The sequence below is a fragment of the Eptesicus fuscus genome, chromosome 1, assembly GCF_027574615.1.
Source record: "Eptesicus fuscus isolate TK198812 chromosome 1, DD_ASM_mEF_20220401, whole genome shotgun sequence".
In the NCBI taxonomy this organism is placed as follows: domain Eukaryota; kingdom Metazoa; phylum Chordata; class Mammalia; order Chiroptera; family Vespertilionidae; genus Eptesicus; species Eptesicus fuscus.
Window position 1 is genome coordinate 82,377,533 of NC_072473.1, and position 288,358 is coordinate 82,665,890.

Consider the following 288,358-nt stretch of genomic DNA (forward strand, 5'->3'; position numbering starts at 1 on the left):
AGAAGAAACAGAGAGAGAAACCTAGCCATACAGAATTAAAATGGCTATAAATAAGTACCTCTCAATAATAACCCTAAATGTAAATGGATTAGATGTTCCAATCAAAAGGTGTAGGGTAGCTGAATGGATAAAAAAATGACCCAACTATATGCTATCTATAAGAGACCCACCTCTAAATAAAAGACACAGGATGAAAGTGAAGGGATGGAAAAAAATTTTCCATGCAAATGGAAAAGAAAAAGTTGGAGTAGCAATACTCATATCCGACAAAATAGACTTTAAAAGCATCATTCTAAGCAAAAAAAAAAAGCCAGTCAGAGAAATATAAATATCATATGATCTCATTTGTGGAATACAATAAACAACATAAACTGATAAAAATAGAGCCGGGGGGGGGTGTAATATTCTAGAATATAATAGAAGTAATCCTGTTATTTGCAGAATTTTAGTATTTCCTACAACTTTTGTGATATCATACTAGGTTAGTACAGTTTTGGTAATATTGTTATACTTATAATCCTTTTATTCTTGAAAATTAATTTTTATTGCATGTAATATATGTAAGATTATTTTTCTTGAATAATTGGTGTTTATTGCATGTAACACTATCATATTTAAAATCATTTTTCTTGATATTAATGTTTAGTGCATGTAACATATTTAAGATGGCTTTTCTTGAAATATTAAGGTTTATTGCATGTAACATTATTATATTTAAAATAGTTTTTCTTGAAATAAAAATTTAAAAAAACCCTCCCCTCCATTTTTCTACATGGGCTGGAGCTTTTTTTTTTTGTAACTTAATCTTTATTGTTGAAAGTATTACATATGTCCCCCTCCTCCCCCATTGACCTATTCTAGCCCACCCCCTGCCCTAGGCCTTCACCACCATATTGTCTGCATCCATGGGTTATACATATATGCATACAAGTTCTCTGGTTTATCTCTCCCCACCCACCCACACTCCCCTGCCTTCCCTCTGTGGTTTCACTGCCCCTTCTTCCTGCTAATAGCCTAGTTGTCAAAAACCTCTGCATTATAAAATGTCATTTTTTATGGATCAAATAAGGTTTGAGAAGCCAATTCTGAGTTTATGTCCAACATAAACCATTGAAACTTGGAATGTGTTTTACCTATTTAAACACAAATTTTGTAAGGCTTAAGTCATTATAGTTATTCCTAAATCAGTGGAGGTTCTATACCTAAGTACAGTGTTCTTTAATGTGTCCTCCTTGGGAAGCTATATACTTATGCCAGTTAGGCTGCCACTGTTACAAACATGTTTGGAACTAGATTCCAGATGGCAAAGAGAACAAGGAATCTTGGGGATGGTGGAAATATTTTGTATCTTGATTTTGGTGGTAGTTCCAGGGGTACATACAACTGTAAAAACTCACTGTATTGTACACTTTAAATGGATGGAGGTGATTATACACAAATTATTCTTCAATAAAGTTTATATGGAAAAAACCTATATTCCAAAGAGCAGCTTCCGGTCACTTTACAAGCTACATAAATACTGTCTCATTATTTTATAATTGTGCCTATTAAAGTGCCTATTGTGTAACAGCACTTGAAAGTGTTTATTTTTTATTAGAAAAAGTAGAACTCAGCTTGATCACTCATCAAATATGGATCCAAAGTTACTTTTGACTGTTTTTAAAGATTTAATCTTATAGGATCATGCTTTTCTACCATTTAGGATATTAAAATATAATATTGTGGATTTTGAAAATCCTTCCTAAAGTAGAAGTCCACAATGGTTGAAGTAATGGCAGCATTCAAATATGGATGCAGCTTACTACTTTGAAGAACAACATTCATTTGGGAGCTTAAATTCTGGTATGTTTATAAAAATGTCAGGTCTCATAATTTCATAATTTCACTTTACATATTTATTCCAAATTCATGAGTTTAAAATATGACACCAGATACAGAATCTAGCTTTCTTCCCTACTACCCTCCCCATATTTTACCTTTTTTTTCATGTGGAGTTTTGACAAATTCATTTTATTTCTTAGATAAAATTTAGAGAAATCTATTCTTCCAATAATTGGTCAAATGTGCATATTTATAAATGGCAATGAATGATACCATATTGAAAATGTAACCTTACTGTGGGTCTAATGTGTTGAATTTAAATACAGTGATCACAAGTGAGAACTTGCTACTATCTGAAATTCAACCTGAATATGACCTAACCCGTGAAAAATTATTTCAGAGCTAGTTTTCATATACTGTTGTACTTCTGGATTTTGTTGAGGAAGAAAATGTTAATATTAATATTTTAGTTTTTTAAAATCGAGGAACTCCATTTCAGTGTGGACATCTAAAATGATGGACAACCTAGTGGTTTAGCCTTATGTCTTAAAGTGCTTTATCCATTTTTATCCTTACTTTGAAAGGTTTTTCATCTTTTCCTATACTACCACCATCTAAGTACCTCAAGCACTTCCATAAAAATCTAAAGCCTCTTTGTGCTGCCTTCCAAGGGTCAGTTTTAAGGGTTGTATAAGACCAGAAAACTGTAAGAAGGTTCCTAGGTTGGAAGGCAATTGGTGGCAATGAGCATTTGGGGAATATATTGACATTTGTGGGGAAAAACATAAAATGGCCAGGCCCAGCATAACTGCACTTGCAAATGGTTGGCTACCTTAGGCTAAAATAAAAGGCACACTTCCACCTACTCATTCAAGTGCCACAGAGTATGTATGCATATGTTGAGGTGCAATTCCTGGGATGTGAGGTTGCCCTAAAACCTGCTTATAGATAAAGTCAAAGGACCAAATGGGCTGTAAATTGGTGGCAATGGCCTTCACACTGCAGGTCTTTCTTATGTACATATTCATGTAGTCTTTTTGCTTCTATCAAGTCATTGGGAGTTGTGAAGGCTTTTCTTTTTGAGGGTGAGAGATTAGGGTAGGGCACATGTGTCCTGCAATCATGGACTTATGAAGGTTGATTGCAATGATCAAAAGTTGCAGGCTCTTATCCTGGCCGGTTGTTCAGTGGTTAGAGCATAGGACTGGTCAAGGACACATGTACCTTGGTTGCAGGTTACAGGCTCGACCCCAGCATGGTAGGGGTGCATATGGGAGGCATCCAATCTATGTATCTCTAACATCAATATTTCTCCCTCTCTTTCTTCCCCCGCCCCTCCCTTCCACTCTAGCTAAAGGCAATGGAAAAATAACCTTGGGTGAGGATTAAAAAAAATTTTTTTAAGTTGCAGGCTCTTTCTGTTAACTACAGAAATCATTTGCTTTTTATTTGTGTAGTAACAAGAAGTTTCTACAGAGCTTTCATAACTTTTCACATCAGATAAGAAAACTAGCTTTTAAAAAGACATTCCACTTAATTTTATATTTAAACATTATAATTCTTAATATGTACATGTCTCTCAAGTACCACAAACACTGATGTACCTCTTTGGAAAAGAAAGACCATGACTCAGATGCAATAAACTAACAAGTACATATGAGATACAAATACACTGTAGAATGGGAATAAAACAAATAATGAGCTTTAAAATGCTAGAGCACTCTTGCCTGCTGCCTGTGTCCTTCCAGCAATTAGATCCTTTGTTTCTTAATAAACATTCCAACCTGTAAAAAGTAAAGCTCTCAAAACCACCTACCAGCACTTTCTCCAGACCAACTTGCAGCATATAAATGGAAATCCTAGGCCACATATCAGCATATGAATAGCAATATCTCAATGTACAGTACATCTGAAGTATGCAGACTGATTTAACTCACCAAAAATGTATATATTTACAAGTTAGGTTTTTTTTCTTCTGACCTAAAAGCTTTATTTTTTCTTCAAACTAGAAACCTCAAATCCTAGAGTTCTAATATTAAGAATTGTTCTGCAGCAGATGCCTTGGTGGCAATTCATTTTAGCAATTCCTTACCACATCTCAGGAAGTTTCTTTTTAGAAAGTTTTTTTAATTGAAGTTATTCCTGCTTGCCCTACTTTCAAAATGATCACATAATTACCAAAAGGGATGAAGAGCCAAGGCCAGAGCAATCAAATGGTATTGTTTCATTGCATGTGTGTATGTGTGTAAGCACACATGCATCTGTGTGTGTATACACAGACAATGTTCTCACTTTTACAAACATCCCCCCGAAAGCAATGCAAGCCAAAACCCACATCTGTTGGAAAAAGTGGTAAAAAGGGTCATTGGAAATATAGTAAAAATAACATTTCTCTATTGTACTAAAGTACTGTTCATTTTGAATTGGGTACTCAGTTCCCAGTGGCTAGTTCTATATCAACAAAGTGGATATTTGGAACAATTATCTAGATAAAGCAAGCCAAACAAACAATCTAAAATACCCATAGATTTGATGCAAAGCTGCAGGGGTTAGGGTTGGAGGGAGCTGACAAGTAGGTATGAAAAGGTTATTTAAATGATCAGCTTATATTGTCTATGTCTATACAAGCAATGTGTTTATTAGTACTGTTTTGAAAACTTGATTACCAACATAATATCAATATTTCTTATGTACTTTTAAACAGAAAATAACGTCTGCCTAATTTCAAGTACCTTTCACCTGATGGTTCAACAAACCAAGGTCTGGGCAACTTAAACTTTTAGTCAAAACACCACTTGAGTCTCATCCACAGGTAACATGAACATCAAATGGTTATGCATATTTTCTGGCCAAAGTATCAACTAATATTTTTCACTGAAATTCCTAATGAAATTTGTAGGGGAGGGTTTCACACCATAAGAACTATAAAGTTCTTATTGAAAAGGTATTTCTTATTTAATGCATTCGAAGGGTAGAGGACTTTTTTATGTTCTTTAATCAAATTGCATACAGATGTTTAGATATTTTGGACTTAGCTGAAATAGCCTACATTATGTCAGAGTAGAATAAAAACATGACTATGGGAGGCAGAAAGAACTGGAACAGAAGTATAACTTGAAGCATTTATATCCCTGTAAAATGTGGTATCTTCCACAAATAATGATTTTAAATTTGGAATCTTTCTGCTGTCTTTGTACTACACTGGACTTAAAGCTAGAAGTGGAGGAGATACTTCAACAATGGTCATCCTATATAATAAAAGCCTAATACGCTAAGTGTCCGGTTGTCCATTCAACCAATCAAAGCATAATATGCTAATGATATGCTAAGGCCACTCAACTGCTCACTATGACGTGCACTGACCACCACAGGGCAGACGCTCCAACCAGTAGGTTAGCTTGCTGCTGGGGACTGGCTGATCAGGACTGAGCGAGATGGGCTGGACATGCCTTGGAGCCCTCCTGTGGTCCCTCCCCAGCTGACCAACCTCCTACATCCTTCCCTGGCCCCGATCGTGCACTGGTGGGATCCGTTGGCCTGGCCTGTGCCCTTGTCACAATCTGGGACCCCTCAGGAGATGTTGGAGAGCCGGTTTCGGCCCAATCCCGCTCAACACAGGAGCTTCCCCCTCCCCCCAGTGGTCAGTGCCACTCAGCCAGAAGCTGGGCTCATGGCTGGCAAGTGTAGCAGTGGTGGCAGGAGCCTCTCCCACCTCCGCTGCAGCACTAAGGATGTCTGACTGTCGGGGAGCAGCCTAAGCCAGCAGTCAGACATCCCCTGAGGTCTCCCAGGCTGAAAGAAGGTGCAGGCCGGGCTTAGGGACCCCCCCTTGAGGGCACAGATTTTGTGCACTGGGCCTCTAGTTTTCTAATATAATTCAGACATTTTCTTTGTATTAGCATTAACTTTACTAATTTTCATGGAGACTTTAATGTAATTAAACAAATGAATACATGTGTCTAGAAGTGATAAGAAAGCCAATAGTAATGGAGGTGAACCATGATATAGACAAATAGTAAATGATTTTTATACCATTTATAATTATATTTGATTTCCGACTATATTTTTAACTTTACGTTTAAATATGTCAGTCTGAGATTTGTGGAGTTCACAGTATTTTGGACAAATGGACAAAAAGATATCTATATTAGCCATTCCATTTTCACATTTATGTATTACTTAATAATAAATGTCTTGTTTCCATGATCTATAAGATTTGAGTTTATTTACTTGCTCTTTGACCTGACCAATTCATCCTTCTCTGGGCCTCTTTTTCTATTTGTAAAATAAGAGTTTGTAATAGAAGCAATAGAGAAGCAATAGATCTTATCTAAAATTCTCTTTTAGCTCTAAAATTTTGGTTTTAATCTTATTCTCATGTTGGTTCATACCTTTCCTAGGGTCAGAAGTCATATTTAAATTAAGCATTTAATTTGCAATATCTTTCTTGACATTAGCTGATCCAGAGGTTGGAGAGGTGAACACAAATCTCTTTTTTCTTCCTACTTTCTACTAAGTTAGAGCTAGTAAAAACAATTGGTGCCACCAACATGGAAGTTAGGGCAATAGCTGTTTAGCTTTAATAGCAAACTGGCCTCAATCCCCAACAGAGGTAAGCCTAAACATAGTCAGTGAAGTTTTAAGCCAAGTGCCAAAGATAATAACCCTGAGAAGATCTGAAAAGGAATGTACTGCCCATGAAATATTTATGCTGGTTTCTTTCAGTAGTGGAGATTGGCTACTATGATCTATACATATTCTCTTGTAGAGCATAATAGAAGACTGGAATTTGAAGCATGGCTCTATCTCTGGCTACCCTTGTTTTCTGACAAACTGATAAAATAATTGCCAGAAAAGGGTTATCACAAGTACAAGCATTTGTGAGAAAGATGTATCTTTTTCTTTTGATGGAATATGGCCATATATTGAGTTAGGAATGTAGTCCAGGTTCTATTTATTATTCAAACTAAATTTGATAATTGGGAAAGTTGATTCTATAACTTTAGAAACCTTCCTGCCTGGCCATTGTGGCTCAGCGGTTGAGCATCGACCTCTGAACCAGGAAATCACCTCTTCGATTCCTGGTCAGGGCACATGTCTGGGTTGTGTGCTCAATCCTCAGTGGAGGGCATGCAGGAGGCAGCTGATAATATTTCTCTCTTGATGTTTCTATCTCTCCCTTCCCCTCTCTCTAAAATAAATGAAAATATATTTTAAAAAAAGAAGCCTCCGTGTTATTGATGCCAAGGCCATTTATGACAGTTCCACTGAGAGAAGCAGGAGAGAAGTGGATTTGAGTAAATGTTCACTTCAGATATGATTAAGAAATTATTTTGGGATCATCTCTTGCCAAATGGGAATTAATTCGAATAACAGAAAGTTCACTGTCAAATGCTATTTTGGAGGCATATTTGCATTGTTTGAAAATGCTTCATTTTGTCTCATTATTATGGGGCAGTGATTCTATAGACTAGCTGTATTTGTTTAGGAAGGGAGAAAAAACAGTAGCTGGCATCTATAGCAGCTTCACCAGGTAAGTGGTGCTGGAGAGGTATGTAGGACTCTATGTGGTCAGCCACAAAAACTCAAAAAGTGAAATTAAATAAATTTAAAAAGAAAATGATTCATTTCACTTAGTTATTCCAGAAAGTATACACAGGAATTGAGATGGATTCCTATTGCTATTGACATTTACAAGAACATTGTTACACCTCTCTTCTTTTCTGAGCTATATACTGTTAATTTAATCTCCAGGACCCAGACCTAGGGCTGTTCAGGTTAAACTTTGGGATACTTTTGTGCTAATGTTGGTAAAAACCATCCTTGTTCAGAGGTTATGTCTAGGCAGTTATTGGCTCTAACATGACCATATGCATTATGGACTTCATTTTTAAAATTTGCACCTTTATATTCTGACGGGGCCCTCTTAAACCAGGGAAAATAATTTGCTGGGATGTATAAATGCAGCTTTCTTTGAAGACAGAATTTGGACCATATTTATAGTTCTATGAAATCACTAGGGTTGTTATATTATATATCTAACATAAGTTTACACATGCAATTCCATTGCCCCCAGTGAATATTCAAACTTCAACCAGAATCAGGTTATCTAGACCTAAAATTGTTGGGTTTTTATCAGCAATTAATTAAAATGAAGAGGCTCTTTTCAGATTTTGACACCTCAACAAGATGTCATTTTTTTCTGATAAAAATATTTTCAAATCTAGTCCTTTATCTTATAAATGCTTTTCAATAGCAATGATGATTAAAACTATCAACAGTAGATAGGACCCTATAAATATACCAGCTAATTATTTTTTTCTTGCCAACACATGAGATGTAGTGACTATTGGTTATAGTGCAGTAGACATTTTTAAAAACAGTACACATCCTAAATATTAATCTCAGTACTATCAAATTTTAAAATGTAGTAAGTTAACTGAAATACACAAACACAAGAAAGGAATTCACTAAGTTATTAAATATGACATATACTATGTGGTAGATATTCATTGGCACACATTAGGAAACTAGCACATATTTAAGGGAAAAAAAACAAACCACCTCAACAGCCCCCATGATAAGAAGTTGTAGTGTTTAAAAGTGAAAACAACAAGAAGGCCAGTTATACCTAGAAACCACAATCTGACAATTCTTTGCAGGTTGTTCAGGCTCCCTTTGATGCTGTTCATTGAACCAAAATGGGCAGCATGGAGCACTGAAGGGTAAGAAATATAGGCAGGTTTGTTTGCCTTATCTGATAGTTGGTGGGGATGGCTGAGCACAACCTTCGGCCATGTGGGGAAATGGTGTGAGATTCTGAAGAAGGTCAGGAATCTGTGTGGCAGCAACAGTAGCAAAGTGGCACCTGTAGCTTCAAGGAAGCAAGGATAAGAAAAGCAAAGCCAAAGGGTTAAGCACCTGACTGCACCTCTGCTGATTAGGGGCACACACCCCTTCTATTGGTTGTGAAATGGACTTGAAGGTATACAAAGGCAAATCATAGTAATATAATAATAATCAACAACAAGAAGAACAAAAAAATGGAGAATGTGGCTATGAAAGATGGTGAAAATAATAGGCGTTTTACTCTCCTTTCTGGGGGTGGGGGCAGTGAGGGGATTATATCCTGTCACCTCTGAGAGCAAGGAAGTTACAAATTTTCGGCTGAGTTCCAGAACAAGTAATAGGGGCTTGATTTAGAGCCGAGTTGTAACTTGTTCTTCCTGTCCATCACCCCATTTGTGCATGAGCAGGTCACAAGCCTCTCCCCAAGTTTCAAACACATCCTCTGAGGAGTCTAAAAGTTTTGAATTTGAGGAGCAGATGCTGGGTGCGCAGTGAAGGGAGCTGGAACAGACTAGAGGACATTCACTGCTCTGAGCAGCTCCCTGGGCTTTGCCTGATTCTACGTCACTGAGGTTAATTTCACTCTGAGAACAGGCCTCTGCTTTCCCTTTCTCCATCTGAGAATATCTGATGTCTTGCCACATATAGTGCTGCTGAACAATTCCATCAGAAATTGTGTACATTGGCTCTGAACTGGGTTCAGACATATGACCATTAAACTTGGAGAAGAGGAGACCCAGTTTCTTGAGAGAAGGACCCATAAAGGAGCGTTTGCTTGATGACTCAGCTTTTGACTTTCCTTGAGCACCACTGGCTCTTGGTGTGGTTCTGATGAGAGGTGGCCCATGGCAGGCCTTTTTCTTGCAGCCTAAACTGAAAGAGACACTCTTGGATTTGGCCCGAGCCCCACCACTGCCATCATTGGTATCATCCCTCTGAGAGAATTCAGTGCTGCTGGTGGAAAAACTTCTCCTTGGGTGTTTTCTATTTCCTAAGAGGTCAAGCACTTCATATCGAAAGCTGGAGATGTCCTGCTTTAACTCCTAGGACAAGAGAGAAAACACATCATGTTAAGATGTATTGTCTTTAGTGCAAAATAGACACATTGGGTATTCTTTGCAATGTTCCAGGTTTTACCTAATATCAAATCACAAAGTTCATGAACTACTAGAAGAACCTCACATTATTCCAACACAAGAAAAATATATTAATAAATCTGTGGGCAAGGCTGGCCATTGGAAAAATTGTGCAATTGGTAAAGTTGATTTCAGAACCTCAGCATCAGGGCACACCAACAAACTAATCCCGGCTAAAGCATTAACTAAAAATTAGGGAATTAGAATAGGGAACTGGCTCTCATAGGTATATGCATCTGTATATAAAAGGGATCCTGAAAAGGAAAAGCTTTTAGGACTCTAAGATTTAAAACTAGGGAAGTCAAATGTGCCAGGTAATGAGACTACTATTTTGGAAGAGGGGACCCTATTCATTCAAGTCCCTATCAAATTTCTTCTCTCTCTAACTGGCTGCTCAACTACTAGATTGCTCCTTTAAAAACCATCTTTTAAATGCTTAAATCTGGTAATGCTACTCCCCTGCTTAAAACTCTTTAGTATCTTGTCACTGACCTTAGAAAAAAGTAGAAACTCCATATCACAGACTATGAAGTTTTTCAAGGCCCGGTATCTGTTGATCTCTCTGGTTTCATCTCTTCCTACTTTCCCCAGGCTCTTCTGTATGGACATATTCTCTCTTGCCTCTGGTCCTTGGCCTGTGGCTGTTCTCTGTCTAAAATATCTTTTTCCCCAACTTTCCCTTATCTGGCTCCTTCTTCAAGCCTTAGCTTACAAACCTGCTCTGAGTCCCCAAGTCCCTCCTCTGTGTCTCTACAGCACCCTGTGTATATCCTGTTAGAATACTCATTTGTCAGCCTCTATTATTATTTGTATGTCACCTCTTGAAAGTAGGGGATGGCTATATCTTGCTCACCACTCTACCCGAGCTACTAGTGGGGTGCTTGGTACATAGCATGCCCTCAAAAGATGGGTTATATCTGTGGATTAGGATAATGGCCTTCCTATGTCCGTTAGAAAATATACATGTATTCTAGGATAGGGTTTCTCAACCACTTCATATGTTGACCTGGATAATTCTTTGTTGTGGGGACTATCCCCTGCATTGTAGAATGTTTTGTAGCAACCCTAGTCTCTATCCACAAGATGCCAATAGCACACACATCCCAGTGTGGCAGCCAAAAATGTCTCCAGACATTGCCAAATGTGCCCTGGGGAACGTAATTGCCCCTGGTTGAAAATATCTATTTGAGGCTAATGCTAGTATTGAGAGAATTTTAATGTTTAATGGTAGGATTTCTTGAATCTTAGATTTAATAATAGATTCTATTGATTTTTACCTTATATTTTTAAAGTAATCAGAACATTTAAATCTTCAGGCATCTTCCCTTTGCTAACTTTCCCTTCACCACACATTCTTGTCACATCATTTAAAGCACCCAGTTCCCACACTGAGAAATACCCAGAATATGAAAAGAAGGCATAGGACAGATTATTTTGTTCATAAAACTGATTGTGTGCTGTATTACAGGCAGTTGAAATTCCATCACCAGAAACTTCACTGTAAAGATTAAATGATGCTTAAGAAATATGAAATGAGAAATTAAATCACTTCATGGTTAAATTACCTTAAAATTTTCTTCTGTTAGTCCCTCATTTGTTTTGGAATTTCGTATCATAGCAGCCACATATCTTTTGACTAAATTCCTAATAACTTCCTGGAATTAAGGGGAAAAAAAACACATGAAGAGGCATTTCCTTCTTGGGCTCTCAGTAAAATAAATAACATACACAGGAAATAAAATATGCTTAGATCATCTTTGCAGTGGAAAATCCTCCCAGGATCCAGCAATCTTCTGCAAAAACCCAGTTAATTTCATTAGTTAAATGAAGAATTATTATGTGTCCAAATCTGGTAGCAGAGTGGGCCAGCAAGATCACATTCACCTGAAAGGAAAATTTTCCACACATAAGGTAAATATGGATTCACATTTATAGAATGAGAGCAGAATAATCCTTGACTGATCATAGTTAATACCTTTCCAGTCAGGCTGGCTTAAACTAATCTGCCTACTTAGTAAAATGAGTTTTTCTTCCTTTTATAAAATTAAGAAAGTCATTTGACAGTGTCACAGACTCTGCTGATTTTAATGTTCTCTACACAATCAAGATATTTTAATTCTTTGGATTGATTTTTAGAGAGAGGGAGAGAGAAACATCGATGTGAGAGCAAGACATTGACTGGCTGCCTCCTGCACACCCCCTGCTGGGGATCCAGCCCACAACCTGGGCATGACCATGAATTGAACCAGCAAACTTTCAGTGAACAGGACGATGCTCAGCCAACTGAGTCACACCTGCCAGGGCTCAAGATATTTTTCTTAGAGTCAAATCTCACTTCTCCTTTACAGGGATGGCCTCTTTTTACTTAGCTCTCTGAGAATGGCACAGACATGGTTATTATTCTTTGTATTCTAATGGTAATGTGGATAGCTACCACTTAATGCAGTGTCACACACACACACACACACACACACACACACACACACACACACACACACACTGATACATACATACTCACCACTCAATTCTCACAATAACTCTGAGTTAAAGTTTTATCATCCCTATTTTACAGATGAGAAAACTGAGCCTCAGTGAGGTTAAGCGACTTGTCCAAGGTCACACAACTAACCAAGACCTATTGTGCTTAGTCTCTATGAGGAAGCTTTACCTGATAATGTTGATTCTGTATCAGGCTGTCAGCATGGCGTTCCTATAATTAAAAATGGACAAAGAAGTTACATCAGCAGTCTCTCAGCAACCCATCCACCCAAATATTATTTCTAAATATTAGCACTAGATAATGAAAGGATTTCCTGCCTGACAAACCCCCAAACATTTTAGCTTGGAGTGATTTTATGATGTTTAAGATAGGGAATGTCACAAATGAGAAAAGGCAGGACACAGTTTTGTTTATAAAGAAACATAATTTTTAAAAGCCTTACTGTGAAGCTCCTCAAGTTGTGCCTTCTCCGTCTACCATCAGGGTCTCTTTTTGGGCAGAAGGTGTTATTAAACCAGTTGCCAAGGTATAGAAATGACTTGGGACTAGGGATGATGTTAAAAGGAGGTGGCAAGGTTCCGCCTTCATCAAAGTAACTCATCCAGAGCTTTGTCCTTGCAAATTTCCACTCAATATCTGCATGATCCTATGAAAGGGAGAAATTCAAGGATTTGGGATGGGAAACACCAAAATGCACCCTTGTTGCATTCTAAAAGTTCTACCTTGCTTCTATAGAAAGCAATCTGTCAGTAGCTATAAAAATTCAAATTATACATACTCTGTGATTCAGTAATCCTTCTTGTAGAAATTTATCTTATAAATATACTCATAAAAAGATGTATGTATAGGGCTGTTCACTGTTTGATTGTAACTTGTTAATAGCAAAACATCTGGCAACAACCTAAATATTCAACAGTGGGAGACTGGTTAAATAAATGATGTTACATCCATAAAATGGCTTACAACATAACTATTTAAAAACATCTATGAACATTTTATATATAGAACCTCTATGTGTACATATGAATTTATCTGTATATTTTATAAGACCTCCAAGATCTTTAAGTCAAAAAAGCAATATAAAGCATAATATATATTGTGTTCATACAACTGAAAACCCCTTTATATTGCATACTTACATGTCCCAGACAGGTACATACTAAACTGTCTATAGCAGTTATTTTAATGAGTGGGAGTGGTTTGGAGAGGCTTTCTTTAAAAAAAACAAAACTTGAAGTTATTGAAGTATGTTTTACACAGAGTAATATTCACACTTTTTAAGTACTTGATGAATTTTGACATCCTACCTAATAATAGACAAATATGCAAATTGACCATACCTCTGCTACACCCAAGCCACGTCCACCAGCCCAAACCACGCCCACCATCCAATCAGGGCGAGTATGCAAATAAACCGAACCAAGATGGCTACAGCCACCGAGAGCAAGGTTTCCCAGGCAACAGAGGGAAACAAGCTTTCCGCCTGCCCTTGACAGGCCTAAGCCTCCACTCAAGCTACAAAGTTTCAATTATAGAAGGTAAACAAATTCAAACAAATGGCGGCAGCCACGGAGCTGGAGAGACCAGGCCAGGGTTGCCTGTGGTAATGGAGAAAGCAAAGCTTTCTGCACACCCTGGCCGGGCTCAGGCCTCTGCTTAAGGCTACAAAGTTTCAATTATAGAAGGTGAATTAACTCAAACAGAAATGGCTGCCGGTGGAGCATGCAGGAGGCTTGGCTCTGCTCCAGGCTACAGTTTCAATTGTAGAAGGAAAATAAATTCCAGATACCAGTGCCTCCGCTTGGGTCGCCAGGGGGCATGGCTGGCCTGCAAACCACCACAGGCCCCTTGCTCAGGCTGCCCCATGCCCCAAGGGAACCCCCACCCTTATCTGGGACACCCTTCAGGGCAAAGCAGCTGGCCCCCACTCCTGCACCAGGCCTCTATCCTATCTAATAAAAGAGTAATATGCAGATTGACCACCACTCCAACACACAATATGTCTGCCCCCATGTGGTCAAAGATCCTGCCCCCATGTGGACACAACATGGCCACCACAAGATGGCCAGCAGGAGAGGGCAGTTGGGAGGCACCCGGCCTGCAAGGGAGGGCAGTTAAGGGTGACCAGGCCTGCAGGGGAGGGCAGTTGGGAGGCACCCGGCCTGCAAGGGAGGGAAGTTGAAGGCGATCAACCCTGTAGGGGAGGGCAGTTAGGGGTGACCGGGCCGGCAGAGGAGGAAAGTTGGGGGCAAACAGGCTGGCAGGGGAGCAATTAGGCATCAATCAGGCTGGTAGCGAAGTGGTTAGGGGGTGATCAAGCTGGCAGGCAGAAGCGGTTAGGGGCAATCAGGAAGGCAAGCAGGCAAGCAGTTGGGAGCCAGCAGTCCTGGATTGTGAGAGGGATAACCAACTGCCCATTTAGGATCGGGCCTAAATGGGCAGTCGGACATCCCTCGAGGGGTCCCAGATTGGAGAGGGTGCAGGCTGGGCTGAGGGACACCCACCCTCCATGCACGAATTTCATGCACCGGGCCTCTAGTATATATATATATATATATATATATATATATATATATATATATATATATATGACTAATATGCAAAGTGTCCCTGGAGTTCAACCAGGAGACCAGGAGTTCTATCGCTAGCTATGATGTGTGCTAACCACCAGGGACCAGCATGGAATGAAGGGAGGCCCTGGTTGGCAGCTGGCAGCTGGGGAATGGAGGCCCCAGCTGGCAGCCGGAAGGCCTCAATCAGCCCTGATCACTGGCCAGGCCTAAGGACCCTACCCATGCACAAATTTCATGCACCAGGCCTCTAGTAAAAACTATAAGAAGAAAACTTAGGTCTAACTTTTCATGACCTCAGGTAAAACAATGGTTTCTTAAATGTGACACCAAAAGCCAAGAGATAGAAAAAAAATTAAATTGGTCTTCATAAAACTTAAAATTTATTGTACTTTAAAGAATACCACAAAGAAAATAAAAAGACAACCCACAAATAAAGAACAATTACAACTCAACAATAAAAAGATAAACTAATTTGCCCAGCTGGTGTTGCTAAGCAGTTGAGTATCGACCCAGGAACCAAGAGGTCACAGGTTTGATTCCTGGTCAGGGAATATGCTGGGGTTGCAGGCTCGATCACCAGTGGGGGCATGCAGGAGGCAGCTGATTGATGGTTTTTCTTTCATTGATGTTTCTATTTCTCTATCCCTTTCCCTTCCTCTCTCTCTAAAAAATAAATTTAAAAAATCTTTAAAAAAAGATAAACCAATTTAAAAATGGCCAAAACATTTGAATAGACATTTCCCCAAAGAAGTAACACAAATGATCAATAAGCAAATGAAAGGATGCTCAACATCATTTGTCATTAGAGTGATTCAAATTGAAACCACAATGAGATACAACTTCATATCGACTAAGATGGATATCATTTAAAAAGATAGATAATAATCAGTATTGATGAAGATATGGAGAAATTGGACTCTTCACACACTGATGGTGGGAATGTAAAACTGTACAGCTGCTTTTGAAAACAGTGTGGTAGTTCCTCCAATAGTTAAACATATATAGGGTGTCCTAAAAAATGTATATACACACTTTGAATAATTATAAAGGCAGTGTTTATTAAAAAACATTTCATTTTCATTTAATAGCTATCAGCTGTTAAAGTGTGTATATATTTTTGGGGGCACCCTGTAGTTACCATATGGTCCAGCAATTCCACTATAAATTATATACCCAAAAGAAATAAAAACATATTCCACATAACACCTTGTAAACAAATGTTTATAGCAACATTATTCATAATAGTCAAAAAGAAGCATTTGATTTTGACAAAGAATAGAATTATGCAGTGGGCCAAGTTATAAACCACAGACATATTTTCTTTTTAGCTTAGGAGACTCTCTGGTGCCTCTCATTGCACCTATTCCACTTAGGTACAGCTATGACTTTCCATAAACATTTTGAAAACAGCTCAAAGAACCAAAATGCTACCATTCCATTCCTCTAGTGCTTAAGTGAGCTCAGGCTTGGAATTCTTATGTAATAGTTTAGCAGAGAAGTTATTGAAAATTATCATCTCAACAGTCCCTTTTTATTCATTTATCATGTATCAGTTCAACATCCATCTATCCACTCATATTTTGATTCCTGTGTTGAGCAAGTACCATATTCCATGTACTATGCTATGTGCTGAGTACAGAGAGGTGACATTCCAGTAATAGTGGTTGGAATACAACACAGAACACAATTAGAGTACAGAAGTAACACCTGAGTCCTAGAGATTGAGAAATAATATACCCGGAGGCAGGATTGGTTGGAAAATTTGAGCTGTAAAGTGATAGAGTAGGGTAAGTATTCATTAATTCATTCACTCAGCATATATATATATATTGACTGCCTGCTAGACACTAGATGTTAAATTGTGGCAGTGAACAATATGGTCAAGAAGATGATTTGGCATGTAGAAATCTGTATTATTTTCAACCCTGGATCTAGTTTAAATTGCAAGATTATAAATATGGCTTTTGTAGTTGTATTTGCCTAAAACTTCAATAAATATATGATGTCCAAAGGATTTTTATTTGTTTGCATGGGGCTAGCCTTTCACCTTATATGATAGACAAAGCAGACATTGGGTGTTTTTTTGTTTATTTTTGTTTATTATTATTTTTTTTGCTTATTTTCAGTGTTTGCTTGTGATACTCTCTCCTACTCTCTGCTGTACCCTCTCCACCTAACTATGATTTTGAACATCCCCCAATATTAGACCCTGGCTGGGTGCTTTTGTATAAGACATACCTATACAACAATAGGCTTTGGTTACTCTTATTCCCAACTTCCTAAAAAATTTAGGACTTCTGTGCTACCATAATGTGCTTTTAATGGTACATAGCCTTACATACATGTTCTAGTTCATGTTTACTGAAATACATTTGAGATTGTCAGACCCTGTAGAGCAGGCAAGAGCTTCTATTTATTTTAACCACTTTCACAGTGCTAGTGTAATGTACTATGACTATAGGGCATAACCTCAAATGTTGTTGACTTGCTCAGATTTGCCAAGGCCAAAGCACAACAAGCATTTGCATGAAAGTGCAAAAGAGACATTGGAAGGCCAATGGACTATGATATTCAGCAAAGATGAATATCAGCACAAGTTTTGCTCCTGCTGTGATTGTGATGGCAGGAGGCGAATTTCCTGGCCTGATAATCCTTACATTGTTTACCAAACTTTACCTTTGATCCTCCTGTATGCATTGCTAAAGGGAAAATGTGTATTCAAAGTAAATAAAAAGCAGAAGGACAAGACTCAGTGTGCCTCTTCACGAAAGAGGTTTCCACCTGGCCCCCAAAATGCCTTCAAAAATTCATATTTCTTCTATAGTGTATTCATTGTCATCAGTCCTCCTGGAAGTTAACCTGAACTCTCTGTGAAGGTCACGGCACAGATTCTGAACACATGGCCATAGCTAGGTCAAATGAACATGTCTCTTCAGTTTCACAATTCTCAACAAATTCAAGCACAAAGTTATTTTCCTTACAATCAAATACAAGGCAAATTTCTTACCAGCCTTTGACAAATTCTTATGAATTCTTTCAGATCTCTTGCCAGCAACCATCTTACTCTTGCAAATTAGAAAGCTTTATAACAATGAAAAGAGAGGCTGGCACAGACATAGGAGAGCAAAGCTAATAATAACCTTTAAAAAGAAAAGTTACTCCCAGGAATCTTGGGGCTGATGGCAAAATGGTTAGAGGGATATTCTAGGGAGGGGGACATTTTGGTGTCCTTCATGTTAATTAGTAGCAACACAACATGCTATGACATACACATCCCAAATCAAGGAGAGATAATCAATTTCCCTGGCATTTCAAGGGAAATCTATCTCACTTAGACTGCTTTCTTCTGCTGGTAGAATTCAAGGCATGCCTCTCAAATGTTGATGTGCATCAGAATCACATGGAGCATTTGTTTAAAATGCAGATTTCTGGACCTCACTAGATGTTATATATTGTATTGTAGTTTTGCCTCAGATCTAGAAATGCAGTTTTAAAAAATGTAAGCATTTAGAGTCCCTAAGTATCCTCAGTATCCTTGGGAAATTGGTTCCAGGATACCCCTTGGATACCAAAATCCAAGGACACACAGGTCCCGTATATAAAATGATGTAGAACAATGCATACAATCAGTCTTCTGCATCCCTTAATTGAAAGTAATATTTTCAATCTGTGGTTGATTGGTTTAGACCATGTAGAACCCACAGATATGGAGAGCCCACTGCATATTATAGTTTTGGTAACTGTTTTTGTTTTGATTCATTTAAAAGATACTATATAGGAATCTTCAAAATAAAGAAGTAGTCCAGGCCTCCTGCAACCTCTTGGAAGGCCCTGAAGTAGAGAGAGTCCCCTCAGTGAGTATTATCATACACATATATGCCCTCACCTCCAACTTATTCCACATATACATTGGTCTAGAGGAGAGCCAATTCCCTGTCACTAAATAAATTGTCAGCAATCCTCCTCTGTTCCCCAAGACTGCTAGGTGGTTAGAATTTCCTGGTCTAATCATTCTGGGGCCTGCTGGGAATTACTTTTATATTGGTTTAATCTAGTTTAGAACCCTTGTAGCAACCTTAATTCAAGTGCACCAACTCAGTTGCAAAACAGCAGGACAAAAAAGAGAGCCCTCTCTCCAGCTTCATTTCACTGCCCATCCACTGCCCCAAACACTCCCTTGTAACCTACTACTGATGCACCCTAATAGCTTATTTAAGCCTTCCCAAATGGCAAGAGGCCCCTCAGTGAATGTTACAAACAGGTTCTTCTTCCTACTGAACATGTGCAGTTGCCTAGTGGGCAGCCATTATGTCTGCCCCTCACCCCAGGCATCAAATGGCTATTAGTCCCTCTTCCCAATTAAATTGCTAGGTGGTTGGAGTTACTGCTTGGTACACTCTGATCTTTCTTGTTATTGGGGGAGGGGTTTATTATGTATATTTAACATTCTCTGCAAAATGTATTTCTTTCAGTTTTATTGAGATATAATTGACATTCAGCACTGTAAAAGGTTAAGGAATACAGCATAACGATTTGGCCTACATATATTGTGAAGTGGCTACTACAATAAGTTTAGTTAACATCCATTACCTCATATAGATACAAAAAGAGAAACAAAGTTTTTTCCTTGTGATGAGAACTTTTTAGGATCTACTTTCTTAGCAACTTTCATATATACTATTCAACAGTGTTAAGTTATAGTCATTATGCTGTACATTATATCCCAGTACTTATTTTTCTGGAATCTTATACTTTTTTACCACCTTAATCCAATTCCCTCACCCCCTGCCCTTTGCCTTTGGTAACAACTAATCTGATCTCTTTTTTCTGTGAGTTTGGGTTTTATATTTTATTTATTTTTTAAAGATTTTTAAATTGATTTTTAGAGAAAGAGGAAGGGAGAGGGAGAGAGAAACATCAATTGGTTGCCTCCTGCCCACCCCCTACTGAGGATCAAGTCTGCAACCTGGGCATGTGCCCTGACCAGGAATCGAACCGGCAACCTTTTGACACCCAATTAACTGAGCCACACAAGCCAGGGCATCCTTTTAAGTTTTATTGTGTTTTTTTCCCTAGACAGGAAAATAGAACTTATTCTCATCTGTAATTTTTCAGCTTAAATATCATCTCCTCAAAGAGATCTTCCCTGAGCAACTAAATTTGAGTGGGCTTCTCTGATACTGTATCTCACAACACCCTGTTCTGTTACCTCAAACCAATAATCACAAATCACTTTAATGAATTTTTCTCTACTTATTCTTAGGCTCCCTACTAGAAGGAAAGCCCATTGAAATTAGGGATTTTATCTTGTTCACTATTGCAGTCCTAGAGACTGTCACAGAGTGGGTGTACAATAGATTTTTGCATAAAGAATTAATTGAAGATCCAGAGGCAGATATATAAGGAAATTGAGCACCAATAATATTATGTATCATTTCTAAGTATACCACCTTTTTTAGTCTTCACAACAGCCTGATGAAGTAGATTCTATTACTATTTCCATTTGATGAGTAAATGAGTAAAACTCACCTGAGTGAAGAAATGTGTCTAAGGACACATAGCTAGAAACTGGGGACCACAATTCAAATCTGTGAACTCTAGAACTCAAGGTCTTAACCACTAAGATAGATTGTTTCTTTGGTAAGTGCACTGAGTTGGATTTCACAATAAGCATCATGCTCACTCCTGTATGTCAGAAAAGTACCTACAAATGGTGCAGAAACAGAGCCTGATTAAGGCTGAGATTTTTATAAACAGATCACTCTATACACTGGATCAGGCCTCCACCTGCCCAGGCTTCTCTTCTTGTTTCCTTCAGGTTACTATTCATTTATTTTTTGCTACAAAGAGAACTTTGCAGGGCTCCTGCATTCAGCTGTGCAGGTTTTACACTGCATAATTCCAGGAGCACCGTTCACAGCAAATGTGGTAGTCCAAAAGCCCACTGAACTCCTTATCACTGTTTCTAGGTGTCTCCAGAGATGTAAATTGAACCCTTCAGTCAAGGAGGCACAGACTGTTCTGCCTGCCAGTATCTTTCAGTTTGGGCTTGGGAGAACCTTTTCCTTTTGGAGAATAGAAGCAATCAGAAGATAGTGAATTGTGATTTGCTGAGCTTGCTTTGCAGTTTTCAGAAATAAATGGGATTAACCCTGTAAGGGCTTTTTTCTCTATCACCTGGGAATGGGATATTCTATAGGTCTGGTCTCATATAGTCAGATTATCATAGTATGTGTGTTCTAACGTCCTGTCTCACTTATCAGGAGCTTACTTTTACCTCCTGTCCCCCAGGCCATACTTTTATTTTCTAGATTGCTTCTAAATATCCTATGGAGTCACTGGACCTGAGCTTATCTTGACCTAATTCCTTGCACATTGCAGCCTCTCAAGTCTTTGTAGAAAGAAAGAATGAATGATTGAACAAACTTGCTATGTAACGCTGGCAGATCTCAACTTTTTTTTTAAATACTTTTTTGTATTATGACATTACTTTTTTTAAAATATATTTTTTATTGGTTTCAGAGAGGAAGGGAAAGGGAGAGAGAGATAGAAACATCAAAGATGAGAGAGAATCATTGATCGGCTGCCTACTGTATGCCCCCTACTGGGGATCGAGTCCACAACCCAGACATGTGCCCTTAACTGGAACTGAACCCAGGACCCTTCAGTCTGCAGGCCAACACCCTATCCACTGAGCCAAACCAGCTAGGGTGGCAGATCTCAACTTTTGGAAACCTGTTTCCTCATCTGTAACATGCGGATAATAGTGCCTACACTCAGAGTTCTTGTGAGTATCAAATATGACAATATATGCAAATGTGCTTTGGAAAGTATAAAGCACTATATTAGCTATAATTATGAAATCCATCATCTAGGCAGACTTCCTTTCAGTGAGATAATGCCCCTGCCCATTGCCATAGAAATTTATTCATCTCTAAACACTAAACACTTGCAATGGATATAAATCTACATTATGTATTTTTTAACATGGTTGACAAACTATAGATCACAGATTTTCCCAAGCTAATCCCTATCAATCAGTAAAAAAGTATTAATTTAGTATCTACTGTGTTTCCCACCTTTTACTAGGCACCAGAGAAATATAAAGAAAACCTAAAGCAGAGTCCCTATCTTCTGGAGCTTCAGTCTAGAAAGGTGGAAAACAGACATATTTTAAAAGACCTAGGTAGGGGTAGGCAAACTATGGCCTGCAGGCCAAATATGGCCTGCCACTTGGTTTTGTATAGTCTACAAGCTGAGAATGGTCGTTACATTTTTAAATAGTTGAAAAAGATCAAAAGTATAAGTATTTTGGACACTTGAAAATTACATGAATTTCAAATTTCAGTCCCCTTAAATGAAGTTTTATTGGCACACAGTCACACCCATTTGTTTATGTATATTCAAAGGCTTCTTTCATGTTAAAAGAGCAGAATTAAATAGTGTGACAGAGATATTATACTCCACAAAGCCTAAAATGTTCACTGTCTGACCCTTTACAGAAAAACTTTTTCACCTCCTGAACTAGAGGAAAATAAGCTTAGGCTTGGTCAGCTTTGACAGTTGCTTGGTCTTCATACTTGCAAATATTCTGGGAACTCACATGCATAAAATCATTAATGTGTTCATTTATTCAATAGGTATTAAGTGAGAGCACACTATGTGTCACAGTTAATGAGGGAGGGACTTTAGCATAACGTATTTTTGTGTTGGTTAGTTTTCCTATATGAAACTAGAGGCCCAGTGCATGAAATTCGTGCAGGGGGGAGTCCCCTCAGGCAAGCCTGCACCCTCTCCAATCCTGGACCCTTTGGGGATGTCTGACTGCTGGTTTAGGCCCGATCCCGGGGATTGGGCCTAAACCGGCAGTCGGACACCCCTCTCACAATCCAGGAGCACTGGCTCCTAACTGCTCACCTGCCTCCCGGCCTGATTGTTCCAACTGTCCCCCTGCCCCCGCCAGCCTGGTTGTCCCCAACTGCCCCCCTGCTGGCCTGGTCGCCCCCAACTGCCCCCCTGCCGGCCTGGTCATCCCCAACTGCCCCCCTGCTGGCCTGGTCGCCCCCAACTGCCCCCCTGCCGGCCTGGTCACCACCAACTGCCCCCTCCCCTGCTGGCCTGGTCGCCCCATGCAGCCTACTGTTCAGCCATTTGGTCATTCCTCCCTAACCCCTCTGCCGTCCTGGTTGCCCCATGCAGTCTGCTCTTCAGGCGTTTGGTCATCCCTCACTAATCCCCCTGCTGGCCTTGTCGCCACATGCAGTCTGCTGTTTGGTCCTCCGTTCGGTTGTTTCAGTCGTGACGGCCCCTGGCTTTTTATATATTAGGATGTATGAAATAAGGTATTAATAGCAAAACCCTGTGGTATAACCTCTTAGAGAGTCCTTGGGGTGATGAAAACTTCTTTGTACCTCCAGGAATCTTTAGGGTTAGGCTAATGGAAAGTTTGATGCAGTCAGTTAAGAGGATTCTAATTTTGGTAGTTCTGATCTTCTTTAATAACTGGTGTTGATTATCCCATGAATGAGGAGGCCTGCAATACTTTATTTTCTTCACTATCAGGGATTCCTGATAAGCCACATTTATTAAGCTTAATGATAAATATATTTTTCATCAAGCCTTTGTGATTAGCTCACAATTTTATAGACTTGGGTACTTCTATAAGTTCAAATGCCCAGGAGAAATTGGGAAAGAAAAAATAGGAAAAAGCAAAATCCTGTGAGAGAAGAAAGGAGAATAAGGCAGAGATAAATCCAGTTCACTTTCCCCCTCATTTTTACTCTTAGATCTTCTCTTTTTTTTCTTCTTTTTGACAAAAGCAGACTTACCTTGACATCTGAAATTGTATAATTTTACTGTCAGATCTCAAGTAAAAGGCAGAGTAATGCAGTGGGTTGTAACCTCTGATGATACTTCCGGGTATTGTGACATATGTGTTGTAGGTACAGGATACTATGTATGTTGTAGCTAGAGGACACCTTCTGGCCCACGCTGTCTCTCACATTGAGCCTGGCTATAAAACAGGGCTCCAGTGACCACATGGCAGGAGAGAGACCTTATTAATATTAATAAATCAGCACTCACATTTAGTTTCTAATCCTCAAACTGCTAGGAAATTAAAGAACATTTGTATCACTTAAATTTCCTGTCAACTGATCCCTGATGTCCAGAACAAGTATAATGGGAATAAGGCAGAAGTCAAGAGTCATGTTTCCCAACTATGAACTTTGGGCCATAGTCATTTCACTTATCTACAAATATTATTTGTTGCCTATGAAGAGAACATTTTCTTCCACAAGAAACAATTCTTCCTGAGACTCATCTCTGAAATCTTTTAAAATATAAACACAGTCATTTTTATCTTCCAATTGTCCATTGATAGTTGCTATTTTATGTAGGGGTTGAAAGTAACTTTGGCTTGGGGACTGTTGCACAGAACTGATCCTTTACAAAACTGTGCTGATGGTGACATTTTCCTCCAGTGCCTCCAATCTCTTTTTCTTGTGGTGTTCCCTCCCAGTCTTCTCCAACTCCATTTCCTTCTTTGTATCTCTTTACTTGCTTGACCTCATAGGAAAACCTGATCAGTAAAGGATTGGACTCATTTATACCTAGTCATAAGTGACCTATTAACAGCTCTAAACACATTTGCATTATAACTGGGAACAAGGTCTTAAGGTGAGGGATTTCCAGATGACAGTGGGAGGATGTCTATAAGTAAATAAAAAACCTGAGATTTTATGCTAAATTTTATGCATGTTTGCTCATATGTGAATTTTTTTGTTCATATTCATGAGATTATCAAAGCAATAAAAATCATAAAAGATTAAGGGCAGTTTTAAGGTAAAGAAACAAAATACAAATAATGGTATTTGAAATTGTAGTTCAGTGATTGTAGACCCTCTGAAAACAAGGACCATACCTCTGTTTTGTTCACCTGTCACCCATTGCATCCTCAATGCCAATAACAGAATGTGTACTACAGAGTCCTCTCTCAATAAATACAGGTTGGGCAAAAATAGGTTTATAGTTCTTTGTATGAAAAATAATACAATAATTAATAAATAGTAATACAAAAATGAACCCTGTTTCATGTACTCATAACTGTAAACATACTTTTGTCCACCCCTGTATTTGTTAACTTTATTTTGTACATCCAGGAGATATTTATTGTTAGTGAATGAATGAAAGAGTAAAGGACATCAGCCAGCAGATAGGCAGAAGCATTTTTGGGCTTTAGGCCCTTCCTATCACTTGCCTAGTTGGTCCTGTTTCTGTTTGAGTTACCTAAGATAGAGTTTTCAGGACAACTACTGATGTTCCTTATGCATATCCAGAACAGGTGAATCTTGAATGCAGAGGAGCAGCCAAGGCATCTATCTGCTCTGATTGCCCATTGGTACAGGGAAAGAAAACCTACTTCCTTTCATTTGTCCTCTTCCCATTCCCACTTGCATCTTTGTCAGTCATCAAAATCATCCAAAGGCTGTTGGAAGCAGAGGTTGTTGCTCAGCCAATACCAGCCAAAGTATATCCTCAACATTTTGAAGCAAAGAGCTTTCATCCCTAGCAGATGTGGGCTCTCAGACAGATTGTTGACAAAATCATGAGTGAGTATTGATGCAGAATGACAAAAGAATTCATTTCTGTGTCAGACAACCAGAGGGAGGACCAGGCCAGACCCAGGCAGGATGCAGAGATCTAAAAATTCAGCCTTTGGCGCCCCCTGCAGCATTTGCAGAGAGAATGCTCCTCAGTCCTCTCCTGAAAATGGAGAGTGGATATTTCATTTGCTGGTGATGATACCCATTCTGACAGGTGTGAGGTGATGATATCTCATTGTGGTTTTAATTTCTGTTTCTCTGATGATTAGTGATGTTGAACATATTTTCATATGTCTATTGGCCATCAGTATGTCCTGTATGGAAAAATATCTATTCAGGTCCTTTGCCCATTTTTTAACTGGATTGGTTTTTTGTTTGTTTGTTTTTTTGGTGTTGAGTTTTATAAGTTCCTTATAAATTTTGGATATTTACCCCTTTGTAGAGGGCCCCCTGGGAAGACACATGGACATTCTTTAGCTTGCTGTTGATTAAGCCCAAGATATTTGAGATAGTCATGTCAGTTGCACCTCGCCCCAGGAGTGCGCAGGTGTTGTTATTTCCTGGCTTACCTTTGTCTAGGTTCTGGAAGAGGGCTTTGAGATGTGGAACCAGTCTAGCACAGGAAAAGAGGAAATGAAATAGACCTGGGCCCTCCCAAGCTCCTTTAATCTTAAGTTTTTCAGTGAACCCGCCTTGTATATGGGAGTATAAATAAATGTGCTGCGTGGCTCAGGGGTCGTCTGTCTCTCCAGCAGAGGAGGTCAGTGACCCACCTGGGACCCAGCTTGCATCTACTTCTGTGTCTCTTTATTTCTCAATCCCTGGACGCCTCTATCAAGAACCAGTTTCATCTCTCTCCGTGCTGGCCACGGAAAAGGGAGATCCCCGCCGCATCAGGCCCCCGCATATTGACGCCCAACGAGAGGCAAGAGGCAAGGGATCGCTCCTAGAAGTGTGCGCGCACCACAGACTTAAGGTAAGAAGGAGTGGATTGTTGTAAAAATTAAATCAACCGGGTGTAAAACGTGGGTAATCCTCAAAAATGCTTTAAACTATGCTCTGTTAAGCGTAGTCAGATTCTTGATTTCTTTCTTAAGTTTTGTTGATGAAACCTGGGAAAAGGTTAGAAAGCAGTTGTGTGAATACCATCTGCACCTCTTCTGCCTCCTGCAGTGGAAGGGTGCAAGTCTAAAAGGATAAAGGAACTTCTCAGCAACTGCCAATAATTCTTTATCTTAAAAAATCTTTTTCTTTCCTTAAAAAATAAAAAAATAAAAATAACAATAAAAATTGAAAAAATAAATAAGATAAAAACAGTAGATGCCAGACCATTACTGAAACTTCCCCCGAAGAAACAAGGAGGTGGGGGAAAGGCCACTTTGAGAGGCCTCATCTTCGCCATCTTTATTTATTTTCCAGCTAATGACTTAAAGCTTTTACAAATTCATAAATGCATCTGGGGTTTCTGTGCACATGTAAAGGGAAAAGGCCAGTTTAAAAACGAGTGTGCATAGTTTTGAGCTGAACTTAACTTTTAGCTGTGTACAGAATAAAAACCCGAGACTGTTTTGGCCTTAAAAATGGCAAAGATGAACCAGAGAAAGAAATACGGGCTAGTGTCCCAAGACATCTAAAGTAACTCTTGAAATTTCCCACCAGAGGCAAGTAAATAGCAGGAAGAAAATAGTCAAGTTTACATATGAATGGCTGAGAGGTTGCTTCTTGACTTCCCCAGCAGGAAAATTGTGACCATTTTGAAATTTAGAGGCTGGGCCAGGCCTATTGGCTGGAAATTTAAAAAGAACTTGGAAGTTTACTAAATCAAATGATAAATTTAAAAGATCTAAATGTATTGAATTGTTATAATACTGAAATGTTGATCTGAGTATGCATTGCATGAAACCTAGAGGACAGAATTGAAGCTCTTAATTGATTATGTCTTGTATTTATTCTTAGAAATATAAAGTGTTATTGTGTTATTAATCTAGGACATGCTAAAAAATATTTGACTGGCCAGCTCTAAAAGTTTAAATTTGATATATTAAGATAATTATAAAAAAGTATTATAATCTTTAAATCATATACGGATATATATATATATTTGATGGGTTTTTTTTACCATGTTAAAATTTCAAGGTCTTAACAGAGATGATTCTTGGAAAGCTACAAGGGCCCGGAGTAATACAAGAAATTTATCCTCTCTTCTTAAAGGAAATCTTTTAAAAAGAGATCTAATATACTTGAAATTGCATGGAAAGCCTTATCAAATAAAAATTAATAAATATACTTTAAATGTTATGAAGGTTTTGGCCCCAAAAATGGCAAAACAGAGTAACTAAATAATTGACAGCCAGTTTGAAATTGGATTGCCATGGCCTAGAGCAAAGGATATCCTTACATGATATTTTTCTACAATGTCATTATAATTTTTGATATTTTACAACAGCATATACCAAACAAACTTACAAACTAATTCTTTGAATGTTTGGCAGCAATTTTAAAGCACATGAAAGGATTTAATTCCACTGTGTGGAAGGCCCCCTTGGGAAGGCAATTGAGCATTCTATATTGGTCCTTTTTGCCAAGAGGGACCCTCCCACAGCTGTTGCCTGAGTTTTCAGTTCATGCTGAGGTTGAAGCCTCGTGATGGCTGGTACCACGGATCTGTCTCTCGCACAATGGCATGAGCTGGGCCCTCCCTGGAGAAGAAACCTGGGTTCCCCAAGATATGTGATCAATGCCAGGGCCCCGCCAGCAGGCGAGGGGATCCCAAGGCAGGTGCTGGGCATGGAGGCCATAGGGGCATAGGCTATCAAGGAGACAGAACTGAACCTCACATCACCCTGCTTGGCCCCGGAGGATGGCTGGTTAGTCAAAGACGGGTAAGATTCCTCAAGGGAGGAACAACCTAAGACAGGCACAGTCGCAAGGGGCCATCAGGAGAGAAAAAGGGGGTCAACAGAGGTGGGGCACAGAACCTCACCCCCCCAACATTGCAGGGGCCTGAACACTCGCCCCTTCTGAGGGAGGTCTCCTGCCCCATGGCTGCTTTGTGCTTCCCATGCCCAGCTCAGATCGGGACCCAGGCAACATACAGAGACTTGGCCCAGCTCAAAATCGGAAAGAGACCCATACAACAGAAAGAGACATGGCCCAGCTTGGATTGGGACCCAGGCAACAGAGAGTTGGCTGATGGTAGCTGCCCTATGTCTAAATCCAGCCTAAATCCAGGAATGCTCAGGGCTTTTCTCAAGGATGCAAATAAACCTTTCCATTTAACATTTACAGGATAAACTAACATTGTTGTTAAGAGTATTAAAATTTTAACAGTAAAATAGTCAAATTTTCAGATTAATTTAAATTGGCTAAATGGAATAATTGAATATTCAAGAAAATTTAATTGTACAAAAGGCTGTTCCTAAAGTATTAACAAAAATTTCTATTGGTAGTTCATTTCATGGTAAAATTACTTAACATGTAATGAACCTAAAGGCAGTCATATTTTTGTGCAGATGAAACTTAAAGTGATCAAGACTACATTATAAAAATTTTGCAAAATCCTCCTAATAATTAAATCAAAAACAAAGGGGTGATAGTGGAAAAATATTATGTAAGGAAAAATATCCAGAAAAATTTTTACTTTGAAAACTAATTTTCATTTATAATACTAAGAGCAGGACACCTATGAAAAAACACACATAGTATCAGAATAAGCCAAAGGAAAATCATTTTGGGCAAAAAATGAAAAGGATCCCAAGTCAAATTTATAGAAAGGATTGCTTTACTAACTTTTGGTCGAGAATATGTTTGTATATTTTCAGAAAACAACTTCAAGACCATGTGGATTCCTGCAGGAGAGGAATTGACAGGAATGCTCCAGCCATGAAGACAAGAGGAGAAACAGTCCAGAGATGGAAGACGCTGATGACACCTTGCCATGCTAGCAGTCAGCAGCTGTGCGTCACTGCAGGATGCCCAGGACCAAACCAGAGACGGTCGGGCCTGCATCACCATCGTTTGTCCACCATCCAGATATCATTGCTGACATGTACACATGAGGAACTATTGGACATTGAAATTGGGACTCAAACATTTTTCATTCTTATATGTTTATTTCTGGTCTGTAAATGCAAGATTTTTTAAAAATTAAAAATGGGGGAGATGTAGAGGGCCCCCTGGGAAGACACATGGACATTCTTTAGCTTGCTGTTGATTAAGCCCAAGATATTTGAGATAGTCATGTCAGTTGCACCTCGCCCCAGGAGTGCGCAGGTGTTGTTATTTCCTGGCTTACCTTTGTCTAGGTTCTGGAAGAGGGCTTTGAGATGTGGAACCAGTCTAGCACAGGAAAAGAGGAAATGAAATAGACCTGGGCCCTCCCAAGCTCCTTTAATCTTAAGTTTTTCAGTGAACCCGCCTTGTATATGGGAGTATAAATAAATGTGCTGCGTGGCTCAGGGGTCTGTCTGTCTCTCCAGCAGAGGAGGTCAGTGACCCACCTGGGACCCAGCTTGCATCTACTTCTGTGTCTCTTTATTTCTTTATTTCTCAATCCCTGGACGCCTCTATCAAGAACCAGTTTCATCTCTCTCCGTGCTGGCCACGGAAAAGGGAGATCCCCGCCGCATCAGGCCCCCGCACCCTTATCAGATATATCATTGGCAAATATGTTATCCCATTCAGTGGGTTTTCTTTTCATTTTGTTGATGGTTTTCCTTGGCTGTGCAAAAACTTATTTTTAGTTTGACAGAGTTGCATTTGTTTAGTTTTTTTAAAATTTCTTTATTGATAAAGGTGTTACATATGTGTTCTTATTCCCCCATTACCCTCTCATCCCCCCACTCATGCCCTCACCGCCCTCTTGTCTGTATCCATTGGCTAGGCTTATATGCATGCATACAAGTCCTTTGGCTGATCTCTCTCCCTTACCCCCACCCTTCCCTACCTTCCCTCTGAGGTTTGATGGTCTGACCAATGTTTCTCTGTCTCTGGATCTGTTTTTGTTCATCAGTTTATGTTGTTCATTATATTCCATAAATGAGTGAGATCATATATTTATCTTTCTCTGACTGGCTTATTTCACTTCACTTAGCATAATGCTCTCCAGTTCCATCCATGCTTTTGCAAATGGTAAGAACTCCTTCTTTTTTACTGCAGTGTAGTATTCCATTGTATAGATGTACCTCAGTTTTTTAATTCACTCATCTGCTGATGGGCACTTATGCTGTTTCCAAATCTTGTAAATTGTGCTGCTATGAACATAGGGGTGCATATATCCTTTCTAATTGGTGTTTATGGTTTCTTGGGATATATTCCTAGAAGTGGGATCACTGGGTCAAATGGGAATTCCATTTTTAGTTTTTTGAGGAAACTCCATACTGTTCTGCATACCAGCACTTGTCACTTGTTGATTTGTTGATGATAGCCATTCTGACAGGTGTGAGATGGTACTGCATTGTTGTTTTGATTTGCATCTCTCTGATGATTAGTGACTTTGAGCATCTTTTCATATATCTCTTGGCCTTCCTTCTGTCTTTTTTCGAAAAGTATCTATTTAGATCAGTTGCCCATTTTTTGATTGGGTTGTTTATCTTCTTTTTGTTAAGCTGCATGAGTTCCCTGTAAATGTTGGAGATTAAACACTTATCAGTGATAACATTGGCAAATATGTTCTCCCATGCAGTGGGCTTTCTTGTTGTTTTTGTTGATGGTTTCTTTTGCTGTGAAAAAGCTTTTTATTTTGATGTAGTCCCATTTGCTTATTTTCTCTTTAGTTTCCATTGCCCTAGGACCAGTATCAGTGAAGAAATTGCTTCGGAATATGTCTGAGATTTTGCTGCCTGTGGATTCCTTTAGTATTTTTATGGTTTCCTGTCTTATGTTTAAGTCCTTGATCCATTTTGAGTTTATTTTTGTGTATGGTGTACGTTGGTGGTCTAGTTTCATTTTTTTTCATGTATCTGTCCAATTTTCCCAACACCATTTATTGAAGAGACTGTCTTGACTCCATTGTTTGTTCATGCCTCCTTTGTCAAATATTAATTGAGCATAGTGGCTTGGGTCAATTTCTGGGTTCTCTATTCTATTCCAATGATCTATATGTCTGTTCTGTGCCAGTACCAGGCTGTTTTGAGAACAGTGGCTTTGTAGTACAGCTTGATATCTGGTATTGAGATCCCACTTACTTTGTTCTTCTTTCTCGGGATTGCTGAAGCTATTTGGGGTCTTTTTTTTTTTATTCCAGATGAATTTTTGGAAAGTTCATTCTAGGTCTGTGAAATATGCCATTGGTATTTTAATGGGCAGTGCATTGAATCTATAGATTGCTTTGGGTAGTATGGACATTTTAATGATGTTGAATCTACCAATCCATGAATACAGTATGTTCTTCCATCTGTTTATGTCTTCGTCTATCTCTTTTTTCAGTGTCCTGTAGTTTTTTGCATATAAGTCTTTTACCTCCTTAGTTAAGTTTATTCCTAGGTATCTTGCCTGAGGAGATATGTCAGAAAAACAGTTATTGCTAGGACAAATGTCTGAGATTTCACTGCCAATGTTTTCTTCTAGGATTTTTGTGGTTTCAAGTCTAACATGTAAGTATTTAATCCATTTTTAGTTTATTCTTGTGTATCATGTAAGAAGGCAGACTAGTTTTATTTTTTTGCATGTATATGTGCAATATTCCCAACACCATTTATTGAATAGAGTATCTTTATTCCATTGTAGGTTTTTGCCTCATTTGTCAAATATTAATTGACTGTAACGGTGTGGGTTTATTTCTGAGCTCTCCATTCTTTTTTGTTTATATAAAGTGTATTTCAAATTTTTATTTTTATTATTATTTTGGCCTGAAGGTTGTTTTAAAATTAAGTTTAGAAAAAAAGGTAATGTATTAGCATTTTTAGGCAATAGTTTTATCATTTTTCAAAGCACTCCTCTTTGAGCTTACAATATAATTGCATGCTTGATGACTTTGGTTCTTTACATTTTTTCATTTGAAATTATTAGGCTGATTAGAGAATCGTAAAAGCTGTCACTGGCTGTAGGAAGTAAGTTTACAATCAACTGAGTTTTCTCACCATACTTACAAATTCTCTGTATTTTTAAAAATTCTTTATTTTTGGAAGTTTTACATATCTCCTTTTTCCTCCTTGGCCTCTCCCCACCCACTCCTGCCTCCCAGCACATGCCCTCACTCAGCTATTGTCTGTGTCCATTGGTTATGCTCATATGCATGGATACAAGTCCTTTGGTTGATCTCTTACCCCACTACACCCTCCATGCCTCCCCTCTGAGGTTTGACAGTCTGTTCGATGCTTCTATGTCTCTACATCTATTTTTGTTCATCAGTTTATGTTATTCATAATATTCCACAAATGAGTGAGATCATGTGATTTACCTTTCTCCAGCTGGCTTAATTTAATGAGCATAATGCTCTCCAGGTCCATCCATACTGTTGCACATGGTAAGAGTTCTTTCTTTTTTTACAGCCACATAGTATTTCATTGTGTAGATGTACCACAGTTTTTTAATCCACTCATCTGCTGATGGGCACTTGGGATGTTTTCAAATCTTAGGTATTGTAAATTGTGCTGCTATGAACATAGGGGTGTATATATTCTTTCTGATTGGTATTTCTGATTTCTTGGGATATATTCCTAGAAGTGGGATCACTGGGTCAAATAGGCGTTCCATTTTTATCTTTTTGAGGAAACTCCATATTGTTCTCCACAGTGGTTGCACCAGTCTGCATTCCCACTAGAAGTTCATGAGGGTTCCTTTTTTCCCACATCCTCGCTAGCACCTATTGTTGGTTGATTTGTTGATGATAGCAATTCTGACAGGTGTGAGATGGTACCTCATTGTCATTTTAATTAGCATCTCTTGGATTATTAGTGACCTTGAGCATGTTTTCTCATGTCTCTTGGCCTTCTGTTTGTCCACTTTAGAAAAGTATCTATTTAGGTCGTTTGCCCATTTTTTGATTGGATTGTTTATCTACCTTTTGTTTTGTTGTATGAGTTCCCTATAAATTTTGGAGATTTAACCCTTATCAGATGTAACATTAGCAAATATGTTCTCCCATGCAGTGGGCTATCTTGTTGTTTTGTTGTTGGTTTCTATTGCTGTGCAGAAGCCTTTTATTTTTATGTAGTCCCATTTACTTATTTTCTCCTTAGTTTCCATGGTCCTAGGACCATGGTTGGCAAACTGCGGCTCGTGAGCCACATGCAGCTCTTTGGTCCCTTGAGTGTGGCTCTTCCACAAAATACCACGGCCTGGGACAGTCTATTTTGAAAAAGTGGCATTAGAAGAAGTTTAAGTTTAAAAATTTGGCTCTCAAAAGAAATTTCAATCGTTGTACTGTTGATATTTGGCTCTGTTGACTAATGAGTTTGTCGACCACTGTCCTAGGAGATGTATCGGTAACAATATTGCTACGACATATGTCTGATATTTTGCTGCCTATGGATTCTTGTAAGATTTTTATGGTTTCCCATCTTATGTTTAAGTCCTTTATCCATTTTGAGTTTATTTTTGTGTATGATGTAAGTTCGTGATCTAATTTCATTTTTTTGCATTATCTGTCCAATTTTCCCAGCACCATTTATTTAAGAGACTCTCTTGACTCCATTGTATGCTCTTGCCTCCTTTGTCAAATATTAATTGAGTATAATGCTTGGGTCTATTTCTGGGTTCTCTGTTCTGTTCCATTGGTCTATATGTCTGTTCTTGTGCCAGTACCAGGCAGTTTTGAGAACCAGTGGCTTTGTAATATAGCTTGATATCTGGTATTGTGATCCCACCTACTTTGTTCTTCTTTCTCAAGATTGCTGTGGCTATTCAGGTTCTTTTTTTTATTTCATATAAAATTTTGGTTTTTGTTCTAGGTCTGTGAAATATGTCATTGCTATTTTAATGGGGATTACATTTAATCTATAGATTGCTTTGTGTAGTAAGGACATTTTAATGATGTTGATTCTACCAATCCATGAACATGGTATATTCTTCTACTTTTTTATATCTTCCTCTATCTCTTTTTTTCAGTGTCTTGTAGTTTTTCAAGTATAGGTCTTTTACCTCCTTAAGTTTATTACTAGGTATATTAATTTTTTTGTTGCAATGGTAAATGGAATTTTTTTTAGTTTCTCTCTATCTGTGAGTTCATTATTGGTGTATAAAAATGCCATAGATTTCTGGGTGTTTATTTTGTATCCTGCCATGTTGCCAAATTCATTTATTAAGTCTAGTAGTATTTTTCATGGAGTCTTTAGGGTTTCTATGAACAATATTATGTCATCTGTGAATAATGAGAGTCTTACTTCTTCTTTTCCAATTTGGATACATTTTATCTCTTCTTTTTGTCTTATCGCTATGGATAACCCTTCAAATAATATATTGAACAGGAGTGGTGAAAGTGGGCATCCCTGTCTTGTTCCTGTTCTTAGGGGGAAATGGTTTTAGTATTTGCCCATTGAGTATAATGTTGGCTCTAGGTTTGCCATATAAGGCTTTTATTATATTACTAGAGGCCCAGTGCATGAAATTCGTGCACAGAGGGGGGTTGTCCCTCAGCCCAGCCTGTACCCTCTCCAATCTGGGACCCCTCAAGGGATGTTCGACTGCCCGTTTAGGCCCGATCCCCGGGATCAGGCCTAAACGGGCAGTCGGACATCCCTCTCACAATCCAGGACTGCTGGCTCCCAACTGCTTGCCTGCCTGCCTTCCTGATTGCCCCTAACCGTTTCTGCCTGCCAGCCTGATCACCCCCTAACCACTCTGCTGCCAGTCTCTTTGCCCCCAACTTCCCTCCTCTGCCGGCCTGGTTACCCCTAACTGCCCTCTCCTACAGGGTTGATCACCTCCAACTACCCTCCCTTGCAGGCCTGGTCCCTCTCAACTGCCCTCCCTTGCAGGCCGGGTGCCTCCCAACTGCCCTCTCCTGCTGGCCATCTTGTGGTGGCCATCTTGTGTCCACATGGGGGCAGGATCTTTGACCACATGGGGGCAGCTATATTGTGTGTTGCAGTGATGATCAATCTGCATAGTACTCTTTTATTAGATAGGATAGAGGCCTGGTACAGAGGTGGGGGCCAGCTGGTTTGCCCTGAAGGGTGTCCCTGATCAGGGTGGGGTTCCTTTGGGGCATAGGGCGGCCTGAGCGAGGGGCCTGTGGTGGTTTGTAGGCCGGCCACGCCCCCTGGCAACGCAAGTGGAGGCCCTGGTATCTGGAATTTATTTTCCTTCTACAATTGAAACTTTGTAGCCTGGAGCAGAGCTAAGCCTGGGGCTCTGTCCGAGGCCCGAAGCCATTTGTGTTGGGGTTATAATTGAAACTTTGTTGCCTTAAGCAGGTGGGCCTGGCCAGGGTGTGTGGAAAGCTTTGCTTCCCCTGTTGCCGGCGGCAATCCTGGCCTGCTCTCTCAAGCTCCATTCTGCCGCCATTTGTTTGAATTTGTTTACATTCTATAATTGAAACTTTGTAGCTTGAGTAGAGGCTTAGGCCTGCAACGGCTGGCAGAAAGCTTGGCTTCCTCTGTTACCTAGGAAACCTTGCTCTCTGTGGCTGTAGCCATCTTGGTTTGGGTTAATTTGCATACTCGCTCTGATTGGATGGTGGGCGTGGCTTGAGGGTGTGTCAGAGGTATGGTCAATTTGCATATTTGTCTATTATAAGGTAGGAAGGTATGACCCCTTTATTCCCCCTTTGCTGAGAATTTTTATCAAAATGTTTATTGGATTATGTGAAATGCTATTTTGGAATCAATTGATATGATCATGTGGGTTTTGTCTTTTAATTTGTTTCTGTGATGTATCACGCTTATTGATTTGTGGATATTGTACCAGCCTTGCATCCCCGTAATGATATCCCACTTTGTCATAGTGTATGATCTTTTGAATGTATTGCTGGATCTGATTTGCTAATATTTTGTTGAGGATTTTAGCATCTAAGTTCACCAGGGATATTGGCCTATAATTCTCTTTCTTTGTAGTGACTTTGTGGTTTTAGATATTAGGGTAATGCTGGCTTCATAGAAAGAGCTTGGAAGTATTCTTTCCTTTTGAAGTTTTTGGAATAGTCTGAGGAGGATCAGTGCTAGTTCTTCTTTGAATGTTTGGTAAAACTCCCCTGTGAAGGTGTCAAGACCAGGGCTTTTGTTTGCTGGAAGTTTTTTTTATTACTACTTCAATTTCATCAGTAGTTATAAGCCTATTCAGATTTTTTTATTCTTCCTGATTGAGTTTTGGAAGATTATATTTTTCTAGGAATATGTTCATTTCATCTAGGTTGTCCAGTTTGTTTGTAGTATTTTTTTTTTTTTTACAATCCTTTGTATTTCTGTGGGATTGGTTGTTACTTCACCTCTTTCATTTTTGATTTTGTTTATTTGGGTCCTTTCTCTTTGTTTCTTGGTAAGCCTGGCTAAAGGTTCATCAATCTTGTTTATCCTTTCAAAGAATCAACCATTCTTGTATTGTTTTTCTTTTTTTGTGTGGGGTGTGTCTCTACGTCATTTATTTCTGCTCTGATCATTATTATTTCCTTCCTTCTACTTACTCTGGGCTTTTCTTGTTCCTCTTTTTCTAGTTCTTTAAGTTGTCAGGTTAGATAACTTATTACCACTTTTTCTTGTTTTTTTGAGTTAAGCCTGTACTGCTATGCTCTTCTCTCTCAGGACTGCTTTCATTGTGTTCCACAAATTTTGGATTGTTTTGGTGTTTAATTTTTTCCAGAATTGTTTTTATTTCTTCTTTGCTTTTTTATTAACCCATTCATTGTTTAATAGCCTGCTATTTATCCTCCTTGTGTTTGTTTTTTTATTGTCATTTATATGTAATTTTATGCCATTGTGTTCTGAGATGATGCTTGATATGATTTCAATCTTCTTCAATTTGTAGAGACTTAGCTTGTGTCCTAACATGTGGTCTATCTTTGAAAATGTAGTCTATAGACCACGTTTCAAAGTCTATGATTGTATTGGTGTTGATCTCTCCCTTAATATCTTCCAGAAGTTTTTTAAAAAAATGTATTTGGGTGTTCCTGCATTAGCTACATATATGTTTACCAGAGTTATTTCCTCTTGTTGTATGGATCCTTTTAGTATTATGAAGTGGCCTTCCTTATCTCTTGTTATGGCCCTCACTTTGAGGTCAATGTTGTCAGATATAAATATTGCTAACCCAGCTTTTTTTTTCATTTCCATGTGCCTGAAATTTCTCCCCTCATCCATTCACTTTCAGTCCATGTGAGTCCTTTGTTCTGAGGTGGGTCTCTTGTAGAAGGCATATATATGGATCATGTCTTCTTATCCATCCAGCTACCCTATGTCTTTTGATCGAAACGTTTAATCCATTTGTTTAAGATTATTATTGATAGGTATTTAGTTGTTGCCTTTTTTATTTTTTATGCCCGTGTTCTTTCTTCCCTTTCTATTTCTTCTTTTTACATCAGTTCCTTTAACATTTCTTGCATTCATGTCTTGGTGGTAATTAACTCGCTTAGCTTTTTTACTTGTCTGTGAAGCTCTATTTTCCCCTTCAGTTTTGAATGATAGCCTTGCTGGATAGAATATTCTTGAATTCAGTCTCTTGCTTTGCATCACTTTGTATACTTCATTCTATTCCCTTCTGGCCTGATGTGTTTCTGTTGAGAAATAAGTTGTCAGTCTATTGGGAGACCCCTTGTAGGTAACTTTCTGTTTCTCCCTGGCAGCCTTTATGATTATTACTTTGCCATTGATATTTGCCAATTTGATTATGAGGTGTCTTGGTGTTGGTCTTTTTGGGTTCATCTTGTTTGGGATTCTGTGTGCTTCTTAGATGTGTGACTTTTTTCTTCCCAAGTCAGGGAAGTTTTGTCATTATTTCTTCAGAAAGGTTTTCTATTCCTTGCTCAGCTTCCTCTCTTTCTGGAATCCTTATAAAGCGGATGTTGTTTCATTTCATGTTGCTCCAATACTCCCTTAGGCTCTCCTCTTGTTGTTTATTTTTTTTCCAGTTGCTGCTCTGCTTGGGTGTTTTTCTACCTCATCTTCTACCTCGCTGACATGGTCCTCAGTTTCTTGTAGGCTACTGTTGAAATCTCCCATTGTGTTCTTTATTGCCGGTATGTCATTCATCATTTCCTCTTGATTTTTACAAATGCTGGTTTATTTCTCATCCAGCCTTTTCAGCATCCTTATAACCAGTATTCTGAATTCTTTCTCTGACATATTTCTTGCCTCCATTTCATTTATTTACTTTTCTGGTGATTCCTCCTTTCTTTCAGATTGGGGTTGTTCTTTTGTTTCCCCATTTTTGCTGTTACTTTGTGATTGTTTCTATGTATCATATCAAACTGATATGACACCCAGATTTATTGAATTTGTCTTATGTAGTAGATATTTTGTGGGACCCAGTGGTTTAGTCTCTCAGGTCTTCTGGGCCGGGTATTCTAGGGATTTCCCCTACTTGAGATATTTGGGTTCTATTGATGTAGTTGGTTCTTAAATGTTATAGTCCCGTTCATTGATGGAGTCTCCTCTCAGGTTGTCTGATTATGCGGCGCACTCTCTACCCTGTCATGCCAACCGTTTTAAAGGTGCTTACTGAACAGCAAAAAATACAACACAATACACAACACAAAAGGAACAGAACATAAATGTATTCAAGACACCTATAACCCCAATAGAAGTGACCACCAGAGAAAAGAGAATTAGGAGAGATAAAGGAGAGCAAAAATGATAGTGAAAAGAGAGAAAAAAAGAAGGAAAGAATAGGAGGAGACAACACAACAAAACAAACAAACCAAAAAGCACAAACAAAAAAACTCCCAGAAGATGGGGGGCGGAATCTGTAGAGGTAGAACTTAAACACAGAAAATAAGGTTAAGGAATTGGATGAATAGGGGAAGGACCACGGTTTAGTATAGAGGAGGGAGAAAAAGAATGAGTGGATAAGAGGAAAAAATAAAAAATAATAAAATAAATTCAGTTTGCTTCAGCCTCATTTTAATGCCCCATGTGGGCTGCTTTAGGACCCCACTCTTCTGTTCTGTCTGCCAATTCTGGGCTCCCTGTTAGGTATTTAGGTGCTGACCACTGTAAGGCACTGTCTTTGGTGATCTACTGCTCCTCTGCTTGTATCTGTCACCACAGGCCTTGGTTGCAAGCAGGCAGGACCAATTTTCCTGCTTTGCCTGTCTGCCAGCTATCAATCTTAATCACTAACGTGTCAGTTTTTGTCAGAGCTTTAGGTGGGGTTGCTGCTGTTTCGCTATCTGTGGATCAGATGGGCTCTACATTCTGGTCCATTTACCTATATGAGTGTCTATATGCCAGTACCATGCTGTTTTCATTACTGTGGCTTTGTAGTATATAGTATTATATCAGATAGTATGATTTCTCCAATTTTGTTCTTTTTTCTCAAGATCGCTGTTGCTATTCAGGGTCTTTTGTGGTTCCATATAAAGTTTGTGAAAATTTGTTTTAATTCTATGAAATATGTCATTGATATCTTGGTAAGAATTGCATTGAGGAGACAACCAAGATGGCGGCAAAGGTAAACACCTGTACTTGCTGCCTTTCACAACCACATCAAAACTACAACTAAAAGACAAAACAAATATAATTCAGAACCATGGAAAAGCTGGCTGAGTGGAAATTCCACAACTAGAAGGAAAGAAAAAAGCGCATTGAGAATGGTAGGAGGTGCAAAGGCGTGGGTGAAATGGGCTGGCAACTGGGTGCGCTGTTGTTTTTTTCAATCGGGAGGGAGATACAAGCACCCAATTGCTCTGAACTCCAGTTCTGAGCGAGACTCTGGTGACCCAGACTCATATGGGGAGAAACTGGATGGTCTGGCATCAGGCCAGAATATGAGGGCAGCTTTCTCTCAGAGGTTCTCACAGTGATCATTGTTCCTGCATGGGGCCTCGGGACACAGAGACCGGGGACCTATCCAGGGCAAGGCTGACTGGCAGCCATTGCTGTTTGCTCTGCCCTGGTGATTCCCTGAGACCCCGCCCCACCCAATTTACAACCCCACCCAAGATGTGCGCAGTGGCTTTTGCATATGAATGGCCTGTCCTTTTGCAACCTAAAACATAACAAACTGCAGCTGGGTCAGAGATCTCCAAAGCTTCCAAAAGAAGGCCTAAGGCCTGGCAGCAGCAGCCTGCATTGCTTCATAGCTGGGCCTCATCTGGGCACTTCCAAACCCCAAACAAAGAGGAGGAATCTGAAGATCCCTCTGTAGCTCCTGCTGGATGGCCTCAGGCAGTGGCTGACTTTGCACCTCCTTGGAGATCCAAGAGCCAGTGTACCCAGTAGTCCGTGTGAGACGATACCAGATTACAACTCTTCACATCCATAAGCGACACACTCAAGGGGCAGACTCAGTGAGCACCAAAGCCCCACTGAAGCAAGTCCTGCCCCATAAGGATGTCTCCATCACAGCAGTTCTCCCATTGTAGACACAGCTTTCCTCACAGCCAATTGGCCTGGAGGTCAATTTCTCCCAGTGATACCAACAGCAATCAAGGCTTAACTACAACAAGTCTGTGCACACAGATAACAAAGTGGTGCACCAAGAGTGTCCACCTCAGATGACTGAGGAGGCTGAGCCACTGGGCCCTATAGGACACCTACTACACAAGGCCACTCAACACAGGGAAGAAGCCAAAATGCGGAGACAAAGAAACAGGTCACAAATGAAAGAAACTGAGGAAAGCAAACTACTGGATATAGAGTTCAAAATCACGGTTAAAAGGTTAGTCAAGAATCTTCTAGAAACCACTGATAAATTTAGTGAGACCCTCGAGGTTATGAAAAAGGACCAACTAGAAATTAAGCATTCACTGACTGAAATAAAGAATAATATACAGAGATCCAACAGTAGACTAGAGGATCCCAAGAATCAAGTCAAAGATTTGAAATATGAAGAAGCAAAAAACATCCAACTGGAAAAGCGAAAAGAAAAAAGAATCCAAAAATATGAAGATAGTGTAAGGAGCCTCTGGGACAACTTCAAGCATACCAACATCTGAATTATGGGGGTGCCAGAAGAAGAGAGAGAGCAAGATATTTAAAACCTATTTGAAGAAATAATGATGAAAAACTTCCCCTACATGGTGAAAGAAATAGACTTACAAGTCCAGGAAGCGCACAGAACCCCAAACAAAAGGAATCCAAAGAGGAACACACCAAGTCACATCATAATTAAAATGCCAAGGGCAAAAGACAGAGAATCTTAAAATCAGCAAGAGAAAAACAGCTAGTTTCCTATAAGGGAGTACCCATACAACTGTCAGCTGACTTCTCAACAGAAACTATGCAGGCCCAGAAGGGAGTGGCAAGAAATATTCAAAGTGATGAATAGCAAGAACCTACAACCAAGATTACTCTACCCAGCAAAGCTATCTTTAGAATTGAAGGTCAGATAAAGAGCTTCACAGATAAGAAAAAGCTAAAGGAATTCATCACCACCAAACCAGTATTAAATGAAATGCTGAAGGGTATTCTTTAAGAAGAGGAAGAAGAAGAAAAAGGTAAAGATAAAAATTGTGAACAACAGAGTGACAACAAATACATATCTATCAACAAGTGAATCTAAAAGTCAAGTCAATAAAAAATCTGATGAACAGAATAAACTGGTGAATATAATATAATATGGGGCATAGAAAGAGAGTGGACTGACAATTCCAGGGGGGAAGGGAGTGTGGGGGGTGTGGGAAGAGATTGGATAAAAGTCTTTCACCTATGGATGAGGACAGTGGGGGGGTAAGGGCATGGGGTGGGATGGGAACTGAGTGGAGGAGAGCTATGGGGAGAAAAAAGAGGAACAAGTGTAATAATCAGAACAATAAAGATTTATTTTAAAAAAGAATTGCATTGAATCTATATATCATTTTTAGTAATATGGAAATTTTAATGATGTTAATTCTTTCTACCCATTAACCTGATATATGCTTCCACTTATCTGAATATTCTTCAATTTCTTTCTTCAGGATCTTATATAAATTTCTGAGTACAGGTCTTTTACATCCTTGGTTAAATTTATTCCTAGGTATTTTATTCTTTTTGAAGTAATTGCGAATAACATTGTTTTCTTAATTTCCCTTCTGATAGTTCATTATTGGTGTATAAAATGTAACTGATTTCTGGATATTGATTTTATATACTGCCACTTTACTGAATTTATTTATCAGTTCTAGTTTTTTTGTGTGTGTGTGGAATCTTTGGGGTTCTCTATTTACATTATCATACCATTTGCAAATTATGACTGTTCTTCCCAATTTAGAAACATTTTATTTCTTCTTCTTGTCTGCTGTGGCTAGGACTTCCAGTACTATCTATCTATCTATCTATCTATCTATCTATCTATCTATCTATCTATCTATCTATAAAAAGAGGTAATATGCAAATTAGGCCAGGATGCAGTAATGGGTCACGACCGGACAGGAAGAGGTTGTGCATGCAGGTGAGGCCCTGAGCAGAGATGGAGACAGAGAGAGGGTGGCCGGTCCCCTGGAGCCGGAGTGGAGATGGACATGGACACAGGGGCTGGCCGGAGCCTCCCCACTGCAGCTCGGGCAGGCCCTCCAGAGCGGACATAGACAGGGACAGGGGGGCTGGTCTGCATCCTCCGTGGCTGAGGGCAGGCTGGGAGAAGAGAGGGTGAGCCTGCCCGCAGCCTCCATGATCGATCGCAGACCCAGAGAGGAAAGGGTGGGCTCGCCTCACTCACAGCCTCCCAGACTGATTGCAGGCCAAGAGAGGAAACGATGGGCCACCTGCAGCCTCCCCAGCAGATCGCAGGCCCTGAGAGGAAAGGGAGGGCCTGCCTGCAGCCTCCATGGCCGAGCACAGCCCCGGAGTAAAACGCTGACAGTAAGTCCTTTCAGTATAATTGGGGCATTAGAGGCCCACAGAATGATCATTTCCTTTTCTATGAAACACATAGCTCTTCACAATATTTACATTTAAATAAGTTCCATATATTTTGACATTTTACAGCCCTGGAAAGTTACATATAATGATCAGCAAAGTGAGAAGATGAAAAGAATTTTTAGGCTTCTAAGGATGTAACTAATTTTTGTCTAGAAGACAAATCAATTAAAAAAGTGATGATTTTATTGCCCTATAGGACATTAGCCAGATTGTATCTAATTTAGTAGTTTTACTTCCGGCTTTCATCTTTGGCAATCTCCTTTGAACAGCATTATCCTGCAAGTCTCTTCACTGAGTTAAACAGAATTTTTGCATCTGCTATTATGTATTTGAATAAGAATTATGTATTTAACACATGCAAAATTTTGTTTTGACACAATAAAACAAAAGATCATTTGATTCTTCCCTGGAACACAGAAAAGCACAAACTTGAATCATTGATGTGGCTTAGGCTAATTTTCCAAATATTGTTAATAAAATTTATGTAGAGATCTTCATGGAGCCAAGAATTCTCCCTTTCAGGCCTACATATTCAGCATTTCCAAGGAGGAGGCCTGTTATTCTGTGTTTTGTTTTGTTTTGTTTTTTAATACTCACCAGAGGATATTTTTTCACTGCTTTTTACAGAGAGTGGACCGGAGGGAGAGGGAGAGGGAGAAGGAGAGGGAGAAGGAGAGGGAGAGGGAGAGGGAGAGGGAGAGGGCCCGCTTATGGCCGAGGGCAGGCCCTCGCCAGCAGTCCCGCCTCTTCCCATGATCTGCAGAGGAAACACCTTTTCTGACTGCTCATTGACTAAGCTCCTGGTACGCCACTCCCAGTGTTCTTGGTAACTTGCTTAATAAGAATCCAAGAAGGCGATCTAGGGTTTTTCCACCTCACTCCTGGAGGAAAAAATGAAGGTCTGCTGCTGGAGGGCCTAAGAAATGTCATATCCTGCCCTAGCTGGTTTGGCTCAGTGGATAGAGCCTCGGCCTGCAGACCGCAGGGTCCGGGTTTGATTCTTATTAAGGGCATGTACCTAGGTTGCAGGCTTCTCCCTGGCCGGGGCCCAGGTCAGGGCTCATGCAGGAGGCAGCCAATGGCAGTGTCCCTCACACATTGATGTTTCTCTCTGTCTTTCCCTCTCTTCCATGCTCTCTAAAAGTCAATGGAAAAATATCCTCAGGTGAGGAAGAAAGCAAGCAAGCAAGCAAGAAAGAAAGAAAGAAAGAAAGAAAGAAAGAAAGAAAGAAAGAAAGAAAGAAAGAAAGAAAGAAAGAAAGAAAGAAAGAAAGAGAGGTCATATCCTATGAAAGACATGTCTTAAAAATGCCTAAAGAAAGTTGTCATTTTTTTGTGGTGAAAGGACTGGAGTCCATGTTGATGAAAACACCTTGGCAGCTGCGGTGGCTGGCAGTGGCAGCAGCAGCGGGGTGATGGGGGTGGCGCCTTCCCCTGATCAGCCCGGTCACCTCCCACAGAGGGAGACCAGACTGTGGGGAGTGGGCCTAAGCTGTCAGTAGGACATCCCCTGAGTGCTCCTGGACTGTGAGAGGGCACAGGGTGGGCTGAGGGACCCCTCTCCAGTGCACTAATTTTGTGCACTGGGCCTCTAGTGTTGAATAAGAGTGGTGAAGGTGGATATCGCTGTCTTGTTGCTGATCTTAAGGGCAATACTTTTAGTTTTGCCCCTTGTGTATGATGTTGGTTGTGGGTTTGTTATATATGGCCTTTATTATGTTGAGGTATGGTCACTCTATTATCCATTGCTGAGAGGTTTTATCATAAATGGATGCTGGATTTTACCAAGTGCCATTTCTGCATCTATAGATATGGTCATGTAGTTTTTATCCTTCATTTTGTTTATGTAGTGCATCACATTTATTGATTGTGAGTATTGTACCAACCATCCATCCCAGGATTAAATCCAAGTTGATCATTATGTATGATCTTTTAAATGCATTGCTAGATCAGGTTTGATAATATATTATTGGACATTAGCATCCATGTTCATTAGGAATACTGGCCTATAATTTTTTCCTTTATAGTGTCTTTATCTGATTTTGGAATTAGAATAATGCTGACTTCAAAAAATGAGCTAGGGAGTCTTCCCTTCTCTTGCATTTTTTTTTTTGCAATAGTTTGAGAAGAATACTAGTTCTTCTTTGAATGTTTGGTAAAATTCACCTGTGAAGCCATCTTGTTCATAACTTTTGTTTGTTGAGAATTGTTTTTTATTATTGCTACTGCTTCAATTTTACTAATTGTAATCTGTCCATTCAGATTCTTTGATTCTTCTTTTTTTTCCTTTATTTTTTTTATTGATGTATTATATGTGTACATATCTTACCATTACCCCCCCACCCCACACCCATATATGCCCTCACCCCCCAGAGTATTGCGTCCATTGTTTATGCTTATATGCATGCATACAAGTCCTTCGTTTGATTTCTTATCTCCCCCACCTCTCCCTAACTTTCCCCCTGTAATTTGAAAGTCTGTTTGTTGCTTTACTGTCTCTGTATCTATCTTTTTGTTCATCAGTTTATAATGTTCTTTATTATCCATAAATGAGTGAGATCATGTGGTATTTTTCTTTCATTGACTGGCTAATTTCACTTAGCATAATGTTCTCCAATTCCATCCAGGTTGCTGCAAATGATGAGAAGTCCTTCTTTTTTATGGAAGCATAGTATTCCATTGTGTAGATTTACCACAGTTTTCTGATCCACTCATCTCCTGACAGGCACCTAGGCTGTTTCCAAATGTTAGCTATTGTAAATTGTGCTGCTATGAACATAGGGGTGCATATATCCTTTCTGATTGGTGTTTCTAGTTTCTTTGGATATATTCCCAGGAGTGGGATTACTGGGTCAAATGGGAGTTCCATTTTCAGTTTTTTGAGGAAACTCCATACTGTTCTCCACAGTGGCTGCACCAGTCTGCATTCCCACCAGCAGTGCATTAGGGTTCCTTTATCTCAGCATCCTCGCCAACACTTGTCGTTTGTTGATTTGTTGATGATAGCCATTCTGACAGGTGTGAGATGATACCTCATTGTTGTTTTGATTTGCATCTCTCGGATAATAAGTGACTTTGAGTATGTTTTCTCATGTCTCTTGGACTTCTGTTTGTCCACTTTAGAAAAGTATCTATTTAGGTCGTTTGCCCATTTTTTTTATTGGATCATTTATCTTCCTTTTATTAAGTTGCATAAGCTGCCTGTAGATGTTGGAGATTAAACCTTTATCAGTGATAGCATTTGCAAATATGTTCTCCCATGCAGTGGGCTTTCTTGTTGTTTTGTTGATGGTTACTTTTGCTGTAAAAAAGCTTTTCATTTTGATGTAGTCCCATTTGTTAATTTTCTCTTTAGCTTCCATTGTCCTAGGGGCAGTGTCAGTGAAGAAGTTCTTGTGGCATATGTCTGAGATTTTGTTGCCTATGGATTCCTCTAGTATTTTTATGGTTTCTCGTCTTATGTTTAAGTTCTGTATCCATTTTGAGTTTATTTTTGTGTATGGTGTAAGTTGGTGATTTAGTTTCATTTTTTTGCATGTGTGTGTCCAATTTTCCCAACACCATTTATTGAAGAGACTGTCTTGACTCCATTGTATGTTCATGCCTCCTTTGTCAAATATTAATTGAGCATAGTGGTTTGGGTCGATATATGGATTCTCTATTCTGTTCCATTGATCAATATGTCTGTTCTTGTGCTAGTACCAGGCTGTTTTGAGAACAGTGGCTTTGTAATACAACTTGAAATGTGGTATTGAGATCCCTCCTACTTTATTCTTCTTTCTCAGGATTGCTGTGGCTATTCGGGGTCTTTTTTTATTCCAGATGAATTTTTGGAGAGTTCTTTCTAGGTCTGTGAAATATGCTGTTGGTATTTTGATGGGGAGTGCATTGAATCTGCAGATTGCTTTGGGTAGTATGGACATTTTAATGATGTTGATTCTACCAATCCATGAACATGGTATGTTCTTCCATCTGTTTACATCTTCCTCTATCTCTTTTTTCAGTGTCCTGTAGTTTTCTGCGTATAGGTCTTTTACCTCCTTAGTTAAGTTTATTCCTAGGTATCTTAATTTTTTTGGTGCGATGGTAAATGGGATTGCTTTTTTAGTCTCTATTTCTGTAACTTCACTATTGGTGTATAGAAATGCCATAGATTTCTTGGCGTTAATTTTGTATCCCGCTACATTGCCGAATTCATTTATTAAGTCTATTACTTTTTTGATGGAATCTTTTGGTTTTTTTATGTACAATATCATGTCATCTGCAAATAAGGACAGCTTCACTTCTTTTCCAATTTGGATGCCTCTTATTTCTTCTTCTTGCCTAATTGCGATAGCTAATACTTCCAGTACTATGTCAAACAGGAGTGGTGAGAGTGGGCATCCCTGTCTTGTTCCTGTTCTTAGGGGAAATGGTTTTAGTTTTTCCCATTGAGTATGATGTTTGCTGTGGGTTTATCATATATAGCTTTTATTATGTTGAGGTATGATCCTTATATTCCCACCTTGTTGAGAGTTTTTATCAAGAAAGGGTGTTGGATTTTGTCAAATGCTTTTTCTGTATCTATTGATATGACTATGTGATTTTTATCTCTCAATTTGTTTATGTGATGTATCACATTTATTGATTTGCGGATATTGTACCATCCTTGCATTCCTTGGATAAATCCTACTTGGTCATGATGTATGATCTTTCTGATGTATTGCTGGAGCCAATTTGCTAGGATTTTGTTGAGGATTTTGGCATCTATGTTCATGAGGGATATTGATCTGTAATTCTCTTTCATTGTGTTGTTTTTATCTGGTTTTGGTATTAGGGTGATGCTGGCTTCATAGAAGGAGCCTGGAAGTGTTTCTTCCTCTTGAATTTTTTGGAATAGTCTGAGGAGGATAGGTTTTAGTTCTTCCTTGAAAGTTTGGTAAAACTCTCCTGTGAAGCTGTCTGGCCCCAGGCTTTTGTTTGCCAGAAGCTTTTTGATGACTGCTTCAATTTCTTCCATAGTTACTGGCCTGTTGAGCTGTTTAGATTCTTCCTGATTGAGTTTTGGAAGGTTGTATTTGTCTAGGAATATGTCGATTTCCTCGAGGTTGTCCAGTTTGTTGGAATAGAGTTGTTCGTAGTATTTTGTAACAATCCTTTGTATTTCTTCAGGGTCTGTTGTTATTTCACCTCTTTCATTTCTGATTTTGTTTATTTGGGTCCTCTCTCTTTGCTTCTTGGTGAGCCTGGCTAGAGGTTCATCAATCTTGTTTATCATTTCAAAGAACCAGCTCTTCGTTTTGTTGATCTTTTGTATTGTTTCTTTGGTCTCTATGTCGTTTATCTCCGCTCTGATCTTTATTATTTCTTTCCTTCTGCTTACACTGGGCTTTTCTTGTTGCTCTCTCTCTAACTCTTTGAGTTGTTGGGTTAGGTAATTTATTACCATTGTTTCTTGTTTTTTTGCAGTAGGCTTTTAGAGCTATGAACTTCCCTCTCAGGACTGCTTTCGCTGTGTCCCATAAATTTTGGATTGTTGTGTTTTCTTTGTCATTTGTTGCCAGGATGTTTTTTATTTCTTCCTTGATGTCTTTGGTAACCCAGTCATGGTTTAATAGCATGCTGTTTAGTCTCCATGTGTTTGATTTCTTTGGATTGTTTTTATTGTAGTTGATTTCCAGTTTTATGCCACTGTGATCTGAGAAGATACTTGATATGATTTCTATCTTCTTGAATTTGGAGAGACTTTGCCTATGTCCTAACATATGGTCTATCTTTGAAAATGACCCATGTGCACTTGAGAAGAATGTATATTCTGTGGCTTTGGGGTGAAATGTTCTGAAGATGTCGATTAATTCCATCTGGTCTAGTGAGTCATTTAGGATTGATGTTTCTTTGCTGATTTTTTGTTTAGAGGATTTGTCCAATGGTGATAGTGGGGTACTGAAGTCTCCTACTATGATTGTATTGCTGTCAATCTCTCCTTTGATATATTCCTGGAGTTTTTTAATGTATCTTGGTGCTGCTGTATTGGGTGCGTATATCTTTACCAGAGTTATTTCTTCTTGTTGGATTTCTCCCTTTAGTATTATGAAGTGGCCTTCATTATCTCTTGTTATGTCCTTCACTTTGAGATTTAATTTTTCAGATATAAGTATTGCTATCCCAGCTTTTTTTTTCATTTCCATTTGCCTGAAAAACCATTTTCCATCCCTTTACTCTCAGTCTGTGTGCTTCCTTTTTTTTGAGGTGGGTTTCCTGTAGACAGCAGATATATGGGTTTTTTTTTCTTATCCAATCTGTTACCCTGTGTCTTTTGATTGGGGCATTCAATCCATTTACATGTAAAGTTATTATAGATAGGCACTTATTTGTCGCCATTTTTATTCTATACCCCTTTGTTCATTCTTTGCTTCCTATTTTTTTCTTTCTTTCTTTTTTTTTTACAGCAGACCCTTTAGCATTTCTTTCATTGCTGGTTTGGTGGTGATAAACTCCCTTAGCCCTATTTTGTCTGTGAAGCTCCTGATTTCACCTTCAATTTTGATTGATAGCCTTGCTGGGTACAGTATTCTTGGATTGAGACCCTTCCATTGCATGACTTTGTATATTTCATTCCATTCCCTTCTGGCCTGATGAGTTTCTGTTGAGAAATCAGTTGCTAGTCTGATGGGGTTTCCTTTGTATGTAACTGTCTCTCTCTCTGTGGCCGCTTTTAAGATTCTTACTTTGTCGTTGGTGTTTGCGAACTTAATTATAATGTGCCTTGGCGTCGGTCTTTTGGGGTTCATTTTGCTTGGAACTCTGTGAGCTTCTTGGATTTGTGTGGGTTTTTTCTTCCCTATATCAGGGAGGTTTTCTGTTATTATTTCTTCAAACAGGTTTTCTATTCCTTGCTCCGTTTCCTTTCCTTCTGGTACCCCTATTATCCTGATGTTGCTTTGTTTTGTGTTGTCCCGAAGTTCCCTTAGGCTCTCCTCATGCTTTCTAATTTTTGTTTCTAGAAGCTGTTGTAATTGGGTATTTTTTCCATCTTGTCTTCTAGCTCACTTATGCGGTCCTCTGCTTCTTCTAGTCTACTCTTGATGCTTTCTATTGAGTTCTTTAGAGCAGCGATGTCATTTTTCATTTCCTCTTGGTTCTTCTTCATTTCCTCTTGGTTCTTACTCATATTGTCGAATTTGTCTTCCATCCTTTTCAGCCACCTTATGACCATTTCTCTGAATTCTTTCTCTGATAGGTTGTTTGCCTCTAATTCGTTTACTTCCTTTTCTGGTGATGCCTGCTTTTCTTTCCTATGTGTTCTATTTCTTTGTCTCCACATGGTCTCTCTTCTCCTGATGTCTGGTTATATAGTTCTCTCTCTTTGGCGTTGATTTAAAGGTACAAAATACAGTACAACCAGGCACAACACACAAGGCACTGAACAGAATTGTATTCATGATATCAATAACCTCCAATAAAGGTAACCACCAGAGAAAGACAAATTAGGGAATAGGACTGGAAGAGGGAGAGTAAAAAGAAAGAACAACAACAAAAAAAAAGAGTGTGAATCTGAACTTGGGAAAAGAGCAGAAAAAAAAAGAAAAGAAAAAAAGGAAAGAGAGACAAGAACAATACTAATAGAGAAAAGGGGAACAAACTATATATATGGTGTGTAAACTCCACTAGAACAACCACTAATCCCAGCAAATTCCAGCAACACGAGCCTGGAGATTAATACAAACTGCAACACCAACTAATATCAAGTGAAGCAAGGGAAAACAAAAGTAAAAAACAAACTAAAACAAAGCAAACAAAAGAACTAACCAAACAAACAAAAAGTATAATCAAAACAATCTCATAAAAAAGCATAAAAATTCAATCTAATCAACATTCAAGCAAACAACAACAAAAGGCCAGAGAGAAAAATAATTTTTTTAAGGTTGCGTAGAGAGAGGTATGTATGGATTTGGAGCAGGGTGTTGGGAATTAGATATATAAGTAGGGTGAAATTTTAGCAGAGGGAAAAAGTAGTGAAAATCTAAAGCCAGAAAGGGTTAAGATAAACAGGAGACCAAAAGGGGAAAGTTAGGAGGAGAGTGATGGCAAAATGTTAGCGTTGAGATAGGGTAAGGGAAAGATGCAAATAGAATGTTGGACACTAATCCCAAAATAAAAGAAAGAGAAAATCAAATGACATTATAAAAAAAGTAAAATAATAGTAATAATAATGCTGATTGAAAATAAAAATGTAATAATATAAAAGTGAAAATCGAGTGAGGAAAAAGAAAAAAATTTAGTTTCTTAAGTAAAAGATGCAAAAAATGAAAATAAAAAAATTAGAATAAAAAAAATTTAAAAAATTTGAAAAAGAATTAAAAATTAAAAAATAGGAAGACTAAAATGTGCAGTAGCGGCTGTCATTCACTTCCTCTATTATTCTGTTTGGTATGCCTGTTTCCCAGTCTGGGTGGTGTTTCAGTTCAGCTTTGTTCCAGGGCTCCTCAGTGTTGTAAGCCAGTCCTGCTTTTTAAGCCGGCCGTGTCTTAATTTCTCGTATTTATTTTTGATTACACCAGAGGCAATTAGCGTTTCAGCCCCTGGGTGGCAGTGTTTCTGAATTGACTCTGGGCCTCTCTAGCTTTTTTTTTTTTTTTCCCCCTCTATGGCACTCACTACCGGTTTGTGGAGGTGTGCGCCTCAGAGCTGCCTCTCAGATGGTCACACCCAGCTCTGCTCCCCAGGTTCCGAAAAAACAACTTCCTCCTGCAGTCTTTCAGGGTTTTTCCACCTGGGTTTTCCTATGTATTGGGCTTAGTAATCAGAGTTGGAAAGAGCCCAAGTGTGAGGACAGTGGGTCTGTGCTCCAGACTAAGGAGCCTGCACTCCTTTGAAAATTCTTAGTCTGACACTCCTCGTCAGATTAAAATGAGTTGCTTTTAAGAGGTCACTTCTGTTAGCAGCTCAGAGGACCCCCTTCCACATTCACGGATCACAGCAGCTCCAACTGCCGCTGATTTTTCTAGGCACAGACCTCCTGGTTCCTGCTGGTCCTGCGGCTCGCGCGCTTCCCTCCCACCGTGGGGATTAGAAACCACACCTTATTTCAGGTGAAATCTGACCTTTCCGTGGTGCAGTGAAGAGTTCCTTTGAATCCGAATGTTTGCGCCGATAGGGGATCGGTGTTCTGGTACTCACAGCTGTTCAGTGTTTGCAGTTGTCGCGGAAAGTCAGGTTTCCAATAAAATCCTCCTTTCCTTGCAAGATGGCGAGGCGCCCGGTGAGCCCGCAGCTCCGGGAGGAGACCCAGCCCCTGTGGGTGCTGCACGGTCAGGGGAACCCTGCCCAGCACTCCCCCGCCTTCTCCTGGAGTTTAGCTGTCCCTTGGCTTGCCAATATACACTCCCCTTGCGAACCTTTGCTGCTCCTACTCTCCACCCCAGGACCAGACTCCAAACACCACTCTATTCCGTCGCCATTTTTTCTCTTCCCCTCTTTGATTCTTCTTGATTCCGTTTTGGAAGGTTGTTTTATCCTAGGAATTTATCCGTTTGTCCAATTTGTTGGCATATAATTGTTCATAATATTTTCTTACAATCTTTTGTATTTCTTTGGTGTCAGTTGTTACTTCTCTTTCATTTCTGATTTTATTTATTTGGATCTTCTCTCTCTCTCTCTCTCTCTCTCTCTCTCTCTCTGATGAGTCTGGTTAAAGTTTTGTCAATTTTATTTATCTTTACAAAGAGCCAGCTCTTAGTTTCATTGATCTATTGTGTTTTGTTTTGTTTTTATTTAGTCTCTGTGTCATTTATTTATGTTCTGATCTTTATTATTCCCTTCCTTCTATTCACTTTAGGCATTGTGTGTTATTATTTCAAGTTCCTTAAAGTGTAAAGTTAGATGGTTTATTTGAGTTTTTTTTTTTTTTGTCTCTTGAGATAGGCCTATAATGCTATGAATTTCCCTCTTAGAACTGCTTTTGATATGTCCCATAGATTTTGGGTTGTTGTGTTCTCATTTTCATTTGTTTCAAAGTATCTTTTAATTTCTTCCTTGTTGTCATTGTTAACCCATTCATTGTTTAGAAATGTTATTTAGCCTCCATATTTTTGTGTGTTTTTCAGGTTTCTTGGTGTGTGATTGATTTCTAGCATCATACCATTATGGTTAGAGAAGATGCTTGATATGATTTCTTAAATTTATTGAGATTGTTTTGTGCTATAACATGTTGTCTATCCTAGAAAATGTTCTATGTGCACTTGAAAGGAATGTGTATTCTGCTACTTTCAGGTTAAATGCTCTGAATATATCAATTAAATCCATCTAATCTAGTGTGTCATTTAAGGCCGCCAATTCCTTGTTGATTTTCTGTCCAGAAGATCTATCCATTGATGTTAATGGGGTGTTAAAATTCCCTAATATGGCTGTATTACTGTCAATCTCGCCCTTTATTTCCATTTATTATTATGTAGTATCCTTCTGTTTTAAAGTCTATTTTGTCAGATATAAGTATTGCTACCCCAGCCTTTTAAAAAAATTCCCATATGCATGAAATGTCTTTTTCCATCTTTTTACTTTTAGTCTGTGTGTATCTTTCATTCTGGGTGGATCTCTTGAAGACAGCATGTATATGGGTCTTGTTTTCTTATCCATTCAGCTACCCTGTGTCTTTTGATTGGAGCATTTAAGCCATTTACATTTAAAGTGATTATTAATAGGTATGTAAGTGATTATTAATAGGCTGATCAATGTTTCTCTCTCATCAATGTTTCTGACTCTCTGTCCCTCTCCCTTCCTCTCTGTAAAAAAATTTGCCATTTTATTCTTCTAACTGTGTTTCTCTTCTTCTTCCTCCTCCTTGTCTTCCTTTATCTTCTTTTTAAAGCAGGCCCTTTATAATTTCTTGTAATGCTGGTTTGGTGGTACAAACTTCTTTATCTTTTTCTTGTCTGGGAATCTTTTTTATCTATCATCTATCTATCTATCTATCTATCTATCATCTATCTATCTATCATCTATTTATTTATTTATTTATTTTTTTTAAATATATTTTATTGATTTTTTTACAGAGAGGAAGGGAGAGGGACAGAGAGTCAGAAACATTGATGAGAGAGAAACATTGATCAGCCTCCTCCTGCACAACTCCTACTGGGGATGTGCCTGCAGTCAAGGTACATGCCCTTGACTGGAATCAAACCTGGGACCTTTCAGTCCACAGGCTGAAGCTATAGCCACTGAGCCAAACCAGTTAGGGCTGGGAAGCTTTTTTAAAGAAAGATTTTTAAAATTGATTTTTAAAGAAAGAGGAAGGTAGAGGGATAGAGAGAAACTTTGATGTGGGAGTGAAAAATCTATCGGCTGCCTCCTGCATGAAGGGTTAGAGCCTGAAACCTGGGCATGTGCCCCTACTTGGAATCAAACCAGCAACTTTTCAGTGCATGGGACAACACCCAACCAACTGAGCCACACTGGTCAGGGATGGGAAGCTTTTTATTTTTCCTTCAATTTTAAAAGCCAGCCTTGCTGAATAAAATAGTCTTGGTTGTAGGAACTGGCTTTTCATCATTTTTCACATTTCATGCCAATCCCTCTGGCTTGAAATATTTCTGTTGAGAAATTAGCTGACAGTCTTACAGGAGGACCCTTCTAGGTAACTTACTGTTTTTCTCTTGTGGCTTTTAAGATTATTATTATTTTTTTGTCTTTAACCTTTACCATTTTAATTATGATGTTTCTTGGTGTGGGCCTCTTTGGGTTCATCTTGTTTGGGACCCTCTGGGCTTCCTGGATTTATGTATTTTTTCCTTCACCAGATTAGGGAAGCTTTTGCTCATTATTCTTCAAATAGGTTTTTGATCTCTTGCTTTCTCTCTTCTCATTCTGATACCCCTATAATGTGAATGTTTTGACACTCCATTTTGTCCCAAAGGTCCCTTACACTATCCTTATTTAAAAATTTTTTTTTTCTTTTTGATGCTCTGATTGGGTGTTTTCTGCTACCTTGTCTTCAAAATCTCTGATTCAGCCTTTTTCTTCATCTAACCTATTCTTTATTCCTTCTAGTGTATTCATCATTTCAGATGCTGTAGTCTTCACTTCTGAATGGTTCTTTTTTGTGGTTTCTATGCCTTTTTTTTTAATGCTGTTGAACATTCTTATAAACATTACTTTGAACCCTATGTGTATGAATTGTTTTAGCTCTTTTTTTCTGGAGATTTCTCCTGTCCTGTCATTGGGGACTGGTTCTTCATCTTCCCATTTTGGCTACATCTTTGTGTTTGTTTCTATGTATTATATAGATCTGCTATGATTCCCAGTATTTTGGGGGTGTCCTTATGCAGTAGGTGTCCTGTAGGGTCAAGTGGTGCAGTCTCCTTTGATCAACTGATCTGGGTGCTCCAGGAATTTCCCTTGTGTGGGTTATGTAGGCCCTTTTGTTGTAATTGAGTCTTGATTGCTTTTCACCTATTCATGTGTGGGATCAATTGACCCTCAGGCTGGCTGATTGTGAAGCTCAGCCCCTACCACGTCATGTGAGCTGTTTTGCAAATACTAATCACACGAAGCATAATTTACCTCAGCAGGTCTTGGTGCCTGCCAATATCTACCTTTGGATATGCTGCTTGTGCAGCTTATTGATCCTGTTCTGATCTTATCTAAAGCTGGCCACTAGGTGTGTTGGTTCTGGACCTCTTGTGAGGAACTCTGGTGTGGGCCAATGTAAGATGCTGCCTTTGACTGGTTCTTGGCAACCTGTTTAGAGCTATAAGCAATCCACAGTTTGTGGCTACCTCTGCTCAACCTGGATGTGCATGGGAATAACCAAGCTGCACACCAATGCTGGCTTTTACTAGCACTGAGCCTGGGGGCATATTAGCAAAAGTCCAAAGGCACCCTGACAAGATCCACCTCTACCTATATCCATCTGTCAGCTGCCTATTAGACCCAGTAATTGCAAGAGCCTCTGGATATGCTCCTCAGTAGGTGTAAGATCCACAGGGTGGGACAACAGGGAGTCCAGAGGGTGGGGCAATTGCATTCCCCCAGGCTGCTGCTTTAAGGAGGGGAGTTCTACATCAAAGAAAGATGGCATCTGAGGTATAGAAGAATGACTTAGCACAGGCGTTCTGGCTGTTGTACCTTCAGTTCCCTCTCCAGAGCCACAAAACCCAGACTCTCCTCACATGGCTCTAGTCTGCTCCACCTTCCTTCCTTTGGAGCCCAGAGTGAGTGTCTGCAAATGAAATCTTGTGTGTTGGCCCTTTAAGAGGGTGCCTGTGTCTCTAGTGGGCTCCCACCACTCCTTGCCAGACAGAAACCCTGATGCTTTTTACTGGCAGATATTATGTGGGCGTCTCTTCCTGGCTCTGGTGCTTTGTGCTGGGGAGCTCAGCTTGGGGTTTAGACCCCATGCTTCTCAGGGGGAACACCCCACAGTTGAGATATCCCTTTGGCACCTCAGCTGCCACCTATAGTTATGCAGCCCTTTTCATATCTCCATACTTCCTATTACTCTTGATGTGGCTTCTTCTTTAAATCCTTGGTTATAAGATTTCTCTTCAGCTAGTCTTCAGTTGGTTATTCAGGATGATTGTTCTATAATTTAGTTGTAATTCAGGAGATGAGTGTAACTTCCACTTATTCTGTTGCGATCTTGGATCCTTGTCTAATTATTGTTTTTATGTAAAGGCAATTTTATATTAATTATGCTTTGAGGATTTCATATTGCCCTCTCTAGCTTCAAGCCAGTAATGACATCAAATCCTTCTTGTGCTTAGAACCTCTGACGTACTCTCCTGCTACCAACTGGAGAAAACACTGCTTTTAAAGGATTCATGTGATTAGATTAGGCCAACCTGATTAATCTACTTGATTAGTAACCTTAATTACATCTGCAAAATCCCTTTTGCCATGTAATGCAACATAATCACATTCATGCATTCTCATCATATTCATAGTCCTGACAATTAGGGTGGGAAATCTTGGGAGAGAATTTTAGGAATTTGCCTACCATAGTGATATTCAGTCTGTTTAACAAACTGGACCCATAAGCATGCATTCAAGCAATAGAACTGGAGTGGGGGCATGGCAAACACCTGATGTTCCAAATGTTATCCTTCACTTTCTGCAGTTTGAGGTGGTCGGTGGCATCAGAAATGGAATATCTGGAGTTGCAGCTGTTTACCAACTGGTTTGGAAATATTTTATTATTTTAACAACTGGGTGCCATATCAGTGCATACCAGTTGGTTATCTGCCTGGTTAGAGGGTTACAAATCATGGTGTAGTGTGTGAAGTGCTGCCGCCTTCTCTGTGTTTTGAGAGGCTGTGGTTAGTCCCAGATGATGGGGAGAGGGCGGGAAGACCACCTGCCCTCCTTGCCACTTAGATGGTGTGCAGCGGCTTTTTCCAGCACTTTGTTTTATTTTGTTTAAAAGATTTTTTAAATTTATTTTTAGAGGGAGAGGAAAGGAGAGGGAGAGAGAAAGAAACATTGGTGTAAGAGTGAAACATCTATTGACTGCCTCCTGTATGCCCCTTACTGGGGATCAAACCTACAACCCAGCATGTGCCCTGACTGGGAATAAAGTGGGCAACGTTTTGGTGCATAGGACGATGGCCAATCAACTGAGCCACACCATCCAGGGCCTTGCCAGCACTTTATACTGCTGGATTTGTTCTGATGAATGCCTTCATTTGCATGGCTGTCTTCTGCAGTGCAAAAATCCATTCATCATCTGAGACTAAAAATGTTGCTACATTAAGGGAGACAACAATGCTATGTATTTGAACTCTCCCACCCCATCCAGAAGATGTGGCTCAGTGGGGCAAGTCCTATTTACTTACTCTCAGCATTGAAATGAACACCCCATAATAGCCAAAGAAACTGAGGCTTCTTATTAACTTGCTGAATGAGGCTCTATTACAGATCATCATAAGCCCCATGTTTTGGGAGGACCAATCTCAGGTACAAGAGATAACCCTTGTGTGTGAGCTGAGGGTAGAAATAGGGCCTAAGGTCAATTAACTTTGTGGGACTGGTATGTCTCTTTCACATATTATTTTTATACAGGTGAATTTGATTAAAATGGCACCGGGGCAGCTTCACTTAATGGAATTGGGAGTATACAGATCAGGAACAGCAGTGACAAGGTGGATGTGTGAATAAAGTGTCACAGAGGAAAATAAGCAGCTTGAGGGGGATTTAAATCACAGCTAATTACAAACAACAATAATATACAATATGACCAGCTTCACCTGTTGATGCTGGCTGGGATCACAGAGCACAGGCCTGGAGTGATCCCTACTTTTCCACATTTTGAGGCTGACTCTATCCACTAGCACAGTGAAGCCTCTTCTGGCATAGAAATATGAATTGCTGAGGGAGACAAAATCGCTGTGGAATAGACGGATGTGTCCTGAGCCTTGTCCCGGAGCACATAGAGTGAGCAGCTGAAACGAGTGGAATTCAGCCCGAATTTGGCAAGGAGACACAGCTAGTGAGATAGTTTGCAGCCGGGAAGGGCAGAGGTCCCCTGGATAAAGGCAAAATCAAGGATCTAGGCAGGAGAGTCTGCCGGGCCTCTGTGCCCAGAGGGTCGGAGAGAAACTACAGGGTGCCAAGCTGTGTCCCTGAGGACAGGCAAAGCGTCTGTCTGTAAAAAAAAAAAAGGGGGGGGGGGACTACGGGACTGCAGGAGGTAGGGGATTTTGGACCTTGGAGTCTGGATTTTGGATCTGAGCTCAGAGGCAGCTCAGAAGGGCTGGCCGGACCGCACAGTGCCAGCAAGGGAGGAGCTTGCAGAGACGCAGTCCCTCCTCGCACTGGGGCCTATGCCATTCTCCACTGAACCTAGTTCATAGGACCTTTCGGATACAGACACTTACCCATGGCTGAGGTGTGGGAAAAGGTGTGGGCTTGTGGAATCTGGGGAGAGTAGGTGGTGGTCCAGTAGAGGTGGTAGCAAGTCTAGTGCTGAGTCATATCTAAGCCCCAGTCACCATTTTCTCCTGAGAGATAGCCCCTCCCTCCAGTCTCCAGGCAACCAATATAGCCACACCCAAATCACACCCTGAATAATACAAGGAATCTGAATACTCCCTGAGGACATAGGAACGGGCCTAAAGAGAAATCTTTAGATCCAGCAACCAGAAACTGAGAAACAGTACAGTACAGACGAAAGGAATCATAAGCCAGCCAAAGGAACGACACTCCACTTTTTTCACTTTTATTTTTATTATCCCTTTTTTCTTTCTTTTTTTCTTCTTTTATTCTTTGTTTTCCTGTTTTTGGTTGTTGCTTTTTTAAAATTCCTGTTTGCATTATTTTTCATTACTATTTTTTATTTGCTATTTTTAATTTTTTATACCATTTTTGAAATCATTTATTTGTCAATTTATTATTATTTTTTCTCATTCTCTTTCTTCTCATCCACTAATTCCCTTTCTACTTCCTCAATACTAAATTGAGGTCTTCCCCATATTCATCCAATTCTTAATCTTATTTTCACTATATAAACTCAGCCTCTACAGATTCTGCCCCAATCCTCTTTGCTGGGTGTGTGGTGTTTGTATTTTTTTTCGTTTATCTTTTGGTTCTGTGGTGTCTTACACACACACACACACACACACACACACACACACACACATATATATATATTTTCCTTTTTATTCCTTTGTCTTTTATCCCATATCTTTTTCTCTCTCTTTGATAGCATTTGTGCTCTTTTTACTCAGCCCCATCTCTCTTTTCTCAGGTGGTCACTTATATTTGGGTTATTGGTGTCGTGAATACATTTGTGCTTAGTTCCCTCTGTGTTGTGTCTTGTTGAGGTGAATTTTATCCGGTCAGGCCAAGGGGCTTGAGAGCAAGCCACATAACTTGATACCTGGAGAGGAAACTCCATCCATGAAAAGGTCAATAACACCCCAGACCCAACTACAGAGGCAGGAAGAATGCAGCAGTGAGGGAAAGAGCATGAGTGAGTGAGGGAGTAAAACAGGAGGATGTGGACAGGTGGTGTGTGTGTGTGTGTGTGTGTGTGTGTGTGTGTGAGTGATGCACAGTTAGATCCCACAGGACCTTCGGGGGCAGGCTAATCAGGCTCGCCTAACTAGGAAGCTTCTGCTACCAATGAAAATAGTACCGGGAGGCCAGCTTGTCCATAGGGGCCTAGCCTTTTTGAAGGGGAAAGCTGCTGTAACTGGGTTCCAAGCCTCAACTCCACCCAGAGTGCCCTCAGATAATACCTGGGACTCTACAGCAACCCCTGCCAGGGACATGCTACTTAGGCTGTGATCCCACGGTCAAAGAGGCTCCAGCTGCCCTGAGTGCAGGCTTCTGTGAGTTCAGAAGCAGGTTCCCCTCTGACTGACCCAATGCTTTAGCCCAGGGCACTGCAACCACGTGAACAGCAGACACGTGAGCAGCCAGCTCTTGTCCAAGGAGCAGCAGCCCCGCGAGCAATCCTCCACAGGCCTAAGAGCAGCAGCTTCATGTGGCCTGCCCTGGTCCAAGGAGCAACAGCTGTGTGAGTAGCCAGTTTCCCTGTCTGAGGAGCAGCAACCATGCCAGCAGCTGGCCCCATCCAAGGAGCAGCAGCCGCTTGAGCAGCACACCTACTACTGAGGAGCAGCAGCTCCATGGAGCCATCCCCTCTCTGAGGAGCAGCAGCTGTGCGCAGTCCACACCCTGCACCTGTCTGAAGAGCAGCAGCTGTGACGGATGAGCATCCAGCTGGTTTTTAAGGAGCAGCAGCTGTGCAAGCAGTCCGTCCCCTTCCGAGGAGCAGCAGCTGTGTGGGTAGATCGTTCCTTTCTGAGGAGCAGCAGCCAAACAAACTGCCTACCCCCATCCAAGGAGCAGAAGTTGTGTGAGCCGCCTGCCCCCATCTGAGGAGCAGCACCTGTGTGAGCAACCCACCCCCTTCTGAGGAGCAACAGACGCACAAGCCACCAGCCCACATCTGAGGAGCAGCAGCTGTGTGAGCAGCCCGCCCACATCTGAGGAGCAACAATCTCATAATCAGCCCACCCCCATTCAAGGAACAGCAGCTATACAAGCACCCTCCCCCACAAGCCAAGGGAGGCACCACTGCTGCGAATAGCACCCACCAGAGGAGCCACTGCTAACTGAGAAGCAGCTGCTACCATAACCACCCAAGGAGCAACCGCAGCCAGAGAAGCCACTGCCACCCAAGCAGTAGCCCCTGGACAGCTGGACATCTAGATCGTTGGTGAGACCAAAAATGGGTAGGAAAAGATACCCGCAAAGGAAAGAAAAGGAGGAATCACCAGAAAAGCAGCTAAGTGAAAAAGAGGCATGCAATATGTCAGAAAAAGAATTCAGAATAAGGGTCATAGAGTTCATAAATCTGATGGAAAAAAAAATCAACACCTTATGCAAGAATCAAGAAGAAATCGATGAAAAAAATCAACAACTTATATGAGAATCAAGAAGAAATGAAGAGTGATATAGCTGCAGTAAAAAACACCATGGAAAGTTTCAACAGTAGACTAGGAGAAGCGGAGGACTGAATTAGTGAACTAGAAGACAGGGAAGCAAAACACAGCCAAACTGAATTGCAATTGGAAAAAAAAATTAGGGTGGGAAGGGAGTGAGCGGTCGGTGTGGCCCTGCACCCGCAGGAGGAAATAGAGGGAGCAGCTAAAACGAGAGGAATCCAGCCCGAATTGGTGAAGGAGAAGTGGCTGGTGAGACAGTTTGCAGCTGGGAAGGGCAGAGATCTCCTGGAAAAAGGCAAAACAAGGATCTGGGCAATAGAATCTGCCAGATCTCTAAACCCAGAAGGTCAGGGGAAAACTACACGGCGCCAAGCTGCGTACCTGAGGACAGGCAAAGTGTCTGACCGTGAGAAAAAGGGTCCACAGGACTGCGGGAGGTAGTAGATTTTAGACCTTGGAGTCTGATTTGGGATCTGAGCTCAAAGGCAGCCCTGAAGAGCTAACTGCCTGACCCCGCAGTGCCGGCAAGAGAGGAGATTGCAAAGACGCGGTCCCTCTTTGCGCCGGGGCCTGCATCTTTCTCCACTGAACCTAGTTCGTAGGTCCTTTCGGATACAGACACTTACCCGTGGCTGAGGTGCAGGAGAAGGGGAGGAGTGGTGGAACCTGGGGAGAGTGGGCAGAGGTGGAAGCGTGTCTGGGGCTGAGTCACATCGGATCCCCAGTCGCCATTTTCTCCTAAGAGATAACCCCTCCCTCCAGTCTCCAGGCAACCAATATAGCCACACCCAGATACCACTCTGATTAACACTATAGGATATGAATACTCCCTGAGGCCATAGGTACCACCCAAAAGAAAAACCTTTAGCATCTATTAGGCAGTTACACTACCAGAGCTCTTCAGAGTGCTTCAGTGTGCCTCGCTGGCAAACTTACCGCGGGTGCTCCTGTGAGCTCGCACTGGGAGTAAGCACCTATCCACCACAGGTACAGCATTAAAAGCTGAGTCTGCCCACCCCACAACTACAGAACTCTGGGCAACACAGTCATGCCTTTCCAGAGTGCAGGCCCCCGAGCCACATCACCCCGACAGACGGTTCCTTGGAGCCACTGTGAGTACCCACTGGGCAAGCGTAATTTCAATTTAGGGTGCAAGACAGAAAAATTGGAATACTACCCTCCACGACTGCTGACCTCTAGACACTATAGTTGTGCCTCTCAAACTCGCAGGCCTACATCAAGAGAACCCAAATAGTTCAAGTAGGGAACTACACTAGATTACCAAGCCCAGGAAAACTGAGAGATTATACCAGTAGCACCATCACCAAAAGATCCTGTGTAGCAAAGCAATTGGAACTACAATTAAAACATTACAGGAAAACATGGGGAGACAGAAAGGAAATTCTCAAAGGAAGGAATAAGAAGAATCACCAGAAAGGGAGTTAAACGAACTTGAGGCTAGCAGCTTAACAGAGAAATAATTCAGAGTATTCGTTATAAGGATGTTTAAACGGATGGATGACAAATACACACAACTCAATGAGAACTATAAGGAGCTGAATGAAAATGTCACCAACATGAAAAGAAACCAAGAGGAGATGAAGAACGACATAGCTGCAATAAAGAACACAATGGAAAGCTTAAAGAGTAGAGTAGAAGAGGCTGAGGACCACCACATCAGCGAATTAGAAGACAAGGTAGGAAAAAACACACAAACTCAGCAGCAACTGGAAAGAAGACTTAAAAAGCAAGAGGAGAGCCTAAGGGAGCTTTGGGATGACAAAAAACGAAACAATATTCGAATAATAGGGATAAAAGAAGGAGAGGAAGAGAATCAAGGACTAGAAAACCTGTTGGAAGAAATGACAGAAAATTTCCCTGATACTGGCAAGAAAAAAACTATCCAAGTCCAAGAAGCATACAGAGTCCCAAACAAGTTGAACCCCAAAAGACCGACATCAAGACACATCATAATTAAATTGACAAACACCAACGACAAAGCAAGAATCTTAAAGGCTGCAAGAGAGAGACAGAAAGTTACCTACAAGGAATCTCCTATCAGAATATAAACTGATTTCTCAACAGAAACACACCAGGCCAGAAAGGAATGGAATGAAATATACAAAGTGATGCAAAACAAGGGACTGAATCCAAGAATACTATACCCAGTAAGGCTATCATTCAAAATTGAAGGTGGAATCAGAAGCTTCACAGACAAAAAAGGGCTAAGAGAGTTCATCACTACCAAGCCAGTAATGAAAGAAATGCTAAAGGGGCTGCTGTAAAAAGAAGATAGAGAAAAGCAAGAAGAAACATAAACACTAAGGAAAAATATGTCAACAAAAAGGTACTTATCAATAATAACATTAAATGTAAATAGATTAAATGCACCAATCAAAAGACATAGGGTAGCTGAATGGATAAGAAAACATGACCCATATATTTGCTGTCTACAAGAGACCCACCTTAGAGCAAAAGATTCACACAGACTGAGAGTGAAGGGATGGAAAAACATTTTTTCAGGCAAATGGAAATGAGAAAAAAGCTGTGGTTGCGATACTTATATCAGATAAAATAGACCTCAAAGTAAAGGCCATAATAAGAGATAAGGAAGGCCACTACATAATACTAAAGGCAGCAATCCAGCAAGAAGATATAACTCTGGTAAACATTTATGCACCCAATGCAGGAGCGCCCAAATACATAAAAAATCTCCTGGAAGATATCAAGGGAGAGATCGACATCACTACAATCATAGTAGGGAACTTTAATACACCACTGACATCAATGGATAAATCCTCTGGACAAAAAATCAGAAAATAAACAGCAACTCTAAATGACACACTAGATCAGATGGACCTAATTGACATCTTCAGAGTATTTCACCCCAAAGCCATGGAATATACGTTCTTCTCAAGTGCATATGGGACATTCTCAAAAATAGATCACATTTTGGGTAACAAGCAAAGTCTCCCCAAATTCAAAAAGATTGAAATCATATCAAGCATTTTCTCAGACCACAATGGCAAAATATTAGAAATAAACTACAATAAAAACATTCCAAAAAATTCAAACACTTGGAAACTGAATAGCATTCTACTAAACAATGATTGGGTTATCAATGAGATCAAAGAAGGAATTAAAAACATCCTGGAAATGAATGACAATGAAAACACAGCATTGCAAATCCTATGGGACACAATGAAAGCAGTCCTAAGAGGGAAGTGTATAGCTCTACAGGCTTATCTCAAAAAACAAGAAAAAATCGTAATAGATCATCTAACTCAACAACTCAAAGAATTAGAAAGGGAGCAACAAGAAAAGCCCGCAGTGAGCAGAAGAAAGGAAATAATAAAGATCAGAGCAGAAATGAATGACATAGAGACCAAAAAAACAATACACAAGATCAACAAAACCAAGAGCTGGTTCTTTGAAAGGATAAACAAGATTGATGAACCTCTAGCCAGGCTCACCAAGAAGCAAAGAGAGAAGACCGAAATAAACAAAATCAGAAATCAAAGAGGTGAAATAACAACAGACCCCACAGAAATACAAAGGATTGTCAAAAAATACTATGAACAACTCTATTCCAACAAACTAGACAACCTGGAGGAAATGGACACATTCCAAGAAAAACACAACCTTCAAAAACTTACTCAGGAAGAGACTAAAAATCTCAATAGGTTGATAACTATGGAAGAAATTAAAGCAGTCTTCAAAAAACTCCCAGCAAACAAAAGTCCAGGGCCAGACGGGTTCACAGGGGAGTTTTACAAAACATTCAAGGAAGAGCTAAAACCTATCCTCCTCAGACTATTCCAGAAAATTCAAGAAGAAGGAACACTCCCAAGCTCCTTCTATGAAGCCAGCATCACCCTAATACCAAAACTAGATAAAGATAACACAATGAAAGAGAATTACAGGCCAATATCCCTCATGAACATAGATGCCAAAATCCTCAACAAAATTCTAGAAAATCAAATCCAGCAGTACATCAGAAAGCTCATACACCATGACCAAGTAGGATTTATCCCTGGGATGCAAGGATGGTATAATATTTGCAAATCAATAAACGTCATACATCACATAAACAAATTGAGAGATAAAAACCATATAGTCATATCAATTGATGCAGAAAAAGCATTTGACAAAATCCAACACCCTTTCTTGATAAAAACTCTCATCAAGATGGGAATAGAAGGATCATACCTCAACATAATAAAAGCCATATATGACAAACCCACAGCAAACATCATACTCAATGGGCAAAAACTAAAACCATTTCCCCTAAGAACAGGAACAAGACAGGGATGCCCACTCTCACCACTCCTCTTCAACATAATGTTGGAAATACTAGCCATTGCAATGAGACAAGAAGAAGAAATAAAAGGCATCCAAATTGGAAAAGAAGTAAAACTGTCCTTATTTGCAGATGACATGATACTGTACATAGAAAACCCTAAAGACCCCATCAAAAAATTATTAGACTTAATAAATGAATTTGGTAATGTAGCAGGATACAAAATAAATGCTAAGAAATCTATGGCATTTCTATGCACAAATAATGATCTTACAGAAAGAGAGACTAAAAAAGCAATCCCATTTACCATCACACCAAAAAAATTAAGATACCTAGGAATAAACTTAACTAAGGAGGTAAAAGACCTATACGCGGAAAACTATACAACACTGAAAAAAGAGAGAGAGCAATACATAAACAGATGGAAGAACATACCATGTTCATGATTGGTAGAATCAACATCATCAAAATGTCCATACTACCCAAAGCAATCTATAATTTCAATGCACTTCACATTAAAATACCAACGGCATACTTCACACACCTAGAACGAACTTTCCAAAAATTCATCTGGAATGAAAAAAGACCCCGAATAGCTACAGCAATCCTGAGAAAGAAGAATAAAGTAGGAGGGATCTCAATACCAGATTTCAAGCTATATTACAAAGCCATTGTTCTCAAAACTGCCTGGTATTGGCACAAGAACAGACATAGATCAACGGAATAGAATAGAGAACCCAGAAATCGATCCAAATCGCTATGCTCAATTAATATTTGATAAAGAAGGCATGAACAAACAATGGAGTCAAGATAGTCTCTTCAATAAATGGTGTTGGAAAAATTGGACAGATACATGCAAAAAAATGAAACTAGACCACCAACTTACACCATACACAAAAATAAACTCAAAATGGATCAAGGACTTAAACATAAGACAGGAAACCATAAAAATACTAGAGGAATCTACAGGCAGAAAAATCTCTGACACATGCCAAAAGAACTTCTTCACTGATACTGCTCCTAGGGCAATGGAAGCTAAAGAGAAAATAAACAAATGTGATTACATCAAAATAAAAAGCTTTTGCACAGCAATGGAAACCATCAATAAAACAACAAGAAAGCACACTGCATGGGAGAACATATTTGCCAATGATGTCAACGATAAGGGTTTATTCTCCAACATTTACAGGGAACTCATGCAGCTTAACAAAGATAAACAACCCAATCAAAAAATGGGCAACTGATCTAAATAGACACTTTTCGAAAGAAGACAGAAGGAAGGCCAAGAGACATATGAAAACCTGCTCTAAATCACTAATCATCAGAGAGATGCAAATCAAAACAACAATGTGGTACCATCACACACCTGTCAGAATGGCCATTATCAACAAGTCAATAAATGACAAGTGCTAGCGAAGATGTGGAGAAAAAGGAACCCTCGTGCACTGCTGGTGGGAATGCAGTCTGGTGCAGCCACTGTGGAGAACAGTATGGAGTTTCCTTAAAAAACTAAAAATAGAACTCCCATTTGACCCAGTGATCCCACTTCTAGGAATATATCCTAAGAAACTGGAAACATCAATCAGAAAGGATATATGCACCCCTATGTTCATAGCAGCACAATTCAACATAGCTAAGATTTGGAAACAGCCTAAGTGCCCATCAGCAGATAAGTGGATTAAACTCTGTGGTACATCTACACAATGGAATACTATGCTGTGGTAAAAAAGAAGGAGCTCTTACCATTTGCAACAATATGGATGGAGATGGAGAACATTATGCTTAGTGAAATAAGCCAGGCAGAGAAAGATAAATATCACATGATCTCACTCATTTGTGGAATATAATGAACAACATAAACTGATGGGGGGAAAAAATAGATCCAGAAACAGAGAAACATCAATCAGAATGTCAAACCTCAGGGAAGAAATTGTGAGGTAACCAGAAACCCAAGAATGCACGAGAAAGCCTTTCCAGCCATGCTAGCAATCATCAGATGTACGGTAATTTTACCCGGGACAAGAGGGTAAGTATTTTGGACTTATGCTCCTGAATCTTCATGGGTAAGACCACTCTTGTGGGCTGATCCCCTGACTAATGTAGTTACCAATAATACCAAACACCTTGGTCATCCAGGAGGTCCATGGGTAGGGCAAGAAAGTATAAATACACAGGGGTCTCCACCCAGCTTCCCTTTTGTATGACACAAAATCAAAACAATGCCCCTTTGTGTGCAAAATTAAAGAGAGGTTTCTGGCTTGTGTGGACACCAAAGAAAGGGTGTCACTACTATCACTACTTGCCCGCAGTAGAAGTGCAGAAAATGTAACTAAGACCTTGTGTATACAAAAAGAAATAGCCAGTTTGAAACGGTATTGCCATGGACTAGAACAAAGAATATCCTTACATGATATTATTCTACACTGTCATTAAAATTTTTCCGAGATTTGGATCACCCTCATTACTTATAATAGTTCTTCACGCATATGGGGCGGGGGGGGGGTGTGATCATCTGTTTGGTGCTTGGAGACAAACGTAACACATCTCTTAATATTTTAGAATTACAACAGCATATTATACAATTACCCCAAACAAACTTACAAACTAATTCTTTGAATGTCTGGCAGCAATTTAAAAAGGACATGAAAGGATTTAATCCCTTCCATTGTGTAGAGGGCCCCCTGGGAAGGCACCTGAGCATTCTATATTGCCCCCTCTTGCCCTTTTGTCCAAGAGGGACCCTCTTCTCACAATCCAATTGTCCACAGCTGTTGCCTGAGCTTTCTGTTCATGCCGAGGTTGAAGCCTTGTGATGGCTGGTACCATGGATCTGTCTCTCGCCCAGTGGGGTGAGCGGGGCCCTCCCTGGAGAAGAAACCCGGGTTTCCCAAGATATGTGATCAGTGCTGGGGCCCCGCCAACAGGCGAGGGGATTCCAAGGCAGGTGCTGGGCATGGAAGCCAAGGGAGCATAGGCTACCAAGGAGACAGAACTGAACCTCACATCACCCAGCTTGGCCCTGGAGGATGGCTGGATAGCCAGAGACGGGTAAGATTCCTCAGGGAAGGAATAACCTAAGACAGGCACAGATGCAGAGGGGCCATCAGGAGAGAACTTGGGGGTCAACAGAGGTGGGGCACAGACCCTCACCCCCCAAATTTGCATGGGCCTGAACCCTCACCCCTGCTGAGGGAAGTCTCCTGCCCCCATTGCTGCTCAGCTTCACATGCCCAGCTCAAATTGGGACCCAGGTAACAGACAGAGACATGGCCGACAGCAGATGCCCTCTCACTGCAACCAGACTTGTTTGAGTTGTCTTGTACCCATGGTGTGGGGAAGTGGGTTTTTGATATCTAAATCCAGCCTAGCACCAGGAATGCTCAGGGCCTACTCAAGAAGGCAAATAATCCTTTCCACTAATAATTACAGGGTAAAATAAGATGGTTGTTAGAGTATTAAATTTGACAGTAAAATAGTAGTCAAGTTTTCAGGCTAATTAAATTGGCTAATTGAAATAAGCGAATATTCTAGAAAAATTAATTGTACTGGACAAAAAGCTGTTTCTAAAGTGTTAACTAAAATTTTTATTGGTAGTTCATCTCATGGTAAAATTGCGTAACATGTAATGAACCTAAAGAAGTCATATTTTAGTGCAAAAAATTAAAATTTAAAAGCTATCAAGACTACATTATAAAATTTCCAAAAGCCTCCTAATATTTAAATCAAAAAAGGGGGAATAGTAGAAGAATATCATGTAAGGAAAAATATCTTGTAAGTAAATTACATCTAGAAAATTTTTACTTTAGAAAATTAACTTTCATTTGTAATGCTAACAGCAAGTCACCCAGGTAAAACATACATGGTGTCAAAACAAGCCAAAGGAAAATCGTTTGGACAAAAAAATGAAAAAGGATCGCAAGTCAAATTTATAGAAAATATTCCTTTATTAACTTTTGGTCAAGAATATGTTTGTATATTTTCAGAAAAAAACTCCGAGACATGTGGATTCCTGCAACAGAGAGGAATTGACAGGAGTGCTCCAGCCATGAAGTCAGAAGAGAAACAGTCCAGAGATGGAAGACGCTGACGATGCCTGGCCATACTAGCAGTCAGCAGATATGTGTCACTGCAGATTGCCCAGGACCAAACCAGAGAGGGTCGGACCTGCAATACCACCATTTGTCCACCATCCAGAACTGAAATATCATTGCTGACATGTACACATAAGGAACTGTTTGACATTGAAATTGGGACTCAAAAGAACTGTTGGACCAGAAAGAAACTCACTACAGACTGATTCATTTGCCTCTCAGCATAACCATTATTGCTTGTCTCATTTTCGGTTCCTATAAGTGTATTCCTAGTATCACATGAGCTCATTTATCTAGGGGAAAAGATGAACAACATAGACTGAAGAACAAGAACAGACCTGGAGACAAGGAAGCATAGATCAGATTGTCAGACCTCAGAGGGAAGGTAGTGGAGGGTGGGGATAAGGGGAGAGATCAACCAAAGGACTTTTGTGCATGCATATGAGCCTAACCAGTGGTCACGGACAACAGGAAGGTGGGGACATGCATGGGGAGTGTTTTGGGATGGGAATGGGAGGGATGAGGACAAATATTTGATACCTTAATCAATAGCGAAATTAAAAAAAAAGAAATATGAATTGCTATATATCCACTCCATCAGCAGTTCTGCATCCTACACAGAGCATCGAGAAAGAGTTCAACCCTTCAAGGGATCTGAATTGATTCACAGTGAAGCACATTGACAACTGATTCTCTATTTAGACTCAGCCTTTGATACCTTTTGAAATAGGGCAGATTTGGCCCTGTCCTAGAATACACACTGAATTGATTCACAGTGAAAGCACATTGACAACTGAATCTCTATTTAGACTCAGCCCGTGATAGCTTTTGAAGTAGGAGAGATTTGTCTTTAGTGGATTCCCTTCCTGTAACCTTTTCTTCATATTAAGACCTTCCTAAAAATTGCATTCACTGCTGAAGTGTAGATGTGGCAAGTGGAATCAAATCTATTTGCTGATCTTTACCACTTAAACAGATTCAAGTACTTTTGGAATCAGGTTGCCCAATATCAGGATTGTATAGGATCCAGTTCCAAATTGTGAAGACACATTACCAGAGGATCCTAAAGCAGCAGGTAGTATTCAGAATGGTTGGCCATGAGTCCAGATGTGTAAGATGGTGTAGTTCCCATTCAGTCCATCTCCCCACAACTCACCCAACCCTCAATGACCAGCTCTCTCAGGTGCAGTAGTAGCTAGCATTAAAACACAACTTATTACCAGCAAGTGGGGTGATAAGAGAGCTGAAGTAGATAATTTCCATCCTTCCTAGAAAAATGTTGCAGAGCTCAGTGGGAAACACCACAGCTGTGCATTATGTGACAAGAAAATATCTCTTTTTTCCACTACCATTAGGAACAATCAGCTGTGAGACACCCAGGGAGAAAATTACAAATGCCTCAGTATGAATATTGCCATCTTTGGCAGGGGTAGTGGGTTAGCATGGTAGATATAGGATTGTAAAAATAAACTTCTGATATTATATGCCTCTCCCCCTTACAGAGACAGACTACGAGTGAGCATAGATAATTTCAGAATTCTTGGTCTAATTGTGTTTGAACTACCAAGGAAGAGAGAGGGATAGGTATAGGAAGAGGGAAAGAAAGAGAAAGAAATTGAACTCTATTCCATTATTTTGAACTCTATTCCATTATTTCAGTTGTTTTCTGAAAATATACAAACATATTCTCCACCAAAAGTTAATAAAGGAATCTTTTCTATAAATTTGACTTGCGATCCTTTTCATTTTTTGCCCAAACGATTTTCCTTTGGATTGTTTTGACACCATGTATGTTTTACATGGGTGTCTTGCTGCTAGCATTAAAATCAACAGATGGGCAGAATTTCAGATAAAGAAAAAATCTTGTGAGCCTATCTAGTTCATCTATAGACACCCAGACTCACAGGATATCAGGTTGGCAGTGATATTCAGGTACCTGAAAACATGCTCAATGTCACTAATCATTAAGGAAATGCAAATCAAAACAACAATGCAATATCACTTCATACCTATTAGAATGACTATTATAAAAAAGATAAAAAAGTATAAGAAGTATTGGCGCCCTAACCAGTTTGGCTCAGTGGATAGAGTGATGGCCTGCGGACTGAAGGGTCCCAGGTTCGATTCCAGTCAAGGGCATGTACCTTGGTTGTGGGCACATCCCCAGTAAGGATGTGCAGGAGGCAGATGATTGATGTTTCTCTCTCATCAATGTTTCTAACTCTCTATCCCTCTTCCTTCCTTTCTGTAAAAAAATCAATAAAATACATTACAAAAAGAAGTATTGACAAAGATGTGGAGAAAAGAGAACCCTTGTGCACTGTTGGTGGGCATGTAAACTCGTGCAATAACTCTGGAAAACAGTATGGAGGTTCCTCAAAAAATTAAAAGTGGAACTCCCATGTGATCCAGCAATTGTACTTCTGGGTACATATCCAAAGGAAATGAAATCACTATCTTGAAGTTATATCTGTACCCCCATGCAGCATTATTCACAATAGTCAAGATATGGAAACAAACTAAATATGCATTGATGGATGAATGGATAATGAATATATATATACTAGAGGCCCGGCGCACGAAATTCGTGCACTGGGGGTGGGGGTGGGGGAGTGTGCCCCTCAGCCCAATCTGCACCCTCTTCAATCTGGGACCCCTCAGGGGATGTCCAACTTCCAGCAGTCGGACATCCCTCTCACAATCCGGAACCGCTGGCTCCTAACCACTCACCTGCCTGCCTGCGTGATTGTCCCTAACCCCACTGCCTGCCTGCCTACTCGCCCCTACCTTGAACTCCTGCCAGCCTGATTGCCCCTACCTTGTCCTCCCCTATCAGCCTGATCACCCCAAACTGCCTGTGCCTTGGCCCCCAGTCTGGCCTCCCTCTGGAGGCACCACCCCCATAACCCCAATGCTGCTGCCACTGCAGCTGGTTATGGCTGCCTGAGCCTTGGCCTTTGTAGCCACTGCGGCTTTGTCTGGAAAGATGTCCGGAAGACAACCACTCTAATTAGCATATTATCCTTTTATTAGTATAGATTTGGGGACCATTAAAACCACGCAGAACTTGAAGAAAACACATGGCCCTGGTCAGTTTGGCTTAATGGAGAGAGCATCGGCCTGTGGACTGAAGAGTCCAGGTTTGATTCTGATCAGGGGCACACATGCCTGGGTTTTGGGCTCAATCCCCAGTAGGGGGCCTGTGGGCGGCAGCTGATCAGTGATTCTTTTTTTTTTTTTAATATATTTTATTGATTTTTCACAGAGAGGAAGGGAGAGGGATAGAGAGCTAGAAACATCGATGAGAGAGAAACATCGACCAGCTGCTTCCTGCACACCCCCCACCAGGATATGTGCCAGCAACCAATGTACATGCCCTTAACCGGAATCGAACCTGGGACCTTCCAGTCCGCAGACCGACGCTCTATCCACTGAGCCAAACCGGTTTCGGCTGATCAGTGATTCTTATCATTGATGTTTCTATCTCTCTCTCCCTCTCCCTTTCTGACATTTTAAAAATATATATTTTTTAAAGAAAACACATGAGCTTCACTTTGGGCTTTGTCATCTTACAATATCCTTTGTGCAGTGTTTTAACTTCCCTCAACTTTCCTTTACCCACCTTTAAAGTGCAATCTATTTTGGGGAAGATGATCAGGAAAGTGATTCCAATGGGTAGAAGTTTTTTTTGGAGGGGATGGGTCATGAAGATATTTAAAAATTGAGCATGGTGATGGTTGTACCACTCTGAATTTACTTTAAAAAACCAGTTCATTGTACACTTTAGGTGACATGTACAGTATATGGATATTTCTCAACAAAGCTGTTCTTTTATTTCTTTTTAAATAAAGACCAGTCTTATAATCAATTGCAGATGTTTACAGAGGCCCCTCAAGATTTGCTCACCATGTCCCAAATCACGGCTGTGATTCCCAGTTGCCTCCAGTCCTGGTGGATCTGGATGGTGTGGTTTGCAAAGGAGAAGGTGGCAAGAGGCTTATGGAATTTCGGCAACCCCATTCCCCCGGTCTCCTCATAGGGCACCAGGGCCATTCCCACTGTGCCAGCTCTGCTCCCTTTAACCTGTTGGGCAAAAGAATCCTGCGTGCTCTGGCCAGAAAGTGCATTCTTTCTTAGGTGGCCCGGATGCTTTTTTTAAGGTCGTTTTATGGATTCAAAAGAATAAACAGAGATGTGGAAAGCTTTTGTCAAAATCCTTTTACATGGTTCTTCCAGTCTCATGGGAAATGAGATGTGGCTCTGAATTCATCCCAAAGTGTGTCTTTGGGCAAAAGCACCCAGAACGGCACAACTCCTGCAGAATCCTGGGAGAAGGTAGCGCTTTCTACACTGCCCAGGCCACGTGGACTACAGCAGTACCCGCCCAGGTGGGCAGGGTGTTTCTGCTGTTTTGTTTTGGTCTGGCCTCCACCCCGTCAGCCACAGACCTGTGCCTGCACTGAGACTGAATGCTTTGATGGCCCTACTTTTTGGTGGACAGTGGATGCACTCCCAGAGACTGGCAGTTAGACTCTGGTGGCTTCTGAGTCCCTTGTGGGGAGAGTCCGGCCCTAGGTCAAGAACAGACTCAGGCGTCCTCGGCCAGGAGGCCTCCTTGGGCTAGGGGCCGCCACAGTTTGAAGGCTGGCCATGACCCCAATCCTGGCAGGGGTCTCCTCTGGGGTGCTGGCAGGCCTGGGCTAGGGCTGCGGGAGGTTTAGAGGCTGGTCACGCCCCCGATCCTGGTGGGGATCTCCTCTGGGAGGCTGGCAGGCCTGGGTTAGGGTCACTGGCGGTTTGGAGGCCGGTCACGCCCCCGATCCTGGTGGGGGTCTTCTCTGGGGTGCTGGCAGGCCTAGGCTAATGGCCACCCTGGTTTAGAGACTGGTCACGCCCCCGATCCTGGTGGGGGTCTCCTCTGGGGTGCTGGCAGGCCTGGGCTCTGGCGCCGCAAAGGGAGAGGTTCCTGAATCTGCTTCCCACACACCTAGGCTAGGATACATCTTGTAGGAGGCGGCTTTAATGCCCGGGGTCGGTGACCAGGTCCTCCGGAGCCTCGCTTTCTGGGCTGCAGTCCCACGTCTCCCAGTGCCCCAGCCTCGGATGCGCCCATGCAGTTGCCCCCACCACCAGCCACCTCAGCGCAGGCCACAGCAGCTGAAGCCAGCCTCTTGGAAGCCAGGCCACCACACCCACCACCTCTAGTAGCTCTCTGCTGCTTGCTCTCTGTGCCCTGTCCACCGGGGTGGGGGAGTGCTCCCAGCCCAGAGGCCCTCCCTCCCTCCGCAGCCTGGCTTGGGAAGCTGGCCTCATGCTGGGGCTACTATGCCAGCATGCCCACTCGGCTACTATGGGTGCGACTCGGGCCCCACGGAGGCCAACCTGGAGAACGTGGACCCCAGCTCTGCATCCGGCTGCTGCAGATGGCCTCGGTGGTCAACTACCACCTGCTCCTTCCACTGGCCCCATTGATCCCTCTCAGCACCAGCCATTTAGGCGAGGGTGGCGATTGCCCAGGGACATCACCCCTGGAGTGGCTGGCTGGGCCCGGCCACGCCACCCGGGTCGCGATGGGTCCCGGGCCCCCCTGGAGGCTGCTGGCCGTGCCCGGCCACGCCCCCCCGGGTCGCGATGGGTCCCGGGCCCCCCTGGAGGCTGCTGGCCGTGCCCGGCCACGCCCCCCCGGGTCGCGATGGGTCCCGGGACCCCCGGGAGGCTGCTGGCCGTGCCCGGCTATGCCCCCCGGGTCGCCATTGAACCTGGGACCCCCGGGAGGCTGCTGGCCGTGCCCGGCCACGCCCCTCTAGGGTTGCCATCACTCACCAGGACCCCCGGAACTAAGAGGATTTGGCGCTGCCATCTTGGTTTTCTCAATGGCCAGTTAGGCCACCCGGAGTCCCGCCCCTAGCCTCTGGCAGGCCCAATCATGGGCATAGCGGAGGTGCGGTCAATTTGCATGTTTCTCTATTATAATGTAGGATATATATATATACACATACACACACACATATATTTGTAATGGAATATTATTCAGCCATGAGAAAGAAGGAAATTCTACCATTTGTGATAACGTGGATGAAACTAACTGTAGGGGATTATGCTAAGTGAAATAGTCAGACAGAGAAAGAACAATACTGTATGATCCCAGTTATAAGTGGAGTCTAAAAAAGCCAAACTCATAGAAACAGAATATAATGGTGGTTGCCATGGACTGAAGGTTCAAACTTCTATTAGAAAATGAATAAGTTCTGGGGATCTAATGCATGGTTAATATACTTAACAATATTGTATTGCATACTTGAAGATTACTAATAGAGTAGATCTTAAATGTTCATCACAAAAGTGGTAATTTATGTGAGATGATAAATGTGTTAGCTAACCTTGTGATAATAATTTCACAATATATACATGTATCAAATTATCACATTATATACTTTAAACTTACACAATATTATACAGTTATATGTCACAACAATGGGGATATGTTCTGAGAAATATGTCATTAGGTGATTTTGTCATGGTGCAAACACCATAGATAGCACACAAATCTAGATGGTCTAGCCTACTACACTTAGGCTAAATGATATAATCTATTGCTCCTAAGCTACAAACCTATACAACCTGTTACTTAATACTGTAATCAATTGTAACACAATGATTAGTACTTGTATATGTAAACATATCTAACATAGAAAAAATACAGTAAGAATATGGTATAAAAGTTAAAAAATGATACATCTGTATAGGGCACTTATGATGAATGGAGCTTGAATGACTGGAAGCTGCTCTGGGTGAGTGAGTGAGTGAGTGAGTGGTGAGTGAATGTGAAGGCCTAGGACATTACTGTATATCACTGTAGACTTTATAAACACTGTCCCTCAAGCCCTCCCCCTGAATCCTTCCTTCAGGGTCAGAAATAGAACATGAAAGCTGCCAATGCTGCTTCATGAACTCTGTGAGCTGTATGAACATTAACATGAATCATTATGTGGGATGGATTAATTAGAAATATCTTAGAGAAACTGTCTGGGTAAGGTGTGGATCACCAAAATAGTGACTGCAGGAGGGAGTGAAAGGTGGCCCAAGGATGAGTAGGAAGAAGAAACCAAGATGGAGAGATAAAGGAACACAGAGATTATCGAGGCAATGTGGTTTGAGCTATTGCATGTTGGAGCAATGGTCAGATTAAGGAACATTGTGATATTCATAAAAAAGAAGGTGTTTAGAAAGACAACCAAGATGGTGGCATAGGTAAATGCCTGTACTTGCTGCCTCCCACAACCACGCCAAAATTACAATTAAAATACAGACCAACTACCATCCAGAACTGCGGGAAAGCTGGCTGAGTGGAAACACTACAACTAGAGAGGTAAAGAAGAAAGCACATTGAGACTGGTAGGAAGTGCAGAGGCACAGACAGGCTGGTACAGCAACTGGTGTGCCACTGTTTTAATCCAGAGGGAGATCGCCTCTTTTGAGGCCACCTGTAGGAGCAAGGAATCCCAGCCCCATACCAAACCCTCAGGCCAGGGTCCTAGAGCTGGGGAAAGAAGTCCCTACGGGCAGTAAGAACTATGAACTGTAAAAACAAGTGCAGATTGGGGCTGAGTGACACACAAGCTGCTAGAGACCCAGCTGCTCCTCTTAAAAGGCTGGCACTGTGAACTGAATTTACAAGCTCCCGCTTGCTCTGAGCTCCAGTGCCCAGCGAGGCTCTGGGGGACCCAGACAGATACAGGGAGAAACTGGACTGTCTGACATTGGGGCAGGAATGCGGGGGCAGCTTTCTTCCAGACAGAGGTGCCCCCAGCTGTCATTGTTCCCATGCTAGGACTTCCCTGGTGCAGGGTTGAGTGGCAGACATTTATGTTCGTTCCACCCTGGAGGTTCCCTGGGACCCCGCCCCACCCAATTTATAACCCCACCCAAGCTGTGCACAGTGGCTTTTGCATATGAATGGCCAGTTCTTTCTCAGCCTAAAGCATATCAAACAAGCTACAGCTGGGTCAGGGATCCCCAAAGCTATCAATAAAAGGCCCAAGGCTGGCACTAGCACCAGCCTGCTTTGCTTCACAGCTGGACCTCTTCTGGGCACTTCCAAACCGGATACAAAGAGCAGGAATTGGCAGATCTCTCTGTAGCTCCTGCTGGGTAGCCTCAGACAGTGACTGACTTTGCACCTCCTTGGAGATCCAAGAGCCAGTGTACCCAGTGGTCCGTGTGAGACGATACCAGATTACAACTCTTCACATACATAGGTGACACACTCAAGGGGCAGACTCAGTGAGCACCAAAGCCCCACTGAAGCAAGTCCTGCCTCATGAGAGTGTCTCCTGCACAGCAGCTCTCCCACTGTAGGCACAGCTAGTACCCACAGCCAATTGGCCTGGAGGTCAATTCCTCCCAGTGATACCAACAGCAATCAAGGCTCAACTACAACAAGACTGTGCACACAGCCCACAAAGGGGTGCACCAAGAGTGTCCACCTCAGGTGATTGGGGAGGCTGAGCCACTGTGCCTTATATGACACCTACTACACAAGCCACTCTATCAACTCAAGGAGACTTTGCAGGTACCCAATACATAGAAACAAACACAGGGAAGCAGTCAAAATGCAGAGACAAAGAAAAACATCACAAATGAAAGAAATGGAAGAAAGCAAACTACTGGATATAAAGTTCAAAACCACAGTTATGAGGTTTCTCAAGAATCTTCTAGAAACCTCTAAGGAACTTAGTGAGACCTTCAAGGATCTTAGTGAGAATGCAAAAAAAAAAAAAAAAATAGGAAAAGGACCAGTCAGAAATTAAGCATACACTGACGAAAATAAAAAATATTAGAAACCAAGATGGCAGCATAGGTAAACACCTGAACTTGCTGCCTTGCACAACCACTTCAAAACTACAACTAAAAGACAAAACGGGTATCATCCAGAACCATGGGAAGACTGGCTGAGTGGAAATTATACAACTAGAAGGAAAGAGAAAAGCACACTGAGACTTGGAGGAGGTGCAGATGTGCAGAAGTGAAGTGCAGAGGTACAGAGGCGCGCACGCGGAAAGGGCTGGCAACTGAGTATGCTGTTGTCTTTTTCAATCGGGAGGCAGATACAAAATCCCAACTACTCTGAACTCTAGTTCCGGGTGAGACTCCGGGGATCCAGACTCATACGGGGAGAAACTGGACTGTCTGGCATCAGGCGGAACTCGAGGGCAGCTTTCTCTCAGAGGTGCTTGCAGTGATTATTGTTCCTACATGGTGCCGTGGGACACAGAGACACGGGACCTCTTCCAGGCAGGGCTGACAGTCAGCCATTGCTGTTTGCTCCACCCTGGTGATTCCCTGAGACCCCGCCTCACCCAATTTACAACCCCATCCACGCTGTGCACAGAGGCTTTTGCATATTAATGGCCTGGCCCTTTGAAATCTGAAACCTAACGTACTGCAGCTGGGTCAAAGAGCCCCAGAGCCTCCAAAAGAAGACCCAAGGCTACACAACACCTTGTATTGCTTCACAGCTGGGCCACATATGGGCACCTCCAAACCCCAAACAAAGAGAAGGAATTTTCAGATCCCTCTGTAGCTCCTGCTGGGTGGCCTCTCTCCTTGGAGATCCAAGAGCCAGTATACCAAGTGGTCAGAGAGAGACCATCCAGACTATAACTCTTCAGATCAATAAGAGACACACTCAGGGGGCAGACTCAGTGAGCGCCAAAGCCCCACTGGAGCAAATCTTGCACCATAAGGGTGTCTCCAGCACAGAAGTTACCCCATCATAGACACAACTGATCCTCACATCCAATTGGCCTGGAGGTCAATTCTTCCCAGTGATACCAACAACAATAAAGGCTTAACTACAACAAGACTGTGCACACAGCCCACAAAGGGGTGCACCAAGAGTGTCGACCTCAAGTAATTAGGGAGGCTGAGCAACTGGGCCTTATAGGACACCTAACACACAAAGCCACTCTATCAACACAGGGAAGCAGCCAAACTGCAGAGACAAAGAAACAGGTCACAAATGAATGAAACTGAGGAAAGCAAACTACTGGATATAGAGTTCAAAACCACGGTTATAAGGTTACTCAAGAATCTTCTAGAAACCACCGATAAATTTAGTGAGACCCTTGAGGATATGAAAAAGGACCAACTAGATTAAGCATACACTGACTGAAATAAAGAATAATATACAGAGATCCAACAGTAGACTAGAGGATCCCAAGAATCAAGTCAATGATTTGAAATATGAAGAAGCAAAAAACACCCAACCAGAAAAGCAAAAAAAAAAAAAAAAAAAAAGAATAAAAAAATATGAAGGTAGTGTAAGGAGCCTTTGGGACAACTCCAAGCATACCAACATCTGAATTATGGGGGTGCCAGAAGAAGAGAGAGAGCAAGATATTTTTATTTTATTTTTCATTTTTTTATTAAGGTATTATATGTGTACATATCTTACCATTGCGCCCTCCCCCCCCCCCACTCCTAAACATGCCCTCACCCCCTGAAGTTTTGTGTCCATTGGTTATGCTTATATGTATGCATACAAGTCCTTCGGTTGATCTCTTATCTCTCCCACCTCTCCCTAACCTTCCCGCTGTAATTTGACAGTCTGTTTGATACTTTACTGTCTCTGTATCTATCTTTTGGTTCAACAGTTTATAAGGTTCTTTATTATCCATAAATGAGTGAGATCATATGGTATTTTTCTTTCATTTACTGGCTTATTTCACTCAGCATAATGTTCTCCAATTCCATCCAGGTTGCTGCAAATGGTAAGAATTCCTTCTTTTTTGTGGAAGCATAGTATTCCATTGTGTAGATGTACCATAGTTTTCTGATCCAGTCATCTACTGATGGGCACCTAGGCTGTTTCCAGATCTTAGCTATTGTAAATTGTGCTGCTATGAACATAGGGGTGCATATATCCTTTCTTATTGGTGTTCCCAGTTTCTTAGGATATATTCCTAGGAGTGGGATTACTGGGTCAAATGGGAGTTCCATTTTCAGTTTTTTAAGGAAACTCCATACTGTTCTCCACAGTGGCTGCACCAGTCTGCATTCCCACCAGCAGTGCATGAGGGTTCCTTTTTCTCCACATCCTTGTCAACACTTGTCCTTTGTTGATTTGTTGATGATAGCCATTCTGACAGGTGTGAGATGGTACCGCATTGTTGTTTTGATTTGCATCTCTCGGATAATTAGTGACTTTGAGCATGTTTTCATGTGTCTCTTGGCCTTCCTTCTGTCTTCTTTTGAAAAGATTTTATTTAGGTCATTTGCCCATTTTTTTATTGGATCATTATCTTCCTTTTATTAAGTTTTATAAGCTGCCTGTAGATGTTGGAGATTAAATCTTTATCAGTGATAACATTTGCAAATATGTTCTCCCATACAGTGAGATTTCTTGTTGTTTGTTGATAGTCTCTTTTGCTGTAAAAAAGCTTTTTATTTTGATGTAGCCCCATTTGTTTATTTTCTCTTTAGCTTCCATTGCCCTAGAGGCAGTATCAGTGAAAAAGTTCGTTCGGCATATGTCTGAGATTATGCTGCCTGTGGATTCCTCTAGTATTTTTATGGTTTCCTGTCTTATGTTTAAGTCCTTTATCCATTTTGAGTTTATTTTTGTGTATGGTGTAAGTTGGTGGTCTAGTTTCATATTTTTGCATGTATCTGTCCAATTATCCCAACACCATTTATTGAAGAGACTATCTTGACTCCATTGTATGTTCATGCCTCATTTATCAAATATTAATTGAGCATAGTGGTTTGGGTTGATATCTGGATTCTCTATTCTATTCCACTGATCTATATGTCTGTTCTTGTGCCAGTACCAGGCTGTTTTGAGAACCGTGGCTTTGTAATACAGCTTGAAATCTGGTATTGAGATCCCTCCTACTTTACTCTTCTTTCTCAAGATTGGTGTGGCTGCCGAAACCGGTTTGGCTCAGTGGATAGAGTGTCGGCCTGTGGACTGGAAGATCCCAGGTTCAATTCTGGTCAAGGGCATATACCTTGGTTGTGGGCACATCTCCAGTAGGGGGTGTGCAGGAGGCAGCTGGTCCATGTTTCTCTCTCATCAACGTTTCTAGCTCTCTATCCCTCTCCCTTCCTCCCTGTAAAAATCAATAAAATATATTTAAAAAAAAGATTGTTGTGGCTTTTCAGGGCCTTTTTTTTATTCCAGATTAATTTTTGGATAGTTCTTTCTATGTCTGTGAAATATGCTGTTAATATTTTAATGGGGAGTGCATTGAATCTATAGATTGCTTTGGGTAGTATGGACATTTTAATGATGTTGATTCTACCAATCTATGAACATGGTATGTGCTTCCATCTGTTTACGTCTTCCTCTATCTCTTTTTTTAGTGTCCTGTAGTTTTCCGTGTATAGGTCTTTTACCTACTCAGTTAAGTTCATTCCTAGGTATCTTAATGTTTTTGGTGCGATGGTAAATGGGATTGCTTTTTTAGTCTCTATTTCTGTAACTTCACTATTGGTGTATAAAAAGGCCATAGATTGCTTGACATTAATTTTGTATCCTGCTACATTTCTGAATTCATTTATTAAGTTTATTAGTTTTTTGATGGAGTCTTTCGGTTTTTTTATGTACAATATCATGTCATCTGCAAATAAGGACAGCTTTACTTCTTCTTTTCCAATTTGGATGCTTTTTATTTATTTTTCTTGTCTAATTGCAATGGCTAATACTTTCAGTACTATGTCAAACAGGAGTGGTGAGAGTGGGCATCCTTGTCTTGTTCCTGTTCTTAGGGGAAATGGTTTTAGTTTTTGCCTATTGAGTATGATGTTTGCTGTGGGTTTATCATAGAAAGCTTTTATTATGTTGAGGTATGAGCCTTCTATTCCCACCTTGTTTTGAGTTTTTATCAAGAAAGGGTGTTGGATTTTGTCAAATGCTTTTTCTGCATCAATTGATATGACTATGTGATTTTTATCTCTTAGTTTGTTTATGTGATGTATCACATTTATTGATTTGCGGATATTGTACCATCCTTGCATTCCTGGGATAAATCCTTCTTGGTCATGGTGTATGATCTTTCTGATGTACTGCTGGTGCCGATTTGCTAGAATTTTGTTGAGGATTTTGGCATCTATGTTCATGAGGGATATTGGCCTGTAATTCTTTCATTGTGTTGTCTTTATATGGTTTTGGTATTAGGGTGATGCTGGCTTCATAGAAGGAGCTTGGAAGTGTTCCTTCCTCTTGAATTTTTTGGAATAGTCTGAGGAGGATAGGTTTTAGTTCTTCCTTGAATGTTTGGTAAAACTCTCCTGTGAAGCTGTCTGGCCCCGGGCTTTTGTTTGCCAGAAGTTTTTTAATGACTGCTTCAATTTCTTCCATAGTTACTGGCCTATTGAGCTGTTTAGATTCTCCCTGATTGAGTTTTGGAAGGTTATATTTTTCTAGGAATATGTCCATTTCCTCCAGGTTGTCCAGTTTGTTGGAATAGAGTTGTTCGTAGTATTTTGAAACAATCCTTTGTATTTCGGCGGGGTCTGTTGTTATTTCACCTCTTTGATTTCTGATTTTATTTATTTCGGTCTTCTCTCTTTGCTTCTTGGTGAGCCTGGCTAGAGGTTCATCAATCTTGTTTATCCTTTCAAAGAACCAGCTCTTGGTTTTGTTGATCTTTTATATTGTTTCTTTGGTCTCTATGTTGTTTATCTCCACTATGATCTTTATTATTTCCTTCCTTCTGCTTACACTGGGCTTTTCTTGTTGCTCTCTTTCTAATTCTTTGAGTTGTAGGGTTAAGTAAGTTATTACCATTGTTTCTTGTTTTTTGTAGTAGGCTTGTAGAGCTATGAACTTCCCTCTCAAGACTGCTTTCGCTGTGTCCCATAGATTTTGGATTGTTGTGTTTTCATTGTCACTTGTTGCCATGATGTTTTTTATTTCTTCCTTGATCTCTCTGGTAACCCAGTCATTGTTTAATAGCATGCTGTTTAGTCTTCATGTGTTTGATTTCTTTGGATTGTTTTTATTGTAGTTGATTTCCAGTTTTATGCCACTGTGATCTGAGAATATGCTTAATATGATTTCTATCTTCTTCAATTTGGAGAGACTTTGCCTATGTCCCAACATATGGTCTATCTTTGAAAATGACCCCTGTGCACTTGAGAAGAATGTATATTCTGTGGCTTTGGGGTGAAATGTTTTGAAGATGTCAATTAATTCCATCTGGTCTAGTGAGTCATTTAGGGTTGATGTTTCTTTGCTGATTTTTTGTTTAGAGGATTTGTCCAATGGTGCTAGTGGGGTATTAAAGTCTCCTACTATGATTGTATTGCTGTTAATCTCTCCCTTGATTTCCTCCAGGAGTTTTTTTTTTTTTAATGTATTTGGGTGCTGCTGTATTGGGTGCGTATATGTTTACCAGAGTTATTTCTTCTTGTTGGATTGTCCCCTTTAGTATTATGAAGTGGCCTTCCTTATCTCTTGTCATGTCCTTCACTTTGAGATCTAATTTGTCAGATATAAGTATTGCTACCCCAGCTTGTTTTTCATTTCCATTCTCCTGGAAAACTTTTTTCCATCCCTTCACCCTCAGTCTGTGTGCATCTTTTTTTCTGAGGTGGGTTTCTTGTATACAGCAGATATATGGGTCTTGTTTTCTTACCCACTCTGTTACCCTATGTCTTTTGATTGGTTCATTTAATCCATTTACATTTAAAGTTATTAATGATAAGTACTTATTTGTTGCCATTTTTATTCTATACCCCTGTGTTCCTTCTCGCTTCTTATTTCCTTTTTTTATAGCAGACCCTTTAGCATTTCTTGCATTGCTGGTTTGGTGGTGATAACTTCCCTTAGTCCTTTTTTGTCTGTGAAGCTACTGATTTCACCTTCAATTTTGATTGATAGCTTTGCTGGGTACAGTATTCTTGGATTGAGTCCCTTCCTTTGCATGACTTTGTATATTTCATTCCATTCCCTTCTGGCCTGATGAGTTTCTGTTGAGAAATAAGTTGCTAGTCTGATGGGGGTTCCTTTGTATGTAACTTTTTGTCTCTCTCTGGCTGCTTTTAAGATTTTTACTTTGTCGTTGGTGTTTGCCAATTTAATTATAATGTGCCTTGGCGTCGGTCTTTTGGGGTTCATTTTGCTTGGGACTCTGTGGGCTTCTTGGATTTGTGTGGGTTTTTTCTTCCCTATATCAGGAAAGCTTTCCATCATTATTTCTTCAAACAGGTTTTCTATTCCTTGCTCAGTTTCTTTTCCTTCTGGAACCCCAGATTATTATGTGGATGTTGTTTTTTTTTGTGTTGTCCCAAAATTCCCTTAGGCTCTCCTCCTGCTTTTTAATTTTTTTTCTAGAAGCTGCTCTACTTGGGTATTTTTTTCCATCTTGTGTTCTAGCTCACTGATGCGGTCCTCTGCTTCTTCTAGTCTACTCTTGATGCTTTCTATTGAGTTCTTTACAGTAGCGATGTCATATTTCATTTCTTCTTGGTTCTTCTTCATTTCCTCTTGGTTCTTACTCATATTGTCAAATTTGTCTTCCTTTCTTTTCAGCCACCTTATGACCATTTCTCTGAATTCTTTCTATGATTGGTTGCTGGCCTCTAATTTGTTTTCTTCTTTTTCTAGTGATGCCTGCTTTTCTTTCTTATGCGGGCTTTTTCTTTGTCTCCCCATGGTCTCTCTTCTCTGGATGTCTGGTTATGTAGTTCTCTCTCTCCTTTCTGTGCTGGAGTGAAGAGTTCCTTTGAGTCCAAGCGTTCGCGCCACCTGGGACTGGTGCTCTGGGGCTCACAGCTGTTCGGTGGTCATTGCAGTTGTTGATTTTCAGGCCTCCAACAAGATCCACTTTCCCTTTCAAGATGGCGTGATTTCCTTGTCTGAGCCCGTAGCTCTATGAAGGGACCCGGCTGCTGTGGGGGCTGCCCTGTCAGGGGAACCCCATCCAGCAGTCCCCCACCCTCTCCTGGGGTTCAGCTGTCCCTTAGCTTGCCACCAAACACTGCCTGTGCGCCCCTCAGCTGTTCTTTCTTTCTGCTCCAGGATAAGACTGGGAACTCGTCTGTCTATTCTGCCACCATTTTCTCCCCATATCGAGAGAGGAAGATATTGAAAACCTATTTGAAGAAATAATGACAGAAAACTTCCCCTACCTGGTGAAAGAAATAGACTTACAAGTCCAGGAAGCGCAGAGAACCCCAAACAAAAGGAATCCAAAGAGGACCACACCAAGACACACCAGAATTAAAATGCCAAGGGCAAAAGACAAAGAGAGAATCTTAAAAGCAGCAAGAGAAAAACAGTTAGTTACCTACAAAGGAGTAACCATATGACTGTCATCTGATTTCTCAACAGAAACTATGCAGGCCAGAAGGGAGTGGCAAGAAATATTCAAAGTGATGAATAGCAAGAACCTACAACCAAGATTACTGTACCCAGTAAAGCTATCATTTAGAGTTGAAGGTCAGATAAAGAGCTTCACAGATAAGAAAAAGCTAAAAGAATTCATCACTGCCAAACCAGTATTAAATGAAATGCTGAAGGGTATTCTTTAAGAAGAGTAAGAAGAAGAAAAAAATAAATATAAAAATTATGAACAACAAAGTGACAACAAATATATATCTATCAACAAGTGAATCTAGGTCCGGGTGAGACCGTGTGTCCCTGGATCCGGGTGAGGCCTCGTGCGCCTAGGCCCGGGTGAGGCCACGTGCCCCTGGGTCGGGGGGAGGCCAGGCGTCCCTGGGTTCGGGTGAGACCGTGCGTCCCTGGATCCGGGCGAGGCCTCGTGCGCCTAGGCCCGGGTGAGGCCACGTGCCCCTGGGTCTGGGGGAGGCCAGGCGTCCCTGGGTCCGGGTGAGACCGTGTGTCCCTGGATCCAGGTGAGACCTCGTGCACCTAGGCATGGGTGAGGTCACGTGCCCCGGGGTCTGAGAGGCCAAGCGTCCCTGGGTCCGGGTGAGACCATGTGTCCCTGGATCCGGGTGAGGCCGCGTGCACCTAGACCTGGGTGAGCCCAAGTGGCCCTGGGTCTGGGAGAGGCCAAGCGTCCCTGGGTCCGGGTGCGACCATGTGTCCCTGGAGCCGGATGAGGCCTCGTGCACCTAGGCCCGGGTGAGGCCACGTGCCCCTGGGTCTGGGAGAGGCCAAGTGTCCCTGGGTCCGGGTGAGACCATGTGTCCCTGGATCCGGGTGAGGCCTCGTGCACCTAGGCCCGGGTGAGCCCAAGTGGCCCTGGGTCTGGAAGAGGCCAAGCATCCCTGGGTCCGGGTGAGACCATGCGTCCCTGGATCCGGGTGAGGCCTCGTGCACCTAGGCCCTGGTGAGGCCACGTGCCCCTGGGTCTGGGAGAGGCCAAGCGTCCCTGGGTCCGGGTGAGACCATGCGTCCCTGGATCCGGATGAGGCCTCGTGCACCTAGGCCCGGGTGAGCCCAAGTGTCCCTGGGTCTGGGAGAGGCCAAGCGTCCCTGGGTCCGGGTGAGACCATGTGTCCCAGGATCCGGGTGAGGCCTCGTGCACCTAGGCCCGGGTGAGCCCAAGTGGCCCTGGGTCTGGGAGAGGCCAAGCGTCCCTGGATCCGGGTGAGACCATGTGTCCCTGGATCCGGGTGAGGCCTCGTGCACCTAGGCCCGGGTGAGGCCACGTGCCCCTGGGTCTGGGAGAGGCCAAGTGTCCCTGGGTCCGGGTGAGACCATGTGTCCCTGGATCCGGGTGAGGCCTCGTGCACCTAGGCCCGGGTGAGCCCAAGTGGCCCTGGGTCTGGAAGAGGCCAAGCGTCCCTGGGTCCGGGTGAGACCATGTGTCCCTGGATCCGGGTGAGGCCTCGTGCACCTAGGCCCGGGTGAGGCCACGTGCCCCTGGGTCTGGGAGAGGCCAAGCGTCCCTGGGTCCGGGTGAGACCATGCGTCCCTGGATCCGGATGAGGCCTCGTGCACCTAGGCCCGGGTGAGCCCAAGTGGCCCTGGGTCTGGGAGAGGCCAAGCATCCCTGGGTCCGGGTGAGACCATGTGTCCCTGGATCCGGGTGAGGCCTCGTACACCTAGGCCCGGGTGAGCCCAAGTGGCCCGGGGTCTGGGAGAGGCCAAGCGTCCCTGGGTCCGGGAGAGACCATGTGTCCCTGGAACCAGGTGAGGCCTTGTGCAACTAAGCCCGGGTGAGGCCACGTGCCCCTGGGTCTGGGAGAGGCCAAGCGTCCCTGGGTACGGGTGAAGCCAGATCCTGGGTCCGGGTGAGGCCGTGTGCCCCTGGATCCATCCGGGTGAGGCTGGGTCCCAGGCCCGGGTGAGACCACGCGCCCCTTGGGTATGGGTGAGGCCACGTGCCCCTTAGTCCGGGTGACGCTGTGCCCCTGGGTTCGGCCGAGACCAAACCAGAGGGAGTCGGACCTCCATTACCACCATTTGTCCACCATCCAGAGCTGAGGGGTCAGTGCTGACATGTACACATAAGGAACTACTGGACATTGAAATTGGGTCTCAAAAGAACTGTTGGTCCAGGGGGAAGCTCGCTACAGATTGATTCATTTGCCTGTCAGCATAACTATTATTGCTCGTCTCACATTCAGTTCTTATTAGTATATATCTAGTGACATATGATCTCGCTCATCTAGGGGAAATGATGAACAACATAGACTGAGGAACAAGAACAGAACCAGAAGCAAGGAGGCATCGATCGGACTATCGGGCCTCAGAGGGAGGATAGGGGAGGGTAGGGGGAGGGTGGGGGGGAGGGGGAGAGTTCAACCAAAGGACCTGTATGCATGCATATAAGCCTATCCAACGGTTAAGTTCAACAGGGGGTTGGGGCATCCGTGGGGAGGGGTGTGGGATGGGAATGGGGGGATGAGGACAAATATGTGACACCTTAATCAATAAAGAAATTTAAAAAAAAACAAAATAAAATAAAAAAAAACAAAAAACAAGTGAATCTAAAAATCAAGTGAATAAAAAGTCTGATGAACAGAATAAACTGGTGAATATAATAGGATCGGGGCATAGAAAGGGAGTGGACTGACAATTCTTGGGGGAAAAGGGGTGTGGGGGATGTGGGAAGAGGCTGGACAAAAATTGTACACCTATGGATGAAGACAGTGGACGGGGGGAGGTAAGGGCAGAGCGTGTGGTGGGAACCAGGTGGAGGGGAGTTATGGGGGGGAAAAAGAGGAACAACTGTAATAATCTGAACAATACAGATTTATTAGTAAAAAAATAAAAATAAAATAAAGAATAATATACAGGGATTCAACAGTATACTAGAGGATCCCAAGAATCAATTCAATGATTTCAAATATGAGGAAGCAAAAAACACCCAACTAGAAGAGAAAAAAATACATAAATAAAAAATAAAAAAATAAATCCAAAAATATGAGGATAGTGTAAGGAGTCTCTGGGACAACTTCAAGTGTACCAACATCTGAATTATGGGGGTGCCAGAAGAAGAGAGGGAGCAAGACATTGAAAACCTATTTGAAGGAATAATGACAGGAAACTTCCCCTACCTGGTGAAAGAGATAGACTTACAAGTCCAGGATTCACAGAGCACCCCAAACAAGTGGATTACAAAGAGGACCACACCAAGACACATCATAATTAAAATGCCGAGGGCAAAAGACAAAGAGAAAATCTTAAAAGCAGCAAGAAAAACAGTTAGTTACCTTCAAGGGAGTACCCATACGACTGTCATCTGATTTCTCAACAGAAACTATGCAGGCCAGAGGTAGTGGCAAGAAATATTCCAAGTGATGAATAACAAGAACCTACAACCAAGAATACTCTACCCACTAAAGCTATCATTTAGAATTGAAGGTCAGATAAAGAGCTTCACAGATAAGCAAAAGCTAAAGGAGTTCATCACCACCAAACCAGTGTTATATGAAATGCTGAAGGGAATTCTTGAAGAAGATGAAGAAGAAGAAGAAGAAGAAGAACAAGAAGAAGAAGAAGAAGAAGGAGAAGAAGGAGGAGGAGGAGGAGGAGGAGGAGGAGGAGGAGGAGGAAAGGGTTAAAATAAAAAATGATAAACAACAAAGTGACAACAAATACATATCAACAAGTGAATCTAAAAATCAAATGAATAAAAAATCTGATGAACAGAATAAACTGGTGAATGTAATAGAATCAGGGGCATGGAAATAGAACAGACTGATGATTCGCAGAGGGAAGGGTGTGTGGTGGTGCAGGAAGAGGTTAGACAAAGATCTTATATGCATGTATGCAGTACCTATGGACACAGACAATACAGGGGTGAGGGCCTGGGGTGGGGTGGGAACTGGGTGGAGGGGAGCTATGGGGGGAAAAAAAGAGGGACATCTGTAATAATCTCAATAATAAAGATTAAAAAAAAAGGAGTTTAACATGGAGAGGGTATAGAACTGGGGACTCAAATAGTTTGACTTTGGAAATTTGTTTTTGGTTCCATTCACACTATCTGGCACATAGGTTCTCTCTGGCATTGTATTGATGGAAGAAATAAAACTTTTCTATGTTTTACCTATGACAACCTGAATATATTTTCAAAGTACAGGGACAGGCTGGATCCATACTATCACAGAAAGCTTTTACTGAAGTATCAGTGGCACTTAATACTTGTTAAAGTAGCTCCTGTGGAATTGTGTCCTTGTCCTCAACAAAGTATTTACAGCAATGAACTCTGAAGGCCATGGGCTACATCTGAGAGGACTAACTGCAGCGCCCTCTGTAGTGCTGGGGATACAGGCTCCTCTGTGCTGAAACAGCTCAGTGGCTGACTGATGGAGATGTGATCTGTGCACTCACAACTGAAGTGCTGCGAGTAAGAGGGAATGTATTGCCAAACCCCACAGATATTTCTCCTGTCAGAGAAAAAGATGTTCTTGCTGAATCCACATATCCTTCCATTTCTTATAGGAAATTCAGTTCCATTATAATCCTACTAGAGGCCCAGTGCATGAAATTTGTTCACGGGGGGGGGGGGTCCCCTCAGCCAAGCCTGCACCCTCTCCAATCGGGACCCCTCGGGGGATGTCCAACTGCCAGTTTAGGCCCGATCGGGCCTAAACCGGCAGTCAAACATCCCTATCACAATCTGGGACCACTGGCTCCTAATTGCTCACCTGCCTGATGGCCTGATCACCCCCAACTGCCTCCCTCTGCCAACCTATTCACCCCTAACTGCTTCTGCCTGCTGGCCTGATCGCCCCTTAATGCCCCCCCTGCTCACCTGGTCACCCCCAACTGCCCCCCCCCTGCTGGCTTGGTCACCCCCAACTGCCCCCTGCTGCCCTGGTCACCCCTTACTGCCCCTCTCCAGCCTGGTAACCCCAAACTGCCCCTCTCTGCTGGCCTGGTCACCCCTAACTGCCCCCCTGCTGGTCTGGTTGCCCCCAACTGCCCCCTGCTGGCCTGGTAGCCCCCAAATGCACCCCCCACTGGCCTGGACACCCCCAACTGCCCCCCCCACCGGCCTGGTCTCCCCATGCAGCCTGCTGTTCAGTCATTTGGTTGTCCCTCACTAACCCCTCCCCCCCGCCGGCCTTGTCATCCCACACAGCCTGCTGTTTAGTCGTCCATCCGGTTGTTTCAGTTGTGATGGACCCTGGCTTTTTATATATTAAGATGGAACCACCATCTTTTATGTGGTCCATTGTTGACCAAAATATTGTTATGGGGCTCATGACTGGATGTCAATTGTATATCGATAAAGCTGGGGGGAAAAAGACCATGCATTCCAATCCCCTCAATTTTTGGATGAAGAAACTGAGGCTCCTGAAGGAAAAGTTACTCAAGGTCACACAGTTATAATAGACAGAACTAGGCCTAGAATCCCTGGTCTTCTAATTCTTAATATAATATACTTCACTATATTCCTGTGCCTTCTCCCCCAACTAAGCACCTAAGATCTTAACCATCCTAGTAGATAATTTTATATCCTGATTTTTACAACTCTCCAATGAAAGAAATGCTACAAATCCACCTAGAAGAATATATTTCACTAGAGGCCTGGTGCATGGATTTGTGCACCAGTGGGGTCTCTTGGCCTGGCCTGCGCCCTCTTGCAATCTGAGACCCCTTGGGGGATGTTGGACTGCTGGTTTTGGCCCAATCACTGCGTGCCAGGCCAGGGGACCCCACTGGTGCATGAATCTGTGCACCAGCCCTCTATATAAGGTCTTTGGTTAATCTCTTCCAACCCTCCCCCAACTTCCCTCTGAGATTCATCAGTTTGTTCCATGTTTCTATGCCTGTGTGTTGAGCATCTTCCCCATGGTGGTCAGTGCATGTCATAGCTACTGGTCAAAAGATTATTGAACAGTCCAACGGTCAAACAGTCGCTTAGGCTTTTATACATATAGATTACCATTTATGATTAGGAAGTTCTTCCATACATCTAACTCAAAAATTTCCCGCTACAACATAAATCCTTTCCTCTTTGTTCTGTCCTTAATGGAAATGGATCACAGATGTTTACTATCACCAATAACATTTATGAAATATGTGTGTACACATGTGTGCCTATACAGACATACCTTGGAGATATTATAAGTTTCGTTCCAGACCACTGCAATAAAGTGAATATTGCAATAAAGCAATCATAATATTTTTGCTGGTGTAGGGTCCTGTCTCCAATTTGTAAAAAAATGAAACATCTGTGAAGCACAATAAAACGAGGTATGCCTGTAGACACATTCCCTCTCTCTCTCTCTCTCTCTCTCTCTCTCTCACACACACACACACACACACACACACACACACACACACACACACGTAACCAAAAATTAAGCCTCTTTTCTATAGGCTAAATGACTCCTCAGTGTCAAACCAAGTCAGAAAAATAGAACCTATGAAGGAATATAAGATTCGGGTCTTTTTATTCTGTCCCTTTAATGCTACAGCAAAACCTTGAGCAAGAGATGAACCCATGGGGGTGATTTAGCATCTTAATATTAACTAAATATCCAAATTAACTGATATCCAACTAAATAGGACCTCTGATAGCCAGAACTTCTTTGCTATATATTTACTTTGGCATTGCAAAACAAGGCAGGGCCCAGACTGATCTCATATCCTATACCTTTGCCATTTCTAGTTTAGAGTAAGAAATATTGCTGATCCAAATGGTACGTGATGGTGGAAAAATATTCATCTATGGACTCTACTTAAGAGCATCTCACAGTGAAGTACAGTTATTCATATATGCTTGATCAAGAACATAGCCACTCTGTCTGAGAAGGTTGTCTTTGTCAGTGTAATGCTCAGTTTTGGGAGAAAGATGATTGCAGTGAAAAGAGAGATAAGGCCCTGTTTCCTAGAGAACTGGATCAGCTCAATCTCCCCTAGAGGTTAGTGGGGTGACATGTTGTAGCAAAATTGTACTCACACCTCCTGAGCTCTCCTTACTAAGACAAGAAAACAGATTCAGAGATTTAAAAATATTTTTTATCAGGTAATCAAAAAACCTTACTAAGTAGAACATCTTTTAGATTTCTGAGATTCAATGGACTGAGAGTCCAAACTGAGTTGTTTTGGAAATAAATAATTCAATCTAACAACTAGGAAAGCTAATGTAAAATAATTTAAGCAGACAGATTGCCAATGTGACCTCCCTGAAACCACCCTAGTAAAGGGAACCACCCTTGTAAAACAAAGCTACTCACGGCAATAAGCTGGTAGGAGTTGTTCATCATGGCTATCAGCATGTTCAGCAGCACTACCAGGGAGATAACGTTGTATGTCCCAAACATGGTAGCTCCCACAAACTCTGTGAACTCATGTCTGGCTTTCACATTGGTGACATAGAGATTTAAAAGTCCGAATACAGACCAGAAGAGTGACTGAAGGGTTTCAAAAAGCCTAAAGAGAGAAAAGAGCAGGTTAGTTAATTCTTTAGGAAGAGCAAGATGAGAGAAAATGTGAGGTGATTTGGTTAATAAAGAGGCTGCCATATTTGCATCCAAACAGGTAGACTGATGATCTCACATATTTTGGTCTCTTCCCCAACTCAAACCAGCTAGATCAGTTTGTCTGTTTGTTCTCACTTCTTCTTATGCTTTGTCTTTCCACCTATACCATCTCCCTCTTCTTAGTCTACGCAGAACCTATAGCATTGAAAGACTTGTTTCAAGGGCTGAAGACTTCCTCCACCAAACTTCCTCTCTCATCTTCAGACCATGTGATTTACTATCAGTCTAATTACATAGAGGGAGAAATACAGTGGCACTTGCATTATGGTGCTTGGATTATATTGCTGTGGATTAAAATGTCAACTCTGACATTTGCTAGTTGAGTGAACATGGGCACTTATCATTTCTAATACTTCTATTGTGATTCCCACAGCTCCCAGGATGGTGCTCAGCTCAGTTGAGGAGCTTAAGGATTTTTGAATTAACACGTTATATGGGTTGTTTTAAATGTTATATTAACTAATTATTGAGTACTATAAAAGCATACTAAGCACTTTACATACATTATCATTATGATCCGTATAAAAACTTTGTTACTTCTGAGGAAACAGAGGTTCAGAGATTGAATGACTTCCTCATGGTCACCCAGCTATAAGTGTTTATTAACTATTTGAATTTGGAAAAGTTACATAGCCACTTTAAACTTCAAGTTTCCTGATTTCTAAAATAGTTATTGATAGGATAAATACCAATTGTTAACATTTGTTGTGCTCTTACTATATGGCAGGCACTGTGGTGTTTTCAATGTATTACAATATTTGATTCTCAGAATAACTCTATGAAGTAAATACTATTTTGTTTTTCCAATGAGAAGCTGAGGTACAGAGTGGTCACACAGGCAGGAAGAGGTAGGATTTGCACCCAGTTCTTCTGACTCTGGAGCCCACACACTTAACCACCTTCCTCTATCACATAAGATACTGCACCCAACATAGTGTCTGGGATATCGTTAGCATTAAAAATGGCAGTTATTCTAATTGTTTGCTTGTACTTTCCATTAGACTATGAACTTCTTGAGGATAAGGGTGCCATCTTACTCAATATGCTCATTGCTTGGCACATAGCAGTTGTTGAATAAATGTTTGTCGAATAACTCTATAAAAGATGACAGCAGAAGAAAATAACTAAAGAAAGTACAAATGAATGGCACCACCCTGTGATGATCATATTACTAGTAAGAAGGCTATGAACTGAAATTAAGGGATAAAGCTGAAGACAATCAATAAGGACATTTAATATCTGGTCAGAAAAAAAAAGAAAAGCCTTTGAGGGGACTAAGTTTTTATCCACGTAAATAATATGGGAAAATTTGGACTGAATGTTAGGTAGAGAATCAACATTGATTAGGAATAGCCATAAATGAATGGTGATAGTCTATAAGGAGGTTGCAAATGACCTGCTAGGTCACAGCTCTGTGCTATTTAGCTATACATACATTTTTAAAAAATATATATTTTATTGATTTTAGAGAGGAAGGGAGAGGGAGATAGAAAAACATTAATGATGAAAGAGAATAATTGATTGGCTGCCTCCTGATGCTCCCTATTGGGGATCGAGCCTGCAACCTGGGCATGTGCCCTTGACTGGAATCAAATCTGGGACCCTTCAATCCGCAGGCCAACACTCTATCCACTGAGCCAAACCAGCTAGGGCTGCATTTGTGATTATTGTAATTTTACACAACACATTTTACATGGCTTTACAAAACTAGTCTTATACCTGCATCAAGAATAAAGAAGACTGGAGCATGTATGCCTAAATTGAAATCCTGACTCTGCCACTGATCATCTATGTGACTGGGAGCAGCCTGCTTAACTTCTTTGTGCCCTAATTTCTCCATTTGTAAAATAGTTAATAATAATAGTGGCTACCTGATAACATGGTTGTAAATATTATATGAGTTAATTCATATAAAGCTCATTTTGTAATAGTGCCTGGACCTCACACTTAGTAAATATTAGTTATTTTTATGAGTATTACTAATCATCAACCCAAATACAACCTTGTTGTTGTTTTGCCTTTGTTTATTGTCCTTATAGATTGTCATCCATTTGTATATCTAGTTTACATAATTGAAATCATAGTATATATAAATTTTGTGCTTTTAAAAATTATAGATTTTGTATATATATAGAGTCTTCAAAGGTAACATTTCAATAGCTGCCCAATATTATACCCAGCAAATACCAAGCTGGTCTGAGAGTGTTTTCAATGTTTTATTTTTTTAAATTTCTTTATTGATTAAGGTATCACATATTTGTCCTCATGCCCCCATTCCCATCCCACACCCCTTCAATGCTTTAGATGAGAATAGATGGTAAGTTTAGATTTTCAGATGACATAAGACTTGGAGTGTTAGCTAATAGATTGAATGACAGGATCAAGTTTCAAAAATATTTTAACAGCCTGGAACAATGTGCTAGAACTAATGAGATGACATTTAATAAGGATCAATGTAGAGCTTTGCTCTCACGCCAAGTGCCCAAGTACAAAACGAGGGAGATAGCAGAAAGGCTAAGGGTTTTTGTTGACAGCAAGTTCAAAGTTGATCAGCAGAATGACAGAGCTGGCCAGGTACTTCAACCATATGGGGGGAGGGTAAAATTCTCCTTCTAGAATTAAAGATAGGATTGCTACTGGACTTCATCCTTTTCACTCAGTTATTTAATGGGCATGTTGAACACCTTTATGTCTTAGTTTCCTCTATGATAGGTACAAGGCTTACTAAGCTGGGAATCTCAGTATGGTGAAAGACAATAAATTACTAAAATACAGCAGATTATTTATTGTAATGGAGATGTAGTTAGAAGGCCATGGAAAACACAGGAGACTGTTACTGAGAGCAAGGTCAGAGTAAGAAAAGACTTAAAGAGCAGGTAATGCTTTGGCAGAGACTTAGAGGAGGGGTACACGTTTTCTAGGCTGGCCAGAATGGGCATTTTAGGCAGAAGGAATGGTATGTTATGTGTGAAGGTTGTAGGGCTGAGAAGCTCCCCTGTAGTTGGAAAAGAGCAAGAAAGATGTTGACTATGAAGGATAGGAGTAAGAGAGTGGAGAGGTGGGGTCCAGATAACTAAATCCTGTGTGCTATGGTAAAGAGGTGAATTTTATACTGGAGAAAATCCAGATACCTGGTGAGCCTTAAGCCTGGGAGATGACAGGATAACACTGGTATTTAGAAAGAAACCTGGGTGTGGCAGGTGGGAAGTTATTTGGATGAGAGATAAGACTTAAGGCTGGCACATGGAACACTTTCTAGGATAGACTCACATGTTAGGACCCCAAAAAAGTCTTAATAATTTATTTTTTTCATGTTTCAGAAAAATATTTATAACTGATATCTACACCATTCAGTTTCTACTTCCAATAGTCAACTTCTTAGCATAAAGCCCCAGACTGTTATACTAATCCAGATTTTAAGTCTTAATAAATTTAAGAAGATGAAAATCATATGAAGCATATTCTCTGACCATAATGATACTAGAAATCAATCACAAGAAAAAAAAAAAAAGAAAAACACACAAAGACATATAAGCCTAACCAATGGACACAGACACTAGGTGGGTGAGGGCATGGGTGTGGGGGATGGGGAGGAACAGAGGGATAAGAACACATATGTAAAACCTTAATCAATAAAGAAAGAAAGAAAAGAAACACAAAGATATGGAGGCTAAGTAACGTGACTAAACACTGAATAACTTAGAAACGAGATCAAGGAAGAAATCAAAATATACCTTGAAGCAAATGAAAATGAAGATACAACAAACCTCAAATCAATGGGACATAGCAAAAGCAGCCCTATGAATGAAATTCATAACACTACAGGCCTAAAATCAGAAACAAGAAGAATCTCAAATAAACAATCTAACTTTACACTTAAAAGTACTATGAAAAGAACAGCAACAAAAATGCCCAAAATGTCTAGAAGAAATAAAAACCAGAGCAGAAGTAAACAAAATAGAGTCTAAAAAATACAAAAGATAAGTGAAACCAAGTGCTATTTTTTTGAAAAGATAAACAAGATTAACAAACCTTTAACAGACTCATCAAGAAAAAAAGAGTGAGGAACCAAATAAATAAAATTGGAAATAAAAAAGGAGAAGTAACAACTGACTCCACAGAAATAAAATTGATTGTAAGAAAGAATTATAAACAATTATACGACAACAAATTGGACAATGTGGACAAAATGGATAAATTCCTAGAATAAAACAATCTTCTAAAACTGAATCAGGAAGAATCAGATAATCCGAATAGACAGATAACAACTAATGAAATCAAAGCATAATAAAACAAAAACTTTCAACAAACAAAAGTTCTGGATTGGACAGCTTCACAGGTGAATTGTACCAAAGAAGAAATAACACCTATCCTTCTCAAACTATTCCCAAAATTCAAGAGCAGGTAAGACTCCCAAGCTCACTTCATGAGGCCAGTAGTATCCTAAATGCAAAACCAGATAAAGACACCACAAAGAAAGAAAATTATAGGCCAATATCTCTGATGAACATAATGCTGAAACCCTCAACAAAATATTAGTGAACTGGATCCAGTAATACATTAAAAAGATCATACATCATGATCAACTTGGATTTATTCCTGGGATACAAGGTTAGTACAATATCCGCAAATCAATAAACATGATACACCACGTAAACAAAATGAAAGATAAAAACCACATGCTCATACCAATATATTCAGAAATAGCATTTCATAAAATCCAGCATCCAATTATGATAAAAACTCTCAGCAAAGTGGGAATAAAGGCAACATACCTCAACATAATAAAGGCCATATATGACAAACTCACAGCCAACATCATACTCAATGGGCAAAATCTAAAAGTGTTTTCCCTAAATCAGTAACAAGTAAGGGATGCACGCTTTCACCACTCTTATTCAACATAGTACTGGAAGTCCTATCCACAGTGATCAGACAAGAAGAAGAAATAAAAGGCATGCAAATTGAAAAGTAAAAAGTAAAACTGTCATTGTTTTCATATGACATGATACTGTATATTGAGAACCTTAAAGATTCCACCAAAACTACTAGAACTGATGAATGAATTCAGTAAAGTAGCAGGATACAATATAAATATCTATACACCAGTTGTATTTAATACACCAATAATGAACTATCATAAAGGAAAACTAAGAAAATAATTCCATTTACAATTGTATTAAAATAAAATTTCTAGGAATAAAAACAGACATTAAGATCAGTGGAACAGAATAGAGAACCCAGAAATAAACCCACACCTTATGGTCAATTAATATTTACAAAGGTTGCAAAACATACAATAGGGTAAAGATAGCCTATTCAATAAATGGTGTTGGGAAAACTGGACAGATACATGCAAAAAATGGAACTAGACTACCTTATTACACGATACACAAGAATAAACTCAAAATGGATTGAAGACTTAATATAAGACTTGAAATCATAAAAATCCTAGAAGAAAACTCTCTGACATTTCTCTTAACCCAAGGGTATATATATATATATATATATATATATATATATATATATATATATGAAACAAAAGAAAAAATAAACAAATGGGGCTATATCAAACTAAAAAGGTTTGCATAGCAAAGGAAACCATCAACAAAATGAAAATACAATCCACTAAATAGGATAACATATTTACCAATTTTACATCTTATAAGGGGTTAATATCCTAAATGTATAAAGAACTCATACAGTTAAACACCAAAAAAAAAAAACCACACAAATAATCTAATTGAGAAATGTGCAAAGGAATTGAATAGACACTTCTCCCAAGAGGACATACCAATATCCAATAGACATATGTAAAGATGCTTAACTTCACTAATTAACAGAGAGCTGCAAATTAAAACCATAATGAGATATTACCTAGCACCTGTCAGAATGGCTATCATCAATAAATCAACAAACAACAAGTGTTGGCCAGGATGTGGAGAAAAGGGAACCCTCATGCACTGTTGGTGGGAATGTAGATTGGTGCAGCCACTAAAGAAAACAGTATAGAGATTCCTCAAAAAATTAAAAATGTCCACTGCCTTATGAACTAGTCACTCCACTTCTGGGAATTTTTCCAAAGAAACCCAAAACACTAGAACTGATAAATTTGGGAGAAGATGTTCATTGCATCATTATTTACAACTAGAGGCCGAGTGCACAAAATTCATGCACGGGGGGTGGGGGGGGTTGTCCTTCAGCCCAGCCTGCACCCTCTCCAATCTGGGACATCCCTCTCACAATCCAGGACTGCTGGCTCCCAACTGCTCACCTTCCTGCCTTCCTGATTGCCCCTAACCACTTCTGCCTGCTAGCCTGATCACCCTGTACCCACTCCCTTGCCACCCAGATTGATGCCTAACTGCTCCCCTGCCAGCCTGATTGCCCTAACTGCCCTCCCCTGCAGGCCTGGTCACCCCTAACTGCCCTCCCCTGCAGGCCTGGGTTCCTCCCAACTGCCCTTCCCTGCAGGCCCGGTCACCCCCAACTTCCCTCCTCTGCCAGCCTGGTCACCTCTAACTGCCCTCTCCTACAGGCCTGGTCCCCCCCAACTGCCCTCCCCTGCTGGCCTGATCACCCACAACTGCCCTCCCCTGCTGGCCTGATCCCTCCCAACTGCCCTCCCCTGCTGGCCATCTTGTGTCCACATGGGGGAAGTCATCTTTGACCACATGGGGGCAGCCATCTTGTGTGTTGGAGTGATGGTCAATTTGCATATTACTCTTTTATTAGATAGGATAGCCAAGATTTGGATGCAACCTAAGTGCCCATCAGTAGATGAGTGGATAATAAAGCTCTAGTACATTTATGCAACGGAATATTACTCGGCTGTACAAAAAAGAAGGAAATCCTTATCCCTTGTAACAGCATGGATGAACCTGGAGAGTTTTATGCTAAATGAAATAAGCCAGTCAGAGAAAGACAAGTACCATATGATTTCACTTATATGTAGAATCTAATGAACAAAATAGAAACAGATTCATAGGTACAGAGAACAGACTGATATCTAGAAGAGGAGAAGAGGTTGGAGAACTGGGTGAAAAGGTGAAGTGATTAACACCCCTCCCCCCCAATTTATAGACACAGATTACAGTAGCTTGATTGCCAGATGGATAGGGTGGTGGGGCAAGGTAAAAGAGGGTAAAGGAGGGGATAAATGGTCATGGAATGAGACTTGACTTTGAGTGATGAGCACACAATATAATATACAGATGATGCATTATAGAATTGTACACTTGAAACCTATAAAATTGCATTAACCAATGTCACCTCAATAAATTCAATAAATTTTTTTTGAAAGGAAAGACTTAAAGTTGGGAGACAAGTTAAGCATGCAGCAGTTCTTGGAAGAGCTAATGTAGACCTGAATAAAGACGATGCCTAGGATTCTGGCTGGTGTTACTTAATAAGGTGAGGAATTAAAGTGAAAATAGGTTTAGGATGGGGATATGGAGATAAGGAATTTAGCTGTGGATATTTTGTGTTTGAGAGACCTGTGGCACAGCCAGATGTATTCAGGAGGCATATGGAGATAAGGGTTTGGGCCTCAGAAAGAGATATAAGACCAGAAAGTTAGCTTCTTACCATTTCCACCCTTTTCCTCTCACAAGTCCTGTGTGATCAGAATGGTGATGCCTTCCCAGTTGCTTCTCTTGACAGTAGATGAAGGCCAAGTACTCCCAGTATGGAATTCTGAACTAAAACCACCAATAGTACTGTCATGTGATTGTCAGCAAGGACAATAAAGTTCCCTTGAATTATGTGCCAAGGGGAAAAAGAGATTTTTCCCTCTTTTAAGCCAAAGAATAGCAATGGCATCTCTGTAGAATCAGAAGAAAAAGGATGACAATAAGCATGCCATACTTTGTTCTAGGCATACAAACGAGTTCACTTTCCCCTTCTCTAAAAGCTGAGTCTTTCTGATGCCCTGAGTAGGATGTATTTTAGTAGGTTTATACAGAAAATGCCTGAGTTAAATAATTTAAAAGAAAACATAAATCAGAGTCAGACGTGTATGGAAGAAAAAAAAAATCAACACTTAGAGAAAAGTTGAGCTAATATTACTGTTGATTTGTATGGAAGAAAAAAAATCAACACCTAGAGAAAAGTTGAGCTAATATTACTGTTGATTTGGCCTCAGCAGAATGATGCTTCTTCATAACTGACCCCCCAAGATATAATTTTGTGTATGACAGTGCCCATTCTTGTCAATTATCCCTGCTAGGAAAGTGATGGGAGCAAAATGTCAGTTGGCAACAGGGGTGTTAATAATCACTACAGACTTGCAAGAAGGTGTTTCATAAACTTCCTAAACATAGTTTATATGAAAGGGTAATTGGCAGGGACCTGGCATCCTGGAAAACACCTTGCATTCAGATGTTAAATTCTGTTGAATGCTTTGGTGGGAACAAATATAATCTCCTAGTGCTTAAGCCACTACAAAATTGCTCTTTATATTGAAAACAGGTTGATGTGAAATCTGTCTCTAGAGTTACACAGGAGAGGAAGCATTTCCTTGTCCGGAGGCACTAGCAAGGTGACCAGTTGCCATTAAACACCCAAGATTGGCTTAATAAAAATAGCATTATTTCTTTGTCAACTCATTTTGGCCTCTCTTTCCTTTCACATGAGTCTGGTTTCTCTATCCAAAATTTTACCCTGAGAGGCAATAATTATGGCCTAGTGGAGTGGGTAGGCACTGCAAAATGGGCAATGGAATAAGCCAACAGTTTTCAAACTCTATTCACTGGAACATCACCCTGGCCAATACATCAGGGGAAACCTCTCACAACATTGTACATTCACAATGGAAAGTCTGAGAAGTCCTACAATGAAGAAATCTTTTAAAATTTGTCTTAGCATTTTCAAAAAACATTTGATCTTAGATCCTGTTTTCATGTCTATTAACATTTCCCTCATTGTGGTTATTTGTAACCCATTTTATAAAATTCTGCTAGAGGCAAATAATAAGAATAAGCTAGGTAGCATTGTTTTTTCCATTCTCAATTTTTGGAGCTTGGGGTCAAACAGAAACACTTTTTTCTTGGCCTTTGTTAATGAACGGCTTTCTAGAATATCTGAGTCCACTAAAGTGCTTCAGTTTATAGAGTTAAAGAATTATATCTTAATTTAATGACTAAGAATATCTCACAACCTTGGGGTCATTGTTGTGATACCAATGAGTGGCACTCCCCAGAACTTGGGGTGAAGATGGGAAATGTATAGGCCACTGACACCAGGGTAAACCCATCACCATTCTTGGAACCTAACACATTTCCTGAAGTGTGCTTATTTGCTTTCTATTGTCTATTTCTCTAATAGTGATTTGTCAGAAAAAAAAGCCACTCTTAAGGCTTGGAGGTCCTAAATAAATAGGTATTGAATTTGCAAAGAAAAGTTACAGGAGTTCCATGTGTCTGGAGGTAGTAGACTCATGGACAAAGAGTCTTGAGCTGTCTCCTGTGTTCCCAGTAGGAATGGGAAACATTTCCAATCAGTGCTTGGTACTCTTTGAAACCTTAAATTAATCCCAGAAGGTAAGCTGATTTTAATCTTTCTTTCAGCCTGTCCTCTCTTTCTAGCTTATTTCTGTGAAAGGTGGCACAGTTGTCACTGGGAGATGCTCACGAGCTTTTGCCATAACTCCATTCTACACTCCACAAAAGATTATGACACAGAGCATTTTTCCCTGCCAGCATTCCAGCTTCTATTCTATACCGTGTGTGCTCAAGCAATCTTATTGGTTCCCATTTAGCATGTCCAATTAACATGCCTTCTGTTTTACAATCCTAGGTAGGGAAAACATTCCTCAATCAGATACAATGCTCACCCCAATAATACAATCAGGTAAAAGAGATGCAACCACCTCACATAAAGCCCATTCAGACATACCTATTCTACAAATGTTGACCTTAATCCCATCAACCCTTATGCCTCTAACTGCAGCCTCTATTTCAGGCGTCCTCAAACTATGGCCCCGCGGGCCACATACTGGTGTTTTTGCCGTTTTGTTTTTTTACTTCAAAATAAGATATGTGCAGTGTTAAATGTATAGGCCACTGACACCAGGTTCAGTGGGAATTTGTTCATAGTTTTTTTTAAACTATAGTCCGGCCCTCCAACGGTCTGAGGGGCAGTGAACTGGCCCCCTGTTTAAAAAGTTTGAGGACCCCTGCTCTATTTGGTCTTCATCAACAGGTTTTGATTTTATAATACTGAGTAGGGGAAGTGTTCCATTGTCAGATATATATCTATTTCCATAAAACATTCAGGAAGAGGAGACACAACTTCTTTACATAAAGCCTGCTCAAACATTCCAACTTTCATAATTCTAACAACCTTTACATTTTTATATTATCTCAATTGGTGAAGCCTGAGTCAGGGCTTCACCAATGGGTTTTGGTACCACAGTTTGTGGGACTCCTGTGTTAAATGAGTCCTGGAAACTTCTCTTTTCCACCCTCTGACCATGTTACTTACTCTTGTGCAAAAGGTTTTAGGTCTCCAGCCAGGGGTTGATCCAAGAGACCCTTGCTCTTGTGTCAGCCTAACTTGATTAATTTAACTAATTACTGCCAGAAGAGATTGCTGATCATGTTTCTCATTGTAATTTTTGTCTTCTGGCTTTTTTAATTTCACCAAACTAGGGTAGAGTGGACTTGTTTTGGACCCTTTAATGTTGGGGAACCAGTACAGGTCCCTTTGTCTCACTCAACCTTTGATAGTACTGTACTAAAATTTTCATTTTAATCTCATGAATGTCCATTTTATTCATCTCATTTTAAAATAACCATCTTAAGATTTACATCCTGCTGGGATGAGTCTTGTGACTCTCCCCTTTGTTTCTGCTCCTATCAATATTTGCTTTATTCACCTTATTTCTTTTTTTAAATTGTTGAGAAAGAGAGAGAGAGAGAGAGAGAGAGAGAGAGAGAGAGAGAGAGAGAGAGAGAGATTGGTTGCCTCCAGCACTCACCCTGACCAGGAATGGAACCTGCACCCCTTTGGTGTATAGGACAATGCTCCAACCAACTGAACCACACCACCAGCGGGGCCATCTTATTTCTTAATAACTACTGAAAAATTTCCACCTTTTTGGTCTCTTCTTATTCTTCTGTTACTTAGCTTAATGTTTTCTACTAGCACATGTAAGACCTGGCCAGGGGTGGGAGTGGGGGTGGGGAGGAAGCTGAGACAGGAAATTTGATAAGGCTTCCCCAAAGGTCCCTGGGTTTTGCAGTAGAAAGGTTACATGGGGTACCCAAATGAAAGTGGCCCCCTTAACCATAGCATTTACCATAACCTGGGTAATAGGCATATTCAGCAATGAATATCCCAGTCATCATAAAGCCAGTCCCACATGGCTTGCATATGAAGCATACCAGCTGCTTCATCTGGGGGGATCTACTTGGCTCGACATTTACAGGGGGAGATGGAAAGTCCCCCTTATCAGGGTAAATAGACCTTAATGGCTTTTATCCAGTCCACCAGGCTGGCTGTTCCTTCAGAAATAACCTCCTGGGTATATGGATTGTATATAGCCATCTCTGATTGTTCCATAGTGAGCGGTGGGTTCTACATCTACTTAAATTGCTCTTTCACTCTGCAGCCTTCAAAACCAACTACACAGTGTCCAAAATAGTTACTCTCAAAATACATTTCAGTATAGATTCATTGAGAAGTTGATGATATTGAACTACAAAATGAAACAACTCCTTTACTCTATACTCCTTAGTTTCAGTAGGTTCTTGGTGTCACCTGCCCCACTACATTGAAACCTTCTTGCTGATCAGAGGTCTTAGAGGTATTTTCTATTGTTCCCACATAATTTCCTCCTTGGGGGCAGCTTTGAGGCTGATGACCCAAGATCAGAGTGATCTAAATCTCAGCTTGGCTTAGTATTAAGGCCCAACCCAACATTTTCTTATATTTCCATTTTAGCTATTACAGATAACAATAACCAAGGGTTTGTATGTTTAGCATGCTTCTTATTATTTTGCATTTCCTTATGTATCTAATGAGTCAACTCAGAGTGAGGTTTACTACATTTGTAAATTCCATTGGTAACTTTTACCTTTAGTAACATATCACAGCACAACTGCAGTTTCATATCATGGGTGACTAGGTAGCCATCCAGGGATCAAAGGTTCATCATCTCCTGCCTTTCTCTTCCTTTCTCTTCCAAAACTACTACATGTTTCTGTGAGCCACAACAAATCCCATTTCTCTGACACCAACTAAGGGGTTCTGAACTCAAATCCAATGGGTGGGTAAAGGTAGGTTTCCCCCCACATGCACACACACACCACCAATTCTCCAATACCATCTGGGTGGTCCTACAATCCCACTCCATTCTGACACTGCTGGATTAAGAGCCCCGTCCCACAAGACTGCTTCTCTCCCCACTTTTGACCCCAGGTTCACTTCTAACTGACACTCTATAGACTACAGCAGCAATTTTCATGTCATGACACACATAAACAAACTAATTATCAAAATTCTGTGGCACACCAAAATATATTACATTTTTTGCTGATCTGACAAAAAATAGGTATAATTTTGATTCATTATGTGGGACGGCTATTGTGTCAACCGTTATCTTTTTATTTATTTTTTTTTGGGTTTTTTGACAATCAAAGGGAAAAGAGGTCAGTGCCCCTGACTAAATAGCCAGGTATTACATGTTTTAAAAATTCTTGTGGCACACCAGTTGAAAATTGCTGGACTAGAAGTTCCCACAACCCTCTCCTTGTGTTCAATTAAATTGCTAGAGCATCTCACAGAACTCAGAGAAACATTTTACTTACTACATTACTGGTTAGTTAGAAAAGGACGTAACTCAGAAACAGCTAGATGGAAGAGATACATAGAGCAAGATATGGGGAAAGGGCATGGGACTTTTATGACCTCTCCAAGCACATGCCACTCTCCCCAAATCTCTACCAACCCAGAAGCTCTCAGAAACCTATCTTTTAGGTTTTTATGGAGGCTTTATCACATAGGTATCATAGATTAAATTCATTGGCCACTAGTGATTGAACTTCAATTTCCAGCTGCTCTTCCCTCCCTGGAGGTCAGTAGGGTGGGACTGAAAATTTGAACCCTCTAATCCAGTGATGGACAACCTTTTGTGCTTGGTGTGTCAAACTTTGCCAAAAAACTGAGCATAACTCGGGTAGTGTGTCACTTTGAGGAAAAAAACATTATTTCGCAAATGTTTCATCCTCAGGAGCAGCAAATGTTTCATCCTAGGCATGCGGCCGCCTCAGCGGCCGCGTGTCATCAGAAATGGCTACGCGTGTCAGTGCTGACACGCGTGTCATAGGTTCACCATCACTGCTCTAATCAAATGGATAACTCCACTGGCTACCAGCTCCTGTAAAGTAACTCCATTCACATAACAAAGAAACATTATCATTCTCATCACTTAGGAAATTCCAAGAGTCTTTTAGGAGCTCTGTGCCAAAAAGGGGGGAGAAGGGGATGAAGACCAAGTACATATTTCTTATTATAAATCACAATAACACAGGGTGCATTAAAATATTTTTGCATTCTTCCTTTTCTTTGTTCTTGTTTCAGAATAGTTAAGTTAGCTTTCATAGTCACTTATTCAGAGGAATAGTCTTGCTGTTTCATTTCCTTGGTGAGTGATGCTTTTTTGAGTGAGAAATTATTTACTCCCTCCTTATTGATTCTTTTAAAAATGTGGGATGCTACCAAAATATTTTAACTCTAGATACATTCCTGGGAGCCCAGCTGTGTGTTTTTCTCTTCCCCATCCTCCGTCACCTAAGTCTACCTCCTCTCCTAGTCCCTTGTAGCAAGTGAAGAACCTTCCTCCACTTCAGGTTGATCTATGAGTAAGGTTTGTTTGCACTGTCAAGAGACAGTGATACAGCCTTGGACAGAAAATTAGGGTAAAGAAGGAGAAGGCAGAAAAAGGCATGGAGGAAAGGGGAAGTACTTACGTGGAGAAAGCATTGTTCTGTCTCTCACATCGGATCCCCTTGCAGTTGTTCGGCTCATCAATCGCTCTGGTCTCATAATAAAAGTAAAGCTGGTTCAATCCATTGGCAAAAGCCAGAAGGACCAGGCAGTAGATAAAGAGGAATTTGAGGATATCAAGCAGCATTCGCCCCAAAGAAATCTGCAGAGGCCCTAAATGGGAGTTGGCTGTGAACAGGGATATGAGACGCAATGAACTTAAAATGTTCGATATTGCAAAGAGTGCTTCTGCAATCAGAGTCGGGTGCCACATTTCCCATTCTTCCCTTGGACGAGAACCATTATACTGAAAAAACAAACAAACACAAGTGCACAAGATGAGAAGTACAGTGAGCATTTATAAAACTCCCCTTTTGCCTGTATTCTGCACCCAAATAAAGCCATCAAAATAAGCACGAAGCATTCACTTATACAACACTTTTGGTCCCCCCCCCCATCCAATCAATACATGATGTTAATAACTCTCTTCTTCCCACTCCCATTCAAATATATACCCAGGATATAGACATAGAAAAATGAATTTCATAGCCATCATATGGAGCAACCACCTGTGGCTTGTCAACATTTTCTAACTATGAGTTTGCCAGATTGTTGGGGAGTGTCACTGGAATTGAGCCACTGGTATGCCCAAGGTAGGGGGGACAAACTATTCTGCTTCCTAATGAGATTTCAAATTAGATTCGCCTCCTCAACCATCCCCCATCTATTTTGTCCTGAGCACCACAGACAAGCTGTTACTGAAGGACAAGGGATAGGTTCAGCCTCAATGGTGTGCAGTGTTTACCCTGACGTCCCTGCTGTTTGCAGTTTGGGGTGGATGGAGCATTATTGGAGAGCCATTATTCAGAATTTTCTGCTAATTTTTGTTGCAATCTGTAATGTATTCCATACTATTACAAATGGCATGTCAATTTTCCATGTAGTGAATTTAGTACTGCCCACTCAGTGGTGTATGGATGTATTTTATTGTTCCTTTGGCAGCCCTACAAGTTTGAATGTCTGTCTAGCACAAATGAAGAACCAGGAAATTGAAGTAAGAAAAGAGCCAGTATTTCTGGGGTTATTATCCATTTTTCATCCTTGTCTTGGACTACTAGCTCCTAGAACATTGGGTGTCCAGCTTTGTAGAAATATGGCTTTGTTGTGAGACCTAAAGTTCAATTGGGTTTTGTCACTTAAAACTACCTTTATCTCTTGTGAAAAGCAGTCGTACGACAGACAGCCCACAGTGACCAGGGCATAGCAGCTGGAAGACACTAGCAAGCAGGTGGGCAGTTGCTAGAGGAACTTCCAGCATGACGAAGGCAGCTCCAGGTCCAGGGCTCCCATAGTCAGGGCTGCCCAGGCAGAGCCACTGCACTAATTTCATCATGGTATCCTCATAGATTCTCCACCATTGCTTTCACCTTCCTCGCCTTCAAGGACACCACATGTGCGTTGTAGAGACAGATCCAGCAGGCCAGATCTGACTTAACCTGCAAGGGAATGCGCTTCTGACACCCTAACCCCATTCTCATGAGAACAGCCCTCCATCTCATCCACCATTGAAGAGCAAGTTTGCTTTCTAAAAACAAAAGAAAATAACAAAACCCCCAAATTGCCTTTATCTCTCAATTTCATCATAGAATGAGGATAATATCTACTCCTACCTACTACACACATTCGTGATTATGTACCCATATGTGAAAGTCTGTGTACTCCATAAGGGGAGATGTTATGGAAATACAAGGAATTGCTTATTACCTTCTGAAGACAGAAGTAGATTTGGCTTGGAATTCATTATGAAGCATATTGCCTTGAGCTCTCATCTAAATATCACAGTTTCTTGAGACTAAATGTAAACATCTTTCCTGAGAAAATGTTGCATTGTGGGCCAAATTATATTGTTAGCATTTCTAAAATGTGCTTCAGTTCCAACAACTGAGGAAACTGGTGTTAAAATCATTTGTGTGTATCCAATATTCTTTACTGTCAGAGGAGTTTGGAGAAACCTTGCCACATTCCGCTTCTGTTTCAGATAGACTTTAGTTGGCCAACCAGTTTTGTACACTCTTGGCCAAATCTTGTATCTCTACACTTTTCCTTCCAAAAAAATCTGCTGCATCTCTGTGGAGGGGTGGGTATTGTTATGCCTCTTTTACAAGTGGAGGAACTGAAATACAGAGAGGCAGAGTGACTTGCTTAAGATCATACAACACAGCAAGTTGATGGCAGATCCAGGACTAAAACTCAGGTCTCTAAACAGTCTAGCATTATTTCTATTAAATGTTACTTACTAGTATATGATAGGTGATGTTACAGCACATATGGTAGATAGGCCTTTAAAGGTTTTGAGGTATATGTAAAAGATGGAGACTCTTTGCTGATAAGAAAACAGATCTATGTTTTAAAACTAGAAAGAATTAACTGGAAAATGTATAGCTCATAATTTAGGGTTTTTTCTCTCTACAGCCACAACTGTAACCCAGGGAAGTCCATGGGATGTTAAGTCTGAATTTTCAGAATATTCAGAAGTGTGAAAGATGATTCTTGTGGCAAATCTATGCTTTGCATATACTTTTAGAGAAAGATTATAAAATATGAGAGCAGGGAATAAATTTGGAACTCATTTAATATGGAGGTCAACAAAAATGTTGTGTTAAGCACTGTGGGGCAAAAGTAGGTTTGCAATTGTAATTACATGAAACATGGAGTTTATTTTTGTATTATTTATTAAATATTGTGTTATTTCCCATTTGAACAACTGTAAACCGACTTTTGCCCCACCCTGTACTTTTGGTTTTGTGTACTATATGGTTCCTGTAACCATTACTCAACTAATTTCTTATAGAACTAAAAGACAGTATATAAACAAAAGGATGTGGCTGAAGGCTAAATTTTCTCTGAAGACCATAGTTTTCTAACTCCTGATCTAACACAAGTGATTTTTCAACTGTGTTCCTTGAAACCTGAGGGTTCATCGGAGACAGCTGGTGACCACTGTGGGAGCCAACAAGGAGGCCTGGAATACCAATTCCTCAATCCAAATTCAATACTTTAATCTCGAATATATCGCAATTCTGTATAAGTTTTAATTTCAAGATGTGGTTTCAATCTTATTTTTCAGAGTCCAAATCTAAGGCCCAGAGAGGTAGAAGGATGACCTATGGTAATCCAGTTTGTGAGTATCAGAGAAAGGATTAAATTTTCTGACTCTTGAGTTAGTGATATTGGGAGGCAAGGGATTTTTCTTATATTTTTTTTGAGATGGAATGCACCTTAAAAATTGGCTTCCATGCCTTTCAAAGGGGACTCAGTCATAATAAGGATGTGTGTGTGTGTGTGTGTGTGTGTGTGTGCAGCCAAGAACTGGCTTTTAAAGAAAGAACTACAATTCAATGGGTATCAAAGTTCAGATTTAGTCTGTACATATGGAAGTAAGGTGGTGGTGGAATAAATATAGGTGGTACTATCCTAGAAGACTAAAGGACAATTATTATTCATTTATGGGGATATTTGGGGGGCACTGAGGACCACCAACCTTATGTGTATTTGTTCCTTTTGAGTACTTTAGTCTATGCTTTTGGTTCCTGTTGTTGTAGACCATGTGGGGTGACTAGTTTTCACTCTAATAAAGGATCTCCTGTAAGCCCAGCTTATCCCATGGTGCTTTTGTATTTCCTCAGTGATCTGAAATGTTTCAAGAAGCCTGGGAACCAGTTCTTGAGGTTTTACCTCATAGGGGTTGGCTCAGCCTATGTGATGCTCAGAATAAGTTCATCTCAGGCTGGTGTGCTCTGTGGATGAGTGGGCCAGATTGCCCATTTATAATTTCTTATTGCAAATCTAAAGTCTGCATGTGGCATGTCTTGCTTCATAAATTTTCTTTTTTTATAGGATGACTCCAGCTTCTTGGCAAATGTTTCCTTTGAGTTAAGTGTTTTTCAGTTAAGGGGCATTCACTCAGCTTAGCAGAGTTGATTTATCTTTTCACTCTGTGGTGGGAAGTGTTTAGCTCTTTGGAAACCTTACCAGTGAAGCTGGACAGGTTATGCGATTAGCTAATATTGGGCATCTATAGGTACATTTTCATATCCCCAATAGTTAATCATTTTACTGATCACTTATTCTAAACTTTTAAGCAAAACCCACTAATTTCTAGATTGATAATTTGTTGTCTCTCCAGTGTATAAATACCACTTCCAAAGGAAGAAATGTATTTTTTAGGCAAACAGTGTTACTTAGTCAGCAGAGTGCCAGAATGATATGGATTTCATCCAGGCACATTAACCAGAGATTCAAACATTTCCTCACCAGCTTTTTCTTGTATAAGGAAGTTGTAAGTATGTGTTAAGTGATCACCACAAGTATAAGGCATACTCTTAGGCTTCTTAAAAAATGTTTCATGACTGCATTCCACATTCATGTGCTATATAACTAACTCCCAAAATCTTAAAATTTATGTAATATGCATATTATGGGTATAAAAATAAAGCAAGTTGTTGGAGATTTGGGGGACAGCCATATTCCCATTCTAAAACTTAATGTGAAATTTAATGCCAAAAAGCACGAGTGACTAGAGAATATTGGAGCCTTAATTGTCAGCCTTTCCTCATATTGGAGAAGTTCAACTCATGGTAGAGGAGGATCACCATTCAATTATCTAATGAGCACCAAATTTGAACTCAAAGCCTGTGACCTAATGTGAAGGGCTATATATGAAACTATTTTTTTCAGGATAATTCAGGCTATATAGTGTGCAGGAAAAGTACCAATGTTGTTTGTGTGTGTATAAATGTCATCTGAATTGGTAGGGGGACATAAATTAGGTGATACTTAAAAAGCTGGATTTATAATAGCTTGAATGATCATCCTGGTGGTGGAAGTGATGAGGGAGGCAGAGACAATTAAAGGTCTATGTCTCATGCAGTGAAGTTTCTAGTGTTCTGCTGTCACATGAAGAACAGTTGATGAATTATTAATATTTAGCTTTGAGAAGAGAGAACTCAATGGGTTAGGGAGAGATCACTTCATAGTGGGAGCACTATTATGGAGAAGGAACAGCCTTGTCCTGTTTGATGCCACAGGGAAGAAGGATTACTAATGAATATGTCACAGAAAGAACATCTTAGAAAAATATAAAGTTAGTACTTTTTAATGAAGTGACAAGGGTTGAGAGAAGCTTTTGGAGCTAGTGAATTCAATGAATTATTTTTTAATCTCTGTCCTATACAAGTATCGGTGGGCCATCTTTCTGGAAAAGTTATTTTTCCACTTTCCATCTTTCTGGAAAAGAACATTTAAGCACTTATTGAATGGATGGGTGGCTGAAAGCTATTTTACTTTCAGAGTTGAAGAAGCTATGGATTTATTTGCAAATTGCTCCATTCTCCAATTTCTTTGCTTAGGCAACACTGCTTACAAACTATTAAAATAATGTTTATATGGTACTTTCCCACATGGATGGGATCATCATCAGCACTTTACCCTTAAACTCTTTATGTCCCCAGTGCTAAAGATTAATGTAGCCAAAATTATTGCGTAAGAGGAATGGCAGACATTCCAAATTACCTTGACATAGGCCACAATCTTCAAGGAAATAGTTGCCAGGTAGAGTGAGTTCATTGCAAAATCCATCAGGTTCCACCAATCATGGATGTATTCAGTAAATCCACCATCCCACATTTCCTTAATCTCCCCCCAAATGAAACCTGAAGAATGGAAGCAAAAGTTTCATTTCTTTACAGGGTCAGAATAGTCATCCTAGTCATCATAGTAGGATTCCCCCATATAACAAAACATGAAATAAGTGAATCAATTGGGGTTAGTGGAGTGAAGCCCCTAAAGATAGTAATCATCTACTTCTTTTTCTTTTCTTTCTTACCTCCCAGTATTGAACTTACTAAACCAGATAAGCTTTACCTGGATATGCACATATGTTATACTTTTCAGGCTACTACTCACTTTTAGCATTGTTATTATAGTTACTGGGATGCTGTTATAATTTTGGGTGCCAGATTCTATCCGCTTTAGAGTGGGAGTAGTTTCATCAATAAATTAATTAGGTCAATATTTTCCCATAATCCTTAGTTTCCAATGTGTGCTAGTGGGAAAATTTCTTAATGAGTTCTGAGGTAAGCAAGCTGACCATGGACCAAAATACTCGATGTTGGTGTTAAAGCCAGGCAGTGGGGCCCCAAATAATTTAGAATCCTCTTTTCTCCTTTCTCTTCTCATTGTGTGATGGCGTCATGGAATTTTGCCTGATAGTACTGATGCCTTGGAATGTGGAACACAGTAAAGTATACAGCTGTAGTCCAAGGCAGTGGTTCTCAGGCTTTAAAGTGCATGCAAGTAACCTGGGGATGATGTTAAAATGCAGATTCTGATTTTAAAGATCCAGGGTGGGACTTGATATTCTGTTTGTCTAACAAACTCCCAGGACCACAATTTGAGTAGCAAAGACTTAAAGGATGGCAGTGTATTAGAGGGTCCAGTGCAATCTAATTATGCCTGGAGAATGCTGTTAAGACTGCTTCTATCATGAATTGTGTGAATTTCCCAGGTTTCCCTCCTGATTGTGAAATCAGTATCCAAATAGGATGTCTACTCTGAATATGTACTGGGATTGTGTGGAATAGCCATGAGAAATAAGTAGATCCAAGTGCTCCCTCTCCCAGTTATGGGAAAGAGGGCATGCCCTCCCTAACTTACCTGAAGCTGGTTCTGACTGATACTTGGCTTTCCTTCTAAACCAACTGACAAGACACTTTCCTTGTCTTTGATGGTGTTAGGTTAACAGAAACAAGCCCTGGGTACACTGCCAATTTCACTGTAAAACAGGAAATACTGAGTGACCAGGGAAGGGGAAGAAGGAACTACATTTCTGAGGCTCCCAACAAAGGACTATGCCACTACACAGATGGAAGGTTCAGAGCTAGTCCAACTGCCTATTCCAGTAGTTTCTTTAGACAAGACCAGCAGTCAGTCTGGCTTTATCTCCTGGTCCCTTTGACTCACCAAGAACCCAAGGCAATATCATCCATTCCACGACAGTTGGGGGAGGCCCCTGTACATGAAGGTCTGTTCTGACGATGTGCTGAGAAGCCAGGAGAAGCATGAAGAGGAAGGTCAGATATGATGCTGTGTGGCAGATAAACTTGATAAAGGGTTTCTTGATGAATAGACCAAGGTTGCTCCTAGGTGAGATCAGATAAGCTATAGACAGCATGGGAAACAGGAACCCAATGGTCATGCAGGTCAGAAGCTTGACTACCCAGTGTTTCCGCCGCCATCCAGGGAAGCCATCATACCACAGAGTGGCAAGCAACTGTTGGCAATTGGGCTGAGCAACAAACTGGGAAAAAGAAGAGAACAATTTAGGCATCAGAGATAACCAGGAGGAAGTCTACATTCATATCTTTCCTAGTTTATAGCCAGTTGCATGGCCAATCCACCAAAGAGGCCTGATTTACAGGTTCCCATGAATGGATCTAACCCCAGAGATAGCTTTACATGTCAAGTTATGAGACTAGATCTTTCTTTGGATTATTTGTCTCATATATTATACAAAATCACTCTGTTTTGTTTGTGCTTTGACTTGCCTCTTTATTCCATCTCTTATCATGTTAGAGAAATGGTTCCTAAAACCTGGCTCTGCATTAGAATTTTAAAAATCCACATTCCCAGGTGGTACCACAGGCTGACTAAATGAGCCTCTCTGGGTGGTAGAGTCTGGGCAGCCATTTTACAAAGTTCTCCTGAGAGTTTACATGCCCCTTAGCAGAGAATCATGGGGATTTTTTATTTCATATTGATTTACATCTACTAATTCCTCTAGCCTATGTAAAGTCATCAACAAATCTGCACTTTGGGCAAACATAAACTGGCAGGGAATCAGCTCATGCCTGTGGCTATGGTTTGGAATGGAAATGAATTCTCTTTTTTATTTTGTCTTTTTATCCTTTGGTTCTGAGACACTGTTTGTTGGCTAGCAATGAATCGGGTTGCTACTTTGCCATTTACTTAATACCCTCTCTAATCTAGACATGCAAATGAGGAAGATATATTTTGGGGCCAATATTATAACATGTATACAACTCAGCTGAAATTTTACTTAAACTCAATCTACAAAGTGTCAGCGATTAATAGTGAAGGAATCATCAGCATTGCAAGTCACCCTCCAGCTGCTCTTTTTCTGGTAAGGAACTCAATAAGGAACTCAACTGTCAGCCATGATTTTAAATATTTGACTGCTTTGGCTACCCATGGGAAAGGTTAAACAGAGCTGCACTATATATCTTAGTTACCCAGCTTTACTGTTAATATATTTATGAAGGTCATTAGCTTCTCCAAAAAAATCATTCTTCTCTTTCTTAAACACACAGCTGGACTACACCGCCCAGTCTCCCTTGCAATGAGGTGTGGCCACATGATTAAGTTCTTGATAATGGAATGTTTAGAGAAATGATGAGTGGCACTTCCAGACCTGCCTGTAAAGGTCTTCCATGTGTGCCTCCTCCATGTTCTTTTCCTTTTCTGGCTGACTGGGATGTGGTAACTCAGGATGATTTAGGGAATTCTGTCAGCCTGTGGCCCCCAATGACCATGTGGAGGAGAACTATCTTGCTCACCAATAATACCTGTCTTAGAATGTTACATGACTGTGTTTGAGCCATTACATATTTAGCCTACCTTAAAGCAGTTCACTATTACAAAACTACCAAAAATAAGCTGTAAAATCTTTTTAGGATGTGATCTCAATTTATCCAAAGATCTCCATTATGTCCTTACATCTCCCTATTACACATTCACACACAAAAAGACAAAATCATCTGGTCTTTTCTACTCTTCTTGGCATTTCAGCCTATGACTAAGGCTGGGATGAAAAAAGTACCAGAAAAATTTAAAGAAAAGTAGAAGGGTAAAACAAGATATTTGGATGCAATGGGGAAAAAGCACTGGGAGCACACAATCTAGTGACAGAAACAAATGTATAAAAAGACAGTTATGAAACAGTATAGTAAGAGCACTCAAATGCATATGAACAAAGCAAAATGAGAGCATGAAGGAGAGGCAAATCTGGACTGCTCAGAAAAAGCTTTTTGGAGAAGGCAGTACCTGAGTAGAGCATTAAAGAATGCATAGAAGTTGGCTAGGTTTAAGGGAGGAGATAGAAAAATAGTAAACAGCCAAAGAAAAGGGGAGAAAGACTAAAGTCATAGAGGTGAAAAAGATCATGACTTGTACATGGAAGTAAAGCAGTCTGGGATACATGCAGTTGAAAATGATAAGAGAAGAGGCCTAATAGGTAGGCAGGGGTTACAGAAGATCAAAATAATAGTCTTAGGCCATTATAAATAGTATGACTAATTTTAACAGCAATGGGGGCCACAAGTGATCAAGTGATGTGTGTGTGTGTGTGTGTGTGTGTGTGTGTGTGTGTGTGTGTAAAGTAATATAGTAGAGTAGTTAAGACTACAGACTCTGGAGCTAGATTGCAGTGGTTCTTTCTGTTCTTCAATGTCCTCATGTGAAGAATGGAGATAATAGCATCTATCATATATAGTTGCTGTGAGGATTAAGATATGTTACTAGATATGAAGCACGTAGAACTACATTTAGCATATAGTAAGGGTTTATTAAGTCTTGGAAGAGTTAATACTGTTAAGATGGCAATACTCCCCAAACTGTTCTACAAGTTCGATGCAATCCATATAAAAATTCTAGGTATTTTATTGCATAAATTGACAAGATGATCAGAAAATGCATATGGAAATACAATGGAGGCAAAATAGCTAAGTCAATTCTGAAAAAGGAGCACAAATTTGGAGGACTCATGCTTCCTGATTCGTCAAAATGATGTATTTGTGCGTGGGTTAGTGCAAATAGAGTCCTTTTCAAATTTCCTCCTTAGGGGGCTTAAAATAAACAACAACAAAGGATGAGCAGTTATAGGAGCTTCTTAAAAGCCAGAAGACTGAGTGTTGCTCAAGGACTGAGAGCACGTGTAAGTCTTTATTATTTTCCCAATATTTTGCTAAATGCCTGACACAAGGTAAACACTGACTAAATATTTGTTGAATGGCTGATTGAATAAATAAATTTGTGCTGGATGAATCTTGGCAGAACTCTCTCTTTCCAAAGCCTTCTTTCCTTAGTGTATGTAGTGGGTGAAGTTTGGTAGCTAACTCAAGTCTTTTAGGAGTTGCAACTAGGAACTATTCTTAACATAGTCAGAATAACATCTATTGAGTTCTTATAGTGTGCCAAACACTGTACCAGATTTTCACATATATCATCTCACAGCAAACCCAAAGGTAAATATTAGTATTAATCCCATTTTATAGATGATGGGACTGAGCCCAAGCTTTCATTCTTGGTAAGTGATGGAGCCAGGACTGGAGCCCTAGCTTGGCTGACCATAGACCAAGCTCTTACACACTGAATGCTGGCAATCCATGGATGGTATGATCTGAGGCCTGCAGAAAGCTGATAGTCTTAGTATCTTCCCTATTGGCCTTACTACAGTGACTGAAATTCCCATACTACTTATTATTTTGGGTTAAGGCATTATGTTTTTAGGAAGTAGTGATATATGAAGCTACTGACTACCCTTATGACTTTAAAGTGAGTATATCATATTAGCCAGTTATCTAGCTATAAGAGATCTGCCTGCCAGCAAAGCACAGAAGCTATGGGGCTCTACTAGGTCTAGGCTCCTGAGTAGCAGCTAGGAAAGTCAGGGGTAGTGATGCATAGCTAGGACCATAGGGGGGGGGAACCTTAGAAGATCTTACCTGTTGGGTTTAGCCCCAGGCCCGATCTTTATGGAACCCATGTTTTCAATCTATCTAAATCTTTTCTTCATAAACCTCCTAGGATCCTCACTTCAGTTTTTCCCTCTGCAATGCTTCATTTCTTCAATGTTCCCAGGCAAGGGCTAAAAATTAATATTTTCTCTACTGCTGCATAGGACTTTTGGAAAAGCCATGGCTCTTTTTCCTTTGACATAAATCTGTGTTTTAAATGGGGTGGCTCAATAGCTCTTTACCCCTCCAAAAGATAATTCTTTTTTTTTTTAAACTTTATTGTTGAAAGTATTGCATATGTTCCATTTTTCCTCCATTGACCTCTCCCAGCCTGCCCCCACCCCCCACCTCAGGCCTTCTCCACCCTATTGTCTGGGTTCCTGAGTTATGCATATATGCACAAAGAGTAATTTTTGATAGAAATAGTGTAAAGTTCTATTGGAAAGAGCACAGTCCTCTCCTAGACAAATAGCAAAACTGCTTTGATTTAATCTCAGAGCTTTGACTTCATTCATTCAGTGAAGAGAATTATCTCCCCAGCTCCTCACCAGGCTATTGTATGCAACTTTTGTTCCTACAGCTGTCTAAATAATCACATGGCTTGTACCTGATTCACATGCTGAACCCAAGGCAGACAGAATTTGACTTGCTCATTGCCAAGGGAGTGCAAGATCAACATGATTCAATTTAGGCATTTCATCAAGTATTTCTGTACAGCTGATCTGTGCCCAGTTCTGTGTGGCACATGGGGAGGAGTTTACAAGAGAGATGGACAGTTATTCTGGCCTGCAGGAGCTCATTGAGATACCAGCCAAACCCACATAAAACAAGTAACAGGACAATGATGTTAGTGTTCAGACACCTCACAAGCAGTACAGATTGTAAAAGTGTCAGGTTTCCAGATGATTGGCTCTCACAGACTGGTGAAGGCCACTCCCCTCCAAGTAAAAATATTTTGTCATTAAGGACATAAAAAAGACATGCTCCTTGTATCTCCTATTAAAAGATCAGAATACAATTTAGTCATGCAAACTGGGTCCACTTAACGTTAGGAAGAGCTCATTACTTTGATATGAAGCACCCTAACCTAGGAACTCAGGGCATTAAGAGATGGGACAAATCAGCAGGCACTAGAGTCAGCAGGAAAAGCTGCAGAGAATCATTAAATCAGTGAACCCCACTTCCTCTGGAAGTCTTTCCTGATGGCCACAGCTAGAGGAGATCCCTCCTGCCTGAGCCCAGATCACTTTGCTGCTTCTTTTGGTACCTTTTAGAGCCTATCTTTTGTTATACTAACTTACATGTAGAACCCATGACTTGGCCTTCTTACAACAGTAAGCTTCTGAAAGGAAGGACCAATTTTGTATGTTGTATGACATTTTATGCCTCAAAGGGCTTTGTGAGAATTACCTGTATTTGTTAAAGTGAAAAATTTCTCCTCTCTGCATCCTTGCTAAAAACTTTAGACATGAATGTTCAACTGCCCAGCAGCATTTCAAACACATAACTCAAATAAAACTTTCCCCCCCGCAAAAGCCCCCAAGACACACACACACACACACACACACACACACACACACACACACACACGCGTACGCATGCACACGAGTGCAGGATTCTCTTTTCACCTTGCATTTTGCGTGCTTTCAAAGTGTGTCTCTAGTAGTGGTCATAATAGTCACAGATTAAATGTACATAGAAATTCTTATGTTTTGGGTATTTTCAAAACACTTTCTATGTATTAACAAACCCAGAAGGTTGGTGCTATATTTACACCCATTGTACAGATGAGAAAACTGAAGCTCAGAAAGCGTAAATTGTAATAATAACAATTATCATTTGAGTGCCTACCATGTGCTCATTTCAGAGTAGTGAGCTAGGGATAGATTTCCCTGGTTATTGAGTCCCCATTCTCTGAGGAAGCAATGGATAATGAAGGAAAGTCCACTGGAAGGAGCAGAGGGTATGGAGGTTGGAGATAGGCCCTGAGAAGTAAGCCAGGGTGTGAGGCAGAGAAAAAAAGCCAGTAGCAATGAGCTTCCAGTGGCTCCATTAGGAACAGACAATGGTCAGAGGAGAAACATATTTAACTCCCACAATCCACCCTATTTTCTGTCATGGAAGCTGTCAGCAAGAAAAAAAAATTAGATTAGGATAATACAAGTCAGTCCCACATTTAGACACTTAACTGGTTGTTTTCAGATGATTTAAAATTGTTCAGTGTATACAAAAGTGCAATACATGAGACTGGAAATAAGATCATCTTGACATGTTTAGCATTCAGAGGTTTGTAAAGCAGCACAGGCCTGTTATTCTGGAAAGTAATTAGCAATGGCTTATCTTGTGTTTCCAAAAAGAGATTAGCTGACTTCAAGATGGGGAATTTACAGCTGTAATCACTTAGTTCATTTGGAGAAAAAGAAAATTTGAAACATGAGAATGAATCATGCCCCCACCTCAGGAGAAAAGGTGAGGATCTTGAAGAATAACTGAGTTCCAGGCTATGGCAGGATCTGAAATGAGGGCCTTTTTTGTTAATTTGAAAGGTTTACTGACCTTCTCAGAGCCTCCTTATACTCTCTCAGTGAATGGCTGCACATTGGAATAGGCCCAAATTTCATTGCATCACATGACAGTTCTTTAAAAGATAAGCTGGGTTGTATATGTGTTGTGTGTATTTAAAAAGCCAGCCAGCAGAAATGACCAGAGACAGAACCAGTTTTGTTGGTTTGTTTTGTAGATGCCGATCAAGCAGGGCTCTGATGAGGAGAAAATACTCAAAAAGGAAATCTGTGGCAATGCTATATTTCCTGAAGAGGCAGAAATGTTCAAAACACCTTTCTTCTCTCACCAATGCAGTGATCTTGCTGAGCCATACTTTCATGAAATGATTTGGCTTTTTACCACTGCAGCAGAAATTTGAGATGAAGAATAGGTGTAGGCAAGTGGTTTAGGGCCAGATTATAATTTTACATGTAGGCTCTGTCTAATGCAATTTGATGCTTACCCACTCAGATTATTAATCCATGGGGATTTTTTAAAAAAGGAGATACTTGCTTACCCAGGGATTACTGAGACATTTTGTAATCACTGGCTGCAGTTTCAATTAGCTAGCAGACTTGGTTCCGGAGATGGGATAATCAATATCAATGCCAATTTAGCTGCAAACTCACAATATAAGTCAATTGGCAATCATATCTCTAATTTCAAACTAGAGCTAAGCCTCACTAATTTGAACTAAATGGAGGAAGGTGAAAATAGATGCTAAAAACTGTTTTAGAACACATATTTAAAAACTAAAATTTTTCATTTGCAAATATACACAGTAGTCGGATTTAACTAAATGTTATAGTTCTGTGTTGGAGGTGATGGATTCTGAAAGCATCTAGTGAGGCTGTTAAGTCCAATGCAATGCTTCTTTTAGCCATGAGATGGCAGCAGAGGGTGGTAGGAGCTCACTTCCTGCTCCAAAGAGGGGCATTCTAGTAGGGAGCACTAACCCATGGATCAAACTAATGATACATGGAACAGAGCAGGTGGGGAAATATAATGAGAGCCAAAGAGACAACTGATTCAGATGGCCTAAGTCCTTGAGCACTGGATTCCCTGGCAGTACCTAGCTCAGTGCTGGGAGGATGCTACAGGTATGCATATCCACAGTCCCTATTCAAAAACTCCTGGGGCCAGATGTGTTTTCAACTTCTAAATTTGTCATATTTTAGAACAATAATATGTAGTCTGTGCCATAGTTTATGTAATACCCCCAGTGGAGTTTGAGGCAGCACTCATAATTAGAGTTACCAAATTTAGCAAATAAAACTTTATGAATGCTTAGACTCAATGGGTTAAATCAAGACCATAAATTTCCTCACATCAGTTTATCTCAGGTTTGCCATCTTATGAGTTTTGATAGAAAATTTATTATTTTTTCTTCTGTTTTTCAGAAATTGGTAGATTTTAGAATTGTGTACCTGTAATTGTTCAACAAATAAAAAAAAATGGAGAGATCTATGGTATGCCTTCACTGTATCTAGTTCTTAGGGACCATGTTCCCCTCCTCACTTTTTGGATTACAGGATGTTTTCAGGTACTTCAGATCCTGAAGGATTGGGGTGAATGGGAGATTAAGTTAGGTATGCCCAGTAGTTGGCTTGGCTGGAAATTTCATGACTTGCGGTGAGCTGCCCACTTCCTTTAAAATTTTTGGCATGAAATCAGAAAAAAAGGAGGTGGAGGAAACTTAACCCCTCTCTATAATAAATAATACATTTTGAAAACATGTACAGTATATTGAACTCTGACTCTGGTTTGGCCTCTGATTTGTAGTGAGACTTGGGGCAAGACTTTGTGTTTGGGTCTTTATCTGTGCAATGGTGGTTCTACCACCTACCCTACCTTCTTCATAGGGTTGCCATAATGATCAAATGCATCATTGGTGGCAAAACGCTTTGAAACATTCTCAAAATGGAAGATGGCATTCCTCATGCATCTTTGTTAGCTTAACTGTGCAATGTAGGCTATAAACACAAAGCTATTTCTAAAAAGGTAAAGTAGTAGCACGGTCTTTGTAGTCAGACAGAAAGACTTGGGAGTTCAAATTTCAGCTCCACAACTTCTTGGCTGGGTGACCTTGGCAAGTTGCTTAATCTCTTTGGTTCTGTTTCCTCATCTGAAAAATGAGGATTATACTAGTAACCCATAAAATAGAGTCATTCTGAAGACTAAGAAAGTTAATTCAGCCCCTGGCAACAAGCAAAAATGTCATCACTTTTTCATCATAGATTATTGTAAAGATTAGATGAAGAAGCAATACATAAATGTTAGCTATTTTCATCATTATGGCTATTATTATAAGATGGAGAATTGTTGCTTCTTGGATAGAGAGTCTTGAAATGACTATATACGTGACTTGACACAGATCTCACCTAGAAAATTTGCACATATCAGCACTGCTTCCATTCTCAATTCCTCTGAATGTTCTAAGGGTGCATTAGAGGTACATTCAATTGGAAACAGTACCATCCTGATTGTACAGTCAGATACTATAAATAACTCTAACAAATACCAGAATGAAAAAGCAGAGTATTATGTAAAACACATTTTAGAAGAAGAGAGGCAACTTGGTAGATAAAGAAAAGAAGTTTTCATTGAGAAAGATTGGCAAGTCAGGATGGCAGGAAGGATGGCTTTTTCAGACTGGATGACAAGGAGTGGTATCTCATGGGGTTCCTTAACGCTGAGATAGAAGATATTATGAGTATGATTTTTAGATCAAAGCAATAAACTCTCTCAAAGTGGCTTTTACAGAATGATTTTCCAAGTGCATGACCTAGAGAGACCAGTGCAGCATGGCTCTTGTGTGCTTAATGTAACCTAAGAACAGGATGTTCTGCATTTTCTTGCCTACCCCAACCATCCCTCATACTCCTACACCGTCTCCCCTCTTCTCTCTCTCTCTATCTCTTTGAAAACAGGGATCCTAAATGCTTGAAGGGCTTTTAGGAAGTCACTTTCCTTCTGCTTCCAAGCAGGACCATTTTGAAGCCAATTCAATTAAGCCAGCAACATTTACTGAGCACCTACTCTGTGCCAGGTGCTTGCGAGACAGACATGACTCCAGTGGCTAGAATCCTATTTCTTAAAGAAACACCTAAAAATGATAAAATTATATTTCTGCTTTCCAATGGTGGGGTTCCCAGGGCCTGACTAGAACTGCAATGAAATCAGGAGGCTTTCTCACTAAGGACTAAAACAGGAATGTAACCTCACAAAAGAACATGATTTATGCAGCTGAAGGGAGAATAAAATGAACTGGAATCCTGCTTCTGTGTATCAAAACCATCCGGGCTCTGTTGGTTTGATTTTAAAGCTAGCGGTACTATCTTAATCCCTGTCCTTCTAGGGACCAAACTTGTGATGGGTTTTTATTAATGACTTATTTACTATGTGCCAAATACTCTTTCTCCTCTCCTCTCCTCTCCTCTCCCCTCCCCTCCTCTCCTCTCCTCTCCTCTCCTCTCCTCTCCTCTCCTCTCCTCTCCTCTCCTCTCCTCTCCTCTCCTCTCCTCTCCTCCCCTCCCCTCCCCTCCCCTCCCCTCCTCTCTCTTCTTTCTTTCTTTCTTTCTTTCTTTCTTTCTTTCTTTCTTTCTTTCTTTCTTTCTTTCTTTCTTTCTTTCTTTCTTTCTTTCTTTCTTTCTTTCTTTCTTTCCTCCCCTCTCTTCTTTCTTTCTTTCTTTCCTTCTTCCTTCCTTCCTTCCTTCCTTCCTTCCTTCCTTCCTTCCTTCCTTCCTTCCTTCCTTCCTTTCGTCTTTCTTCTTAACCATCACAATGACTCTATGATATAGTTATTATTGCTGTTCTGCAGATGAAGAAACTGAGACATGGAGAGACTAAAGAATTTGTGAGTGGTGTGAGCCAAGTTTTGAACCCAGGTCTATCTGAGGATACATTTGATACTCTGACCCAGGAGTCATCAGCCTACAGCCTGGGGGCCTAATCTAGCCAGTTATCTGTTTTTGTAAATAAAGTTTTATTGAAATAAAGCCACTTTCACTTGTTCACTTATTCTCTACTAGAGTTCCGATGCATGAAATTTGTGTAAGAGTAGGCCTTCCTTCCCCGGGCTGCCGGCACCGGCTTCCCTCTGGCACCCAGACCCAGGTTTCCCTTGCAGCCCTGGCTTCATCCTGAAGGACAGAAGGATGTCCAAAAGGACATCCATTCTAATTAGCATATTACACTTTTATTATTATAGATGGCTGTTTTTGCACTATAGTGGCACAGCAGAGTAATTACAACAGAGAGCATATGGCCTACAAAGCCTAAAATATTTGCTATCTGACCTTCACAGAAAAAGTTTGTTGACCCCCCTTCCCTACCCACTTTGAACACCATATCCCACAGTCTCTGGTATGTAGATTTTAGAGTTAGAGCTGAGGTCAAATTCTGGATTTGGCATTTATTAACAGTGTGCCCTTAGACAAGTCTTTTTACTTCCTTTGTGTCTCAGTTACCCCACTTGTAAAATAGAAATAATATTATCTGTTTCTTAGCCTTGTTGTGAGGATTAAAAGTTGTTATGAAAAGTTGTTAGCACAGTGTTTGGATGACTGGCACATAGTAAACTCTTAAAAATAGTAGTTAAATTATTTGGAATGGTAATGATAACACATAGAATGTAGCTCTATGCCTAGTACATAGTGAATGTTCAATTAAACACCAAATATTTGTATTTATCTTATTATTATTCTTGCTAACTTGTCTAGGGCCTTCTAATGTTGAAGAAAAGGCTGAAGGTTAGGGCTGTAGGTAGAGGTGTGGGGATGAACAGGATAGGGCAGTGAACACAGTGGTTCTAGCCTAGAGAGGGGTTGACAATAGATAATTGACTCTGGAACAAGCTGCTTAATGCTTAAAGCATGAACCAGATTATAAGACCAAAGTGAGTGAGAGAGAAAAAGTGAGCATACCCAATTCTGTGAGGTTTTTGTTTGTTTGTTTGTATCTTTAAAAATTTCTCTCCCTGCAGTGTACTTGAATAAACTGTGATTCCATTCTTTGAAATTTTGGGAGTTTTCTTAAGGATTCCAGTGTGTGCTGACCTCCCCATTCTCCTGTAGCAACTATAGCAAAAATGATTATGTGGTATACTTTGTTCACAGTAGTGCTTGGTTGGCTTCCCTGATTAGAGTTTAAACTCCTGTAGGGCAGAAACCATGGCTTTTATCTCCCAGGTTGAGGGAGAAGGAGGATATTGCTGTTATTAAACAATGAAGGTGAGTGTGCTGTTGTTGTCGTGTGTTCCTGACTGGGAAGGTCCCTGATAGAGACGGGAGAATGAATTTCAGAAGCAAAGTCTTTGGGAGACAAATGAAATATTTCAGGGTCCTCTTAAGTGACAGAAAAAGTAAAAAAACAAACAAACAACAAAACAAAACAAAATAAAAAAGTAAAAAAAATTGGCAAAAAAGGCAGGACCCTAGCAGCAGGGAGCCTTCTGCTGGGTGGCTACATCTCTTAGATACCCAGGAGGAAGAGGAAGTTACCTACAATGGAAATTCCTACAATTAGAGAGGTAAACCATTGGGTTATAGCACTACCCTTTCTGATAGCCATCTTTTTCTAAAGTCTCTGTGAAGGTTATCCCTTCACTCCCAAGGTGAGTTCCTTCATAAACAATTCACCACTTTCAAGTGTCTGAGAGCAGCCAGAGGATAGCTGTGTTTTGCTAAGGAAGAAAGAGATGAGCTCTCTCTCCTTTAGGAAGAGCACTTGCCTTCTTCATATGGCAGTTTTCACTTTCCATAATCTAAAATTTGAGTTCCCCTTCCCATTATTCAAATGGAATTTATATTTCCTGTCTTTGATATAAACATTATTCAAGCAAATTCTCTTTTTTGCCAGTTTGTGGTGAAAAACTTATGGCTCTTGCAACAGTGTTGATTTGGGAGGAGGGCCACAGATAAGTTTAGAACAAAGAGAGCAAGTGGACTTTCTCTGGAGTTTAGTTTATACATAATGTAACTTCCAGTTGATTCTGTTCCAGAGGAATGTCAAGGCCATAACTGGTTTATACTACCCAGAATGCCCTGGCAATACTTCCTTGCATTAACTGTGACTGTCACTTCTCTGAAGAAATGAGATATTATAAGTGACACACTCAGATTTTCTGACTTCTCAAAGGTATGGTGTTGGTTTTACGTTTTCCTTTCACTTACACCTTACATTATTGCTTAGTGCATTTTAGCTAGTCATAGCAACATTTCTTAGTTATCACATTGTTAGTCATCATGCTCAAATACCTGGGAGCCTTGCTTTAATACTGTTCTTGGGGTTCAGTCTGGAATACTTCCATACTGATGAGATAACTATGTGTGTATGATCTGATTTGTGTTTCAGAATAATAAATGTTGACAGTGGAAGATGAATTGGCAAAGGGGATTAGAATGGGGTTATGAAGGGACTAGAGGCAGGGGAACTGATTAGTAGTTTATTGTAAATTTCCATGTGAGAAGTGATATGAATTAGTGCAGTGGGGGTTGAAAAGAGGTGATGGTGATGGAGCTATTTTGGAGATAAAATTTATAATATTTGGCAACCAATTGCATGAAAGCTAAAGAGGAGTTGAGGCTCTCTTTGCTATTAAGTGATATAGGGGAGTCAGGAGGAGGAGGACATACTGATGAGTTCATTTTAGGCATGGTGACTTACTGTCCTAGTTTGTCTGCTATTAGGAGGATTCCAAGGACAATGAACTTTCAGTGCTAAAACTTTGAAATTCCTGGGCAAACTATGAGTTGGTCACCCTAAGTTTAGGATATGTGGCATTTGAGGTGTCTGAGGGCAGTCTCCAGCAGGTAGCTGGGCAGGTAGGAATGGTGTGTAGAAAGGATATCAGAGTCCAAGGCACAGTTTGAGGACTTGCCTCTATAGAAAAATGATGGGTAAAACCAAAGGAGTGGTATGATAATTAAGGGAGAATGCATAGCATGAAATTATATTTATCTCAGATCCCTTGTGGAATTATGTATTCTTGTGGACATAAACAAATGAATAAAATAATTAATAAAAAGAAAAAGGTGAGTGAGAAACAGGCCTCAGACTATAGTTTGAGGCATACCAGTATAAGATAGCTGTGGAAAGAAACTTGAGGCTGAGCCCCAATAAATCTAAAAGGAACCAGAATAGATGATGATGTCATAAAAGTCAAGGAGGAAGAGAATTTTAAAACGGTGGGGATTTAGGAATATTAATATTATGGACAGATGATTGACTCTGGTTATTAATATGTCATTATTCACCTACATGAGAACATTTTCTGTGGAGTCCTGAAATCAGATTGCTAGATGCTGATAAAATAAAGAACGGAAAGAAGGAAGAAAGGAAGTGTGGGCAGTGAGCATAGATTCATCTTTCTTCCAACTATGAGATGAGAAAGTGTAGTTTTTCCCTTCAGATTACAGTTCAATATCCAACTCTTAAGTTTTTCTGAACGATTGTCATGGCTGCTGTTCTCTTTCTCAAACTTCCTATAGCACCCAGTGGCTATACCATACTATGTAGGAGGAAAAAAGCCCTATGTAATATATTTCTTTATTTTCTAGTAGCTTTTGTGTGCTTGGTTGGTCTCCCTATTAGACTTTAAGCTTCCTTAGGGCAGAGTCCATGGCTTGCATTTCCCCTGGCACCCACAAAAAAGATCTTCAAGTATGTTTGCTAGTTGTTAGGATGGGAAGAATGAACAAATTGTCTGGGTCAGGTTTTCTCAACCTTAAAACTTTTACCTTTTGGGCAGGAAACATCTTTGACTTGGGAGACTGTCCTGTGTATTGTAGGATTTTTAGTAGCATCCCTGGCCTCTATCTATTAATTGGTAGTGGCAACTCCCTCTTCAGCTCCCACAATTGTGACCACTAAAACTGTTTCCAGAAACCTACTGCTTTAGGTGAGCTGGACCTAGCTTGTTTATCCCTTGTCCTTCAGCATATCTGCCATTGTAAAACATTGGTGTCCAGTCCATGGGCTCCAGAAAGAGATGTATAACCTCCCTTGATTACTTGCTGTCATGTTTGAGACCCTTAAACTCATTCCTTTCTCTGTCTCTCCCTGGAGTGAGTGAATGACTCATTACTTGAATTTAAATACAAAATACTAAAATGATGCCAACACACTTCCCTTGTGATCCCGAATATCAAAACAAAGCCAGGGAAATATCTAATTATAGCAGTGGTTTGTAATGTTTCAGGAACTGTAAGGGAAACAGTTGTTAACTTGTTTACAAACTGCAACTAGTAGTTAATAACACTTTTCCTTTTCAAATTACCTTTCAAATATTATATTGTAATTATGACTGTAGCCTCCTCAGAGATTGGTCAGAGGTTGGGGAAAACAAGAAAGAGGGAATCTATATATATAAAAGGGTAATATGCAAAGTGTCCCCTCAGGAGTTCAACAGGGAGTTCGATTGCTCTCTATGATGTGCGCTGACCACTAGGGGGTGATGCGGAACAAAGGAAGGCCCCGGCCAGCAGCCAGAAGGCCCTGATTGGCCCTGATTGCCAGCCAGGCCTAGGGACCCTACCCATGCACAAATTTCGTGCACTGGGCCTCTAGTGTATAAAATAAAGGTACAGAAGGTATCAGTGCACAGGCAGAACAGAGAACCCAGGAGTCCTTGGTTCTCATTTTTTTTTCATGTTAAACCTGAAGTGCAGTCCTGACACTTTTATGTATCATCCAAATGGGGTCTGTGGTTCCAGGAAACATTTCTTTGTTATGGTCATGAATGAATGGGTGTGGGTTAAGTTGGTCATAGGGTGAAAATAAGGAAAAACTTGGATATCTTGTCCTGTTCTATTATCATTTTCCAGGCTTCTGAGGTTCCATGGTATTGCCCTGTGAATCTTCCCACTCCTCTATGGGAAAGTCAAATAAAGCATTTAGTACATTTTTGACAAGTACCTGATAAATATTCTTAACACAACAAGAAGTGATGTGAATAAAAGGAAGAAGGTTGCACAAAGCATAGCTCATTATTCCTGGTTCTTAATGAAGCATGTTAACTTATTGAACTAAGCATTTTCCATGTATTCTCAGATTGTGGCACCACAATAAACCCATAAAGTAGGTATTATTTGTATCCATTCTCCTTTTACAGAGAAGGAAATGTGAGGCTCAGTGAGGTTAAATCATTTGCCAAGGGTATATAGCTACAGGGTGACAAAGCTGTGATCTAGACCCCAATCTGTACAATTCCAAAGTCTGTGCTTCTACCTACCATACTAATATGATACATTCATCTAGTCTACTTTTCCTTTATTTTTTTCAAATCAGTAAGCTATTCCATTTTATTGAAGAACTGAGGACCAGAAAGTATAAACGACTTGCCCAGGATGATGTTGTGGTAGTGGTAGTGATAGTAGGTGAAGGAGCTGAAGGTAAAGCTAGAAAATACATTTTCTTCCTTATATTGTGTGCACTTTTTATACCTACCCCATTCTTTCCAATTCAGAAGAGAAGACATCTCTCATTCTGGGAAATAATTAAAGAATTGGAAAAGACTGTCTGTCATCAATTGTATGATACTGAATTTCTGAACTCACAATGACAAATCAAATGATGGAACCATTTTCTTTCCCAGTCGATGTTGGAGGTCATTAGCTATACTTAGCCTGCCAGCAGGCTTTAAGTGAAGAGTACATTGTGTCCCTGCAGGATCTTCCAGGGCCGTAGTCGGCAAACTGTGGCTCGTGAGCCACATGCGGCTCTTTGGCTCCTTGAGTGTGGCTCTTCCACAAAATACCATGGCCTGGGCAAGTCTATTTTGAAGAAGTGGCGTTAGAAGAAGTTTAAGTTTAAAAAATTTGGCTCTCAAAAGAAATTTCAATCGTTGTACTGTTGATATTTGCCTCTGTTGACTAATGAGTTTGCTGACCACTGTTCCAGGGGATTTGAGGAGACCAAAAAACATACTACACACTTGGACCAGGCAACTAAGCTAGAGAATCTAGCTGCCATAAACACAGAGTTTTCCAGAGCATTATTAAATAGCTTCTGAGTCACTTTGAGGAGGGGGATGGAGGAGAGACTGAAGAACAAACTGGAATCTTCCAAAATTTAACTGAATGATGGTTGGAAGTTCTGAGTAACCTTGGGAATTCTTTGGTCTTAAAGCAGTTTGGTTTCCAATTCTCAGCTGGAATCCCCTTGTATAGTCTGGTGCAATAAACTCCCTCCCATCAATGTATCAAGTTGAATAAATCAGAGGGATGGAGCTAGTCTCTTGCTTCCAAGAAACTAAATTTAATTTTGCTTGTTATAGCCTGGGTATATACATGCAAGAATTAGCTGTTTTATTGACAGGATGTAGACAATTAAGTATTATTCCTTGCAACCCCAGGGATTACTGCAAATCCTCAGAGAATTTTGTTGCATTGGATAGTCACAAATCTTCTGGTATTTTCACCATACCTCTCAATAATTTACTACAAAAAGATCCTCATGAAATATACATTTCAGTTTGTTTTCCCACTAAAATGGTCATAGCCCAGAGGTTTTATAATATTGTAACCATCTCTTTATGCCACGCTCCTGTAGGCCTGTCACTAAATTTTCATTCCTCTCTCCCCATAAAAGCCATAACATTGCCCCACCATCTAGAAACAGGCAGAACTAAGGAGGATGAACTGAGGTGGTGGTTATTATCTTTAGTAAAGAAATGTGAAGATTCTTGAAGTTCTTTACTTTGTTTTCTGAGATTTCTAGGACCAGACATCAGTTCTGTAATGTGGTGGCACTGGAAAGCATGTGGGCTCTGGAGTCAGTCAGTTCTAGATTGGAATCCCCTCTCTACTGCTTAATAGCCAGGTGATCTTCAGCAACTCTCTCTTTCCATATTTATAAAGTGAGGATAATATTCATTTGTTAATGCTGTCTGCTTTTATGACCACATGGACATTTTCCCAGGTTTTTACCCTAATTTCTACAGCTATTTTGAGCTTTGCCCATCATCTTTGACTTTGCTTTGTGATATCCATGAGGTATAGAATGTTTTATGCTAGGTTGCAACTAATGGCTATGCAGACACTTCCTTGGTTTTGTTTGTACAATGAAAACTCTGTGAGGGCAAGGGCTGTGGTTATTTGAGCTTGCCATCATATTCCAGTCCCTAGGACCTAGGACCATTTCTGGCACATAGTAGGTAATTAATAAATTCATCCCATTTGTGGGATGAATGAATGCACAAACTCCTTGGTATCCACATTAGTCTCTTTGACCTTCTGCAGCATATAACCTAATGTAAGGAGTGGTTACATCATACTGGAACAGGCCCTGTTTAGGCACTATCCTATGTGAACAGGACCAGTGAGCAACTTTGTCCTTGATAGTACCTACAAATTTTAGTTGGTTCATTCAGGAGTGATGCTGAATTACCCTGTACTCGAAGGGGATAGTCAAACTGTATAGACTTATTTAAGTTTAACTAAGAACTATTTTTTTTTTTTGCTAAGGAATCCTTAAGTGTTTTTAAAAAATTATCTTAAGTATGTTGTAAGTATTACAGATGTCCCCTTTTTTTCTGCCACTGACCCCCTCCCCCCCACTTCCATCCCCTCCCCAGGCCTTCACCACACTATTGTCTATGTCCATGGGTTATGCATATATGCATAGAAGTTCTTTGGGCAATCTCTTCCCTGCCCCCTTCTCTCTGAAATACATCAGTCTGTTGCATGCTTTAATGTCTCTGGTTCCATTTTGTTCATCAGCTTATTTTGTTCATTAGATACCATATATGAGTGAGATCATGTGATATTTGTCTTTCTCTGACTGGCTTATTTTACTTAACATAATACTCTCTAGGTCCCTCCATGCTGTCTCAAAGGGTAAGAGATCCTTCTTTTTTTTAAAAAAAATATTTTTATTGATTTCAGACAGGAAGGGAGAGAGATAGAAACATCAATGATGAGAGAGAATCATTGATCGACTGCCTCTTGCATGCCTCACACTGGGGATAAAGCCAGCAACCTGGGTATGTGACATGACCAGTAATCAAACCAGGACCTCCTGGTTCATAGGTCAATGCTCAACAACTGAGCCACACCAGCTGGGCAGAGATCCTTTTTTACAGATTCACAGTATTTCATTGTGTAAATATACCACAGCTTTTTATCCATTCATCTACTGATGGGCACTAGGACTGTTTCCAGAGCTTAGCTATTGTAAATAATTAAGATGACGAAAATAATTAGCTGAGCCTAAGTGAACTCTCAATAGAAACTAATCAAATATGTTTTACTAAAAAGTGAACATACAGTCATGTGCCACATAATAAAGTTACCGTCAATGATAGATTGTATATACAACAGTGGTCCCATAGGATTTTTTTTTTTAGGAATCAGAGTTCTTTTTATTTTTTTTTTTATTATTTTGTTAATAAATCTTTATTGTTCAGATTATTATAATTGTTCCTCTTTTCCCCCCCCATAGTTCCCCTCCACCCGGTTCCCACCCTACCCTTTGCCCTTACCCCCCCCCACATTGTCCTCATCCATAGGTATACGATTTTTGTCCAGTCTCTTCCCGCATTCCCCACACCCCTTCTCCCCCAAGAATTGTCAGTCCACTCCCTTTCTATGCCCTTGATTCTATTATATTCACCAGTTTATTCTGTTCATCAGATTTTTTATTCACTTGATTTTTAGATTCACTTTTTGATAGATAGGTATTTGTTGTTCATAATTTTTATCTTTACCTTTTTCTTCTTCTTCCTCTTCTTAAAGAATACCTTTCAGCATTTCATATAATACTGGTTTGGTGGTGATGAACTATAATGAAGCTGAAAAATTTCAATCGCCTAGTGATATCATAGCTATCCTAATTCACATTTTGGGGTGATGCTGTTGTAGACAAACCTGCGTGGTCGGACATATAAAAGTACAGCAATACAATCATGCACAGTATATAACACTTGATAATGACAATAAGTGACTATGTATATATGTATTTATTATATAATTATGTATTTATTATACTTTTAATCATTATTTTAGAATATACACTTTCTACTTATAAAAAAAGTTTGCTATTAAACAGTAGGTTGTGTTATGCTGGCAGCAACCTCATCATATATCTTGTGTTTATGGTGTCTCTTAATTGCATTATTTTCTCTTATGCTTGATTTAATCTCATGGTGTTTTGTACAGTAACATGTTGTACAGGTTTGTAGCCTGGAAGCAATAAGCTATGCCATATAGCCTGGGTGAGTAGTAGGCTATATATACCATCTAGGTTTGTGAAAGTATGCTTTATGATGTTTGCACAATATTGAAATTGCCTAATGATGCATTTCTTAGAATGTATCGCCGTCATTAAGAGGTGCATGACTGTATTGGTTTGGGAATATATATTTTTATACTAATATAGCAGGGTTTTTGGGGCCAATGACCAATCTCTCACTGCTAGGATATTGATGATGCCATTAGATAGGAATTCATGGTTCATGCTCTGTGCTGCATTCATCATCCCATTCTTGAATCATCAACTAAGGACTTCAATATCCTTTAATAGTCTAAGCCAGTATACATCAAACTGGCTGCTTCCTCACATAAGGCCTGATAAAATAAATGTGGAGAGTTCACCAAGTGCTTAGAGTTTGGCCTTGTGAAGGTTATACTCCCTTTGTTGCAATTGTAGTGTGCCAGCTATCTCTTTTCTTAACTGCTGATTGCACATTATGTGCAGAAGCTGTAGATACATCTCCTGTACTTTCTTTTATATCTGTTACAAACTTGTTACAAAATATAGGTGTCCTAGAAGGAGTTGAACAGATCACTTTTTTTTGTTTGACCTAAAACAACATCAATTTATTTCCTCACAGATCTGAAGGTCTTAAGTCCAAAGTCAAGGTGGTGGCAGGTTTGATTCCTTCTGGAGGCTCCGAGGAAGAATCCATTCTATGCTTTTCTCCAGCTTCTGGGGGCTACCGGTAATCCTTGGCATTTTTTGGTTTCTTGTTGCATTGCTCCAGTCTTTTCCTGAGTCTTCATATCACCCTGCCCTCTGTGTATTTTCTTCTCTTCTTTTCTCAATCTTTTCTTTTTTATATTTCAATTACAGTTTACATTCAATATTATTTTGTTTTAGTTTTGAGTGTACAGCATAGTCGTTAGACAATCATATACTTTACAAAGTGGTCCCCCTGATATTTCCAGGACCCAAATGGCAACATACATAGTTATTAAAATATTATTGACTATATTTCCTATGCTGTACTTTACACCCCCCTGACTGTTTTATAACTAGTAATCTGTATTTCTCAATCCCTTCACCTTTTAAACCCAGTCCCTCAAAACCCCTCCTCTCTGACAACCATCAGTCTGTTCTCTGTGTCTATGAATCTTTTTTTTGTGTGTTTTCATTTATATTGTTCTTTAGATTCCAAATAGAAGTGAAATCACATGGTATTTGTCTTTCGTTGACCAACTTATTTCACTTAGTAAAATATGGTGATCACCAGAGTGGAGGGGGGTTAGGAGGAAGTAGAAGAGAGTAAAGGGGTAAATAAATGGTGACGGAAAGATTAAGGTTCTATTTTCTTTGTTCATTTTGTTCCTTAGATTCCACATATAAGTGGAATCATATGGTATTTTACTTTATCTGACTGGATTATTTCACTTAGCATAATAATCTCCAGGTCCATCCATGCTGTTGCAAAAGGTAAGATTTTTCTCTTTTTTACTGCAAGTAGTATTCCATTGTGTAAATGTACCAGTACATTTTTATCTACTAATCTACTCATGGACACTTGAGCTGCTTCTCAGTCTTGGCTGTTGTAAATAACACTGCAATCAACATAGGGGTACATATATTATTTCAAATAAGTGTTTTTGGTTTCTTAGAATATAAAGGTTATTTAGGGTCTAAATATAGTTAAATTCTAGCTAGAATCTGTTTAAGCTCTAGCCAATGCTACACCTAATTAAGTTCTAGTCAGAGTGTAGTTAAGGCCTATCTGGGACCTAAATCTTGAGAAGGCCTGTTTAGAGTCTAGTTTAGGGATTGCTAGGTCTAAACCTATTGAAGACTTAGCTCAGTTAAGGCCTAGCCAGGGCTTATATCTAGGGAAGTACTCCTCAGAATCTAATTAAGGCCTAGTCAGTGACTAAACCTAGTTAAGTCCTAGTCACACATGAGTTAAGGTGAAGCCAAAGCCTAAATCTAATTAAGACCTAGTCATTAAAATTAAGGGGTAGCCATTCCCTAAGACTAGTTAAGATTTAGCCAAGGTAGGACTTTGCCAGCCCAATTAAGACTAGTTAGGGATAAATCTGAGTTAAAGCTTAATCAGCCAGTTAAAATCTAGTCAGTGCTCATTCTAGTTAAAATCTATTTGAATCCCAGTTAAGGTCTAGCCATAGACCAAGCCTATTTAAAACCTAGCCAAAGAATAGTTAAGGTCTATCTAAGGTCTAAGTATAGAGAAGGCCTAATCTGAGTTTAATTAAAGCACTGCCTGGGTCAAAGGCCTTGCCAGAGCCTAAACCTAGTAAATGTTTGATCAGACTCTAGTCTCAGCCTAGCCAGGGACTAAACTTAGTTAATACCTAGTCATTGTGTAGTTAAGGCCATCTCAGTTACAGTCTATTCAGGCCCTTGACTTTTTTAAGGACTAGTCAAGACTTGTTATGGATTACTCAAAATTACCAACTTATTCCATTTTGCCCAAGACTTTCCATATTTAGCACTGAAAATTCTAGAACTTGGAAAGTCCCTTGGTCCCTGGCAAACCAGAGTCTTTAGTCGAGGCCTTTTAAAGAAAACGTTTCTTTGCCTTGGAATTTGTAGTTTAAAAAACACATTTTTAACATTATTATTATTTTTTATTATCATAGCAAGCATTTGAGATAGGTATCATCCTCCTCCTTAATATACAGGTGAATAAACTCATGTTTGGAGAGAGATGCCATACAGTTGGTGTCAGAGGTAGAGTTTAAATCTATGTTTAAATTCAAAAGTCATACTCTTTTTAAAAATCTAAAGTAAAGGGGCACCTCCCCATAATTAAAACTGATGTAAATCATGAAAATAGCAATTGCTTAAGGTATTATCATCATCCTATTTTGAGATCATGAAAGTAAATCACAGTGACCTGCCCAAAGTAAGAAAATCTTTAGACTTGAACCCAGGCTTCTCTACCTTCAAGCCCCATATTTTCCTCCTAAAAATAATTTCTTTCTTCTATCCTTCCCTAGTATCAAAACCTTAAGTACCTGTCTGTATGGCTGAGTTTGTTGATGTCTTCATGTTTCAATAATGTTTGTGTCCATGTATTAACTGAATCCACCAAGCATTTGGTAGATTGTACCTGTGTTACACTTCTGTTTTCAGTCTGAGGTTTATTTATTGAATTGAAGCTTGCTCTTTCATTAGGGGATATTTATTGAGCCTGGAAGCAGAGCTGATTTGGTAGTAGAGTCAAGCCTCAACCACTTGATTTGCTGTGTTCAAAGGATAAAAGCACTGAAGACAAACCTGGTCTACTTAGTGATTCTTGGGAGGGTTATTGGATACATACATCCTTGTTGTATTGACATTCTGAGGACCAGGGAAAGAGATCAGACCATCCTCGCTAATACTGTGGATTCAGCTGCCAGAAGGAACTGAGGACTTGGCTTGCCTTTTCATGGCTGTGCCATTTCTGTCTCATCCTATGAGCTTACCAGGGGTGACAAGTAAAAAACCTGTATGTAAATATAGCTGTATCTTCCACTATGTCATACTGAGGACAAAATAGTTGCCACCCCTGCAGAATGTAGCAGCTTCTGGATTGGATGCCAATGGTAGCAGTATGCCAAGCATGAAGTATCCTGTTCCCCCCTGCCAAGTAAACACCAGCTTCCTCTTCAGTGGTACATTTAAAGGGACAATCTTTGCTCTTCATGTATGGTAGTGGCAGTTGGGGGAGAGCTTTCAACACAGTCCATCATGATTTAGGTGGTGTCACAGTGGAAAAGGCCACTAAAATGCACTTTAGGTAGCAGATGCCTTATTGGACTACAATTTCCCCCTTTGCTCTGTTAAGTTGCTTTTTCAGTTCAGTTTAATATGTAATACAAAAAGAAAGCAGGGCTGGCTAGGAAGAAACAAATGATTTATTCTACTGAGCAGCTGGTATATTCAAATGTTGCTTTCTTTCTTAGAGAGAGCACCATTTGGGATGGCATAATTTTCTCTGACATTCACATGGTGATTCCCCCACACAAACTCAGGTCTTTAGTTGACTTTTTGTGTATATATTTCCATGATCTGGAAAATTCACACATTCAACTTCAAAGCACTGGGTTAATGACATAAGCAGGACATGCTTCTGTTCTAACAACAACAAAAAAAAATCTAGAAGGCCTTTCCTTAAGGACCAGGGCTTTGTAGTAAAGTTGGAGGCTCTGGGATAAGAGCACAGAACTGAGTTCCTGTTCTACCACATACCAGCTACATGACTTTGGGTAGATTGTTTTGCCTCTATGGATGTCAATTTTCTTTTTAAAAAATATATTTTTATTAATTTCAGAGAAGAATGGAGTGGGAGAGAGAGGCAGAAACATCAATGATGAAAGTCATTGATCGGCTGTCTCCTGCATGCCCTACACTGGGGATCGAGCCTACAAACCAGGCATGTGCCCTGACTGAGAATCGAACTGTGACCTCCTGGTTTGTAGCTTGGCACTCAATTACCTAGCCACACCAGGTGGGCTGATGTCAATTTTTTAAAATGCAAAATAGAGATAATAAATTATGTGTTGCCCTACCCTTGTTATATGGTAATTTGGAAGAAATGTAATGCGAAAACACTTAGAAAAAACTATAAAGGACTATAAAAAGTAGAAGAAATTATCAGTCCTATTATTAAATCAACAAACTTTTATAGAGTACCCACTACATACCAGACAGTATTTTTGTACTTCAACAAAATAGAGATCACTACATTCATGGAGCTTACTTCTAGAGAGGGGAGTCATAAAATAAAGAATAATAATAATAAGTACACTTCTGAGTATCTATCAGAAGAAACCTAAAACACTAGCTCAAAGGAATATATGCAGCCTCATGTTCATTGAAATATTATTTATAATAGCTAAAATATGGAAGCAGCCTAAGTTCTCATCAATAAATTAATAGATAAAAAATTTGTGGTACATACAATGGAATATTACTCAGCCATAAAAATAAGTTCTAAGAAAATTTAAATAGGAGAGACTCAGAAGTGCCAGTTTTGGAGGAGGGTGTTCAATTTTTTAAAGGACGGTAAATGTATTTCTCATTGAGAATGTGAAATATAAACAAAGGGTTTGAAGCAGGTGATGATTTAGCCATTAAGATATCTGAGTAAAAACCATTCCAGGCAGAAGGAATAGCCAGTGCAAAGCACCTAAAGAGGTGTGCTTGGTGAGTTTGGGGAAAGAAGCCATTAGAAGAAGAGTGACATGATCTGACTTACATTTTAAAGAAATCAGTCTGACTGTTATGTTGAGAAAATACTGGAGTAAGGCAAGGGGAATCCTTTTAGGAGGCTGTTGAAATAATTAAGTTGAGAGGTGAATGATGGTGGCTCACAATGACAACATGTCATTATGTTTTGGGTATATTTTGAAAGCAGAGGCAACAGAATATTCTGGTGGATTGGCAGTAGACTGTGGGAAGAAGGAGAGTCAAAGGAAAACTCAAATATTTTTTTTAGCCTGAGTAGTTAGAAGGATAGACTTGCCATTTACTTAGATGGAGAAAGTTATAGGTGGAGTAGGTTTTGGAAGGAAGACTACACATCCAGTTTTGGATATACATTTTAGATGTTAAAAATCAATGTAAAGGCAATTGGATACTCATTTATGGGATTCTGGAGAAAGTTCTGAACTACCTAAATCAATTTAAGAGTCATCTTCATATAGGTGTTATTTACAGCCTCTATGAGATCTTCAAGGAAATGACTGTAAATGAATAAGAAGACTTGGGGAGTGATGAATCATGTCAAATGCTGCTTATAGCATAAGTAAGATGAGGACTGGGAACTGACTATTGGATTTAAGAGTGTGGAAGTTACTGGTGACTTTGACAAGGATAGTTAGGTGTAGTTGCCATTGTATTTAATTAAAAGTGTATTTTAGAACAGAATTACTTAACCTGGTAATATCAGTCACAAGAGATGAGAGATATTTTTCTTGTTGAGCAAACCTGCTGTGAGACTCCCCTGCCTCTAGCTAATATTAAAAAAAGGAAACCCTGTAAGGAATCCTATAAGGTCAATTCCATCCAGCTTTTCACTTGAGCAATATGCTGGTCTGGCATTGGGAGGGATCTTGCCAAAGGGCAGGGCTGTAGGGCCTTGGTGTGCTTTTCTGAACAACAAGCAAATACACAATGAAATTTGCTCTTTATCTGTTTCAAATGCTAACCTTTGGCCCCTTTATGAGCCTTGAGAGATAGAGGAATGAAATTTTCAGAGAGAAAGGAAACAAATTCATGCTCAAGGGCAAAACATTTTTCTTTTTAGGAGATTATGAAATATATTTTTCTGCCCTACTTCCTCCAATTTATTCTGATTGTATCTATCTCAAAGGTCAAAAGGGAGAAATTAATAAACAGGATACCATGGACTCTTGTCTTTTATTTTATATTCATAGATAAGCACATCGTCTTAATGGTGATTTTAATGATCATTTAGGATTTTTATATCTTTTCTTTTTTGCTAGAGCTTTTTAACTGCAGGTACACTCTGAGAACAATAGTATGTAGGATGAGAACAATGAAATGATTATCCTCAAGGGGACTTGTGGCCTATGATATACTGGGTAAGCCACCTACCATGGCTATATTGTGTTCTTGTTAACATCTTAACGCTTATCCTTATTTTGCTGGTGATTTGAAGCTTCCCAGAACATCACTAGGCAGATCACAGTGTAAGTGACAGCACAGAGGGCCTGAGAGATGAAAGAATCAGATTCTCACTCTTGCTCTGTTACTAACCAGCTGTGTAATCGAGCTAAGTCATTTATCCTCTTTGGGTCTTCATTTTTTCATTGCAAAATAGGGGTAATCCTTGGTGCACAAGATTGTTATAAGAATTAAATACATTAATGTATGTGAAAGTACTTGAGAATATAATTAACAGAAGACGAAAACTGTAAAACACTGAAATGAGCTACCAAGGGAGATCATGGAATCTTATTCTGAGATCATTAAAAACAGAAGCTTATCCTTTGGTGGATAAGCAATAAGCACATTTGCAGGCATAAGGAAGAAATATAGGACCTCTGATCTTTCAGGTGAAAGCATAGTAGACACAGGGTAATGGCCTTCATTATCTTGCCTCAATGATTTTGCCAATTACTTTCCAAGTACATGTTTCCAAGGCATAGGCAGTTAATGCTTTGAAATATTCATTGCCATAATACCAAGGGGAAGGCTTTCTCCATTCAGCTGGCAGTGTTTTGGAGGAGTAGTCAATGAGCAGTCCAAAGTGTAATCAGCTTTTGCCTGCCAGAGCTCAGAAACAGAGTAAGCAAGTGCTTTGATGGCAAGAGGAAGTTAGGCTAGGAAGATCTGCTAAGCCTCAAGGACTCCTACTTGATTGGTCTCAGGTCTTCTGAAAGGCTTATGAAAGGCTTATGTATGAACAAGAGCCACAAGACAGTCCTGCTCTCTCACATCTTTATCCAAGTTCAAAGTCATATTGGTTATAACTATGAGATGAATTGTATTTCCCATGCTTCCTTCCAGTTTATGTAATGTCTGCAACTATCTCCCCTCCTACCTTCCCAGGATGCACCACACACTGGACCCTAGATATTAGTTAGCATTTATTAAGAGTTTACTACATACCAGGCACCATTCTAAACTTGTTCATGTATTAACTCATGTAATTCTACAATTGTTATCTTCATTTTACAGATAAAGACACTTAGACAAAAATAGTAAGTGGAAAAGCTGAAATTCAAATGTAGATCTGTTTGGCACAGACCCTACCCTTACAACCACTAACATCATTTTACTCTATCTTCCAAATAAAGTATTCAAATAAACAGAAACGATTTTTTGAAGAACGATTTAGGAATAGAAGAATCCCTTTCCCTGTTACCTCCAATTCTGTTTTTATTTCCCTTATTTTAGACCCTGTCCTCTGCACTAGTAATATTTAAAAGCCAAGAATCTTCCTGGAAGTATTACAATTCTTTTCAGGCTCTCTGGGACCTTTGGGCTTCTCACAACAGCCAAGGTTCAGGGACAAATGGGTGCAGGGTTCTACCAAGTCAAGACGGGATGGCTGTCCTCATGTTTGGAGAAACTATGTGGCTGTCTAGAAAAATAACCAAGAGTTATATTTTCAAAACCACTAGGTTGTTTTTCTGAAGGCTAAGCAAGAATCTGTGATTCTCCCTAAAGCAGTAAGAAAATTTGGAGGAGGAGGAAATAAATTCAGTAGAATTTGGTTTAAATTGACCATAAGGACATTTCCTACCCCCTCCCTTTTTTCAGTTTTTGTTTTGAATTTTTCATATATTTTCAAGAAGGGGCTATGTTTAGTTTCTCAGCCACACAACTCCTTTCTTTCTTGATAAATTAAAATGATCATGGGGATTTAAAATGTCAGATTCTATAACAGGAAAATGCTTTATTGCACCAAGATTTTTTTAAGGCAAAGGTTTGTGGCTTTTTAAAAAGGAATTTAAAAGGGTAAATACTGTTGCTTTGTTCATTGTGGCCTACCAGAGAGCTTCTGCTATATCAAAATTATAAATTTTGCCCTTTGGGGACAAGGACCTCTTAATGTTTGCCTCTGAGATGAGGATAGCAATGAGAAGTAATGTCTGTGGATGTTTTTTTAAAAAAATCTATATTAAATGCATGTATCCAAATAGTACTGCAGCACTAGAAAAGGGTGCATTATGAAAAAAAATACTGTTTGTAAGTAGGAAACTGGCACCTATACTCACCAAGGACGCATTTTAATTTCTGCATAATTGCCTCTGTTCCCTTTGGATCTGAACTAATTTACCTTGCCCAATGCAGAAAAGCTTATTGACTGTAAACATAGGCCAAGAGGATTTGGATTCCTTTGCTCTTTTTCCATCCTACTGTTAGACACTTATTGCCAGTTAGCCAGTTATGAGCATCACAAAATAGCAGGGTAAGACTGTCATCAAAGAGAAAAATGATTAGTTGTATTGACAAAAATGTCATAACAGTGAGATTAATAAAAATCTATGGGGTTAAATATTCTAGTTATCAGATGGAGAACATGGCTTCTGCCCCAGATCTTTTTCTGAGCTACATGCAAGATGTGGGTTATTTCATCTTGCCTCAATTTACAACTCTATCTAGCTATAAGGACCTCTTTATTTACTTAGCTCTACCCTAGCGGGAATTAGAGCCACAGGGGCCAAAGGTACAAGTCTGTACCTTCAGACTTCATTCCATTTTCCTGTGATGACTGGGTTACTCACCCTAGAAAGACTCTCATCACTTTCTGACTATTCTTACAGGCTTTATAGGAAAGAGATCCCAAATTAAAAATAAAATAATTTTTATATATACCATTCATATGGTGAAGTATACAAATTATAAGAGTACAGTTGAATGCTTTTTTAAAAACATATGTAATCATATCAAGACATAGAACATTTCCAGCAACCCCCACCTAGAAGTAATCACTGCGTTCACTTCTGTTCTATCTCTTCATTTGCCTGTTCTTAAATCTCACTTATATAAATGAAATTCATATGGTACACACTTTAATGCATCTGTTTTCTGTCAACATTCTTGTACATGTATTTTTGTGGACATTTGTACTCTTTTATTTTGGTTGTATACTTAGGAGTAGAATTGCAGGGTCATGTAATAAAATTATGTTTAGTTTCAGTGCATACTGTGAAACACTTTTCCAAAGTACAGTAGTTATACCAGTTAACACTTTCACCAACCATTTATGAGAGTTTCAGGTGTTCCATGTTCTTCTTGGTGCTTGATATTGTCAGTTTTTTCAATTTTAGCTATTCTGGTTGGGTTTGTCTCACTGTAGTTTTAATTTGCATTTTATTAATAAGAAATAATAATGAAAATCTATTCATATGCTGGTTGGACATTTAAATGTTCTCTTCTGTGAAATGCCATTCAAATTATTTTCTACTTTTAAAAATTGGATAGTCTGTCTTTTTTCTTATTGATTTGAAGGATTTTAAAAACATCTATATATATGCAGAATACAAGTTAGATGTATGTATTTTGAATATTTTCTCCAAGTCTGTGAGACTTTTCTGGCTCCTAAGGCATCTTTTGATAAATGAAAGTTCTTAATTTTAATGAAATCCAATTTATTAACCTTCATAGCTAATGCCTTTTGTATCAAATAAGAAATCTTTGCCTACCGAATGTAATAAAGATATTTGCCTATGGTTTTGTCTAGAAGATTTAATGTTTTACCTTTCATATTTAGATGTAGTATCCATTTCAACTTATTATTATTAGTAGTAGTCATAGTATTACTTTGATATCTGGTGTTAAGTGTCATGGTTCCATTGATTTGTCTTTGCGCCAGTGCCATGCTGTCATAATTACTGTAGTTGTACAGCTATCCTTGATAGATGATAGTATATGTCCTCCAGTTTTGTTCTTCTTCAAGATGTTTTGGCTATACTAACCCCTATATATATAATTTCTTTGTTGATTAAGGTACATTTTATGAGTTTTAGAATCACTTTGTCCCAAGTGCCCTTTGGGGATGGTTTTGAGCTTATTAACTTATTAGCCACCCCAGGTGCTCCCACCTTCAAAATTGAGGTAAGATTTTGAGGCAGAAAGTGGCAGTGCATTTACGTCATTTACCCTCCCACTACCAAGAATCTATCTCTGAAGTACCGCGAGACTGCGATACATTTCACTGAGCCTTTCACTTTTAGGCTCCAGCCTAAAACTCAACTAACTTCAGGTAAGGAAAACCAACCCTGTATTTCAGGCTTCTCAAATTTCCAACCATTATGCTAGTCTCAAATTTTATGAAAATTTCTCCTTTTCCTAAGTAGAGTCACTCAGCCTTGGGTCCAAACCTCATCTTCAACTTGTACCCAGAATTAGCAACGGTCTCATGACTATCAGCTCACTTAGGAAGGGCTTGTAGTTCCCTGAAATATTAGTTCAGCTTGTCCTTGTTTCCAAAGATCGTGGATCACTTTAAGCCTATCAATTCTGCAGTTTATCCTTTTTTATTGTTTTCTAGTTGTGACAGGAACATCCATATTCCATTTGAAAGCGAAAGTCCAGGAAACGTTTAGCAGGCAGCGCCTTGACCCTCTCATCCATCTCGGCTCTATCACAGGTGAGTAGTTTATGAGTGTTTGGGTCAATTCAGTAGGTCAGTGGAGGGGCAGATAAAATGGACGGCAACATTCCTGTAACAAAAGATGTGGATCCCTGAGGGACTGATCAGTCTCTCTCCATCTCTTTGCTTTAGGACTCACTGTTCTAAGAATTTGGAATTCAGCCAGTTTCCAAGGTTGGCAAATTATATTAACATTCTCAGTTCTATTCCTGCTTAGAATGATATGTTGTCTTTGGTGCAAATAAGGCAAATTTTGCTCAAGTAGGCACCTGAATTTATGCCTCTGGCAAAGGACTCTAGGAGTCAGACCTAAGCTGATTTCCAGTTCTGCAACCTTATTTACCATTTGGCTATGGGCAAGTTAATTTCTCTCCTCCTCCATTTTTTTTCCACCTGTACTTTTGTAGCATTATTGTGATGTTTATATGTACTAATATAAGAAAAGTGGGTTTCACAGTGCTTAAAATATAGTAGGCCTTCCATAAACATGAGCATTTATTATAATAATTATTTATGGGCATGTAATTTCACCCGATATATAATTCATGAGGCTGGGGATTATGTTTGGTCACTTTAGGGGGGGGGATAAAATTTACATACAGTGATCTGCACAAATATTAAAAGTACCATTCTATGAGTTTTGACAAATACATACTCCTGTGTAATCCAAAACTCTATCTAAAGCATGATCATTACCATCAACCCAAAACATTCTCTTATGCCTCTTCCCAATCAATTCCCACTTCCCTAGATGTAACCACTATTCGGATTTTTTCTACCATAGATAATTTTGTATTTTATCGAATTGCATATGAATGGAATCATATAATATGTATTCCTCTTTTGTGTCTGATTTATTTCTTTAAGTATAATCTTTTTTTTATCCATCTATGTTGTCCCTATCAGTAGTGGTTTTCTTTATATTGCAGATTAGTATCATGTTGTATGAATATATATGTTTGCATATTAATTCTCCTTTTGATTGACACTTGCACTCTATCCACTTTTTGGGGGGAGGGGTATTATGCATAAGGCTGCTATGACCAATCTCATAAAAGTCTTTTTGTAAACTTTCATTTTTTGGGTAAATACCTTGGAGTGGAATTGCTTGGATTGCATGCTTAATTAAGGTGCTTGCTTAATTAAGAAAAACAACTTCCAAATGTTTTCAAAGAGGTTGAAAACCAGCAATATGTTAGAATTCTGGTTGCTCTACATCTTTGCCAACATTTGATGTTATTACTCTTTAACTATAGCCAGTTTAGTGAGTGTGTTGTGGTATCTTACTGTGATTTTAATTTGCATTTCCATGATGATTAGTGATGCTGACTATGTTTCCACTGGCTTTTTACCTGCAGGCATACCTTGGAGATATTACAGGTTAAGTTACAGACCACTACAATAAAGCAAATATTGCAATAAAGTGAGTCACACAATTTTTTTCAGTGCATAGGAAAGTTATGTTACTCTATACTGTGGCTTATTAAGTGTGTGATAGCATTATGTCTAAAAAACAATATACATACCTTAATTAAAACTGCTTTATTGCTAAAAATGCTAACCATCATCTGAGCATTCAGTGGTTCATAAATTTTTTGCTGGTGGATTGTCATATGTTGATGTTGATGGCTGCTGACTGATCAGGATGGTGATTGCTAAAGGTTGGGGTGGCTATGGCAATTTCTTAAAATAAGACAACAATGATGTTTGCCTCATTGTGTTACTCTCCCTTTCCTGGTTTCTCAAATTTATTGATCACAGATCACCATAATAAATATAATAATAATGAAAAAGTTTGAAATATGACACAGAGATACAAAGTGAGCAAATGCTGTGGGAAAATGGCATATATATATCCTATTTAACAAAGAGGGAATATGCTAATTGACCCTCATGCCATTGCAAAGATGGCAGCATCCACAGCCAATAAGGAGAGAATATGCTAATTGACTGCCACGCCCTCAAAGATGGCAGCGGCCACAGCCATAAGATGGCAGCGCCCAGTCCCCTCAGCCCCGCAGGGATGCCTGCCTCCAGAGTCCCTCAGTCCCTTCAGCCCCCTAGCCACCCAGGGCTGGCCTGAGGTACAGTCAAACCTCGGATGGCAACTGCCCAGCCGCCCAGGGCCTCCTGAGGCTCAAGTAACCAGGGCCAGCTGAGGCTTGTGCTGCCAGCAGTGGCAGCAGCAGAGGTGTGATGGGGCATTGCCTTCCCCTGATCTCTGGGTTGCCTCCTGCCCCTGAGGGCTCCCGGACTGTGAGAGATGGCAGGCTGGGCTGAGGGAACCCCCACTCCAGTGCATGAATTTTCATGTATAGGTCCTCTAGTGTGTGTGTGTGTGTGTGTGTGTGTGTGTGTGTGTGTGTGTGTATTGCTCAATCCAGGATTCCCACAATCTTTCAATTTGAAAAAAACCCCATACTATCTGTGAAGCACAATAAAGTGAAACACAGTAAAACAAGGTATACATGTATTTGCTTTTTTTTCTTTGTGAAATGTTTGTTCAAGTCATTTGGCCATCTTCAAAACTGGCTTGTTTGTTTTTACTTTTGAGTTGTACAAACTCTTTATACATTCTGGCCACAACTTCTTTATCACATATCTGTTTTGTGAATGTTTTCTCTCAGTCTGTGGATTACCTGCTCATTTTACTGCGTGTTTTGAGGAATTGGTTTATTTTATACCTCCTGCTATCCTCATGCATGGTTCAAACTTGATACTATTTATTGAATAAAATAACTAAAAGTTGTTCCTCCCTCCTTTACTTCCTTCCTTTATTTAGCAACACTTACTGATTACCTACTATGTGGCAGCTTCTCTTCTTTTTTTTTTTAATTTTTTTAAAATATTTTTATTGATTTTTTTTTTTTTACAGAGAGGAAGGGAGAGGGATAGAGAGCTAGAAACATCGATGAGAGAGAAACATCGACCAGCTGCCTCCTGCACACCCCCCACCGGGGATGTGCCCACAACCAATGTACGTGCCCTTGACCGGAATCGAACCTGGGACCTTTCAGTCCGCAGGCTGACGCTCTATCCATTGAGCCAAACCGGTTTCGGCGGCAGCCTCTCTTCTGTGCTTTTGAGGATACAACAAAAAGCAAAACAACACAAGTTTCCTAATATCATGGCACTTGCTTTTTATTCTTTATGTATATGGTGGTAGGGTAGGAGATAGAAAAACAAATAAACAAAAAACATGAGGTAATTATAGGTGCCATAATATAAAAATGCACGGTATTACTAATGATAAAGGGATGATTAGATGCCTTTTTCAGGTTGGAGGTTCAAAAATCTGAAGAGATGATATTTAAACTGAGATCAGAATAAGCATTTTTTTTTTCATTAGGGAAAAGGGATCTCAGGCAGAGGGAACTGCTTATAAAAACGTCCTTAGAGTGATTTGAGGATTAGGCACAAACTATACAAAATGCTCCTTTAGGCAAACTAAGGTGTCAAGGATTGGTTACTTTGGAAATTATCAAAACTGGAATAAGCTAATGCTATACTGTTACTCTTTCTTAGTACTGCAGTTCTTAGCAGATTTTCAACATCTTCCTTACCTCCACCCCACCCCCCTCCTCCTATGGTCTAAGATGCTTTGAAGATAAGAATTGTGGAATAGCTAGCACAATGGTCATCTGGGTTAAGGTTAGGTAAGGAAATTTTTCCTATCAAAGGTAACCAAGTGATAGCTGAAGTAAATCAAGGGTTGCATAAGTAATAAGTAACTAAATTTGTCTTTATAAGATAATAAAATATGAAATGTTCTACCTTTTTATATTTAGATTGTGCAATGTGAGAGTCTATAAATAAAATATCAATTTGATAAGTGGGATATAATTTATTTCTAAAATTTTCCCAGTTTATTTATTTATTTATTTAAATTTTCCCCAGTTTAGAGAGAGATGGAAGAAAAGATGATGGGAAGGGATAGTGGAATATGGAGACAGAAAGCGAAATAGAACGAAAAACATAGGTGAAGAAATGGAAGTATATCAACCAAGAAGAGGAGTTCAAGAGTTCTAAGGGGAGGTAGAGTAGCTGAGAAAAAAACTGGGTGAAAGGTAAACCAGAATTTAGTCTTTGTGTGTGTGTTCCTATCACCCTCACATGCCCTTGGGCTATGAGCACCATAGTAGGTTATTGTTTCCTTTGAAAATGTGATGGTGCTCTCTAGTAAAATTTAGCATATACTTTTCTTCTGTGTTTCCCTTCTGCTGAGCTGATTCAGTTCTACACTAATGCCAAGTTCATTTCATTATTTCTTTCCCTTTGAATTAATAAAACAAGCTGCGGTGCATCTACTACCCATTCTCCCATACTTCAGATGGAAAGTTGCCTATAACCAAAATAATGCCTTCTGGTCATCATGTTTTGGACCACTATTATAGGGCAAATCCCATTTCTACTGTCAGGATTTTGGACCAAAAAATAGTGTGGTTCTGACAGATCTTATGCTAAGTACAGATAGTTTATAGCCAAGTGGGTCAAACAAGGCCCTGTGGAGACTATCAAGTACCATGTGAAAATCATAGACCATATGGCTGATGACTTACTGTACTCCAGTAAAGGTCTAAGGAGTACAATTAGCTGGGCATCACTCTGGTCAGAACTTCTGGAAATAGGGCAGTAACAGATTTGGAATTATTCTAAAGGAATGCAATGGATGACTGCTTCCTGATACTATCCATTAGAAGAAGCTTGACTGAGATTGGAGAGAAAAAAACAGCCTACTATGCAGTACTGGTAGCTAGAAATTTAATATGTATACATGTCTAAGAAAATAATTAGTCAAAGTATATAGGGACACTGAGCAGCCATGAATTGAAGATATATGCTGTAATGTAAAATTATAGACTGAACTATAGCAGAGCAGCAATTCTATAAAGGGAGATATGAAAATAAACCAATGAAGGGAATTTAGCAGTTCATGTAGGATATGCACCAGATCATCAGAATGGAGAGATAGAACATTCTACTTAAAAGGAAGCAATTGGATACCCAAAAACTAGTGTAGACTCTGCAATAACCAAGTCAGTTCTCTTGTCAGTTCAACCTAAAGTTGCAGGATTGGCACATAAAACCTCTGGGCACATGGACATGAATGTCCTAGGTAAGCAGAGGAGAAAGAATAAAGTAAAAGCAACTATGAATCAAACAAGCAAACAAGTAAGCAATATGAGGTATGCCAAATGACTAAAAACTTAAATCTTTGACAAACTTTTTTATTAAAGTACTAGAGGCCCGGTGCACGAAATTTGTGCACTGGGGGGGGGGGAGGGGTGTTCCTCAGCCCAGCCTGCACCCTCTCCAATCTGGAACCCCTTGGGGGATGTCTGACTGCCGGTTTAGGCCCTATCCCACACACAGGGATCAGGCCTAAACCGGCAGTCGGACATCCCTCTCACAATGCGGGACTGCTGGCTCCCAACTGCTTGCCTGCCTGCCTACCTGATTGCCCCTAACCGCTTCTTCCTGCCAGCCTGATCACCCCCTAACCACTCCCCTGCCAGCCCAATTGCCCCCAACTGACCTCCCCTGTAGGTCTGATTGCCCCTAACTGCCCACACCTGCAGGCCTGGTCACCCCTAACTGCCCTCCCCTGCCATCCTGGTCATCCCCAACTGCCCTCCCCTGCTGGCCTGGTTGCACCTAACTGCCCTCCCCTGCTGTCCTGATTGCCCACAACTGCCCTCCCCTGCCGACCATCTTGTGGAGGTCATCTTGTGACCACATGGGGGTGGCCATCTTGTGCGATAGCATCACGGTCAATTTGCATATTACCTCTTTATTATATCATATATTTGCCATGCAATGTTATATTAGTTTCAGGTATACAACATACTGATTTGACATTCATATTCCTTACAATGTGGACACCACAATAAATCTACTAACCATCTGTCACCATACACTTATTATTATAACACTATTTTCCCTATGTTATTTCCATATATATTATATCTGTGACTTATTTATTTTTATATATAACTCATTTTTAAAGGAAGTGGTGGTGGTAAGCCAGACAAACATGACAGGTAGATTATATTGGGCCAATTCCTAGATGTTTAAACAAAGAATATTGCTTTACAGAAGCATAAGCACTTAGAAAGGCTTGCAAAGCACACCAGACATGCAGATGAGAATAGTACTGGTATGACCATGGCTTTTAGACAAATTTAGAGGAACTATATGCTAGATATGGAATATTGCCAGCAATAGGAAAAGACCAAGGAACTAATTTTATAACAGAAATTGTCCAAAATTTGTAAAAGACAGAAAATGTGGAACTTTTATTTACCATAAATTTCCTAGGCTGCAGAGGTAATTGGAAACTTTAATGAATGGTTTCTTAAAAACATTGAAAGAATTTATCAGCACCAGATATAAATGGCAATCAGACAAAGATGCTAATAAAGATAAAATTAACTGAAAGAATCTGAGTGAATGTATCTTCCTCAATAGAGTTGTTCAAGAAAGATAAACTACCTATGCTCCCTTTGTTCTCAAATCCCCTAAGAAGAGATAAAGACCATGAAACATTTAAAGGAGGATATAAGTAGTAGATTCTTATATGGTTCTCAAAAGAAGAGGAACAATAACTAGGATTACCCTTTCAACTTTATCCTATAGTCAGAACCTGTAGGATGGATAAAGGCTCAAGAATATTAATCTTTGTATTTCTCTTTTCTATTATTAGATCTGCTTTGCTGTTTTCTTTTGGCTGTGACAATCTGCCAGATTGCCATTATAGAAGCAATTCACCACTGGTACCAACAAGAACACCATATGTGATTTAGTGGGAGGTTCACGAACTTTATCAAAAATTGCTATAGGACCACTGGACTCATTCTGTACTTGATCATCATAATTGTATCAATAGCCTGATTTCTGGACCAACCAACCACAGAACCATTGTCAGCCCCACAGGATTCATTGTCGCCAAGAGTCCATTTGCTACAGCTTTTAAGATTATTTTATCTTCTGAGAAGAGCGGCATGGAGGCTGTGTCAATCCCTGAACTAGTTAGTGGACTTATTGATTGTGTTGCTCAGTTAATAAGAATAGCTGAAGAGATTTTGCAATTAATTTCACAGGAACATGTTCCTTGCGTAGAGCAAAATGAGGTAGCAGAACAGGTAGAAGTAGATTCATCTCCTTCTGAGGAAGATTTACTACCAGACCTTGCTGAATTCTCAGACTTGGAATCAATACTTACACTAGGAGAAGAAGAAGACCTAATGTTTGATATAGATCAAGCTATGCTTGACATAGAAAACGTATATGATGATGTACTCTCTGGTATAAATGATGACTTAAGAAGTGGGTGAAAACCCACCAGCATGTTTCAAACAGTTTCTTTTGTTTGTTTGTTTATTTCCAATATTCTATGAATAGTAGTAGTAGGAATTTTCTCCTAGTTCTGTATATTTTCCTTACTAATACCATATAGAACCAGTAATATTTGATTTAGTTCTAGCATATGTTGGTCTCCTTTCTTCATTGTAGTTATTTTAAAAGCTCTGACTTCAGTGATATGGTTCTTTATTTACCTGTACTTGTTCTCTTGCTAAGATTTCTGACAAGAGGCTCAAACAACAAGGAGAATAAACTCCTCACCTAACAATGGAGTGAAGACATGATTAACTCTACCACATCTTGAGACCCAATTTCATTGTTCTACAATGAATGGAAACTGAAAGGGGAATAATCCCCAGGATAGCTTTATAGTGAATATATCTACATTAACAGGACAATATTGGGACACTTTTATTTAAAAAGATATAACTTCTTACTTAAAAGGGCCTCCATACTAGGCCTTTAGGAAAGTGTGTCAACCATTGGATTCTATAGCAGACTAGGGGGAAAAAATCTGGAAAAGCAGCATCTACCAGATAATAAAACTGCAGAAAGATTTTCAGATAACTTCTGCAGGGGAGAAAGTTTTTAAAAAGTTGAGGCCAAAGAGGTTGCAATGCAGGACTATTTCCTCAAATGCTGGCCCATATTGAACTACTCTGCAATATTGTTCTCCAAATGGAAATGACAAATTATACCAAATAATGAGAGAAGTACTAGTATTAGAAGGGCTAGATAAAGCCCTATAAGGACTAGTCACCAATGGAAAGTCAAATACTTATGGCAGACATAGAGATCATGGTCCACAAGTAGAAGTGGATAAAGTATATCTTCTTAACTATAGTAAAAATGTTTTAAATATGTTTTTATTGATTTTTAGAGAGAGAGGAAGGGAGAGGAATAGAGAGAGAGAGAGAGAAACATTGATGAGACAGAAACATCAATTGGCTGCCTCCTGCACATACACCCCCCACTGGGTATTGAGCCTGAAACCTGGACATGTGCTCTGACCAGGAATTGAACTAGTGGCCTCCTGGTTCATGGGTCATGCTCAACCACTGAGCCACATCTTCTGGGTGGGTATAGTGAAATTTATAAAGAATAACTGATAGGCTTATTATAGTGAAACTGCTGCAGCCTTGGCATAAAAATTTTAATGGACACTATTTTTCTCATTAGTTCATTTTGTTCATTAGATCCCACATATGAGTAAAATCATATGGTACTTGTCTTTCTCTGACTGGCTTATTTCACTTAGCATAATGCTCTCCAGGTCCATCCATGGTATCCCATAGGGAGCAGGCTGACAGCTGTCAGGGGTGGATGCCTGGGTGGTTGTAGATGGAGGGACTGAGCAAAAAAACACACACAAAAAAACCCCACACAAAAACAAACACAACAACAACAACTCATGGACATAGACAACAGTGTGGTGTTTGCAGGGGGGATGAGGGAGGTTTGTGGAGGAGGGTATAAGGGGGATAAATGGTGATGGATAAAGACTTGACTTGGGGTGGTGAATGCAATACAGTGTACATATGATGTGTTGTAGACTTGTGCACCTGAAACCTGTATAATTTTGTTAATCAGTGTTACTCCCAAAATTCAATAAAAAAGAAATACAAACTACCTTTTAAAAAAAGAAATTTTAATTATCAAGAGATGGGAATAGTATGAATTTAAACAAAGTATTAACTGGTATTTAGCCATAATAATTCTATACATACCAGAAGGGGGAAATGTAATAGTTAGGGGGCCCCCATATCAAAACAGAGAGGGGCCAAATAAATGTGTGGTAAATTCACTGATCATACTAATTCCATGCCATACAGTATCCTTACTCCCATTTGGAAGAATAGCTACGCTTCAGGTAAGTCAATGGACACTTGTGGTTTTCCTTTTAAGAGAACTACCTTTGCATCTCATGACATGAGCAACAACTATGTAAAGACATAAAAATATACCATTAGGCAAATTAGTATATCCAAATCGTCAAGAAGTGATATGTAGAAGTCAATCCACACTGGTAGAAATCAGGCTACACCAATTCATATAGATTCCTAAAGCATATTGTAGTCAAAAGGATTAAAAGGCATTTAATTCAGATAACATCACAGCTAACCAACATGACAGATGCTGCATCTAATAAAGAGGTCTGCATACACAAATAATTGGTTACCTTTAAAGGTAAATGGGGGAAATTATAGACTATACTAGAGGCCTGGTGCATGAAATTCACCTCAGCCCAGCCTGCACCCTCTCCAATCTGGGATCCTCTCACAATCCAGGACTGCTGGCTCCCAACTGCTCACCTACCTGCCTTCCTGATTGCCCCTAACCGCTTCTGCCTGCCAGCCTGATCACCCCCTAACCACTCCCCTGCCAGCCTGATTGATGCCTAACTGCTCCCCTGCCAGACTGTTTGGCCCTAACTGCCATCCCCTGCAGGCCTGGTCACCCCTAACTGCTGTCCCCTGCAGGCCTGGTCACCCCTAACTGCTGTCCCCTGCAGGCCTGGTCCTCCCCCAACTGCCCTTCCCTGCATGCCTGGTCTCCCCCAAATTCCCTCCTCTGCCAGCCTGGTTATCCCTAACTGCCCTCCCCTGCAGGCTTGATCGCCCCCAACTGCCCTCTCTTGCAGGCCTAGTCTCTCCTAACTGCCCTCCCCTGCTGGCCTGATTGCCCACAACTGCCCTCCCTTGCAGGCCTGGTCCCTCACAACTGCCCTCCCCTGCTAGCCATCTTGTGATGGCCATCTTGTGTCCACATGGGGGAAGGATCTTGACCACATGGGGGAAGCCATCTTGTGTGTTGGAGTGATGGTCAATCTGCATATTACTCTTTTATTAGGTAGGATAGAGGCCTGGTGCATGGCTAGGGGCAAACCGCCCTGAAGGGTGTCCCAGATCAGGGTGGGGAGTTCCCTTGGGGTGTGGGGTGGCCTGGGCGAGGGGTCTCTGGTGGTTTGAAGGCTGGCCACGCCTCCCAGTGACCTAAGCGGACACCCTGGTATCTGTGATTTATTTATCTTCTACAATTGAAACTTTGTAGCCTGGAGTGGAGCCAAGCTTTCTGCTCGCTCTGTAGCGGCAGCCATTTCTGTTGGGATTTATTTATCTTCTATCATTGAAACTTCGTAGCCTTAAGTGGAGTCCAAAGCAAGCCAGGGCTTCAGAAGCTTGGCTTCCTCCATCGCTGGGGCAACCCTAGCCTCCTGCTCTCTTCAGCTCCGTGGCTGCTGCCATTTTTGTTGCAATTTATTTATCTTCTATAATTGAAACTTTGTATCCTTAAATGGAGGCCTGGGTCAGCCAGGGTGTGCAGAAAGCTTGGCTTCCTCCATCGCTGAGGAAACCCAAGCCTCCCTCCTGCTCCCTCCGTGGCAGCAGCCATCTTGGTTGGGTTAATTTGCATACTCGCTCCTGATTGGCTGGTGGGCGTGGCTTCTGGTGGGTGTAGCAGAGTGGTGGTTAATTTGCATATTACTCTTTTATTAGATAGAATAACCAGGTTTTATTTGGATGAACACTAGCAGGAGAAACATAACTACTGAATTTCAGGATAAGTTTATTAACAAATTTAGGAAAGAGACTGCTTTGTCAAGAAAAAACACAGACTTTTTTGAAAGCTCAAAATTTATGGAGCTGCTCAAACATATTAGTATGAAAAGTTTTACAATAATAGAATGCTATATGGAAAGATTGATAGAGTTGATCAGGATACAGGGGAATTAGAGGGAGTGTACAATGACACAAAGAGAATAAATAAAAATGATATCGTTAAGCAATTACTGTGGATAATTACAGGCCATATCACACAGCAGCTTGAGGAACTTTGATGCTGTAATAACTGGACAAACTGAGCCTTGATTTTTCAGTGTAGGGGACTCTAGATATACAGTATTTCCAAAATTTCAAATAAGAGATGTGCAAATGGACTATGCTAAGTTAAACTAACTGGAGCAGTAGAAAAGCAAGAAGAATATACACCGAGTGGCCAGATTATTATGATCTCTGAACGCATAATAATCTGGCCACTCAGTGTACTTCTCTTGAGTACCTCATTTATTTGATATCAAAGATACTATAAATCGTGCACCTGATCAGTTTTCCCCTTTGCACTGGCTGATAGAAAGCTCAGGACAAATAGGTGGTTGATCTCCAGCAAAAGTCTAGAATACTTTTGGTACCCATTTGAGATACAAATGCATTGAGCGGCCAGATTATTATGCATTCAGAGATCATAATAATCTGACCACTCAGTGTATATCCTACCATTCCAGTAAAAGTGATTTTATAAGGAAGATTAGTGGTAATAGTTAATCAAGGAAATCTATACATGTAGCCACCAAGAAGAAGAATAACACAGTAACTGGATAGAAGTTAATAGATAGCATCTATAATTTTAAAAATAATAAGTTCTTAATTTTTATTAAAGTACTAGTGACCCAGTGCACGAAATTCACGCACATTAAAAGGGAATTAATTAGAGGAAATAATTTAATATTGCTATTTGCCATTTCTCTATAATAGAATTGTCAGAGATGAAAGAAAATTAGTAAAATGTATATGAAAACCTTCTTCCTGTCAGAGTCTGGGGCACACCACAGGACCCAGAGTCAAGTCCCTGCCCACCCACATGCACCTCAAAATCGCGTGAGACCCAGACCTGGCCGGCACCCCTGCCCCCATTGGACTAGATCCAGACCTGGCCAGTCCCACCCTTGTCAAGTCCTGCCAGGCAGGGGGCGTAGCCTCAGGTCCCCTGGCCTGGCACCAGGACAGGGGGTGTGGCCTGAGGTCCCCCAGCCCAGACCAGGGTGGGGATGTGCTTTGAGGTCTTTCATCAAGCCCTGCCAGGTGGGGTACATGGCCTGAGATCCCCTGTCAAACCCCACTGGGTGGAGGGCATGACCTGAGGTCCCCCGTCAAGCCCCCCAGGTGGGGGGGTGCAGCCTCAGGTACCCCGTAAAACCTCGCTGGGCAGAGGTTCACCCTGAGTTCCCCTGACCCAGCACTGAGGGTGCACCTTGAGGTCCCCTGTCAAGCCCCGCTGGGCAGGGAGTGCAGTCTGAGGTCCCCAGGCCTGGTGCTGGAATGGAGGGCATGGCCTGAAGTCCCCTGTCAAGCCCCACCTGGTGGGGGGGTGCGGCCTGAGGTCCCCTAGCCTGGCACCAGGGCAGGGGGGCACAGCCTGAGGTCCCCTGTCAAGCCCTGCCAGGTGGGGGGTGCGGCTTGAGGTCCCCTGTCAAGCCCCATGGGGGCCAGGGAGGGCTTAGCCTCAGGTCCCTGCTGATTGCTCATTAAGGCTCCTTATGGGAACTTGGCCTCAGCTGTGGGTGCAGCCATCTTTGTGACCGAGTGATGGTCAATTAGCATATTCCCTCTTTATTAGATAGAATAGTTGGCATACAATAGTATATTAATTTCAGGTGCACAACATAGTGCGTCAACTTTTATATACTTTACTAGAGGCCCATTGCAAGAAGATTTGTGCAAGAATAGGCCTTCCTACTCCTGGCTTCGCTCCCAACCACCCGGAAACCTGCAAGTCCTTGCTCCTGTCAGAGCGCTGCTCCTATAGCTTCCTCTGCTCCCCCTGCACTTCCCCTCATAGCAGGCGTCCCGCCCAGCCTGGCTGCTCTGTGCCTGCATATGCAAATTAACCTGCCATATTTGTTGGGTTAATTTGCATACTCCTGATTGGCTGATGGGTGTCTCGGAGGTACAATCAATTTGCATATTTATCTTTTGTTAGTGTAGATGATGTAATCACCTCACTAAGTCTAGTAACCATCTGTCACCATGCCAAGTTATAATATTATTGACTATATTCCCTGTGCTGTACATTACTACACCTCCATGAAATATTAATTTTTTTAACTGGAAATTTTTTTTACCTCATAATCCCCTTTATATTTTGTTTTCCTTTCATGACCCCATTCCCTCTGGCAACCATCAGTTTGTTCTCCATTTTTATGAGTCTTTCTTTGTTTTGTTTGTTAATTTTTTAGAGTCCAAGTATCAGTGAAATACGGTATGTGTCTTTCTCTGACTGACTTATTTCACTTAGCTTTAATTAAAAGTTTAGAAACAGCCAGGGAATATGTAAACTCTGCACTAGGAATTTGGACTTTGGGAAATTGGGCTATAAATTCCATTTGATGTGTAATTGAACTGTAAATGGACAGATCTGGTATTCATCAAATATAGATACTGAAGGGTAGCTACTTCTCCTATTAGAATTCTGGAATATGAACTTTATACAATTCTATAGTAGTTTAGTGTGAGCTTATTAAAACTGTTAGCATTAATGAGAGAACACAAGCAACCATGCTAACTCAGGCAAGTCATTAAATAAACCAAGAGGAATCTGTGAGACTCTTTCAGACCTTGAAACAAGATAAAGATTGAACCAGCCTATAAAACAACAAATGGTCAACCCTTAGTTATCAAAGCAGAAACATGCTACAACCCTGTACTATGTGGCTAGCCACTTGAAAAGTGGGTCACCTGGAAAGACTGTACTACAATGACATCTCAGGAATAGATAGAATCTATTGCAATGCTTGCTTTGATTATGTGATTGTATGTGTTTAAGAACCAGGTTAAAATGTAACCTTGCTCTAAACAATGGCTTTTGTATTAAATATGTTTATTCTTTGGAACAGAATTAGAAAAAGAATCAATAGTGATAAGACGTAAGTGTAAGAAATAAGAAAATACTTAGGAACAAGAGCTAGTAGGGAAGGTATTTTTAGGAGAGAAAAGAAAAATAATAAGTTGCCAACAGTTATGCAGATATTTATGGTGGAAAGCCATGGCATAGAGTTAGTTCCTAAGCAGGTTTATGAACTTAGCCTTGTTTTTGTCATATGCAAATTAACAAACCCTAACTTGTTTATACTGATAGAAATAACTGTCTGACAATTGACACAAGTCATGCACTTAAAGCCCAATTGAAGGAGATATACCACATTTTCCGGCGTATAAGATGACTGGGCGTATAAGATTTTCCTGGGTTAAAAAGTCATCTTATACACCAGAAAATATGGTATATACATATAAGACGACTTTTTGACCCAGGAAAATCTTATACGCCCAGTCATCTTATACGCCAGAAAATACGGTATTAACTAACTTGTCAGTCTACTGGCTGGATGCCTCTGAGTGGAATCTGGCATCTCTCCTCCAATAGAATGAAGACAGTGCTGGTCCTTTATCCAAACTAGCCCTTTTTTGAATTTAAAATTTGTTATTGTAGTTACATTAGTTAATAAAATTATATAGGTTTCAGGTGTACAGTTCTATAATACATCATCTATATATTGTATTGTGTGTTTACCACCCAAAGTCAAATCTCCTTCCATTTCTGGATTGAGACCAACACCAAAGCCAATTCTTGTACAGCGTGGAGAGATAGAGAGGGAGACAGGTTCATCATTCTGAGACAAAGTTAAAGGTGTGAAAACGAAGGAACTTATACCGGTAGATGGCAGTGAATTAGGAAGTGTAAGTCTTCATCCTATGTGCTTTAGCTTAAGTGTGTGGGAAATTGTGATTACACAGATGCATACTTGTATGTGATGATTACTGCCAGTTATCCTATCTAATAAAGAGTAATATGCAAATTGACTGTACCTCTGCTACACCCACAAACCACACCCACCAGCCAATCAGGAGAAAAATAAATCCCAACAAAAATGGCAGCAGCCACAGAGCTGGAGAGAGCAGGAGGCTTGAGTTGGCCTGGTGATGGAGTAAGCCAAGCTTCCCTGCTGCCCTGGCTGGCCCAGGCCTACACTCAAGGCTACAAAGTTTCAATTATAGAAGATAAATAAATCCCAACAAAAATGGCTGCAGCCACGGAGTGAGCAGGAGGCTTGGCTCCGCTTAAGGCTACAAAGTTTCAATTATAGAAGATAAATAAACCCCAGATACCAGGGCCTCCATTGGGTCAACGTGGGGCATGGCTGGCCTGCAAACCACCAGAGACCCCTCGCCCAGGCCACCCCACACCCCAAGGGAACCTCCACCCTGATCTGGGACACACTTCAGGGCAAACCAGCTGGCCCCCACCCATGCACCAGGCCTCTATCCTATCTAATAAAAGAGTAATATGCAAATTGACCATCACTCCAACACACAAGATGGCTGCCCCCATGTGGACACAAGATGGTTGCTACAAGATGGCCAGCAGGGGAGGGCAGTTGGGAGGGACCTGGCCTGCAAGGGAGGGCAGTTGTGGGCAATCAGGCCAACAGGGGAGGGCAGTTGGGAGGGACCAGGCCTGCAAGGGAGGGCAATTGGGGGCAATCAAGCCTACAGGGGAGGGCAGTTAGGGGTGACCAGGCTGGCAGAGGAGGGAAGTTGTGGGTGACTGGGCCTGCAGGGAAGGGCAGTTGTGGGGGACCCAAGCCTGCAGGGGAGAGCAGTTGAGGGGGACCAGGCCTGCAGGGGAGAGCAGTTGGGGGTGACCAGGCCTTCAGGGGAGGGCAGTTAGATGTGACCAGGCCTGCAGGGGAGGGCAGTTAGGGGCAATCAGGCTGGCAGGGGAACAGTTAGGCATCAATCAGGCTGGCAGGGGAGTGGTTAGGGGGTGATCAGGCTGGCAGGCAGAAGCAGTTAGGGGCAATCAGGAAGGCAAGCAGGCGAGCATTTGGGAGCCAGCAGTCCTGGATTGTGAGAGGGATGTCCGACTGCCCGTTTAGGCCCAATCCAGGTAGGATCAGGCATAAACGGGCAGTCGGACATCCGTTGAGGGGTCCCAGATTGGAGAGGGTGCAGGCTGGGCTGAGGGACTCCCCCCACCCATGCAAGAATTTCGTGCACCGGGCCTCTAGTTAGATTATAATTGAACATAAACCTTATTAGCTATTGAATCACACCATTTTGTTGTTATGTGTTTTAACAGATTTTAACTAATAAACTCATTCACAGATCAAAGAACTTGTAGTTATTTTAATTACTTGGTGATGAGTTTAGAGACTACCAAACAGGCATATAAGAACCACACTCAAAAAAAGGTGGGGTATACTCAGAGAATATTGTACCAGGATTCTGAAGTTCTACTTCTGGCTTTGTCAAATAATCCTGAACAAATCTCTGAAATATAGTCTTTTATTGTTTGTAAAATGAGAGTTAAAATAAATTTTCTGCCTACTTTCAATTGTAATAAGGAACAAAAAATGATTCAATTTTCAATGACCTTGGTATGATACATATGACAATGGGACAAAATATATAAAATAACATATTTTAAAAGAAGTATCTGAAAATGACTATATGACAATACTTGTAAGTCTATGTGACACACAAGGATTATCCAAGAGTTTTACTAGAGAATAGCACTTCCTAAGTATCTTTGAATATAGAACCTCATGGTCAAACTGGAATTAAGCATGTAATCAGGTGTGAAAACAAAGACACATGTTCTCTTTTAGTTTAGTTATCCCATTCCCATCTACAATTTGTTTTTCCTTTCAATAATTCTAGCATTGGAAGATAAATCTTGTCCAGGGTTTTTCAGGGTCTGAAGCTTATCTGGAAAAATTTGCCTTTAAAAAGATGTCTCCAACTTGTTTAGGGACTCCCAACATGTAACCTTCAAACCAAATGTGTTCTACCAATCCCTGGAGTGTAAGATGTTAATTATTTTTCTTCTTGATGAGTAAGCACATGTAAACTCTATGCCTCCAAGGATTTTGAGAAATTTTATCAAGCAGAAAAGCTGAGTTTATTTGCTCTCTATATTATAGAAGGATAAGATTAGTTTTAATTCATTTATTTGTGTCTGATATAAAGGTTAGTTTGCCTATTTGTATAACATCATGCATAAGGAGAATTTGTTCTATGAAAATTTGTGCTCAAGTATTTTGCATAATATAAAATAAGTTATCAATATCACAACACTTTTTATGCTTGTGGCCTTAAGTACTGTTTGTATATTTCACTTTTTTTTAAAATCCTCAGCCAAGGATATTTTTCCCATTGAATATTATTTAGAGGGAGTGGAAGGGAGAGTGGGAGGAGGAGAGAGAGAGAGAGAGAGAGAGAGAGAGAGAGAGAGAGAGAGAGAGAGAGACATCGATGTGAGAGGGACACATCGATTGATTGCCTCCCCCACTCACCCCAACTGGGGCCAGGGATTGAACCTGCAATCCAGGTATGTGCCATTGACTGGGGAATTGAACCCACAACCCTCTGGTGCATGGGCCAATGCTCTTATCACTGGCCAGGGCTGTTTCACCTTTTAAAAATTTCTCACCTGAGGATATGTTTTTATTGGTTTTTAGAGAGAGAGGAAGAAAGAGAGAGAGAAACATTGATCAGTTGCCTCCCGTACATGCCCCAACCAGGGATGGAACCTGCAACCTAGGTATGTGCCTTGACCAGGAAATGAACCTACAACCCTTGGTGTATGGGACAACCGACATTCTAACCAACTGAGCCACCAGGACAGGTCTGTATGTTTCACTTTTTAAAAGACTAGGTTGTGGATATTTACTTAACAGACTTAGTCTGCTTCCTCTCAGATTTAGGACTTCTGAGAATGAAGTTCTGACAAACACCCAAATTATTAGAACACCAGTAGCTCACAGGATTGTGTTTCTCATCCAAATACACTAAACTTGAAATTACAAAAACACCCCCAAAATAAGAAAGTTGATGATATATTCAAGGTGAGAGTATTTAGTCTTAAACTAGACATGTGGACTGAATAGAGAGCCATTAGAGATTGCAATTGGTTCTTGAACAACAGGTTCGAACTGTCAAGGTCCAGTTATATATGGGTTTAAAAAAATACTAAACACGTCTCTGAATCTAGAGACATAGAAGCATGGAACAGACTGTTGAATCTCAGAGGAAAGGTGGGGGTGGGTGGGAAGAGATCAACCAAAGAATTTGTATGTATATATACATAACACATGGACACAGATAATAGGGTGGTGGAGGTTTGGGCTGAGATGGGGGGGCTATAAGGGGTCAATAGGAGGAAAAAGGGGACATATGTAATACTTTCAACAATAAAGATTAAGAAAAAAATACTAAACACATATTCTACTGTAAATGTATTTTCTCTTCTTTATGATTTTCTTAATAGCAGTTTATTTTCTCTAGTTTATTTTATTGTAAGAATACAGTATATAATACATATACAAAATATGTGTTAATTGACATTTATGGTATTGGTTAGGCTTCTGGTCAACAGTAGGCTATTAGTAATTAAGTTTTAGGGGAGTCAAAAGTTATAGGTGTATTTTCTTTTCTTTTTCTTTCTTTGTTTTTTTTTTTTTTTTTTTTTTTTGCAAGGCAAACATCTTTACTTCTATGTAGAAGGGTGTGCACACATGGTCTGGAAGCGTGCACACCGAGCAGGTGGGCTGATCAGGTATTTTTATTTATTTTTTTCCGTGTTTTTCTTTTTTTCTTCTTTAAAATTTCTTTATTGATTAAGGTATTACATACGTGTCCTTATTCCTCCATTAACCCCCACCTCCCATTCATGCCTCCACCCCCCTGTTGTCTGTGTCCATTGATTAGGCTTATATGCATGCATATAAGTCCTTTGGTTGATCTCTCCCCCTTACCCCCACTGTCCCCTACCTTCCCTGAGGTTTGACGTTCTGATTGATGTTTCTCTGTCTCTGGATCTATTTTTGTTCATCAGTTTATGTTGTTCATTATATTCCACAAATGAGTGAGATCATGTGATATTTATCTTTCTCTGCCTGGCTTATTTCACTTAGCATAATGCTCTCCATCTCCATTCATGTTGTTGCAAATGGTAAGAACTCCTTGTTTACTGCAGCGTAGTATTCCATTGTGTAGATCAGGTGTCCTCAAACTACGGCCCGCGGGCCACATGCGGGTGTTTTTGCCGTTTTGTTTTTTACTTCAAAATAAGATATGTGCAGTGTGCATAGGAATTTGTTAATAGTTTTTTTTAAAACTATAGTCCAGCCCTCCAACGGTCTGAGGGACAGTGAACTGACCCCCTGTTTAAAAAGCTTGAGGATCCCTGGGTAGATGTACCACAGTTTTTTAATCCACTCATCTGCTGATGCACACTTAGGCTGTTTCCAAATCTTCACTATGGTGAATTGTGCTGCTATGAACATAGGGGTGGATATATCCTTTCTGATTCGTGTTTTCAGTTTCTTGGGATATATTCCTAGAAGTGGGATAACTGGGTCAAATGGGAGTTCCATTTTTAGTTTTTTGAGGAAACTCCATAATGTTCTCCACAGTGGCTGCAACAGTCTGCTTTTCCACCAGCAGTGAAGGAGGGTTTCTTTTTCTCCACATCCTCGCCAGCACTTGTCATTTGTTGACTTGTTGATTATAGCTATTCTTACAGGTGTGAGATGGTACCACATTGTTTATTTGATTTGCATCTCTCTGATGATTAGTGAATTTGAGCATGTTTTCATGTGTCTCTTGGCTTTCCTTCTGTCTTCTTTTGAGAACTGTCTATTTAGATCAGTTGCCCAGTTTTTGATTGGGCTGTTTCTCTTCTTTTTGTTAAGCTGCATGAGTTCTCTGTAAATGTTGGAGATTAAACCCTTATTGTTGATATCACTGGCAAATATGTTCTCCCATGCAGTGGGCTTTCTTGTTGTTTTATTGATGGTTTCCTTTGCTGTGCAAAAGCTTTTTATTTTGATGTAGTCCCATTTGTTTATTTTCTCTTTAGTTTCCATTGCCCTAGGAGCAGTATCAGTGAAGAAATTGCTTTGGCATATGTCAGAGATTTTTCTGCCTATGGATTCCTATAGTATTTTTATGATTTCCCGTCATATGTTTAAGTCCTTGATCGATTTTGAGTTTATTTTTGTGTATGGTTTAAGTTGGTGGTCTAGTTTCATTTTTTTTTGCATGTATCTGTCCAATTTCCCAACACTATTTATTGAAGAGACTGTCTTGATTCCATTGTATGTTCATGCCTCCTTTGTCAAATATTAATAGAGCATTGTGATTTGGGTCGATTTATGGGTTCTCTATTCTATTCCATTGATCTGTATGTCTGTTCTTGTGCCAATACCAGGAAGTTTTGAGAACAGTGGCTTTATAATACAGCTTGATATCTGGTATTGGGATCCCACCTACTTTGTTCTTCTTTCTCAGGATTGTTGTAGCTAGTCGGGGTCTTTTTTTTATTTCAGATGAATTTAAAAAAAATATATTTTAGTGATTTTTTACAGAGAGGAAGGGAGAGGGAGAGAGTTAGAAACATCGATCAGTTGCCTCCTGCACACCCTCTACTGGGGATGTGCGCGCAACCAAGGTACATGCTCTTAACTGGAATCAAACCTGGGACCCTTGAGTCCATAGGCCCACGCTCTATCCACTGAGCAAAACCGGTTAGGCTCCAGATGAATTTTTGGAAAGTTCGTTCTAGGTCTGGATAATATGCCGTTGGTATTTTAATGGGAAGTGCATTGAATTTATAGATTGCTTTGGGTAGTATGGACATTTTGACGATGTTGATTCTACAATCCAGGAACATGGTATGTTCTTCCATCTGTTTATGTATTCCTCTATCTCTTTTTTCAGTGTCATATAGTTTTCCATGTATAGGTCTTTTACCTCCTTAGTTAAGTTTATTCCTAGGTATCTTAATTTTTTTTGGTGCGATGGTAAATGGGATTGCTTTTTTAGTCTCTCTTTCTGTAAGTTCATTATTGGTGTATAGAAATGCCATAGATTTCTTGGCATTAATTTTGTATCCTGCTACATTGCCAAATTCATTTATTAAGTCTAATAATTTTTTGATGGAGTCTTTAGGGTTTTCTATGTACAGTATCATGTCATCTGCAAATAAGGGCAGTTTTACTTCTTTTCCAATTTGGATGCCTTTTATTTCTTCTTCTTGTCTGATTGCAATGACTAGTACTTCCAGCACTATGTTGAACAGGATTCATGAGAGTGGGCATCCCTGTCTTGTTCCTGTTCTTAGTGGAAATGATTTTAGTTTTTGCCCATTGAGTATGATGTTGGCTGTGGGTTTGTCATATATGGCTTTTATTATGTTGAGGTATGATCCTTCTATTCCCACCTTGCTGAGAGATTTTAACAAGAAAGGGTGTCGGATTTTGTCAAATGCTTTTCCTGCATCAATTGATATGACTATGTGATTTTTATCTCTCATTTTGTTTATGTGATGTATCACGTTTGTTGATTTGCAAATATTGTACCATCCTTGTATCCCTGGGATAAATCCTACTTGGTCATGGTGTATGATCTTTCTGATGTACTGCTGGATACGATTTGCTAGAATTTTGTTGAGGATTTTGGCATCTCTGTTCATGAGGGTTATGGCCTGTAATTCTCTTTCATTGTGTTATCTTTATCTGGTTTTGGTATTAGGGTGATGCTGGCTTCATAGAAGGAGCTTGGAAGTGTTTCTTCCTCTTGAATTTTCTGGAATAGTCTGAGGAGGATAGGTTTCATTTCTTCCTTGAATGTTTGGTAAAATTCCCCTGTGAATCCATGTGGCCCCGGGCATTTGTTTGCTGGAAACTTTTTGATGACTGCTTCAATTTCTTCCATAGTTATCAGCCTATTAAGATTTTTAGAATCTCTGAGTTTTGGAAGGTTGTATTTTTTTAGGAATGTGTCCATTTCCTCCAGGTTGTCTACTTTGTTGGAATATAATTTGTTCATAGTATTTTTTAATAATCCTTTGTATTTCTGTGGCGTCTGTTGTTATTTCTTCTCTTTCATTTCTGATTTTGTTTATTTGGGTCCTCTCTCTTTGCTTCTTAGTGAGCCTGGCTAGAGGTTCATAAATCTTGTTTATCCCTTTCAAAGAACCAGCTCTTGGTTTCATTGATCTTTTGCATTGTTTTTGTTTGTTTGTTTGTTTGTTTTTGTCTCTATGTCATTCATTTCTGCTCTGATCTTTATTATTTCCTTCCTTCTGTGGGCTTTTCTTGTTGCTCTCTTTCTAATTATTTCAGTCATTGAGGTAGATGACTTATGACCATTTTTTCTTGTTTTTTGAGGTAGGCCTGTAGAGCTATAAACTTTCCTCTCAGGACTGCTTTCATTGTGTCCCATAGTATTTGCATTGTTGTGTTTTTATTGTCATCAGTCTCCAGGATGTTTTTAATTTCTTCTTTGGTCTCATTGATAACCCAATCATTGTTTAATAGCATGCTATTTAGCTTCTAAGTGTTTGAATTTTTTGGAATGTTTTTATTATAGTTTATTTATAATATTATGCCATTGTGGTCTGAGAAAATGCTTGATATGATTTCAATCTTTTTGAATTTGGGGAGACTTTGTTTGTGACCCAATATGTGGTCTATTTTTGAAAATGTCCCATGTGTACTTGAGCAGAATGTATATTCCATGGCTTTGGGGTGAAATGCTCTGAAGATGTCAATTTGGTCCATCTGATCTAGTGAGTCATTTAGAATTTTTTGCTGATTTTTTGTCTAGAGGATTTATCCAGTGATGTCAATGGTGTATTAAAGCCCCTACTATGATTGTATTATTGTCGATCTCTCCCTTGATATCTTCCAGGAGGTTTTTTTTTATGTATTTGTGTGCTCCTGCATTGGGTGCATAAATGTTTATCAGGGTTATATCCTCTTGTTGTATCAATCCCTTTATTATTATGAAGTGGCCTTCCTTATCTCATGTTATGGCCTTTACTTTGAGGTCTATTTTGTCAGAAATAAGTACTGCTACTCCAGTTTTGTTTTTTTTCACATCCATTTGCCTGAAAGATGTTTTCCCATCCCTTCACTTTCAGTCTGTATGAGTCTCTTTTTCTGAGGTGGGTCCTTGTATGCAGCATATATATGGGTCGTGTTTTTTTATCCATTCAGCCACTCGATGTCTTTTGATTGGAGCATTTAGTTCTTTTACGTTTAAAGTTATTATTGAAAGGTACTTATTTGTAGCCATTTTTATTTTTTGTATCTGTGTTCCTTCTTACCTTTTTATTTCTTCTTTTTACACCAGTCCCTTTAGCATTTCTTGCATTGCTGGCTTGGTAATGTTAAACTCCCTTAGCATTTTTTTTGTCTGTGAAGCTCCTTATTTCTTCTTCAATTTTGAATGATAACCTTGCTGGATAGAGTATTCTTGGATTCAGTCCCTTGGTTTTCATCACTTTGTAAATTAGTTTCCATTATTTTCTGGCCTGATGTGTTTCTGTTGAGAAATCATTTCATAATCTAATGGGAGCTCCCTTTATGTAACTTTCTGTCTCTCTCTTAAAGCCTTTAAGATTCTCTCTTTGTCCTGAATATTTGCCATCATAATTATGATGTGTCTTGGTGTGGGTCTTTACGGGTTCCTCCTGTTTGGGACTCTCTGTGCTTGTGTGACTTTTTTCTTTGCCACATCAGGGAAGTTTTCTGACATTATTTCTTCAAATAGTTCTTCTAACCCTTGTTCCTCTTTCTGCTGTTCTGGCACCCCTTTTATTCCTATGTTGCTTCCTTTCGTGTTGTCCCATAGCTCCCTTAGGCTCTCCTCCTGTCTTTTAATTTTTTTCTCCAATTGCAATTCAGTTTGGCTGTGTTTTGCTTCCCTGTCTTCTAGTTCACTAATTCGGTCCTCTGCTTCTCCTAGTCTACTGTTGAAACTTTCCATGGTGTTTTTTATTGAAGCTATATCACTCTTCATTTATTCTTGATTCTTACATAAGTTGTTGATTTTTTCATCCATTTCTTCTTGACTCTTACATAAGCTGTTGATTTTTACTTCCATCCCGTTTATGAATTCTATGACCCTTATTTTTAATCCTTTTTCTGATATTGTATGTCTCTCTTTCACTTAGCTGCTTTTCTGGCAATTCCTCTTTTTCTTTCATTTGGGGGTATCTTTGTGTACCCATTTTTGGTCTCACTGACTGATCTAGATGTCGAGCTGTGCAGCAGCTACTCCTTGGGTGGCATTGGCTCCTCTGGCTATGGTTGCTCCTCGGGCAGTTACAGCAGCAGCTGCTTCTCAGTTGGCAGCGGCTCCTCTGGTGGGTGCTGTTTGCAGCAGTGGTGCCTCCTCTGGCTGGTGGGGGAGGCTGCTCGTATAGCTATTGTTCTTTGAACGGAGGTGGGCTGATTATGAAGTTGCTGCTCCTCGGATGGGGATGGGTTGTTCGTGTCCTCTGCTCCTTGGACGGGGGCCAGCTGCTCATGTGGCTGCTGCTTTCGGACAGGGGTAGACTGCTCACATGGCTGCTGTTCTTTAGATGGGGGCTGGTTGTGTGCTGCTGCTGTTCCTCAGATGGGACGGGCTACTCGTGATGCCGTCGCTCTTTGGACAGGGGCAGGTTGCTTGCAGGGCTGCTGCTCCTTGTATGGGTGCAGGTTGCTTGTGTAGCTGCTTCTCCTCGGACGGAGAGTGGTCTGCTCATGCGGCTGCTGCTCCTCACGTGGGAGTGAGCTGCTCGTGCTATTGATGCTCCTCGGACAGGGTAGGGCCACTCACCTGGCTCCTTCTCTTCAGACAGGGACAAGCTTCGTGTGGGTGCTGCTCCTTGGACTAGTGCAGACTGCACAGGCTGCTGCTACTTGGACATGGGCGGTCTACTTATGTGGCTTCTGCTCCTCATAAAGGGGTGGGCTGCTCACATAGCTGCTGCTCCTCGGATGTGGGCCGGCGGCTCATGCGTCTGTTGCTCCTCAGAAGGGGGTGGGCTGCTCCTATCATGGGGGCAGGCGGCTCACACAACTGCTGCTTCTTGGTTGGGGGCAGGCGGTTCATGCAGCTCCTGCTCCTCGGAAAGGGACGGTCAACTCACACAGCTGCTGCTTCTCTGAAGGGGGTGGGCTGCTTGCACAGCTGCTGCTCCTTGGAAGGTGACTGGCTGCTTGTGCAGCACAGCTGCTGCTCTTTGGACAAGTGCAGGGTGTGGGCTGCACACAGCTGCTGCTCCTTAGAGGGGGGCCAGCTGCGTGGGGCTGCCGCTCCTCAGTAGTGAGTGGCCTGCTCAAGCGGCTGCTGCTCCTCAGATGGGGCGAGCTGCTTGCATTGTTGTTGCTCCTCAGATGGGGGAACTGGGTGCTCACACAGCTGCTGCTCCTTGGACAGGGGCAGGCCACATGAAGCTGCTGCTCTTAGGCCTGTGGCGGGTTGCTCGCGGGGCTGCTGCTCCTTGGACAGGAGTGGGCTGCTCATGTGTCTGCTGATCGTGTGGTTGCAGTGCCCTTGGCTAAAGCGTTGGGCTGGTCAGAGGGGAGCCTGCTTCAGAACTCACAGGAGCCTGCACCCAGAGTGGCTGGAGCCTCGTTGACCTTGGGATCACAGCCTAGGTAGCATGTCCCTGGCAGGGGTGGCTGTAGAGTCCCAGGTTTTATCTGAGAGCACTCTGGGTGGAGTTGAGGCTGGGAACCCAGTTACAGCAGCTCTCCCCTTCAAAAAGGGTAGGCCTCTAAGGACAAACTGGCCTCCCGGTACTGTTTGCAAAGATAGCAGAAGCTGCTTAGTTAGGCAAGCCTGATTAGCCTGCCCCTGAAGGTCCTGTGGGATCTAACTGTGCCACACACACACACACACACGCGCGCACACACACACACCACCTGACCACATGCTCCTTTTTTACATCCTCCTTCACTCATGCTCTTTCCCTCACTGCCGCATTCTTGCTTCTTCTATAGTCGGGTCTGGGGTGTTATTGACCCATTTGTGGATGGAGTTTCCTCTCCAGGTGTCTGGTTATGTGGCTTGCTCTCAAGCCTTTTGGCCAGTCCGGATAAAATTTACCTCAACAAGACACAACATGGAGGGAACTAAGCACAAATGTACTCACGACACCAATAACCCCAATATAAGGCCTTTCTCAGTCAGGCCTTTCTTCTCTGTAAAAAAAATCAATAAAATATTTTTTAAAAATATTTTTTAAAAAAGCGAGAGAGAAAGCAACATATAACCATGTCCAAAAATGGGTTCAGGTAGGAATATTCCTACTCTGTCTAGAGTTTGTCCTTGTGATTTATTAATAGTCATCACAAATGCTGGCATAACAGGAAAATATCTTCGAATAAATTTAAATGGGTGGCCAGTGTCAAATGGGGACAAATCAATTCTTGGAATCAGAACAATCTCTCCCTCTGCAGATCCTGTTAATATTTCAGCTTTGATAAAGTTAGGATGCAATCTTTTGATAATAAATCTGGTACCATTACAAAGACCCCATTTACTACTAAGATTTCTCAATAGCATGATGATTGCACCCACTTTCAATTTTAATTTATGACACGGCATTCCAGAAGGAGTAATACTATTAAGAAATTCAATAGGAAAATTTTCCTTTTCAGCATCATCTGTTGAGTCAATGGAATCATCACTCAAATAGGCGTGAAAATCTCCATCAAGTATATCCAAAATTTCTTCATTTAATTTTTGAACGTGCTCATTTTTTGAACAAAGAATTGCATGTTTAGATATATTTTTAATATTATCTATAGATATACTATTTCCAAAGATGGCTTAAATAATAGATCCATTAAAAATCATTTCATGGGGAATTTCAATAATATCCATTCCTAAATGAAAACTGCTATCAAGTTTGCCATCTCCAAGTTTTACTAACCATTCACTATAAGCAGAATCCTCTGATCTCATATTTGTTTTAAGAGACAACTGTCTGAAACATCCCCAAACCCTACAGTACTTTAAAACTTATTTGTACTATGGCCAATCGTATAGCATGGCAACACAAAAATCCCCTCTGAAAAGAACTTTCCCACCAAATGCAACATTCAAATTAGTGCCAGCGAGAGCTTTATATGTATGGCACGTGTGCGAGTCAAAGTTTATTTTTATATTTCCAGTGCGTCATATGTACCAGTTGGTCAGACGGATGGACAAATGTCGGTCACTTAGCCTTTTATCTATACAGATTATAAGTCATGATTTTAACTTTTTAAAAAATTATCCTTTAATACCTCCAAAGCACAATGAGTAAGAATCTGAAGGTTTATGTGGCTTCTATTTGGTTTATAGGACAAAGTTCTTTCCTTTACCCACCACTCACTTCTCTCCTTTTACTCTTGAATGTTAATTCCAACATAATTTTTGTAACATCTCTTGAAAAGGATCCCACCAAGTTTTTGATAGTCCACATGATAAAACTTACAAAAAAATACAGCATGAGACTTTCATTCTCTCACTAAGTTCTTCATATAACTGTAATTCCTCAGCCTCTAAAGAATGAAAAAGGAAAATAAAAGTGCCTTCTCTCATTCCAAGGCCTTTCTCAGTCAGGCAACCACAAAAAGAAAGAATGAGCCTACAATTCATGCCATGTAATCTCTATCAGGCGTAATTCAAATCAAATCCCATCATGCAAAGTCTGGGATAATTAAAATGTATAAGAGAACAGTGGTGACCTGGGGGAGAACTTATGAAACCTTGTCTCCTGCTTTTGCTGACTATTCTTTTCATTATGCTAGACTCCAAGTCCCTATCGGGGACCTGGTCAGATGGCTGTGGGTGCTAACCCACGCCACCTGGATCCGAGATCGGGGACCTGGGCAGCCTACTGCAGGCATTAACCCACACTGCCTGCCCTGGTCCATGATCCCTGATAGGGGCTTTGAGTCAGCTGCCACTGGCGATGGCTGACTTGAAGCCCTTATCCGGGACCTGGTCAGGCGGCTGCGGGCGCTAACCCACACCGCCTGCCCTGGTCCGAGATCTGTGATGGCGGACCTGGGCAGCTGGCTGCGGGCATTAACCCATGCTGCCTGCCCTGGTCCATGATCGGTGATGGACCTGGGCAGGCAGCTGCCCTTGTCCGCCATCAGTGATCGTGGACCTGGGCAGGTGGCTGCAGGCATTAACCTCCTGTCCCAGTCCACCATCATGGCTTGGATCTCACTGGCATGGGTGCTGCCCTCTCCCCCCCCCGCCATCTTTGCTGGTTTAAAGTGTATATTTGCTTCTGATTGGCTGGTGGGCGTGGCTGGTGGGCGTGGCTTATGGGTTTAGCGAAGGTGCGGTCAATTTGCATATTACTGTTTTATTAGGTAAGATGATTGAATTCCACTCATTTCAGCCGCTCACTCTATTTGCTCAGTGACAAGGCTCAGGACACATCCATCTATTCTGCTGCCATTTTGTCTCCTCAGGCTTCCCCTACTGGTGGATTTTCCACTGTGTGTGAGTGTGTGTGGGTGTGTTAATGCCCCTAACCTCCACCTTGTTCATGAGTTAATTATACACCCAATTGAGACTCAGTGGAACCACAGATATTTAAAAAACTATTTTAGAGATTGGGAAGGATTATAGAATTCTTTAGTGGATGTGAAGTCACAATTTAGAAGAGATTCACAGATTTTGGTGAGTCTAAATCATGTTTTGCTGTATGGAAGAAGTGTATTTGAAGTGCAAACCTTAAGGTATATCTGAATTTTCAAGTTTGTCCAAGTGTGGCTTAGATTGAAGATAAATTAAACTAAAATTGATCTTTAGCCATTGTTTATATATTTAACTCCATTGGAAAATTTGGAGCTAAACATATAAAGCCTGAAATAATTCTGAAGTCCCTGGCCATGGGATTAAACTTTGGGCCATTTTGGGGTTATTGTGAAAGTATATTATTTCCCATGAATGTATTGACATTGGAGTTGAGAGTCACTCACTCTTCTTGCTGTATTTGAGTTGGAGTTTGATGTGCTCTGAAACAGTTCAGTCTATTAAATTAAAGAGTTCTCATTGATTTGATTCACAATGATGAGTGAGTACCACCAGGCCTAAAATTGTTGATTTTTGCATACAGTGCTATTTGGATTGCTTTTGTATTACTGCTGAATATCCATAAATTTGAGTAGTTAAAAGGTAATACTTTGCAAGTGTTGTGGACTAAAAATAATGTAGTCTGTAAAATACAAAGTTCTAATTATATGGGTTCACATTTGAAAGAAAAGTGGACACCCAAAAACTTGTGCATCTTCAAAAAAATAACCCCTAGTTATGATGGTTGCCCAACAACATGAATACACTTAATGCCATTGAACTGTAAACTTAAACATGGTTAAAATGATACATTCTATGTTATGCATATTTTACCACAATAAAACAAATTACCTTTTCCTCCATTTGAATGTACATAGCAAATGGACCCTGAAAACAGTTTTGGAATCTCTTGTGCTTAATTAAGTGAGCAAAAAGAAATATAATTCCTTCTCACATCCAGGTTGGTATAATGATAGCTGAGAAAAATATTGTATGAACATATAGTAACATAGAGATATTCTGTAATAACAATAATAAGATAAATTTGAAATAAGAGATGCAGGGAACAAAGTTTCAGGAAAGTAAAGGACTAAAGCATGAGGGGAAAATGAGGGCTGGAAGGCAGTGAATGTAGAACCCAAGGGTGAATCCATGGTCCTATGCCAAGCAGATCCCCATGAGAGTGAGGAACTCATCACAGTGATTTCCAAATGGAAAAGTAACTAAAATTGGCAAATAAGATTATATGAGCAGAAGGGGTCAAGTGATAAAATAGTTGGGAGATAATCTATTAATACAAAATTGATGAAATGTTGTAGTGAAATTGTTTGAAAATAAATGCTTTGTCAATTTTCAGGGGGATGGGAGCCTAAATTATGAACTTTATCTGCTACCCAGTGAGATAAGGAATGCAAACTTGAGTTATATTATGCAATATCTATTTTTTTGCAGTTGTATTCCCATTAACCATTTTGTTACCTGGAAGCAATTTGTGTTTTAAAAATACCTGTGATTTTTTTTCTCACAAAGTGAAAAACACAATCCTAATATATAAAAACCCAGGGTCCCTAATGACCAAACGGACCACCAGTCCATCCCCCGACCCTCAGGCTCCATTAATCAGGGGATGGCTAATCGGGGAACTGGGTCCCTCAGGCTCCAATGAGTCCATGGCAGCAGCGACTGGTAAGCAGGCAGACCACTTGGTCCCTCCCCCTGCCCACAAGCTCCCATTGATCAAGGGATGGCTAACAGGGAACCAGAGTGAGTGGCACGGCTGGTGAGCAGCTGGAAGGCAGACCTCTTGGTCCCTCCTCCTAGCCAGTTAATCGGTGGTGGAGGCAGGGTGGAACTGGGGACTGGCTTCCTTAGTAGTCCTGCAGGTACAATCTCCAGAGGACAGGCCAGGCACCAATGGACCAGTGCCACTGGCACAACCCCAACAGCGCTACCGGCCTCCTGAAACTCAGCTTTGGGCACTGCGGCCGCTTCCCCTCCCTAGACGCTCCACAAGGAAGAAAGGATACCGCCAGCAGCACCAGGGGTGACCAGCGGTGACTGACTGCTCTCCCTGTGCTTCCTCCAGGTCACTCGAGCCAGCTCCCACCCACCCTGCTCCAGATAAAGTGTGATCACTGCACACAGAAAGAATGTAGTAAAAAAAATAAAAACTGATGACCAAGAGAATGCCACAGTCAGCGTCCGGAGTCCGGCTCAGGAGAACAGAGAGAAGGGAGAATTCCATAAGCTAGCAAGATATTTCTGAGTAACTGCCTGGAGTGTGACAGTTGTATGACCACAGAGGAAGGAGTCCAAGTTTCTCAACAGAACACCAAGGACATCTTCCGTGTTCTGAACCTTAATAAGAAATGTGATACCTCACAGCACAAGGTGCTGGCAGTATCTGTGTGTCCTTAATCTCTGCCTTATTTTGCTGCTAAATTCAGCCTCAGTGTCACTGATGCATCCAGAACACTCTGTGGCTTTCTTTAAAGCCTTGGGGTGCACTGTCTTTGACATGAAGATAGCTGCGGACTTCAGCATCCTGGAAAGTCAGAAGGAATTTGTGTGTCGGTACTGCCAGCACTGTGAGGAAGAGCCCTGGCTACCCATGTTGACCTCCACCTGCCCCAGCTAGGACCGATATGCAGAGTTTGTGCTGGGTCACCCCATCACCCCTGCCTCTGCACGGCCAGGTCTTGCCAGCAGATCATGGGCTCTGGTGAAGGATTACTTCACCAGACAACAGAACCTGTCCCCAGACAAGATTTCCACATCATTGTGGCCCTGTGTTATGACAAGAAACTGGAGGCCCTTTTAGAAGATGTTCCCACAGCTTTACATAGTTCCCAGGGTGCTGACTGCTTGTTAACCTCAGGTGAAATTGTCCAGATAATGGAGCAAAGTGACCTCGCCTCGAATGACGCCACCGTGGACACTCTGTTTGGAGACATGAAGGAGAAGGAAGTGAGGCTCCACGAGGGTGCCAGCTCCAATGGGTGCCTGGCACACATCTTCAGGCACATGGCCAAGAAGCTGTTCAATGAAGATGTGGGAGTGCTCACCTACTGCACCCTGAGGAACAAAGACTTCCAGGAGGTCACCCTTGAAAGGGATGGAGAGGTTCTGCTACGCTTTGAGGCTGCTTCGGCTTTTGGAACATACAGAAGTGGTTCTGAAGCTGTAAGGGGCAAGTTCCCCTGCCACTTCATGGAGGTTCTGGCCTGCGCCGGGGATGCCTAAGTGGCAGGGGCCAGGGCTGGGCGGAGGACAGGCGTGCAGACAGGGCTAAGGCAGATGGAAGGCATCTACGCTGCCATCCCGGTGTGGCCCCCGGAGACCAGCACCCATGTGCAAGAGCTGTACCAGGAGTGGCTGGGGCGGGGAGGGCGACTCCCCCAGGCCCAGGCGGCCCTGCATACTGCCTAGCAAGGCCCAGGGCAGCCTGCCAGGACATCAAGTGGTAAAGGTCCAGCAGATGCCCGGCCTGCAGGCCGCCTGAAGAGGGGTGTCAGACACGTGAAGGAAAGGCTTAGCATCTCTGTCATCACTTTGGTTTTCAGAATTCCCTGCTCCCCATCTGTTGGCTCCTTCCCTCTGAGGGGCACTGTCGTCATCACATGGGTGCAACTAGAATATTATATCCAACGATGAAAAAATCCCAAAGAACAAGAATGGAGACAGACTACTGTCTTTTAGGCTTTAAAAAAAAACCCCAGAAGTGTGCTGTGAAGAGCTGAGACTTGGTTCTACCCACGCGCCTCAGAGAGATTGGATGAGGAAATTGCCTGGTTTGGCTCTGACTGTACCCACTTATGTTACTCTTGAAGGTGTCTTTGCCACAATGTGAATAAACTGCCACCTTTTGGAATAGGGGCTCATACGAAAGTCTGCATTCCCAACTTTTCCTGAAACAGATCTATGTTCTGCAGCTGTGGCCACCGTCCTGAGATCAGGTCCTGTCGACCAGGTCCTGTCACTGGGAATCAGGAGGCACTGGAGTGGAGGCACCCCCCTGTGCCCTTTTACATTCAGGGATTGAGCTGAACTCACTTTGGGGGAGGCCTGGCAAGGGTGACAGGTGTCACAGATAGAAAGATGGAGAATGGAGAGGCCCTACTCAGTCCCTCCTTGGGTGGGGTCAGGCAGATGAAGGCCAGCCAGCCCACCCCACAATTGGGTGAGATAGCGTCCTCTGTGTCCACCTCTCACCCCATGGGCCTGGTCACTCCCCTCAGCTCCGGGCAGCCCTCTGTGTTCCACAAAAAAGCACTCTGCCCTTACATGCTTCTCACCCTAAGTGAGAAGGAAGAGAGCAGTTGGCCCACAGACAGCTACACAGAAAGATAGGGCTCACAGCTGGCGAATGAAGTGGCAGTGGCAGTAGCCTCTTCTGCCTCTGTGGCAGCACTAAGGAGCAGTGAGCTGAGTGGTAAGGAGCAGTGAGCAGATGGATGGTAAGGAGCGAGGGGTTACGGACTGTGAGAGGGAATGGGCCTAAGCTGGCAGGCAGACATCCCCTGAGGGGTCCTGGACTGCGAGAGGGTGCAGGCCTGGTTGAGGGACTCCCCCCCCCCCCAGTGCATGAATTTCGTGCACTGGGCTTCTAGTGAAAGTATCATATACATCATTAATAGAAATATACAAATATGTCAAAGTGAAGAAAAGTCAGATCTTATAGCAGACTAACACAACTGATACTATAAATCAACAGTAGGGCGGTGGGAAGGAGTAAGGAGTAAGGGAGGGGATGGGTCATTATCTATTACCTACAAATTGAGTACACAGAATCAGACCATACAACATGAAAATGAATAATAATAATAGCAGCTAATATTTATTGAATACCTAATGTATGCTGAATATTGTGCATGAGTATATTATGTATTATTTTATTTAAACTTTATATTTCTCCAGGGAGGTAAGTGTTCCTGTTATTTTCCCCATTTTTTTGAAGAGAAAAGTAAGGTTAAGTAACTTCAGGCTTAGTGAAATAACTTAAAGTCATTAGTGGCAAATAAACAGGATAAGGAGAGTTGGATGGGCCTATCTATTTATTATCTCCCCCAGTGCAGTCTTTTGCTCTTCATGTTGCTCTTTTGTCATTTTTATATCCTTTTCAAGGTTGTCCATGGTACTCATTTTTGCCTCATTTCAAAGGCATAGTATTTTTTTCTTGTTTCAGGTAAAGGGACCAGTGAGCATACAATGTGCTTTGCCTCAGGGCTCAGTGGACCCATAAAAGGGTGGCACTGCCTGTTGCCCTTCAGATGGTAAACACCTCTTGGTTCAACCTGTTTGAATCTGCCTCCTGGTAGCATTGGAAGAGAGATGAAAATGGATATTAATGTACTTTCTGTGCCACATTGGCACTGTGAAGGCACTGTTCTAAATGCTTTACATGTATTTACTAATTTATTTCCTATAATAGTCCTATGAAGTGGAGGAACTATTGTCATCTTCATCTTATAAATTAAAAAATAATGTCCTGGAAATTTGAGTTTCTTCAGGTCATAGATCTGGTGAGTTGGAAATGTATCCTCAGTTGTTTTGGCTCTAAAGTCCCTGCCTTTTCTAGTGTACCATGCTGCCCCAAAATTGTTTGATTTGGTGGCATAGAACAGCACCTGCTAGATTGTAAATGCCACCAAGGTGGAAAATAAAGCCTTTCATTCTGTGTTCTGCTTGAACTGACTTCCCTCAAAAAGGTAAACCCTAAAAGTTAGAAGGTCATACCATAGGAGATGTTGCTCTTGCTTTCCACAGCGTTACACACTCCATCTTTCAAATGCATGTATCAGCCTTCTTGCTGAGGGGATTCCAAGGACTTAGTTCTACCAACAATTACCAACATCCATACAGTAAGCCATCCATAATCACTGCCCTCCACATCCCAGTATATATGGCATGGTCCTTTGTTATGTGTTCTCATAGAAATTTTCCTTCAGAGCACTTAACAATGATTTGTAATTATATATTCACTAATGTTATCATTTGCTTAATGTCTACCATACACTTGTAAGCTTCATGAATACTGAGTATCTGGTTTTTGTATTCTGAACAGCTAAATAATCATTTGTTGTACTGGTAAGTGCTTTCCCATCAAAGAGCTAGGTGATCAGTACTTTTCCTTTCTTATCTGGCCAAAAAGAAAATATGCAGACGATGTATGTGCCTTGGATAGTGGGTCTGTATTTTAAGACTGTCTAACCATTTGTTTCTTAAAGGGCTAAGTGGTAGAAACATGCTAACTCTGCTCTACATACTCTGGACTCTGGAGGGCTTAAGCTTCCCTGAAAGCAGAGAAGGACTCAGCTTACCTCTTTCTGGTGGTATTTGATTGCTACTTTCAGCTTGGCCAAGTCATGGTACTTCTGAGGGTCAAGTTCTTCATTATGGTCATCTCGATGGTTGAGGATGATCTCCAATTCCCGGGAGCTCCGAGCTTGGTCAAGCAGATCTTTGGCAAAGAGCTTACACTGTTGGGAGAGCTCCTCATACTCAGCCTTGAACTCATTTTCTACCTTGCTGAGTTCCTTGAGCTCCCAGCCCAGGCGGAAAGCAGTCAGGATAGGGTCCTCGCTTGATAAGGCAATGAGTGAGGGGCTTGCCAGAGCTTTATAGATGTTCAGACGGGAGCGGGAGTGGCGCAGGCTATCTACCTCTGAACTGGACACACACTCCACACAGTTGCAGCGGATCTGGTGAGGCCGTGGAATAGTGACCCGTTTTTGGACAAGCAATTTGATGATTTCATAGTTGTTGGTGTGGGCAGCCAGCATTATGGGAGTGATGTCTGGTGTGAACTCAGAGAACTGGGTGTCCATCATCAGAGTAGGAACCTAGGTAAAATAAAACAAAAAGCATAAGCGAGCAGGATTTAGGATTGGAGAAAGAGGGAGCACAGGGTCTATCAAATATTAGTGATTCAGGAATTGGAGTTAACATTCCTTTGTCAATTCCTCTCCTTATCATAATGGCTATTTGTGGAATGCTTATTGTATGCCAGGCACTGTTCTAAATGCTTTACATGTATTTACTAATTTAATTTCCACAACAACCTTTTGAGGTAAATATTTCCCTCAAACAAGCTGAGGCACATAGAGGTTAAAAACATACCTAAGATGACACAGCTTTTAGTAGCAGAGCCAAGATTCAAACTCAGACAATATGTCTTTAGACCTATGCTCTTAAAATTATGGAACCACAATATGCCCAATTCTGTTAAAGGCACAATGGAGATATAGAGAAGTAAAGGACAATAATTTTTCCTGACCTTCTGGAACTTAGTTTTGTAGATCACAAACTTGGTGAGTAGGAGTACATGGTAGTTTGTGTTCATTTCCAAAGGAGCAACAGAGATTGCAGGAATATTTTTTCATTGTTGACAGTGTTATAGATGTCCTCCATTTTCCCCTCCTTTGCCCCCCTCCAACAATCCCTCACCCCACCCCAGGCCTTCACCACACTATTTTCTGTGTCCATGAGCTATGCATATGTGTTCTTTGGTTATTCGTTGAAAGGCTAATGACAACCAGTAATTTTAAAGACCATGCCACTAAATCAAGCCCTGGTAGCTAAAGAGAAGATACCCTCAAATCATTACACTGACTTTGTATCTATATATATAAAAGTCTAAGCAACCAGCTGACCAGCCAACTGGCTGACCAGCTGGTAGCTATGATGTGCACTGAACACCAGGGGGCAGAAGCTCAATGCAGAAGCTAGCAACTTTGCAGAGTGCCCTCTCACACTCCGGGACCCCTTCAGGGATGTTGGAATGCCAGTTTCAGCCTGATCCCCACAGGCCAGGCTGAGAGACCCCCACCAGTACACTGCACACCAGGCCTCTAATATATATATATATATATATATATATATATATATATATTATATATATACTAGAAGCCCGTTTGCACGAAGATTCGTGCAAGACATTCATTAACCTGGCTGCCTGCACCAGTTTTCCTCCGGCACTGGGGGGACCCAGGCCTTGGCTCTGGCCACCGTCTTCTGCTTTCTTTCAGGGTCGGGGCTTGGCCCTGGGCGGTGGCAGCGGGGCGGGGCGCTGCCCGCCCCGCCCCGCCAGCAGCAATCTGGGCACCTCCTGTTGGCCTGGTTCCATCAGCTGCTCAGCATTTGGAGTGGCGGGAGGCCCTGCCCCTCCCGCCAGCTGGGTTCTGTCAGCCGCTCAGCGATGGGGGGCGAGGCATCGAGTGGGGGCCGCCATCTTGGTTAATTTGCATAGCGCCCTGATTGGCTGTAGGCATAGCGAAGGTACGGTCAATTAGCATGTTACCCTTTTATTAGGTAGGATATATATATATATATATATATATATATATATATAAAACTTCAGGGGGCCATATTGTGGTTCCATAATTTTAAGAGCATAGGTCTAAAGACATAATGTTCCCTACAACTTTCTGTAGGTCCCAACTAGGTAGAGATAATCTGTTATTGTCAGAAAGAAGTAGTCTATACTAGTAAATGAAGATCTCCAGGCTTAGGAGAGGGACTACCATTAGCAAAAGACCTTTGATAAAATTGCTATGTCTGTTATCTGATGCTTGGTGTAAATAGAAGGTACAGGCGAAAGGTATAGAGTTTTTTGGGTATTCAGGAGCATCTCTGGGTGAGTGCAGAAACTGGTCAATAAAGAAACAACTTTTCAACTTTAAATGTATTTTGGGACCCAGTTTGTTCACAGTCTAATAGTGAAACTTAGGCAGCTCACTAGACCCACAAAAGAGTCTCAGTATAGTAGGATCTAGAGCTAGATAATAAGGAGGACCAGAATAATCAGAAGAGGCCTCATGGAGGTGTGGGGCTGAGTATTCAAAGCATATGTAGGATTCCAGAAAGTAGTGAAATATTGATCTCAATACACTTTAAAAAGACAGTTCCAAATACTTATTTTAACTGGGGGAGAACATGGATAATTGAGATTTCCACAGAATAGACAAATATTATTTTAATATATAGTTTCTTTTTACTCTTAAAAATTTTAAAAACCCAGAATTGCTGGAGAACTGACAAAAGGATGAGTTGTAGTTTTTCATCATCTTTGCCTTCTTTCCACCTTGGATGAAAGATCCCCAAACAGGGAAGTGGCCAGAAATGAGGGAATAGGAAAAAGGTGGAAGAGAAAGAGGGGGAGGAATGCACAAGAAATCTGTTTCCTTTACGGGGTGGTTGCATCAGCCTCGAATAGTTGAGAGCTGGCTGCACATTGGTCATCAATAGCTTGGATTGAGCAGCAAGTAAACATTGTTAAACATTTTTAGAGAGCAGCTACAAATGAGACAGCAGGAAGTGAGCAACTGGCTCGTAAAATAAATTGGACACAGGACATAATAATCTCAGAAGTTAACATAAACCTACAGGCTAAGGAAGAAGTAGGTCTGAGTGGGCCTGGTAATGAACATAAATACCACAACCAGCATAAAGCCTCGAGTTGGGAGAGATGCTAAGTGAACAATGTATCACAATTGGCCCAGGAAGAAAGAAGCTTACATCTGGGAACCTGCCAGTTCTCAGTTCCTCAATCTCTGTCAAGATCTAGAGGCAGGAAGTGGGAGGTGGAGAAAAATAGTTTGTAGCACAGGATTCCCTGGGTTAGATTGGAGGTATGTGTCTGCTTCCTACCACGGTGTTCTTCCTGTCCTTTCTCTCCACTTCCTTGCTCTTTCTGTTTTTTCCTACTCTTTTCTTTCTTTCTTTCTTTCTTTCTTTCTATATCAATGCTGCCAGGCTTGTCCAAGACACAGTAGTACTTGTGAATATTGCTTAGCCCAGTGGTGGGCAAACTCATTAGTCAACAGAGCCAAATATCAACAGTACAACGATTGAAATTTCTTTTGAGAGCCAAAATTTTTAAACTTAAACTTCTTCTAATGCCACTTCTTCAAAATAGACTCGCCGAGGCCATGGTATTTTGTGGAAGAGCCACACTCAAGGGGCCAAAGAGCCGCATGTGGCTCGCGAGCCGCAGTTTGCCGATCACGGGCTTAGCCCCACTTGTGTCATAAAGTTGAAAGGTTGCTGTCTATGCCTAGAATATGAAATGCTTTTTGGAACCATCTGATTCCATTGTCTTTGACTTAGTACTTAACAAGGAGTCTTTGATTCTCCTTTCAGCTTTCTGGGTATATGACACCAAAGACGAAAACTTTTCAAAAGAAAACTGGTCCGCAATGACCAACCATGTCTTCCTGTCCAGACTGCCTTTTCTCCTTCCGTCAGCCTTATCATTCACAGGTTACCACACCTAATTCAGTCATTGCTTTCTGTGTGTATATCCTTGTGGGATCCATGTGTGGAATGGTCTACCTCATTTCTCTGCCAGCAAAGGGTCATTGTAAGCCCTGGCTCCTTCAATAGCTCCTTGTCTTAACTTGATCCCACCCCTTATAGACCACCCAAATGCTGTGGGCACTAAGTTACATCCAATATCTTGTTGTTATCTAATTATTTTACATATATATTTTTTGCTTCTTCATTAGGGTTGTGAGCTCTTTGGAGGCAGAACTGTCTTAGTCTGCTTGTGTTTTCCCCCATAGTGTCCAGCACACTACTAGACATACAGCAGACACTCCTCCAAAGGGAATTAAGTATCCAAATATCAAATTAAGAAATTGACTCTCCTTTTCAAACCTGGCTCCTACAATTTGAGTCAGTGTGAGAGAGTGTCCTTGGGTCTTTCCTTCCCATGTCCAGCTGAGAAGGTAGACATTCCAAGACTAATGAGGATTAGCAGACCGGCTCTATAGGCAACACCTTGATATCACAAAAATTTAGAACAGTCCCTGCCTGTAATTTTCACAATTCTATTGCTTCAAAATGGAGACTCTTATACCCTCTTCTTCTACCTCTATTCATCCTGCTGCTTTTCCCTTCCTAGACTGTGCAGGGACCATGGACAATCATGAAGAAATACTGGTAAAGAAAGAGAGACTTTATAGTGAGGGTCAGAGATTTCTGTTAATAATCAGGACTTTATAATATGGTTGACATCAGGGGCCAAAAAGTAAATAGATAAAAGAAATGAAGACTAGGTTTGGGGGCACATACATAATTTTGATGAGTAAATTATAGAAGTGGTGAATTGTAGAGCATATACCTTCTCAAGAGGGGCATCTGCTGCTCAGTTTCTTGTTATAAGCACAAATAAAGGCCCAGTGTTGCAATTTTTCAAGATAAGTCAGAAATATGGATTTGGGGGCAGAATTTTTTTTGAAGATTTAAATGTTGCCTCAAAAAAGTTAGAGACAGTGTGCAGGCTCAACAAAATACATATATGAGGGAATTTAGGCTTGAGTGAACCAGTTTGTGACCTTTGAGCTAGCATATGAGTTATGAGTCTAATAAAAGAACGGGAGAGGAAGCTGGACATCGAGGCAGGAGCCAAATGATAAAAGGCTTTGTTTGCCATGCTAAGGAACTTAATGTTATTTTTTGCCATAGTGAACCGCTGAAGAATTTCAATCAGAAGAGGTGCATAGTTAAACAAGTGTTTTAAAAAGATCAATTTGTCTAAAGTGTGGTGAATTGGCAGTGGTAAATGTGCTTCTAATTTTTAATAAGCAGCTTTACACACACACACACACACACACACACACACACACACACACACACACATCTTGATTTATAGTGTTTGGCAATTTCTGTGGTGTAAATATTTCCACTATGGCCAATTTCAAGTTACCAATATAACATCATGGAACATAGAATTTGGAAGAGATAAACACAACCAGTTCTCATCAGCTAGTGTAAGCCAGCTCCAGCACACCATTGGATGAGTTTCAGAAGGATGGGACTAGTTAAAATATATTACTAGTGTAGAAGAAGAGATGGTAATATCTTAAACAGTAATTCTAGTGATAGAAGTAATAGGTTTAAAACATTCATTGGATGTGTAAGGTAGTATTGGAGGGAGAAGTAAATCAAGGAGGTCAGGTTTCTCGACTGCATGTCTGGTTGATTGTGGTGTCACCAACAGATAGTGAATATAGGAGGAAGAGCAAGTCTAGGATTTTTAAAAGGTTCAATTTTGGACACATTGAGTTTCACCTACCTATTGGGACAGTAATAGGACATTGTATAACTCTAACATGAGTCTTGAAGGAAATTTCAGGACTGAAAATGTAGATGTGAGAGTCTTTAGCCTATAATAGTTGAAACCAAGAGAGTGGATGGGATCAACCTCTGCCTGCCCCAGCCTCCCCATAGTTGGGTTTGCTGATCTACCCCAAGGACTCAGTCCTGTCCCAATTTCCAAAGCAACTGAGGTTTGAAGTAGGAAGCACTCAAGTGGCCAGCCTCAGCCTCCTTCATTCCATATTCCAATCACTGGGGATTTGCATTAGGGCACTTTCCATGTTCTGTTAGTTTTTGAATCCAAGCTTCTTCCCTACCTTAGCCCTAGTTTGTAAAACAAGATTCTCCCTGGATCTCTAGTCTGAATTTCAGTTCATGTAATGGGCCTAATAGCCCAGGCCTGGTATATTTTCTAAATTATCTGTGCCTTTGATAATCTTTGAGTTATTTTATAGCTTTCTTAATTGTAATGCAAATATTTCTTGTCTGGTAGAATGCAAGTATTGCCTAGTGCATTTATTTGTAAAATTTTCAGCATTCCTGATGGCCTATATCAGGGGCCAGCAAACTTTTTATTGTAAAAAGTAAGATGGTAGCCTGGCTGGCATGGCTCAGTGGTTGAGCATTGACCTATGAACCAGGAGGTCACCACTGGATTCCCCATTAGAGCATATGCCTAGGTTGTGGGTTCAGTCTCCAGTGTTGGTCATGCAGTAGGCAGCCAATCAATGATTCTCTCTCATCATTGATGTTTCTATCCCTCTCTCCCTCATCTTTCCTCTCTGAAATCAATAAAAATATATTTGAAAAAGTAAGATAGTAAATATATTATGATTTGTGGACAGTACAATTCTGCCATTGTAGCAGGGAAATAGCGATAAGTAATATGTAAATGAATGGGTATGGCTTTACTTCATCAATTTTTACTTACAAAAGCATGTAACAGGCTGGATTTGGCTTTTAGGCCATAGGTTGTATACCCCTGGCCTCCTCATTCCCTCACTAATTAATGAGTTAAACAAATTTTTTGACATGTATTCACTTGAATTTGCATATAGATCATGATTTAACCATTTAAAAAATTATCCTTTAATAGCCATTTGTGTTCAGATTGAGGTCAGGTGGAAAAATCAATTTTATTATTTTCTTATCAAGTTTTGCTTTCTCTATGAACTCCAAAATTATACTGCATGGTCTTGGCTTCCCATTACAAATTCTGCTTTTAAAAAAGAAAAAAAAAATGTGTACGTAATTTATATGGGAAGAACAAAATGGACAAAACTTATTTGGGGATAATGTCACAATACATACCTAGTGTTTTTAAAAAAGTCAAAATTGATATATAAAAATCAATAGTGTATCTAACAATGGCTAACATTATTACCCTTTATAACAAGGATGAAAATAACATTAATAGCTACTAGTTATAGAGAACTCTCCATATGCCAGGCACCATGCTAAAGTATCTCATTTAGTCTTCCCTTTGTTTCTATGGTATAAACATAGTAATTATCCCCACTTTACATCTGGGGAAACTCACCCATAGAAAAACTAAAGTGCCTTGCCCAAAGTCTCATGTCTAGGAAGTAGAGTGGACAGAACTTGAACCCAGGTAGTTTGGCTCCAAAGCTTGTACTGTTAGCCAGTATGCTGCCTCACTCCCAACTAGTAACAGACCAAAATTTTGATTTATTATATCAATAAATAAATCTACAATCATAACATTTAATATTCATACATACCATAATTATGTTATAGGTTTTATTGGGTAATAATTAACATCATCAACTAATATTCTTCCTTAAACCCAGATAAATATTATGTAGCATTACTCAAGATTTGGGAGCCCACAAAACCATTCTTGATTTCTTATCAGATAGGGTCTTTTAATTTTTCTAAAGACAGGAGCTAAGTCTATGAGAAAACAATACATGGCTGACACCATAGGTTGTCAGAGTTTATACTTTCAGGGAAACTGGAAAAGGCATTTTTCTCAAAATGTATGGTGGGGGGTGGAGAAAAGGGAAGGAAATCAATACACCAAGAAATTACATTTGGTCCATGTTATCTACAATTCTGCTTCTAAAGAAACGTGATGGATGAACCAACTTGATTTAATTTTAAAATTCGCAATGACTTGGGTCATAGCCACTAAAGAATACATTGCCTCCATCTCCCTGTGGCTTTGCATTCAGGCCTTAATGAGTTTGCTCCTGGATCACCCTAGGACTTCCTGTTATAAAGCTTGCACTATATTCTAGAATCTTTCTGGATTAATGAGCACAGGACAGAGTTGCTGGGCTCTAAGCTAATCATATAAAACACTGGCAATACAGTGAACAGAGAGCTTGAGTTAGTTCTTCATATTTTCAGCTAAATTCCATTGCCAGAGGACACAACAGAGAAACAGATGATGCTCAACTTTCCCCACTCTCAGGACTGACAAGAGCTTTTACAAGGTTATTGTTCTTAAATGGCCCAAATGATACATTTGTTTCCATTAACCTCATCACTGGAAACAATCTGATAACTGGAATTTTTCTGCACCCTTAGGCAGGCATCCTACGTTCATCACAGACTTCTGAAATGAAACCCTCCAATGGACAGACCCATATCAGGAGCTACCTCATTCATACCCACAATGCTGTCTGGTTATAGGCTAACCTATCCAATTGTCACTTCCTCATAGAACTGCCCAACAGTATCATGTTAAAAATAAATCTCCTATTTTGTGCCTGGATTTAGTGAAATTGCAATATTTTCATATGCTGGGCCTCCTCTACCCTAACAGCAGATAAAATCAATGCTCATTCTTTTCAGCAATTCAAGGGACTGTTGGAAAGGATACTTTATTTTTCTATATTACTCAGAAATGAAGAACACCTGCATCTAATCACATCATGTTACTAGCCACCCACACTGCCTTACCTATAGATCAGCTAGCTAGTAGTAGCGATGAAGGAGCTTACTGTAGAGCAGCCATTGGCATCAGATGGGAAATAATGTTTCCCAGACTCAGATAAAAACAGAACCTTCAGAATTAATATTTGGTGTACCATCTGAGCTGATGTCAAAGCCATTTGTGTTCAGATGCAACAAGTTAAAAAATCAGTAAATCAGAAGGCATGGGTTATTATGGATGTGGAAAAATGTCAGAAGTAAAGTTATGCTCATTGTGTCTCTAGCACTGCATAGAATAATGGATCCCTGATCTGCTGGTGTAGTGTAGTTTGCTTTGCAGATAGTTCTATGGTGGTGCTTGGTACAAATAGCTCTTTAGGAAAGCCATAGTTCTTAGTTTATTTTTTTATGTCATCATGTAATTTTTTAAATTAAATTTCTCTTGTATATTGTTTTACTGGAAAGAGGAAGCTATCAAGCTGATTTAGAGTATTCTGTGTCACTGCTCATCGTGTGACTATTATGAGTTCAGGTAGCATTATAAAGATTTCTGATCAGGGCTGAAAATCCAGGTGCAGAAACTGTGGGGATCAACCAGGGTACAAGACCATATAAGGGCCAGGATAACCAGATTGATATGAACTATATGATAGGATTCAATACAAATAAACATTTATTATTTTCTAATTTCTCTAATGGACAAAGATTTTGATAGAAACACATCTGCCAGCAAAACAAAATCAGAATAAATAAAGAGGGTCTTTCATGCAAAAAGAGGAGTTGAGACCCCTTAATTTGTTTTTAGTAGTTTGCAGCCATACAATTGAAAAGTATGTTCATTGCCATACAACGAAAATTGGTAGGTATTATTGGGAGTCCCAGTTTAGGTCTAGAGGAGCTTAGATGATAAAAATTAGGCTCAGTTGGTTCTCAGAATGTAAAGGTAAATTTTAACAGGTGATTTTTTTTTTTTTTTTTTTTACTATCTAGCTTTTTAATCCTATGAGTTCCAAAATTTTCAACTCTGTTTAACACTTATTTTCCCCCTTTATTGATTAAGGTATTACATATGTGTGCTTATGCCCCCTTTGCCCCCCACTCATGCCCTCACCCCCTGGTGTCTGTGTCCATTGGTTAGGCTTATATGCACGCATACAAGTCCTTTGGTTGAGAATGCAGAAAGGGAGAAGGAAAGGGGAAAGGGGAAAAGGGCAGTTTTACTCCCTAAGCAGAGAAGCCAGCAGTCTCAAGGCATGGCAAGATAAAGTTGCCAGGTACTTCTCATGATTTCTGGGAAGGATACAACAAAGTAAAAAAAGGAAACTTGAGAATTAATCTGTACCAAAATATTCAGCAAAGGGATTTTGAAGCCTATAGACAGGAGGGTATATAACACCTTGGTCCCACACCCAACTTGCTCTTCAGATTAGCTGAGAGCCCATCTGCACTTCATAAGCCAGATGTATAAGTTTGCTTGCTTGCTTTGCTTTTTCAGTAAAGGAGCATACTTTAATTGCTTTAATAAATTGGCTTTTTGCAATGCACTCAAGGTCTCTTGTATAAATTTATATATATGAGAAGACAAGGATTGAGGTTGAGGACAGCTTTCTCCCATTGACTCGGGGGGCTGTCCCGTAACACCTCTCTGATGTTAGTGAGAGGTGCCTATAACACCTGCGATTAACTGGGCTTAAATTCAAAACTTGAGTCTAATGGCTCTTTGCTGACAGAGGCCTTTCATGTACTCTGCATTCTTGGGAGAATCTTAGACTGAACTTGCAACCTCCTGTCTGTTTATGCTTTCTGAATCAACTACTGCAGGGAATTTCCTTGTCCCCTCATCACCATACTACCACTTAAGCAATAGACTGTGATACACCCTGACCAATTAGAACTGCACAGATTGTAATTATCATCAACCAGTCCATGCTGATCAGACTTGAAGTCCTCATTTACATGATGGGAACCTGGGCAGAAACTTCCTCCATTAAAGATGGCCTCTCCTTTGTCTCTGCAGAGCACTGTTCTATTTTTACCTGAGGCTGCATCATCCCAGTTTGTAAACTGTTTGCTTGAAGAAAGTCTCTTTTTTCCCTCCAATACTTTTTAGTGAATTTTTGTTGACATGTGGCAGGAAACATGTTTTATTAGTTTGTATTGCTGGAAGCATCCTGGGAGAATTATGTATTTAGGCTCTCCCTGCTGAGCTCCCCACCTGGGATTTCTGAGTGGCTTCTCTGAAAAACACTCATGCAACAAGGAGTCCTTCACTCTGAAGTAGAGTTTGGCTAGGAAGGAGAAGCGTTTTAGAAAAGAAGCTTGAGTCTGGACAATGCCAAGAAGCTTAAGTTCACCTATCACAGACATGTCAGGAGGACTCATTTCAAGAATTTTTCTTTAGCAGAAAACAAGATTTAAATGTCTCTGTGGCCGTGACAACACACATCATGATCATCAATTGATTTTTCAGAACACAACAGCCAGGATTATATAAATGGGTCACATTTAATAAATACATGCAACTTTTGGTTGACAGGAAAAGTAGTGATTGAACCGATGCCTATCATATTGACATCGTCAGTGGTAAGCAAATTCTTTCTAAAAACAATCTTTGACAAGCAAAAATCTTTAACACATTGATGGGTGTATAATGTTCTGCACTTACTCATATATTTTCACTCTATTGCATTTTGAAAGGACAAACTCAAGAAAAGTGCCCCGCCGCCCCACCATAATTTCTTCCTCTCTCTGACATTACTTCTAATTGTATTGTTTTGAACTGGCAGCTGCATTGTCAATAGTGCTTCTCAAGCAGAATGTCTTTTGTTCTTGTCAGAACAGACTAACTATTAAAGGAAAGAAGCAGGAGCTTGGTTGCTTCTGGCTGGAGATGGGGGAAGGAAGAGCTGCTTTGGGCCTTTAACCCTACTGTTTCTGTCTTTTGCTTGTCTTTTTCTAGTATGCTCCCAGGCTAAGGGTGTGGGCTGCTGTCTCCCCAGAGAAAGGTAAGCTAGGGGTTGATCACTACTGAATTAGGAAAACATGCGGTGCCTTGTTCTTATTTCCCTGAAGTCAAACATGCCCCAAATCTGAAACTTGAAAAGGCAGGGGCATTTTAAATGTAAGGATGACCTTTCAATCACTTGCAAAACATTCCACCCTCTCTGGAAGACACATGTAACCGGACACGAGTTTCATTGAAGTCTTTCACTCTGCAGTATCTTTTCAGGAATGCAAGGCAGGGCTAATAGAAAGGAGGAGAAGGGACTGGTGTTCCCACTGAAATATACTATCGCTTAATTTTCTTCTTTAAATTCAATGAATAGGGGATAAGAATCTCAGATTGATGAAAAGTTGCAAGAGTGGTAGTGTTTGAGGCCCCCAGATATTTGATTATTCTACCCCCAATTTCTAGTTGGGGAGGAAACAAACCCAGGTCTTGGAAGACTCCATAGATGCATAGGATTGTTTGTCTATTGTCAGAAAAGAGCAGCTAAGGTGATTAGGTATGCAAGAAGGAGGCTTAGCTTCCAGCAAAATTCTTCTTCACCTGTGGTCTTATAATACCATTAATTTGTAAACTTGAGATTCTGTGGAAGCCCCAGACATACATTTGAGAATTCAGGGCAACTGACACTTGCACAGAATTGCTGTGGGACTTCTTTCAAACCCTGCCAAGGTTCCATCAAATTAAAATTGAGGTGTTTAACTTTTTCAAAGGCTAGAGGTTAATACCTCTTGGATTGATTGCAGTGACAGGAGAATGGGCTAGATTGCTACTATGTTTCAGCTAATCCTGATGATTCTATGATTAAGTGGACCACAGCCAAACAGATATCCACCAGAACTCCAGGGGTTTTATTCTAGAAATGTATCAATGACACAATTGCCTGTGGAGTTATTAGTGAACTCCCCTGTGGTTTTATTAAATACTAGAGCTTTGTATTCTTGCCTCTCTAGTAAACCAATTAGGTGTCTGACATGGTACCTATTTAATGTGGGTTTATAAAGTAATTATAGAATAATTTCAAAACATTGTTCATTTTCTCACACCATTCCTGTGAGGTTATTTAGTATTATTCCTCTGCTTTCAAATGGTAAGAGGTTAAGCTATATAGAGGTTGAGTAGTTTGCCTAAGGCTACATAATAGTTGAGAGATGGAGTCAATATGAGGACTCCATTCTCACATTTTGTCCATGATATCATGTGCCTCAGCTGATATACATATTATAAAATTTCAAGGTTGAAAGAGACTTTGGAGATGACATAGTCCAACCTCATAATAGATGTTAAACTCCTTTGTAAACACTCATGCCAAATAGCCATTCTGCCTCTGTTCAAACATTTCCTGTGGTGATATGCCATTTCATTTCTTTCCACTGCTGAGATTATTGTTTTGAAATTGGGTAGCCACATTTTATTCTTCCCAATCAAACATTAACACTACTCAGCACCTTCAGACTACTCTCTCTAGTATGGAACTCTTTATTAAAATTTCTTCGCTGAATAGTAATGTGGCATGCAGCAGGCAATGAGAATTTACTCCTTCCTATTTTTTGGCTCCATCTTTGTGGTAGTGGCAGCCATGGCCACAGTTTAGTTCAATAGCCAACATGGAGTTCTTTGTCGATGCCCAGGAGCTACATACCCTCAAGATGTCTGGCCATTAGACAGTGGCCCAGATCAAGGCTCATTGAGGGCATTGCCCCAGAAGATCAAGTGGTGCTCCTGGAAGATACGTCTTGGGAGGATGAGACTTCCCTTGGCCAGGGTCAGGTTGAGGCCTTGACCATGCTGGAAGTAGCTGGCCATCTGTTTGGAGGTAGAGTCTATGGTACCTTGGCCTTTGCTGGGAAAGTGAGAAGTCAGATTCCCAGAGTGGCCAATAAGGAGGGAAAAGGGGGATAAAGAGAGGAGTAGACAGTTATGGACTGTGTCAAGAGACAGGTGTAGTATCATTGCTTCATTAATGTTGTACCCACTTTTGACAAGAAGAAAGGCAACAATTCTAACTCTTAAGTCCTTTTTCATACTAGTTTTCTCTAATAAAGACAATTGATCCTGTCAAAAAATGAATAAGAATAAGAAGGAGGAGGAGGAGGAGAAAGAAGGAAAAGCATACTTTCCTTTTTTATAGTTAATTCCTCTAGGTACAAGGTGATTTATCTGATCATTCATATGATCAGCTTATGGATGCTGGGCTGAAGGGTCTTTCAGGAAATATTTTAGCCTGGTTCCAAAGAAGGAGTTAAGGATTGAGAGTGCAAGATTAGTGTTCAGTCTGGCTACTGGGTTTTGTTCTCCAATCTTGAAGACCAAGGGGGATAGAAATGATATTACCAGTTGAATAATTTAGTTGAATGTATGAATTCAGCCTTCCTTCTCGGTAGTTTAAATGAAAAAGTGGGAGAAATGACCAAAGAATTATTTCTATTTTTTTTTTTTTTGAAAAAAATATTTTTTAATCTCTTTTCTTTTTTTTTTTTTTTAATTTCTTTATTGATTAAGGTGTCACATATTTGTCCTCATCCCCCCATTCCCATCCCACCCCTCTCCCCACGCATGCCCCAATCCCCTGTTGAACTTAACCGTTGGATAGGCTTATATGCATGCATACAGGTCCTTTGGTTGAACTCTCCCCCTCCCCCCCACCCTCCCCCTACCCTCCCCTATCCTCCCTCTGAGGCCCGATAGTCCGATCGATGCCTCCTTGCTTCTGGTTCTGTTCTTGTTCCTCAGTCTATGTTGTTCATCATTTCCCCTAGATGAACGAGATCATATGTCACTAGATATATACTAATAAGAACTGAATGTGAGACGAGCAATAATATTTATGCTGACAGGCAAATGAATCAATCTGTAGCGAGCTTCCCCCTGGACCAACAGTTCTTTTGAGACCCAATTTCGATGTCCAGTAGTTCCTTATGTGTACATGTCAGCACTGACCCCTCAGCTCTGGATGGTGGACAAATGGTGGTAATGGAGGTCCGACTCCCTCTGGTTTGGTCTCGGCCAAACCCAGGGGCACGGCGTCACCCGGACTAAGGGGCACGTGGCCTCACCCATACCCAAGGGGCGCGTGGTCTCACCCGGGCCTGGGACCCAGCCTCACCCGGATGGATCCAGGGGCGCACGGCCTCACCCGGACCCAGGATCTGGCTTCACCCGTACCCAGGGACGCTTGGCCTCTCCCAGACCCAGGGGCACGTGGCCTCACCCGGGCCTAGGTGCACGAGGCCTCACCCGGATCCTGGGACACATGGTCTCACCTGGACCCAGGGATGCTTGGCCTCTCCCAGACCCAGGGCCACTTGGGCTCACCCGGGCCTAGGTGCACGAGGCCTCATCCGGATCCAGGGACGCATGGTCTCACCCGGACCCAGGGACGCTTGGCCTCTCCCCGACCCAGGGCCACTTGGGCTCACCCGGGCCTAGGTGCACGAGGCCTCACCCGGATCCAGGGACACATGGTCTCACCCAGACCCAGGAACGTTTGGCCACTCCCAGACCCAGGGCCACTTGGGCTCACCCGGGCCTAGGTGCACGAGGCCTCACCCAGATCCAGGGACACATGGTCTCACCCGGACCCAGGGACGCTTAGCCTCTCCCAGACCCAGGGCCACGTGGCCTCACCCGGGCCTAGGTGCACGAGGCCTCATCCGGATCCAGGGACACATGGTCTCACCCGGACCCAGGGACGCTTGGCCTCTCCCAGACCCAGGGCCACTTGGGCTCACCCGGGCCTAGGTGCACGAGGCCTCACCCGGATCCAGGGACACATGGTCTCACCCGGACCCAGGGACGCTTGGCCTCTCCCAGACCCAGGGCCACTTGGGCTCACCCGGGCCTAGGTGCATGAGGCCTCACCCGGATCCAGGGACACATGGTCTCACCCGGACCCAGGGACGCTTGGCCTCTCCCCGACCCAGGGCCACTTGGGCTCACCCGGGCCTAGGTGCACGAGGCCTCACCCGGATCCAGGGACACATGGTCTCACCCGGACCCAGGGACGCTTGGCCTCTCCCAGACCCAGGGCCACTTGGGCTCACCCGGGCCTAGGTGCACGAGGCCTCATCCGGATCCAGGGACGCATGGTCTCACCCGGACCCAGGGACGCTTGGCCTCTCCCAGACCCAGGGCCACTTGGGCTCACCCGGGCCTAGGTGCATGAGGCCTCACCCGGATCCTGGGACACATGGTCTCACCCGGACCCAAGGATGCTTGGCCTCTCCCAGACCCAGGGCCACTTGGGCTCACCCGGGCCTAGGTGCACGAGGCCTCACCCGGATCCAGGGACACATGGTCTCACCCGGACCCAGGGACGCTTGGCCTCTCCCAGACCCAGGGCCACTTGGGCTCACCCGGGCCTAGGTGCACGAGGCCTCACCCGGATCCAGGGACGCATGGTCTCACCCGGACCCAGGGACGCTTGGCCTCTCCCAGACCCAGGGCCACTTGGGCTCACCCGGGCCTAGGTGCACGAGGCCTCATACGGATCCAGGGACGCATGGTCTCACCCGGACCCAGGGACGCTTGGCCTCTCCCAGACCCAGGGCCACTTGGGCTCACCCGGGCCTAGGTGCACGAGGCCTCACCCGGATCCTGGGACACATGGTCTCACCTGGACCCAGGGATGCTTGGCCTCTCCCCGACCCAGGGCCACTTGGGCTCACCCGGGCCTAGGTGCACGAGGCCTCACCCGGATCCAGGGACAGATGGTCTCACCCGGACCCAGGGACGCTTGGCCTCTCCCAGACCCAGGGCCACTTGGGCTCACCCGGGCCTAGGTGCACGAGGCCTCACCCGGATCCAGGGACACCTGGTCTCACCCAGACCCAGGAACGTTTGGCCACTCCCAGACCCAGGGCCACTTGGGCTCACCCGGGCCTAGGTGCACGAGGCCTCACCCAGATCCAGGGACACATGGTCTCACCCGGACCCAGGGACGCTTAGCCTCTCCCAGACCCAGGGGCACGTGGCCTCACCCGGGCCTAGGTGCACGAGGCCTCATCCGGATCCAGGGACACATGGTCTCACCCGGACCCAGGGACGCTTGGCCTCTCCCAGACCCAGGGCCACTTGGGCTCACCCGGGCCGAGGTGCACGCGGCCTCACCCGGATCCAGGGACACATGGCCTCGCCTGGACCCAGGGGTGTGTGGGCTCTCCCAGACCCAGGGGCGCTTGGCCTCGCCCGGGCACGGGATCCAGCGTCATCCGGGTCCAGGGGCACTTGGCCTCACCCGGACCCGGAGTCCGGCCTCACCTGGACCCAGGGGCATGTGGCCTCACCTAGACCCAGGGACGTGAGGCCTCACTTATACCCAGAGGCGTGTGACCACACCCGAGCCCAGAGGCGCGCATCCCCGCCCGCACCCGGGTCTCAGCGGGGCCCCGTCTTCCCGATCCCAATTCCTGCCGGTCAATCCCCCCTCAGCAATTCCCCTGGCCATCCTTCCAGAGCTCCAGTATGGCTGCTGCAGAACTCGTCGGGCGGCGGCTCGGCGAAGCTCCGGTGCGCCCGGTGCATGGCGATGGGCCAGTCTGGCGTCGCTGCGTCGGCCCTTGTGTCTGCATCGGTGGCCGGTCGCCGAGCATGCGCACCTGGCCGCTTCCGGGGCGTTGAGATTCTTGACGGACTCAGAGGTCAGGAAGCGAGGAGTCTCCCACCCCATGTCTCATAGGGGCTCGTCTGTCCGTGCTTGGCTGCCAGTGGAGCCGTCCCCTCAGCCGGAGACCGCCGGGGGAACTGCGCCGAGCACGTTCCAGGCCGCTGTTGTATCGCCTGAGCCATAGTTCTTTTGTGTCGCCTGAGCCGTAGTTCTTAAAGTGTGGTCTTTGGGTCACCGGCATTAGCATCATCCCACATACCCCTCTTTTATTCTAGTTGTAGAGCATCTACTCAGCCAGCCCTATGGTGGTCTTGGATGGTGTCTGCTCTGCTCTCTTGTCGTAGTCTCAAAGTTGTTTTGGTAGGCAACAATCAGGCTTCCGCCCTATGCCTCCATCTTGGTCCTCCTTTGTATAGTTAAGTTTTGATTGTTGTTGGTGTCACTGGGGGGGCTCTCTTTGTCTATAAAGGAAGAGTTGCTGTGCAGGAGACACATTTATGGGCCGGGTCTTGGTGCAGCAAAGCTTTGGCGCTCACTGAATATTCCCGTTGAATGTGTCCCTTATGCACGTGGTTGAAATCTGGTGTCATCTCCCACAGACCACTAGATGCCCTCGTTTCTGGGTCTCCAATGGGGTGTAGATCAGCTACTGCCTTAGGCACTCAGCAAGGATTACAGCAAAAACTGTAGTTTCTTCCTCCTGTCTGAGTGGCCCTGGAGCAGTCCGACTAGAACAGCAGATCATCTGGTCTGCTGCCAGAGGGCAGGCCACCCACATGCATAAGCCGTTGCTTGGGGCGCAGGTGTGCCTGCAAGACTTGAGGGGCAGGTCTTCAAAACGTGCGGGGTGGGTCCCAGGGCGGGGCGGGGTCTCAGGGCGCCAACAGGCCATGGTGCGGCGAGCCGCGATGCCTGTGAGTCTGGTCCTTCTGCCTTCCACGTATCTAAGTCCCCTCGTTCCGCACTCCAGCGCAGCAAACACTGATTGCTGGGCGCACCTCCGCAAGAGTCCCGCCTCTCCCCGCAGGCATCTGGGTCTCCCGGGGTTCGCCAGAAGATGGGTTTCAGGGTGATGGAGAGCTAATCTCCCTTAGGTTTGGAACAAAAGCCCCTTTCCCCCGCCACCAGCCAGACCCACGCACCTCCACACCTCATCCCCTCCGATTTCGCTGGGTGCGAGGCAACAGAACAGCCTTTAACCTCCGCCGCCATCTTTTTCAAACTTCTCAATTTGTACTTCTTAATCCCTTCATTTCAGTCAACTCTACTGAAGTCTAGCGCAGCCGGGAGGTGCACGGAGAGGGCGCCCGGGCCTCCGTCCGGTGTGGGGGGCGCGCGGCCCGCGGCACCAGGCGCGCGGGGGCTGTGCGGCGGGGACGGGTGCTGGGAGGCCGCCGGGCTCCGGGCGTCCCCAGCGTCCCGGGCCGGGCGGCCTGCGGGGGTGGCGGAGTTGCGAAAGTGAGTGAGTTTCCCAGGGTTTCGCCCGGAATGGGGTTCAGTGCAATCGGAGCCGGTGCTCAGCGCACTCCGGAGCCTTTATCTCCTTCCTGCCAGTGAACTCCGGCCAGGTCATCAGCCGCCCCCTCCTCTCCGGTTCCATCCTCCCCGCAGGCGCGTGTGGTCGTGTCTCCGCCCGTTTCTCCATACCTCAGGCTTTTACGGCTTCCCCGACTGTCCCCGTGGCCTTCTCCTTCCCCCCAGCTGTGGGCATTTCAGTCCACCAACTTTCCTGTGGTTCTGGACGATGTCCGTTCTGACCTCTAGTTGTATTTTTGAAATTGTTGTGCCCGGCTTCAGGTTAGGTGTTTAACCTATGCCGCCATCTTGGTTTCTCCCTAATCTCTTTTCTGAAGCATTAATGGGTACAGTATCATGCACTGAAAAACACAGTTCAATAAAGCCCATCTTTTATCATATCATTCTATACTATCAGCAGCCTGTGTCCTATTCGTATGGGTGTATACACATGGCACTAATCAGTATCAGACTAATCAATAGCATTCCTTCTACAATCTTGTCTCTAAAATCTGGCTTTCATACAGACCTGGTAATAGGCTTTCTTGATCTCTTTCTGGCTGGCATTTCGGGGCACTCCTAATATCTGGTAATAATCCTCTTTGGCCAGAGGGGTACTCGTGTGGAAAGAGGCAGTACAAACAAAAGGGTAACTTTTTACTCCTGTGAGGCTGACACCGGGTCTCAATGTCAGTAGCGCCCCTTGGCCGCGAGTTCCCAGGGAAGGCGCGAAAGCAGTAACGCTCAGCTTGCGGCCCAGCGACGCCCCCACTACGCCCCCCCTGGGCGGCCGGGCCCCTGTCCCCGCTGCAGCCGGCGGCCGAGGGGTTCCCACAGCCACCAGCAACCAGCGTGAGGAGCACCGCGCCGCCATCTTGTCCCGGGGACACTACCAAAGAATTATTTCTATCTAAAGAGAATCTCACTCATTTAAGTTACTTCTCCCAAATAAGATTCATGGCATTTTCTCCCAAGTAAGTTCTAGGATCCAGAGAACATTTTCTATTCTGATCAGATAAACTATTACTCCCAAAAAAACTTAGCACTGACAGCAGAATATTGCAAGCCCACCTTGTCCTGCTTCCTGGTTTACAAATGGAAACCTGCTGATCATGGCAGTCTCAACAAGGACGGCTGAAAAGTAATGACGCCAGGGCCGAACCAGGGCCAATCACTGTGTACACCCTTAGTAGTCCAAGGGAAGGCTATTTGGTTAGTAAAAGCTGTGAATTGTGACCATATCTATATCACAAATAAATGTTTCAGATCCAAGGCCAAGGGCTATTGGTTAAATATGTTTGGCTTTTAGACACAGATATATTTTTAGAGGACACATTTTAATCTCTCCTACCTCAACTGCACTAACCTGGAGTCAAAGGGATTGTCATTTAGATACTCTTGTGGCCTTCCTTCCTTGGGTCTCCAGATCCCTGCCATCTAATGAGAGGCTTGCTTCATGGGGTTTGTAAGTCTTTTGGGGTACCATGGAAATGAGAAAACTTGCCTTGGGTTTAGTTTAAAGTAAATAGCAGCTCCTTAAAATAACAAATATGCGACTGAAAGAAGGTTTGTATACCTTTATAATGTCTTTTCTGTTCACCAAGAGCTGAAGTAGAGAACATTACTTAGGTTATAGTCTTTTAAGATGAAGGAGTTAGGTTATAGTCCTTGGAAGACAGTTCATGGTGCTAGACTCCAGAACAGGTGACTACAGAACTCACTCTGAGTGGCTTTAAAGACAGATAATTTAATTTTAATGTAGTGAAGTAGCACTCAATTGAAAATCAGAAGTTATGCATCTTGGCTCTACTATAAGAGTCAGTTTATTGAGTCTGAATAAATCACATCTCCTCTGTGAGCCTCACTGTCCCCATCTATAAAATGGGGAGGAATGGGTTAAATAATCTTACCAGGTCTGACATTCTATTAATTTCACTCATTCAAAAAACCATTTATGTGTGACAACATGGATGGACCTTTAGGACATTATGCTGGTGAAATAAGTCAGACAGAGAAAGACAAATATCATATGAGCTTCATTATATGTGGAATCAGTTACTCTATTTCTGGTGTTGTCAAGTGAACTCATAGATACAGAGAACAGATTGGAGATCAGTTATTGCCAGAGGTGAGGTTTGGAGGATAGAGGAAATGGGTGAAGGTGGTCAAAAGTTACAAACCTCCAAGTATAAAATAAATAAGTCCCAGGAATGTAATGTAGAGCATGATGACTATAGTTAGTAATACTGTACTTTATATTTGAAAGTTGCTTAGAAAGTAATGTGAAAAGTTTTCATTACAAAAAAATATGTGACTATGAATGGTGATGAATGTTAACTAGACTTATGTGGTGATCATTATGATGTATAAATGAAATTATTAATATATGTTCATTATACCTCAATTAAAAACATTTATGGTATATTTTATGAATTATCCCAAATGAATACATCCCTGTAACCACTACCCAGCTCAATAAATAGAAGAGCATTAGCAACATCCTAGAAACGCTTTCCATCATTACCTTTACCCGCCCCCAAAGCACAATCACTATCCCTGAATTCATGAATGAGATTGCTTGTTTGAAACTTTATGTAAATGGAATCATATAGCAACCCCCTCCCCACATTTATGGGATACTTGCCATGTTCCAAGAGCTATTCTAGGCACTGGAGATGCAAAAGCAAACAAAATAGACAAAGTCCTTTCTCTAGAGAGGTGACATAGGCAACAAACATATGTCAGATGGTGGTAAGTGCTATAGTGCTATGGAGAATCTTGAATCAGGGCAAGGGAATAGGGAACAATGGGGGATGTGCTATTTTTATATAAGGAAATATGGAAGGCCTGCCTGATAAGATAGCATTGGAGCATATATCTAAAGAAACAAAGAGAGCCATCCATGCAGTTACTTGTATGAGGAACATTTCAGGCAAAGGAACTAAGGGTAAATCATATAAGAGGTGAGTATGGCTGGAACAGTTCAGGTAAGATAAGAGTGGTAAAAGATGAGATCAAAGAGCAGGGGTCCATATCATGCAGAGTCCTATAGGCATTGAACAAGGCTTTGGAGGGCTTTGATTGGAGTGACACAGGTATTTTTAAAAGTGTGACTCAGTTTCAGGGAAAAGACTGGATTATGGGGGGCTGAGAGGGGAAGGAGGGGGAATCAGTTAGTAGGCTACTACAATTGTCTAGGTGAGAGGTAACTATGGCTTGGACTAGGGCAAGGTGATTGGGTGTTGAAAAGTTGTCAAATTCTAGGATTGTCCGGAATGATTCAAAGCTTGAAGTCTCTTGTCATGGGCATCTCATGATATCCTCTATTCTTTGAGGCCTTTCCAGACATTGTGAGTCTATGTTTGCAGTTCATATACTTCAAACATGGGGAAGCTTAATTTATTTGTTTTGTGAATTTCTGAACTTACTAGCTCTTCTCAAATCAAAGTAGAAAAAATAACTGAAATAACAGACAATTGGTGTCATTGGTAGCATCAATTGAGAGAAAGCTTCTCTTCTTTGAGCTTGTTAAGGTTGTTCTATTCCAGAGGTAAGCACCTTTTATTGGCTGCTGAACAAGAAGATACTAAAAGCCTCTATATCAGTCAGGGCTACCTGATCATCTATTTTGACACTGTATGTCAATACTCTCAGTGTCAAAACATTTTTAATGTAGATGATTATGTCAGCATGGCATCAAATAAAGCAAGAACTTGGACTATTCTATTTATCTGCTCAGTGTAAACAATTTGGAGAGTTTAGACCAGAAATGGTATAGACTCAACATGTCACATGTTGTCTGCCTTTTACATCTTTGCTCCCTACTAAGGAAATCAAGGAAATGTTTTCCTGTATATTTGATACTCGCCATATTTTCTGAAGTAGCAACTCTGTTGACAATGAAGTCAGGGAAAATAATAGATTAAATGGATATTTTCCATTGCTTGAGTGTTAGAACACATTCCTTTGCTAAATACTAACCCTCACCCGGTTGGCTTGGCTCAGTGGTTGAGCGTTGACCTATGAACCAGAAGGTCATGGTTCAATTTCCAGTCAGGGCACGTGCCCAAGTTGTGGGCTTGAGCCCCAGTAGGGGGTGTGCAGGTGGCAGCCGATCAACTTTCATCATTGATGTTTCTATCTCTCTCTATCCCTCCCTTCCTCTCTGAAATATATCTATATATATAAAAGCCTAAGTGACTGGTCGACCATCCAACCGGTTGACCAAACGACCAGTTGCTATGATGTGCACTGACCACCAGGGGGCAGATGCTCAATGCAGGAGCTGCCCCTGGTGGTCAGTGTGCTCCCACAGCCAACCTCCCAAGGTTGGCCAATCTCCCACAGCCCCAATAGGCCCCGATCGCCAGCCAGGCCAAGGGAACCCACCAGTGCACAAATTCGTGCACCAGGCCTCTAATACATATACACACACACACAAATATATAAATATATATATATATATATATATATATATATATATATATACTAGAGGCCCAGTGCATGAAAATTCATGCACTGGAGGGGGGTCCCTCAGCCCAGCCTGTCCCCTTTGACAGTCCGGGAGCCCCCAGGGGCGGGATGCAACCTGGTGATCAGGGGAAGGTGATACCCCATCACACCTCTGCTGCTGCCACTGCTGGCAGTGCAAGCCTCAGCCAGCCCTGGTTACCTGAGCCTCGGGCGGCCCTTTTTTCTGTTTCTGTATCCTGTCTACTTCCCTTGGGCTTGAGATGTAGGCCTGTCTAGTCCTTTATTTCTGTGCTGTCAATACTTTTTTTCCTTTGAACAAAGATCCTTAAGCCCTAAACTAGAACTTAAAAATAAATGAATGATTAAGCATGAATACTTTCATCCAGACTTACTTATACCAGAGAAACCCTAAGATATTTTAAGCATAACTAAAACAATTCTAGACCAGATGCCTCGCCATCTTGCAAGGAAAGGAGGATTTTATTGGAAACCTGACTTTCCGCGACAATTGCAAACACTGAACTGCTGCGATCACCAGACCACCGGTCCCCTATCGGCGCAAACATTCGGAATCAAAGGAACTCTTCACTGCACCATGGAAAGGTCAGATTTCGACTGAAATAAGGTGTGGTTTCTAATCCCCGCGGTGGGTGAGGGAAGCCCTGGGTGAGGGAAGCGCGGCAGCCGCAGGACCGGCAGGAACCAGGAGGTCTGTGCATAGAAAAATCGGCGGCAGTTGGAACTGCCGTGACCCGTGAATGTGGAGGGGGGTCTTCTGAGCTGCTAACAGAAGTGACCTCTTGAAAGCAACTCATTTTAATCTGACGAGGAGGGTCAGACTAAGAATTTTCAAAGGAGTGCAGGATCCTTAGTCTGGCGCACAGACCCACTGTCCGCACACTTGGGCTCTTTCCGACTCTGATTGCTAAGCCCAATACAGAGGTAAACCCAGGTGGAAAGGCCATGAAAGACTGCAGGGGGACGTTGTTTTTTCGGAACCTGGGGAGCAGAGCTGGGTGTGACCATTGGAGAGGCAGCTCTGAGGCGCACACCTCCACAAACAGGTAGTGAGTGCCATAGAGGGGAAAAAAAAAAAAAAGCTAGAGAGGCCCGGAAGTCAATTCAGAAACACTGCCACCCAGGGGCTGAAACGCTAATTGTCTCTGGTGTAATAAAAAATAAATACGAGAAATTAAGACACGGCCTGCTTAAAAAGCAGAACTGGCTCCCAACACTGAGGAGCCCTGGAATGAAGCTGAACTGAAATACCGCCCAGACTGGGAAACAGGCGTACCAAACAGAATAATAGAGGAAGTGAATGACAGCCGCTACTGCACGTTTTAGTCTCCCTATTTTTTAATTTTAAATTATTTTTTTCAATTTTTTTAATTTTTTATTCTCATTTTTTTTATTTTCATTTTTTGCATCTTTTACTTAAGAAACTAAATTTTTTTCTTTTTCCTCACTCAATTTTCACCTTTTTAATTATTACATTTTTATTTTCAATCAGCATTATTATTACTATTATTTTACTTTTTTTAAAATGTCATTTGATATTCTCTTTCTTTTATTTTTGGATTAGTGTCCTACATTCGATTTGCATCTTTCCCTTACAATCGTTTTACCCTATCTCAAAGCTAACATTATGCCATCACTCTCCTCCTAACCTTTCCCCTTTTGGTCTCCTGTTTATCTTAACCCTTTCTGGCTTTAGATTTTCCCTACTTTTTCAGTTTACACTCTGCTAAAATTTCACCCTACTTATATATCTAATTCCCAACCCCCTGCTCCAAATCCATACAAACCTCTCTCTACGCTACCTTAAAAAAATTATTTTTCTCTCTGGCCTTTTGTTGTTGATTCCTTGAATGTTGATTAGATTGAATTTTTATGCTTTTTTTATGAGATTGTTTTGATTATTCTTTTTGTTGGTTTGGTTGGTTCTTTTGTTTGCTTTGTTTTTGTTTGTTTTTTACTTTTGTTTTCCCTTGCCTCACTTGATATTAGCTGGTGTTACCGTTTGTATTAATTTCCAGGCTCGTGTTGCTGGAATTTGCTGGGAATAGTGGTTGTTCCAGTGGAGTTTACTCCCCATATATATAGTTTGTTCCCCTTTTCTCTCTTAGTATCGTTCTTGTCTCTCTTACTTTTTTTTTCTTTTTCTTTTCTTTTTTTTTCTTTTTCTTTTCTTTCTTTCTGCTCTTTTCCCAAGTTCAGATTCACACTCTTTTTTTTTCCTTTTGTTGTTGTTCTTTCTTTTTACTCTCCCTCTTCCACTCCTATTCCCTAATTTGTCTTTCTCTGGTGGTTACCTTTATTGGAGGTTATTAATATCGTGAATACAATTCTGTTCAGTGCCTTGTCTGTTGTGCCTGGTTGTGTTGTATTTTGTACCTTTAAATCAACGCAGGAGAGAGAGATCTATATAACCAGACATCCGGAGAAGGGAGACCATGAGGAGACAAAGAAATAGCCCCCACAGGAAAGAAAAGCAGGCATCACCAGAAAAGGAAGTAAACGATTTAGAGGCAAACAACCTATCAGAGAAAGAATTCAGAGAAATGGTCATAAAGTGGCTGAAAAGGATGGAAGACAAATTCGACAATATGAGTAAGAACCAAGAAGAAATGAAGAAGAACCAAGAAGAAATGAAAAATGACATCGCTGCTCTAAAGAACTCAATAGAAAGCATCAAGAGTAGACTAGAAGAAGCAGAGGACCGCATAAGTGAGCTAGAAGACAAGATGGAAAAAAATACCCAATTACAACAGCTTCTAGAAACAAAAATTAGAAAGCATGAGGAGAGCCTAAGGGAACTTCGGGACAACACAAAACAAAACAACATCAGGATAATAGGGGTGCCAGAAGGAAAGGAAACTGAGCAAGGAATAGAAAACCTGTTTGAAGAAATAATAACAGAAAACTTCCCTGATATAGGGAAGAAAAAACCCACACAAATCCAAGAAGCTCACAGAGTTCCAAGCAAAAGGAACCCCAAAAGACCGACGCCAAGGCACATTATAATTAAGTTCGCAAACACCAACGACAAAGTAAGAATCTTAAAAGCGGCCAGAAAGAGACAGCCAGTTACATACAAAGGAAACCCCATCAGACTAGCAACTGATTTCTCAACAGAAACTCATCAGGCCAGAAGGGAATGGAATGAAATATACAAAGTCATGCAAAGGAAGGGTCTCAATCCAAGAATACTGTACCCAGCAAGGCTATCAATCAAAATTGAAGGTGAAATCCGGAGCTTCACAGACAAAAAAGGACTAAGGGAGTTTATCACCACCAAACCAGCAATGAAAGAAATGCTAAAGGGTCTGCTATAAAAAAAAAGAAAGAAAGAAAGAAATAGGAAGCAAAGAAGGAACACAGGGGTATAGAATAAAAATGGCGTCAAATAAGTACCTATCAATAATAACTTTAAATGTAAATGGATTGAATGCCCCAATCAAAAGACACAGGTTAACAGATTGGATAAGAAAACAAAACCCATATATCTGCTGTCTACAGGAAACCCACCTCAAAAAAAAGGACGCATTCAGACTGAGAGTAAAGGGCTGGAAAAAGGTTTTCCAGGCGAATGGAAATGAAAAAAAAGCTGGGGTAGCGATACTTATATCTGACAAATTAGATCTCAAAGTGAAGGACATAACTAGAGATAATGCAGGCCACTTCATAATACTAAAGGGAAAAATCCAACAAGAAGAAATAACTCTGGTAAACATATATGCACCCAATACAGGAGCACCAAGATACATTAAAAAACTCCTGGAAGATATCAAAGGAGAGATTGACAGCAATACAATCATAGTAGGAGACTTCAATACCCCACTATCACCATTGGACAAATCCTCTAAACAAAAAATCAGCAAAGAAACATCAATCCTAAATGACTCACTAGAACAGATGGAATTAATTGACATCTTAAGAACATTTCACCCCAAAGCCACAGAATATACATTCTTCTCAAGTGCACATGGGTCATTTTCAAAGATAGACCATATGTTAGGACATAGGCAAAGTCTTTTCAAATTCAAGAAGATAGAAATCATATCAAGTATCTTCTCGGATCACAGTGGCATAAAACTGGAAATCAACTACAATAAAAACAACCCAAAGAAATCAAACACTTGGAGACTAAACAGCATGCTATTAAACCATGACTGGGTTACCAAAGACATCAAGGAAGAAATAAAAAACATCATGGCAACAGATGACAATGAAAACACAACAATCCAAAATCTATGGGACACAGCGAAAGCAGTCCTGAGAGGGAAGTTCATAGCTCTACAAGCCTACTGCAAAAAACAAGAAACAATGGTAATAAATTACCTAATCCAACAACTCAAAGGGTTAGAGAGAGAGCAACAAGAAAAGCCCAGTGTAAGCAGAAGGAAAGAAATAATAAAGATCAGAGCGGAGATAAACGACATAGAGACCAAAGAAACTATACAAAAGATCAACAAAACCAAGAGCTGGTTTTTTGAAAGGATAAACAAGATGATGAACCTCTAGCCAGGCTAACCAAGAAGCAAAGAGAGAGCACCCAAATAAACAAAATCAGAAATCAAAGAGGTGAAATAACAACAGACCCCGACGAAATACAAAGGATTGTTACAAAATACTATGAACAACTCTATTCCAACAAACTGGACAACCTCGAGGAAATGGACATATTCCTAGACAAATACAACCTTCCAAAACTCAATCAGGAAGAATCTAAACAGCTCAACATGCCAGTAACTATGGAAGAAATTGAAGCAGTCATAAAAAAGCTTCCGGCAAACAAAAGCCCGGGGCCAGACGGTTTCACAGGAGAGTTTTACCAAACTTTCAAGGAAGAACTAAAACCTATCCTCCTCAGACTATTCCAAAAAATTCAAGAGGAAGGAACACTTCCAGGCTCCTTCTATGAAGCCAGCATCACCCTAATACCAAAACCAGATAAAGACAACTCAATGAAAGAGAATTACAGGCCAATATCCCTCATGAACATAGATGCCAAAATCCTCAACAAAATTCTAGCAAATCGGCTCCAGCAGTACATCAGAAAGATCATACACCATGACCAAGTAGGATTTATCCCAGGAATGCAAGGATGGTACAATATCCGCAAATCAATAAATGTGATACATCACATAAACAAACTGAGAGATAAAAATCACATAGTCATATCAATAGATGCAGAAAAAGCATTTGACAAAATCCAACACCCTTTCCTGATAAAAACTCGCAACAAGGTGGGAATAGAAGGATCATACCTCAACATAATAAAAGCTATATATGATAAACCCACAGCAAACATCATACTCAATGGGCAAAAACTAAAACCATTTCCCCTAAGAACAGGAACAAGACAGGGATGCCCACTCTCACCACTCCTGTTTGACATAGTACTGGAAGTATTAGCTATCACAATTAGGCAAGAAGAAGAAATAAGAGGCATCCAAATTGGAAAAGAAGAAGTGAAGCTGTCCTTATTTGCAGATGACATGATATTGTACATAAAAAACCCAAAAGATTCCATAAAAAACTAATAGACTTAATAAATGAATTCGGCAATGTAGTGGGATACAAAATTAACGCCAAGAAATCTATGGCTTTTCTATACACCAATAATGAACTTACAGAAAGAGAGACTAAAAAAGCAATCCCATTTACCATCGCATCAAAAAAATTAAGATACCTAGGAATACACTTAACTAAGGAGGTAAAAGACCTATACTCAGAAAACTACAGGACACTGAAAAAAGAGATAGAGGAAGACGTAAACAGATGGAAGAACATACCATGTTCATGGATTGGTAGAATCAACATCATTAAAATGTCCATACTACCCAAAGCAATCTATATATTCAATGCACTCCCCATCAAAATATCAACAGCATATTTCACATACCTAGAAAGAACTCTCCAAAAATTCATCTGGAATAAAAAAAGACCCCGAATAGCCTCAGCAATCCTGAGAAAGAAGAATAAAGTAGGTGGGAACTCAATACCAGATTTCAAGCTGTATTACAAAGCCACTGTTATCAATACAGCCTGTTACTGGCACAAGAACAGACATATTGATCAATGGAACAGAATAGAGAACCCGGATATCGACCCAAACCACTATGCTCAATTAATATTTGACAAAGGAGCCATGAACATACAATGGAGTCAAGACAGTCTCTTCAATAAATGGTGTTGGGAAAATTGGACAGATACATGCAAAAAAATGAAACTAGATCAGCAACTTACACCATACACAAAAATAAACTCAAAATGGATACAGGACTTAAACATAAGACGGGAAACCATAAAAATACTAGAGGAATCCACAGGCAACAAAATCTCAGACATATGCCAAAAGAACTTCTTCACTGACACTGCCCCTATGGCATGGAAGCTAAAGAGAAAATTAACAAATGGGACTACATAAAAATAAAAAGCTTTTTTACAGAAAAAGAAACCATCATCAAAACAACAAGAAATCCCACTGCATGGGAGAACATATTTGCAAATGCTATCACTGATAAAGGTTTAATCTCCAACATCTACAGGCAGCTTATGCAACTTAATAAAAGGAAGATAAATGATCCAATAAAAAAATGGGCAACAGACCTAAACAGAATATTTTCAAAAGAAGACAGAAGGAAGACCAAGAGACACATGAAAACATGTTCAAAGTCACTTATTATCCAAGAGATGCAAATCATAACAACAATGAGGTACCATCTCACACCTGTCAGAATGGCCATCATCAACAAATCAACAAACCACAAGTGTTGGCGAGGATGCGGAGAAAAAGGAACCCTCGTGCACTGCTGGTGGGAATGCAGACTGGTGCAGCCACTGTGGAGAACAGTATGGAGTTTCCTCAAAAACTGAAAATGAAAAAAAAAAAAAAAAGAAAAAAGGCCGAAACCGGTTTGGCTCAGTGGATAGAGCGTCGGCCTGCGGACTCAAGGGTCCCAGGTTCAATTCAGGTTAAGGGCATGTACCTTGGTTGCGGGCACATCCCCAGTAGGGGGTGTGCAAGAGGCAGCTGATCGATGTTTCTCTCTCATCGATGTTTCTAACTCTCTATCCCTCTCTCTTCCTCTCTGTAGAAAATCAATAAAATATATTTAAAAAAAAAAAAGAACAAGTTTAGGGATTACTCAACATTAAAAAACAACAACAACAACAACAACAAAAACCTGAAAATGGAACTCCCATTTGCCCCAGTAATCCCACTCCTGGGAATATATCCGAAGAAACTAGAAACACCAATCAGAAAGGATATATGCACCACTATGTTCATAGCAGCACAATTTACAATAGCTAAGATTTGGAAACAGCCTCGGTTCCCATCAGCAGATGACTGGATCAGAAAACTGTGGTACATCTACACAATGGAATACTATGCTGCCATAAAAAAGAAGGAATTCTCATCATTTGCAGCAACCTGGATGGAATTGGAGAACATTATGCTAAGTGAAATAAGCCAGTCAATGAAAGAAAAATATCACATGATCTCACTCATTTATGGATAGTAAAGAACATTATAAAGTGATGAACAAAAAGATAGATACAGAGACAGTAAAGCATCAAACAGACTTTCAAATTACAGGGGGAAAGTTAGGGAGAGGTGGAGGAGTTATAAAATCAAACGAAGGACTTGTATGCATGCATATAAGCATAAGCAATGGACGCAAAACTCTGGGGGGTGAGGGCATGTATGGGTGTGGGGTGGGGGGTAATGTTAAGATATGCACACATATAATACCTCAATTAAAAAAAAGTAAAAACAAAACAAAAACAAAAACAAAACAAAAAACAATTCTATAGTCTTATGCAGAAAAGTTAAAAGATCTAGAACACAATTAGCTTTGTTCTTTGCTCCCATTGCTATAAAAGTCTGGTATACCACTGTTCTCTAATAAGTTAGAGTGATTTTTTTAAAGAATAAATAAAGTGCTAATGACTGTAATGTACAAAGAGTTTAGACAAATCAGGAAGGAAAAGATGAACACTCTAGTAAAAAATGGGTTAAAAATGCAAAGTTGACTCATAAATTGCTTATAATGTGAAATCCCACTTATAATAAGGAATTAAAATGTAAAATGATAATGTAATAGCATTTTTAGCCTGTCAGATTCACAAATGTGGTTGTTTTTTTTTTTTTTTTTGCAGTCTATGATTGCAAGTATATGAGGAACACTGTTGGTAGGAGAGCAATTTTGCAATTTATAGCAAAATTTTAAAATGCACACACCCTGTGATTCCATAATTCCATTACTAGGAATTTACCTTACAAATATAATCACACAAGTGTTCAAAGACATATATATATATATGGATATTCATTACAGCATTGTTTAATAAAGAAAAAATATAAGAAAACTCAGTATAAATATACTTGAAACAATTTAAATAGAAGGCTGGTTAAATAAATATGGAGCATTTGTATGATATAATGCAATACTGTCATTAAAAATAATACAGTAAAGCCTGGCTGGTGTTGCTAGTGGTTGAGCATCAAACCATGAACCAGCAGGTCACTAGTTCGATTCCTGTCCAGGGCATATGCCCAGGTCGCAGGCACAGATCCCCAGTAGGATGCATGCAGGGAGGCAACCAATTGATGTTTCTCTCTCATCAACGTTTCTATCCTTTACCTTCCTCTCTCTCTAAAATCAATAAAAAATTTAAAAAAGAATATAGTAAAGATAAATACCTTCACATAGAAAAATGCCCATATGTATTGTAAAGGAAAAAGAAATAAGTCAGAACATTTTTTAAAAGTTTGTGTGTCTATGTGTGTTTCTGTTTGAATATGTATAGAAAATACCTAGAAAATATACCTACATTGTTCTTAGAGATGGCTTTTACAGAGTTGATCATGAGAGTGGGAAATGGTATGTTTCCCTTACCATGCTTTTATACTGTTTTACTCCTTACAGTAATTTAATTCTTTTATAACAAAAATTTCAAAGTAAACAAATGGATGTGGAAAAGGGTGGTGGTGACTTAGGATCCTAATCTATACTAATAAAAGCCTAGGTGGCCCTCGCACACTTTGTCATTACAAGATGGCTGCCACAAGATGGCCACCACAAGATGGCCATGTGCACAGTGGAGGCAGGGGCCCAGTGGCTTCTCAGCGTGGTGACGCCTGGGGGTCCTGTGGCTCCATGTGGCATGGAGGAGGCCGGTCCAGGCGTCTCCACTGCCTTGCGTGGAGGAGGCGGGTCCCGGTGGAGGAGGCGGGTTGTGGCAGGGGAGGGCAGTTGGGGACAATCGGGCCAGCAGGAGAGGGCAATTGGGGGTGATTGGGCTGGCATGGGAGCAGTTAGGCATCAATCAGGACAGCAGGATAGCATTTAGGGGGAGATCAGGCTGGCAGGCAGAAGCAGTTAGGGGCAATCAGGCAGGCAGGCTGGTGAGTGGTTAGGAGCCAGCGGTCCCAGATTGTGAGAGGGATGTCCAACTGCCAGTTTAGGCCTAATCACGCAGGACATCACCCAAGGGGTCCCAGATTGGAGAGGGTGCAGGCCAGGCTGAGGGACACCCCCCACCCCCGTGCACGAATTTCGTGCACTGGGCCACTAGTCCTATATAATAAAAGGCTAATATGCAAATTGAGTGAATGGCAGAATGACCGGCTGCTATGACGTGCACTGACCACCAGAGGGCAGATGCTCATGCAGGAGCTGGCCCCTGATGGTCAGTGTGCTTCCACAGGGGGAGCGCTGCTCAGCCAGCTCACGGTTGGCCAGCACAGCATTGGTGGCAGGAGCCTCTCCCGCCTCCACTGCAGGTGGGCAGTAAGGAGCCAGGGACTGCGAGAGCCTCAGACTGTGAAAGGGATGTATGACTCCAGCTTAGGCCCCATCCCGGCAGTCAGACATCTCCCTAAGCTGGCAGGTGGACATCCCCTGAAGGGTCCCAGACTGTGAGAGGGTGCAGGCCAGGCTGAGAGACCCCTCCACCCCCAGCCTCAATGCATGAATGTCGTGTACCAGGCCTCTAGTACTTGAATAATTTCACACCTCATTTTGAGAGTTAAGAAATAAGGAAGGGGGAAAGGGAGGTACATTTTTATTTTGGTTGTATGGACAAAGCCCAAATTGTTCTAAACTTTGGCTGTTTCAGTGCTGGTCCATGAATCCAGCATGACCCTCACTAAGGTGGTTCTCCTGACTCCAGAGACTTTCTGTTGACAGGAGAAGAAACCACTTCCCTATCCCGTCCTGTCTGTTGGCCTAAGTAACCCCAAAATCCTAGGGCTGGATTTGTCAGTGACAATTCAACTGATTTGAGGGGCAATTAGCCAGCCCTCTTTACTCAAACTATCAACCCTGTGCCTCTATTTTGAACTTTATTCCATAGGAAATAAGGAACCTCTGTGGTCATTTGAGTGACATGATCAAATGCAGGACTGTCTTATCTCTAATAGCATTTATATTTCAACTAATTGTTTATATGTTTGCCTCCTCACCTAAATCAATTTATTCAAAGGGACTTGGTAACCCACTGGGTGTGGTAGTTGAAGGAGAGGGTAAAGTTGACGACAACTGCAAGGTTTCATATCTAGATAACTAAAAGGATAACTGGAAGGAGACAAGAGTCATCACTTGAGAAGATACACTGGATGAGGAAGATGCTTTGGAGGACAAAGTGAGGCTAGAACAGGTATTAAGAAAATAGACTCTACTGCTAAGTCTGCCTACGTTTGAATCCTAGTTTTTCTCTTACTAGCTTGGGAAAGTTATTTAATCTCTTTTGTTCCTTATTTAACCTCCTGATGTCCCCATTTGTAAGGATGGTTAATAGTATTATCCTGCATTACAGGATTATTGTATCAAATAAGTTAATGCATGTTATGTACTTAGAATGGTATCTGGCACAGAATAAGTGCTAAATCAGTGTTTGCTATTTTTATTAGACACTAGAGGCTCAGTGCAAGAAATTCGTGCACTTGGGGAGGGGTCCCTCAGCTCGTCCTGTGCCCTCTCACAGTCCAGGAGCCCTGGGGGGTTGGAGGCGGGAGAGGCTCCTGCTACTGCCACTGTGCTCACCAGCTGTGAGCCCTGCTTCTGGCTGAGTGGTGCTCCCCCTGTGGGAGCGCACTGACCACCAGGGGGCAGCTCCTGCATTGAGTGTCTGCCCCCGGGTGGTCAGTGCCCATCATAGTGACTGGACGTTCTGCTGTCAGGCCCAAACTGGCTCTTCGACATCCCGGACTGTGAGAAGAAGCAGGCCAGGCCTAGGGACCCCACTGGTGCATCATCAGGGCCGGTGAGGGACCGCGGGAGGGCTCCAAGGCATGTCTGGCCCATCTTGCTCAGTCCTGATAGGCCAAACCCCAGCAGCAAGCTAACCTACTGGTCAGAGAATCTGCCCCCTGGTGGTCAGTGCACATCATAGCGAGAGGATGAGCAGCCTTAGCATATCATTAGCATATTACACTTTGATTGGTTGAACGGCCGACTGGATGACTGACACTTAGCATATTAGGCTTTTATTATATAGGACAGTGAATTTTAAATGTTTGGGGGTACATCTAGATGGGTATATCTAGCTAAAATTTGGAAAATAAATTATGAAGCTTTTGGTAGATATTGATCTACAAAGGGAGAAGTGACAGAACTCTTGGTAGCACTAATATCAAAGGATTTGAAAAAGAGACTAAAAGTTAGTGGTCAGAGAGAGAAGAACAACCTTATAGGCATGATATGGACACCAAGAGAGTTGTCAACTAAGGAGATTAAAATGCCACACAGATATTGGACCTATATATATGTGGAGGGAAGGGAGATGAAAGGGGAAAGTCAAATATCAATATGGGCAATTCCTCACAAATATTTGCTACCCCCAGCCCCTGAGTGATGTGGCTCTAGCTTCTTTCTTTTATCCCATGCTAGCCCTCTCAGCTACCACTGCCATTCAGAGGACCAGTAACAACCAGCTGGGATGGTGGTAACTGCTCACCATGGTCCCAACTAAGGATTGGCTCAACTAATGTCCATAGACTCATTCTTCTTTACTCCAATTAGGAACAAAGAAAAAAAAGGAAGGGCAGATGAGCACAGGAACCCAGCAACAACTGTTTGTGATATGACTCAGGATCCACCTGTCCTAGTGTTCTGACTCTGAATAAGGTATCTGTGGTCTTCCTCTATGATGCTAATCTCATGAGGGTAACATGAGGCCCAAGCATTATTTTTGTCACTAACCCATCACAACAGGACCTACTGTGAACAAGCCACCATCATTCCCACTATCGATTTAATTGTCCATTTACTTCCTTCTGACGAGTGTGCCTCCCTCCTCTTTCTTCTTTCCAGCTGAAAGCCTGTTTCTTATCTGAAATGTTCCGTCCTTGAAATCTCTCTGTCTACTTGTATCCAGAGTAACCTCCTATATTGTCCATGTTACACATTTTGGATGTTGTAGCATGTTTCCTTGTACTGTTCTATTTCTTTCCCATGTTTGTTGTTGGCATATGGGAAAGAATCAGTACAAGGTGGTATTTGGTGCACTGGGATGAAACTGATGGTGGAGAGATGGAAGAGCACTGAATGTTGCACTGATATTTCACTCTTGAATTGAGTTTGTGACAAGAGCCTTATCTGGAAAAACCAAAAACAGTGAGGAGCATTGGGTGAAAAGGAAACAGAAAATAGTTGCCCTCTAGAAAACTGTACCTGTGAGGTGAAGGAGGACAGAGAAGAAGAGGTGACTCCTTAAGTAGACATGTGTATGTGGGTTAAAGGCTATTCACAACTATGAGTATGAGGTTACAGAAAGAAAGCCCTGAGTTGGTGGTAACCCTGAAGGGAGATGAGAAGGGCCATGGCTAAAAAAACCTCATGTGTTTCTATTTAGTCACTCGTGTTTGAGTTACTTCATGGTTTCTTCCTTGTGAAGTGTTATGTAGCCAGCTCTCTTGGTCTACTTAAGTCCAAGTTTAAATAATTTTTTTCCTGAAAGGCAAACATCACTGTCTTCAATATTTTGTTACCCTTGGAACACATAAATCCATGTCCATTAAGATGGGTGGATTGGTTAGACAGCATGTGCATGTCTGTTCTCCCCATGCGACTATAAATTTCTCAAGGGCACTGACTGTATCTTTCAATTTTATTGTGAGGCATATGATTAGTAGTCATAAATGCCTAGAAAATTGTATAGAACTGAAGAGAATTAACATTTGCTGGAACTCTGTCATCAATGAGTTATTCTAGACAGACACTACTTTTAGCTGCTTTGTTTATTTTCAGCTTTGTTGTAAATATTACCACTTCTAATGATTCCTTGGAAGCAGAGTGGAGTAGTAGAAAGAGTGGCTGGGGAGACAGGAAGCTTTTGTATCGGTACAGGGCTCAGCTAAATGACCTTGGACATGTCACTTCAGAACTAATGATCTCTAAGCTCTCTACAATTGTGATCTGTGAGTGAATTAGGCCAGGTTTATTAAAATTCAGCACAGATATATGAGTGGAGGTAACTCACTTCATCAGTTTAGCCAATATGATGCCATGCAGTCACTCTGACCCTTTTTTTCCCTATCAAGCAGCTGATTTATTTTCTTGACACAACCCATTTTTCTGGCCTAGAACTTTGTGGAATTAAAATCATAGAATTAAAGCTGTTACTCAGATTATTGTAGGCATAAAAACCTACTGTTATATTGGGAAATTCAGGTAACAAAGAGTTGGTAATATTAATAATAGTTTGTATTAATGTTTATATGATTACTAGAGGCCCAGTGCATGATTGAATCATGCACGTGCAGGGTCCCCTACACGCTTTCGCTTTTGATCACGGGGGAGCTGGGTGCCTGAGCGGACAGGCACCCAGCTCCCCCGCTTTTGATGGTTTCCATGGTGGGACGTGAGCTTGCTGCCCCAGAGGCCCCTTCTGTGCCGCAGCACAGCCATGGCGCAGACGCTGAGCTCAAGCCGCCGCTGGCGACACGAGCTCAGCGTCCTGCTGGCCCAATCGGCCACCCCAGCCACCCCGAGTCCCGCCCCCATCTCCCGCGCCTCCTGGCCAATCGTGGGCATAGCGAAGGTACGGTCAATTTGCATATTTGTCTATTATTAGGTAGGATGTCAAATGTTAAATAATAATTCTCATTTTAAACTTGCAACAACCTATGATGTAGATAATATCATTAACCCCATTATACAGATAAGGAAAATGATGCTCAATTGGGGTAAACACCATTCCAAAGGTCATGCAGTCTGAACTCTTAGCTACAATGTGTTTGTGGGTACATAATACTTTAAAAAAATAAACAATTTAGGTTAGCCAGAAGGTCATATCATCACAGCTTCAATGAATAGGAGTAGGAGTAGTTAGTACTAGCTATCATTTATTGAATATCCATGTGTCAGGTACTGTTATAAGTAATATACATGTATTTTTTTATTTAATTCTCACTATAACTATGAAATAGACTCCATTGTCATTCCCATTTATAGATAAAGAAACTGAGGTTTGGAGAGATTAAGTGACTTGTCCAGGTAAATAAATCTCAGAGGTGGATGACTCCAAAGCCTTTGTTCTTCCCACCACTTTAGGCTACCTATAAATAGCAGGGTGACTTTACACTTATCTCTTTTAATTTCTGCTCTCATATTGACTGATATTTATAGGCTGGACTCTTTAGCCCCTCTTGGTGCTCCAGTCACCTTTTCCTGGGAACTTAGTGTCCCCCTCCACACTGTTCAATCTCTGAGACCAAGAATCAGACTGGAGAAGTAGTAGAGTGCCTTGTTGCTGATTTTCTACAGTCTCAATACAAACACTTACCAGTGTTGCTGAGACTTAATCTCGCTAGCTCATCTGTGAGACCAATTTCAATTTGGAGCCATCTGCCACAGAAAAATGAGTAATTATGGCAGAGCTCACAAGGGTGGGCCATGGGAAGAAGGTTGTCTTAGCCTCTTTCCTTCTGTCTGCATTGATGCAAGTGACCAAGAAAGAAAATTACTTGGGTGGGCTGTTGATACAGAGGCCAGCAGCTCTACCTCCCTGTTGCTCACATACTTAGATTTTAGTGAACAAGGAGGGATGACTTTGAGGTCATGCAGCTTGCCTGACAGCAAAAGGGAGACCATTGCCATCAAGGCCAGGCAGAAGGAGGTAATCTGTGAACTGGGCCAGCTTGTTCACCAGTATCTCCCTCTCACTGTACTGGTGTTGACTTGTGATGAGTGCCACTTGCCAGCTGGTCTCTCCACACAATATGATGGGTTGTCAAACTGATAGAGTAAAGCTGAAAATAATAGTCACTGACTTCTGTCTAGCATTTAATTTTTTTGAAAGACTAACATTTTATTTTATTTCTTCTTTACAATAGCTCTCTAGATTAGGTAGGGGCAAAGATTATTAGCTTCATTTTGCAGATGAGGTGTGATTCCACAATTGGACGTGTGTAAAAGACACCCAATTGACGCCCAACTTAATGAATTGCCCAAAGTCTTGGGCCTGCTACAACTGGCTAGTACCTGAAACTCTGAATTAGAGCCTGTCATTCTGTTTTCTAGACCAGTAGTTTTCCAGTTATGCTTGCTCCTCAGGCAGAAAGCAGGTATGGGAGTGTGTGTGTGTGTGTGTGTGTGTGTGTGTGTGTGTGTGTGAACAAGTAGGGCTTTGGGTCCCAATCTGAACTTAAACTAGGGAAGCTGTGCTTATGTTAGTTTGTCTGTTTTACATCTGGGCAGGATTTCATTTAATGAAAAACTCTACAAACGTTTGAAAACCACTTATCTAGGCTAGTATTTCTCATAAAGAATATAGTGGGTTGAAGTGTGTCCCTTTAAAAGATATGTTCAAGTCTTAAACCCCAGTACCTATGAATGTGACCTTATTTGAAAAAGGGTCTTTGTAGATGTAATGAAGTTAAAATGAGGTCATCCTGGATTAGGGTGGACTCTAAACCAAATCTCTGGTGTCTTTATAAGAGAAAGGAGAGGGATATTTGGACACAAAAACACCGAAGAGAACTCTATGTGATAAGAGAGGCAGAGATTGAAGTGATGTGGCTATAAACCAAGGCATGGAACAGATTCTCCTTAGAGCAGTGGTTCTCAACCTTTCTAAATGCCGTGACCCTTTAATACAGTTCCTCATGTTGTGGTGACCCCCAACCATAAAATTATTTTTGTTGCTACTTCATAACTGTAATTTTTCTACATCGTAATGTAAATATCTGTGTTTTCCAATGGTCTTAGGCTCTACAGCAGCAGTTCTCAACCTGTAGGCCGCTGCTGTAGAACCTAAGACCATCGGAAAACACAGATATTTACATTACGATTCATTAACAGTAGCAAAATTACAGTTATGAAGTAGCAACGAAAATAATTTTATGGTTGGGAGTCACCACAACATGAGGAACTGTATTAAAGGGTCGCGGCATTAGAAAGGTTGAGAACCACTGCCTTAGAGGCTCCAGAAGGAACTAGCCCTGCCAACACCTTATTTTGGACTTCTGGCCTCCTGAACTATGAGAGAAACCATTTCTTTATTTAAAGTCACCCAGTTTGTGGTATTTTGTTATGGAAGATATGTGAAACAAATACAGAGAAGTACATAGACCTCTTATCTAGAAACAGGTGGGCTTATTAAAATTTTGATTCCAGACCAAAACCCCAAGATTCTGATTCTGTAGGTATGTAATGGGACTTAGGGAAGTGCATTTTGACAAGTTCTCCATAGGCACAATTATTGATCTTTGAGCTTATTGTGACCATACACAGATATAAGTCTTTGGATTGTTGCTGGATTTGCTGTCCTTGCTTACTGATGCTTTTCTAGTGAAGCCCAGAGTCAGTGAGCTGAAGGGAGTAGATTTAATGGATGAGAAATAAGCTGGTATTAAACCTTCTGTAGTCCAAAATATTTGAATTCTGAGAATTATTTGAGTGTTTACCCCAAGGAATCACAAGTCCTCCAAGTCACCAAAATCTACTCCTATTGAAATAGGCCATTGTGGTATAGTGGTTCCAGATTGAATACTGCCAAGAGGGTCATATTTCTGAAGCAGCATGAAGGCCACAGAATAACACACACAAGAAGACAGTACAGTACCCCCCCCCCCCACACACACTATGTTCTACTTGTTGTCTAGTGCAAGGAATTCAATCTAATAAAGCACCACCATTTTTACTTAAAGAGTTGTCCCTATTAAAAATGCAGGTCTCCATGTAAGTGTTGATCCTTGAAGTCAGTGTCAGCCATTTGTGCCTGGCCTCAAATCTTTATCTGAAATCAGTTTTGATAGGCGAGAAGAGGACAGTGGACTGGGGTCAAGAGGAAGCTGAGGGGGTCTTGCTACCAGCTTGAGGTCAAACTCCATGCCCAATAAAGCTAAAGAGGGCACTAGTTTACACAAGATTGATGGAGGTCAGCTGTCCCAATCCCTTGGAGAGATGCGGGAGGGCCTCTGTGAAAAAGGACAGGTGTTTGGATTCTGTTTGTGGGAGGAGTGTCTTCCTGAGAGTCCCCTACCCATCTGGATCTAAGGTCCTTCAGGAGGCTTGTGTTTACTCACATCTCTGCTTGCTTCCAGGTAAATAAATATTGTTTCTATCTCCCCAAAAGGCAGAGCTCCTGCACTGTGGCAGTCTGTTGTTATAGTTACTGACGTCTGACTTATTACAGTGATTTCAAAGCAATGGAAAAAAATGAAATTTAGCAGAGGCTAATATGGGGGATGGGAGGGATAGAAGAAAGGGAATAGAAGGCTGCTGAAGAGCTGACAGCTTTGTGTGTTTGTATACATGGTGTTATATTTGAGTATGGACAAAGGAGGTCTTATACTAGCAGTGTGTCTGAAGGATCTTGGGAAAGACAGATTTCCCCAAATAGCTTTACTCAGGTTTAGTATGCCTGATATTCCACCATTAGTTATTCATTTCTGTGAGTGAAGCACTGCCTTTCTCCAGGGAAGGTCGTGCCTTAGATTGTACTTTAGTATAAGTTTATCTGGTACCTTTCTTTCTCCGAGTTTGCCAGAGCAATGGGGGAAAATGGAGGAAGTGGGGGCCATCAAATAAGGACTTGGCCTACTTTCAAAACTCAGGGTTGATATTGCTAGTTCCCTCTTTGAAACCACCTCTGTGCTCTCCTCTCTTTCAAAAACAGTTATGATGCTAAATGGTAGTGAATATGAAAGTCTTGGATGTCTTTTGCAATCAGCTGGCCATGTTTCTGGGAGATACACTTAATTCCTTCATGTTAATCAGAAAATATTTATTCAGGGGTTGGAAAAAGTAGGCTTATAGTTGTGAGTATATAAAACAGTTTATTATTGTACTATTATTATTATTATTTATTGATTATTATAATATTATTTATTATAATTTACTTTTGCTCACCCCTGTATATTACCCGTTATATACTAGGCACTGGGTTAGGTACTGATGGGAGAAGCATGGAAACAGTTGGGCATTAGGTTATGTCTTACATTTAAAAATATACAATCTAGTCCTAGCCAGTTTGCTCAGTGGTCAGAGTGTTGGTCCATGGACGAAAGGGTCACAGGTTCGATTCCCCATCAAGGCACATACCTTGGTTGCAGGCTTGATCCCTGGCCTGGGTCAGGGTACTTGTGGGAGGCAAACAATCAATGTATATCTCTCACATTGATGTTTTTCTCTATTTCTCTATAAAAATCAATGGAAAAATATCTCCGGGTGAGGATTAAAAAAACCAATCTAGTTACAGATACCAGACAATTACACAAGTAAGGCTGACCAATAGTATATAGTAGTGAGTAATTGGTGCCAAGTGAAGGGCTCTGTAATCTCAGAGGCAAGCAAGATAATCTTGCTGCAGGGTAGCTGGATAAATGTTAGTTCAGATTGGCTTATTAAATCACTCAGGCACTTAGCAGGGATTTGGGGAAATGGGTCACAGAACAAATCATTTTTGATGTGGATGGTGATGTAGACTAAGTAGGGAACATGTTTACACCTCTCTGCTTTGGTATTAATTCACATGATGAATCCTTTCCAGAGAGCTCATCCATCCATACTTCACTGACCTTCCCCATCTCAGAACTCCTGTGCTTGGAATTCTAAAATGCACTCAAACTGCCAGGGAAGCAATACAGCCTAGTGGTTAAGAGGGGTGTTTAGGCCTGGCTGGCATGGATCAGCGGTTAAGCATCAACCTATGAACCAGGAGGTCACAGTTGGATTCTGGTCAGAGCACATACCTGGGTTGAAGGCTCGATCCCCAGTGTGGGGTGTGCAGGAGGCAGCCAATCAATGATTCTCTCTCATCATTGATGTTTCTATCTCTCACTCCCTCTCCCTTCCTTTCTGAAATAAATAAAAAATATTTTTAAAAAAGAGGGTGTGTTTAGGAGGTAGGCTGCTTGGGTTTCAATTCTGGCTATGATATTTATTGTGATCTTAGACAACTGACAATCATCCTGTGACTATATTTTTCTCATTGGTAGAATGGGGATAATAATAATAGTGTCTATCTAACAGAGTTACTGGGAGGATTAGATAAGGTAAGTTGTCTATGGTGCTTAGTGCAGTGCTGATTGCATACTATTCATTTATAGAATAAATATTTATTGAGTGCATTTGATGTTGCAGACACTTCCTAGTGTTGGAATAAAGCAATGAAGAAGAGAAATAAGGTCCCTTTTCTTTTGGCACTGTGTCAAATGCTGATAGAGAAGAAAGGGATTCAGGCCTTTTACTCAAGGAACTTTTAATGTAGTGTTTTCCTTTCTGCTCTATTGATTATAATTCTTAGTCTTCTAGTTATCACTTAGCTTATTTTCATTTCTTTTTGTTTAGGAAATTATTAAAGCTGTGAATTTCATTTAAACCCAGCTTTGGTCATATCCCATAAGATTTGATGTTGTGTGTTTTCATTATCAACTAGAGGCTCAGTGCATAAAATTTGTGCATGGGCAGGGTCCCTAGCGGCTGCCGGCTGCCAGCTGCTGGCTGGGGCCTCCCTTCATTCCGCACCACCCACTGGTGGTCAGTGTATGTCATAGCAAGCGATCGAACTCCTGGTCAGTAGAACTCCTGAGGGGACACTTTGCATATTAGGCTTTTATATATATATTTAGATATTTTCCAAGCATTTTGCAGTTTTAGTTTCGATTTGTACTATTTCTACTTTTTAATGTATTGTACTGTTCCACATTTGATGACTCTGTATTTTCTTTGTCCCTACTATGCACTCAATGGCATGCTCCAAAGGAAGAAATACAATCAGGAGATGTGCTTGACTTGAGGGGTTTAGAAAAAACTAGGGAAGATAGTACTGGGAAAGACTGTTAATGAAGACTGTTGAGTGCTAGGATTCTTGAGTTGGTTTCTCTTCTAATGGGAAGACATTGTAGTTGCTGAAAGGATGGATAGGAATTATAGAATTTTTACAATATTTTGGGAAGAATAAGCAGCATCATTGTTCAGAATGGGTTGAGAGAAAGAAAGAGGCTAGAGGGAGAGAGTCCAGTTAGAAGATTTTAATGTTACTCTATGACATCGGTTCCCAAATCTGAGTATTCATAAGAATTCCCTAGAGGGGTTATTAAGACACAGCTTGCTGGGCCCCATCCCCAGAGTTTCTAATTCAGTCTCTGGTGGTGCCTGAGGATTTTCATTCACATTTAGCAAGTTCCCCTGGTGATGCTAAAGCTGGAGCACACTTTGAGAACCAGTCTTCTAGAAGAGAGATGATAAGGACTAGAGGCAGAGTGGTGGGAGTTGGGCTAGAGAGGAAAGTATGTAAGAGATATTAGGAAGGAAGAAACCACAAGGTTTAGGAATTGGATATGGAGGCAAGGGAAGGGAAGGACTTGAAGATGACTCCAGAATATGAAACATAGGTATCTCTGATGGTAGGGGAATCTCCTGACAAATACCTGAACATCTAATGGTGGAATGCAGTTACATGACAGGTACTAGAAAAATATGTGAGTCCCTGTATCCATCTGCATTTGCATTGTGACTCTCATGCTTAAAAGCCTCCTGTCCTTCAGGAGAGAAACTAATAAAAGGAGAAAGCTCAGGTTTGTGTTTGGTTTATTGTTTTGTAGAATATAACTGAGTAGAGAAAGAAAATAAAGATAGAAAGCAGAGGGTAGGGAGGGTAGAAGAAGCTTGAATATTTTGGAAATGGAGAGCACACTTTTTGGTTGTTAAGTATTGAATATATAAGGGAAAATACTAATAAGGAAATGGCAAATGAGTAAAACTCAGCATAGGCCATGCAGTGTAGCTCTAGGATACTACCTGAGATCACTGATGAGAGCAGAGGGTTGCCATGATAGGGCTTCTCAACTCTAGCCTACCTGACCTTCCCTAGTTTCAAGGCTTCTGATTATGGTTTTCTGTTGTCCCTGGCTATTTTCCATCCTATAGGGACTTCTCTTACCTGCTTCTCTCCACTGGGCCTCCTGTAGCTGAGCAGAAGCTCCACAGCACCCACCACTTCCTTGCGGATAGCATAGAGCAAGGCATCACCTACATACACGCTGTGGTTCAGCAGTAGCTCCATGATCTCCAAGTTCTCGTTCTCAATGGCAATGAGCAGAGCACTCCGGCCCAGAGGATCCATGCAGTTGATGTTGACATTGTAGTAGATCTCTGCCTCCTGGAGGGCCTGCTTCACAGTGGCATAGTCCCCCTTCTCTACAGCATTGAGGAAGGCCTTCTCCTCTGCAGAGAGCTCAGTCTCAGCCCTCACAATTTGCAGGGGGATTCGGTCTCTGTACGGTGAGTAGTTGACCTTTTTGTAGTACAGTTGGGCCATGGTTCATAGCAATTTAGAAACCTGAATAAGGAGAGAAAAGGAGACCGAAGATATTCTTAGATACCTGAAGGTCTCAAATGGCTAACTGTGGAGGCAGCCTTGCTAATGGGTTGGAAAATCCAAAACTTTTTTTTTTTTTTACTTTACACTTCATTATTTTGTTAATACTATGGTGGTGATTTTTAAAAAATTATCTTTATTGTTGAAAGTATTACAGATATCTCCTTTGATTGTTTGTGTTTTTTTCCCCTTTGACCTCCTCAACCCCATATCCACCCCTCCCAAGCCTTCACCACTCTATTGTCTGTGTCCATGAGTTATGCATGTAAGTTTCCTGGTTAATCACTCCCCTCCTACCCCACCCCCACCTTCCCTCTGGAATTTGTCAGTCTGTTCCATTCTTCTATGTCTCTAGTTCTATTTTATTCACCAGTTTATTTTGTTCATTAGATTCCACATATAAGTGAGATCATGTGATCCTTATCTTTCTTTGACTGGCTTGTTTCACTTAGCATAATACTCTCCAGGTCCATCCATGCTGTTGGAAATAGTAAGAGTTCTTTCTTTTTTACAGCTGTGTAGTATTCCATTGTATAAATATACCACAGCTTTTTTATCCACTCATCTGTTGGTGAATCCCAAACTGTTTTAATGTCACAATCTTTTACTTCTTGAAAAGGAGTATATCAGAAAAAGCCCAGGCTTTGGGGTTAGAAATACCTGGGCTCAAATCCTGACTTTACCAGCTCTGTGACCTTGGATAAGTTACTCAAGCCAAGCCCTCTGTGTTTCAGTTTATTATTATTAAGTTTATCAACATCAATAATATGTATAGCAGTTATCATTGTGTACCAGGCTCTGTGTTAAAGAATAATTTTTACCTCGTAAAGCTATTGTGAGAGTTAAATAAGGTAATGCATTATCAAAGCAGCTGGCTCAGGGTAAACCTCCTGAGACATGGAACAAACTAGTTCCTTCCTTCCCTTCTGCTGCCTGAAAATACTCATGATAATACTTCTGATTGGTGATGCAAAGTTGGAGTTCATCTTTGGGCTCTGGGCCTATGGGCTTGTGCTGATTTTCAGGATTGCATTTGCAGTTGCCCCAGATGCAGCTCCTGGATTGCAATCCTGTTTTAGTGCTAACTGAAATTCTGTTTCTTGCTGCTGTTCACCTGGGAGAGGGGTACTGGCTTCAATAAGCCAAAGGCAGCTAGCTGCAAAAAATAAGCACAGACACTCTCTGTTCACTCATGATTTTTTTCCCTCCACTATTCCAAACCAAGGAACTGACAGATCTGAAAATGTGATTCAAATATGAGAAGTGAATGGTCTGTTTTACATGCACCACATCTAAAGCCAGATTTTCATAGAATTTAATTTAAAGTAAAACCTATTATTGAGTTCCTGCAATGTGTTTAACTTTGTGATAAAATACGGCAGTCTTTGCCTTCAATTGCATAGAATGAATCACAGTATAGAGCTTCTGCCTTGCAGTTCACAGATAAAATTCATGAACCTTTATCATTGACTCCTTGTGTTAGCCCTGTGAGATAGAAATGGCTATCCACCCCAGGGTAGAAAATGAGGCTCAGATCCATTAGGTGATTGGCTCCTTTCTCTTCTATCCCTGGGACCTCTAGTATTCTCTGGAAGCTGAGTTTTACCAAAGTTATTTACATGTTTTTCATTACCAAACTGTTTTGGCATCAAAAAAAAGTAGAAATATGATAAAGGGGACTCTTGTCTCATCTTGATGTAAGAGAGATGAAGACACGAAGCTTCCTTAAACATTTGCCTCACTTTTCCAGGTAATTACATCCCTGTTTTGGCAGAGGGAAAAGCATATATTATACCAAGTGGCATTTGCATTTAATGTGCTTGTGATCTTCTGGGAAGTTAGTATTTGAAGATGAGTGTTACCTGAATAGGCCTAAATGACAAATTAATCTCTGCATAAAAATCTCAGGCAGGTAGGGTACTGTTTGGCTGTCTTGAGAAATACTGATATATTTTCCTATAATACTTTCAAGTGACTAAAGGAAGGTGGTGCTTAGAGTAAGCATTTGTCATTAAACAACAAATGACTTTAATAATACTAATTGTAGATTGCCTCCCTGTCTCCATTATAAACAAAAGGGAGGAGGAAGAAGAGACACTGTGATCTCCTGGAAAGAGACTCAGTAATACAACTCAGTTTATATTTATTTAGCCAGTCAATATGAACATGGTAGAAGCCTTCCATGTGCCTATCAATATGCTAGTCACCTTTGGAGGATATGAAAGAACCGATCCCTGCCTTCATTATCTTTCACCTGGACCATTTCACAGCCTTAGAATTGATCATCCTGACTTCATTCTCTCCCCTCCAGATTGTCTACCACACTATCCACAAGTTATCCCATGAAACACAAACTTGATTCCATTTTACTCCATCTTGGTTGATTTCTTGCTGTTCTTGTTATAAAATCAACACTTCCTGTTGAGGTCTACTAGGTCTTGGCTTGTGTTTGCCTCTCCAACTTCATCTTAAGCCATTTTCTCACCCTCATCCACTATTTTTATTATTTTATTTTTAAATTACAGTTGACATACAATATTATATTGCTTTCAGATATACAACAGAGTGGTTCTGCATTTATATAACTTACAAAATAATCACTTCAATAAATCTAGTACCCATCTGATGTCATACATAGTTATTATAATATTATTGACTATGTTCTCTGTGCTCTACTTTATATCCTCATGACTATTTTTCAGCCGTGTGGAGCTTCTTTCAATTTTTCCAACATGCCAAGTTCCCTGACCCCAAGATCTTTGATCAGCACTTGAAACACTCTTCTTCAGCTCTTTTCATCTTTCCACTTCAACAACATGTCACTTCTTCAGAGCAGTCCCCACTAACTACCCTCTGTAGAGTAGTTCCTTCATATTCTTTTCTTCGTTGTACTCTTTTCTCTTCATTCTTAATGCTTATTACAATTTGTAGTTATATATTTCTTTTTTTTTTACTGGGCAATTGCCTGCTCTGTTCAATTATTCTTAGAGCTCAAGTGAAGAAATTGCATCTGTCCTGTTTTTTCAGCACCCGCACCTAGCTAATTCCTGGCATACCATGAATGCTTGATATATATTTGATGAAAAATGAGTAAACCTTCCATGATATTCTCTCATCTTACTCCATCCCACCCTAAGTTCTAGCCATACTGGGCCATGTTCTCTGAGTTGCCATTTTATGACCATATCTTTGCACATGGCCTCATCCAACAAAATCCATCTCAGCTCCAGCACCTTGCTCATAGGTCCCCTTCTCTGTGAAGCCTTCCCCCAATACCCTCAAGTTAGCCAATCTTCCTCTGAATTCTCCATGAATATTTGAATCACAATTCTACAATGTCACCCAATTGCATGTTTGTCTTCTTGCCACTAGGGTAAGAATACTTTGTTTCCTGTCTTCCCCATATTCACACATGGTCTAGAACATGACAGTGCTTAACAAATGAATATTTAATGAGCAACTACAGCCTAGCTGAGGAGTGTTGGCAAGGTTGTGGAATGAAGTGATAAATTATGTGTTACTGATTTGAAGCTTTGAAATTTCAGAAAGGGCTCAATGAGGTCTGTATATCTGAGAGATTTCATGGAGAAGGTAACTATTAAGGCAGCCCTTGGAGGATAAATTAAATGTAAAAATGTGAGGGTAGTCCAGGCACTGCAGAGTGCAAGAACAAAGGTGATGATTGATCATGGACTAGTTGGGAAACAGTGGTATAATAAGATATAGGGATTAGAGGTGAGCTAAAATTCCATAACCTCAATTTCCCAATCTAAAAAATTATCTTAAACATTTGCTGTCCATTTGCCACTTAAAAGGCTATCATGGAAAGAAAGACTGAACGTCTTTTCAGATAGTGTCACTGGTGGTGCTGGGCTAACCATTACTGCTACAGGAAAATCTGTGCCCACAGCTGTGTGGGTAACTGAAGACAAATGTCTCCCAGGGAAAGATGAGAATGAGAATAGTATGATTCTGGCTAGTGTGGCTCAGTGGTTGAGCATAGATCACGGGAGGTCATGGATTGATTCCTGGTCAGGGCACATGTCTGGGTTGCAAGCTCAATCCCCACTGTGTGACATGCAGGAGGCAGCTGATCAATGATTCTTTCTCATTATTGATGATTCTATCTTTCTCTCTCTCTCCCTTCCTCTCTGAAATCAATAAAAATATATATTAAAAAAGTATGATGCTCAGAAATGAACCCAGGTCTCTAGAATGGTCACACCAGCACATATTATACTGTGGCTTTTTTTTCTTCTTTTATTCATTCAACAGTGCTTTTTTGAGATCAAGATAACGTAACATTCTGTTTCAGAATGCACTTTAAACCATCCTGCATAGTGTTGTATTTGTAGTATTTTTTAAAATTTGTATAAATCTTTTTTAAATTTAATAAATCTTTATTGTTCAGATTATTACAATTGTTCCTCTTTTTCCCCCCCATAGCTCTCCTCCACTCGGTTCCCACCCCACCTTCTGCCCTTACCTCCCCCGCACTGTCCTCTCCCATAGGTGTATGCTTTTTGTCCAGTCTCTTCCCGCACCCCCCACACCCCTTTCCCTCTGAGAATTGTCAGTCCACTCCCTTTCTATGCCCCTCATTCTATTATATTAACCAGATTTTCTGTTCATCAGATTTTTTATTCACTTGATTTTTAGATTTACTTGTTGATAGATATGTATTTGTTGTTCATAATTTTTATCTTTACTTTTTTCTTCTTCTTCCTCTTCTTAAAGAATACCTTTCAGCATTTCATATAATATTGGTTTGGTGTTGATGAATTCCTTTAGCTTTTTCTTATCTGCGAAGCTCTTTATCTGACCTTCAATTCTGAATGATAGCTTTGCTGGGTAATCTTGGTTGTAGGTTCTTGCTATTCACCACTTTGAATATTTCTGGCCACTCCCGTCTGGCCTGCATAGTTTCTGTTGAGAAATCAGCTGACAATCATATGGGTGCTCCCTTGTAGGTAATTAACTGTTTTTCTCTTGCTGCTTTTAATATTCTCTCCTTGTCTTTTGCTCTTGGCATTTTAATTATGATGTGTCTTGGTGTGGTCCTCTTTGGATTCCTTTTGTTTGGGGTTCTGTGCGCTTCCTGGACTTGTAAATCTATTTCTTTCACCAGGTGGGGGAAGTTTTCAGTCATTATTTCTTCAAATAGGTTTTCATTATCTTGCTCTCTCTCTTCTTCTGGCAACCCCATAATTCGGATGTTGGTACGCTTGAGGTTGTCCCAGAGGCTCCTTACACTATCTTCAAGTTTTTGGATTCTTTTTTCTTTTTGCTTTTCTGGTCGAGTGTTTTTTGCTTATTTGTATTTCAAATCTTTGACTTGATTCTTGCGGTCCTCTAGTCTGCTGTTAGGTCTCTGTATAATATTTTTTATTTCAGCCAGTGTATGTTTAATTTCTAGTTGGTCCTTTTTCATATCCTCAAGGGTATCACTAAATTTATTGGTCTTTTCTAGGAAATTCTTGAAAAACCTTATAACTGTGGTTTTGAACTCTATATCCAGTCGTTTGCTTTCCTCCATTACTTTCATTTGTGATCTGTTTCTTTGTCTCCACATTTTCGCTGCTTCCCTGAGTTGGTAGAGTAGCTTTGTGTGGTAGGTGTCCTATAGGGCACAGTGGCTAAGCCTCCCCAGTTACCTGAGGTGGACACTCTTGGTGCACCCTTTTGTGGACTGTGTGCTCAGCCTTGTAGTTAAGTCTTGATTGTTGTTGGTATCACTAGGAGGAATTGACCTCCAGGCCAATTGGCTGTGAGGATCAGCTGTGTCTACGCTGGGAGAACTTCTATGCTGGAGACACCCTTATGGGACATGACTTGCAAAATTGCAAAGGCCTCTGTGCTCAGCTTGGATGGGTCGGAGTTTCAGGACAGAGCCAACAGCCTTGGCTTCCTGTCAGCCCTGCCCTATGAGGCCCCTGGGTCTCAGTGTCCCTTGGTAATTGCTGCAAGCACCTCTGACAGAAAACCGCCCTCAAGTTTCGCCCGCTGCCAGACAGTCCAGTTTCTCCCCAAATGAGTCTGGGTTCTCAGAAACTCGCCCGGAACTGGAGTTCAGCGCAGTCGGGAGCTTTTGTCTCCCTCCTGCTTTAGAAAGCCAGCTGTGCACTCAGCCACTCATGCATTCAGCAGTTAGTCCTCTCTGCGTGCGCGCACCTCCGGACCTCTGCCTTCCGCAGCTCCCGAGTCTCAGTGTGCTTTCTCTTTTCCTGACAGTCCAGATTCCTCCCGAATGAATCTGGTTTCCCAGAGTCTCGCCCAGGACTGGAGTTCAGTGCAGTTGGGAGCTTCTGTCTCCCTCCCACTTTAGAAAGCAAGCCGCGCACTCAGCGGCCCATGAATTCAGCCGCCAGTCCTTTCTGCGCGCGTGTCTCCATACCTCAGCCTTTTGCAGCTCCTCCGTGTCTCAATGTGCTTTCCTCTTTCCTTCTAGCTGTAGTATTTCTACTCAGCCAGCTTTCCTGTGGTTCTGGATGGTGTCTGTTTTGTCATTTAGTTGTAGTTTTGAAATTGTTGTGTGAGGCAGCAGTTTAGGTGTTTATATATGCCGCCATCTTGGTTTCTCCTCAAAATTTGTATAAATCTTATTAATCTAATAATTTTATTAATTTACAGGTAATAAATGAACACTAAGCACGTATCATGTGCCAGATGTGTGTGCTAAAGGCTTCACATATATTTTTAAAATCATTCCTCACTTTTTAAAGACAGTTACCATTATTATCTCTAACTTCACAGATAAGAAACCTGAGGCACAGAGAGGTTAAGTAAATGGCTTAAGTTCACACAGCTATAAGTAGTGAAAATGGGACAAGAGCCAAGCTTCTGACACCAGAGTCTACCTTCTTAACTATTTCAATGAAGATAGGTTCTTTTGCATGCTCCATAATGCCTATAATAGTGCTAAGACTAGTAGCTGTATGTTTCAATTCAACTAATATTTGTTATATACCTACTATTTGTCAGGGCCAGAATACTTGATAGTAGGAAATACAAATTTAAGTGAGACATAGCCCTTGCCTTGAAGCAACTCCAAGTCTAGAGGGAAAGGCAAAAATAAAAATAAGTTAAATGTACTACTTTGAGATAAAGATTCTAATATATAGTAAGGGCACAAAGTGTTCCTACTTTACCTGGGGAGGTAATTGAAGATCATGTAATATTTGAGCTTTAGGAGGGTTGATTAGAGTTTGAGAGACAGCAATGTAGCGATGATCTTTCTAGATGATGGACACGGCATGTGCTCAGGTGTGGGTTTATAAAATACAATGTATTTTAAGAGAACATTGACTTTCTATTCTTCAAACCTCTCAAGCATGTGACTACTTTGAGACACCTGCACATGCAGTTCAGTCTCTATAATCCTCTTCCGCTGGATCTTCATTGTTTCTTTCTTATCATGTAGGTTTGAGATCAAGTGTCATCTCCTGAGTAATGCTTCCAAGACCACCTTTTATAGCACAGCAAGCCCCTCACATTCTATCTCATTACCCTTACTTGATTTTCTTCAATAACTTATCACTGTTTGAAATGACCATATTTTTATTTATGATTTTAATATATAGCTTTCCAACCAAAATGTAAATCCCATAATAGCAATGACCTTATCTGTCATTGTTACTACTCTATTCCCAGAACCTAGCACATAATAGATTCTCAATAGACATATAGTATTGAATTACTACATAAAATAGTGGTGTAGATAGCAATGGGGAAACGCTCTGTTGGTTGAGCTCCACTTTTAATTGCATGTTTAACCTCCCCCACCCCATACAGCCTTGTGCATAGACAAGAAGCCCCCTCTACCTCAAGGAGAGTCTTAATTAGTCTAAGTTAATATTGGAAATTCCATTTCTTTAGCCAGTAATTGACCTAGATTTCAGCATTTGATGTAATTCTGGACAATGAGATATGCTGAAGGACTTATGGGAAAGTTTTCTTCTTTTTTATTTTCAACAATAAAGACTTATTTTTTTAAAAAAGAAAATATCTTGGTGGGCTCAAGAAATATCTTGATATCTTAAAGAAGCTGAAACTAAAACATTTTAGTATCACAACAAAAAGGCACTTAAAAGAAAATAATGTTAAATTTTATTTTATTAAAATTAAGAATTTTTTGTTATTCAAAAGACTTTATCAAAGGATAAAAAGGCCAAATGACTGAGTGAGATTATTTCAATGCACATAACTAACAAATAGCTTATATCTAGAATTTATAGGAATGACTACAAATCAGTAAGGTAAAGACAGATAACTCTATAGAAAATTGGCAAAAGATTGAAACAGGTACATAAAAAAAAGAAGGAATCCAAGTTTCATTTAAAATTTTATACATCTATAGGATTGCCTAGCAATGTTAGTATTGTGAATATATGTAAAAATTTCTAGTGTGCATAGTTATATTCCAATATTGGGTTCTATTTCTTCTACAATTAGTAATTTTCCTAAACTATGTTTTTGAGGGTAAAATAAAAAGGTACATAAGATACAAGCTTAAATGATTCAGAGAGATTGTTAAACAATTGTACTTGCTATAATAAAAGTGAAAATGTTTTAAATAAAAGGTGTGTGTGTGTGTGTGTGTGTGTGTGTGTGTGTGTGTGTGTGTGTTTAAATAGAATACTTATAAAGCCCTTAGAAAAATAGTTAGGGAATCAATGTTCCCAGATTTTCTTTGCTAGTAATTTTCTACATTTCCATTTATATTCCCTCTCTCTGAAAGATATAAAATTAAGATTAGCATTTTATAGCTTTTATAAATTTCAATGCTTTTATAGAGAAAGTCCTGAAGTAAACATCCTTTAATATTCTAAACATTTTCACTTTTTATAATCATAGCAATTTTGTTTCCTGTTTTGGTCCTACTAGTCAGGAAAAATGTCAGGGTTTCCTACCAGCTCCTTCTTATTTATTTATTTATTTATTTATTTATTTATTTATTTATTTCTGTTTCTTGTTTATTTTTAATTTTTTAAAATTTTATTGGGGTGACATTAGTCAACATGAACATATTGGTTTCATGTGTGGATTACTAATTTATAAAATTTGTATATAGGACCATGTGCTCACCACCCAGAGTCAAATCTTCTCCTGTCACCTCATATTAGGACCCCTTTCTTTCCCCACCCCCCTCCTTCTGGCAACCACCACACTGCTGTTTGTGTTCATAAGTTTCAGTTTCATATTTCACATATAGGTGAAATCATATAGTTCTTAGCTTTTTCTGTTTGACTTATTTCACTTCGCATAATGTTCTCAAGGTCCATCCATATTGCTGTAAATTCTGTATTTCATCCTTTCTTATGGCCATGTAGTACTCCATTGTGTATCTATACCACATCTTCTTTATCCAATCCTCTATTGTAGGGCACTTTGGCTGTTTCAAACTCTTGGTCACTGTGAATAATGCTGCAATGAACATAGGGGTGCATATATCTTTGTGTATAAATGATTTCGAGTTTTTCAGGTGTATATACCCAGTAGTGGGATTGTTGGGTCGTATGGTAGCTCTATTTTTCATTTTTTGAGGAATTGCCAGACTACTTTCTTTTTTTGTTTTAGTTTCCAACACAGCCTTCATTTGGACGCAAACTCACAACAGTGATTCAAACACACAGGTGGGTGCGATTAGGGTGGGGTTTGGTCCGGCAGATTTCCAAGATGTGGAGCCTTTGCTTGCTGGGCAGCCTGGGTGCTAATTGCTCAGGGTATCCGGCACGTCAGAAACCAGAAATCATCCCCGCTCACTGCCCAGCTCAGAGTCCAGAATCTGGATGCCACATGTCCAAATCTCTAGTTTCAATCTGGCTCCCCTGCTCAGAGTGGAACCTGAGACCCACTAGGGTGGTTTTTGTTAGTGCACTTCTTTTCTTTTTAAATTATTTTTCTTTATTGATTAAGGTATTACATATGTGTCCTTATTGCCCCATTTCTCCCCCCCTAACTCTTGCCCCCCCCCCCCGGTGTCTGTATACATTGGTTAAGCTTATATGCATGCATACAAATCCTTTGGTTGATCTCTTCCACTTACCCCCACCCTCCCCTACCTTCCCTCTGAGGTTAGACAGTCTGATTGATGCTTCTCTGTCTAAGGTTCTGTTTTAGTTCATCAGTTTATGTTGTTCTTTATATTACATAAATGAGAGAGATCATGTGATATTTATCTTTCTCTGACTGGCTTATTTCACTTAGCATAATGCTCTCCAGTTCCATCCATGCTGTTGCAAATGGTAAGAATTCCTTCTTTTTACCACAGCATAGTATTCCATTGTGTAGATGTACCACACTGCTTTTCATAGTGGTTGTACCAGTCTACATTCCCACCAGCAGTGGATGAGGGTTCCATTTTTTCCCACAACCTCTACAACTCTTGTTGTTGCTTGTCTTGTTGATAATGGCCACTCTAACTGGTGTAAGGTGGTATCTCATTGTAGTTTTAATTTGCATTTCCCTGATTGTCAGTGAGTTTGAACATCTTTTCATATATCTATTCGCTGTTTGTATGGCTTCTTGGGAGAGGTGTACTTTTAGGTCCTTTTCCCACTTTTTGATTGGGTTGTTCATTTGTTTGGTGTTGTGTTTTACGAGTTCTTTATATATTTTGAAAATTAAGCCCTTGTTGGAGTAGCTACTGTTTGCAAATATCATCTCTCATCTGGTTGGCTGCTTGTTTGTTTTGTTGTCCATTTCTTTTGCTCTGTAGAAGCTCTTCAGTTTGATATAGTCCCATTCATTTATTTTTTCCTTTACCTCCCTTGCCTTTGGGGTCGAGTCCATAAAATGTTCTCTACCACCCAGGTCCATAAGTTTGGTACCTATATTTTTTTCTATGTGACTTATAGTTCTGGGTCATATGTTTAAGTCTTTGATCCATTTCTAATTAATTGTTGTACATGGGGACAAACTGCAATCCAGTTTCATTCATTTGAATGTGGCTTTCCAGTTTTCCCAGGACCATTTATTGAAGAGACTATCTTTACTCCAATGTGCATTTCTGGCTCCTTTGTCAAAAATTATCTGTTCATACATTTGGTTTTATAGCTGGGCTCTCTATTCTGTTCCATTGATCTGTGTATCTGTTTCTCTGCCAATACCATGTTGTTTTGATTATTGTAGCTTTGTAGTATATTTTGAAGTCAGGTGGCATGATACCTCCAGTATTGTTCTTTTTTTTTCAGGATTTCTTTGACTATTCTGAGTCTTTTGTGGTTTCAAACAAATCTGATGATTTCTCATTCTACTGTATTTCTTTAAAAAATGACATTGGGATTTTGATGGGGATTGCATTAAATCTGTATATTGCTTTGGGTAAAATGGCCATTTTAACTATGTTGAGTCTTTATATCCATGAACATGGGATATTTTTCCATTTCGTTGTGTCTTTTTCAATCTGTTTGAAAAATGTTTTGCAATTTTCATTATATAGGTCTTTCACATTCTTTGTTAAATTTATTCCTAGGTATTTTAGTAGTATTCTTTTGGTTGCTATGTATTGCAAAATAAATTGTTTTCTCCATTTCTTTTTCTGAAGTTTTGTTGTTGGTATACAGGAAGGCAATGGATTTTTGCACATTGGTTTTGTATCCTGCAATTTGACTGTATTTGTTTATTGTTTCCAGTAGTTTTTTGGTAGAGTCTTTAGGTTTTTCTATATACAGCATCATGTCATCTGCAAAAAGTGACAGTTTGACTTCTTCCTTCCCTATTTGGATGCTTTTTATTTCTTTCTCTTGCCTTATTGCTCTGGTTAGAACTTCCAGTAGTATATATAATAATAAAAGTGTAATATGCTAATTAGACCAGACGTCCTTCCAGACCACCTTCCAGATGAAGCCAGGGCTGTAAAGGAAGCCTGGGTCCTGGGTGCCAGAAGGAAGCTGGTGCCAGCAGCCAGGGCAAGGAAAGCCTACTCTTGCATGAATTTCATGCATCAGGCCTCTAGTGTTGAATAAGAGTGGTGAGAATGGATATCCTTGTCTTATTCCTGATCTTAGGGGAAAAGCTTTCAGTTTTTCACCATTTAGTATGATATTGGCTAAGGGTTTATCATATATGTCCTTTATTAAGTTGAGGCACTTTCCTTCTATTCCTATTTTATTGAGGGTCTTGATCATAAATTAAAATGTTGTATCTTATCAAATGCTTTTTCTGAATCTATTGACAAGATCATATGTTTTTTATCCTTTCTTTTGTTAATGTGGTGTATTACATTGATTTATTTGTGAATGCTGACCCATCCTTTTGCCCCTGGAATGAATCCCACTTGATTGTGATGTATTATTTTTTGGATGTACTTATGTATTCGATTAGCTAGTATTTTGGTTAGGATTTTTGAGTCTGTATTCATCAGGGATATTGGTTTGTAGTTTTCTTTGTTTTTGTGTTATCTTTGCCAGGTTTTGGTATCAGGGTTATATTGGCTTCATAGAATGTGTTGGAAGTATTGCCTCTTCTTCAATTTTTTGGAAGACTTTGAAAAGAATAGGCTTTAATTCGATGACCTTGAACATTTGGTAGAATTCACTGGTGAAGCTATCTGGTCCTGGACTTTTATTTTTATTTTTTTTGCGGGGGGGGGTGGTGGGAGGGGAGGTTTTTGATGGTTGTTTCAGTTTCCTCACTGCTGATCGGTTTATTTAGATTTTCCATTTCTTCATGATTTAGTCTAGGAAGTTTATATGTTTCTAGGAACTTATCCATTTCTTCTAGTTAATGAATTTGGTGGCATAAAGTCTTTCACAATATTCTAGTATGATCCTTTGTTTATCTGTGATGTCTGTGGTGATTTCTCCTCATTTCTGATTTTGTTTATATGGGTCTTTTACCTTTTTTCCTTAATGAGTCTAGCCAGGGGTTTGTCAATTTTATTAATCTTTTCAAAGAACCAGCTCTTTGTATTATTGATTTTTTGTATAGTCTTTTTGTTCTCTATTTCATTCAATTCTGTTCTGATTTTTATTATTTCCTTTCTTCTGCTAACTTTGGGTTGCTTTTATTTCCTTTCTTCTGCTAACTTTGGGTTGCTTTTATTCTTCTTTTTCTAGTCTTTTTAGGTGTGATGTTAGTTTGTTTACTTGGAATTCCTCTTGTTTCTTGAGATAGACTTGTAGTGATATAAACTTCCCTCTTATTACAGCTTTCTCTGCGTCCCAGAGGTTTTGATATGTTGTGTTACCATTCTCCTTTGTCTCTCTGTATCTTTTGATCTCATCTTTTATTTCTTCTTTGACCCAGTCATTTTTTATCAGTATGTTGCTTAATCTCCACGTATTTGTAGGTTATTTATTTATTTATTTATTTATTTATTAATTTTACCTCTTTTTTGCAGTTGATTTCTAATTTCATGGCATTGTGGTCAGAAAATATACTTGGAATAATTTCAATCTTTTTGAATTTGTTGATGCTAGTTCTGTGACCCAACATATGGTCTATCTTTGAGAATGTTCCATGTGACTGGAGAACAATGCATAATCTGATGTTCTGGGATGAAATGTTCTATAAATGTCGATTATATCCATTGTGTTTAGTGTTTCATTTAAGGTTGCTAGTTTTTTTTATTGACTTTTTGTTTGGTTGATCTGTCTAGAGCTGTCAATGGAGTATTAAGGTTTCCAACTATAATTGTGTTTTGATCTGTTTCTCCCTTTAGTTCTGTGAGTAGCTGTTTAATATATTTCGGTGCTCCCTGGTTGGGCACATATATATTAAGAAGTGTTATGTTTTTCTTGATGTAGTGTTCCCTTTATCATTATAAAGTGTCCATCTTTGTCTCTTGTTATCTTTGTTACCTTGAGGTCTATTTTGTCATAAATAAGTATGCCTACATCTGCTTTTTTGTGGATGTTATTTGCTTGTAGAATCATTTTCCACCCTTTGACTTTGTTTTATTTTATTTTATTTTATTTTTCACCCTTTGACTTTGAATCTACCTTTGTCTCTGCTGTTTAGATGTGTCTCTTATAGGCAGCATATGGTTGGGTTTTATTTTTTGATCTCCTCTTCTACTCTGTGCCTCTTTACTGGTGAATTTAAACCATTTACATTTAGGGTAATTATTGATGTATGAGGATTTCCTATAGCCATTTTATCTTTTGTTTTCTGGTAACTCTGTGCTTCCATTGGTTCTTTTTCTTTATGCTTCTATCTGTTGTTTTTGTTTGGTGGTATTCCATACATCTTTCCTCTGTTTCCTCTTTTTTTCTTTCTTTATTGATTAAGGTATTAAATGTGTCCTTATCCCCCCATTGCCCCCCAACCCCCCACTCATGCCCTCACCTCCCTGGTGTCTGTGTCCATTGGTTAGGCTTATATGCATGCATACAAGTCCTTTGGTTGATCTCTCCCCCTTACCCCCACCCTCCCCTATCTTCCCTCTGAGGTTTGATGGTCTGATCGATGCTTCTCTGTCTCTGGATCTGTGTCTTGTTTGGGGAATTTCTGTGTGTGGTTGCCATTAGTTTTATAAAAAGTGAAATTGCATATATACTATAGTTTTTTCCCTTTTGAGTGCATCTGATCTTTATCTTCCTTTGCCCATTCATACCTGTCCCAATTTCCCTTGTATGTTCTTAAAAAGAGTTGTAAAAAAAGAAGTATTTCCCTTTGTGTTTATGAATGTTATAATTTGCATGTGATAACAAAGACTTTGATAGCCACCTTGAGATTCTGAGGATAGCCAACCTAAAAGATGGAGGCTACATTCTGAGGGTGGCATAAATTGGGCCTTTTATCACATCTTTGAGCCACTGAATTAATCAATCTGAGAGCTGATCAATCTCCAGACTTTCAGTTTTGTGAGATGAAAACTCCTTTTTTGTTAACCCTCTTTTGACATGTTTTTCTGTTACAAGATGCCAAAATTATTCTAAGTGACAAGATTCTCTGGAAAATTACCAAAATCAAATCAGATATAAATAGATATCCTGAACATAATAATAATCATAGCAAAAATTAAAATAGTTTGAAATATCTACCAATTAAAATTCATTCAGCTCAGGTGATTATATAGCTATATATAAAACTTAAAAAATATAGATGATATCTTTAAAAAAATATATTTTATGATTTTTTAAAGAGAGGAAGGGTGAGGGATAGAGAGTTAGAAACATCGATGAGAGAGAAACATCAATCAGCTGCCTCTTGCACCCCCCCCCACTGGGGATGTGCCCGCAACCAAGGTACATGCCCTTGACTGGAATCGAACCTGGGACCCTCCTGTCCACAGGCCAACGCTCTATCTACTGAGCCAAACCAGTTAGGGCCAGATGATATATTTATATTAAAAATATTTTAACCTTGGCTGGGGTAGCTCAATTGATTGAGTGTTATCCCATGCACCAAACGGTTGCAAGTTTGGTTACCAGTCAGGGCACATGCCCTGGTTGCAGGCTCGATCCCCAATAGGAGGCATGCAAGAGGTAGCCAAATGATGTTTTTCTCTCACATTGATGTTTCTCTCTCACCATCTCCCTTCCTCTCTCTCTAAAATAAAACAAATATATATCGCTGAAACCGGTTTGGCTCAGTGGGTAGAGCATCGGCCTGCGGACTCAAGGGTCCCAGGTTCGATTCCAGTCAAGGGCATGTACCTTGGTTGCGGGCACATCCCCAGCAGGGGGTGTGCAAGAGGCAGCTGATCGATGTTTCTCTCTCATCGATGTTTCTAACTCTCTACCCTTCTCTCTTGCTCTCTGTAAAAAATCAATAAAATATATTTAAAAAATAATAAAAATAAAATAAAATAAAATGAAACAAATATATAAATATTTCAGATTATAGAAAAAGGAAAAACCCTCAATTAATTCTACAGAGCTAGCATAATCTTAATGATAAAAAATTAATAAAGGTACCCCAAATGAAAACTGTAGATAAATTTCAACCATGAAAATAATTCCCCAAATTCTAAATAAACAATAGTGTATTTGAAGAGTAATACAGTATAACTAAGTAGAATTTATCCTAAAAGTACAAGCATGGTTCAATATGAGGAAATTTTCAATATAATTCAATAAATCAGTCTATAACTTAAAGGAAAAAAAACATGATTATATTAATACAAATAATTTGATATAACTCAGCACCCATTCCTTAAAAATTGGAAGATAAATTAACTACTTATGCACAAAAGACTCTTTACCTCAAATCAATAACAAATATCATAATAAATTATGAAATACTGGACCCATTGTTATTAAAGTCACAAACAAGATAAGGATGTCATTATCAGCACTATTATGCACTTTTAAAATTATGAGTAATATAATAGAGGATATGAAAATATTATAAATATTTAACAGAGGAGACAAATTACCTTTATATGCAGATAATATATTTGTATAATAAAACACCCAGGAAACTTTTAAAATCTTTTAGAATAAATAAGATTCTTTGGTAAGGTGACAGAATGTAAGGAAAATATACACATATCAACTACTTTGAAAAATTGATAACATGAGTTATCATAATCACTCAGAAATTGAAATGGAAAAAATCCAATGCACCTTAGTGACAACATCTTAAGATATCTATGAATAAATTTACCTAGAAAAGAACAGGATCCATGTAAAAGAAGTCACTGAAGGTGATAAAGCAAGACCAAACAAAATAGGGAACCACACTATGCTACTGAAAAGAAAGACTCTAGTAAAAATATAATTTCTTCTTAAATTAAGATTTAAAAAGCATTCCATTTGTGTTTATGGAGCTGGACAAAAAATGTAAAATTTAAATGAAAAGATAAATGTCTAAAAATTTTCACAGAAATTTTGATTAAGAAAAAATGACATTAAAAAAATGACAGAGTAAGCAACTTCAAAAACCCATATCTCCACTAATGCAATGATTAACCTAGCAAACACCACCAGAATCAACTTTTTTTGAACTCTGGAATCTAATAAAAATTTACAACCAGAGTAGTGCTTAGTGAAGAAATAAGCTATTAAATTTTGGTAAGAAGGTATTGTGGCATTTTTACTGAACTGCTGACCATTCCCTACTCCTTAGCTTGTAGACAGCCATGGGGATAGTGGCCTGCATTTCTAGTGTGGGTTGCTGGTGCCAAGGTGAAGGGGAATATGGATTTTATTCTCAAAGAATTGTGATTGTATATTTTGACTGATCAATTCCTATATATTGAATTGCTGTATGAAAAAGAAGGATCATCTCAGAGGACTGACTTTTTTTACCCCTCTTTGGGATTTTTCCAAGGTGGAGCAGCCTCTGCAGTAGTGTTTGCCAAATGCTAAATGGTAGATATGAGCAGGTAGAAGAAAGAATCACTGAAGCTGAAGCTATATCAATTGAAATAATCCAGTTTGAGGAGCAGAAAGTAAAAAACAATGAAGAGAGGTAAATAGCACCTCAGAGGTATGTGAGATACTATCACCAACAGATGCATATAATAGGTGCCCCAGAAAGAGAGGAGAAACAGAAACAGGCAGAAAATAAATTTGAGAAAATAATGGCCCAAAACTTCCAAAATTTGATGAAACACATTAATATATATATTCAAGAAGGTCAACAAACTCCAAGATGGCTAAACTCAAAGAGATTCCGCACTGAAACACATAATTACCAAACTGTCAAAAAACAAAGATAGGATCTTGAAAGCAGCTAGATATGTGACTTGTTATATATAAGGGTTCCTCAGTAAAATTAACAGCCAATTTCTATTCAGAAACTATGGAGGCCACAAGGCTGTTGAATGAGATATTTGAAGTGTTGAAGGAAAAAAAAAACTTTCAACAAAATTCTAGATCCTATAAAACTATTCTTCAAAAATGAAGGTGACATTAAGACATTCCCAGATAAACAGAATCTGAGGGAGATCATTGTCTGTAAACCTGTCCTAGAAGAATGTTAGTGGTACTCCTTCAAGCTAGATAGTAATTAAAACACACACAAAGAAATAGAAAAATTACTTTTAAAGTAACCCTATAGCTAACTATAAAAGCCAGTATTATTGTACTTTTTATTTGTAAGTTTTCTTTTTTGTTCTCCCTAGATGACTGAAAAGAGAAACACGTAGAACAAAAATTATAAATCTATGTTAATGGGTACATACACAATATATAAAATGTAGATTGTGACAATAACAACATAAAGGGGGAAGGATGTAGCTGCATAGGAACAGAGTTTTTTATACTATTGAAACCAAGTTATTAATTCAAAGTAGTTTGCTATAAATTAGAGGTATTAATTATAATTGCCATGGTGACCACTAAAAATAACTAAAAACACATATAGAATAGAAAATGAGAATTAAATCAAAATGATACACTACAAAAATAAATTAAACACAAAGAGAGCTGTATTGAAGGAAGTGAGGCATGAAAATATATAGACATATAGAAAACAAATAGAAAAATGGTAAAAGTAAGTCCAGTAATTATAGTCTTAAGGATTTGGGTGAGGGTACTAGGAGGTAACGATGTCCCATCTGAATATGTTGGTTTTTGAGGTTTTTTGGAGACATCAGGAAGGAGAGATCCAGTCAGCATGTTGAGCACAGCATTGAAATCTGGTGATATAAAATTGGGAGTCATCAGCATTTTGATCCAAGGTTCTCAACTATGGCTGCACATTAGAATAATCTGTGGAGCTTTTGAAAAATACTCATGCTTGGGTCACAGTACCCTTCCACCATTGTAATTTAAAAATAGCTTCCCAGGTGAATATAACATGCAGCCAAGATTGAATGCCATCATTGTAAGTGGTAATTGGAGCTGTTGGGAGTAGATATAATCATCAGTGAAAGTGCAAAGAGATAAGGGGAACTGGAGAACAAATTTCTACTTAGCGTGGAGAAGGGTATAGAGCTCCAATATCCAGTACAGTAGCCACTAGCCACTTGTGGCTATTTAAATTTAAATGAATTAAAATGAAATAAAAAATTCAATTCTGTATTTGCACCAGTCTCATTTCAAACACTTTAATAACCATAGATGACTTGTGGCTACCATATTGGAAAGGACAGATATAGAACATTTTAACCATTACAGAAAGTTCCATTGGATGGTGTGGGATGATCCAATTGTCTCTTCTACCTCTCATCTGTCAATAGTACAGAGGACTCTTCCAAATTCATGGTAGAAATATACAGTATTCATGTTAAGATGTGGTTACTTTCATTTGCCTAATGAATTTTCATGGCTATGGACATGTGGTATTTTTATTTTTGTAAGATTTTCAACTCTTCAGTCACTACTCTTTGGTGTCGAGAGAAGTTATGTAGAACTGCTGGCAACTGGATTAAATCAATGCTTTTTATTTTCTCTGGAGTGAAAAATATATATTTGTTTCCCTCAAGTCACTCAGCAGTATGGGGGAGTTTAAATCTGTTGTTAAACACTCATTATCACTTTGCATGATGTTTCTTGAAGTAGTCAAGGAAAAGGCAGAATGGGATGACACTAATTGCAATGAATAGTAGGCAGTGTAATTGGTTAAAAGTTTTGCATCTGATTATCAGTCTTAGGGTTGGCTTTCACCCCAAATCCCACAGGCCTTGAGAAATGAGTGTCTGACCCCTTTCTATTACCCTTCCACCTTAGAACTGGGGTCCTCAAACTTTTTAAACAGGGGGCAGTTCACTGTCCCTCAGACCATTGGAGGGCCGGACTATAGTTTAAAAAAAACTATGAACAAATTCCTATGCACACTGCACATATCTTATTTTGAAGTAAAAAAACAAAACGGTAAAAACAACTACATGTGGCCTGTGGGCCGTAGTTTGAGGATGCCTGCCTTAGAATCTAAAGTGGCAATGTTCACCTAGGAGCTTATTGGCCAAACCCTCCTTAAATGGGGGCAAAAGGACTCTAAATTTTTTTTTTATGCTAAGAATTAGGAAATCTGGGTGAAGGGGTACGTGGGCAGTCTTTATAATTTTCTTACAACTTTTCTGTTTTTGAAATTATCCTACATAATAAAAGGTTAATATGCAAATCAACCAAACAGCAGAATGACCAGTCACTATGATGGGCACTGACCACCTGGGGGCAGACACTCAATGCAGGGGCTGCCCCTTGGTCATCAGTGCACTCCCCCAGGGGGAGCACTGCTCATCCAGAAGCCAGGCTCACAGCTGGCGAGCACAGCAGCAGTGGCAGTAGTCTCTCCCGCCTCCACAGCAGCACTAAGAATGTCTGACTGCCAGCTTAGGCCCAGGGTGAGTGGACCTAACCCATCAGTCGGATATCCCCCAAAGGCTCCCAGACTGTGAAAGGGTGCAGGGCTGAGGGACCCACCCCTCCTCCAGTGCATGAATTTCGTGCACCAGACCTCTAGTTTTAAAATAAAAATTATAAAAAGTTACTTAAACCAGCAAATCATGGATTCTCATAAAAATATAACAATGAGAATCAACAAATTTTATTTTATAACAAATAAAATAAAGAAATATTTCCGGTCTCCCCCCATGCATTTTTGTATGAGTTACTCTATATACTAGTACACGTTCTATCCAGTTTTCTTCACTGGATGTTTTGTAAGAATTTCTCACCTATCTGTAATAATACTCTTTATATCGCTTGCCTTCCCACCACCAATTTCCCCTGTGGGGCAGTGGCTCTGCTAGGGGAGATTGAGACAGGATATTTCATACATCAAATGTTAAAACATCACATTAAATGACTACATAGTATTTTATTGGGTCAGATCAGGTTTACCATAATGTACTAAACTAGTCTACAGTTTGAGGATCTTTAGGGTTTATTCCATTTATCCCCGCTATTGTAAATAATGCTTTTGTACATAAACATTTTTATATAGTATATTCAAGTTATTTGCACAGTATAACTTCCAAGAAATCAACTTATTGGGTCAAAAACCAGGACCACGGAACTTTTGCTATAAGTCAGAATGGGGAAGGAAGAGAAAAATTTTAGAGTTATTTCAAAGTAAGAAAAAATGAGACTTGCTAAAAAAACAACAACAGGAGTTGGCAATCAAAAGACTATAGGAAGTGATGTATAGAGAAAACGCAATATGATATCTAAGTTTTAAAATTATTTTATTTTTAAAATTTTATTATTTATTAAAGTATAATTGACATATATTCATTTCATCATTTCAGGTATACAGCATAGTGATTTAACATTTATATACCTTATGATGTGATCACTACAGTAAGTCTAGTAACCATCTGATACCACACAAAGTTATTGCAGTTTTATTGACTTTTTCCCTATGCTGCACATTACATTTAAGCCTGAGTGACTAAAAGAGTGGTAATGCTGCTATCCATGTGACTGAGAAAGGCTCTTCACTAGGCTAATTATTAATGTCCTAGGACAGTGGTCGGCAAACCACGGCTCGCGAGCCACATGCAGCTCTTTGGCCCCTTGAGTGTGGCTCTTCCACAAAATACCACGTGCAGGCGCGCACGTACAGTGCGATTGAAACTTCGTGGCCCATGCACAGAAGTCGGTTTTCGGCCTGCGTGAGTCTATTTTGAAGAAGTGGCGTTAGAACACTCAAGGGGCCAAAGAGCCGCATGTGGCTCACGAGCCGTGGTTTGCCGACCACTGCCCTAAGAGTTTTTGTCAAACAGATTCTATTTCTTCATGACGTCCATTTTTACTCCAAAGATGCTTATTTTGCTTTCTTCTTGGTCTTCATTTGGCAGTGGCTCTTAACATTTTGACTGTTTGTCTGTCCCAGTGGATTCTGCCAAGTAATGATCTTAAATGTTTGAATGCACTCAAGAAGTTCTGCTGAGTATTACCTTACAATGCAATCTCCTTTGGTGTGACTGTTTAGCAACTTTCTCATTTTGCATATTGGAATCTCTAAAACCAGGTCACCCTTGTTATTTCTTGGAGGGTTTAACTTTTGTACAGGATATATTTCCTACAAAGTTGGTTAGTTCTCCATCTCACTGCCTACCCTAACAGATAAGATTAGGACGTGAAATGTTATAACAGTAAAGTTTTAAAACAAAAAAATAAAAATTTGTCAGGGGACTTACCTAGAAATAATGGTACATACCTCTACATGTAAAGTGGTGCAGGTGAAAGAATAGTGTCCTGGGAATTAGGAGACCTGGATTCTAGTCTCAGCTCTTCCATTAATTTGAAATATGAACTCGAGCAAGTCACATTACCTCTTTAAGTCTCTGTTTCCTTTTCTGTGAAATGAGGGGGATAGGAAGGTGATTACTAAGATGAATGCCAGCCCCTAAATAAACTATTTATTAAAAATAATAAATGCTTATACAGTATTAGCAATATTTATGATACTTAGAGACCATTGAATTAGCTATAGCACCAAGTGAGAGACTCATTTATCATCAGTTAGCCATGTGTTTCTTCATAAAGACAAAAAGGAATGGTTCAGACTAAAAAACGAATTTGAGACTCAGTTACTGGTTTGGGCTGTTTTTGTAGATGAAAGAAACTAAATAATCTACATTAAATCACCTTTCCCTTTGACACTGGGGCCAGTCCAACATTATATGCCCATGCTCCTAAGGTAGAATAGAAGAGAGCCCAAAGATGGGGTTGCTCTGATTTTCTGAGTCCTGTGCCTACAGCCTCTTGAGTGCTGATTCCCAGAAATAGCATTCATACTGTCTAGACTCTAGAGTCATCTTAATGAATTCTAGTGATTTCCATAATAAGGGAAACCAGCACAAGATCTTTTATCTCATAAAGACTTTGAGGAGTGCATTGTTAGAAGAGAGGGTTTTTCTCTCCATTATGGGCTTTCCAAGAAGTAGGACTATTGTCAGAGTATCTCTGTTGCCTTTTAATGATCCCCTATGGCTCTCTCCACAACTTAACTTTAGTGCTTCTAAAATTTGGACAGCAGGTCACATAGAAGTCAGGATGCTCTCTGTGGACCCTATAAAATATTGCTATAAATTTAATCCAAATTTGCTGAGCCTTTGCATCCATTACTTTAATGCAATGAGTACTATGCAAACAGCGGGGCATACTTACTCATACAAAAACTTTGCCTAGTAAAGCTTTCATCTCCTGCAGCAACTCAAGTCCTGTTTTCTCATGCTGTCTATTCTCTCAGCTACCTATTCTATCTACACCTTGCTCTCTAGATTAAATGCTGATGTGAAACTGTGTTCTTCTTGGCTGCAAATTTCAGCTTATTTTCAGAATTTTCTGCTTCCAAGACTGCCTCAGGTTACAATTGCTCTCTTTTGCATCTCCTTATCCCCCCCACCTCTCCACTTTCCATTGTGGGGAAGTGGCTCTTACAGATGAGACTGAGATAGTATGTTTCTTTCTTCTTCATCTTTTTTATTTTTTGGTTACCAGATGATTGCTTTTGTTTTCTCTCTTAGGACCCTCTTGGGATTGGGTGAGGTAATTTTGTTTATTTTAACAAAAATTCAGAGTTTTGAAAATTTGTCTAGGTATAATTCCAAGTGTCCATGATCAACAGATACAAAAAAGGCTGTTGCTGAGCAAATTAAATTATAGTGGGATAAAAACTTTGCAAGATACTTGATCAATGGAAGTAAATACATTCTAAATTTAAAATGAAATCAGACTTCCATTACTGTCACAAATTATAATTTTTACAGTTTTTTTGAGTTCTTTTTAGGCTCAAATATTTTAATTTGGTTTAAACTGAATATCTTTTGGGGTAATTAGCAGACATCTATGAAGGTCATGGACAAACAACACTTAAGACTAAACATATGGTTTGAGATCCAGAAGGGACAAAAATCATTATTAGGGCACATAGAAAATAAATGTCAATTAAATTAAAATTACCACCTGCCGGATCAACAGAGGTGGGGCACAGACCCTCACCCCCCCAACATTGCAGGAGCCTGAATCCTAGCCCCTTCTGAGGGAGGTCTCCTGCCCCCATGGCTGCTTCGTGCTTCCCATACCCAGCTCAGATCAGGACCCAGGTGACCGACAGAGACTTGGCCGACAGCAGCTGCCCTCTTACTCCAACAAGAATTGTTTGAGTTGTTTTGTACCCATGGTGTGGGGAACTGGGTTTATGATATCTAAATCCAGCCTACCACCAGGAATGCTCAGGACCTACTCAAGAAGGCAAATAATCCCTTCCACTAATATTTACAGGGTAAAATAAGATTGTTGTTAGAGTAATAAGTTTGACAGTAAAATAGTAGTCAAGTTTTCAGGCAAATTTAAATTGGCTAGTTGAAACAAGCGAATATTCTAGAAAAATTAATTGTACTGGACAAAAAGGTGTTCCTAAAGTGTTAACTAAAATTTTTATTGGTACTTCATCTCATGATAAAATTGTGCACCATGTAATGAACCTAAAACAGTAATATTATAGTGCAAAAAATTAAAATGTAAAAGCCATCAAGACTACATTATAAAATTTTCAAAAGCCTCCTAACATTTAAATAAAAAAAGGAGGGGATAGTAGAAGAATATCATGTAAGGAAAAATATCCTGTAAGTAAATTACATCTAGAAAATTAACACTTTAGAAAATTAATTGTAAGGCTAAAAGCAAGACACCCATGAAAAACACACAAGGTGTCGAAACAAGCCAGAGGAAAATCATTTGGGCAAAAAATAAAATAGAATCCCAAGTCAAATTTATAGAAAATATTCCTTTATTAACTTTTGGTCGAGAATATGTTTGTATATTTTCAGAAAACAACTCGGAGACCATGTGGATTCCAGCAACAGAGAGGAATCGACAGGACTACTCCAGCCATGAAGACAGAAGAGAAGCAGTCCAGAGATGGAAGACGCTGATGTGGCCTTCCCATACTAGCAGTTAGCAGCTGTGCATCACTGCAGGTTGCCCAGGACCAAACCAGAGAGAGTCGGACCTGCATTACCACCATTTGTCCACCATCCAGAACTGTATTGTCAGTGCTGACATGTACACATAAGGAACTGTTGGACATTGAAATTGGGTCTCAAAAGAACTGTTGGCCCAGAAAGAAACTCACTACAGACTGATTCATTTGCCTATCACCATAACCATTATTGCTTGTCTCATTTTCGGTTCTTATAAGTGTATTTCTAATAGCACATAATCTCACTCATCTAGGGGAAATAATGAACAACATAGATGGATGAACAAGAACAGACCCAGAAACAAGGAGGCATGGATCAGACTGTCGGGCCTCAGAGGGAGGGTAGGGAAGGGTGGGGGTAAAGGGGAGAGATCAACCAAAGGACTTGTGTGCAAGCATATGAGCCTAACCAGCGGTTAGGGACAACAGGGGTGTGGGGGCATGTGTGTGGAGGAATGTGGGATGGGAATGGGGGGATGAGGAAAAATATGTGATACCTTAATCAATAAAGAAATTAAAAATAAATAAAAAATAAAATAAAATTACCACCTGCCTAGTTTCTTTTTCTTTTGAAATTGTAAGCATGCATTTATTTATTTTTTAATTTTATTGAATTTACTGGCATGACATTGTTTAATAAAATTATATAGGTTTCTGGTATACAAGTCTATAATACATCATCTGCATATTGTACTGTTTGTTCACTACCCCAAGTCAAGTCTCCTTCCATCACCATTTATCCCCTCCCTTTACCCTCTTCTACCTTTTTCCATCCTCCCTTTCCCTCTGCCAATCACCATACTGTTGTATGGTATGTTTCATACATCGTATGACTACAGGGAATTTGGAATAGCAGTTTATGCACAGGCACAAGTATGTGTCCACAAACAAATAAAATCCTGATATGCTTTATCTAGGTGCTCTTTTGACACAGGTTCATTTGTTTGGCTGTCTGCCAGCAGCCACTAAGATTTTAAGAAGAATTTGTGACTGAAAACCTGAAATGTAGAAAATTCTCCCCATGAACTAAAATTGTTTCTGCAAATTGAGAAATGACTGCCACATATTGATTTTGGCAGTAGAGCACCTTAGTGCAATCTGAAGAACATCAGTGATTTGTGGAACCATAATTTGATGATTACCAGAAACTATTTTTAGTGTCATATATATAAATAGTCATCCTGTACTACTTATAGTAAGCAGTTCTATAAATTATGTTTACAATTTACTGTGCAGTATGGGACTTTTATTTATCCTCAAATCTAGTATCTCAGAATTTTGTACCTCCCATTAAAAAGGTCCTTCTTTCCCTGCTGGCATGGCGCAGTGGTTGAGCATTGACCTATGAACCAGGAGTTCATGGCTCGATTACTGGTCAGGGCATATACCTGGATTGCAGGCTCAATCCCCAGTGTGGGGTGTGCAGGAGGCAGCCGATCAATGATTCTCTCTCATCATTGATGTTTCTATCTCTCTCTCCCTGAAATCAATATATATATATATATATATATATATATATATATATATATATATACATATATATATATATATATATATATATATATATATATATTTAAAAGATCCTACTTGTCCATTGTCTTTCCCAGATGAAATGAGTCTCAGGAGTCTGAAGGCTCTGAGCTCTCTCTTTAGTTTAAAAGTTCCTGATATTTATCGAGAGCTTTATGATTGCAAAGTTATTTTATATATACCATTTCATTTGGTTCTTTCACTTATCCTTGCCTACTTCACAGAGTTTTTTCATTTCCATTTTTAATAGATGAATATTTTCAGCATTATAGAAAGTAATGATTTGCTCCAATACCCAAGGACTGACTAATAAGAGGCAAAGTTAGGTTTATAACCTCAGTGTTCTGACTACTACATGTTTTGGGCTTTTTCCACTTGTTGGTCCATTAGTGTAAAATAGAGAAGTGAAGAAATTCTCTATGAAATACACTGATTGAAGCAAAAACCATTGTGTGAATTACTTCTGCAGCCATCCCAAGGATGCACTTCATATTGTATTTGAAGAGAGTTACCATGTTTCAGCTGAACTCCAAAGAAGATTGGGCCTTGTGCCCTTTACCAAGTTGGACCATGCATAAAATATTTTTAAGTAACAGAAACCTTCCCACTGTTATGGACTGAATTATGTCCTCCAAATTTGTATGTTGAAGCCCTTACCCTCTCCCCCAAAGTCTGACTGTATTTGGAGTAAGGAAATAATTAAGTTTAAATGAGATCATAATGGTGGGTCCCTTCTAGGATTAGAGCCCTTATAAGAAGATACCCCAGGGATCTCACTCAATCTTTCCACCATGTCAGGACACAGAGAGAAGGTGTCATGTGCAAGCCAAGAAGAGAGCTCTCAACCAATCGATGTGTCTCTCCCACATCGATGTTTCTCTCTCTGTGTCTCTCCCCCTCCCTTCCATCCTCTCTAAAAATCAATGGAAAAATATCCTCAGGTGAGGATTAACAACAACAAAGTATTATTTCAGAGATGGTGAGGAAAGGGAGAGAGAAACATCAATTTGTTGTTCCACCTATACATACATTCATTGGTTGTTCCCTGTATGTGCCCTGACCGGGAATCAAACCCACAACCTTGGTGTATCAGGATAATGCTCTAATCAACCGAGATACCCAGCCAGTGCTGTTGAAGAAGAAGAAGAAGAAGAAGAAGAAGAAGAAGAAGAAGAAGAAGAAGAAGAAGAAATAAGAAGAAGAAGAAGAAGAAGAAGAAGAAGAAGAAGAAGAAGAAGAAGAAGAAGAAGAAGAAGAAGAAGAAGAAAAAGAAGAAGAAGAAGAAGAAGAAGAAGAAGAAGAAGAAAGAAGAAGAAGAAGAAGAAGAAGAAGAAGAAGAAGAAGAAGAAGAAGAAGAAGAAGAAGAAGAAGAAGAAGAAGAAGAAGAAGAAGAAGAAGAAGAAGAAGAAGAAGAAAGAAGAAGAAGAAGAAGAAGAAGAAGAAGAAGAAGAAGAAGAAGAAGAAAGAAGAAGAAGAAGAGGAAGAAGAGGAAGAAGAAGAAGAAGAAGAAGAAGAAGAAGAAGAAGAAGAAGAAGAAGAAGAAGAAGAAAAGAAGAAGAAGAAGAAATAATAAGAAGAAGAATAAGAATAAGAAGAAGAAGAAGAAGAAGAAGAAGAAGGGAGCTCTCACCAGTAACCAAATCAGCTGATACCTTGATCTTGGACTTCCTAGCCTCCAAAACTGAGAAAATATATTTCTGTTGTTTAAGGCATCTAGTCCCTGGTATTTTGTTAGGGTAACTCAAGCTGACTCAACCCTTACCTGAGGATATGTTTGGGTATGTTTACTCATTTTTAGAGAGGGGAAGAGATGAGAGAGAGAGAGAGAGAGAGAGAGAGAGAGAGAGAGAGAGAGAGAGAGAGAGAGAGAGAGGTTGCCTTGGTTTTGGGGTTAGGAGGAAGTTAAGGGTCTTTTTAAAATATTTTTATTTTATTGTTTAAAGTATTACACATAGTAGCACATATATCTCATTTTTCCCCCATTGACCTTCTCCCAGCCTCCCCTACCCCCTGTCACATGCCCTCATCCACCCCCCAGTGTCTTGTGTCCATTGGTTGTGCTTATATGCATGTATACAAGTCCTTCCGTTGATCTCTTTCCCCCGTTCCCAACACTCCCCAGCCTTCCCACTATAATTTAACAGTCTGTTTAATGCTTTACTGTCTCTGCATCTATCTTTTTGTTCATCAGGTTATAATGATCTTTATTTTCCATAAATGGGTGAGATCATGTGGTATTTTTCTTTCATTGCCTGGCTTATTTCACTTAACATAATGCTCTCCAGATCCATCCATGCTGCTGCGAATGGTAAGAATTCCTTCTTTTTTTATAGCAGTGTAGTATTCCATTGTGTAGATGTACCATAGTTTTCTAATCCACTCATATGCTGATAGGCATCTAGGCTGTTTCCAAATCTTAGCTATGGTGAATTGTGCTGCTATGAACATAGGGGTGAATATAACCTTTCTGATTGGTGTTTCTACTTTCTTGGGATATATTCCTAGAAGTGGGATTACTGGGTCAAATGGGAGTTCCATTTTCAGTTTTTTGAGGAAACTCCATACTGTTCTCCACAGTGGTTGCACCAGACTGCATTCCCACCAGCAGTGCATGAGGGTTCCTTTTTCTCCACATCCTCATAAGCACTTATCGTTTGTTGATTTGTTGATGATAGCTATTCTGACAGGTGTGAGATGGTACCTCATTGTCGTTTTGATTTGCATCTCTCGGATAATTAGTGACTTTGAGCATGTTTTCATATGTCTCTAGGCCTTCCTTCTGTCTTCTTGTGAAAAGTATCTACTTAGGTCCATTGCCCACTTTTTTATTGGATCATTTATCTTCCTTTTATTAAGTTGTATGAGTTCCTTGTAAATGTTGGAGATTAAACCTTTATCAGTGATAACATTTGTAAATATGTTCTCCCATACAGTGTGTTTTCTTGTTATTTTGTTGATGGTTTCTTTTGCTGTGCAAAAGCTTTTTATTTTGATGTAGTCCCATTTGTTTATTTTCTCTTTAGTTTCCATTGCCCTAGGAGCTGTATCGGTGAAGAAATTGCTTCGGCATATGTCTGAGATTTTGCTGCCTGTGGATTCCTCTAGTATTTTTATGGTTTCCTGTCTCATGTTTAAGTCCTTTATCCATTTTGAGTTTACTTTTGGGTATGGTGTAAATTGGTGGTCTAGTTTCATTTTTGTTTTGCATGTATCTGTTCAAGTTTCCCAACACCATTTATTGAAGAGACTCTTGATTCCATTGTATGTTCATGCCTCCTTTGTCAAATATTAATTGAGCATAGTGGTTTGGGTTGATATCTGGGTTCTCTATTCATTCCACTGGTCTATATGTCTGTTCTTTTGCCAGTACCAGGCTGTTTTGAGAATGGTGGCTTTTAATACAGCTTGAAATCTGGTATTGAGATCCCACCTACTTTGTTCTTCTTTCTCAGGATTGCTGTGGCTATTCGGGGTCATTTTTATTCCAGATGAATTTTTGGAGAGTTCTTTCTAGGTCTCTGAAATATGCCATTGATATTTTAATGGGGAGTGCATTGAATCTATAGATTGCTTTGGGTAGTATGGACATTTTAATGATATTGATTCTACCAATCCATGAACATGGTATTTTCTTCCATCTGTATATGTCTTCCTCTATCTCTTTTTTCAGTGTTCTGTAATTTTCCGTGTTTAGGTCTTTTACCTCCTTAGTTAAGTTTATTCCTAGGTATCTTAATTATTTTGGTGCAATGGTAAATGGGAATGCTTTTTTAGTCTCTCTTTCTGTAAGTTCACTATTGGTGTATAGAAAGGCCATAGATTTCTTGGTGTTAATTTTGTATCCTGCTACATTGCCAAATTCATTTATTAAGTCTAATAGTTTTTTTGATGGAGTCTTCAGGGTTTTTTATTTACAATATCATGTCATCTGCAAATAAGGACAGCTTTACTTGTTCTTTTCCAATTTGGATGTCTTTTATTTCTTCTTCTTGTCTGATTGCAATGGCTAATACTTCCAGTACTATGTCGAATAGGAGTGGTGAGAGTGGGCATCCCTGTCTTGTTCCTGTTCTTAGGGGAAATGGTTTTAGTTTTTGCCCATTGAGTATGATGTTGGTTATGGGTTTTTCATATATGGCTTTTATTATGTTGAGGTATGATCCTTATATTCCCACCTTGCTGAGAGTTTTTATCAAAAATTGGTGTTGGATTTTGTCAAATGCTTTTTCTGCATCAATTGATATGACTATGTGATTTTTATCTCTCAATTTGTTTATGTGATGTATCACTTTTATTGATTTGCGGATATTGTACCATCCTTGCATCCCTGTGATAAATCCTACTTGGTCATGGTGTATGATCTTTCTGATGTACTGCTGGATCTGATTTGCTAGAATTTTGTTGAGGATTTTGGCATCTATGTTCATGAGGGATATTGGCCTGTAATTCTCTTTCATTGTGTTGTCTTTATCTGGTTTTGGTATTAGGATGATGCTGGCTTCATAGAAGGCGTTTGGAAGTGTTTCTTCCTCTTGAATTTTTTGGAAGAATTTTAGGAGGATAGGTTTTAGTTCTTCCTTGAATGTTTGGTAAAACTCCCCTGTGTAGCCGTCTGGCCCCAGGCTTTTTTTTTTTTTGCTGGAAGCTTTTTGATGACTGCTTCAATTTCTTCTATAGTTATTGGCTTATTGAGATTTTTAGAATCTTCCTTATTGAGTTTTGGAAGGTTGTATTTGTCTAGGAATATGTCCATTTCCTCCAGGTTGTCCAGTTTGTTGGAGTAGAGTTGTTCATAGTATTTTTTAACAATCCTTTGTATTTCTGTTGGGTCTGTTGTTATTTCTCCTCTTTCATTTCTGATTTTGTTTATTTGGGTCCTCTCTCTTTGCTTCTTGGTGAGCCTGGCTAGAGGTTCATCAATCTTGTTTATCCTTTCAAAGAACCAGCTCTTGGTTTTGTTGATCTTTTCTATTGCTTTTTTTTTTTTTTCACCATGTCCCCAGGCAGCTGCATCGCCCTAGACAGGGCGAGGTGGTCGCAGTCCCTGGAATGTTTCTGTGGCAGACAGAAAAAGCACCCGCCTGGGACTGCAGCCGGGAACAGAGTGAGTCTGCAATCTATTGCTTTTTTTTTTTGTCTCTATGTTGTTTATCTCCACTCTGATCTTTTTTATTTCCTTCCTTCTGCTTACACTGGGCTTCTATTGTTGCTCTCTTTCTAAGTTTTTGAGTTGTAGGGTTAGGTAATTTATTACCATTGTTTTTTTCTTTCTTTTTTTTTTTTTGCAGTAGGCTTGTAGAGCTATGATCTTCCCTCTTAAGACTGCTTTCACTGTGTCCTATAGATTTTGGATTGTTGTGTTTTAATTGTCATTTGATGCCACGATGTTTTTTATTTCTTCTTTGATCTCTCTGGTAACCCAGTCATTGTTTAATACCACGCTATTTAGTCTCCATGTGTTTGATTTTTTGAATTGTTTTTATTGTAGTTGATTTCCAGTTTTATGCTATTGTGATCTGAGGAGATGCTTGATATGATTTCTGTCTTCTTGAATTTGAAGAGACTTTGCCTGTGAACCAATATATGGTCTATCTTTGAAAATGACCCCTGTGCACTTGCGAAGAATATGTATTCTATGGCTTTGGGGTGAAATGTTCTGAAGATGTCAATTAATTCCATCTGATCTAACGAGTCATTTAGGATTGCTGTTTCTTTGCTGATTTTTGTTTAGAGGATTTGTCCAGTGATGATAGTGGGGTATTAAAGTCCCCTACTATGATTGTATTGCTGTCAATCTCTCCCTTGATTTCCTCCAGGAGGTTTTTTTTTTTTTTTTTATGTACTTGGGTGCTCCTGTATTGGGTGCGTATGTTTACTGGAGTTATTTCTTCTTGTTGGATTGCTCCCTTTAGTATTATGAAGTGGCCTTCCTTATCTCTTGTTATGTACTTCACTTTGAGATCTAATTTGTCAGATATAAGTATTGCTATTCCAGCTTTTTTTTTTCATTTCCATTTGGCTGAAAAACCTTTTCCCATCCCTTCACCATCAGTCTGCGTGCGTCTTTTTTTTATGAGGTGGGTTTTCTGTAGACAGCAGATATATGGGTCATGTTTTCTTATCCACTCAGTTACCCGGTGTCTTTTGGTTGGAGCATTTAATTCATGTACATTTAAAGTTATTATTGATAGGTACTTGTTTGTTGCCATTTTTATTCTTTACCCTGTGTTTCTTCTTCCCTTCCTATTTCTTCTTTTTACAGCAGACCCTTTAGCATTTCTTGCATTGCTGGTTTGTTGGTAAGAAACTCCCTTAGTCCTTTTTTGTCTGTGAAGCTCCTGATTTCATCCTCGATTTTGATTAATAGCCTTGCTGGGTACAGTATTCTTGGATTCAGAACCTTCCTTTGCATGACTTTGTTTATTTCATTCCATTCCCTTCTGGCCTGGTGTGTTTCTGTTGAGAAATCAGTCGCTAGTCTGATGGGGGATCTTTTGTAGGTAACTTTCTGTCTCTCTCTGGCCACTTTTAAGATTCTTTGTTGTTGTTGTTTGCCAATTTAATTATAATGTGCCTTGTCGTTGGTCTTTTGGGGTTCATTTTGTTTGGGGCTCTGTGAGCTTCTTGGATTTGTGTGAGTTTTTTTCTTCCCTATATGAGGGAAGTTTCCTGTCATTATTTCTTCAAACAGGTTTTCTATTCCTTGCTCAGTTTCCTCTCCTTCTGGCACCCCTATTATGTGGATGTTGTTTTGTTTCATATTGTCCCAAAATTCTCTTAGGCTCTCCTTCTCCTTTTTAATTTTTCTTTCTAGAAGCTGTTCTGCTTGGGTATTTTTCCTACCTTGTCTTCTAGCTCCCTGATGCAGTCCTCTGCTTCTACTAGTCTACTGTTGATGCTTTCTATTGAGTTCTTTATAGCATTGATGTCATTTTTCATTTCTTCTTGGTTCTTCTTCATTTCCTCTTGGTTTTTACACATATTGTTGAATTTCTCTTCCATTCTTTTCATCCACCTTATGTGCCGAGAACCAACTCCAGCATGTAATAATTACAAGAGTTCCATCAAAAGGTTGATGGGACTTGGGCGCTCAACAGGGTTGAGCCACACATGTAGTTTACCTGTTGGAAACAGCTAAATGGCACTTCCCCAAAACCTAAATAGGATTGTTAACTGCCAGACAGCTCAGGGCATATTATTGCCTCCTGTTGTCCAAACACCTGAACAGCTGTAGGCTATTCCCTTAATTGATAATGCTTCTGTATTCTACCCTTTGATACCTTACCCTTTGAACCATATATTTCCAGCTTGCCTTGGGACAAATTGTGTTTAATAAAACACGGGGTCCTTAGACAAGGAAGAGTCTTTAGCTCCCTTTAGCTGGAGATCCTCTGACCCCCAATGCCTTTCAATATTATCTTTCCTCTCCAGACTCTTTAATCATCTATGTGCAGCCCCTTTCTCCAGAATGCTGAACCCTTTGTAAGGCTGGGAAAAGAACCCCAGCACTTATGACCATTTCCCTGAATTCTTTCTCTAGAGGTTGCTTGCATCCATTTCATTTACTTCCTTTTCTGGTGATGCCTGCATTTCTTTCACATGCAGGCTGTTTTTTTTGTCTCCCCATGATCTCTCTTCTCTGAGTTTCTGGTTATGTAGTTCTCTCTCTCCTTTCTGTGAGGAGTCACAGAGCTCCTCCGAATCTGCATACTCCCGCCACTTGGCGACCAGTGTTTCTGGGTTCACAGCTGTTTGCTGGGTGCCATTGTTGTGTATTCCTGTGACAATGCACTTTGGCCTCCTGTGTTCTTCCTTTGGTGACCCTAACACACTGGACTCAAGTTAAGGGTCTTTATTCGTTGATTTGGGGTGATGCATACATTTTTATTAGGGGAGGATGTCAGTAGTGTTCTGCCCCTTGAACTCAAGTGTAGCTGACTGGGAATTTGCACTGCCTGCTTGGTGAATGGGCCTAACAGCTTTGCACAGGAATTGATGATTATTGTTAGAGGAGTTTGATGCAGCTTCTGGTACTCTTCTTCTTCAAAGTGTTAAAAAAAAAAGGTTGTACATTTTGCATATACATCCCCCAAGTACAATTTCAAAATATTATTTTAAAATCAAGTTAAAAAATGACTATTTCATTGCAAATCTGGTTGTCTACATCAAATTCTTCTTCCTTATTTTTCTAATTCTGGTTTTTCTTTTCTCTACTTACATGAACTACTGAACGTCCCTAGCTTTTTATAGTTTGGCATGGCTATTATCAAATGGGTACTTTATTTTATTTTGTAAGGGGATTTTAAGCCTTTGAGGTTTATGCATGATCTTGTTATCGTGTGTGTGTGTGTGTGTGTGTCTATAAATATTCCTATTCCTCTTTTTAAACTTTTTTCTATTTTTTCCTTTATTGATTATGATATTACGTATGTGTCCTTATCCGTCCATTGCCCCCCCCCACTCGTGCCCTCGCCCCCCCTTTGTGTCTGTGTCCATTGGTTATGCTTATATGCATGCATCTTGTTATCCTTTTTCTTTCATTTTTCCCCAACATGAAATATTTTTTAGGGGTTGAGGAAGATAGAATGGTCAGAAGCTCATGTGGCATTTCCTGCTAGTGGGTAATCAGGCCAAAATGGAATTGATTTAGTATTTTAAAACCCTGTCCAAAATGTGATACACTGAAGCTGAACTTCTGAAAGACTATCTATGCAAAAAGGCAGTTTGGAGGGCATATTTCGACTGTCCCATTTTTATTTCTCTCCCACATCTACCACCACCACCTCCACCAAGCACAGAACCTATGGGCCAATGACACAAGGCCTTGTTCTTACTTAGTTTCCTAATATCCATAAAGGTATTAACCAATTAAAAGCCTGAAAGTATTACTATTCACAAGAAATACCTTGCCATTTTAAAAGGGGATTCTTAGAACTCCAAAAGACTTTGAGATCGATGGTAATTAATTTTTAGTGGTGGAGTTTTTGAGGATAGTTTTTGTTGTTCTGGAGAGAAAAAAAGTGGCCAAATGTTTTCTTTGGGTATTTGATAGTGTGGCCTAACACCCTTAGTGAGCAGGGAGCATGCATACATATCCCCAGGTGGAGGAAGTCCGCTCCTTGTATACTGATTTATAGTGATGCTTCCACATTGATTCTAATCCCCAAAGATAGAAGCAGTAGTGTGCTGCAGACAGCTCATACTATTTCACAAGAGCTAATTATTATAATTTTAGGAATTTAATAAATATATTTTTATTGATTTCAGAGAGGAAGGGAGAAGGAGAGAGAGATAGAAATGTCAACGATGAGAGAGAATCATTGATCGACTTCCTCCTGCATGCTCCAGACTGGGGATCGAGCCCACAACCTGGGCATATGCCCTGACCAGGAATTGAACCATGACCTCCTCGTTCATAGATTGATGCTCAACCACTGAGCCATGCCGGCTGGGCAAAATTTCAGGAATTTTTAAGCTGGTTTAAGTTATTAAAAATTTAAATAGTATCAACTTAAAATTAAATAAACTCTGTTTAAAACAAAGTAATACTTAAAACTTATTGTATCTTAATTATTTTACTGTAATTTATGTTCTTGAGGTTATTTCCATCTATTGTATCTCTATAATAGAAATATTACATATATTGGTAGCTTAAAATTGGCCATAGTGGGAGTATTTACACCACACAAATGTGCAAAATGTTAAAGCCAGGACTGGATTTATTGTTTTGTTGATGGTTTAAAATTAAGGAAATGATGGAGAGTCAATACTATCTTAAAAAACTAGAAAAAATTATAGAGAAAACTTTAATGATGGAGGTAAAAATTAAAAGTATGTTATGTATGGGCTTTGGCTTCTAGCCAAGATGAAATAGCAGAAACTTAATTTGACCTCACACTTGAAACAACTTAACGTTGAGACGAAATAAATTATTCTGTTGCTTTCAGGACACTGGACATCAGCTAATGAAGGATAGTTGTTTCTGAGAGATGGGAAACAAGTGTGGAGAACTTTCTCATTTCCCAAGTTACTGCCTTGAGAGAGTTTTTAAGCCATGGTATGGGGGAAGAAACTGACGCAGACACTGGAGGATTCCATGTAATAAGGAGATATAGCTGGGTATTCAGAGAAACCAGGTCATCTAGAGATGATAGGATATAGTATTGGACAAGAGAGTTCCACAGAAGGAACACTAAATATCTACATCAGTACATGCATATGACAAGGTAATCCAAGGCTGGAGAAAGAACCACCTGAAATGTTAAATGGAACATTACCTGGTGTTCACACAGAAATGGGACTAGATCCTATTGTTACTAGCCAGCCTGGAACCTTTATACATTATGGGGCATTGGGGAGAAAGGTCTTACCCTGATAGTGAGAAATAATTAGCCCCAGATTAAACAGGTCTCTGGTCCCATATAACAAATTTTAAAAGCAAGACTGTAAAAGATCATTCTGTTTCCAAATATCTTACCAATATCCCTAGCAAAACTGAAGAATATTTATAGGAATATGAAAATACCCAGCATAGGAGAAACACTTCTGGCATGGTTGTATAAGGATCCTTCATAAAATCAATGAGAACATGGGCAAAAAATTATTCAAAGTGACATTTTTCAGAGCTCTGGAAATTAATCAAAGGCTTGCAACCGTCTGAGAAGCATTTATTCCAGAAATACAGTTAAATCTCAATAGCAGCAGAGAACATTTTACTTGCTGTAATCCCATTGCCCAGGCTCCAGATTTATGGTAGTCTTGAAAACCTGCAACTGCAAAACCACAGTAAATGAAAATAAAATCAGTAGTCTAGTAGCCATTGCAATTTGGAACTCCCCACAGGCTCACCCCCAGAGAATTGTCACTATTTGATATGTCTGGAAAATCTCTGGAAAAGCTCCATTCTCAGGGTTTGTATTTATACTAGTATAACCTTATTTCAGAGATTTTCAGTTAGGAAAATCCTATCTCCTGAGCTGTCAAAAAAAATCAGGTGCAAAATTTTGACACTATCATTCCCTGAGGCAGTTTGGCAAATGAGAGGCTGATCAAAAAGGCAAAAGGAGAATATAGGAATGAGAGGTCCATAGGATGCTTTGAATAGCTCTGAAAATTTCCTCAGAATCTAAAAGGTAATGCTCATATGCAGATCTGTGTGTATACCCAAAAGATACCTGAGAAGGGCCTTATTTCTCACATAAGACTGACCATGAGACTGTGCAAAATCAGGAAGTGAAAGTTAAGGAAACTAACTGCCAGGGCATTGAAGACTTGTCCCAACAAGCACAGAGCCCCTTGGAAAAACCTGGAAGAATTAGTAGTTCAGGGAATTTAAATAAATCTCTGTCTAGTCATTAAGTGAACACCAAGCTAACTGAGCAGAGACTTCAGTGGTCACACACAATATATAATACAGACTTTATATAATTAGTTTAGGAAATTCACTAAATCAGCATCAACAAACAACAGAAGCAGGAGAAGCAATAAAACTGAATAAAGGAACACTATGATTTTCACAGCTGCCATATCATATACTATTTGAAATGTCCAGTTTTTAACAAAAATTTCTAGACACACAAATAAACAGGTCCAATCAATAAAATGTCCCAAAGGAAGTCCCAAAATTGAACTTGACAAATATTTTTAAATCAACTATTATAAATATACTAGAGTCCCAGTGCACTGAATTCATGCACTTCGGGGTTAGGGGGGTTCCTCAGCCCATCCTGCACCCTCTCACAGTCTGGGAGCCCTTGGGGGATATCCGACTGCCTTGGAGGCGGGAGAGGCTCCCTCCACCGCTGCTGCCTGGCTTCTGGCTGAGCAGCACTCCTCGTGCAAGCACATTGACCACCAGGGGGTAGCTCCTGTGTTGAGCGTCTGCCTCCTGGTGGTCAGTGTGTGTCATAGCAACCAGTCATTCCGCCATTCGATCAATTTGCATATTAGCCTTTTATTATATAGGATTAAATGAACTAAAGGAAACCATGTCTAAAAAATTAAAAGTATGAGAACACTGTTTTACCAAATAATATCAATACAGAATAATTATTTAAAAACAAAAAACAGAGGAACCAAGATGGCGACCAGCAGGAAGGTAGGGAAGGAGAGTGTGTGAGAGAGTGAGGGAGCAATAGAGGTATGTGTGGACTTGTGTGTGTGTGTGTGTGTGTGTGTGTGTGTGTGAATGAAATAGGGACAGTTAGACTCTGCAGTTATTCCAAGGAGCTGCCAATCTGGGCAGTCTTAGACAGCAAAACCCCGCTGCCGCTGCGAACATTTTGCGGAGGACACCGGTAGCACAGAGACCATGCCATCTTGAAGAACAGAACTGCTTGAGACTAGAATCCTAGCCTTGCCAACACCCAGTCTGGTCTCAGAAGCAAACCAGGAACTTACAGCCACTCTGGTAGAAGACCTGCCACCACAGCTGCAGACCCAGGGACACCAAAACTCCGGGCACTTGGCTGCAGATTTCTGTGAGTCACAAAGCCAATCCCCCTCCTCCACCGCCCCCCACAGCAGCAACATAGAAACTACCAGACCCCAGCCACACAATAAGGCTTTCTGCACACACAAAGCAGTGGCGACTCTGCCTGACTTTGAGCCTTGGTGTGGGACACAGGAAGTTTGTTTCCCACAACTAGGCTCTGCACCCAGGCAGGGAGACTGAGCTGAATTTGAGCTTAGCTGCTCATCCCTAGGGAGGTAGTTTTCTGTGACCAGATCCTGCACCCATGCAGTTCAGGGAGACAGCACTGAACTTGAGCCCAGACTTGCAAACTCAGGGAATTTGTTTCCCGTGACTAGTCTCCACTCCCAGGCAGTCCTGAATTTGAGCATAGGCACAAGACCTTGGGAAGATTGTTTTCTGTGACCAGATCCTGCGCCAACGCAGGGAGACAGCGCTGAATTTGAGCCTGGGGGTGCAAACTCGGGGAGTTTGTTTCCCATGACCAGACCCTGCTCCTTAGCAGAGAGGCTGTGCTGAATTTGAACCTGGATGTGCGGTCTCAGGGAGTTTGTTCCCCATGACCAGACCCTGTGTCCACACAGGGAGGCAGCACTGAATTTGAGCCTGAGTGCATGGACACAGGGAGTTTGTTTTCCACAGTGCACACCCGTGTGACCAGACCCCACACCCATACTAAGTGGCAGTGCCAACTGACTTTGATTCAGGGCAAGTGCACACAGAAGGATGTTTTCCACAGGGCAGGAGTGGACCTCCTGCCGACACAGTGTGACTGTGCAACCCGGTCTCCCAAGCAAATCAGGGACCCTGAATCTCCATGCAAGAGGCAGCAATGAGCACCAGTGACTAGACTCTATTCCTCATTGCATACGCCTGGGATCCCTGATTCCCAGTACATTCACACTAAGAGCCAGTAACTCCAATTCTTGATGCATGTGCACACAGGGACCCTGATTCTCAGTGTGAGGTAGCACCAAGCAACAGAGACTCTGATACTCGATTCTCGGCATGGACACAGGGAGCCTCTGACTCCTGACACGCAATAGGGGACTTTGATTTTTGGCACATGTCAGTGGATTCTCTGTTTCAACGTGGCGCAGGCAGGGTCCCTGATTCTAGGTGCACACACGAGGACACTAAGTGCCTGTGACTCTGACCCAGGGTGAGCATGGCTCCTACCAACCCACAGCAACCACATGTCTTGGTGTCAGAGCTCTTCAGTGACACTTGGGGGATGCAAAACTCCCACTAAACACAGCCCAGGCCCCCACAGCTTGACATTTGAACCTTCTGGTGATAGCCAGAATGGGGAGACAATGAAGCAATCCCCAGAGGAAAAAAAAAGAAGGAATCACCAAGAAAGGAAATAAGTGAAATAGAAGCATGCAACATGACAGAAAAAGAATTCAGAGTAATGGCCTGACAGGTCATACACCAGATGGACTAGAAAATCAACCTATGCAAAAATCAGGAAGAAATGAAAAATGATATAGCTACAATAAAAAACACCCTGGAAGGCCTCAACAGTAGACTAGAAGAAGCAGAGGACCAAATTAGTGAGTTAGAAGATCAGGTACAGAAACAAACCCAATCTGAACAGCAACTAGAGAAAAAAATTAAAAAGCAAGAGGAGAGCCTAAGGGAGTTTTGGGACATTGCAAAACGAAATAACATACATATAATAGGGCTGCAAGAAGGACAAGAAGAGCAGCACTGATTAGAAAATTTATTTGAAGAAACAATGACAGAAAACTTCCCTGATATGGGGAAGAAAAAAGTTACTCAAGTACAGAGAGTCCCAAGGAAGATGAATCCCAAAAGACCCACACCAAGACACACCATAATTACAATGGCAAATGTTATCAACAAAGAGAGAATCTTAAAGGCTGCCAAAGAGAGACAGAGAGTTACCTACAAAGGATCCCCCATCAGATTATCAAATGATTTCTCAACAGAAACACATCAAGCTAGAAGGGAATGGAAGGAGATACACAAAGTGATGCAAAGCAAGGGACTGAATCCAAGAATACTCTATCCAGCAAGACTATCAATCAAAATTGAAGGGGAAATCAGGAACGTAGCAGACAAAAAAAGGCTAAGGGAGTTTATCACTACCAAGCCAGCAATGCAAGAAATGCTAAAGGGAATGCTATAAAAAGAAGAAACAAAAAGGTAAGAAGGAACACAGCCACAAAAAATAAAAATGGCTACAAACAAGTACCTTTCAATAATAACTTTAAATATAAATGGACTAAATGCTCCAATCAAAAGACATAGAGTGGCTGAATGGATAAAAAAACATGACCCATATATATGCTGTCTACAAGAGACCCACCTCAAAACAAGGAACTCACACAAACTGAAAGTGAAGGGATGGAAAAATATTTTTCAGGCAAATGGAAATGAAAAAAAAAACTGGGGTAACAATACTTATATCTGACAAAATAGACCTCAAAGTGAAGGCCATAACAAGAGATAAGGAAGGCCACTTCATAATACTAAAGGGATCAATACAACAAGAGGATATAACCCTGATAAACATATATGAACCCAATGCAGAAGCACCCAAATACATAAAAAAATCTCCTGGAAGATATCAAGAGAGAGATCGACAACAATATAATCATAGTAGGGGACATTAATACAACACTGATTTCACTGGATTAAATCCTCTAGAAAAAAAATCAGCAAAGAAACAGCAATCCTAAATGACTCACTAGATCAGATGGACTTAATTGACATCTTCAGAACATTTCACCCCAAAGCTGTGGAATATACGTTCTTCTCAAGTGCACATGGGACATTTTCAAAAATAGACCACATACTGGGTCATAAGCAAAGTCTCCCCAAATTCAAGAAGATTGAAATCGTACCAAGCATCTTTTCAGACCACAATGGCATAATATTAGAAATAAACTACAATGAAAACAATCCAAAACACTCAAACACTTGGAAGCTGAGTAGCATGTTATTAAATATTGATTGGGTTACCAATGAGATCAAAGAAGAAATTAAAAACATTCTGGAAACTAATGACAATAAAAACAAAACAATCCAAAATCTATGGGACACAATGAAAGCAGTCCTGAGAGGAAAGTTTATAGCTCTACAGGCCTACCTCAAAAAACAAGAAAAAAATGGTAGTGAATCATATAACACAACAACTCAAAGAATTAGAAAGAGAGCAACAAGAAAAGTCCAGAGTGAGCAGAAGGAAGGAGATAATAAAGATCAGAGCAGAAATGAATGACATAGAGACCAAAAAAACCGCAAAAACAAACAAACAAACAAAAAAAAATACAAAAGATCAATGAAACCAAGAGCTGGTTCTTTGAAAGGATAAACAAGATTTATGAACCTCTAGCCAGGCTCACCAAGAAGCAAAGAGAGAGAACTCAAATCAACAAAATCAGAAATGATAGAGGCGAAATAACAGCAGACCCCACAGAAATACAAAGGATTGTAAAAAAATATTGTGAACAACTATATTCCAACCAACTAGACAACCTGGAGGAAATGGACATATTCCTAGAAAAATAGAACCTTCCAAAACTCAATCAGGAAGATTCTAAAAATCTCAATAGTCCAATAACTATGGAAGAAATTGAAGCAGTCATCAAAAAGCTTCCAGCAAACAAAAGCCCAGGGCCAGACAGCTTCAAAGGAGAGTTGTACCAAACATTCAAGGAAGAACTAAAACCTATCCTCAGACTACTCCAAAAAATTGAAGAGGAAGGAATACTTCCAAACCCATTCTATGAAGCCAGCATCACCCTAATACCAAAACCAGATAAAGACAACACGATGAAAGAGAATTACAGGCCAATATCCCTCATGAACATACTTGCCAAATGCCTCAATAAAATTCTAGTAAACTGAATCCAGCAGTACATCAGAAAGATCATACACCATGACCAAGCAGGATTTATCCCAGGGATGGTACAATTTCCGCAAATCAATAAATGTGATACATCACATAAACAAATGGAGGGAGAAAAATCACATAGTCATATTAATTGATGCAGAAAAAGCATTTGATAAAATCCAACACCCTTTCTTGATAAAAACTCTCAGCAAGGTGGGAATAGAAAGATCATACCACAACATAATAAAAGCCTTATATGACAAACCCACAGCCAACATCATACTCAATGGGCAAAAACTAAAACCATTTCCACTAAGATCAGGAACAAGACAGGGATGCCCTCTCTCACCACCCCTGTTAGACATAGTACTAGAAATACTAGCCATTGCAATCAGACAAGAAGAAGAAATAAAAGGCATCCAAATTGGAAAAGAAGAAGTAAAACTGTCCTTATTATCAGATGACATGATATTGTACATAGAACATCTAAAGACTCCATCAAAAAGTTATTAGACTTAATAAATGAATTCGGCAAGGTAGCAGGATACAAAATTAACACCAAGAAATCTATGGACTTTCTACACACCAATAGTGAACTTACAGAAAGAGAGACTAAAAAAGCAATCCCATTTAACATCGCCCCCCCAAAATTAAGATACCTAAGAATAAACTTAACTAAAGAGGTAAAAGACCTATATGCAGAAAACTACAGGACACTGAAGAAAGAGATAGAGGAAGATATAAACAGATGGAAGAACATACCACGTTCATGGATTGGTAGAATCAACATCGTCAAAATGTCTATACTACCCAAAGCAATTTATAGATTCAATGCAATCCCCATTAAAATACCAACGGCTTATTTTACAAATGCAGAACGAACTCTCCAAAAATTCATTTGGAATAAAAAAAGACCCCGAATAGCTGCAATAATCTTGAGAAAGAAGAACAAAGTAGGTGGGATCTCAATACAAGGTATCAAGCTTTATTACAAAGCCACTGTTATCAAAACAGTCTGGTACTGGCAGAAGAACAGACATATAGATCAATGAAATAGAATAGACAAGCCAGAAATCAACCCAAACCACTATGCCCAATTAATATTCAACAAAGGAGGCATGAACATACAATGGAATCAAGACAGTCTCTTAATAAATGGTGTTGGGAAAATTGGACAGATACATGCTAAAAAATGAAACTAGACCACCAACTTACACAATACACAAAAATAAACTCAAAATGGATAAAGGACTTAAACATAAGACGGGAAACCATAAAAATACTAGAGGAATCCACAGGCAGAAAAATCTCAGACATATGCCAAAAGAACTTCTTCACTGATACTGCCCCTAGGGCAATGGAAACTAAAGAATAAATAAACAAATGGGACTACATTAAAATAAAAAGCTTTTGCCCAGCAAAAGAAACCATCAACAAAACAACAAGAAAGACCACTACATGTGAGAACATATTTGCCAGTGTTATCACTGTTAAAGGTTTAATCTCCAACAATTACAGGGAACTCAAACTACTCAACAAATGGAAGATAAACAATCCAATCAAGAAATGGGCAACTGACCTAAATAGAAACTTTTCAAAAGAAGACAGAAGGAAGGCCAAGAGACATATGAAAACATGCTCAAAGTCACTAATTATCTGAGAGGTTCAAATAAAACTGACAATATGGTACCATCTCACACCTTTCAAAATGGCTATCATCAACAAATCAATACACGACAAATGTTGGTGAGGATGCAGATAAAAAGGAACCCTTGTGCACTGCTGGTGGGAATGCAGACTGGTGCAGCCACTGTGGAGAACAGTATGGAGTTTCCTCAAAAAACTAAAAATGGAACTCCCATTTGACCCAGTAATACCACTCCTAGTAATATATCCCAAGAAGCTAGAAACATCAATCAGAAAGGATATATGCACCCCTATGTTCATAGCAGCACAATTTACCATAGCTAAGATTTGGAAACAGCCTAAGTGCCCATCAGCCGATGAGTGGATTAAAAAACTGTGGTACATCTACACAATGGAATACTATGCTGTGCTAAAAAAGAAGTAATTCCTACCATTTGCAACAACATGAATAGAACTGGAGAGCATTATGCTAAGTTAAATAAGCCAGTCAAAGAAAGATAAATACCACATGATCTCACTCATCTATCAAAATAATAAATAACATAAACTAATGATCAAAAACAGATCCAGAGACAGGAAAGCATCGATCAGACTATCAAATCTCAGAAGGAAGTTAGGGGAGGGTGGGGGTAAGTGATATAGATAAAGCAAATTACTTGTATGCATGCATATAAGCCTAACTGGTGGACACAGACAACAGGGTGGGTGAGGGCAGGAGTGGGGTGGTTGGGGAGGTATTGGGGGGATGAGGACAAATATGTAGTACCTTAACCAATAAAGAAATTTCAAAAAACACACATACATTTTGAAGTTGTAGTGTACAAAACTGGAATGAAAAATATACTAGAGGGTTATAACAGCAGATTTTGAGCTGACCAAAGAAGAATCAGTGAAATTTAAGATAGGTCAATTAAAATTATCCAGTCTGGGGAACAGAAAGAAAATAAAAATGTGGAAAAGTGAACAGAGCATCAGACACGTGGGACAAAATCAAGTGCACCAACATACACATAATGGTAGTTTAAAAAAGAGGCAATAGAAAGGGCAGAGAGAATATTTTAAAGTAATTGCCAAAACTTTCACAAATTTTTTGGAGAAACATTTATCTGCATAATCAAGAAGCTCAACAAATATATGTAATATAAACTCAAATAGATACACACCTAGTCAAACCATATTAAAATAGTCAAAAGAGAGAATCTTGAAAGCAGCAAAAGAGAAATGATTCATTATATATAGTTTTCTCAATAAGATTAACAACTTATTTTTCATCACAAACAGTTGAGGGCTTGTAATGGGAGACTCAAAGAACTGAAAGTAAAAGACTGTCAACAAATAATTCTATATCCAGCAAAGCAATTTTTTAAAAAAATGATGGTGATATGAAGTATTCCCAGATAAACAAAGACTGATTAAACTTTCCCTACAATAAATTATATAAAATTATTCTTGTAGGATGAAATAAAGTGGTACTACACAATAATATGAATGTATATGAAAAATAAAGAGCACCAGTAAAGGAAATGCATATATAAATAAAAGAGATAGTATAAAAGTATGTTGGTCTTTTGTTCTCCTTTTTTATTTAAAACACAAGTTCATAAACCATTAATCATAAAAGTTTATTGATAGGCTGATAAGGTATACATATGTAATTTTTCTGACAATAATAGCTGAAAGGAGAGTGGAGGCAACAGAGGTACATTGAAAGAATGTATGGTTTACTCTTAAAATTAAGTTAGACTGAGTCCTTATTAATTTTTTAAAATTTAAGATGTAAACCCCTTAGGGCAGCCACCAATAAAATAACTAAAATACCTAGTAAAAGAAACAAAAGAGAATTAAAGTGGTATATTAAAAATATCTATTTAACGTAAAAGGGGTGGAATAGAGAAAAACAAATAATATGGCATGTATAAAACAAATAGAGAAAAGATAGATATAAATTCTACATTATCAGTAACTATAATAAATGTAAATACAATAAATATTTTAAATAAAAGACAGTGAATAAAAAGGAAAAAAATCAACTTAATGGTATTTTTAAGAAACACATTTTAGATCTATAGACATGACTAGGTTGAAAGTAAAAGGGTCAAAAGGATATATACTATTGCAAATAATTACAAAAAGAGAAATGGAATGACTACACTAATCCACACTAATAAAAGAGAAAGATGCAAATTGACCACACCTCCGCAGTGCCCACCAGACAATCAAGAGTGAGTATGCAAATTAACCCAACAAAGATGGTGGGATGATTTGCATACACAGGCGTTGAGCAGCCTGGGTCCTGGGAACATCTTCAGGACCCAGGCCGCTCCTAGCCTTTAGGCTCGTGCATAGGCCCTGAGCTGCCAGGGTCCCAGAACGCCCCTGGCCACTCCAGGCCTAAGGACACAGGAGCCAAGTGGCTGGGGGCAGGGTAGGATGTACCTGCAATGTGGCCGCTTGCACGTGCGCCGGCACCAAGTGGTGGCCCAGATCCACACCACCAGCCTGGAGCCCACAATGCGGGGCTGCCAGCCTTGGAGGCATGCCCCCATGGTGGCCGCCACATGGCCTGGGTCCGCACCCCCCTCCCCCGGGCCGCAGGGACACACCCCTAGCCCAGTGGACACAACACAGGGAGTCCTCTGCGCATGAGCTGCAGAGGAAACACCTTTTCTTTTCTTTTTAAATATATTTTATTGATTTTTTTACAGAGAAGAGGGGAGAGGGATAGACAGTCAGAAACATCAATGTGAGAGAAACATCGATCAGCTGCCTCCTGCACACTCCCCACTGGGGATGTGCCCCCAACCAAGGTATATGCCCTTAATAGGAATCAAACCTGGGATCCTTCAGTCTGCAGGCTGATGCTCTATCCAATGAGCCAAACCAGTTTGAGCATAAACACCTTTTCTGACTGCTCATTGGCTAAGCTCCCTGTACACTGCCACTTGCAGTGTTCTTGGTAACTTGGGTAATAAGAATCCAAGAAGGTGATCTAGGGTTTTTTCCACCACACTCCTGGAGGAGAAAACGAAGGTCTGCTGCTAGAGGGGCTAAGAAATGGCATATCATGCCCTAGTCGGTTTGGCTCAGTGGATAGAGCCTCGGCCTGCTGAACGCAGGGTCCGGGTTTGATTCTGATCAAGGCCATGTACCTAGGTTACAGGCTCCTCCTTGGCCAGGGCCCAGGTCAGGGCTCATGCAGAAGGCAACCAATAAAAGTTTCCCTCTTGCATTGATGTTTCTCTCTGTCTCTCCTTCACTTTTCCACACTCTCTAAAAATCAATGGAAACATATCCTCAGGTGAGGATTAAAAAACAAGAAATAAATAAATGTCATATCCTATGAAAGTGACATCTTGAAAAGGCCTAAAGAAAGTTGTCATTTTTTCATGGTGAAGGGACTGGAGTCTGTGTTGATGAAAACACCTTGGCGGCTGCAGTGGTTGGCAGTGGCTGCAGCAGTGGGGTGATGGCGCTGGTGCCTTCCCCCGATCAGCCTGGTTGCCTCCCGCAGAGGAGTGGGCCTAAGCCGTCAGTAGGACATCCCCTGAGGCCTCCCACTCTGTGAGAGAGGGCAGGCTGGGCTGAGGGACCCCCTCCCTTCCAGTGCATGAATTTTGTGCACCGGGCCCCTAGTATTAGATAAATTAAGCTTTAATCTTTTGCACTCAGATGTCGAGTGTGACTCGACACGTTAGCATCGGTAGCAGCTTGAGAAAAAAGCAAGTGAGTGCAAAGGGTTAAAACAAAACACATTATTGGAGAGAAATAAAAATATTTTAAATTGAAAAAGTCATGAAGATATAGAAATCATAAGCATATATTTGCCTAATAACAGCACCAAAATACATGAAGCAACAACTGAAAGAAATGAAGTGAGAAATAGAAAATTCAACAATAACAGAGTTATTAATATTATATCCCACTTTCAAAAATAGATAGAACAAAAAAAAAAGAAAAAAAGAAACAGGGATGGTTCAATATCTGCAAATCAATTAATGTAATACACCAAATAGTCAAAATGAAGGATAATAATCATATAATCATGTCAATAGATACAGAAATAGCTTTTAATAAAATACAGCATGCTTTTATGATAAAACCTCTTAGCAAACTAGAAATATAGGCAACACACATCAACATAATATAAGCCATATATGACAAACCCACAGCTAACATCTTATTTAACAAACAAAACTAAAAGTGTTTCCCTTAATATCGAAAACAAAACTGGAATGCCTGCCTTCACCACTCTTATTCAACATACTACTGGAAGTTCTAGCCACAGCAATCAGCCAATAAGAATAAATAAAAGGTATCCAAATTGGAAAAGAGATAAAACTGTCATTATTTGCAGATAACATGACACTGTATATAGACAACCCTAAAGATTTGACCAAAACTACCAGAACTGATAAATGTATTCAGTAATGTAGCAGGATACAAATAAATATTTAAAAACCAGTTGCATTTTTATACACCAACTAGCGGCCTGGTGCATGAATTCGTGCCCGGGGGGAGGCGAAGGGTCCACAGGATGTTGGCCAGCTCCGGGGGAAGGGACTGCAGGAAGTTGGCCACTGGCGCCAAGGAGGGAGCCTGCCCTCGGTCCCCCTGGGAAAGGGGCCATGTCTGTCGCCATTGCTATCAGCACCCCACCACTGTGTGGTTCCCCACCACCCTCCCTCCTCCTTCCCTTGCTGCCACACTGCCACTGTGGCAGGCTGGCAGGCCCTGGGGAAGGAAGAGGACTGGAGTGAGACAAAGCCTTGTGTCAAGGGCTGACTTTCAATAGATTGCAGCGAGGGGGCTGCTCTCCTATGTATGAAACCCTGACCCAGAAGCAGGCCTCTATGAATGGTTTAGCACCAGGGGCCGATGGGGGCTGATCAGCTGGGAGGAGGGGCTGTGGGAGGTTGGCTGTGGGAGTGCACTGACCACCAGGGGACAGCTCCTGCATTGAGCATCTGCCCCCTGGTGGTCAGTGCATTAAATAGTGACTGGTTGACTGGTTGTTCCAGTCATTCCGGTCGTTCTGCTGTAACAGTCACTTAGGCATTTATATATATATAGATAATGAACTAACAAAAAAGGAATCCAAGGAAACAATCTCATTTATAATTGCATTAAAAAATACTGAGGAGCCCGGCAGATGTGGCTCAGTGGTTGAACTTTGACCTATGAACCAGGAGGTCAGAGTTTGATTACTGGTCTGGGCACATGTCAGGGTTTTGGGCTCAATTCCTAGTAGGAGGTGTGCAGGAGGCAGCCAATCAATAATTCTCTCTCACCATTGATGTTTCTTATTTCTTTCTCCCTTTCCCTTCCTCTCTGAAGTCAATAAAACTATTTTAAAAATGCTGAGGAATAAATTTAACCAAGGAGGTAAAAGACCTGTATTCAGAAAATTGTAAGACACTGAAGAAAGAATTTGAGAAAGATACAAATAAATGGACGCATATACCATGCTCATAAGTAGAAAAAATTGACATTATTAAAATGTCCATATTATGCAAAGCAATCTATAGATTCAAGACAATTCCTATTCAAAAACCAATAGAATATTTCAATTAACTAGAATAAATAATCCAAAAATTTATAAGAAACTGCATAAAATCCCAAATAGCCACGGCAATCTTGAGAAAGAAGAATAAAGTTGGAGGAATCACACTTCCTGATATCAAACTATACTACAAGATTACAGTAATCAAAACAATATGGTACTGGCATAGAAACAGCCATATATAACAATGGAATAGAATAGAGAGCCTAGAAATAATCTCGTGTCTATGTGGTCAATTAATATTTGAAAAAGAAGGCAATAACATATAATAGGGTAAAGATAGTCAACTCAATAAATGGTGTTGGAAAAATTGGACAGATACATGGAAAAATAAAACTAGACCACCATTTTATACCATATACAAGAATAAACTCAAAATGGATTAAATATTTATTTCTTTTTTTTTTTTATTGTTTAAAGTATTACATGTAGTAGTACATATATCTCCTTTTTCCCCCCATTGACCTTCCCCCAGCCTCCCCTACCCCCTGTTGCATGCCCTCATCCCACCCCCAGTGTCTTGTGTCCATTTGTTGTGCTTATATACATGGATTAAATATTTAAATGTAAGAATCAATACTTATACAAACTCCTAGAAGAAAATACAGGCAGCAAAATCTTGGACATTTCTTTTAGCAATTTTTTCTCATATATCTCCTCAAGCAAGGGAAACAAAAGAAAATATAAACAAATGGGACTACATCAAACTAAAAAGTTTTTGCACAGCAAAGGAAACCATAACAAAATGAAGACAATCTACTGACTGGGAGAACATATTTACCAATACTACATCTGATAAGGAGTTTTTCCTCACAATTCTTTATTGGGGTAACATTGGTCAACATGAACATATAGGTTTCAGGTGTGGGTTTCTATGTTACAAGATCTGTATATTCCACTGTGTGCCCACCACCCGAAGTCAAATCTCCTCTCACCATATATTAGGACCCCCTTCTCCCTCATGCTCTTCCCTCTGGCAATCACCACACTGCTGTTTGTGTTCATGAGTTTCAGTTTTATATCCCATATAAGTGAAATCATATAGTTCTAAGCTTTTCCTGACTGACTTATTTCACTTAGCATAATGTTCTCAAGGTCCATCTATGTTGTTGTGAATGGCGCTATTTCATTCTTTCTTATGGCTGAGTAGTATTCCATTGTGATATGTACCACATCTTCTTTATCCAGTCCTCTATCGTATGACACTTTGGTGGTTTCCATGTCTTGGCCACTGAGAATAATGCTGCAATGAACATAGGGGTGCATATATCTTTGGGAATACATAATTTCAAGGTTTTTTTTGGTATATACCCCAGAGAGGAATTGCTGGGTCTTATGGTAGCTCTATTCTTAATATTTTGGGGAATCACCAGGAAACCACAAATATATGACTATTAAACAGCACATTCCTAAGTAACAAGTGGGTCAAAGAATAAATAATAAGGGAAATAATAAAGTACCTTGAAATGAATTAAAATGAAATACAACGTATACTGAAACATATGGAATTCAGCTAATGCAATGTTCAAAGAAAATTTACAGCTATAAGCAACTATACTATCAAAGAAAAAAATCTCAAATGAATAACTAAATATCCACCTGGAAAAACGAGGAAAATAAGAAAAAAACTAAACACAAAGAAGGTAAAAGGAAAAGAATAATAAATATTAAAGTTGATATAAATAGACAATAGAAAAACCATAGAGAAAACAAACAAAACCAAAAATCAAATATATGAAAAGACTAAAAAAACTGACAAACTTTTAGCTATGGTGAGTAAGGAAAATTTTGAGAATATTCAAATTTCTAAAAGCAGTAAAGAAAGAAGGGATATAACTACCAACTTCCAGAAATAAAAAGGATTAATAATATGAACAATTGTATGCTGTGATAGTCAAGTTTATGTGTCAACTGGACTGGACCATGGGGTACCCAGATATTTGGTTCAATATTATTTCTGGGTGTGTCTGTGAGGATATTTTCTTTATGAGATTAACATTTTAATTGATAAACTGAGTTACGCAGATTGTCCTCCCCAATGTGGATAGGCCTCATCCAATTTGCTGAAGGCCTGAATAGGATAAAAGGCTGAGTATGAAAGAATCTCTCTATCTGCCAGTCTTCAAGTTGGGACATCAGTCTTTTGTCTTTGAATTCAGACTTGAACTGAATCTTATACCATTGACTTTCCTGATCCTCAGGAACTTAAATATGGATTGGAACTATACCATGAACTTTCCTGGGTCTGAATTTCTCAGCCTTTTTAATTGTATGAGCCAATTTTCTATAGTAAACTGATTTTTGACAAGGGTGTTACAGCCATTTAGTGTGGATAGGATTGTCTATTCAATAAATGCTGTTGGGATAACTGAATAGACACATTTAAATAGACATGTAAATAATTTATAAAGTGATCCCTCCAATAATTCTAGTACTCATCTGGCACCATACATAGTTATTACAATATTATTGGCAATACTCCATATGCTGTACTTTACATCCCAATGACTATTTTGTCACTACTAATGTACACTTCTTCACCCCTTCACCTTTTTTTCAACCAGGCTCCCAAACCCCCTCCTATCTAACAACGATCAGTCTATTCTCTGTATTTATGAGTCTGTTTTTGTTCTGTTTGTTCATTTTGTTCTTTTGATTCCACATATAAGTGAAATAATATGGAATTTGTCTTTCTCTGACTTATTTATTTTAGCACAATACCCTCTAGGTCCATCCATGTTGCCACAAATGGTAAGATTTCATTATTTTTATGGTTGAGTAATATTCCATTGTATTTATGTACCGCTCTTCTTTATCCACTCATCTGGTGATAGACACTTGTGGTGATTCCATAGCTTAGATATTGTAAATAATGCTGTGATGAACACAGGAGTGCATCTATCTTTTCAAATCAGTGTTTTGGATTTCTTTGGATAAATACTCAAAAATGAAGTTGCTGGGTCATAAGGTATTTCCATTTTTAATTTTTTATTGATATTTAGAGAGAGAGGGAAGGAGAGGGATAGAGAGATAGAAACATTGATGAGAGAGGAAAATCATCTGTTGGCTGCCTCCTGCATGGCCCCCAGGCTGCCTCCTGCGTGACATCTACTGGGAATTGAGCATACAAGTTGGGCATGTGTGCTGACTGGGAATTGATCTGGCAACCTCTTGGTTCCTGGGTTGATGCTCAACCACGGAGCCACACTAAATGGGCCCATTTTTAATTTTTTAAGGAACCTCCATACCATAGTGGCTATACCAATTTGCAATTTTACCAACAGTGTACAACAGTTCCCTTTCTTTCACATTCTCACCAACACTAGTTTATATTTATGTATGTATGTATGTGTGTATGTATGTATGTATATATTTATGATAGCCATTCTGACAGATGTGAGGTTTAATTTGCATTTCCCTAATGATTAGTGACATTTAGTGACATTGAGCATCTTTTCATATGTCCTCTTTGGAGAAGTGTCTATTCAGGTATTCTGCCCATTTTTAAAAATTGATTTCAGAGAGAAAGGAAGAGGGAGAGAGAGATAGAAACATCAATGAGAAGAGAGAATCATTGATCGGCTGCCTCTTGTATGCCCCACACTGGGGATGGAGCCTGCAACCCAGGCATGTGTCCTGAGCAGGAATCGAACCATAACCTCCTGGTTCATAGGTTGATGCTCAACCACTGAGCCATGATGGCTGGGTATTCTGCCCATTTTTTAATGGGATTGTTTGTGTTTTTTGGTGTTGAGTTGTCTGAGTTCTTTATAAATTTTGGATATTAACCTTGTATCTGATGCATCATTGATGAATATCTTCTCCCATTCAGTAAGTTGGCTTTTTGTTTTGTAGGTAGCTTCCTTTGCAACACATGCAACATTTAAAGAATTAACTGAAAATGAATCATATACCTAAATCTAAGATCTAAAACCATAAAACCTTTAGAATAAAAAATAAGGATAAATCTACACAGCCTCAGATTCAGCAAAGGATTGTTGTAAAAGAAACAGCCAAAAAATAGATAAATTAGACTTTATCAAAGTTAAAAACTTCTGTTTCAAAGGGTACTACCAAGAAAATGAAAAGAGAAGCCAAAAAAATGGAATAAAATGTTTGGAAATCATATATTTGATAAGGAATTTTGTATCTAAAATATGTAGAACTCATAACTCAACAGTAAAAAGGCAAATAACCAAATAAAAATGTGTAAAGAACTTAGACATTTCTACAAAGAAGATTTATAAATGGCCAATAAGCACACACTAGATGTGCCATGTCATTAATCATCAGGCAAATGCAAATCAAATATCAATGGGATAACATTCACTATGAAGACTATAGGTCACATAATAACAGATATTGATGAGGATATAAAGAAATCAGAACTTTCATACACTGCTGTAAGTAAGGTAAAATGGAGCAGCCACTTTGGAAAACTGTCTAACAGTTCTTCAAATAGTTAATAAACTAGAGTTACTAATAGAGTTATTATATAATCTAGCATTTCTAGTTCCAAGTATATACCAAAGAGAATTAAAAACGTATTCATATAAAAACTTGTACATGAACGCTCATAGAAGCAGTATTCATAATAACCAAAAGTTGAAAGCCACCTACATGTCCATTAAGTGATGAATGGATAAACAAAATATGGTTATATCCATTCTAAAATTATTATTTGACCATAAAAAGAAAGAAGTACTAATACATGCAACAACTTGGACAAACCTTTAAAACATTATGCTAAGTGAAGGAAGTCAGGCAAAAAAAAGGTCACATTATATATGATTCAATTTGTCTGAAGTATTCAGAATAGGCAAATATATAGAGCCAGAAAGTAGATCAGTGGTTATTTATGGATGAGAAAGAGGTGACACTTGGAAGATGATAGCCAGAGGGTATATGGTTGCTTTTTAAGGTAAAGAAAAAAAGTTCTAAAATTTATTGTAGTGATTGTTGCACGTATCTATGGATATATAAAAACAATGACTGAATACTTTAAGTGGGCAATTTGTATACCAAATACAAATTATATCTCAACTAGAGACCCAGTGCATGAAATTCGTGCCTGGGGGGGGGTTTCCCTCAGCCCAGCCTGCACCCTCTCCAATCTGGGGCTCCTCGAGGGATGTCCGACTGCCCGTTTAGGCCCGATCCCACAGGACTGCTGGCTCCCAACTGCTCTCCTGCCTGCCTTCCTGATTGCCCCTAACTGATTCTGCCTGCCTGCCTGATCACCCCCTAACCACTCCCCTGCCAGCCTGGTTTATGTCTAACTGCTCCCCTGCCAGCCTGTTTGCCCCCAACTTCCCTCCTTTGCCAGCCTGGTCACCCCTAACTGCCCTCCCCTGCAGGCTTGATCACCCCCAAATGCCCTCCTTTGCAGGCCTAGTCCCTCCCAACTGCTCTCCCCTGCTGGCCTGATTCCACACAACTGCCCTCCCTTGCAGGCCTGGTCCCTCCCAACTGCCCTCCCCTGCTGGCCATCTTGTAGTGGCCATCTTGTGTCCACATGGCAGCAGGATCTTTCACCACATGTGTGTTGGAGTGATGGTCAATCTACATATTACTCTTTTATTAGATAGGTAGAGGTCTGGTTCATGGGTGGGGGCCAGCTGGTTTGCCCTGAAGGGTGTCCCAGATCAGGGTGGGGTTCCCTTGGGGCATGGGGCGGCCTGGGCGAGGGGCCTGTGGTTGTTTGCAGGCCAGCCACGCCCCCCAGCGACCCAAGCGGAGGCCCTGGTATCTGGGATTTATTTATCTTCTACAATTGAAACTTTGTAGACTTGAGTGGAGCCAAGCCTCCTGCTCGCTCCGTAGCCACAGGCATTTCTGTTGGGATTTATTTATCTTCTATAATTGAAACTTTATAGCCTTAAGTGGAGGCCTGGGCCAGCCAGGGTGTGCAGAAAGCTTGGCTTCCTCCATCGCCAGGGAAACCCAAGCCTCCCTCCTGCTCTCTCTGTGGCCGCAGCCATCTTGGTTGGGTTAATTTGCATACTTGCTCCTGATTGGCTGGTAGGTGTGGCTGGTGGGTGTGGCTGGTGGGCGTGGCTTGTGGGTGTAATGGAGTGATGGCTAATTTGCATATTACTCTTTTATTAGATAGGATAAAGCTGTTTTAAGATGCAAGTTAAATAGAGACATTGAAGATATTAAAAACACATTATATTTTTAAAAATTACTTTTCAGTTACAGTTTACATTCAATATTATTTTGTATTAGTTTTGAGTGTACAGTATAGTGGTTAGACAATAATATACTTTATAAAGTTTCCCTCTTGATATTTCCAGTACCCACCTGCACCATACATAGTTATTACCATATTATTGATGATATTCCCTAGACTGTAATTTACATCCCCATGACTATTTTGTAAACACCAATCTGTACTTCTCAGTCCCTTCATCTTTTTAACCCAGTTCCCCTGTACTTCTCAGTCCCTTCATCTTTTTAACCCAGTTCCCCTCTGGAGGCTTTCAGGAAGTGCCAAGTCAGCCACTGCCTGAGGCCACCTGGTAGGAGCTACAGAGCTATCTGCAGATGGCTGCTACTTGTATTGGACTTGGAAGTGCCCAGGTGAGGCCAATCTGTGAAGTAAGGCAGGCTGGTATTAGTGCTGGGTTTTGGGTCTCTTCTTGATAGGTATGGTGAACACAGATGCCAGCTGCTGCTTGTATGAGAGATTTTAGGAAAATCTAAATCTTTGAGCCAAGACAGGCCATTCATATAGAAAAGGTGCAGCAAAAAACTTGGGTGAGGCTGCAAAACTTGAGGTGTGCTCAGAGAATCACCACAGCGGAGCAAACAGTGTGAGCCAAGCTGTTGGAAACTCAGATATGGCTGCCAGTCAGCTCTGTCATGGGGGAGGTCCCAGCATAGGTACAATGTCCCCTGGGAGCACCGCCATCTGGGAGAAAGCTGCCCCCAAATCCCTGCACAAAGGCCAGACAATCCAGTTCCTCCCCATATGTCTCTAGATCCCCCAAAGCCACCTTCCCAGCACTGGAGCCCAGAGGGAGCAAATCTAAGTCAGTGTACTGGCCCTTTAAGAGGAACTGCCTGGGTCCCCAGCAACCTTTGTGTCACTCAGCCACAATCCCCACTGTTGTTTTTTTAAATGTATTTTTATTGTTTTCAGAGAGAAAGGGGGAGGGAGAGAGAGATAGAAACATAAATAATGAGAAAGAATCATTGATTGGCTGCCTCCTGCATGCCCCCTACTGGGTATTGAGCCCACAACCTGGGCATGTTCCCTTGACTGGAATTGAACCTGGGACCCTTCAGTCCATAGGCCAAAGCTCTATCCACTGAGCCAAACCAGCTAGGGCTCTCCACTGGTTTATTTTGTTAAGGATTTTTGCATCTATGTTCATCAATGGTATGGACCTATAATTTTCTTTCTTTGTAGTGTCTTTATTTGGTTTTGGAATTAGGATATTTATGACCTCATAAAATGAATTTGGGAGTCATCTCTCCTCTTGAATTTTTTGAAATAGTTTGAGAAAGGTAAGTGTTAGTTATTCTCTCAGTCTTCAATAAAATTCACCTGTGAATCCATCTGGTCCAGGACTTTTGTTTTTGGAAGTTTATTTTTATTTTTATTACTGTTTCAGTTTCATTAGTTGTCATCAGTCTGCTCAGATTCTCTGTTCTTGATTCAGTTTGGGAGATTGTATGTTTCTAGGAATTTATCCATTTCTTCCAGATTGTTCACTTTTTGGTCTATAGCTGTTCATAATATTTTTGTATAATCCTTTGTATATCTGTGGTATCAGTTGTTACTTGCATTCTTTTATTTATAATTTTATTTATTTGGCTCCTCTCTCTTTTTTTTGATGAGTCTGGTTAAAGGTTTATCAATTGTTTATCTTTTCAACCAGCTCTTGGTCTCACTGACATTTTTTTAGACTTTTTTATTTTTTCAGCTCTGATCTTTATTATTTCCTTTCTTCTACTCATTGAGCTTTGTTTGTTGTTCTACTTCTAGTTCCTTGAAATTTAAAGTTAGATTGCTTATTTGAGATTTTTCTTTTTTCCTGAGGTAGGCTTGTAATTCTATGAACTTTTCTCTTAAGACTGCTTTCACTGTGTCCCATAGATTTTGGGTTGTTGTGTTCTCATTTTCATTTGTTTTGAGGTATCTTTTGATTTATTCCTTGATCTCATTGTTAACCCATTTATTCTTTAGTAACATGTTAATTAGCCTGCATGTCTTTGTTGTGTGTGTGTGTGTGTGTGTGTGTGTGTGTGATTGATTTCTAGTTTCATACCATTATGGCCAGAGAAGAAGATTGATATGATTTAAATCTTCTTACATTTATTGAGACTTGTTTTGTGTCTTAATATGTGTTGTATCCTAGAAAATGTTTCTTTATGCATTTGAAAATAATATATAGCTTGCTGCATTGGGGTGAAATGCTCTGAAGATATAAATTAAATCCATCTGATCTAGTGTTCTATTTAAGGCTATTGTTCTCTTATTGATTTTCTGTTTGGAAGATCTTTCAATTTGTGTCAATGGGGGTGTTAAAACCCCCTTCTATAATTCTATTTTTCCCTTTATGTCCATCAGGATTTGCTTTATACATTTAGGTACTCCTATTTTGGGTGCATAAGTGTTTATGATAGTTATATTCTCTTGTTGGATTGACCCCTTTTATCATTATATAGTGTCATTGTATCTTATTATAGTCTTTATTTTAAAGCTTATTTTATCTAGTATTAGTATTGAAACACTAGCTTTATTTCATTTCCATTTTCATGAAATATCTTTTTCCTTCTCTTAACTTTTAGTCTGTTATAGATTCAAATTAAACTTCTAGAGATAGAAATACAGCATGTTAGGTGAGTAGTACACAATACAAGATTAATACTAGTAGTGAAGAAGAGATTAGATGATGAAGAAGAAAACATTAGTTAATTTATATGCACAGCAATACGCTATGCAAAATGAGGCAGAGAGGCAAAGAAAACACAAGAATATCAGTGAACTGTGGGACAACTTTATAGGAGTCATCATATGCGTAGTTGGAATTCCCACAGGAGAAGAGAGAATGAGGATGACAATGAAAGGCTTTAAAAATAATAGTGAATTATTTTTCCAATTTGATGAAACATATAAACCTATATATCTATGACTCTCGAGCACCAGAAACATGAAGTGAACTATACCAAGACCTATTTTAATCTGATTGCTCAAAATTATTGATGAATAGAATATCTTAAAAGCTATTAGAGAAAAACAAAAACAAACTGCCAACTTAAGTTCAGAGGAACAAACATAAGATTGATAGCTGACTTCTCCTCAGAAACAACACAAGCCGGAGGGCAGTGGGGAAACATGTTTAAAGAAGTAAAAGAAAAAAAAAGTTAGAACCTACACTCAGAAACTATCTTTCAAAAATGAACGTTAAAGAGGTTTTTTTTTTTTTATATGACAAAATCTGAAATAATCACCAGCAGATCCACACCATGAGCTACTTATAATGAAAGCCCTTAAGGAAAAGGAAAATAGCATATGATGGAAATATGGATCTACATAAAGGAATGATTAGCACTATAATTAGAAACTACATGGGTAAACATACAAGATAATGTTTCTTAAAGTTTATTAAATGTAACGGACAGCTTTAGCTATAATTTTAGCAATGTATTTTGTGTATTACTTTTACATTTAAAAGTAAAACACTTGACAACAATAGCACAAAAGCTGTAATTAGAAAAATGTGAGTATACTGTTGTAAACTTCCTATACTGTAAGAGTTCTTCTTTTAAGAAAGATTCTCCTCTTTGCTCTGGATCTTAGAAAAAATGCAGCCCATATCCATATATACTGGCAACTCCAGATGCACTTGCAACTCCTTTGCCACTTTGCTTCTAGTTAGAGAATAAGAATCTGCTCATATTTGTGTCAATAAGGTATCTGTCTGTCAGCCAGTTGGTTAAAAACACACACAATTGGTTTGTTGTCTCTTGTATTAACAAGAAGCATTTTTTAAGGCATTGATGATTCATGGAGGTGGTGTCTGATACTTATTTTTACCCTTCTGTGCTCCTCAGGTTGACACAGATTTGCCTTTGAACCCGATAAAATAAATAGCTTGAAAATATAAGGTTATCACTTGGACTTGAACTTAAAGGTTCTAGGCTGGTATTCAAATATTGAGTGAAAACCTTCTATGTCCTAAGCACTCTTATGAGTATGCATTACATTATTCATCTTTATATTTCGCCAAAGTGCTTAGCATATTTCCTATATGTAGTAGGCACTCAATATATGTTTGTTGAAGAAATGAATTAGACCTCAAGGTGCATATGTCTGTATTCACAGTGCCCAACCCAATGTGCCTAATCATACTTACTAATCTTTCATTGTCCATGATACATAACTTCTCATGGATTCAAATCCATGAGAACAAAAACGTGGTCTGTCATGTTAACCATTATATGTTCTCACCTAGCACAGCATCTGGTACATAGTAATATTAGCTTGGAAAAATTTTGTTGAGTGAATGAATGGATGAATGAATGAACAAATGAAATTTGGGAATGCCATTTAATCTCTCTGAGCTCTTGTTTCCTAATATGAAAAGTAGCATCAATAATTTCATTGTAATAATATATATGTAAAAGTACTTTGCACATTGCTTAAAGCATAGCAGGCAATCAATAAAAGTCATTTTTCTTCATTTCTCCTTTCTTCATTTTTTTCTTTATTGATTAAGGTATTATATATATGTCCTTATCCCCCCACCCCTCACTCATGCCTTCACGCCCCCCCCACCCGGTGTCTGTGTCCATTGGTTAGGCTTATATGCATGCATGCAAGTCCTTTGGTTGATTTATCCCCCTTACCCCCACCCTCCCCTACCTTCCTTCTGAGGTTTGATGGTCTGATCGATGCTTCTCTATCTCTGGATCTGTTTTTGATTATCAGTTTATGTTGTTCATTATATTCCACAAATGAGTGAAATCATGTGATATTTATCTTTCTCCGACTGGCTTATTTTGCTCAGGATAATGCTCTCCAGTTCCATCCATGCTGTTCCAAATAGTAAGAATTCCTTCTTTTTTACTGCAGCATAGTATTCCATTGTGTAGATGCATCACAGTTTTTTAATCCACTCATTTGCTGATGAGCACTTAAGCTGTTTCCAAATCTTAGCTATGGTGAATTGTGCCGCTATGAACATAGAGGTGTATAAATCCTTTTTGATTGGTGTTTCTAGTTTCTTGGGATGTATTCCTAGAAGTGGGATTACTGGTTCAAATGGGAGTTCCATTTTTAGTTTCCTTTCTCCTTTCTTTTGCTTCATCCTGACCACCGATATGGATATATGTCCATTTTCTATAATGACTTTATTCTAGCAAGTCATCAACTGCCTGGTAATGATTGATATTACCTTAACTATCAGGGTCAGTCAAGAGCAATTTTATGGATGGAAAAACCTTCAAGATCCAAAGCTATAACTCTGAAAGGAAGGTTTTTCAGACCACAGAACAAATGTAGAAGAGATATTTTGGGCTTGGGTATAATGCTTCTCAGAACTTAAAGTGTTTCTGCATATTTCCACTTGTTCAGAAGTTAGCTTTGTCCAAGTTTTTTTTTTCTCCTAGGGATGAGCCCCAAAGCTCTTCTGTACACAAGGTCATACATTACAGTTGTTGGGATCACCAGCTCTGGAAAGTATTAAAGCTTAGAATTTTTACACTTTTTAAGCCAATGCTCCAATTTCAAATTGAACCAACTAAAGCTTTCATGAATGAGCCTGAACAGTGAACATTAGAGGAATTAATCTGCCTCTCATTTAAAATATGAATTCTAGCTCCAGCTGTGCTGAAACCTACCTTGGGCCAATGTTTTAACTTCTCTAACCCTCCATTCTCATAAACCTCATAAAAAAGATTTGTAGTGCTCACTTCGGCAGCACATATACTAAAATTGGAACGATACAAAGAAGATTAGCATGGCCCCTGGGCAAGGATGACATGCAAATTCGTGAAGCGTTCCATATATATATTTTTTTAAATAGGAAGCGAAGAAGGAACACAGGGGTATAGAATAAAAATGGCTACAAATAAGTACCTATCAATAATAACTTTAAATGTAAATGGATTAAATACCCCAATCAAATACCCCATAGGGTAACGGATTGGATAAGAAAACAAGACCCATATATCTGCTGTCTATAAGAAACCCACCTCAGAAAAAAAAAGATGCACACAGACTGAGGGTGAAGGGATGGAAAAAGGTTTTCCAGGAGAATGGAAATAAAAATAAAAGCTGGAATAGCAATACTTATATCTGACAAATTAGATCTCAAAGTGAAGGACATAACAAGAGATAAGGAAGGCCACTTCATAATACTAAAGGGAGCAATCCAACAAGAAGAAATAACTCTGATAAACATATACACACCCAATACAGGAACACCCAAATACATAAAAAAAACCTCCTGGAGGATATCAAGGGAGAGATTGAAAGCAATACAATCATAGTAGGAGACTTTAATACCCCACTGTCACCACTGGACAAATCCTCTAAACAAAAAATCAGCAAAGAAACATCAATCCTAAATGACTCACAAGACCAGATGGAATTAATTGACATCTTCAGAATATTTCACCCCAATGCCACAGAATATACAATCATCTCAAGTGCACATGGGTCCTTTTCAAAGATAGACCATATGCTGGT

The 288,358-nt window shown here is 40.3% G+C and overlaps 2 protein-coding genes, 1 long non-coding RNA gene, 2 other non-coding genes and 1 pseudogene across 5 annotated transcripts; 4 read left to right on the top strand and 2 right to left on the bottom strand.

Moving 5' to 3' along the window:
- Positions 1 to 9,020: 9,020 nt before the first annotated feature.
- TRPC5 (transient receptor potential cation channel subfamily C member 5) lies at positions 9,021 to 225,750 on the bottom strand. The gene is made up of 10 exons (XM_008158606.3): positions 225,373 to 225,750; positions 180,691 to 181,212; positions 115,158 to 115,494; positions 113,709 to 113,848; positions 108,122 to 108,444; positions 93,846 to 94,041; positions 12,749 to 12,952; positions 12,475 to 12,516; positions 11,372 to 11,461; positions 9,021 to 9,713 (listed from the first exon to the last, which is right to left on the bottom strand). Exons 1-10 carry the CDS (start codon positions 225,748 to 225,750, stop codon positions 9,021 to 9,023), a joined length of 2,925 nt encoding a protein of 974 aa, XP_008156828.1.
- On the top strand, positions 135,362 to 147,201 carry LOC129150919 (uncharacterized). Its single transcript, XR_008557735.1, has 4 exons — positions 135,362 to 135,431; positions 145,710 to 145,808; positions 145,944 to 145,985; positions 147,170 to 147,201. It is a non-coding gene; the product is annotated as an uncharacterized LOC129150919 (long non-coding RNA).
- Positions 152,667 to 153,145, top strand: TRPC5OS (TRPC5 opposite strand). The gene has a single exon (XM_008158607.3). The coding sequence runs from the start codon at positions 152,813 to 152,815 to the stop codon at positions 153,143 to 153,145; it is 333 nt and encodes a 110-aa protein (XP_008156829.1). The 5' UTR covers positions 152,667 to 152,812.
- LOC103301609 (ubiquitin-like protein FUBI) lies at positions 193,979 to 194,390 on the top strand (annotated as a pseudogene).
- A 31,350-nt stretch (positions 225,751 to 257,100) lies between the features above and the next one.
- Positions 257,101 to 257,225, bottom strand: LOC129150375 (small nucleolar RNA SNORA77). Its single transcript, XR_008557119.1, has one exon. It is a non-coding gene; the product is annotated as a small nucleolar RNA SNORA77 (small nucleolar RNA).
- Positions 257,226 to 287,572: 30,347 nt separating this feature from the next.
- On the top strand, positions 287,573 to 287,679 carry LOC114228706 (U6 spliceosomal RNA). Its single transcript, XR_003614838.1, has one exon. It is a non-coding gene; the product is annotated as a U6 spliceosomal RNA (small nuclear RNA).
- The last annotated feature ends 679 nt before the right edge of the window (positions 287,680 to 288,358 follow it).

Bases quoted from the DNA above. Each gene is read 5' to 3' on its own strand.
- TRPC5OS (XM_008158607.3), top strand. From the start codon at position 152,813: ATGGAGGCTGTGTCAATCCCTGAACTAGTTAGTGGACTTATTGATTGT.
- TRPC5 (XM_008158606.3), bottom strand. From the start codon at position 225,750: ATGGCCCAACTGTACTACAAAAAGGTCAACTACTCACCGTACAGAGAC. The intron at 113,849-115,157 runs GTGAGTCAAAGG...TCCATTCTTCAG, and splicing joins GATATTGCCTTGGGTTCTTG to GTTTCATTTGGGGGGAGATT. The intron at 94,042-108,121 runs GTAAGTACTTCC...TTCTCTCTTTAG, and splicing joins CAGAACAATGCTTTCTCCAC to GCTTTTTGAAACCCTTCAGT.